At 40.7% G+C, this 228,252-nt stretch overlaps 1 protein-coding gene and 1 pseudogene across 12 annotated transcripts; both read left to right on the plus strand.

Annotated features, from left to right (window-relative positions):
• The first annotated feature begins 5,587 nt into the window (after positions 1-5,587).
• On the plus strand, positions 5,588-219,547 carry Chd9 (chromodomain helicase DNA binding protein 9). 12 transcript variants are annotated; one of them, XM_087900364.1, is made up of 41 exons: positions 5,588-5,708; positions 26,718-26,843; positions 84,724-84,856; positions 98,853-100,466; positions 120,990-121,321; positions 134,486-134,597; positions 138,430-138,576; positions 138,955-139,023; positions 139,103-139,158; positions 140,386-140,503; positions 148,072-148,158; positions 149,183-149,320; positions 150,902-151,023; positions 154,179-154,422; positions 158,985-159,161; positions 161,992-162,135; positions 162,253-162,508; positions 163,321-163,531; positions 165,407-165,602; positions 167,892-168,059; positions 168,651-168,830; positions 172,122-172,232; positions 174,056-174,252; positions 174,668-174,867; positions 178,138-178,297; positions 178,799-178,888; positions 184,937-185,040; positions 186,222-186,339; positions 186,943-187,000; positions 187,279-187,321; positions 190,501-190,720; positions 195,687-195,889; positions 200,049-200,939; positions 201,692-201,852; positions 202,813-203,085; positions 203,916-204,084; positions 206,995-207,134; positions 207,596-207,790; positions 210,550-210,678; positions 213,541-213,645; positions 216,135-219,547. In XM_087900364.1, exons 4-41 carry the CDS (start codon positions 99,012-99,014, stop codon positions 217,002-217,004), a joined length of 8,649 nt encoding a protein of 2,882 aa, XP_087756490.1. In that variant the 5' UTR covers positions 5,588-5,708; positions 26,718-26,843; positions 84,724-84,856; positions 98,853-99,011; the 3' UTR covers positions 217,005-219,547. The 12 variants fall into 12 exon arrangements, with proteins under 12 accessions (XP_087756490.1, XP_087756493.1, XP_087756494.1 ...); XM_087900367.1 differs by having other exon boundaries at positions 207,635-207,790; XM_087900368.1 differs by having other exon boundaries at positions 202,813-203,037.
• On the plus strand, positions 25,130-25,638 carry LOC148118459 (large ribosomal subunit protein eL20 pseudogene; annotated as a pseudogene).
• Positions 219,548-228,252: the final 8,705 nt, after the last annotated feature.

The following is a 228,252-nucleotide window of genomic DNA, read 5'->3' on the forward strand; positions in this document are numbered from 1 at the left end:
CCACCTCTCACTCCTATCACCATGCCTTCTCTGCCAGGATGAAAAAGGAAATGAAGTCAGAACGAAACAAAGGGAGGAAACAGAAGGGCAGAGACCATCTGGAGAAAACGGCTACTCATGGCTACCTGGTAAAACAGCTCTAGGCAATTATCCTGCTTTACAGAAAGGACAAATGGCCGACTTTCCCAGGCCTGGCCACAAGAAAGGAATTTTTCCTTTGATCTCAGTCTTGGAATCCTCTAAGGCTAATAGACACTTAAGCCTAGCAATGATGTAATCATTTGAAATAATACTGAAAAGCCCATAAATACCAGGAACCTCTGAGCAGTTGCTCAGGTACCAGGACAACTCCCCTGAGCCCATCAATGTAATAAACTACCTGATCCTCCTTTCCATTTCTGCTGCAAAGCATGGCAGCTTCCCTTTGTCAGTTTCCCATGGCAAAAACACCTTAAGCCTTGAGACAAGTCAACCTGCCCTTAAGCCTTTGTCACACCTACAAGAAAACTAACTCACCCCGGAACAACAGAAAAAGACCAGAGAGGGAGGAAGGCAGAGACGGGAGAGAAGGGGAAAGGAACAGGAGAAATTCCCAGCCTAGAGCTTAGCATAAAGGCCAGATCTAGGTGGTCCTTCTGCATAGCTTTCAGCCTTTGCCTAACATCTCACTTGGTTTTCTCATCAGTAGAGGCTGCTAATAATAACTGTGTCCTGGGACTTTAGGGATGAATTGATGCGACAATGCCTGTGACAGGCCGCTGGTAGACCTTATACCTTATAACATATCAAAGGAAAAGTATTTGAAGGGGGCTACAATTTATGATACGGCTCAGTCAAACCTGGTGACCTGAGTTTGATTCCTGGGAGCCACATAGTAGGAGAATTCTCACAAGTTATCCTCTCATTTCCACACACACATCCATGGTGTGCAAGTATGCACATACACACACACACACACACACACACACACACACACACACACACTAATCTAATGTGGCTATAACAATGTTCAATGTGAAAGTATTTGCAGGTGTAGGCTTTGCATTGATTACTTGTCTTGTTTCTGTGACAAAGAGTTAAGGAAGGAAGGGTTTGCTTGGCCACATCTATTGCAGGAACAATCCATCACGGCAGGGAATGCATGACGGCAGGAGCGGGAGGTCGGTCACATCACATCCACAGACCAGAAGGAGAGAGATGAATGCTGGTACTCAGCTCACTTTCTTCCTTTTCATTCACTCCAGAAGCCCAACCCATGTGAGGGTGCTGCCCACAGTTAAGATGGATCTTCTCTCTTCAACCTAATCAGTCATTCATAGCTTGTCTCCTACGTCCTAGATCCCGTCAAGTGGACAATATTAAGTATCACAAACCTAGACCAGAAGGGGTCCATTCCAGCCATGTACAAATGCCCTGTGACTCCGAAAGTCAAGTTGTCACCCAGCACACTGGACCTGTCTCACAAGGGCCACGCACTCTTGCTGGGATGGGTACCCGATCCCTTGCCTCCTTGGTCTCTTTGGCATCTCTGCCTTCTCTAAACTTCTTTCTGCCAGGTCCTGCTGCCAGTCTGCCTGTGTCCACAGGCCCCTATTTCTACACCTGTCACGCTGGATAATAGAGGGCCCTCCCTTCCTCCCTGTGCATTCTCAGTTTACAAGATGAATGCATTGTTTCTTTCTATTTTGTTTTTTCAAGACAGTGTTTCTCTGCAGCTTTGGAGCGTGTAATGGAACTAGCTCTTGTAGACCAGGCTGGCCTCGAACTCACAGAGATCCTCCTGCCTCTGCCTCCCGAGTGCTGGGATTAAAGGTGTGTGCCACCACCGCCCAGCTGAATGCATTGTTTCTTACATAAAAACTGGGTAACATCTCAGAACATAGTAAGCTTATTTAGAAAAAAAAGGGGGGCAACAAAATAACCCACAGGAAATGATGAGCAGAACAAGAAACTGAGAATGAAAGGGCCTGGTCCCTCGGTCAAGGTCTGCTGTACACGCCAGGAACTGATCATGCAGGTGCTCTGGAGTCTAGCCTGAGGCGCGCGGTGACTTCAGCATTACAAATCCTGGTTTCTTCACTGTTAATACGAAAAAAGTAGTAGTGCTTACTATGTAGGGTTATTGTGAGGTTAAATTAACTCTAAAGCCCTCGGTGTCTAATATATTTTAAAGATACTGGGGCCAGAGAGGTGGCTCAGCAGTTGGGAGCACTTGCTGCTGTTTTCAGAGAACCCAAGTTTTATTCCCAACATCCACGCCAGGTGGCCTACAGCCGCCTATAACTTACTCTAGCCCCGAGGGATCAAAAGTCCTCTTCTGGCCTCTGAGGGCAGCCACACAGATACGTGAGTGGGATACGTTCACACAGATGTGCACATAGATATATGAGAAGGGGCTTTGTTTTTTTCTGCAAAGATAATAAATCTAACTGACAAGTGTCCCTAGCTTCTAAACCTTCCCTTCCCCTTGTCTCATCAGACAATCCCATCAGACTGTAGAATCATGGCCAGTGGGTTGATTGGCAGTCACTGCTTCCATCAGAAACAAAAGACAGTGGCCATCTTGCCTGACTGTGCTCGCTGGCAACCATCCTTTTTACAAAAAGAAACTGTCTTGCTGAATTACTTCAGTTTTGTTCATGGGTGACGCACATATAAATAAAAATAAATCTTTTTAAAAGTTATTATTACCGTTTGGTGCTTGCACAATTTTCATTTTGCAGCAAGGTCTCTTGTAGCTCCAGCTACTTCCTCGTCTTCCTGCATCTGTCTCCTTTAACTGCTGGGATTAGAGGCACGAGGCATCATGCCCTGGCTCTATTCTTACCATTGTTGACATTACTTCTACAGATCGAACTGTGCCACCCCCCAAAGAAACCACAAGCTAAGAGGAAACACACGTGTTGATAGTTGCAGTTTCCAAAGCAGCATGGTCCAATAGACTAGGAAAAGGCTGGGAGACCTTCTGGGGGAAGTCCTAGGTGCACTCATCTCAGTAGGTCACGGGAAGCATCAGACTCCCTCCCAGAACAAAACAATGATCTAGGACTTTGCCCAGGCATGCACTGGGACATGGCAGAGAGGAGAGAGCTTTTGTGGGGACCAACCAGGGCAGTGGAAGTGACTCAGAGGCATTTGAAAGCAAAAGAAGGGGAATTGACCTGCCCGCTGGACCTCGCCTCCACCTGTCAGCACTTCTCTGACTTCATCTTCACCATGGCTCGACCCGGCAACATGCAAGCCAAGACTGGCCTCTAGGACACACCTACCACCTGTCCCCCCTGCCCCTTGCCCTTCTAGGCCTTGCCCACGGGTCTCTCCTTCCGCCTACCTCTGCCTTTGATGTCCACACAAGCGCAGAGTCCACAGACAAAGGAGGCACATGGGGCACAGGGTGACTGAGATGACCATGGAGTGGTGTGACAGGGTGCATAGCCTAGACTTGACTTTTTGAGAATTGCCTCAGATTTCCCACTGGTGACACCATCACCAAATGTCACAGGGATGACGGCCAGGATTAAAGGAAGTTCTCCATATAGCATAGCAGCTCAGGCATCTACCATCTGCCCCTTCTGCCTCGGGGTCCTGTAAATAGGTATTATTTTATAAATATTGTACTTGACATTGAAGAACTCAGTTGTATCACAGTGTGTGTGTGTGTGTGCGTGTGTACACCTGTAAAGTATGTTACTGTGGGACAGGTATGTAACCCAGGGATAGAGTGGTTACCTAACATCCTTGATGCTCTGGGGTCCATTTTCACCATAACAAATCATTTAGATAGTACATTAAATGTAAATTGGAAAAAGGCAGAGACTTTTAGAAAAATAATAGTAATGTTTTTTATAAACTCTCTAAAGTGAGCACGGTGCTGCACACTTTTACTCTCGGGACTCAAGTTCAAGGCCAGCATGGTCTTCAAAATAAATTTCAGGTCAACCAAGGACTACATAGTGAGACCCTGTCTCAAAATGTGTGTGTGTGTGTGTGTGTGTGTGTGTGTATGTGTTGAAGAATTTCCAACAATTTGATCGTATTTTGAACATATTTCACGACCCTACTCCCAGATCCTACTCACACAACTTCCTGTTGTTTTCCCCTCTCTCCTCCTCTTCTTCCCCTCCCCCTCCCCAGTTTCTGCAGTCTTGCTATTCTTGCGTGTGGAGGCTGCCCTAGAGTATGTTTGGTAAACCAAGGGTCAAACCATGTAAAGAAAACTTACTTTCCCTCTCCTAGTGGCTATCAAATGCCAGTAGTTGCCCAGCAGGGTGTGGAGTTCCCTGCCCACCTTCCCACTCCACGCTGGGACTTAGCTGGGTCTGGGCTTGCTCACTGCCTGGTGTACGCTGTGAATTCCCACCCATGTGCAGCCAGGAGGCAGAAGTTCTGTATTGTTCTTGGTTGGATCCCTCGTTTGCTCAAGTGTCTGGTGTATAGAGGCTCAGATAATATTCATTTAAAGAATAAATGAGACATACGTGCATTAAATAATCCATCATTTACTGTGTGTGGCAAGTATCTATACCAGTTGAACCATCTCTGAGGCTGGCCTGGAGCTTATTGTGTAAACCAGGCAGGCGGAGAACTCACAGAGGTCGGCCTGATTCTGCCTCAGCGTACAACCAACCCCCACCTACCCCGTAACACTTTGTTCTTGTTCTGTTTGTTATTTTGTTTGTTTTGTATTTTTGTAACACATGTTCTTTTTTGAAAGACATGTCCACCAAGTCTTCAAAATACTGAAAACCGCTGGGGGAAAAAAGATGGACCTGTAGGGCCCCTCCGCTCTGCAAAGCGCGGTAAAAGCCCTTCCGTGGACAGTGGTCTTCATTTAGCGTCATCTGATCTTAATTATCAGCTAATTGGGTCTCAGCCTGGAGCTGTTATTCCCTCCAAACAAGGACGACATTTGGAAATCTGAAGGGGTGTTTTTTGGCGTCCCAGTGATGAAGGGGGTGGCTGCTGACACGTGATGCTTAGGAATCGAGGGATGTTATATGACCTGGCCTCCAGTACCAGCCAAAGACACGCTAATGAGGCTCCGGGAGAAACACCACCTGGGTGGCCAACTCCCGAGGGTTCTAATTGTGTCTCGCGGACTCCGCCCCCGTTCTGGCACAGACGGTGTATTTCAGACAGGTCAGCCGAGGGTAATGGAGGGATCAAGCAACAAGGGCATGGGTGGGAGGTGACAGAAAGGGCTGCTGATAGGGACCGGCTTCCTTGGACTTGAAATAAACCCAGTCCCGGGCATTTTCGGATGCTCCCAGCGCCTTTAAAGGAGAAGCCATGCCACTCTAGGCTGTACTGAAAGCTGACGGTTGAAAGGAAAGATCCATGAGCCCTGCCAGGAATATCCCAAGGTGGATCCCAGGTCAGAGGCCCAGGCCTGACAACTCCTCCACGCCTCTAAGAAAAAGTACAGCAAATTCCGTTCCTCACGCTCCCCAAGGGGTGAAGGTGGACCGGCCCAGGCCGGATCTGCGCCCCCGGGCTCCGCCGTGTTGGAAGCCGCCCACGTGGGAAGGCCCAGCTGCATTTCCGCCCTGCTCTGCGCTCGCACCTCCCAACCCCTGCCCGCACTACTGCCCCACAGCCACGAGGTGGCGCCTGTGCTCTAGTGGGCGCCTGTCTGGAGCCGGCGAGGGAGACAGATGGAACCAGAGTCGTAGGGTTCCGGGGACTGGAGGACAGCGCCGGCAGCCAAGGTAGGATTCCTCGGGCGTGTCCCTAGAATGTCTGAGGCTGGGGTGGGCTGGCGGCCGCGAAGCTCCGTTTGCGGTCTGCATTGATGACCAGCGAGGACAGAGCGGCCACATGTGCTGTTGCCTCAAGAGGACCTGAAGCCCCGCAGTCCCAGAGCTGGGCCTAAACTGAACAGAGCCCCAGGTCTCTGGCTAGCACCCAGACATCCTTCACGAGCCTGGGCCTCTGGAAAGCAAGCCCAGCCTCCGCACAGTAAGTTCCCAATCCGGAAAAGAGGTACTGCTGTCCCAAGGTGCCTCCAGACGGAGCTGAGGGGTGAGCAGAGTACCAGGCACTTCTCAAACTTGGGCATGCATTGGCTGTTGGTAAAACGAGCTGCTGTCTGGGTTCCATACCCCACCCCTACCCCGAACCCCAGATGTAATTGGTTTGACTTGGACGTGGGGAGCTGAATGTTAAGAACTTCCCCGGGGATCCCAGCTTGCAGCCAGATTTGTAGGCCCTTTGACCGAGAGAGTTCGAGAAGAACCGAGGGTGTCTATTACAAGCCCGGAAGGCTTCTCCCCTTCCCTCTCCTCCCTCTCGCCCTTTCAGCCAGCAATTACCTCTGCCTTTGGGCTGTCAAACTCAGTGTGACAAGCCAACACCCCACCCCGAAGGGTGGAACTCAGAAGTGCCAGAGAAAAGAAAGCCAGTCGTGTACATTGTGAAAGGGCTCCCCACGTTGGTAGGAGAGAGGGGTTCTCCCCCACCCTAGTCCTAGATAAGTACAGGAGCTGAACCAGACTGCCCTCATTATTCTGAGAAATGGAGCCAAGTCAGCCCGGAAGAATCTTTCCTTCTAGTAAAAATGGCCTCGTGTACCTTATGTAACAGCCAAGTGTTACCAGCAAGAGTCTGGACTCTCCAGCCTTCCCTCATTTATGACCTTAGATAACTCACTGAGCCACCCTCAGTTTACCCATCTGTAAAATGGGTACACTCTTATAGTTGTGGTGGGAGCCATTAAGACTGAAAGCCCATGTTTACTGAGGATTCCATGCTAGGCGCTGAATCTCTGCACTGTCATCCTGAACCCTCACCATAACCCACAGGGTAGCAGATACTGTACCCCCATCCGATAGCTGAAGAACTACCACAGACACCCCACTTTGGTGTCCAAAAAGCTGGTTTTCAGAGAGACCAAAGGACTTGTTGAAGGCCGTATTGTGATCAGAGGCAGATTCGGGGCTAGGAATGTAGTGTCGCTGCTGGAGGGCTTGCCAAGCATACACAAGGCACACACACAGACACGAGGCACACACGCAGACTCGAGGCACACACGCAGACACGAGGCGCACACGCAGACACGAGGCGCACACGCAGACACGAGGCGCACACACAGACACGAGGCGCACACGCAGACTCGAGGCGCACACGCAGACTCGAGGCACACACAAAAACCCCCAAGAAGCAGATCCCATATTTGTGCCCTGGGCAGCCTGACTCTAGCCCGTGTATAAAAGGAAATCAGATGATGAGGAACACGGGGACAAAACATCTAGACCAGGGTGGACCATGCTCTGTCTCCATATCCTTATTCATTCCCATGGACACAGGTAAAGCCCTTCTGTGGGAGTTCCTCAATCCCTCAGCGGAAGTATAAACATTATCCAGTACTTACGGCGTGCCAGGCAGGTTTCCTGACACTAGCAGTAAAATGTGGGTAAGATGGGGTAAGCCAGCCCTCAGTGAACTCACACCCAACAACGAGAAAAGCTCGAAGCACAGAGCATCAAAAATGTTGTCACCCAACACTCCTGCCCTGAGCTGAGGTCCAGCAAGGTTTGTCCTCTCCTCTCAGCTCTTGATCTGCCAACAGTCGCTGGCTTAGGATGGCTCAAGTTCCAGTTTTCTGGCTTTACTGTGGATATACAAGAGCTGCGTGTGCTTTGTGCAATTTGTGCAGAGTGAACTTTACTTCGGCTTCAGTCTTCGTCTTTCCTTGGACCAGCAGTTGGCAGAAGGTTCAGTTCTTGTTGGTTGGGGCAGCAGCAAGGAGCTGCACCTGTCAGGCAGCCCTGTGATCAGAAGGGGAAACCCCTACAGGCTCCAGGGGGCCCTGTTGCTGAGCTAGCTTGTTCAACAGGCCTGTGCACGCCACGCACCTCCGACCTACAATGTTCTCGGCTTCTGGTTGGTTTGTGGATCCTGAGGTCCGTCACGAGTCGAGGTTATTTCTGTAAACTAGTATGTGTCCTCTGGTCCGTTGGGTACCACAATTTCTTGTGTACGTGTTTGTACTTTTTCTTGGTGACGTGGCTGATTGTAGAGGTCCCGGATCCTAGTGCCAGAGCGCCGACTGATGTCCCAAAGCCCAAGAAGTCAGTTATGTGTTTCCTGAGAGAATTTGTGTTGGGAAATCTTCCTTCAGACAAGGGTTGCAGGCAGGGCTGTTGGCAGAGGGCAGTGCTAAGAAAATAGCATATATCAAGTATAATCTCTTCAGAGCTGGGGAAGTAAGCTAGCAGGTCCAAGGCCCTGGGTTCCATCTGCAGCACCACACATATGCATATCTCCAAACATTAGCATAAAGCCAGGTTGTGTCTTGAACTCAGGTGGGAATAGAGTGAGAGGTGAGGTGCCCTAGATAGGACGCACAGATGTGCTAATGTCTGCCAGTGACCAAGACGGGGTAAGGTTAGAGACTTCTGCTGACCCAGGGGGCAGGGAGTGTGGTGGTCAGGAGCAGACCTACACTGAGACAGAAATGTACTGAAGGGAGTCCGGGCCAGGTGGCGTCGTGCTTGGTGGCCAGATCTTATTTCATCCGATTAGTTCAATAATCCTGGAAGCCTGGGCAACACCATTTCCACCTTCGACGGATGGCAGAATCAATGCCCTGTGCCATTAAGAGAGTTACTCGCCGAGTGTGACGGCGCACACCTTTAATCCCGGCACCCAGGAAGCAGAAGCGGGTGCATCTCTCTGAGTTTGAGACCACCCTGGTCTATGTTCTGCCTGCTTCATGAGCCCCAGAGAGACCCCAAGAAGTCCGAGTTCGTATGCAAAAACAAAGAACCTTTTTTGCAAACTCAAGCTTGGGCTCTCGTTCTGACATGACAATTGGATCCCGAGCTCAGCTATGGCAGGGTTTTTAGGGAGTAAAGGATGGGGGGGGGGGGCGTTCCAGATTCAGATGGGGGTTGAACTCCTGATGGACCAGCAATAATGTAACAGAAGTCTGGTCAAACGGGGATTGGTACTAGCGTTGCTGTAAGGAAATTGGCAACCTATATACAAGTCAGATAAACTTATCCTAATGTTCTGGAGCATCTAATACTCATTTGTCTCAATGCTGATTGGTTCCCCTGCAGGGTACAGTCAGTGGCTTTTACTGGTTATTGTAATGAAGAGGCCCAGTATTGTTAGTCTGCATCCTGTCATTGCTACACTGATGTTCAGTCTATGTACCGAATTCCAGGACAGCCAGAACTACATAGAGAGCCTCTAATTTAAAAAATAAATAAATAAATAAATACGTAGATAAATAATAGAAGTACTCAAAAATCGCGTAGCTGGGATGCCTGGAGTTGGGCTTTATGACTGTAATCCTTAGTCTTGGGAGGCAAAGGCAGAAAGATCTTAAAGGGTAGTCTGAACTACTTAGGGAGTTCCAGGCAAGCCTGGACTATAGAGTGAGACCTTGTCATCTTTAAAACGTTAATCTGCAGGTGAATAACAACATAGCCCCGCCCCCTCACACACACAAGTGTCTCCCCCCCAGTCACACACCAGCACACACCCACCCTGCAGCCTGCCTTATACAGTGTTCAGCAGACTGCGGTTCAGACCTCAGGGTATCGTTGGAGATTTGGTTTGATTAGGGGAGGCACCGACGACTGAGCGGTGGCAGAACCGCCAAGCATGAATGAGACCAGCCAGACAACAGCAGGAAACTCATGTATTTTTTTAAATTAAAGTATTCCTGGTATAAAGACATCAGCGCCTCCTTGCAAGGCTCTGGGGTGAGTGCCTTGGGCACAGAGCACCTCAGACACGGGCTCCCAGATGTACTGGCAGGGATGGAGAAGCTCTGACTCAAGTGTCCCTGAATTGACTGGGCTTGGCATTCAGAACCCGATCCATTGAGTAGCCAGGCCTGAGCCTGCCTCTTGTCCCTGCCTATGAACCAGGGCTCTGTCCACCTTTTCTGTGAAATTCTTGATCTTGGCTAACCATGTGACTATAGTTGTAGTCATCCAACTATAGTGCCCCTGTAGAGTGAGCACAGCCTCAGAGGAGGGCTGAAGAAAGGAATCTAGCTGTTTTCCAGGAAAGCTTTATGGTCACTGAACTTGGGGGGTCAGGGGGGCTGTATAATTGAAAAGATGGCTTTAAAAAATTTGGGAGTCTGGGTACGGTGGCTCATACCTACAATCTTTGCACCCAGGAGGCCAAAGCTAGAGGATCCTACAAGTCCAAAGCCAGCCTAGGCTTGAACTCAAAACCAAACAAATTTAAAAACATTTTTTTTTTTGTAGCATTAAGAACAAATTCAGGCCAGGTGGTGGTGGCGCACACCTTTAATCCCAGCACTCAAGAGGCGGAGGCAGGTAGATCTCTTGAGTTTGAGGGGCCTGATCTACAGAGTGAGTTCAAAGACAGCCAAGGCTGTTGTACAGAGAAAGCTTTTCTCAAAAATAAATAAATAAATAAAATAATAATAATTAAAAAAAACTAAAACAACAACAACAGAAAAACCAAACCAAGAGTAAATTCTGGGCCTTTCCTGTGCTAAATGAGCCCTCTACCACCGAGCTACTAAGGTCACCAAATTTAGTTCCTCAAGCACCCCCTACCCCCACCCAATCATCCATAGTGTATCCCTGTGTTATGCAAGCTGACCCAAATTCCTGGGGTCAGGTGGTCTTCCTGTCTTTGCTTCCTAAGTAGTAAGAACCCTAATTATGCACCACCCACCTGTTTGGCTTCTTGGAGACTTTTTGTTTTTTGTTTTGTTTTCTTGGTTTTTCAAGACTGAGTATCTTTGGAGCCTGTCCTGGAACTCCTCTGCAGACCAGGCTGGCCTGAACTCACAGAGCTTCGCCTGCCTCTGCCTCCAGAGTTCTGGGATTAAGGGCGTGCACCACCACCACCTAGCTTTTTTTTTTTTTGTGGGTTTTTTTTTTAAATGTATCTTAAAGTTTTATCTTTTTAATTTTTTTAACTTTAAGGTAGAAATCCTTAGCTCACATTCTACACAAGGATGGGCAGTGTCCAGATATGAGCTAGGGTTCTTTTGTAGGCTGTTGATCCAGAATTTTAGGGCCTGAAGGTCAGAGGGAAGTGGCTTACGAAGAGGCAAGGTAGCCTAGGGTGTTTCCCCTGGAGTCTGCCGTTGACCCTGGGTTGCTGAGAAGTCATCCTCTCAGACACATCTGGCCGAGCAGCTGTTAGGCATACTCTGTGGCCCGAAAATGGCCTACAGCAGAAGGAAGTGGGAGGCACCAGAGCCTCTGGGTGCTCTGGGAAGAAGGGACAAGGCAGTCACAGCATCTGCTTACACGGGGTGTCTGACCTTGCCCTCTGGGGGCGCCTCTCATTGGCTGGTTTCTTGTAAGATGATTTGGGTGGCCCCGGAGATGGTGATCGGGACAGGCAGGGCTTTTCCAATCTGTGGTCTCCCTCCTGCCTGCCTAACTTGCAACCCTCAGGCCGCCACTCTTAGAGGAACAGGTGCCCCGCCACACAGGCGTTTCACTTCCTTGACTCGCCAGATATTTCTTTCTGACTGCAGCCGATTAGTAGAAGGCTCCGGGAAGTGCTAAAATGTTCCAGGGCCTCAAGCATGTGAATCAAGAGCTTGCGCTCTCAGCCCTCTCTGACACTTGGCTTCTCCCCGTTTTAATTGGACAATATTCTTCCAGGGGAGTATTTAACAGGCCGGAGTAAGTGTGATTATTTAATAACATTGCTAAAGTCATTACATTTTTGCACAATCCCCATCACCTAAGAGAAACAAACCAAAAGTAACCAGGATGGTATCCTCCTCTTCCAACCCAGGATGCAGGGACTCAGACAAGAGGATCCCATGCAGGCAGCCAGGACAGTAACAGTAACAACTGGACCCCCGGGGAGGACAACTTAGAAACATTGTATCATGTTTGTCTTTATACTTGCTATCCACACAGGCCAAGCCTTACTGGATTTGTAAGTGTAGAAATAATACAAAGTATCCTTTGAAATAAATTACTCTGGGTGAACTCTGGCATGAAGTCTGGAGTGAGACGCTCTGAATTACATAAGAGTCCAGCAGAGGCAAATGTACTGGCCATGGCACACACCTTTAGTTCTGGGGCGCAGGAGACAAAGGCAGGGATTGAGGCCAACCTAGTTTGCATAGCCGGTTTCTGGCCAGTTTCTGGCCAGCCACTGCTACCTAGTGAGACCCAGTCTCAAAAGAAAACAAAAAAGCAGGGCAGGCCTAGTGGTCTTGCATAATCCCCAGTATTCTGGAGACAGAGACCTTGTGACCAGGACAAACTGCTAGCTGGAATCAGCCAACTCCTGTTTCAGCAAGAGATTTCACCTCTAAATATAACTGGGAGTGAGCCAGAAAGTCACTTGAGGTCAGCTTGGGCATGCACATGAAGGGGCTTCTGCACACAGGTGTGCATCCATACGTGAACCTACAAAATACAGGTACACATGAAAAATCCAATTAATGTGGGGTGTGATGTGCACACCTTTAGAGAGAGGGGGGGAGACCCAATTAACAAATTAATTAACTGGAATAGGGTAATGGTAGCTATGCCTGTAATCCTCATCCTAGGGAGGCAGGAACAGAAGGACTGAAGAGATGGCTCAGCAATTTAGAACACTGCCTGCTCTTCCAGGGAACTCAGGGTCGATTCCCAGCACCCATAGACAGCTCACTACCATCTGTAACTCCAACCCCAGAGCACCCAAGGGCACCAGACCTATACAGGGTAGGTAGACACACATGTAGACAAAATACCAAAACAATAAAAGTAAATAAACTTTTAAATTAGCAGCAGAGTGGTGGTGGAGCATGCTTTTGCTCTGGAGGCAGAGACCTGCAGATCTCTGAGCCTGATCTAAGAGCAAGTTGCTAGACAGTCAGGGCTCCACAGTGAAACCCTGTCTCAAACCCCCCTCCCCCCCAAAAAAATTTAGAAAGAGCAACAAGAACATAAACTAAATTAACTGATAGAAATCGTGTGTCACTTAAAGAAAAGTGTTAACCACTAAGATAGGTGACGTAGCGTCAGCAGTTGAAGAGCCCTGGCTGCTCTTCCTGAGGACTCGAGTTCGGTTCCCAGCACCTACATAACTCCCTGTAACTCTGGTTCCAGGGGATCTGATGCCCTCTTCTAACATCTGTAAGTACCAAGCTAGCACATGGTACATGTACATACATGCAAGCAAAAATGTTCATATGCATAAAATAAATAATTAATTTTTTTTTTAAAAAAAAGATAGATGGTATAAGAATTTGCCAGGTGCTGGCAGTGGCGGTGATGCCTTTTGTACTTGGGAGGCAGAAGCAGACAGATCTCTGTGAGTTTGAGGCTCGCCTGGTCTACAAATTGCGTTCCAAGACAGCCGGGGTTATTATACAGAAAAACTTGAAAAACCCAAATAATAGTAGTAGTAATAATAATAATGATAATAATAAGCTAATAAAGATGCTGTCTATGGAGTACTTGCCCTGTGTTCAGTGCTGTTTAAAAATATAAAACAGTTCATTTTATTTATTTGTGTAAGGTGCTGGGGATGGAACCCGGGGCTTTATGCAGCATAAGAAGCAAGTACTCGCCCACAAGCCACATTCCATCCCCAGACCTTGTCAGTGTTCTTCCTCCTCCTCTTCTTCATCATCATCATTTTCTGTTTTGAGGCAAAGTTTCACTCTGTAGACCAGGCTGGCCTCAAAGGCACAAATATCTCCCTGCCTCTGCCTCCTGAAGACTGGGATTAAAGACATCTGCCACCACACCAAACCAGTCCTGTTTGTTTGTTTGAGACAAGGTCCCACTGTGTAAGCCCTGACTGACCTCAGACTGAGTCCTCTTGCTTCATTCTTCCAAGTGCTGGGATTACAGGCCTGTGTCACCTCAGCTGGCTATTTAAATTGTCACATAGTAATTGAGTGTGTTTATGGGGTGTGGTATACTACTTCAATACTCTTTTATAGTATATGGTGTTTAAATTAGATTTTGCTGTAAGTACTTACCATTTCTTTGTGATTGACACTGTAAGTTCGAGGTCAGTTTGGGTTACACCGTGAGACTCTGAAAAATAGCTTGAGAGATGGTCCAGTGATTAAACGCGCTTGCCATCCTTCCAGATCACCAGGGCTGTATCCCCAGCACCCAAGCCGTGGGGCTTCTCACAGCTGCCTCTAATTCTACCTCCAAGGGGATCAGATGCTTCCTGCCCTCAACAGGCCCTTGAACTCACATGCACATACCAGCAATTAAGCTAATAAAAATAAATTTGAAACAAGCAAGCACACAAAATGTGTGTCTCCTGTGCAACCCTGTTCCTGTACCCACCCAACCTCTCTGTGCCTTTGTCTACCTGCCACCGGTCTCTGGTGACTGCTGTGTTCTTCTCTACTTCTGTAAGACTTAACATTTTAGGGGCTTTCTTTCTTTTCCTTTTTTAGCTTCCGTATACGAGTGGGAACATGTAATATTTGTCTCTCAGTATCTGACTCATTTCACTTAACATATCCTCCAGGCTCATCCACATGGCCATAAATAGTAAATTAATTAATTTCAACAGTGTCTCCTGTAGCCCAGACAGGCCTTGACTTTATTTTAGCCCAGGTTCTCTCAAGAACAGGAATTACAGATATAACCAACCACACCCAGCAAAAGGCAAGGTTTTGTTCTTTCATGTGTGTGTGTGTGTGTGTGTGTGTGGCTGGGTAATATTCTGTTGAGTATACATATCACATTTTCTCTCGTTTTTATTTACGTGTGTGTGTGCGCGTGCATGGCACATATTATTCATGTGCTTATTCACTGGTGAAAACCTGGCTGATTCCTTCTTGTTGCTGTCATGACTAATGCTGTGATAAACATGAGAGCGGAGATGTCTCTTTGACATCCACTTTCCACGTGGTTGGAATCGCCGGACCATTTGGTAAGTCTATGTCTAGCCTCCATACTGTTTTCCATAGTGAATGTGCTAATTTACATTCCCACCAGCAGTCAAAGAGGTCCCCTTTCGCTGTGTTCCTTCTGGCGACTCTTCTAAACACTTTGTGTGTATACTTCATCCTTACTTCAGCCGTCTAGATTAAAGACTATTCAAATTAGATACTGTCGTTAGCTCCATTTCATTCCTGAGAAAACCAGTTGAAGGAGTTAAAGAAATTCACATGGAGCCAGTGCGGTAGCGCATGTCTTTAATCTCAGCACTTGGGAGGCAGAAACTGGCAGATCTCTGTGAGTTCAGGGCCAGCCTGTTCTACAAAGTGAGTTCTGGGACAGCTAAGGTTATTACACAAAGAAACCCTGTCTGGGAAAAAAACAAAGAAACCAAAAGTTTGTTTGGAGTTAGAGCCGGTGAGGGATAGCCTGGGGGTGAGCTCAGGTGGTCTAACTCCAGAAGTGAAGGTTAACACCGCCCTAACCAAGCTGCCTCCCCTGTCACCACCGCCCTCGTGCTGGGGATGAAATAAAGGATTTCTTGCAGGGTGGGCCACTGGATTCTTATTAATCTACGCCAGCTGGGGCTTTAAACATTTCCCAAGGTAGGGTCTTCAAGGCAGGCCTGGAATTTGGAATCCTCCTGACTCAGCTCAAGGCCTCTGAAATGCTCGCCCATGTTCCGCTCCTGAGCCAGTCGCCAGCCTTAATCCCAGTGCTGCCCTGCTCTTCACGGGAACTGACAAAACAAAAGAATGGGGAAAATAATACTTGAATAACTGAAGTAAAATGTAATTTTAAAAAAGGTTCTTTGGCTGGGCAGTGGTGGCGCACGTCTTTAATCCCAGCAGTTGGAGGCAGAGGCAGGCGGAAGGCAGAGCTCTGAATTCCAGGCCAGCCTGGTCTACAAAGTGAGTTCCAGGACAGCCAGGGCTATTATATAGAGAAACCCTGTCACAAAAAAAGAAAGAAAGAGAGAGAGAGAGAAAGAGAAGGAAGGAAGTGGGGAAGGAAGGAAGGAGAAAGGAAAGGAAAGGAGAGGAGAGGGGAGGGGGAGGGGAGGGGAGGGGAGGGGAGAGGAGAGGAGAGGAGAGGAGAGGAGAGGAGAGGAGAGGAGAGGAGAGGAGAGGAAAGGAGAGGAGTTACAAAGGTTCCTCCTTTCGCTCCCTTCTTGCCCTCTGGGAGCCTGGCCACAGGGGAGGCCTTCTCACCTCTACCTTCCCCTTTACCTCCTCTCCTCTCTTACAACTGAAGAAGAAAAACGTTGCTCCTTTAAAAAAATTGTTAAATTATATTTTGGTTTTGAAACAGTTCATCATTATGTAACCCTGGCTGGCCTGGAACTCAACTATGTAGGCAAGGGTGGCCCGAAACTGGCTACGTAGACCAAGCTGGCCTCAAACTCACAGAGATCTGTTTATCTCTGACTCCCAAGTGCTGGGATTAAAAGATTGCACCACCATATCTGACTATAAAATTTCTCTCTCTCTCTCTCTCTTCTCTCTCTCCCTCTCCCTCTCTCCCTCCCTCCCTCCTTTTCTTTTCTTTTCTTTTCTCTTCTCTTCTTTTCTTTTCTTTTCTTTTCTGAGAAAGGGTTTCTTTGTGTAGCCTTGGCTGTTCTGGAACTAGTTTTGGAATTTGCTTTGTAGACCAGGCTAATCTCAAACTCACAGAGATCCATCTGCCTCTGCCTCCTGGCTTGGATTAAAGGTATACATCACCACTGCGGCTTTATATATATAATATATATATAATATATATATATACAAAGATTTATTGATTTTTAAAAATATATGTAGTATGTTGTTTACATGTTTGCCTCTTGGCCAGAAGAGGGCACCAGATCTCATTGTGGATGGTTGTGAGCCACCATGTGGTTGCTGGGAATTGAACTCAAGACCTCTGGTGCTCTTAACCACTCACGGAGCCATCTCTCCAGCCCCTTATTTTAATTTTTTAATCATCATTGTGCATGTGTGGTGGTGGTGGTGGTGGTGGTGGCAGGGTCCAGTGGTGGCCAGAGGACTATGGCTCTCCCCTTGCACCATGTAATCAGGTTGTCGGGTTTGCATGGTGGGCTCTAAGGCACAATGCTGAGTCATGGTGCTGCCCCTTTTCTTCTCAGGACGCAGTCCAGACCGGCTTTGAACCTGAGGTAACAGTCCGGCCCCTGCCACCCTGGCACTAGGATTGCATGTGTGTGCCACCAGGCGGGCCAGGCGCCTAGTTTATTCTCCGTCCTTCTGTATCTGCTACCTCTTGGCTGTTGTGCTTTCTCCTGGCACTTCTCTGATTTCCGTCACACCAGTCCTGATTTCCACTTGGGGACAGAACACCCGGTTCTCCTGGATCTTTGCTGCTGTGTTTGTTCTGTTCTTCATCATTGGCATTTTCCCCCAAGCACAGGGCCTCCTTCTTCCTTATTTTCTCCTAAACTTACAGCGTTAGTTTTGTTATTGATTTGTTCTTTCTTTCAGCTGTCCAACAACTCCTCCTGGGCTGGGTGATGTTTTGAAGGTTCGCTGCTAAGTCAAGTCAAAAGGGAAGCAAGACCGGGGAGGTCTCTGTGGTAGAACACCTGCCGGTCATGGGCAAGGCCCTGGTTTCAGTCCCCAGCATACTAGTCACCTTTAGAAAGGAGAGGGAGCCTTGTTTACTTCTGAGGGAGAAACCCCTCCTGGTCCACCTCACAGAGGGCTAGAGGTTGGTAATCAGAAACTTTGCAAGCCAGGAGTGGAGGATCTCTAGTGTAGTCAGAGATAATCAGACCAGCGGCTGGAGAAGAAGTCAGACCAGGAACATTAAATCACAATGGGAGAGGGAACTGCAAAACAGCCTGACCCCCTTCTGTGAACCTGGCAGCACATTCCTTCCCCAGTGGGGAAGCCGGATGACTGGGCGCGCTCTAGTTAGAAGATTGGTATTCATGGAATCAAACCAAGGTGAGCGAGATAAACGATTTCATAGCCAGGAGAGCCCCACATGCTTGTGTCCTCTAAGGGGAGCTCCCCTGGTGTAGCTCCCCATCCCTTTGCCTGTGGCAGATATGATTGGTCAATTTAAGACCGATTTCCTTCCTGTTACTCTGAGTACCAGCCTGAAAAGCCTTAACAAAAGAGTTTTCTAAAGGGGCTAGTGAGTCACGTCTCTGCAGTGCAAGGACAGAGACCAGAGTTCGGATACCCACACCCACATAAAAAGCCAGACATTTCTCTCTCTCTCTCTTTCTCTCTCTCTCTCTCTCTCTCTCTCTCTCTCTCCCTCCCTCCCTCCCTCCCTCTCTCTCTCTCTCTCTCTCTCTCTCTCTCTCTCTCTCTCTCTCTCTGTGTGTGTGTGTGTGTGTGTGTGTGTGTCACTCCTGCCCTGCTGGTGTACGGAAATGGGCAGATCTCTGCAGCTTGCTTCAAGCTCCACATTCTTTGAGGACACTGTCTCAGTAAATAAAGCGGGAAGGTCTGAACCAGCTCGGCAGGTAAAGGCACCCGGCCAGGACAAGCCTGATGACCTAAATTCAGGCCTGGGAATCCAAGTAATGCATGGAAGGAGAGAACTGACTCCCCAAGTTGCCCTCTAATTTTTAAGATTAAAAAATAAGGTGAAGAACAATGGAGGAAGAAGTCAACCAAGGAGGACGTCTGGTCTCCAGGCATATGCATAGACAGGCTTTCATGTACATATATGTACACACATATGAGTATTTGCATTCAACACACAGGGTAAAAAAATAAGGGGGTGGCAGTAAGGAGAAAGAGAGACTTCCTGGAAGCTCTGGCCAGACCTCAGAGTTGCCTGTGCTGCTTAACGAAGTTTCCAGAGCTGCCATTAGCCTGGACAGCATGAGACAACCCAGGCTCTCGGAGAGCAGTCCCTTGGCGCTGCCTCTGAGCGTCTACCATGTTATTTCTGTCTGCCTGTGATTTCCACAGCTTTCATTAATGCAGCCTGCCTGCTTGCTTTCTCTTCTCTCATTGTTAAGCCTTGATTTGATTTCCAGGCCTTGCTTGGCCAGCTTTGTCCTGAGACACATCCTGTCCCGTCCTTAAGGACTTTGGCAGATCAGTAACCATGAATGTTGTATGTGTGGCTTCACTGGAAAATTACACATTTTAACCAAATGTATAACCCTGAGCAGCAACTTCGTAGAGTCAGGAAGTACTTTGCTGGCTGAGGATGGGGCTCCACTGTTACGGTGCCTGTCTCGCATGCACAGAGCCCTGGGTTCTATCCCCAGGACTGCATAAAATCATGTCTGTTATTCTAGCTCTTGGGAGGTGAAGGTGGGAAGATCACAAGTTCAGGGTCATCCTTGACTATAGTGAGTTCAGACTAGCCTTGCCACAAAATCTCCCAAAAAAGAAGCAGCAACAGTTTAATGTGACATATGCTTTGTTCTACTATAGAAACGGCAGCATTAGCTGGGCGGTGGTGGCGCACGCCTTTAATCCCGGCACTTGGGAGGCAGAGGTGAGCGGATCTCTGTGAGTTCAAGGCCAGCCTGGTCTACTAGAGCTAGGTCCAGGACAGGCTCTAAAAGCTACAGAGAAACCTTGTCTTGAAAATCCAAAAAAAAAAAAAAAAAAGAAAGAAAGAAAGAAAGAAAGAAGAAAGGGCAGCATTGCAGAGGGTTTGGGAGGGGTTTTTTGTTATTTTCAATTTATTTGTGAGCAAGTAAGCTTCTCTCTCTCTCTCTCTCTCCCTTTCTCCCTCTCTCTCTCTGTGTGTGTGTGTGTAGGCATGTGCAGGCCACATGTGTGGGCGGTGGTCAGAGGCCTACTCTGCAGAGTTGGTTCTTCTCATCCACGTTGCTGAAACAGGGTCTCTCTGGTTTCTGTTGCAGTGCTATGCGCGCTAGGCTGCTTCTGGTCTTCATCTCCTGGCAGGACTAGGGTTCCAGACGTGAGCCACCCTTTGGTTCTGGTTCTGAGGTTCAATCTCAGATCTTGAGGCTTGCTCGGCCAGCGCTTCCCCCGAGTCATCTCACCGGTCCACACATGGAGTTTTAAACAGTTGATGGCTGCTCTCGTTCAGCTGTGACCTAGGAGTGGTGTACGAGGACCACTGGGGAGCACCGAGGCAGGCAGGAGAAATGGCACTTATTCAACTGACATACCGTAGAGTCTGGTTTTTTTATGTTTTTTTTTTTTTTTCCAGTGGTAAGGATGGAACCTTCAAGCCTAACACTTTCTTAGTTTGCTGCTTTTGAATATTGCTTTTGCCCTGCCAATGCTTAGCCACATGTGGTGGTCTTCTCTTCTATTCCCAGCCCTTGGGGTGCTGAGGCCTGAGGATCGTGAGTTTCAGGCCAGCCTCTTCAGGTATAGGGCAAGACCCTGTATCAAAATAAAAAGACACCAGAGAGACAGACATAACAGACAATTCAAATTCCTATTGTTTTGAAGCAAGAAAGCCCTCGGCCAACCTTTGGGGGTGCTCAGGGTTGGGGTGTAGCACCCTGGAAGAGCACTTGTCTAGCATGCTTGAAGCCCTGCTTCCATCACTAGAACAGAGTAATTAGCACATGCTGGCACAGCTTCTTGTTACTCACACAGAAAGCCTCTGACCGGCCCAAAAGGAAAAGAAAAAGCATGTGGAGCTCTGGGGCTTCCGAGCCTCCGTGAACCCTCTGAGAAGAAAGGTGGCCCGTCTAACAAGGGAAGCTTCCTTCTCACCCTGAGAAGGCTGCCAGTCCAGTGGAAGAGGCACGTACTGTTCCTGACGTCCGGGAGCCTGATTAGGGAGAGCACACAGTCTCCTAGCTGTGACTGTGGCCCTCTGCCAGTCAGCAGGCAAGGTGGGGAGGGCTTCGGTCCAGCTCCACCAGACCTGTGCGGGAACAGCTTCTGGGTTTGCGTTTCGTCTGTTTGTCTCAAGGATTGATTTTCATTTTTAATTCTGTGTAGGTGTGTGTCTGTGTCTGCCTGGGGTTGTGTGCATGTGAGTGTAGGTGTGTGTGCAAAAGAATCAGATCCCCCGAAGCTGGAGTCAGAGTAGTTATGAGCTTGCTGGTGTGGGTGCATGCTCAGAGCCACACTCTGGTCCCCTGGGAGAGCAGCAAGTGCTCTTAGCCCCTGAACCATCTCTTCGGTCCCAAATTTACTGGTTCTTAATAGAATACACACATGCATACATACACAAACACACACACACACACACACACACACTACTTACCCTTTTTGTGGGGACGGGGTCTTGTCCCTCTGACTGTTCTGGAATTCACTGTGTGGGCCAGACTCTCCTCAGATTCACAGAGCTCTGCCTGTCCCTGCTTCCTGAGGGCTGGGATTAATGGCATGTGCCACCATGCCTGGCTTTGTTACCTTTTTAAAGATTGATTAGTTGATTGTGTGTGCCTATGTGAGTTTATGTGCACTACATTTGTGCAAGAGCCCACAGAGGCCAAAAGGCATCTGATCCCTTGGAACCAGTTATAACCTACTATGTGGGTGCTGGGAAACAAGCCTGGGTCCTCTACAAGAGCAGTAAGAGCTCTTTTTGGGGGGAGGGGAGGGGGTTCAAGACAGGATTTCTCCGTGTAGCTTTGGCTGTCCTGGAACTCACTCTGTAGATCAGCTTGGCCTCAAACTCGCAGAGATCTACCTGTCTCCCAAGTGCTGGGATTAAAAGTGTGTGCCACCACCACCCGGCAACAATAAGAGCTCTTAACCACTGAGCCATCACTCCAGTCCCTAGAAGATACCTTTGTGGAGTTGATTCTCTCCTTCCTTCCACCATGTGGGTCCCAGATATGGAGCTCATTTTATTAGACTTGGCAGAAAACTCCTTTACTCACTGGCCCAGAATTTATGTGTTTTTTAAAATAGTTTAAAAGTACAGAATTGATGCATTAGCCCAGAGTTATCCTATAACCCCAGAGTTCCCGTATTTCAGTGTCTTACATTACTATGTTATAACAATGACATCCTGTATAATATATTTGTTATAAACCAGCATTCATATTTTTGTGGTGGTGGTGATGGTGCTAGGCTCCAATAAGCATCCTAGCTAGTCCCAAGCCCAAACACTGACTTATTTGTTGTGGTTCTGGAGACTGAACACAGGTCTCCGACATGTTAGGAAAGTACTCTACCATCGCTGCCCTTTGAAAGATTTCTTAAAACGAATTGATGTTGAAGCCCCTGTAAGGGCTAGTTCATTCCCCAGATCCACTCCTGCTGCCTGGCTGTGCTCTTGAGCAAGTTACTTAACCTCTTGAGGCTTGGTTTTCTCAGCTAAAGAACAGAACCAATACCACCACCTGCCCCTGAAGCCTCTTGAGTACCATGCACGTAGCATGGCCCATATAAGCATCACTTGTTGCCAGTGTTAGTCTGGCCTGCAGATTTTCCTTCTAAGGTGACAAGACTCTCGTGACAGTGAGTCACCACCTCTCTGGTCACCTCCTCTTCCTCCCCATCCTGCTTTCTCACCCACCTTCTGCCTCTCAGCTCATCACACTCCAACAGACAAATTGCCTTCTTGGTGTATATGTGGCATGTGGGTGCATGCATGTGTGTGTGTGTGTGTGCATATGTATGTGTGTGGTGTATGCATATAAGGCTAGAGGTAGACTTCAATATTTTGTCCAATCCTCAATTTTTTCATTTTCTTCTTTTGATTTATTGATTGTGTATGAGCATATGAGTATTTTGCCTGCAGGTATATATGTGTACCAGATTTCCCAGAGTTAGAGTTACATGTGGTTAGAGTCACGATGTGGTTGCTGGGACTTCAACCTGGGTTCTCTGCAAGAGCAACAAGCAGGGTTTTTAACTGCTGAGCAATCTTTGCAGTCTTCCAGCTTATTTTTGAGACAATGTCTCTTACTGGCTCTGGAGCTCACCAATTGGCTAGATTAGCTGGCCCATGAGCCCCAGGGATCTTTCTGTCTCCACCTCCCCAGAGCTGGCTATGCTTGGGTAAATGCCAACCCAGCTTTTTTTTTTTTTTCCCCCTTTGGTTTTTTCGAGACAGGGCTTTCCTGTGTAACAGTCCAACAGCCCTAGCTGTCCTGGAGCTAGCTCTTGTAAACCAGGCTGGCCTCAAACTCACAGGGATTCGCCTGCTTCTGCCTCCCGAGTGCTGGGATTAAAGGTGCACGCCACCAGGGCCCAGCTACCAGCCCAGCTTTTTACATAAGTCTTAGGGATTCAAACTCAGGTGGAGTCGCCCTGGGTACAGAGCAAGAAGTTAACTAAAGGAGCTATCTCCTCAGCTTCATTTGCCCATATTTTAATGAGGCTGGGTGTTTTGTGGTTGCTGTGTAGTTCTGCCCTGATTCTGGATTATCAGTTCCTTGTCAGTTAGCTGAACCCGCATCTTAGAGCCGCCTTTTAATTCTTCCTGTTATTTGAAATATACAAGTTATTTGTTGTGTTTGGTTATTTTTATTTGAGATTGTCTTATTCTGTAGCCATTGGTGGCCTGCCTGGAACTCACTATGTAGCCTAGGCTAGCAAACTTTCAGCTGTCTTCCTTCCTCAGCTTTCCAGGTGCTAAGATTACCCACCAAACTGACTCAGAAGTTTTTAGTTTTTATTTTTATTATGTGTTTGTTTATTTATTTATTAGGCAGGGTTTCTCTGTGTAGCCCTGGCTCTTCAGAAGCTCACTCTGGCCTTGTGTTCAGACTGGCCTTGAACTCAAAGACCTGCCTGCCTCTGCTGGGATTAAATGTGTGTGCCACCACACCTGGCTTCAATTTTCTGTGGGGTCGGGGGTGAAGCTTTAGTGCATCTCTTCTGTTCTTTTCCTGCTTGTACTTTCAGTGTTGTGTCTAAAATACCATCATCAATGTTATGCCATAAAGCCTCTCTTCATTCTCCTCCGAGGGTTTTAGTTTCCACTCTAAGATTCAGGCCTTCAGCATGTCTGAGCTTCTTTCTGTGTGTGACTGGCAGTCAGGGTCCAGAGTCAGTCTTTGGTGTGTGGATGTCTAGCTTCCCAGGTCACTTGGTAAGAGACTTTCCTTCCCTGGGAGCTCTGGTGTCCTGCTGAAATGGTTTAACTAAATATGCAAGGGTTGGTTTCTAGGTTGCTCTCCTTCTCTACTGGTCTACAATACTACCACATTCTCCTGAGTACTGTGACCCTACAATACTACCACATTCTCCTTAGTATTGTGACTCTACAGTATTACCACATTATCCTGAGTACTGTGACCCTACAATACTACCTCATTCTCCTGAGTACTGTGACTCTACAATACTACCACATTATCCTGAGTACTGTGACTCTACAATACTACCGCATTCTCCTGAGTACTGTGACTCTACAATACTGCCGCATTCTCCTGAGTACTGTGACTCTATAATACTACCGCATTCTCCTGAGTACTGTGACTCTACAATACTCCCACATTCTCCTGAGTACTGTGACTCTACAATACTACCGCATTCTCCTGAGTACTGTGACTCTACAATACTACCACATTCTCCTGAGTACTGTGACTCTACAATACTACCGCATTCTCCTGAGTACTGTGACTCTACAATACTACCGCATTCTCCTGAGTACTGTGACTCTACAGAGTACCTTTATTTTGAAGTCAGGATATGTATGAGCCTTACAACCCTTCCTTGATTATTTCAGTTACTAAGTCCTCTGAGAATCCTTATGAATTTTAGTATGAATATTTCTCTTTTTGCCAGACACTACTTGGGTTAGCACTCACTTATCCCAGTACTCTAGAGGCTAAGCCTGGAAGATTGGAGTTTGAGGCCAGTCTGGAAGCAAGATTCTGTCTCAAAATAAAAATTAAAAGGCCTGAATGTGTATAACTCAGCACTTCCTTAGCAGGTGCAAGGCCCTGGTTTGGATTGTTAGAACTGCATCAAAGCAAAACATTATGCTTGGCTGTTTGTTTGTTTGTTTGTTTGTTTTGGGTTTTTGGTTTTTCAAGATTTTTCTGTATAGCTTTGGGCTTTTGGAGCCTGTCCTGGAACTCACTCCGTAGACCAGATTAGCTTCGAACTCACAAAGATTCACCCGCCTCTGCCCCTGGAGTGCTGGGATTAAAGGTGTGTGCCACCATCGCCCGGCTATGCTTCTTATCTTTATGAGACTCAGTATTAAGTCCCCAATGTCTGGAACATGGGGGTCTTTCCATTTCTTCCTAATTTGTGGTGGGGTGGTACATATGTGTGATATACCCACTTTAGAGTTTGCGGCTGTATGTGTCCACATGCACACAGAGACTAAGAGAAGAGAGGGGGTCAGGTAACCTTCCTTTTGTGGGTGGCAGCAAATGCAGACGGAGCACCATGAAGGCTGCGACACATTTGAAAGAGTACAGGGTGGCGTGGGGTGCTGCCTTTCCACTCCAAAAGTGCCACCAACCACCACTGTACCAAATGTGTCTCTTTGCACTCAACCATGTGGTAGCCAAGTCCTGCTTCTGGTACTTCCTGTCACCCCTGAAGATGGTGTGCTGTGGACAGGTGTTTGCGAAGTTGCTGCTGCGTGCAGAGAAGTTCAGCACCTGGCTACGCTGTGACTCCCTCAGTGGCACACACAATTTGTACCATGAGTACCGGGACCTGACCATGACTGGCACCATCACACAAGGCTACCAAGACACGGGTGCCCGGCACTGTGCCCATGCACACTCCATCCAGATCGTGAAGGTGGAAGAGACTGAAGAGGGCAAGTGCTGCCTGCTTGGCCATCAAGCCGTTCCACGACCCCAAGATCAAGTTCCTGTTGCCTATGGCTGTTGCAACTCCAGCATAAGCCTTGCTTCCCTACCAAGAGGCTCAATAGTCTCTTCTAGACCCAGAGACAGCCCCCCAAGAGAGCCGAAGAAGAAAAGAAAAAGAGGAGGAAAAAAGGAAGAAGAGGAGGAAGTACAAGGGGAGGAAGAAGGAAAGAAGGAAGGAAGGAAGGAAGGAAGGAAGAAAGGACGGACGGACGGACGAACTGGCTTAAATGACTCTAATATGTGATACCCAGCTACTTAGGAGACTAGGACCTTTTGAAGCCTGAGTTCAGGACTAGCCTGCCTAAATAGTAAATCAGTTCTCATTCCTATTTATTCTCCCTCCTTCCCTCCGTCTCTCTCTACCTCTCTCCTTTCTCCCTCAGTGCTGGGTATGGAACCCTGGGCCTTAGGAATGCTGGGCAAATGTTGTTCCCCTACTTATACCTCTGACCCCCCCTGCCACTGTCTTCTCCTTTTAAAAACATGTATTCATTTTGGGGGGGTGGGGAGGTGGTATTGTGTAGGAGTGAATGGAGACCAGGGGTCAATCTGCAAAAGACTGTTTTCTCTTTCCATCACGTGGGTCTGGGGATTGAACCCAAGTCCTCAGGCTTGGCAGCGCCATCTCAGTTGCCCACTTTCTCTCTCAAAAAAAGACAAAAATCCAAGCTTGAGTCCCCTTATATCCCCCCCCCCCCCGCAGTCACCCCGGCCACCTACCCAGCTCAGATTACAAGAAACAGCGGGGAGTTTTCACTTTCTGGGATAGGAATGGATACCAAATATTGCCTCAGGTAGACCAGCAAAGGGATTACAGAGGCCCGTTACTGCTGTAGGCCGAAGACATCTTCCCAGCACAGGCTATTGACAGCAGTCAGAGCTGTAAATCCTTAAGAAGCCCCTTGAACCTAGCACAGTAGAGCCCTCCCACCCGCCATAGGAACAGCAGAGTGTAGAGGAAGGAGCAAACCTGGTCCCCTGGGCCACAGCTCTGTCTGAAGACTGCTGGGGACCGAGTTGAGGGGCAGAGTGCCGCCAGCCCCTGTACCCGGGAGGCATCCTCTGTCACCCTCCAGTCTGGGACTTGTGACAGCAGACACACTTTCAGTTCTTTTCCAAGCCCTGGGTTTATTTTGCTTCTTGTTTTCCAGGCCTGTGGGATACTTATATAGCGCCGAGGCACACAGCCTGTTCTGTGTCCCTCCTAATGACTGCAGAATTCATGAGCTCCGGAGTCTGAGACAGCGTCTGCCTCCTTTCCTACCTCTTCCTTCCAGGTAAGCCTGCTGTCTTATCCCCAGCTGGAAGCCCCCTCTGCCACAGGGCCAGCTCCCAGGCTGCTTGCTCCACCCCAGCTGCAGCTACAGCACGTCCCAACCAACTCCCATTCCCATTTCCATGGCAACCGAAACACATTTCCCATCCCTGCCTTTCTACTTCAGAAAGGAAAGCTATGACATGTCTCCTGTTCACGCTCCTGCTTGCTCTCTCTTTTTTATCTGTCTTTTTCTTTGGCTGGCCTAGCGCCCGCCATGCAGAGCAAGTTGGCCTCAGGTTGTGGCATCCCTCTTACCTGGTTTCCAGAGTGCCAAGATTGTTACAGACATGAGTCACCGTGACTGGCTTTTTACTTCCTTTATTGTCATTTTGAGACATCGTTATATAGCTCTGGCTGAACATGAATACACTCTGTAGACCAGGCAAGCCTCAAACTCAGAGATGCACCTGCCTCTGCCTCCTCAGGGCTGGGATTAAAGGCGTGCGCCACCATCACCTACGACTTCAAGCTTTGCTTTTGTTTCTTTTTGTGTTTTGAGTCAAGGTCTTCTTTTGTAAACCAGTCTGGACCCAAGGTTTAGAACTTTCTGGAGGACTTGGCCTGCTCTGTCTGATAAGTCAGCTCTGTGGATGGTCTGCAAGGAGGAGAGTTAGGGAACAAGGGAATAAATGAAGCAGGGTGCTGGCAGTTGGCTGGCCCAGAGAAAGGCAAGGCGCTGTTCACTGCCCACTTGTCCGGTGCATCCCTTTCATTTGGCTCTTGCTGACTTTTGTCCTTTATAACAAGTTGGCAAACACAAGTACAGTGTTTCCCTGTGTTCCAGAAGTGTGTTTAGCCAAACAGTCAACTTGAAGGATATTTGTCTAATTTTTTTTTGTTTGATTTCATTTGGTTTTTGGTTGTTGTTTTGTTTTGTTTTGTTTTTTCCCAGACAAGTGTTAGCTGACCCTAATAATCATGGCCAAATTAATTAAAGCAAATTTTTTTTTATTGTGTACATGTCTGTCTCTCCCCTTAAGATGGGTTCAAGAGGTCATTGATGGATTGCTCAGGGGTAGGGGGGGTCTCCAAATGGGGGATTTGGCAGGTAAATAGGCAGTCTTACAGAAGCAGAGCATGACAAGGTGACCATGGCAGGGTAGTCATAACAACAGGCAGTTATAATCAACTTTTGAAACAAAGGTAGGGTTTGTAAGATCGTCATAACAGATTTCTGAAACAAAGACATGGTTGCTGTTTCCTGGAACAGGCAGTAGAGAACCATTTGTAGTTCAGGTTACAGGTAGGGCATAGCCCAATCATAAACAGGAATGAACCTAGTTTGTCTTCACTATAAAAATGGCTTTCAGGCCTTTGATAGAGGAGAGCCAGTTCATCACAGGGTTTCTCTGTGTGGCCCAGGCTGTCCTGGAATTTGCTTTGTAGACTAGGCTGGCTTTGAACTCACAGAGATCGGCCTGACTCTGCTTCTTGACTGCTAGGGTTAAATGCATGCACTAGCACACCTGGCATTATTTATCTCTTTAGAGACAGAGTTGCTACATGAATCAGGCTAGCCTCAAGTGTGCCTTGAGCCTCTCTCTGCTTCCCAAGTGCTAGGATTTCAGGACTGTACCCTCATGCAAGCCCTGCTCCTTGTTAAAGGTGCTGTAAAAACCTAGCTTACCTATTTATTTCTAGATGGGCACTTGAAGTACATCTATTTCTCTTTGTTGTTTTTTTTTCTTAAAAAATACTTTTTAGATGTATTATATATGTGTATTATAGTATTTTGTCTGCCTGATTGCATGTGAACCAGTGCCCGAGAAGAGGGCTTTAGAGTCCCTGGGACTGGAGTTACAGGTGGTTGCAAACCATCAAGTGGGTGCTGGGACTCGAACTTGGATCCTCTGCAAGAACAACAAGTGTTCTTAACTGCTAAGCCAATTCTCCAGCCCTCTCTTTGTTTTCTTGAGACATTATCTTGCTGTGGACTTGGCCTGGGATACGGTTCTCTGAGGACCGCCAGTCCAGGGCACGTAAGAAGTTTCTGAAGTGTATAGGTGGTCTTTGGGACTGAGCCTTTCACCTGTGGGCTCCTGTACCAACTTGAGGCAGTCAGCACTAGAACTGAATTGCACTGTAGGGATAGTGTTGGAGAATTGGTTGGCATGGGAAATGCACGCACACCCATTTGCTATTAGGATTCTGTGGGTAGAAACATTTGGGGAGGCACATTTTGGCAAGAAAGCATTTTCAAAAATTAACTATCTCATTATTTCTGACTCCACCTAATGCCCTTAATGCAGATAAGAAAGAGACTGTTAAATATTGGAACTGGTTATTGGTACAGTGTGTGTGTGTGTGTGTGTGTGTGTGTGTGTGTGTGTGTGTGTGATGGGAAAATAGAGTTGTGTGCATCTCCAAGGGAGAGACAGTGTTTGTCTAAACTTGGGTCTTTGTCTCTACAGCATGCCACCCTACCAACCCCTGCTGTCCAAGTGAGTGGGGGGCTTTTTAAGTCACTTATGATGTGCTTTTGAACACAACATGGGCGAAGAGCCCCCACAGGCTGTTCAGCTCTCCTCAGGAAAAATACAAGCTGGGTTTGACTGAATGACAAAAAGCAATCTGTGGATTCAGGAAGCGTAGTAAATACCGTGACTCTCTACAAACGCACACAGCCCAAACAGCTTTTTCCAGTCTGGAAAAAAGAGATTTGTCTGTGCAAAACCGGCCAAGGCTCCGCCCCTCCTCCCTGGCTCCTGCTCCACCCCCACCTCTTGGCAAGGCCTCCCACCCTGCCCCAGACATTCAGTCATGGCTTTCATCCTGTGTGACTTGTAGTTGCCCAGGAAATAACATTGCCCAGGCTCTGGGGACAAGCACCAGCCACTCCCAGGCAGCTTTCCGGGATATCTGTCAGGGTGGGGTTTGCCAGGCATCTCTGATCTTAGCCAGGGCTGGATCCCAGTAAGATTGTGTAGGCTGTAAAAGTTGGTCAAGTGTGCTTTCTCTAGTTTGTCTCCCTCCCCCTCTTTCCCCTCCCCCTTCTTCCCTTTGGCTTTTAAACATTTATCTCCGTTCTACTCGTCTGCTTTGGTACTCAGCGGGGGTACTAGCCAAAGGTGAGATTGCAAAGGCCTTCACAGGGGGTAAAGGTGGCCTGAGAAAAGCTCCCAGTGGCCTTGAATGGCATCCAGGTGGGAGCAAACCTGAGACGTGCAGAATCTCTATAGCAGAGAGCTAAACAAGGTCTCTTTCCGCACCTCATCTTGACAGAACATTTGCATAACAATTACTCTGCTCTTCGGATGGTTTGCTGTGGGGGTGGTAGAGCAAGAAGGCACAACCCCACCCCACCCCCCCTTAGCCCCTGGAAATGACAAAGCCTACCTGCCGTTCTGGGTGCTGGGAAGGGCACTGGGATCCGAATCAGAATTTCAATTGGTTGAAGGCTGACTCCCCTGAATAGGAAATGTTTGTTTTCCTCCCTGGTGGAACCACAACATCTAGTTCAAGCCTGCCCAGGCAAGTAGCTGTGTCAGTGAGTGCAGAAAGAATGAGAGAACTGACAACCCTGGATACGTCTTTGGACTTCCATTTCCTCTATTTACTATACATACATTTACATGGGCAGTGGTGGTGCACACCTTTAATCCCAGCACTTACTTGGGTTCAGAGGCAGGCAGGTCTATAAGTTCAAGGCCAGCCTGGTCTACAGAGCACACAGAGCAAGTGCCAGGACTGTTTCCAAAGACACACAGAGAAACCCTGCCTTCAATATCCGGCCATGGTAATGTATGCCTGTAATTCTAGCCATTGGATAATTGAAGCTAGGGGATTAGACATTCAAGGTCTTCTGCTACTGTGCCAGTTGGAGGCCAGTTTGGGCCTACTGAGACCTCATCTCAATAATAATGTGAGGTAGGTGTGGCTTGTGCCTCAGAATGCCCCTTAATAATCCTAAGGAAGTGAAGGCTGGAGGGTCAGGCCAGCCTCAGTTGTGTGCCCTAGCAGAGTGTGGTGGCAGAAAGAACTTTGTGATCATCTTCTGTCCTTTGTAAAAGAGAATTTAATGGTCAGTTGTCTCCAATCCTTGCTTTTGATCTTTTGCTTGGTTGCCACAAGGTTTCCTGTGGCCTCTGCTGTCCTTGACCTTACTAAGAAGTAGCCAAGAATGACCTTGAGGTCTTGCCTCACCTTCCCAAGTGCTGGGATTAGGTTTTCCAGAACATGCCTCCTCTACGTATGGTGTGTGGTGTGTGTGTGTGTGTGTGTGTGTGTGTGTGTGTGTGTATGAGAGAGAGAGAGAGAGAGAGAGAGAGAGAGAGAGAGAGAGAAAGCCAGTGTGTACGTGTCTGTGTGTCTTTCTTTGGGGCAGATCTCACAATCCTACCCTTGCCTCCTCTGTGCTGGCATGACAGTTATGATTAAGGTTGCATGCCACTGCCCGATTCAGGAAACTTTCTTTTTTTTTTTTTTTAATGCTTTTAGCTAAGTTTTTTTGAATCTGAGACTGTTCTCAGCCTGGCTGATAGTCACTCCCATGCTGGCTCGAACTTGACCCCAGAACTCCCCCAAATCCTTCCCAGGCAGAGCTTGCCTCAGTTACAGCCATAGAGCTTCCTCAAGTGCTGGGGGACCCAGCCTCTGGGTCTTTGTCGCCGCGGTCACCTTTCTGGATCAGCTCCCCTTCCGTCCTTTTCACCTGTCCTATCCCAGTTCACCTTTCAGATGTCAGCTGAGACGGATGCGGCCCCAGCTCCTCCCTCTGCCTTTTAGACCCAGCTTCCCTTGGGTCCTCTCTGCTTCCTCTTTCAGAGCGCTTGCTCTGCTGCGTGCTGCACCCATAGCTTGTCAGCCTTCTGTTTAATCTGGGGGCCCCTGAGGACAAGCTTCTTCCTCCGCCCTTTCCACTGTGCTGGGGTTGCTCTTCGGGCCCAGTTTATGTTAGGCCAGCACGCTACCTCCAGAGCTACGTCTGCAGCCTTCTTTTTTACTTTTCTTACTTTGAGGCAGGGTCTTACTAAATTGCCCAGGTTGGCCGCGAACTTGTGATCCACTAGCCTTAGCCTCTCAAGTAGCTGGAATTATAGTTGTAAACCATCAGGCCTAGTTTTTTAATTTTGGCAGTCCTAGGGATCAAACTCAGTTCTCGTGCATGCCAGGCGAATGTACCATTGAGCCCCACCATTGCTTCAAGTTCCACTGTAGATCTTAGTGCTGGATAATAAAAAGTGCTCCTTAAACACATATCTGTTGATTACAGCATTGAGTTGGGAAATGGGCAGTGGGTGGCCAGAGTCATGAAGGTGGCATTTACTGAAATCTGAGAAACACCGCATCTTCGCAAGTGGCCTGCAGACAAACCGGTACTGTAATACCTACGTGCCCACACCCAGACATGCCTGCGTGCTCCCTGCTGAAGGCAGACACTTGTGCAACACACTCTCCCGTGCTGTGAAATTTCACCTCTTGTCATCTCCTCCCACTCACTTTCTCGTCCTTTACCATACAGAGAATTGCCAAGCTAAGACAGTCTACCTGGCAGCAAAAAGGCACAAAGTAATGCCAATAAGGAAGTACCTCACCTTTGCCTCCTGGCATATGGTTTTGCCTCATTCTCTTAGGACTCTTTCCTATTTTTGGCAGGGGTGGGGAGAGGGGACGACAAGGGGACCGGGTCTCACTATGTAACCCTGGGTGGCTTGGCTTGAAACTCATTATGTAAACCAGACCAGACTGGCCTAGAACTCAGAGATCTGCTTCTACTTGCCTCTGCCTGCCAGTCTGGGATGAAGCATGTGCCACCACAACTACCTGGTCACTCCCCTCCCTTCACCCCATAAATTAGGGTCTTCCTATGTAACCCAGGCTGTCAGTCACTACTTGGGATTGATCTGCCCTCCTCCCGCTGTGCTTACCACCATAGTGTACCCCTGCACCTTCATCCCTGTGCTCAGTAATATTCTTTCTCTCTCTCCCTCTTCTGCATTTTCCATCCTAGCCCCATTCCAATTTAAAAGCAAAACAAACAAATGAAAACTTCTCTCTGGACACGGTGGCATACACCTTTAATAACAGTACTCAGGAAGGGAGGCAGAGGCAGGATGATCTCTGAGGCCAGCCTGTCTACGTAGTGTGTTCCAGGCCCACCAGAGGTTACATGGTGAGACCCTGTCTCAGAAGCATCAACAACAACAACAAAAACTCTTGCTTTATGATGTATTAGTTTATAAAGATACCTGAACTTTAAAAAACAAAACAAAACAAAACAAAACTGAGTGTTGGGCCAGCATATATGAGGTCCTGAGTTTGATCTTAAACACTGTTAAAGGAGGAGAAGCGTAAGAAGGAGATGCAGCAGCCGCTAACAGTTTAATCTGTGATTCTTCAAACTCTTTGTATTGGTTTTCTTCTTTATTCTCTCAGATATGGGAAACTGTTTTTGTTTGTTTGTTATTTCTCTTTTTCTTTTTTCTTTTTCCAAGACAGGGTTTTCTGTAGCTTTTGGAGCCTGTCCTGGTACTCGCTCTGTAGACCAGGTGGTCTCGAACTTACAGAGATCCGCCCATCTCTGCACACACACACACACACACCCCCCAGTGCTGGGATTCAAGGTGTGTGCCACCACCGCCCAGCCTTTCTTTTTCTTTTTAAAAATAGCCCGCGTCCTTCTGTGGTACAGACCCGTAATTCTGGTACTCTGGGAAGCCTAGGCTACAAGATCTCAAGTTTAAAACCAGCCTGGGTTGCATAGCAAGAACCTGTCTCAAAGGAGCAAAACCAAAACAGGAAAGCATCTCTTTAAATATGCAGTCACTGGTCACTTCTTAGAGTGTGCAAGGAAAGAAGGTATCACTTAGCTGAGCATGCCGACAGATCTTAGGGACCTTTAAAATTCACCTCCAGTGTGGTCAGAGGTTGGTGCCCCCTCCTGCTCTTGCTAAAAGGGAGTGTTCTGAACTGGCTTGGGAGCAGAAGAGCCGTTTTGATGAGTGGGGGTGTCACCAGTTGGCACCCACTGGCAAAGACACTATGTGATAAAAATCACAGAAGTGTGAAAGCATTTCATGCTGGGGCCAGTGAGGAGCCCAGCCTTCCCAGCTTGCTGCTGAAGACCTCCTCACACAGCAGCGTGCCTCCTCTGACTTCCTCCTGGCCTCTTGTCTTGTACTCTCTGGCTCCCTGAAGCCCTGCAGACTCAGCACCTAGGTCAGCCAACAAATGGTGGGGTGTTCCAGAGCGTGCAGACTGCTGTACAATTTGATTTGGTCTGGCTCATCATGCCAGCCTTTGGAATCTCCTTCTTTTGGGAGCTGTTCCCCAGCTGGGAAATGTCATGTGCTGTCCTGCTTTGGGGGACCCGACAGCAGAGTGCGCCCACTCTTCCCCAGTAACAGTCAGCTGTTGGCTCAGAAGTTGCTGCCTGTGTGAGGTTTCTGTAGCTGCGATAGACACCAAGACCAAAGGCAACTTGGGGAGGAAATGGTTTACTTCACCTTACAAATCTCAGGTCATACTCCAGCACCGCTGGAAGTCAGGGCAGGAACTCAAGATAGGAGGAGCCTAGAGGCAGGAGCAGGGAGCAAGGAGGAACCCTTCTTATTGGTTTGCTTCCTATGGCTTGCTCAGTCTGCTTTCTCATCCCATTCAATACCACTTGCCCAGGGATGGCACCATATCCCGTGAGTTAATCCCTCCCACATCGATCCTTTATCAAGAACACGCCCTTCTCTGCACACTTCCTTTCAGGCAATCTGATAGTATTTTTCCCAATTAAGACCGCCTCTCCGGCACGGCATGTTGCACACTTTTAATTCCAGAGCTCGGGAGACAGAAAGCAGGCTGTCTACGTGGGGTCAGCCTGGTCTACATGCTGATTTCTAGACCAGCCAAGGCTACATAGTAAGACCGTGACTTAAAAAAAAAATCAGTCAATTAATTAATGAAAAGATTCCCTTCTTAGATGTGTCCGTGCCTCGTTGACAAAAACCAACCTACACACTGTGCCCCTTGCTGAACTAGGACTTTGTTCCTAGTCCCTACCCCAGCTCTCCATCTTTTATATCTGTTATCCTACCCCACCCCCAGACATCTATACGGCTTGCTGAATCCCCGAGGGCATCCGAGGCCTCCTGACCTCTGTCTGGGAGGAGTCCCTTCTGTCCCCAGGGGCCCTGGTGCTTGTACATCCTGTCTCCATCCCCCTCACTGCTGCTGTGTCTGGCATTGCAGAGCAGGGAACTGCCTCTGTCTTCTTGGAGGGGAAAGTTACCATTAGATGAAGATGCAGAAGGCCACGGGGTAAGAGGCAGGCAAGGGCTTGCCCCTGGCTGCCCAAATGACACACCCACTTCTGCTGCAACCCTCTGGGAACCCTGCCCACGCCTTGCCCCCCACCTCCTTCCATTAGTGATTTTTCAAAGGGGAAGTTTCAGCCGGTCAGAGGGAGCAGATGGCTGGGCTTCAGGCCTCCTGCAGTGTGAATGATTTGGAGGAGTCAAGGTTTTCCTGTGCTGAGGACCTCAGGGTTCCCCGCGCACCGCCATCTCTCAGGCTGTTGAGGGGTGCTCTCCGGAGAGTCACCTTGGTGATTGGAAACTGCTCTCTGTGCCCCTCTCTCTCACAAACAAGGAAGCTGGAGCAGAGCTCAAAGAGGCTTTTTCATGCACTTTGGGAAAGAATGAGCAATGGAAAAGGAAATTGAGAGCTTCGGGGAGTTTACAGCAGCCCAGCACTGGAGTTTGAAATAGGAGCTGGGAATCCATATGTTTGGGAAAGGAAAGAAAGGAGCAGCCACACGCACAGAGCTTCAAGGGCATGTGCGGAAATAGTTATGGGAAAGGGGGCAGGGAAGCCCACGTGGGTCTCCCTTTATCAGACCCAGATGTTCAGGCAGCGGCTCTCATGATGCCTGTGTAAGGGTCCAGAGCCTGCTGGGCTAGACAGTATTTTCTTAACTACCAAGAAACACGTGAAATCAGTGGCTGGCGCTTTCCACTGTGCACTCAATGACTCCCTGGGGTCCTGCTGGGGTCTGTGCCATACCAATTATGCAGAGGCCTGGCTGCCTAGGAGCAGGGCTTAGAAGTGGAATGGACCAGGCTCCCTGGGTAATGAATGACACAGTCACTAACAGCCACAAGCTTCTGAGGCTTGCCTCAGTTGCTTCTTGCTTCCAACTTACCTTGTCATGCAGGAATCGGAAACCTAAGGTTCAGATCGAATCTGTGTTGCATCAGTGACTTAGCCTCTCTGAACTTCAGGTTTGCTGCTGTCTTTGAAGTAAGTATGTGTGTGTCTGCATCACGTGTGAGGTGTGTATATAAGATGTGTGTGAGAGGCTCTTTACGGGAAATGAAGCCCAAAACATGGTATTAAAAATATTCACCGTAGCAGTCCATGGTGACATGAGCCTGTAGTTGCCACTTTTTTGGGAGACTGAGGCAGGGGAATTATTGAGGCCAGTCTGGGCTTGGGTGACAAAGTGAGGTTCCATCTCAAAATTAAATCAAGGAGCTGAAGAGATGGCTCAGTGATTCTGAGCCCTGGTTGCTACTCCAGAGGACTCGGGTTTGATTCCTAGCACCCATGTGTTGGCTCACAACTCTATAATCTGACACCTTCTGGCTTCTCGTGACACCCATGTGGTACACAGAGATACATGCAAACAAAACACTCAAATACATAAGTAAATATATTTTTAAAAATTAGTTATTTTGGGCAGAGTGGTGGTGGTACACGCCTTTACTTCCAGGACTCAGAAGGCAGAGATGGGCAGATCTCTGAGTTCAAGGCTAGCCTGGTCTACAGAGTGAGTTCCAGCATAGCCAGAGCTGCACAGAGAAATCCTGTCCTGAAGAACAAAAGCAAATTTAAATTATTTGCTACACTTTAAGTTTTGCTATAGGGCCAGTGAATTGATGCAGTGAGATTGTACACCTGGTAAAAGGCCCTTGCCACCAAATCTGACTCCCTAATTCAGTCCCCAGAACTCACATGATGGAAGAAAAGAACCAGTTCCTACAAGCTGTCCTCTGTCCTTCACAGTCACACATACACACACATATACACCCCCAAATAAGTAAATATTTAAAAATTTCATTATCATAATACAGCTTCTACAATTATTAGCCTATGTCCAGTTCTGACTCATCAGTGTCTCTCCCAGTCTTTGTCCCTAAGTTATTTTGAAGCAACTCCTTAATATTTTATTGTCTCCTGCCCCTTTTTGTTTTGTTTTTTTGAGACAGGGTTTCTCCATATAGATCTGGCCATCCTGGAACTCGCTCTGTAGACTAGGCTGGCCTAGAACTCAGAAATCTGCCTGCCTCTGCCTCATGAGTGCTGGAGTTAAAGGCGTGTGCCATCACCACCTAGTGTTTTATCCCATTTTCAAAAGTCATATGACTGAGTTGAATCTTCAACCAGTTGCAATCCACCCAGTTCTTATGTATCCCTTTGTGTGTCTTTCCCTTCTTACAAGTGACGTATCTCCTGTCCCTACCATATACTGGCACCCTAATTTTTTGCTGCAAGACTGTCATGACCCACAGTAGCCCAGGATGTCAGCCCAGAGAGACCTGAGTATTACTTGTATCTTATCAGAACCCCATCCTCTAAGAAAAAAGCAATGCTCTGCCGTGCGAACACTGAAGTGTCTCCCTGAAGGAACAGGAGGTGTTGAGCCGTTTACAGACCTCCAAGCCCTTGACATCAAGAATAAACCTTATATTAATTGATGGAGGTCCTTCTCCAAGAAAGGGTACATGATACTGAGAATAGCAGGACTCTATGCTCAGCTTCTGGCTGCAGGAGAATCAGGACTCTCCCCTCCAAGTGAGTAGAATCCCATTGACTAAAGTGAGAGGACTCTGGTTTCTCCTAAGTCCTTAAGCAGTGGGCAGAATGCAGGCTTCAGGGACTGGAAGACCAGATCCAGATTCTATCTCCACTACATAACGTATCTTCTCTGTGCCTCGGTTTCTCTAAGTTCTAGTTGTTGAATGGAGTATACAGTAGCCAAACACGGTGATATACACCTATAATTCCAGCAATTAGAAGGCGAGGAGGGAAGGTCATGAGCTTAAGGCTAGCCTCAGCTACATAGCAAGTTTAAGGCCAGCATGGGCTACATGAGACCTTGTCTCAAAAATCAAAAAGAGGCCTCTCTGATGAGGGTTGAGATGATCATCTGTGGGTACAGCAATATGTCATTAGGAGCCATTTTATTGCTATGTTTTTTAAACAGACTAATAGTAGCAAGTTTTCCCCAGAGCCTGTATAGTTTCAGGTTCCTGGCAGTGCCAGGGAGGGGTTCCGTGACTGGGAGCAGACCGTCAATCTAATCCAGAAGTGGCTGGTTCCTACCATAACATCTGTGCCAGTGTTGCACCCGTATATCTTGCGGACAGGTTGCTGTTGAAGGTCACAGGGTTTGTAGCAGTGTGATCCTGACTACATTTTACCTCCTCCTGGCATAATGAAGGGTAGGGAAGCTTCTAGTTGGGTACCAACTCAGTTTCTCCATATTCAGTGATATAAATAAGTTTTCAGCTTTCTCCTTTGGGCAACTGCTGAGGTTCATGACTGGCCTGCCCTCAGGGTCTTAACACTAATAGAATTGTCCTTGAGCTTCCAAAAATATAATTAAAAAAATAAAGGACTAGTGTGGTAACTAACAAGTTTCTTTTGGTAGCAAGTGACAGAAAGATTCAACACAAAATGTCTTTGAGCAAAATGTCAGTTTCAGTTCAGAAGCTCATCTGCCTTTACATTTTTTTTTTTTTTTTAAGCAAGGTTTGTTTCTGTAGCAGCTATGGCTGTCTTGGGACTTACTCTATAGACCAGGCTGGCCTGAAACTTACAGAGACCCGCCTGCTGCTGCCTCCTGAGGTCCGGGGTTAAAGGCATGTGCCACCATGTCCTGACTTCAGGAGCTCATTTTTAAGCAGGGACCTAGAGGTGGGCATCGTGGTTCACACCTTTAATCCTAGCACTCAAGAGGCAGAGACAGCCAGAAATGGCCAGCCTGGTCTACACAGTGATTTCCACGACTTAAAACAAAACAAAACAAAACAACAACAACAAAAAAAAACCTCTCCATGGATGGTTACAGGATTCAGACATTTATGTAGAACAAGAATTCTTATAGTTTTGTTTACTAAATTTAATCTTGGGCAACTGTAAGAAGAATACTGCATCAATGCATCAATTCTAGTCCATGTATCCTTTCAGATTTCAGATACAATGTTTTTCTTTCCCATTGACCATCCCTGGGTCTCATGACCTTTCTGGTGGCCAACAAAAATGAAACCCTCTTAATGTTGTCTGGGATTGCAGGATCTTCCTGAATTGAGAATCTGAGGGAGGGTAGCTCACACAGGGGAAGTGGGTGTAGAGATAGGTTATGGTTTGAATGTTTAAAACCCATTTTAATTTTTTGGGGGGGTGCTGGGAATGAAACTTGGGGCTTTAGTGGTGAGCAAGTTCATTGCCAGTGAACTACATACGCAGCTTCTACATGTGGGCACTGAATTGCCACTGTAAAACTTTTGACAGGTGATTAGGTCATAAGGGCTCTGTCCTCCCAAGGGTTTATCAAGGGACTCAATTAGTTATAGGGGAGTAGGGCCCTGGGCAGGATGACACCTTTAATTTTAGCACTCAGGAGGCAGAGGCGGGTGGATACCTGTAAGTTCAAGGCAACCATAGTCTACATAGTATAGTATACCTAGCGAGCCCCAGAGCAGCCAGGGCTATACACTGAGACCATGTCTCCAAAAAAGGAATGAAGGGAATTAAGGAAGGAAGGAGGGAGAAAAGGAGAAAGGAAGGAAAGACAGAAGGGGGAGGGGGAGAGAGAGAGAGAGAGAGAGAGAGAGAGAGAGAGAGAGAGAGAGAAAGGGTAAGTTTAACTGGCTTATCTATCCATGAGTGATCTTACAACAACAACACAGAGGCCCTTCTAGAGCCTTATTCTTAGACTTTTCATCCTGCAGGACCAGGAGACAAACAGATAAATAATCCTGTTGTTTGTAAATTGCCTACTGTATGGCATTCTGTTACTATGACAGCTATCAAAATGCCAGTGGATGGGTATAGTTGGCCAAGCTGAAGATGCTCCTGCAGATGCCTGGTGGCACCTCCTGGGACACTCACTACTTCTCTTCACTCATCCCTGGCTAGTCGCCAGTGCACGTTCTTTGTTTTTCAAAGCTATGCCATGGTTGGCCTGGTGCTCATCCTCCTGTCCCTGCCTTCTCCAGTGGTGGGTTTGGAGGTGCTGTGGAGCCCAGTTGTGGTTAGTCGCATTTCTATTGCTGTAACAAATGCCTGCCCAGAGCAGCTGAAAAGAGGGGTGTTTTTATCACTTGTTTTTGTCTTTTGATCCTGCGGATTGAACCCAGGGCCTCGCATGTAGTCGGTAAGAGCTCTATCACTGAGATCCACCCCTGAGTCCCGGAAACATTTGTTTTGTTCATAGTTCCATAGGTTATAGTTCACAGGCAGCTGGCTCCATTGCTGTGGGCCTGAGGATCATGCTAAAGGAGATGGCTCATCTCATGGATACTAGAGAGCAGACAGACAGACAGACAGGACGGGGACAATGTCAAGACAGAACTTTCAAAGGCACATTCCCTGTGACCTCTTTTTCCAGCTAGCGCCACCTCCCAGAGTTCCATATCCTCCCTACATTAAGGTATCTCCTGTGGCGTGGGGGAGGGCCATGCCAAACTAAACAAGCACACAAGCTGGGGTATGATGGTGCACACCCGTAGGCTATCTTTCTTTCTTTCTTTCTTTTTTCTTTCTTCGTTTTTTTTTTAATGACTATCAAGTCTGTTCAGATTTTGAATCAATCCATCAGTGGATTAAACAATTGATTACAAACACCCATTGTCATCCAGTTGCCCCTGGAAATCCTTCCCCTCTTCCAGACCTGGAGCTGAGCTTCGGTAGTTGCTCAGGCAGGCCTTCCTCTATGCAGGTACTTGGAGTCCTGCTGTGCTCTGAGCCTCTGAACCATCACCCACCAGCCCGCCCTGTCTTGCCACTTTGCAGGGAGGGAACTCATAGCCCAGAGCTGTGGACTTGGCCAGCACTCACCCAGAGCTAAGGCGGGCCCAGGATTCCCTGCAGATCTGATGGGCTGTACAAGGTCTGACACTGGGTGTAGGTGAGCTGCCAGGGTGTGTTTCCTGAGTAAACAGTCTGGGGCGGTAACACATGGTCATGTCAAGGACCCATTGTTGATGCCCTGGCAGGTGGCAAGGGAAAGACCTGGTGTCTAGGCAGGACACTACCACTCCAGAAACCCCCTCTCCTGACTGGCTCCTTCTATTCCAAGTAGCTGAGGACAAAACTTGGTTTTCCTTGTGGGGTGGAGGAGGGACGTGCCAAAGAAAACAAGCAAACAGGCTGGGTGGGGTATGGTGGGGTACACTAGTAGGCCTAGGTGGACTCTTGAGGGGAAACAAGAGGATCACAAGCTTATAAGGAGATTCTGTCTAAAAGAACAACAACAACAACAACAAAAAAGCTGGAGGAGGCAGTCTTACCTTCTGCCTTCTCCCAAGAGAACCTAGTCCTGAAGCCAAGAGCATCCCTCACCAGGATATAGAGAGAAGGTAGGGGGTCAGATGGAGGTGGTTTGCACAGAACTTAAACATCCTCCTAAGCGTGCTTGAAATCTCCAAATAATCTTTCAAAAAAAAAAAAAAAAGCATCCCTCTTCTGTATGTAGGTTCTGAACACATAAAGATGACAGAGGCATGGCAGTGAGCCAAAGTCCACCTTCGCTTCCACTACACTCGCGTGGAGAAGGGAGCAGAGCACACTGTGAAAGCAGAATTAGCTTCTTGATTGAGCCTGGGAGAAAGGTGGTGCTGAGGAGATCAACCAGAGGCTCCCCAAGTTCTCCAATCAGAGAAACCTTCCATGGCCATACACAAGGAGTTAGGGTGGGAAGTGTGTTTGGGGAAAACCCCTCATTGTGGGAGCCAGAGCGGTGAACACATGTGACTATAGTATGTTACTAACCTTTCTGCCCGTCCGTTCATTGCAACAGGGACAGGAGCAGCCTCTCCCTACCACGGAGGCGGTAGGGGTTCAAGCATGGTCATGGGTCTCCAGTCGTGGAGGGTGGGAAGGCAGGCAAGGCTCAGAAGAGGCTTACTGTTGTTGTGTCCAGTTCAGTTCACAGCAGGTGGCCTTGCTTTTCTCCAGGCACCGAGCCCAGGGCCCCGAGTGCTGCTGGGCTTGTGTGTCCTCTTCCCTCCAGCTGTAAAAATCCAGGAAAATGTGGGTGTAGAGCGGCTTTCTGTTTTCTTGGCTGCTTCCCAGTCTGTGTTCTCCCACTTGGGGGGTAGGGTGGATGGCTGACATCCTTTTCATGGTGGTGAGTGCCACCCCATCCCAACCCCCATGCCCTGTTCCTGCAGAGCCTGGCTCAAAGTTCAAAGCTGAGATGGCTCTGTTGAGTAATTCAGGGACATTGCCTGCCGGCCTGCCATGTAAGGGGTAAGTTGGACTCCCACACAGGCATTTGCTGAGCATCTGTTGCCCTGTGTTTTGTGGTATACAGCCTGGGAACAGGCTAGCCACCCCAGCCAACCGCAGTGGGGCTGCGCTTCCTTCCTTTCTCTGCTGCCCCTGGGCTCACACGGAGCTCTGTGCTGGGCAGGTTTCAGATCCACTCCCAGGCCACTTGGCGTTGACTGCATCTGGATTCACACCAACCCCTTCCTCCTGGGGGTTCAGAGTGTTCTTGGAAGGAAGCCTGGGAAGGGAAAGGCCTTCCCCAGCATTCCCTGGCCAGGGGTTGGCTGACAGCACAGAGCAGAGCTGCCAGGGATTCTGGAGTCAGACAGGGCTGAGTTCAAATCCCTGGGTGACCTTGGACGAGCTGCTCGCTCCACTTCAGTTTCCTCACCTCTGAAAAATGTGACAGTAACAAGACCCGCCTCCTGGTACAGTCATGGGAATTTGACGAGATACTAATTGGCCCACACTGCCCTGCATCTGGCCAGTAGGAAGTGCGGGAGAATTGGTACTCTTGATCTTCATGGAACAACTCCCGCCTTCCAGGAAAGAGTGACAGGACCACTGCTGTCCCCTCCCTCTCCTCAGACCCACCGTAGTCTTCCTTCCTTCCTTCTTTCCCTCCTTCCTTTTAAAATTTACTTTTATTTAATGTGCATTGGTGTTTTGCCTATATATATATTGGTGTGAGGGTCTTGGATCCCCCTGGAACTGGAGTTACAGTTGTGAGCTGCTATGCGGGAATTGAACTCAGGTCCTCTGGAAGAGAAGTCAGGGCTCTCAACCACCGAGCCATTACTCCAGCCACCCCCCTACCATAGTGTTTCTAACCTGACCAAGATTCAGTTCTGTACAAGGAGTCTTGCCTCTCTTCTCTTAAAGGTTCCCTGTCTATTGGGACCAGTGCTTCAAAGGTGACAAATGCTTGGGGCAAGTAAGTGGAGGGTGAAGGAGCAGAGTCTGGGTGGCAGTGTGTTCCAGGCAGTTATTTCTGCCCCTCCCTCCTCCCTCCCTCCTGTCTTCTCCCTTCCCTCACTTGATTTCTTTTTCCCTCCCTCCCTTATTTCCTCCTCACCTTCTTTCCCCAGACTCTCTCTCTCTCTCTCTTTGCTAAATGGAGATTGCATCTCTCTTTCCTTCTCTTGTAATATCCAAGCTGCTAGACCATCCCTTGAGAGCCCTTCACCCAGCTCCGAGAGCAGCGATTCCTCTTTCAAATTGAGTCTGTCCCCTGACTCATTCATTAAAATGCATAGGGCATGTGAGCAAACTGCATAATGACTCTCAGCTGAGGAAGCCTGGGAGGCAGGCAGTGCTGCCAACTGCCAAGGCAAACACTTGCCCCCAGCTGCGAGTCAGGTTCATTGGCTGTCATGCCCTGGGAAGGCTGGGGGCTGCCGTTCATCTCCAGCAAACCAGCCAAGCCCGGGAAAGCTGCAGCCTGGCTCAGGCTGTCGTCTTGGAAGCTGTATTGCTGAAGAGAGTCCAGCCCGTGACCTTTTCTCAACCTTCCTCCACCCCCACTTCACGTAGTTTTTCATTCATTCATTCATTCATTTTAGAAGCAGGGTCTTGTTTTATACCACAAGCTTGTCTTGCTTGAACTTAGGTTCCTGCTGTCTCATCTCTTGGATGCTGGGATTACATGTGTTTGTCATTATTTATGTGTTTTAAAAAATATTTACTTCTTTCAATTATGTGCGTTTGTGTGTCTGTGCATGAGTGTGTGTGTGTGTGTGAGTGCAGGTGCCTGTAGAGGCCAGTTTGATTCTCTGGAGTTGAAGTCACAAAATGTGGTCGCTGGGAACAAACTGGGTGATCTGGAGCAGTGGTGGACAGTTTAAACCACTGGGCCATTTCTCCAGTCCCTTAAATCTATATCTCAATGATGTAAGTAGTATACAATGCATTCTTTTTATTGTTGTTTTAGTACTGGTGAAACATACTTTCCGTTTTCAAAATTCTATTTTACTTGTACTCCTGCATGGATGTCTGTGTACCAAGTTCGTGCAGTACCCAAGGAAGCCAGAAGAAGGTATTAGATCCCCTGGAACTGGAGTTACAATAAAGTGTTAACTGCTATGTGGGTGCTGGAAAGTGAACCCAGGTTCTCTACAAGAGCAGCCAAGTGCTTCTTAACCTCTGAACTTTCTCTCCAAACTGAGAGAGCATGTTCTCATCACAAAAAGACAAAACATAAATTGGTCTGGTAAGATGGCACACTGGGGAAAGGTGCTTGCTGCCAAGGCTTGAAGCCTGATTTTGATTTCCAGAACCCACATAATGGAAGTAGAAAACCAGGTCCCATAAGCTGTCCTCTGACCGTCACACAGGTGCACCCCTCCATATATGGGTGTGCGTGTGTATGTGTGTGTGGTTGTATGATTCCTCTTACATACCTCCTCAGCTTCCTTCTGTACAGCCCCTTTGTCTGCCAGGTGTATCTCTCCCACACTACCCAACCAGGTATCCCCTCCACCTCCACCCCCACCCACGCACCATGAATCTCATTATTTGGAAAAATAAAGCCCTCCTGACTTATTCTTAGAAACAAACAGGCCAACTGTATGCTTCCTGCATACAGATTGAAGTTAGCTTGCCAAGGCCAGTGCCCTCGAATTCTGTGGTCTTAGTATGAGGAAGATACCAAAATCCAGTGCTTCTTGTGGTTACCTTGGGCACCAGGCCCACATGTGTTCTACTTTTAGGTTCTGAACCTGTGAATTTGCCAATTCATAAAACTTGGGTAATTACCATTTTACCTGGCTGTGTGACCTTGGGAAAATTACTGACTTCTCTGAATTGCAGAATGGGACTAATAACCATAGGGTCGCCTTCACTGAGCTGTTGGGAAATTTAATTGGGATTATCCATATAAGGTCTAATCACCACCCTTGGCAAGATGCAGTTAATGCTAGTATCATCATCACCACCACCATCACCAGTCTTATCTGTTTACTGAGCACCCATTATGTTCTGGACACTGTCCTGAGGCGGGGAAGCAAGGAAGGATTCAGACAAGGGCTTCAAAATGCTTCTGCTCTAAGTATGTGTTTGTTTGTTTTCTGTTGGGTCACATGGTTCTCATTAGTGCTTTTCACTTAAGAAAGGGCAATATGGTTGCTGCTGTTATACAAATAGAAACAGAGGCTTGCACACTCAAGCTAATGGAAACAGCGAGGTGCTGCCCAGGCGCCTTCCTGGCTCCAGCACCCTCAAGACAGGCACTGGTGATTGTTTTGGGGAGCAGCTCCCAGAGTCATGAGAGCAGGAGCCCAGCAGACTCCAGACCGTCCTTTGCCAGCCTGTCAGAGTTCAGCCCATGAAGCGTGCCCGTCAGCAAGAACTGACAGTGTCTTCCCGTGGCTGGTGCTAGCTTTGTGGGTCTGGAGGAACCTTGTAAAGATAAAGAGAACCAGGGGTCAGAGTCATGGCAGCAGGCAGCTGGCTTGCTGAGAGCTCTGCCCCCTGGACTGACCAGAGCAGGAGAGAAGCTGGCTAGGACCACAGACCCTGCGTCCTTCACAGCTCCAGCTGGAAGAAGCTCCGCCATCCACACCAGCATCCCGCAGGCAGTGCCTGGGCAGGTCAAGACTAGTGCTAGCCGAGAGTATCACTTAGAGGAAATGAAAGTCCTGCCCAGGGGAAGTGCCATGGGCAAGTCTGGCAAAGGGCAGGGTCAGCATTTGCATTTAATCCCAGCACAGGGAAGGCAGTCACCCACTGGTGGAGCTCTGAATTTGAGGCCAATTTGATCTACAGAGTGAATTCCAGGACAGCCAGGGAGCATGACCAGGCTGAGGATGTCCTGATCCCATTGCAGTAAAGCTCACTGTACTCCCTGATCCCAGGTGACAGTTCCGATGCCTCTGATGGAGCTGATGGACCAAAGGTTTCCCCACATCTGGGGTCAGGTTTACCCAGTCCCAAGGGTAAGGTAGGTTTTTTTAGTTGGGGGAGGGCAGAGGCTCCAGACAAGGTTTTCCTTTGTAACAGTCCTAGCTGTTCTGGAGTTCACATTATAGACCAGGATGCCGTCATAGTCAGAGATCTGCATGCCTCTGCATCTACCTCTGCCTCCCAAGTATGGAGTTTAAAGGCATGTGCCACCAAGCCTAGCTTCCTATTTCTTTTTTATTGAACCCAAACGAATGAGATTTTTCATTATTTCTGACTCTTGACAGTCTTCCGGGTTTGGCTGAACTCTCCACAATTCATATCTGATCATTTAGATTTGCCTATGTGCTTAGAATCTGCTGAGGCCACTGCAGATCCCCCTCCCCCGCCGCCCACGGTCCTTCTCCATTACGTTGCCTTTCCTGCTCATTCTGAATCTTGGGTTTGCTATTCCTTTGCTTTTGTTTCATACATTTTCCTTAAAATGTATGTTTAAAGAAATATTGTTTTTTTTTTACTTAAAAGAATACCCTGCTACATGTAACCTTCTGGAATACATGTAGCCTTCTGGAATACATGTAGCCTTCCAGAATGCACTGCTTCCCTTATACTATTAGGTTTCTAGAACTCACGCGTGTTGTTGTGTAGAGTTGCGCTCTTTTTGCTTCCTGCTGCTATACTGTAGTTCCCTTTCTTTGGCCCCATGCATATTTATTTATTCTCCCCCCAATGGATGGTTGGGTTCTTACCAACTTTCTGTTATACTGAATGAGAAGATCTGGGCATTGTTATCCAGGTCTTCTGGAAAGCAGTATGGAATTTACCAATTTACAATCCCAACAGCCACGACCTTGTTGGTGTGTATCCTTTTATCTTCGGTATTCTTCCTAACTGGAAGGATTCTAAAGGGTAACTCATTGTGTTCGCTTAAGTTTGTAGCTGTTGGTAGCTCAGTGGGGACCTTAAGGACTGAGCCGAGTGCAGGGTGCCCAAGAAGTCTCTCCCAGTTGGCACCATTCCATCATCTCATTTAATGAAGAGGGCATCAGATCCCCTGGAGATGGAGTTTGAGGTGGGTGCTGGGAACTGAGCCCAGGTCCCTTGTCATAGCATCAATCACCCTTAACTGCTGAGCTCTCTCTCCAGCACTCCAGTGAAACCTTGAAGGAAGTTTCTTCTGTCCAAACCATACAAAGGGTCAATTGCCTTTGGCCCTATTTTACTTTATAACTTATCAAATATGTTTAAAATGTCCTCACAATTTTGCTTATAAACAAAACTTATAGGATTTGAAATTTTTCAGAGATAGCTCATCTAAGTTATAATTAGTTATTGTTTCGTAGTAATCATCAGACAGACCTGAGAGCTCACTGTGAGACAGACTGACAGATTGTTCTCAAATGTCAAGAGGTGTCCACAAATTTCTTATTTATAAAAAAAATCCCATTTCCTGTTACTACTTTTCTGTTATTAATCACACTTACTACCTCTACTGCACTGTCTAAGTCACTTATTGTGTTTTCTTTGACCTGAATAACTCTATCTATATCTTGTTGACCTAGCACTTGTGTATTCGTGATGCCAGGCAAACCGGCCACCCCCAAAAATGTTACTGGGATGACTGAATGCAAGAATGAATGAATGCATGAATAGGAAATGGAGCAGTTCATGATTTTTTGCTTTTTTTTAAATTTTGTAACAAACTGATTTTTCATATTTCAAACATTTGTCTAGATTGGTCAGGAAGCTGAGAAGCCTGGGATTTTGTGCTTATTGTGCCTAAAAAATAAAACAACCATAACCTGGGCACCCAGAGCAATGTCCTACCGTCTTTTCCTTTATCTCTTATAAAGCAGCAATGAGCCAGCCTGCCTCATCAGGTATAGACTCTGGCAAAGTAGCAGAATGCCTTTGTATTTTAAATAAAACAAGGGAAAACTCCTGGCAGCTTGTATGTAGCTGGTCTTATCAGCCATGGGTGTCCTGACCCAAGGCACCCCATTACACAGGCAAGGCATCTGATATTTGTCTAACAGGTCCTTAACCCCTGGCAGTTATGGTTATTAGCAAAGGGGTGGCGGTGCGCTAGATGGATGCAGAAATCAGGAACTTCCCTCCTGTGTAGCGTCGTCTGTGGCTCACTCAGCTCTCAGAGCGGGGCCAAACAAGTAATTATAGCTTCCCTCTGTGGCGAGCTGGGCAGGAGGCTGATTTAATAAAGGAAGCCTGCTGTCTGTCTCCAGCCTGGTTGTGACTCATGGAACCCGGGAGTCCCAGCAGCACTATCCGAAGAAGAGGGTGGTGAGCGGCTGGGCTGGGGGTGGGAGATGAGGGTGGCTAGCTCAGCTAGCCAGAACCCCAAGAATGAGGAAACTCCCTGCTTGGCGGGTAGGAACCAGCAGCTGGAGCCAGAGGAAGTGAGTCTGGGACAGAGCTAGCAGCTGCTGCCTCTCCCCGGAAAGAAGCCTCCTGCCATGTGGACACCTACAATAAAATGGGTTAGTGATTTTCATATTCAAAATCGGGACGGAGGAGGGCATAATCAGATTGCCTCGGACACGGGTGGCTGCCTCTGTGTGATGCGCCAGTGGCCTTGGTTTCTCTGGAGGTCTGAGTGGATGGAGTCCGGATTGATCCAGGATGTTAATTTGGTTTCTCACTTTGGCAGGGAGGTGGCTAATGAGGTGTTCACAGCCGCAGAGACAGTGGGGGACGGGTGGTTTTAGCTGCTCGTGGGCTGACAGCTGCTCTGGAGAGGATTTGGATGCCACCTCAGATAGGTCACCACAGGTCACCTTATCCTTCCTTCGGTCTCCAACAGCTTCTTCCTCCTCTGCTGATAATCAGCCAGACAGGCAACTTGACCTCCTCTTTCTCCTGCAGGCCCCGCCGGCAGGGAGATTCCACAGCCGCCCCTCCCTCCCCATCCTTCCCGCTGAGTCACCACACCTCCGGGTCAGGTGATCCTCCCCTGGGCCCTTCCGAGAGCACCTTGACCTATATTCCGAACTCGGTGGCGGTAGATCGTAATTGTCCCGAGACCAGCCCGCCAGGCAATGGGCATGGTGCCCTGGCAGTCCGGGCTGCAGACAGGCGCCCCGGGCAGCGGGAGGGGCGCTCCCTCCCCGGGAGCCAGCCGCGAGAGGCCTGGAAATGGAAAGTTAAGAGGCTGGAGGCGGGCGGGTGGCCCAGAAGGGTGGTAGCAAGCTGAGTCAGCTGGGAAAGCTGACAGCCAGCCACTAGGAGTTGCAGGCAGGCTTCCTCCCTCTGCTCCCCCTCTGGGTGCTGCCAGCTCAAGGCCAGACCCTGCTGTGAGGAGGTAAAGTGGGGCCCGACGGATGTCATTGTGGCTGGTGACATTACCACCCACCCAAAGGGGAATGATGTAAATAATGGGATAAACCTTGATGACTCATCCGGTCAATTGGCGCAGGAAAACTGCCCCTCCACCCCACAGAGAGACTAGCTCCCATCCCTACATTACCCACAGAATAGCCCCTACTTATCTTGTGTATGGGTTCTTTGTGCAGTCCTGTGCTGTCTTTGTGTTTGCTGAATGGGAGGGTGATGGGGGTGCTGTGGGAAAAGGGACCAAGAGAGAAGCGTTCAGTGTCAAACTTCAAGCCCTGTCCCTGGGCACGGTGCCTGAAAAAGGTGACTGTTAGCCAAAGATCACAGTCCCTTTTGAATTGGAAAGAGCTCTGAATTCAGAGGCATTCTTTGAAACCCCCCTTCACAGCCAGCAGTACCGTGACCTTGCAGAGTTGAGTCCTTCTGGGTGCCCTTCTTCATCCGTTAGGGTGGGGATTTTAGGTAGAACCACTCCGCTGAATCACAGTGTCCACATTAAATCAGATGACTCCTGTCGGGTTTATTTATTACATATAATGATATGTTCCTGAGCCAGCACTTGGTGGTGCAGGCCTGGAATCTCAGGTAATTGGAAGGCTGAGGCAGGATGATCGAAAGTTCAAAGCCAGCCTGGGTAACTTAGCGAGACCGTGTTTCAAAATAAAAAGCAAAGCAAAACAAAGAAACAAATATAAAATGAAGAAGGGCTGGAGAGAGAGTTCAAAGGTTAAGCACTGACTGCTCTTCTAGAGGGCCCGGATTCGAGTCCCAGAACCCACATGGTGGCTCACAACTGTCCGTAACTTCAGTTCCAAAGGGCCCTCTCCAGGCCCTCCAGGGACACAGGACACATGCATGGAACAAAGATATACATGTAGGCAAAACGCCCATACACATAAAATAACAAAAATGGATAAGCAAATAACAATAATAATAAAAAGCAAGAGCTGAGGTCCAGGTTCAGTGGTTTATACCCGTAATCCTAGTATCTGGGAATTAAATGTGGGGGGGGGCGGATCAGAAGTTCACAGCATTCACCTATACATAGAGAATCTGAGGCCAGCCTGGGCTTCATAAACTGTCTCAGAAACAGTAGGGGGAGAGGACAAGAGAAGCTGTGTCACCTCTGACTGTAGAGTCGTCTCCCATACCAAGCAGACAGTCCCACAGGCTAATCACAGGCTAATCAAACATTGTTTTATTACCTTATATAAAAAATGCTGCACATTTATCATAGCTTGGGTAAAAATCTGCAGATAAAGCACAATTTTTAATTTTGGTTTTGTTTGTTTCCCCCTCAAAGCCTCATGAAGCAGAGCCCTCAGCCCCAAGCAGTGTTCACTCACTTATTTTGAGAAAAGGTTTCATGTGACTCAGACTGAGCTTGAACTTGCACTTGCGTTCTTCGACTTCTGCTTCTCCAGTGCTGGGACTACAGGCCTGCACCCCAACATCTGGATGATACACAGGGTCAGCCCCAGGGTTCGTGCCTGCACGGCTAGCACCTTTACCAACTGAGCTACATTCCCAGCCCCCAACTTTTTTTAAAAAAGATTTATTCACTCTTCTTTTAATGCATGAACGTATTGCCACATGTACATATATGTGTGCACCATGTGCATGCCTGGTGCCTGAAGAGCTCAGAAGAGGGCATCAGATCCCCTGGAACTGGAGTTACAGATGCTTGTGAGCCACCACGTAGATCCTGCAACTTGAACCCTGGTCCTGTGCAATAGCAACAAGTACCCTTAACCACTAGGGCATCTCTCCAGCCCTAGCGTTTAAGTATGGATGTGAATTTGGGGTGTGAACGCCTCAGATCTAGTTGCTGCTAGATGGCAGGACAGGGGCTAGTTTCCTGGATCGAAAGGATGATGAAAGAAAGAAATTAGAACACTGTCTTAGTTAGGGTTTCTATTTCTGTGAAGAGACACCATGACCATAGCAGCTCTTACAAGGAAAACATTTACTTAGGGTGACTGGCTTACACTTTCAGAAGTTCGGTTCATTGTCATCGTGGTGGAGAGCTTGGCAGCATGCAGACGTGGGGCTGCGGGAGTAGCTGATAGCCACACATCTTGCAAGCAATGGGAAGTCAACTGAGACACTGGGTGGTATCCTGAGCAAACCTCAAAGCCCCCACCCCCGCCCCATGACACTCTTACTTTCTCTAACAAGGCCACACCCACTCCAGCAAAGCCACACCTCCTAATAGTACCACTCCCTGTGAGGTTATGGAGGCCAATTACATTCAAACATCCACAGCAACCACAGATTGATCAGGACACAATGCCTGAAGTTCAGGGCCCCTCAGTTGCATGCCTTGTTTCTAAAGTCGCAGACTTTTCTTAGTTTAAAGAATTACTGGGCTGGTGAGATGGTTCAGTGAGTGTCCTAAAGGGTTAGGATGGAAGGCTTTATTTCATCTCATACTTCCAAATCACAGTTCATCATAGAAGGCAGTCAGGGTCAGAGCCCAAGGCAGGAACCTGGAGGCAGGAGCTGAAGCAGAGGTCTTGGAAGAGTGCTCCTTACTAGCTTGCGGCTGCTTTCTTACAACATCCAGGACCACCAGCCAAGGGATGGTACCACCAGGCTCTGTGGAATGGGCCCTCCCACTTCAATCACCAATTAAGAAAATGCCCCATAGGCTTGTCCACAGGCCAGTCTGTGGGGGGCATTTTCTCAGCTGAGGTTCCTTCTTCCAGAATGGCTGTAGTTTGTGTCAAGATGACATAAATACTAGCCAGCACAGAGGGTATAGTGGCTGGCTGCCAAGGCTGATGACTTGAGTTTGAGTCCCACGACCCAGATGGCAGGAGAAAACTGACTCCCAGGTGTAGTCCTCTGGCCTCTACCCCCACCACATATACAAAATAAATAATGGTAGATAAATGTAATTTAAAAATTAAATAAGAAATTCCAGGGGAATATAGGGTCTTACACATGCTAGGTAAGTGACTGCTCTATCTCTGAAGCACCCTGAGTTTGTTTGTTTGTGCTTAGACATAGGATCTTGTCCATATAATCCTGGTGGCTGGCCCTCACTATGAAACCCAGTTGCCTCAGCTTCATTAGTTCTGGGGTTATAGGTATGTGTCACCCCACTAGGTTCTGAGTGTTGCCTGTTACACAGTTTGTTATAGCCTTCTCTAAAGCCAGTGCCCAATATGATCTATACTTCACACCCTACCAAGACACCCTGCCCTTGTGTAAGATTTATAGGAAACAATGCTAGTGGCTTAGGGGACATGGCATTTTCTTATTAACTCCATCCTGCCTTCCAGATGTGACATTTACAGAAAGATGCATGTGTAGGCCAGGCAAGGACAACATCCTAAAGAATGAAAGCTTCAAGGGGTGGGGTTCAAGAATGTTTAGGATTATTGGGCTAATGCCAGTGGAGCTCTGAAGTTTCCAGAAGGTCTGGATCTGGCTGATGCTGGTTGCAGAATAATGGAGACGCTGTGGTTTCCAATCCGAAGCTGTCTCTCATCTCATCACTGGTCTTCACTGATGCTGTGCAAAGCTTTGGCCTTTAGTGTTCCCTTCACATCTGTTTTTGTCCAGCCTCCCACAAGATGTGATAATGCAGCACCCCGGTAGATGCCTTCCCAGCTCCATTTCATTTACTTAAGTCTTAGTTTGTCTGCATTTGGGATAAGTGGTTTGTCATTTTAGGCCTGTTAAGTGTGGTTGAGGGAGGGACCAAACTCACCCTGTTCACCAGTGGCTTCGTCTCATTTTGAGTCCCTTGTCTTAGATGATAGCAATTGCTGGACTTTACCCTATTACTATATTTTTCTTTTGTCTTTAGAAGGGATCTCTCTATGTTGCCCAGAACAGGCTGCCCTGAAACTCACAGTGAAACCCCTGCCTCTGACTCCTGAATTTGGGGATTAAAGCCCTGAGTCACCACACTTGGACTTTTCTTTTTCTTTTGGTTTTTCAAGACAGGGTTTCTCTGTGTAGCTCTGGCTGCCCTGGAACTCGCTTTGTAGACCATGCTGGCCTCGAACTCACAGAGATCTTCCTGCCTCTGCCTCCCGAGTGTTGGGATTAAAGGCATGCACCACCACTGCCCAACTCCCTTGGGTTGTCTTAACTGTAGCTTCGGGAAAGTTGAGATTACATGTGTGTATTACCACATGTGACATTAGAATAGTTCCACTGATAATTGTGCAGTGTTATATACCTGTAATCTTAGCATTTGAAAACCCAAGCAGGAGGATCACAAGCCTGATGCCAGTGTGGGCTATACAGTGAGACTGGCTCCAAGTACCCTATAGGAGAAGGTATAGCTTGGTGAAGTGCGTGGCCAACATGAGCAACCCAGCATGGAGAGAAGGAGAGGAGCAGACTGGACAGGGAGTGTGGCGAGAGAGCCCATCAGCAAAGGTCCCTCATTGAAAGCAGGATGACTCAGGGCCCAGGGACAGGGAAGGCCTGCTCAGGAACACTCTGTGCACAGCACTTTGCATAGCTGTCCTTACTTAATTTACAAAGCATCTTGTAACTAGTGTTAACCCTTTTTTTTTTTTTTTTCAGTCAGAGAACTAAGGTTCTGGGAGGCTAGGGGACCTACTGAGTTAACCAGCAGTTGAGGAGATAGAATCAGAGGGTTCAGATCTGTTTGATCCTAATGATTGTATGTGCACTTCTGATCACTGTTATCAAAAGGTATTTTGCACAGGTATGTTGGCTCATGGCTATAATCACAGCACTTGGGAGGCTAACATAGGTGGATTACTGTAAGTCTGAATGCAGCCTGGCATGTGTGGTGAGGCTTTGTTTTACAAAAATAATAATAAGAAGTCAGGTGGTGGTGTCACACACCTTTAATCAAGCACTCAGGAGGCAGAGGCAGGTGGATCTCTGTGAATTTGAGGCCAGCCTGGTCTACAGAGCAAGTTCCAGGATGACCAGGGCTACACATAGAAACCCTGTCTCTAAAAATCGAAAATCGAAAATGGATGAATGTATAAAGGGAGAGATGGGAAGATGGTTCAGTTGGCAAAGTTATTGACCTCAGCTTGTAACACCAGCACAATGTAAAAGCCTGGTGTAGTAACACATGCCTGTAATCCCAGAACTGGGTAAGCAGAGAGTTAGGAGGGTTGGAGGTGGCTGGTCAGTCAGTCTAGCTGTATTAGCAAGCTCCAGGCTCAATGAGAGGCCATGTTTCAAAATACATGGTAGAAGGCAATTGGTGGGCACACAGGATGCTGACCTATGACCTTCACACATATATCCATACAGAAACCAAAAACAACAATAAAAACAAAACAGAGGTGTTTTTCTGGCAGTGCAAGTTCTGATTTTACCCCATGACCTGCTTGATTCACGATGGCAGCTAAGAAAGATGTCGTGTCTGCGCCTGGCTCTCAGACCAAAATAAGCACACCTCTGAATCATATAGTCTATATGCCAGAGCACCAAACTTTCATGAGAGGAAAGGTTCTTTGAAAGTTCTTATTATTAGCTTTTTTTTTTTTTTTTTTTTTTTTTTTTTTGAGATACTCTTGTTGACCTGGAATCTGTGATCCTCTTGCTTCTGCCTTCCTAGGACTGGGATGACAGGAGTGAGCCCTGCTAAAAGCAAAACCTCTAGGAAATTCTTTGGGGAAAGTAAAGGAATTCTCTCCTCTTCATCTCCTGAATTACGAAAAACCTCATTAATTTCAAAATATCGTCCTGTTTAATCTTATTTTTCTTTTTCTTAATACTAGGAAAGGAACTCAGGGCCTGGTGCATGTCAAACAAGTTCCTTACCACTAAACTATATGGATATTTTGTTGTTGTTTGATTTTTACATGAATATACACATACACATACACACATGCACACGCATACATGCACTTGTGGAGGTCAGAGGGCAACTTTCAGAAGTTTTGTTTATGCTTTTGTTTTTGTTTTTTTCCCACTTCTAGCTTTTTTTCTCCTTTCTTCTGAATTACACTCTCCACCCTCGCTGGCTCACAAAATTCTAGGCAACCCTCCTGTCTCCTCCCCGCACCTGAATATGAGTGTTCAGATTACTGAAGTATGTCAGTGCACCATTTGCTGGTTTTTGTTTGTTTCCCCTTGGGTTCCAGGGAATGAACTCAAGTCTGTAAAGCTTGCATGCAAGCATTTATCTGCTTAGTCACATTCTGTTCCAGCCCTTGGAATTCTAAGACAGATCCTAGTGATATAGCCTGAAATTATCTTTGAATTCTCAGTTCTTGTCTTCCCCTCTCGAATACAGGGGTTATAGGTGTGTGCACCATGCCTGAGTTATTTGATGTAATTGTTCTCTTTAAAGATACAGGTGTGGAGGTGCGGTACTTTAATACTCGGTAGATCTCTATGAGTTCAAAGCCAGCCTGGTCTACATAGTGAGTTCCAGGACAGCCAGGGCTATATGGAGAGACCCTTTATCAAAAACACATAGATAGGGGGACTGGAGAGATGGCTCAGTGGTTAAGAGCATTGCCTGCTCTTCCAAAGGTCCTGAGTTCAATTCCCAGCAACCACATGGTGGCTCACAACCATCTGTAATGAAGCCTGGTGTCCTCTTCTGGCCTGCAGACAGAATACTGTATACATAATAAACAAATAAATAAATATTTTTTAAAAAACACATAGATAGATAGATAGATAGATAGATTTTTGAATATATTTTGAATAGGAATTGTAGTTTCTTGCCTTAAAATTCAAATGCATGACAGGAAGGCACCCCTCAGCCTATCTAATTTTCTAGTGCTTCTTTCTACCAGCAGCCAACCAATTGCTTTGTTTCATTTTTTTACACTCTTAAAAAATTAAAATATCATTCACCTTCCTCATCCCTCCAACCTTCCCTATGTCCTCCTTTCAAATTCATGGCTTCCTTTTCTTTAGTTATTATCGTTACCTATGTGTATGTGGTGTGTGTGTGTGTGTGTGTGTGTGTGTGTGTGGTGTGTATGGTGTGTATATGTTGTCTGTATGTGGTGTGTGTGTATGTGGTGTGTGTATATGGTGTGTGTGTGTGGTGTGTGTATATGGTATGTATAGTGTGTGTATGTGGTGTGTGTGTAGTGTGTGTGGAGGGGAGGTGTATGTGTATGTTGTGTGTAGTGTGTGTGCGGTATGGTGTGTGTGGTGTGTATAAGTAATTATGGGTGCTGGAGAGATGACTCAGTAATTAAGGGCACCTAACCATAACCCTAACCCCTAACCCCTAACCCCTAACCCCTAACCCCTAACCCTAACCCTGCTGCTCTTCCAGAGGACCTGGGTTCAGTTCCCAGCACCCACTTGTCAACTCACAATAATTTGTACCTCCAGTTCTAGGGGATCTGACCTTTCTTCTCGCTTCCATGGATGTCTGCACGCATGAGCCCATTCATACACCCAGGCACACATATACATGTTTCCAATTAAAATAAATATTAAAAAAGAAAAATACAGCTGAGTATCATGGTGCACACCTTTAATCCCAGCACTCAGGAGGCAGAGGCAGGTGGATCTCTGTGAGTCTGAGGCCAGCCTGGTCTACTTGGCAAGTTGTAGGCCAGCTAAGGCTACATACCACATCCCTGTCTGAAACACAAAAAAACGAAGAAAGAGAAAAGAAGCTACAAACTCAATTTTTTGGTGTGTGTGGTGTATGAGTGTTGAGATGCATAAGTGTGTGTGGTGCATGAGTGTGTGTGGGGCATGAGTGTGTGTGGTCTATGAGTGTGGGAGGGCATAAGTGTGTAATGCATGAATGTGTGTGGTACGAGAGTGTGTGGTGCATAAGTATGTGTGGTGCATGAGTGTGTGGGGCATGAGTGTGTGTGGGGCATGAGTGTGTGGGGCATGAGTGTGTGTGGGGCATGAGTGTGTGTGGGGCATGAGTGTGTGTGGGGCATGAGTGTATGTGGTGCACGAGTATGTGGATTGCATGAGTGTGTGTGGGGCATGAGTGTGTGGGGCATGAGTGTGTGTGGTGCATGAGTGTGTGGGGCATGAGTGTGTGGGTTGCATGAGTGTATGTGGTGCACGAGTATGTGGATTGCATGAGTGTGTGTGGGGCATGAGTGTGTGTGGGGCATGAGTGTGTGTGGTCTATGAGTGTGGGAGGGCATAAGTGTGTAATGCATGAATGTGTGTGGTACGAGAGTGTGTGGTGCATAAGTATGTGTGGTGCATGAGTGTGTGGGGCATGAGTGTGTGTGGGGCATGAGTGTGTGGGGCATGAGTGTGTGTGGGGCATGAGTGTGTGTGGGGCATGAGTGTGTGTGATACATTGAGTGTGTGTGGTACGTGAGTGTGTGGTGGATGAGTGTGTAGCGAGTAGATACTCCTGTGGAGGACAAAGTAGGACATCAGGTGTCCTGCTTCCTCGCTCTATTCCCTGGAGGCAGTGCCTCTCACTGAACCTCGGGCTCCTTTTTTGGTTATGCTGCTGGCTGTTCCGCAAGCTCCCAGGATACGGCAGTCTCTTTCCCTCAGCACTGGGGTTACCGATGCCTGCTCACACCCTGCTCCTTTCTGTGGGAGCTGAGGACTCCAGCTCAGGTCTTCATGTCTGCTCAGCAACCACCCGCTCCCTCTGAGTCCTCTCCCCAGATCCAGAAACTGCGCATTCCTAATCTGGGCCCTACCCCCTTCTCTATTATCCTACCACTTGATTTTCTTATTTGAAGCCCATTCTGGTTCATTTTGTAGAGTGTTCTTGTTTTATTTAATGATTTCATTGTTTTCTGTATTCCATAGTTAGGAACAGTTAACATAGTTAAACAGTTTAACATAGTTAAACATAGTTTAGCAGTCCCCTAAAGCAGTAGTTAGCATGTTTCCCAGCCTTAGCTGATTCTTACACTGTAATGAAGCCTTGTGTGAATGTGATTCTGTAAGGTAGTTTACAACTTTTTTTGGTTGTGTTGTATTTTATTTTATTTTATTTGAGACAGAGCCTCTCAATGTAGTCCTGGCTGTTCTGGAACTATACAGGTAGACCAGACTGGCCTTGAACTTATAGAGAACTGTCTGCTAGGATTAAAGGTGTGCACCACCATGCCTTGCTACTATTTGTGTATGTGTTTTAAGATCTCATAGTTTAGACTGGCCGAGAACTTGCTATGTATCCCAAGTTGGCTTCAAATCTGCCTGTATCAGCCTCTCAGGTGCTGGCGTTCCAGGCATGGCCCACTACAACTGGCTTAGTTTGAAATTATAAAGGAGGTTTGAGGTTCTGCTAAAAACTGTGTCCAAAGGGACTGGATGGTCTCCCTCTACCTCTAGCAGAAGGCACCTGAGGTAGTTCAGTAAAAGAGGGCCTGTTTAGTCTGCACTAGGCCTGAGATTGAACCCTAGCAACAGAAAACTATGTAGAAAATTTCATAAGTGCAAGTATTTCAAAGAAAGGTCACCTCTGTGTTCTGACTTCTGATGAGTTAGGGTCCTGGGTTTTAAGTTTTCAACCCGCAGTGTCTGTCTCTGGTCTCAGCGGTGATCAGAGCTGTTCTGAATAGGGTGTTTTCATGGGGTCGACGTGGTCTTGCTGTTCCTTGCTGTCCACATGTGTCACACATTCATCCGTCCTGGCCTGAGGATTCTTCAGCCGCTTGTATCTGACCTTCATGCTATGCCCGGTTAGTATACTAGAACCAGAGGTCCTGGCTTTATGAGCTTGAGAAAGGAAGCGGACTTCTCCAGGTGTGATTTTTTTGAAGGCACTCGGGCATAATAAAAAGGCATAAACACCAGCAAAATGCCACGGTAAAGAGCCAGTTCCCAAGGGATGGCTGAAGGTGGTGTTGTAAAGTGGTTAGGAACACTGCCCCTTCTCAGTTCCGAGACAGGGTCTCACTATCTAGCCAACCCACAGCCATGTTTGCTCAGAGGAAAGGAAGAAAAGTTCACAGTCTGGGTAAAGACGCTCCTGATGAAAATACAAGCCACAGTGTATATATGGGGGAGTTCTGTGTGCCACCCTTGGCCCCCACCACTCCTGCCAGTGCTAGAGATGCTGTGTAGTATTTTGGGAAGGAAGAAAGGAAGGAAATCATTACATTCGGCCTCCTAGACCATCTCACATCTCTCTAGACTCTTAAAAAGAAGGAAGAGGAGAGCAATTTTCAGGGCGCTGATCCCTGCCAAATCGCTTCTCAGTTCTGCTTCGGCATCATGTATTTAGCCAGTAGGATATTTTGGAGAAGCTAGCCACAGTTGTGGTTGAGGAAAAAAGGCTAAACCAAGAAGTCCTCAGCTGGAGCCTGCTGTTGGTTCTACACACTCACTGCTTCTTTGGTTCTTATTCTTAAAAATAGGAAAGGAGCTGTGTGCAATTATTGCAAAAGATAAACGCACGGTTGGATCTAGGAATACATACAAGCCTGTGAGTCCAGATATTTGCAAGGTTGAGGCAGGGGTTGGAAGCCTGGCTGGGAAAGAGCGTGGTCCAGGCCAGTCTGGGCAATCTTCTGAGATCCTTTCTCATAATTAAGGAGTAAAGAGGCCAGAGGTGGTGGTGCATGCTTTTCATCCCAGTACCTGGGAGGCAGAGGCAGGCAGATCTCTGAGTTTGAGGCCAGAGCGCGTTCCAGAATAGTCAGAGCTGTTACACAGAGAAACCCTGTCTCCAAACAAACAAGCAAACAAACAAAAAAGAAGTAGGAAGAGATCAGGATAAGGGCCTATGAAATGGCTCAGGAGGCCAAGGTGCTTGCCACCATGCCTGACAACCTGAGTTCCACCCGAGGAACCCATGTGATGGAAAAAGAAGAATCAGTTTCTGCAAATGATCCTCTGACCACCATTCACACCATAATAAGAGAGTATGCACACCTGTACACACCTCAAAATAAGTAAATAAAATGTAACACACGAGTACTCACCACCACCATTCAGAAACTACTGAAACTTTTGACATAGTGGGTCGCTTTGTTATGCGGGCTTGCGTAGGACAAGTTCATTTGTTTAACAAACATTTATTGAGTACGTACTGTGAGCCTGGGTACTGTCACAGCACTGAGACTATGGCAATGAACAAACAGAAATTTTTTATGCCCTGAAGCAGAGGAGGGAGAAAGAACAATAAAAGGGCAATCCTGGAATCCAGCCTGTTCTCACCACACTGAGAATGGTGTGCTGGGGTGCCGGAAACAGGCTGCTGGATGGTTTGGTTTCTCTGGAGATCAAACACAACAACTTGCACAGGCTAGGTGAGGCCACAGCCTTGAGCTAAGCCCCAACCTCTGTCCTGTGGTTTAATGATGCTCCTCCAAGGAAGAGGAGGAGGAAGACTTGGGCCTGTTAGAAACTGTGTTGTTGACTATCAATGGGGGACATAGGGAAAGCAGAGTCAACAGCCTCAGCAAAGCAAACAAAGCGGGAAGGGAAGCCTAAGAGTTGCCCTCACCCTCTTCCTTCTTTCCCTCTTTCCTTTCCTTCCTTCCTTCTTCTTTTTTTTTTTTTTGTTTGCTTTTGTTATTATGATTGTTTGATTTGTTTTTAAGAGCTGGGTTAGTGGTTTAAAGCAAAAACACTGACTCTCTTCCCAGGGCCTGGGTTCAATTCCCAGCACCCACCTGGTGGTTAGCCTGCTGTGATTTTGGTTCAAGGGATCTAACAGTTTGTTCTGGCCTCCCCCAAGCTCTGCATGCCCATGGTGCACAGATATACACTTGGGCAGAACACCTATATACATAAAATAAAAATAAATATTCATGCTGGCCTGGAACACACCCAGATTGGCCTTGAACTTGATTATTTGGTTTGTTTCTCTGAGTTTTTGTTTGTTTGTTTGGTTTCTGGGTGGTGCTGGTTCAAGACAGGGTCTCACTATGTAGCCCTGGCTGTCCTGAAACTCACAGAGATCCACCTGTCTCTACTTCCCGAGTGCTGGGATTAAAGTCATGTGACACTGCCTGGCTTGGTTTTTTAAACTTGCAATAATCCTTCTGCCTCAGTTTTTCCTGTGTTGGAGTCGCAGGCTCTTCCTTTAAGAAATACAGCAGTATTGCTGACAACTTTTACTCCATCTTGGAGATGAATGGTTCCCTCTGTACCCTTGATTTATCTTTGTTCCTAAAGATTCACTTTTTCCAAAAGCTTCCATGGCTATAAGCTTTAGACCACGGCGACAAACGTAAATGTTCATGGGGAACAGACAGAAATGGGCACGAACGAGTGAGCATAGTAGAGGCGGGTGGCCTGTGACAGTTGCTGAGTGTGCACTTCCGCATAGCTCCGAGGATGGTAATGGGCACAGCGTGAGAGCTCGGTGTCACCAGATTTCTAAAAAGCTTGAAGTCTAAACTTTAAGGTAAAACATTGTGATTTTTTAAATGCTGTCAATCCAGGTGTGTGGGTAGGTTTATAGGTTTATATCTTTGACATAAGCAAATAGGTTTTGTATAACAAGGACCATTATAAAAAAAAAAAAAGGCAGGCAAGCTCCAAGCATAGTGGCATATACCTCTAAATGTAGCTCCTGGGAGGTCAAAGCAAGAGAGTCTTAGGCTTAAGGCCAGCCTGGGTTAAAAAGAGAGAGCCTGTCTCACAAAACAAGGGAGAAGAGGCTGACAAAAGACAGAAATTTGATCAAAATGGTAGTTGGAAAACGTGAATGTATTGGGGAGTTGACCCGTTGCCAGGGCTCTGCCCCATCTGCTCAGTCCTCAGGTTATTTTGGAGAAAGCAGCAACATCTGAGTCATCCTGTAAGAGCAGGAGAGATGTGCCACCATGGGTAAGCCTCTCCACCCAGGACTCTAATGTCCTCCTGCAGAGTGGGCTGGATGCGAGGTTTTCAGTGTATGGCCATCTAAGCTCAGCAAGTCTTCAGAGATGCCCTCCCCACCCCCAGAGCTGGGGAACGATGGGGGGACCCTCAAGGCTCTCAGAGCCTCAGCTCCGCCTTTATTCTGTTTTTTCTTTGGGTTTTTGCTTTTTTGGTTTTATATCTTGGACTTCTGCCAGAAGTTTAAAAATAAAATCTTTCTGAAGAGTTTCCCTGTTTTTCTGAAGTTTGAAAATCTGGGTTAGAGGCTCAGCTCTACTGTCAGGTGTTATTAGCTTTTCTCCATTTGTCTAATGCTGCTTGTTTGCTTCCAGTGGTCTCTAGGTCTGTCCCCAGGTACAAATGAACAAATAGCTGTCAGATATTATAGGGAAGGCTGGGAGTTCAACTCAGTGGTAGAGCAAGGGCAAAGCCAGTTCATACCCCCACACATACGTACATACATGCACACATCTGCATGCAGTACACATACCACACACACGCACATACACTAGTGCACAAACGTAAACATGCACACAGACACACACACAGAGAGAATTATAGGAAGATTCTGAAGCATTAGTTCAATAGTTTTGTTTACTTTTTTGTTTTGTTTTTTTGAGACAGGGTTTCTCTGTTTTGCCCTGGCTGTCCTAAGACTTGCTCTAGGACTTTGCACCTAGGCTGGCCTTGAACTCACAGAGATCTACCTGCTTCTGCCTCCTGAGTGCTGGGATTAAAGGTGTGTGCCACCACCACCCAGGGAAAGCATATATGTTCTTATTATCTGTGTGGTGATGTGTCTATCTGTGTGGTGGTGTGTCTATCTGTATGGTGGTGTGTCTATGTGGTGGTGTGTTTGTATGGTGGTGTGTCTGTGTGCATGTTTACGTTTGTGTGGTGTGTCTGTGTGCATGTTTACGTCTGTGTGGTGGGTCTGTGTGGTGGTGGGTCTGTGTGGTGGTGTGTCTGTATGTGGTATATCTGTATGGTGGTGTGTCTGCATGGTGGTGTGTCTGCGTGGTGGTGTGTCTGTGTGGTGGTGTGTCTGTGTGTGGTGGGTCTGTATGTGGTATATCTGTATGTATGGTGGTGAATCTCTCTGTAGTCCACTTGAGAGGCTGATATAGAACTTTGATTCAGGACTTTGAGGCCAGCTTGGGAAACAGCAGAACCCTGTCAAAACAAACAAAAACACAAAGAACCACTGTAAACAAAAAAGAAATGAAGCTACTGGCAACAGAGCCTTGCTGAGACATGTGGTTTGATACAATACATCAACATTTCCCAGAGATCTTCAGCCTCCAGCCACTCTGCTCAACTTAAACAATACCACTAATCACTTTAAAGTATTATCTGTACAGCTGGGTGTAGGGGACCCAGTCTATAATCCCTGTGCTTTAGAGGACTGTAGCAGGAGCATCAGAAGTTCTAGGCTCATCTAGACTACACTGAAAGAAAACTTTATATTGTTGATAACAATATATGGTGACTGTGTGTAAGATTCAAAATGTTAACTGTGCAAAAATGATTTAATTTTGTCTTTGTTGTGATCATAGAAAAACTAAGGCTAGGTGAGGTCCAGGCTTGCCTGAACCACCAAGACTGTAATGCACGCATGCCTGTCCAACACGTTTTTCCCAGCCTCCCTCTAAGGTAGCTGGTGGCTTTGAGAAGTCAGGTGGCAGGGGGACTCTTGTTTGAAGCTCTCTTCAGATCCTCTAGCAAAAGGCTTTCAACTTTACCTTTCCATAGCTTCTTAGCTCCCGAAAATGCCTTGAATGGAAGCTGCTAACACAGCTGTTTCTGTTCACTGCCTGAATCCTGACCCATCAGAGGATCTGTGAATTTAAATTGCCCGCTCGGATGACCTGGATTTCTTCATTGGAAATGAAAGAACTTTAGATCTGGGGTGGAATCCATTGTTCCTGCTTGGTTTCCCATGATGCAAAAGAACCTGTTTTTCCACATCTAGTGTAAGGGTTTCAGAGTCCTTAGTGGTGAGTATATGCAGAGAAGATGTCACAAAGCCACACAATTATTAATTGCAGGACTTTTAGGTAAAAAAAAAAAAAAACAGACAAAAAACATAGCATTTTGCTGGGCACAAAGGATCCTATCTAGTAGCTTTCCTCAGCTGCTAATCTCCTAGCATGTAGCAGCCCCAAGTAGGGTGGGGCAATACAATTAGCTTCTTAATTATGGCCTTCTATTTCATCTACTATCCTTTTTTCTTTCTTTTTTAATTTTTCAAGGCAGGATTTCTTAGTGTAGACCCGGCTGGCCTCGAACTCCACAGAGATCTGCCTGCCTCTGCCTCCCGAGTGCTGGGATTAAAGGAATATGTCTTCATCTCCCAGTTCCATCTAGTATTTTAACTAATCTGTTAAACCCAGAGACAGGGTCTCACTATGTAACCCTGGCAGGTCTGGAACTCTTATGTAGACCAGTCTGGTCTCCAGTTTACAGAGCTCCATTTGTTTCTGTCTCCAGAGTGCTAGAATGAAGGTGCGAGCCATTATTCCTGTCTGAGATACCATTCCCCCCAAGTCTGTAAATTTAAGGGATTTCCTTTGCCCTCCTGGGTGGATGGATCTCTACTATATTCTAGCTTCTTCCACTGTGCGTGGATGCTATTTTCAGAGGACTTGATGAACCCGAAGCAGGCCTTAGCACCTGTCTAAACAACCTGAATTCCAGGCCAGTTTTCTTTCCCACCTAACAGTAAGTAAGTGCCATTGTTTTTTTTTCCTTTAAGTTTGCCTCCAAGACAGAAGACTACTAATTTTCACTTGCACGCTCTAGGACTTGGCAAGAATGCTTATGAGCACATTTAGAAGGAGCAGCCAGGCAGGCAGCATAGGTGTTCTTCTCACTTCACAGGTGAGAAAACTTGCTGATCAGTCGGTGACAGCATGCAGTGCAGTTCCAGTGACTCTCCCTTCATCCTTATCCTTTGCATTTTATTACAGTCCTCTGGTCTTTTGATATTCGCTAGTTTGTGTATTGCTGTTTTGAGACGAGTCCTACTGTGGTAACACATAGGCCTGGCTGGCCTCTGAACTCACTCTTTGGCAAAGGCTAGCCTGATCTTCCTGCTCAGCCTCCCAAGTTCTGAGCTGAGAGACGTCAAGGCAGGCTTGTCATTTGACCTTACTAATTGGAAGAGGTGAATGGCTGCTACTTTCATTCCGTTGAAAGTCGTTTCTGCTCTTCTCTCTCTCCCTTTCTTCCTCCCTCCCTCCCTCTTCCCCTCCCTCCCTCCTCCCTTCCCTTCCTTCTTTCTTTCTTTCTTTCTTTCTTTCTTTCTTTCTTTCTTTCTTTCTTTCTTTCTTTCTTTCCTTCTCTTCCTGTCTTTCTTTTGTCTTTTAGAAACAGGATCTCATTTTGTAGCCCAGGCTGTCCTAGAAATCACAAACCCCCTGTCTCTTGAGTGCTGGAATTCTAGACATGCTTCATCTTGTCGAACACTTGGGGCAAGGGTGCTGCCACTCAGCAACACCCCTAAAGCAGCCTCTCTTGCCTGCACAAGTCACCATGTGAGGAGTTTTAACATCCTGATGCTAAAACCCATCACCTCTAGGTGTGGGTAGGGCATGGGTAAAGACAATGTCCAGTCTTCCTGAAGATACTATTGTGCAGCGTCTTCATCTGTTTTCTGTTGTTAGGACAAAATATCTGATACTGGGCAGCTTAGGAGTTTATGTAGCTTATAGTTCTGCAGGCCAAAGGCATAGTGCTTGTAGCTGCTTTGTCATCTAGCGAAGGTCTCCTTTCAACGTTGTGATGTGGCAGTGGATATCACTTGGTGAGATAGAGCAAATAAATTCATCCATATCTGTCTTATAAAGCAATCAACAGCATCATGGAGGTCCTCAATCCCATCTAATCCTAAATTTAACGGCCCTATGTCCTAATGCCATCAGCATATGGAATTGAGGATTAAGTTTCTATCATGTGAACCTTTGAGAGACATATTCAAACCATAGCACACAGCTAGGTTTTTAAGACAGGGTCTCACTCTATAGCCCAGGCTGGCTTTCAATTTATTATGTAGCTGAGTCTGATCTCGAACTTGTGATCCTCCTGCCTCATACATGCTGAGATTATAGGTTGGAGACAGTATGCTTGACTCACAAACTAAGGTTTGAGAACTTCTTAAAATTTTTTATTTTGTGGGGCCTGATGGCACATGCCTTTTATCCCAGATGCAGAGAGAGGAGAATCTCTGTGTAGTCTACACAGTGAGTTCTAGGACAGCCAGAGCTGCACAGAAAAACCATGTCTCAAAAAATTGACCTTATCTTTATGTGTTAGTGTTTGTCTTTCATGCATGTCTGTGGAGCACATTTGTGCCTGGTACCAGTGGAGGTCAAAAGAGGACACTGGATCCTGTGGGACTGCAGTTCCAAATGGCTGTAAGACACCATGTTGGGGTGATGACAGCCACACCTAAGTTCTTTGCCAGAGTAACCAAGTGTTCCTAACCATTGAGCCATCTCTCTAGCCCCTAGCTGAGGACTTTTAATAGAGGTGTCCAGTGTCCAAAGCTTGTTCAAAGACAGGTATCTTGTCTCCCCCATTTCTGAGCCCAGAGCATCAAGCATGTTAAGTAAATGCTATACCACCCAGGTATCTCACCAGCTCCGTGGTGGCAGCAACAGGTTTTTGTTTTTTTTTTTTTTTCTGCTAGGACATTTGATGTGTTTTAAGGAACAACTCATTCTGTGCAAAATACACATTTATGGAGCAGCTGGCTACAGGGAATATTGAAACTGTTTATGCCTCGAGCTATTTTCTTTCTAGTAGATGGAGACAAATAATAAATAGGTAATTAGAAGGATGGGCTAAGTGGTAAGAAGGGAATTGGGGCAAAGTAAGGCTAACTGGAGGTACCAAGTTCCTCTCAAGACCTAGGGGTGGGGGAGGGGCCACCTAAAGCTTCTGTAAATAGATGAAGAGGCCCAGACAAAGCAGGAAGGCTGTGTGCTTAAGGAACAGAAAAGACTCACGACACTCAGTTATCTAGAAAGGGATTAGCAGACAGTGAGAGGTGGCAGCTAGACCTTTCTTATCAGCTACACGAATGACTCAGTGCGTCCTTGCCCAATCAAGCACACTTTGCAAAGGAACCACGCGGAGCGGAGCAACATCCTTCAGAAACTAGAGGACTGTGCGCCAGACAATGACATGGTCCCTTTGCTAGCCTGAGATTCCTGCCGATGAGAAAAGTTTTGACATTTGACTACAGGGGAAAAAAGCATTACGAATTTGATATTCAGAGGGTTTTGCCTAATCCCTTAGTCTTTTATTCTCTTGCCAACCCTCACTTGAAAATAAGCTGTGTAGTGTGCAGAAATATGGCATGCATGCTGTCAAGTGCTGGGAGTACAGCTCAGTGGTAGAGCAGGTACAGGACCCTGGGTTCAGTTGTCAGCACCAAAAAAGTAAGAAAGAATAAAGTAGAATCCAGATTGTCAATGAGGCAAATTGGCCCTAGACATTTGGTTCTCTGATATACATTCTCTCTCTCTCTCTCTCTCTCTCTCTCTCTGTGTGTGTGTGTGTGTGTGTGTGTGTGTGTGTGTGTGTTTCTCCTGTATCCTAGGCTGGTCTAAACTCCTTATGTAGTCAAGGATTACCTTGAACTTCTTAATGTGCCCCAAATTCCCGAGCGTTAGGATTATAATAGACACATGTCATCATGCTGGGGAATCTAACCCAGGGCTTCATGAATGCTAGGCAAAAACTCCACCATTTGATCTACATCACCAGCCCCTCTGGTGTACCTCCCTCTCTGTCTTTCTCCCACGGTCTCTGTCTCTCTGGTGAAAGTGGCCCTGGCAGTGGTGGAAACTACCACCAGGGTCTCAAGCATTGGGTCTCATGTAGATGTAGCTCAGGCTGGCCCTTAACTTGCCATGTTATTAAGGCTGACTTTGAACTTCTGGCCCTCTTAAGTGCTGAGGTTACAAGTGTGTACCGCCATATCCTGCTATATCTTAGCCATGGTAGCTCCACTTAATCTGCCCCACTCTAGAAAAATCCTGAAAGGACAGCAATGAACCTTTTCATTGTTTTCTTGAAAAGTTGAAATTTTATTTTATTTTATTTTATTTTATGTACCTGCATGTATGTCTGTGCACCATTTGTGTGCCTGGTGCCTACAGAGACAAAAGAGAGCTTTGAATCCAGTGACCAGGAGTTCTAGACAGTTGTGAGCCACTGTGTGGGTGCCGGGAATTGAACCCGCGTCCTCTGGAAGAGCAGCCAGTCTCTTAGCCACTGTGCCATCTCTTCAGCCCTCAAAGCAACATTTTTTTTGTCCTTCTTGTCCTTCCTTTTTTCCTTTTTTCTTTCTTTTTCTGGAGACAGAGTATTGCTTTGTGGGCCAGAGTAGCCTCAAAGTCATCAAAAATCCACCTGATTCAGCTTCTTGAGTGCCAGGATTACAGTAGGCCCCAAACTTCAAAAGTGACAGTTATATAACATCCACATTCCCCAGGTTGTGGTCATAATGATATGAGTATTCATATACATTCACATCACCAGGGTAATTGTCACTGTGTGCACTTTTTTACATACTGGCTATATCAAAATAAAGTTGAAGACAAAACTAATATAATTTTAAAATTATTTTTCATATTAAATTTGGAGCCAGACAGTGGCGGCACACACCTTTCATCGAGCACACGGGAGGCAGAGGCAGGTGGATCTCTGTGAGTTTGAGGCCAGCCTGGTCTACAGAGTGAGTTACAAGACAGCTAGGGCAGTTACACAGAGAAATCCTCAAACAAACAAACAAAAAAAACAAATAAAAATGTCAATATACAAGAATAAAAGAAAAATAAGTAACTATGAGGCAGGAAAAAGATTGAGGTCAGGCATGGTAGCATATGCCTTTAGTTTCAGCACCTGGGATGCAGAGGCAGAAGGATAACTGTGAGTTAGAGGCCAGCCTGGTCTATGTAGCAAGTTTCTGGACAGTCAGAACTTAATAGAGAAACCATTTCTTAACCCCAACCAAAAAAACATTGACCCTATAACCTAAAAAAGGGGGAAAGAAACCCATGCTGGACTACGATATGGTCATTGTTGGAGTAAGGGAGCCCATGTAGGACTGTGATGTGGTCATTGTTAGAGGATAGGATTTTGTCTTTTGTTTTTGTACCCATGATAATCCAAGCCAAGGCCTTGTACATGCTAGGCAAGTACTGTCCCACTGAGCTACACTCCCAGTCCACGTGTGTTTTATTATTAGCAAATACGGGTGAGTTTTGGAAATTCTTCCTAAAACTCAAGTAGTGGGATGAAATCTAGCTAGGGAGCGAGGGATTCCATTGAAAGATGGTGACCAAAATTATCACCACCCGCCTCAAAAAACAAAAACCCAGAAAACAAAACAACAACAACAAAACCAAACAGAAAGAAAGAGGGAGGGACTCCAGGTTCTAGCTCCTCTTGTTTCCCACGTTAGAAAAGACAGGATGGGGTAAGATGTGACTAGGTTGGTAGATGCTTGCCTAGATTATATCCCTAGTACTCCATAAAACTGGGCATGGTGGCACATGCCTGCCATCGCAACACAGATCGGAGATTAAGGCCATCCTTGACTGCATGCATGGTGAATTTGAAGACAGTCTGGGATATATGGGACCCTTTCTCAACAATAAACAAACTAACTCAGGATGGGGTTTGGATTTTTTTTTCTAAAGTAAGATGATTATAGTGCAAAACAACTGATTAGAGAAATCCATTATTGGCCTGAGATGGCTCAGTGGTTAAGAACACTGGTTCACTTCCCAGCACCCACATGGCAGCTCACAAACTGTCTGTAACTCCAAGATTGGACACCCTCATACAGACATACATGCAGGCAAAACCCCAATGCACATAAAATAAAAATAAATTATATTTAAAAAATTAAAATAAAATTATATTAAAATAAATTATATTAAACATATTAAAATAAAAATAAAATTTTAAAAGTACATTGTTATAGTTTCCATCAGACTTTTATTTTGTTTGATTCTTTGAGACAACATCTCACTATGTAGCTCTAGCTGGCCTGCCCAGAACTTATGTAGACCAGGTTGGCCTCAAACTCACAGAGTTCCTACTACCTCAGGCTCTGAGGTGCTGGAATTAAAAGCATGTGCCATCACGCCCAGCTCCATCAGTTTTAGGGCTCAGTGGTATGGGTCACATATGCTTTTAGAGTGCAACAGCTATGGTACCTATAAGTGATTGCTATTACCAAAATTAATTTTAAGAGTTAGTGAACTGATATTTGCTTGCTTTGTAAAATAATCTGCCATGAGGTCTGGGGATGGTGTCTGCCGTGTTCATTGTTATATTCTTGGCAATGAATATTCCGTGTCTGACTTACCAACTGGTGTGGAGGATGCATTCATTTTTCAAATTTCAACCCGATTTTAATGCATCTGAATTCCTCCCAAGCTAGACACAGACCCAGTTTTTCCAATGGGAAATATAGGACAGCAGGAGTGTGTATATGGCCCTGTTGGAAGCAAATGCATAGACCGGGACTCAGATGCTCAGGGATGGCATCCAGACTTCTTTTTCCTGAAGATCTTCTAAGGCTAGAACTAGCATCTGTTTAGATAAGCTCACAGTGTGAGATTTGAACTGTCAAACAGGCCAAGGCTTTGAAGTATCTTCCTGGATAGGGAAAGGGGATAAACTAGATAAAGCCTGATTATTCTAAGATCTGCCCCGAATCAAACAGGCCTAGGAGTAAGAACCTGAAAAGCGTCTTCCTGGCTGTTGTCATTATCTGCTGGCACTAGATTTGGAAACAGTGCTAACTAAGCATGCTTGGAAATGATGGGTAGTGTGCTTCATCTGCAGCTAAAAGATTGCGCTCTACCAGCTTAAAAAGAAGCCTGGAGAAGAAACTTGAAGAGCGTTCTAGTGATATCCTTCATTTCTGTCTAAGAAAAGCCTGCGTTCCTCACTGAGTCAAGGCAGTTTCACAACTCCCAGGGAGCTTCTGGGAAATGGTCGTCTACTCGCTGGTGAATCAACTAGACCCCTTTTCGGATTCTTGCTCTGGAATAGAAGAATGTTGGAGTTGCTCAAACAACCTTTAGTGTAACAGAGAGGGAGACACAACGTTTCCTATCATATAATGGAATAATATGTTCAGGTTAGGAATTTTCATACCATGTATAAATGTATAAAATATTTAAGAAGCATACTTTTAACATTAATAAGTACTTATTAAACTATAAAAGAACAATTTTTGTCTTTTTGTTGTTAAGTTTTTTTTTTATTATTCATTTATTTTATGTGTCTGAGTACTTTTGGTACCTGTGGAGGTCAGAAGAGAGTGTCTGATCCCCTGGACTGGTTGAGTGTGAGTACTGAGAATCAAGCATGGTCCTTGTTGGAAGAGCCACAAGTGCCCTCAACTACAGAGCCATCTCTCTAGGCCCTTGTTAGTTTTTCTGAGACAGGATTTCTGTCTGTAATCTAGTTTGGCCTCAAACTAATGCAGCCCTCCTGAGGGCTGGGATTACTGGCTGCTATCAGTGAGCATTATATTTCTAAAGCTCATTCTTGGACCACGCGTCAGTGCTTAATTCTTTTATAGCTGGATAGTCAATTTCACATGCACCTCACTGTTTGTCCTTTTATCAGGTAATGGACAGTTGGATGAGTTCTACTCTGAGATTATGAGAAGTCTGCTGTGAACGTTTGTGAACAGGTTTTTGTGAGGATAATTTTAATTTCTTCTGTGTTGCTGTGTCACATGGTAACCGTTTGGCTCAGGAAAGACAGGTTTTGCAGAATAGCTGCATCGTTTACATTTCCACTAGCAATGTAAGGCATCCTACTTTCTCCAACTCTTCTTGTTCTTTTGTCTTTATGATTATATCCATCCTGATGGATGAAAAGTGGTTTTGATTTTCATTTTTCTAACAGCTTATGTGTTGGGCAGATTTCCATGTGCATATTGGCTATTTGTATATTTTTTTGAAAAGTGTGTATCTAGATACTCTGGCCATTTTCAACTTGAGTTTCTTGTTTGTTTGTTTTGAGACTGTCGCATGTATTCCAGGGTGGCCTCAATTCAGCTTTGTTCAAAGAAAGACTTGGAGATCCTCCCCGACCTTTTTTTGGTCTTGATAATTTGGTTCCCATTTTTCCATGGAATCACTAGCTAGATTTCTTCCCCCTACTGGGGTTGTAAGAAGAACTTCTAAAATGCATCCATATTTGCTAATATTAAAACAGATGTGGCCTGGGAGTGTAATTCAGTGGGACAGTACTTGCTTAGCATGTACAAGGTCTTTGCCTCAATTCTTGGGTGCAAAAATAAAACCAAATCCTTTTGTCTAACAGTGACCATATCACAGTCCTACATGGTTTTCTTTTTAAATTTATAGTGTCAAATTTTGTTTTGTTTTTAGTGGGGTCAGTTGAAACAGGGTCCTTCTATTTAGTCCTGGCTATCCTGGAACTTGCTGTATAGATGAGGCTGGCCTCAAATTCACTGAGATTCTCCTGCCTCTGCCTCCCAACTGTTGGAACTTCAGGTGTGCACTCTCAGAAATTTCTCATTGGCTTTTAAGAGCCCTTTCATGATCCCGGATATAGATGTATGTTTTTCTCTTACCTGCTCTCCCAGTCTCTACCTTCCTCTGTCTCCAGAGGCTCACCCTAACTCAGGCTGAGCTGGAACTCCCTGTCTAGGTAGCCTAGGATGGCCTTGACTCTGCAGCAGTTCTTGAGTCTCAGGTTTCTTTGTACTGGGATTGCTGTATGAGCCTCCAAGCCTGTTTTTTTTCTGTTTGTTTTCCAAGACGCGGTTTCTCTTTGTAACAGCTCTAGCTATTCTGGAACTAGCTCTGTAGATGTCTGTGGCCTCGAACTCACAGAGATCAGCCAGCCTCTGTCTCCCGAGTGCTGGAATTAAAGGTGTGTGCCAACACTTTATCAGGCCTGATTCTTTACATTTATTATTATTATTATTTTCTTTTTTAATTTTATGTGTATGGGTGTGCCTGGGCCCAAAGAAAAGATGATCAGGTCCCCTGGCACTAGGGTTACAGGCAGCTATGAACTGCTATGTGGGTATTGTGGAAGAGCAGTTCGTGCTCTCAACCACTGAGCACCAGCTTGCCCTTACCTTGGTTTTTTGAGACAGGATCTTATATTGTCTAGGCTGGCACCTTGTGCGTTGTACTTGCCTGGTAAGACCTCTACCAACTGAGCAATATCTCCAGTCTTCTTTTCCTTTTTTTTTTTCCTTTTTAAGGAAATGTTTTAGGAATTATTTTTATTTATTTATTGGGGTGAGGAGGTTAGAGGTCAGAGGATAGACCAAGGGAATTAATTCTTTTTTTTTAAATATTTATTTATTTATTATATATACAACATTCTTTCTGCGTGTATGTCTACAGGCCAGAAGAGGGCAGCAGACCTCATTACAGATGGTTGTGAGCTACCATGTGGTTGCTGGGAATTGAACTCAGGACCTTTGGAAGAGCAGTCAGTGCTCTTAACCACTGAGCCATCTCTCCAGCCCGGGAATTAATTCTTTCCTTCTATCCTGAGTTTCAGGGCTCAGACTCAGGTTGTCACATTGGCCTTACCTACTGAGCCATCTCTTCAGTCCTCTTTTCACTTTTTTTATTGGTTTCCTTGGAAACACAAAAGTTTTCCTATTTGATGAAGTTCAATTTATCTACTCCTGAGTTTGAGGCTCAAAATTTTCCAAGTTGGATTCTCTTTCGTCGGTTTGTTTCAGATGTCATGTTTGAGAAACCATTGCCAAGTTCCAGGTCCCAAAGACCTGCCCCTCACTCCTGCTTGCTTCTTCCTAGTTACAGTCTTAGCTCTTATAAGTAGTGTGATCCCTTCGGTTTCTTTGTGTAGTTTGAAGTGGGTCAAGTTTATTCTCTAGAATGAGTGTGCCCAAGCATCTGTTTGTTTAAAGGACTGTGCCTTCCAACATGGAAGAGTTTATTTCTGGATTTCTTGTTCTGTTTATTGATCTCTATGTTTGTCCTTGTATTACCACCACACTCTCTTAATTACTATGGCTTTAGGGAAAGTTTTGTAATTAGGAGTATGGATTCTCCAACTGTCTTCCTTTACAAGGCTGTTTTGACTGGTCCATCGTACGTGGATTCAGCCTACCTGTCTTGAGTCATAATTGCTTCTAGTCCGTTTTTTTCCTGCCAGGTGTCCTAGCAAATTGTAATAGGTAAAACCGTTAGAGTCAGACATGCATGGAGCTTTCCCCAGAAGCTCTGATTTCAGGGATAGCTTAAGATAAGCCAGGTGCATTCTGGCCAAGATGAAGTCGTTTCTGTCTTAACTGATAGAACATTGTGAGGGTTGGGTACAGTGGCTCACACCTGTAATTCCAGTACTTAGGAAACAGCAGCAGAAGGAAGGTTCAGGAATTCAGTCATTCTTAGTTACATAGTGAATTTAAAATCAAAGAAAAAAAGGAAAAATAAATAAATTGTGGGGATCCAGCTGTCTTGCTTCTGTAAGCAAATCTCCCAATAAATTTCACGCTACAATGCAAGATCTGTCTTAGGTCTGTGTGCCTCTCATTCTTCCACATGCCATGGCAGTATGGGACCCATCCTTGCTCTCTAGCACGGGGACATTTGGGAGCCTATGGGCATCGCTGTTCAGGGTTACTAAAATAAGTTCTCATCCTGAGTTTTGTGGTTTCCTGCTTGAATGCATCAGTTTTCTATCAAACAGGTAATGAAAGGAGGCACTAATGAAATCGGTTAGTTATTCGCTGTTTGTTTGCTGTTTGTTTTGTTGCTTACATTTGTGGTGTCAAGTACAAGAAACCAGTACTCAGGTATGGAGGTATATCAGCTGGAGAATTACCATTTTTCAAGTTTGCAGGAAAAGTTTGCCCATTTTGCTTTGTGGGATATTCTTTTGGTGACCTAAACTGAAATGTCTTTGTGGGGAATTCTCCCGTCTGAGATGTCAAGTTACTTACTCATCCCTCCAAAATACAAATTTTTATAAGCATGGAATTGGAGACTCAAGCGGTAGGCTGGATGCGGTGAAGAATTATAGGAATTGAGACCAGAGAGTTCTGTGTTTAAATGTTTCTGTCAGTCAATAACCATGTAATTAGGGCAAAATTCTAAACCTTTGTGTATAAAATGGGAAAAAGAATCTTTTCTTCATTAAGCAGTTATAAAGACCATCTAAAATAAAATAAAATTAAAGGTAAAATGAAGCAACTCTCAGCTCTGTGCTGGGCATGGCTACATTTCAGTAACTGACTTCTGCTGCAGGATGCTTTATTCAGGGGATGGAAAAGAGCTGGGTCATTGCTCAGGCTTTTTGGTGTTCTGGATCAGTGTGTCCATGGGTGTCAAGATACAGTGTGGGGGAATGGAGCTCTTCTTTCTTTGGAGTAGGAAGGGGTCCTGCTCAGCTCCATTATGGCTACCAGTTGACTTTGGGCATCCCATGGCCTGATAAAGACAGTCAGCAAGTATTAGTAGGTTAGGTTTGCTTTTTTTTTTTCTTTCAAGACAGGGTTTCTCTGTGTAGCCTTACGCTGTTCTGGAACTTGCCCTGTAGACCAGGCTGGCCTCAACTCAAACTCATAGAGATCCATCTGCCTCTGCCTCCCGAGTCCTGGGTTTAAAGGGGTGTGCCACCACGGCCACCCGGCTGTTACTAGGTTTTGATGTTGTTCATGACGTGGATCCTTGCTAACTTCAATCAGAGTGTAACATGGGCCGAGCTGCTTCAGAATCATCCTCTGCAGTAACTTCTTGGGAGTCCATATATCAAGAAATATCACTGAAAGTATCACCAGGATTTAGTAGACAGATGGCCCCACTTTTGATCTCGGCAATTGGGAGAAAAGGTGGGGAGAATCACAAATTCAAGGCTAGCCAAGGTTATGTAGCAAAACCTTGTCTGAACATAACAACAAAGTGAAAACCCGTTACTGTAGGTATCATCAGAACAAGTTGGAAAAGTTGTGGGGAAGATGAACCACACCAAAAATAAATTTCTGAAAACTTGGTAGTTTGGGACCAGCAAGATGGTTCAGTTAGCAAACACAATTTTTGGCATCTAATGACATGATTTTTATCTCCAGAGCCTATATGGCAGGAGATAACTGACTGACTCCCTTGAGCTGTCCTGTGACTGCTACCCACATGCACTCACACAATAAATGTGTGTAATGAATTTTTATAATTTGAACTTTAATTTAATGTATCATTAAAAACACAAAAAAATAAGTAAAAAAGTAGGAAGTTATTTGGTAGAAGCATTGAAAAGTGTCAACCTAACAGTGATATCACACACATACACACACACACACACAAAACAGACATAGGTTAAAAATAAACAGTATTGTGGAGGTTTTTATTGTAGGGATAAATTCTACACATATTTGAGGACAGTCATAGATTGTAATGGAGTACAGCAATGTTGATAATTATTGATGCTCTTTAATCAGTACATAATTTCCAGAAATTGATGTTCAAGAGACCGTGAGTTTTCCATCAGAGATGGGGAGGAAAGTACTTTAGTCAAAATTTTTGGTTTATATGGAATAACTTCTGTAATTTCAGACGAACGGCACTGGCGTAAATTCGACTCAAATTCAGTTTGCAAAATAGAACACTGCACAAATAAACAGTGTAAGGAGTTCAAAGTTCTGAGAGCATGACCGCTCATCCTCTTTTCATTCAGTGTGGTTCTTGTTGTTACTAAGTATCCTTTAGAGGAAGCACAGCTGTAATTGTAACCTTTCTTTCTGGCACCTTTTCCTCCCAGCTGTCAGTATCTCGGTTGGGAGGATGTACTCTGGAGGTCATGACTATTCCCTCATCTGAAGAATGAGATTACTTAGGCAGAAGATGTAGCTCCCTGTAGAGTACTGATTAGCACGTGGAAGGCCCTTAGCACACTTGGGTTCAGTGATGACTCAGCTGGCAGGAGTGCTTGTCGCCAAGTCCCATGACTTGAGTTTGGCTACCAGAATCCCCGTGGTGGAAGGACAGAACCAACTCCTGCCAAGTTGTCCTCTGACCATCAGATGCCCCCTCGCCCATAAATAAATGTATAAAAATTTTAATTAAAAAATTAGTCACTTCACCATGAACACCGTAGCGCTCTTCAGGCACAAACCAGGACCGGTGTTCCTTTATGTAACCTCAAGTTCAGGAGATTTGGGTCCACTGGAGGATATGTGTTAAGTCCCACCTACACTGTATTTGAAGACAGTAAGCATTTTTTAACAAACATAGATAGGTAGGTTTACCGAAGCTCAAACATTCAGTTATTTTGTCTATCTTAGATGTAAATATGGGTTCAAAAAAATTTAAGGTTATAAGGTCAGCTCTGAGTCTGAAAGTAGAGACTGATAGAATTTGAGAGCTGAAAGTCTTTTAGAAGACCTGTCTAGCCTCTTCGTTTTATAGAAGAGAAAACCAAGGCCCTGAGACATATTGAGACAATGTAGGTCACTCAGTTAATTAGTGACAGAAGGAACTCCTGTGTCCCAGCGCCTTCCGAAGACGGTGGTTTTCAAGTGCGTGCTCAATTCCTCCAAGCAGCATGGCACGCCCATTATTTATTTATGCAACCCCTCTTTCGTTTTCCTTCCCCTTTCTGGAACGCCTTGAACCTGGGGGAGCCCTCACACTCGAGGCACGCTGTCGCGTGGCCTTGGACTCGGTCCCTGTGTCCTTTTCGCAGCAGGTGCTCCACACCTGGCTTTAATCGCTGCATCATTGGTGGGGGGAGGGCTTCACAGGGCTCCCGATGTCACAGCACACGCGTGTCCCCGGGGCCTTAGCGCGCACGGAGGACGTAACGGGTCGGAGCCCACGCGGCTCAGAAGGGCTCCCAGAGCCGGCGTGAGTGACCTCGGCGCCGACCCCGCAGGCCGCCGGCGGCCGAGGCGCGCCCGCGGGGCCTGACGTGGCGGGGCCCTGACGTGGCGGCGGGGGAGCCGGTTCTGCACTGCCCCACGCACCGGCCAGAGGGCGCCCGGCCACAGCCCTTTCCCCGCCCCGAGGCCACCCGAGGAACGGCGCGGGCCGCCTGGGAGCCGAGCAGCAACCCCGCCTCCCGCCGCCCTTAGTCCGAGGTCGGCCCGGGCGGAGGGGCGCGGAGCGGCGCGGGCAGCCTCCCTCCTGGGTAGCCCTCGCAGGACCGAGCGGCGACCCGAGCTACGCCGGTCACGGCCGCCCCTCGGCGCCCGGGCCAATCAGCGGCGCGGGCACAGATATGCAAATGAGGCGCCGGTTGCTGCGGGAGTGCCGCTCGCAGGGGCTGGTGGGGTCGCGCTGGGGGAGTGAACCGGGCCAATCAGGCGGGTGCGTGGCGCGCGGGGGGGCGGCGCCCCTGCTCGCCTCCCTCCTCCGCTCCCGACCGGGTGCTGACAGGGGGGCCTGGCCGCGCAGCCGGTAAGTGCCGCCGCTCGCCGCTGCAGCCCTCCGCCTCCGGCGTGGGGAGGACACCCGGGGCGCCCCGGGACAGAGAACACCGCTCAACTGGTGGAGCCTGGCGGGGGGAGGAGGGTGTCTTAGCCTGGTGGTCGCCGGAGGCCGCCCCCGCCCGGCTGGCCGCGCGTGTCAGTCTAGCGGGGCGAGGCGGGGGGCGGCGGGGAGCCTTAGCTGCGGCGGTGAGTACGTGCGCCCGCCGCCAGCCCGGAGTCCGGACTCCCCACGCTGACGGGCGGACTGCCGGGGCTGGGCGCCGGGGAGGGGGCGCTGCCCGCACGTGGGGCCGGGCGCACCCGGGCCCGCCCGCCTGTCATGGCTGCGGCGCTGCCCTCGCCCCTGGTCGGGGGACCCCGGGTCGGGACCCGTCGCCGCGCCTGTTGCGTGGGCCGGAGGTGAACCCTGGTGGGCCGGGCGCTGGTCGGGCGCTGCTCATGGCTTTCCCCGGGGCCGATCCCCGCCTAGGCTCGGGCTTCCCTCGTCCCGCAGCCTTGTCCCCCACTCGCTGTCTCGCCCCGGTGACTCGTGACAGGGCATCGCGCGCGAACAGTGGGTGCCCCGGAGCACTGCACGGCCCCGGCACTCCCCCACGCTTCGCCTCTCGGGTTCCGACACCGCCGTCCCCACACCTCAGAGGCCACCTCTTAGGGCCTCTCCAGCGTCTGCAGTGGGTACCTGCCAGCCAGGGCTGCTTCTTTCTTGGTGTCTGTCAGGGTGTGGGACGTGTTGGGTGGTTCCAAGGCTCTCCTCACCGACATCCATCCCAAAGCCAAGCACGGACCCGGAAAGCCTGTGTGTCTTCCTGGCCTGTCACAGCTGCCAGCTCAGAGAGTGATTTGCTTGTTCCTTTTTTGGTTTTGTTTTGCCTGTTAAAAAGGGAAAGCAAAAACTTTTCAGGACCAAGTAGACACGAATTAAAGTCGTGACAGAGTTGAGGTATTAACAATGCTGTACTGTTACTTTCCTGGGAGCTTGGTCCTGATACTGTGGCTTTTATCCATTTAGTTGAACTTGCCCTGCGCAATAAAGTTTATTAATGAAAACCACCCTCACACTGGCTTGGAGAGATGGCTCAGTGGTTAAGAGTGTGTACTGGTCTGTCAGTACCAGAGTTCAGATCCCAGCACCTACATCAAGCAGCTCACAGACATGTGTAACTCCAGCTCCAAGCTGACTTTTGTGGGCACCGGCACACACACACATACACACACAAATAAAGATACTTAAAATCTTAAGAAATTACTATTTTCCAGTTTTGCTGTGGCCTTTTCTGACTTTCAGTTCTCTAGTGCTTCGTCTTAAGACCTGAACAGAAAATAGGGCTTGTTAATTTATGCAATACTACTCTACCTAAACTCTCCACAAACCGTCCAGTCATTTGGAAAGAACCACGAGGTCTACAAACACGTGCATACACACTTATTATAAACTTAGGAGGATTTCACATTTCAGGGGTAGGAAGGATGTTTGCAGTATCAAGGATGTTCATATGGTTTCTCTTGAATTTATCGAACTTGAATTTAGACACCCCTTTTTGCTTTCAGTAGGTAGCACAGAGCCTTATGCTAGATGTTGGATGAATATTACATGAAATTCATCTGTTGCTCTGAGCAAGTTAACCTGTGTTATGTGTTCCAGAAGACTTCTATTTCTAATGTGCCTTTAAAAATTCACACTAAATAGTTATAGTGTACAGAACTTTTCTTTTTCACACTGACTTTAATTCACTGGCCATGAGTGGTAGCATAGGATTGTAATTCTAGTACTGGAAAGCAGAGGCAGGAGGATCCCTGCGAATGAAGTAGGTTCCAACCTAACTAGGGCTACCTACATACTCAGCACAATCCTGTCTCTAAAACAAATAAGCTGTGCTGGCTCATACCTATAATCCCAGCACTCGGAGGCAGAGGCAGGTGGATCTCAAGTTCAAGGACAGCCTGGTCTACAGAGTGAGTTCCAGGACAGCCAGGACTGCACAGAGAAACCCTGTCTTGAAACACACACACACACACACACACACACACACACACACACACACAAAACAACATTCACATTAGGTAGAACAATGTATTCACATTAAATACAGCTGGTATGTGTCAGTCCTTATAGTTTCTGAACCACAGATGTCATAATAGGGACACAAAATGCACGAGGGAACAAATAGTTGTCACTCAAAGTTGGTTAAGAGTAACTTTATCATTCTCTAGTCAGAAATATCCAGGGAAATGGATGCTGTAGTTAAAAGAGGAAAACATCCCCCCACACACACTAGTTTGTGATTGATGATGTTTTAATGGCGCAGGAATACCATTAGAAAATAATAGGGTGCTGGTGTAACATTAAAACCCCCTTCTTGGAGTACTTGTTGGAGAGAATGAGTCAAGACTGTGTCTTAACTAGCTGTGTAACTGTAGTCAGCTGTCTATAGTTATAGTTGACTATGGTCAGTCTTAAATTTCATTTTTTTCAAAGATTATTTATGTAGGTACTTTTGTGTGTTCATCTGCACACCAGAAGGGAGCATTGTAATTAATGAAACTACAGTTATGGACAGTTGTAAGCCATCATGTGGGTGCTGAGAATTGAACTCAGGACCCCTCAAAGAGCAGCCAGTGTTCTTAACCACTGAGCCATATCTCCAACCCCAACCTTATATTTCTGTTTGATCTAGTTTCTTGAATACCAGAAGTGGTAGCATATACCTTGAATCCCAGCACTTGAGAGACAGAGGCACGTGGATCTCTGAGTTTTAGATCAGCTTGTTATACCCAGGAGTTCCAGGTCAGTCAGGGCTACATGATGAGACCCTATATCAGAAACAAAGAAAAAGCAATTCCCTCCTGCTTTAGAATGTTAGGATTCTAAGTATTTCATGAGATCTGTCATCTGAAATTCGTGCAGACACATACAAATATTTTGTATTACGAGCTCCTCTTTATGCCTCCCAAGTGCTGAGATTGCATGTACAATCATGCCCATTGTGTGTGTATTTAATTTGTAAGTTTTATTTTATGTGTACAAGTGTACACATTGTACATATTTGTACCATATGCCTGGCTGGTGTCTGTGGAGGTTAAAAGGCATTGGATCATCTAGAACTGGGGTTATGGATGATTATGAGCCACCATGTGGGTGCTGAGAACTGAATCCAGGTTCTCTGTAGGGGAAGCCAGTGATCTAACTACAGAGCTATTTCTGCAGCTCTTTTTTTAAAAATATTTATTTATTTATTATGTATACAATATTCTGTCTGTGTATGCCTGCAGGCCAGAAGAGGGCAGCAGACCACATTACAGATGGTAGTGAACCACCATGTGGTCGCTGGGAATTGAACTCAGGACCTTTGGAAGAGCAGGCAATGCTCTTAACCGTTGAGCCATCTCTCCAGCCCCTCTGCAGCTCTTTTAAACGATTTATTTTTATTTTATGTATATGAGGTTTTTACCTGCATGCATGTTGGAGCACCATATGTGACATGGTACCATTGGAGGCCAGAAGAGGGAGTCATATCCCCTGGAACTGTGAGCTGCCCTGTGGGTGCTGCGAATTGACTCCAGGTCCTCTGTTATCTGCTGAGGCATCTCTCCAGCCCTATGATATTTTTTTTAAAGGAAAAAAATGGTTGAAGTAACTGGTCTAGTGGGGATTTTTGTCAGGTAATGATAAATTATTATCAGGTATAGTAAGTAAAGGATATAGGCAAAAATATAGAAGATTGATGCAGTTGAACTGAGTGAAAGTCTGTTGATGAGTGTTTGAAAGTGTTTGGTTTAAAACCCAAAAACTGGAGAAGAAATTTATGAACAATTCACAGAGAGATTTTACTTTTAACCTTTTAAAGCTTTGTGATTGTAGTCTCAACATGGGACCTAGGTTTCTTAAATGATTAGCATTCTTGCTCTTACTTTGTCATTGAGAGTTGCCCATTAACCAGCTTTATAACTATTTTTGATAACTTAGTGCCTCTGTTTACTTCCTTATTTGGGCTTCATGCTATAGCTTTCCACCTTTTGGAACTTTACCGGTCTTGAATGCTCAGGTTTGGATCCTATCCTATAAACAAAATCATCTCTTGTTATTGTGACCCTTGAGACTTCTCCTTCCTGTTACACATTTGTCTCACTCATTTGACAAACTACCCATGACCTCTTGACTTTGTATTAACTTTAAGTTTTCAGGAACATTTTTGCTCCCCCTTTTTATAAACAAATGTGAAACTGACCAAATGGCACTGGGAGAAAGGAAGGAAGGGGCAGCCACTTTTAGATGTAATTCATTCTTTAGGTGCCAATGGATTTGTGTCCATTCACTCATTAAGTAGATTTATTGTACTCCCTTAATTTACTTTATTATATATAGCACATTAAAGGATAATATGCAAAATGATTCTTGCCTTTATGAAAGCTACAGTCTAATAGTGAAGATAGAACAAGTAAATAATTGTAAAATAACAATTTTTGATGAATCCAATGAAGAAAAAGAACATTGTTGTGAGACACAGATGTAAAGGATTTTGGAGTTTGTGGTTAGAGAATGCCCAGGCAGTGGCATTTAAGTTAAGACATTGACGAACAGGCAGTGCCAGCGTGATCTATAGAACAAGTTCTGGGACAGCCCACGCTAAAACAATTCCAGTCTTGAAAAAACAAACAAACAAAAAAGAAAGAAAGAAAGAGACAGAGGAAAAAAAGGGAATCAAAAGGATTAAAAAAAAAAAGAAGGGAATTTTCTGTGAGAAATAAAAATATTTGCCGCTGTGGTGGCACATGCCTTTAATCCCAATACTTGAAGGCAGAGGCAGGTGTATCTCTATGAGTTCTAGGTCAACCTGGTCTACAAGAGCTAGTTCTAGGACAAGCTGCAAAGCTACAGAGAAACCCTGGCTCGAAAAAACAGTAAAAGAAAAAAAAAAACTCCTTCTTCTTCTTCTTCTTCTTCTTCTTCTTCTTCTTCTTCTTCTTCTTCTTCTTCTTCTTCTTCTTCTCTTCTTCTTCTTCTTCTTAAACAATCAACGTGTATTTATTTAATATACATATATACATTGTAAGGGCTTAAGCAGGCTTAAGTTAAAAAACAAAACAAAACAAAATAACAGCACAGCATAGAAAACAAGGAAAGGACAGACCATCTAAGAAAAAAGACGACACAAAGAGAAGCTGGACGTCTTGTGTCAGGGCTCTTAACTGGAGACCTTCTTTGAATAGGTTTCTTGCAGGTACTTCATAAATGCTATGGGTTTTTCCAGAGCTCAGCAGCGTGCGTGTTCAACGGGCTATCGATGTTGGGTTCTCCTAACAGGCTCTGGATAGACAGCAAGATGTTCCTGACATCATATAGCACGGGCGGACCACTTATCCTTGAGGCTGTTCAGGCAGATGTTGCCCTGGGTGTCTATGTTGGGGTGGTAGCAGGGCATGAGGATTTTTTTTTTAATAACTGTTTTAGGGCCAGGTGTGGTAGCATATCCCTGTAATTCTAGAACTTGGGAGGTGGGGGGCAGGAAAAACAAGAACTCAAAGGCCAGTCTTGACTCCTTAGTAAGCCTGAGATCAGCCTGGGCTACATGCTTGAGACCTTGTCTCAGAAAGCCACTTTGAAGATGGGTTGGAGAAAGGCAAGAGTGAAAAGAGCTGCACTACAGAACTGTGGTAGTCTACGTAAAGACATCGTGGTCGCTGGCACTAGGGCAGCTGTAGGTTGTATGTGACCCACCTTCTGAACGTTTTACAGATGTCCTTTAGTGATGGGTATATTCGAGAGCGCCTGAACAACTGATGTGCTTAGAGATGGGATGGGGTGGGAAGCAACTGACAGTTACTTGACTGATTAGATGTTAGGAAAGGTGTCAACAATGATTTCATTGATGATTTCTGGCTTAAGGAACAAGATGGATGGTGTGTGATTTGCTGAGATGAAGATGGTCAGTGGAAGAAAGGGTTTGGCCAGAAATCAAATTTTGAGCATCCTCCCCAGAGCAGTGCTTCCGAAGGTTGAGTCTGCCTTCATGTGGATGGTAGGTGCCTCGGGACAGGTTTAATGCATGGGAGATTGTAGTAAGATATATTCAGAATCTGTGTTTTTTTGTTGCTTGTTTTTGAAATTTGCGTTGTTTGTCTTAAGACAGTCTTACTTGACTGGTTTGGAACTCCTGGTGTAGGCCAGACTGCCCAGACTCAGGTTGAATTCATTGCCTCTTGAATGTGGAAGCTACAGGTTTCCACTATTACACCTGGCTTTTTCAGAGAGTATGTGTTCATAAGAAGAAGTAGCAAATTTTATACCTATATTAGAACTTGATAACTAGGGTCTGGGGACATGGGCTTATCAGTTGAGAGTACTTATTACTCTACCAGAGTTCAGATCCCAGAACTTACATCAGGCAATTCACAAACGCCTAAAACTTCAGTGCCAAAGGACCTTATGCCATTCTGGCCTCCATAGGCACCTGAGTATACACATGTACACATATGCACATATGCGCGTGCACACATAAATGAAGCTTTAGAGCTTTTTTAAAAAAATCATAACTAAGATGATCTCTTAGCAATAATATATTTTAATTTTTGAAATATTTTTTTGTTTTTTGTTTTTGAGACAGGGTTTATCTGTGGAGTCCTGACTGTCTTGGAACTCGCTCAGTAGACCATGCTGGTCTAGAACTCTGAGATCCACCTGCCTGTGCCTCTCAAATGCTGGGATTAAAGGTGTGTGCCACTATTGCTCAGCTGTAAATTCTTTTACTTTTCAAACTATATGATTATACTGTGAACTGGAGAGGTGGCTCCGTGGTTAAGAGCACCAGCTGCTCTTCAGAGGACCCGGGTTCAACTTTTAGCCCCCACATGGCAACTTACAACTGTCTGTCACTCCAGTTCCAGGGGATCTGATGCCCTCACACAGACATACAAGCAGGCCAAACATCAATGCATATAAAATAAAGGTGAAATAAAAAAGATTATACTAGATATGAAGTTTTGAGAGCTCAATGGATAAAGGCACTCACCACCAAATCTAACAGCTTGAGTTTAGTCCCCAGGATACACGCAGTGGAAGAGAACCTCATGCAAGTTTCTTCACCTCTTCCTATGTGCCTTCCCAACATAAATAAATACAATTAAAAAGGTAAGGTGATAGCTGGGTGGTCGTAGTACATGCCTTTAATCCCCCCAACACTTGGAAGGCAGAGGCAGGCAGATCTTTGTGAGTTTGAGGCCAGCCTAGTCTATAGAATGAGTTCCAGGACAGGCTCGAAAGCTACACAGAGAAAGAAACCCTGTCTCAAAAAACCAAAAGAAAAGAATAAAAGAAAAATAAGGTGATGAGCAATAGAGAAATACTCTGACTTTGACCTCTAGCCTCTGTACACTTGCATGTACATGTGTGTGACCACACACATATGAACATACACATACAAAATGATAAATAAACCTGATAATAGGAATATTTAAAGCAGTCTTTAAAATTTTATTATTTGTGTGTGTGCGTGCCATGCTATGTATTTGGAGAACAGAGCACAACTTTGGAGTTAATTCCCTCCTTTTACCTTTACGTGGATTCTTGCTAACCCAAAGGGACTTAAGACTAAATTTAACATTCCTGTTTAGTTTTACAATTAAACCACTTAAGGTACAGAAATATTAAATTGCTTGTATCTAGATATTAGGGAAGACTTTGAGAGATTCCATAACTTAATGAATTTACTACTTATGTAAGTATGTAACAATATACTTACTGGTTTTACTTTGGTGAAAGTATCTTCAAATCAGTAGTATGCAGACATAGGAAGTCTGTTTGTAGACTGAGCTCTTGGTCCTCTTCTGTTGAGTGACAGCCACTTCTGTTATTGATAATATTTCCGTATGATTCACTGTAGGAATTTGTTGTTGTTGTTTTACTTTTTGAGGCTGGGTTTCCCTCCCTAGCCCAGATTGACCGGGAACTCACTTTATATGTTAATTTGCCCTCAGACTCATGGCTTTCTTCCTATCTCAGCCACCCATATGTTACAATTATAGGCATGAGCCATCTGCCTAGCTTAGTTAGGTTTTTAAAAACTATTTTTGTTAAATTATGACAGATGTGCAAAAAAGCATATAAATCACATGTGTATAAGTCTGCGATTTATTACATAGTAAACACATCTCTGAAACTACTACCCAAGTTTTAAAAAAAATAGAACATTATCATTAGCAGTCCTGAAACCTCCCTCGTAGGCCTTTCTAATTACCACCCCTTCCTGTCTTTCCAGAGGGGACCATTATCCAGACTTCTGTAACTATAGGTTAGTTTTGCCAGGTTTTGAACTTTATTGTGGAATGAGATATTATATATTCCTTAGCATAGTATTTCTGTGAGTCAAATGTGTCCATGGAAGGAACAGTACTCTGTCTGTTCTCATTGTGTTTATTCTGATAGTTTTTGACTATAATTTCTCACACAGGTGTGAGCAATCATGATGTTGTCTTGGTCCATGTGCACAAATGTGTTTATATTTCTAAGACTGGAAAATGTGGTAATAGATATGTGTATATTCAACTGGCAGTAATGCCTTCTTGTTTTCTAAATTTGTTCCAATTTATACATATTTTAAAAATTCTTAAAAATACTAATTATCAATTCAGTTATGTGGTTTTATTAGTCTACTAATGTATTTGGTAAGTCTTCATTGTCTTCAGAGATAAATATTGATGATAAATAACTGTTTTTACCTAAGTTAAATGTAGTACAAAGGAATATACGATAACAAATATACAGATTATCTTTCTTAAGAAATGAGGCAAGGTAGATGTTATCCTTGGCTCTGGGAGAATTTGTCTCCAAAAACCTAAAGAAACAGTTAAATAAGCAATAGCTCAGATAGTTATGCCTTCTTCCCAACCCCACACAAAAAGAAAAAGGAAAGTAATGGGAAGAGGATGGGGAGAGAAGGAGGGAATTCGTCTTTCCTAGGAAAGAAGGATACAATCTATTAAAAATATAATATTGAGCAGACTTGGTGTTGTATATCTTTGGCCCCAGTGAGTTGGAGGCTAGCTTGGTCTCCTTAGCGAGCTCAGTCCAGGCATATGTAGACTGTCTTTCTCTTTTTAAAGATCTGTGCCACCATGCCTCGCTGTGATTTTTTTTTTTTTTTGGATTTTTTTTGAGACAAGGTTTCTCTGTTTGTTTCTGACTGTCCTAGAACTCAGCGATCTACCTGCCTCTGCCTCCCAAGTGCCAGGATTAAAGGTATGTGTCCAGAATTTTGCTTGAAAGCAAAATTTGTTGAATAAATAAATAAAAGGAAGGTGAAATTGTGTAGGGTTAAAGGGAGGAAATGAAAGCCTAAAACCATCTCTTCCTTTCAATGGCTTCTGATCAACAGCATTCCAAGAAATCTCCTTGGACAGAGTTCACATAATACCTTGCTTGGATTATTTTTTAATCCTTTTCTATGATGACCTTCCCCATTTTGTAGATAAGAAACAGAGCTTCACAGTGGCTTTCACATAGCTGGTGAATGATGAAGCTAAGATCCCAACCTTGCTAGCCAGTTTTCAGAATATACAGTTATTTTGCAACAGCAGTGTAACTCATGTCTGTAACCCAGCACTTGGGAGACAAGGCAGGGTGAACATGGGCAGTGTAGTGAGTTCCTACACAGACTCTGTCACAAAAAGCCAAAACAAAACTTAAAAGACTGGTGTGCCACGGGGTCTTGTGTAGAGCTGTCAATTAAAAGTGTTCTTTCAATAATGGATATTTGTGAATTTAAATAGGATCACGGGACTATTTTTGTTAAATGTGGTAAAAAAAAATTCATATCTGTGTTTGCCATCTGTATCAGTCAGGGTTTTCTACAGAATTTAAAGAATGATTCTCTCTCTCTCTCTCTCTCTCTCTCTCTCTCTCTCTATATATATATATATATATATATATATATATATATAAAAGGGGATTTATTAGAATGACTTACAGGCTGAGGTCCAGCTAATCCAATAATGCCTGGTTTATGAGCAGAAAGTCCAAGAATTCAGTAGTTTGTCAGCCCGTCAGGCTGTCTGTGTCAGCTGGTCTCAGCACATGCTGGAGTCCTGAAGAAGTAGGTTCTAATGCCAGTGAAGGAGTGGACTTGCTAGCCAGCCAAGGTGAAGAATAAAGCTTCCTTCTTCAGTGTCCTTATATATAGACTTCTAGCAGAAGGTATGGTCCAGATTAAAGGTATCTTCCTGCCTCAAGATCTGGATTAGAAATGGATCTACCTAACTTCAAATTATGCAAAATTTCCTCATTGGTGTGCCCTTTACGTTTAGATTTTAGATAATTCCAGATGCAGTCAAACTGACAACCAAGAGTAGCTGTCACCCTCACCTTAATAAGTTATGTAGGTTTTTATTTCTTATGTTATGCATATGAGTGCTTTGCCTGTATGCATGCTTGTGCACCGTGTGTGTTCCTGGTGCCCGCTGAGGGCAGAGAGGGTAGCAGAAATCCTGGAACAACTCTTAGTCAGAGATGGTTGTGAGCCACCATGTGGTGCTGTGACCAAACCTCAGACCTCTGCAAGAGCAACATAAGCTCTGAATTGCTGAGCTACCTCTCCAGTCCCAGTTACTTTTCAGTTTTTTTCTTTTTTAACATTTATCTTCAATGTGCCATGGTAGGTGTACATGGAGGCCAGAGGACAACTTGCAGTAGTTGGTTCTGTCGTCTGCCATCTGGATCCTAGGCATGACACTCAGACCCTCAAGCATAGCAGTGTGCGCCTTTCCCCACTGTGTTAGCTTGCATGCTCCCGTTTCAGTAAATAAATTTTGTTCTGTTTTTAAGAAGGGGTCTGGGTGGCCTTACTTGAATTTTGGTCCTTCTTCCTCTATCTCCCAAGTGCTAGGATTATTACCACAGCTGGTTTTGTGGTGCAGGGTAACAATTTTTAAATGTACGTATCAGTGGGAGCCCTATAAAACCAGGAGAGTGATGTTTTATTCCAACTCAACTTTTGAAATAATTGCTAAAGATAAAGAAATTTTCTTTTCAACTTAGGCATTATTGAATATCTGAATGCATGTGCTTACTATAGGCCAAGAATTTATGGTAGACATCAGGAATTAAAAGACATATTTAGTAGAGAAAACAGACTAGCAGATCAAGAATGATAATACAATATATTAGATGCAGAATATATAAAGTCCATGTATAACAACTCTGTATGTGTGTATAAAGCCTTGCAAAATACAATATCCAACTGAGATCGGTCTTAAAAACAATTGAAGCAACCAGGTGGTGGTGGCACCATGCCTTTAATCCCCACACTCAGGAGGCAGAGGCAGGTGAATCTCTGTGTTCAAGTGCGGCCTGGTCTACAAAGTGGGTTCCAGGACAGCTAGGGCTATACAGAGAAACCCTGTCTTGAAAAACCAAAAATAGAAAGAAAGAAAAAAAAAGAAAGTTGAAATGAAATACCAGACCGTGAGTGGCGATCATGCATACATGGCTATCAGAACACCCAAGCACATATGTTGGACAGTAAGTAGTAGAGTGCAGTCATGATACTATTTTAGGAGCTCACCTGAAAATTTTGATTTATGCTTCTAGTTCTATAGGCCATTGAGAGTCTATAATTACTGAATTACTACTGTGTTTTAGGACTTTGAATGTATTCTTTGTAAATTCTGTCACTTGTGACTTAGCTGGTGAAGTGAGGAAAAAGTCTGAGAGCGTCTAAGAACCAGCAGATACAGAGAGCTTGGCCCTGAGAATTTAAAGTTGTGCCTCTTCTAACTTTGTAGTGACTGGCTTGCATTTACCAGATATTTCTTCTGATTTCTCAGTGAAATCTGTTGTTCCAAGACAGGTTCTCACAATACAGCTCTGGCTTTCCTGGAACTCACTATATAGGCCAGGATGACTTTGAACTAAGAGATCTGCCTGCCTCTGCCTTCTGAGTGCTGGGATTAAAGGTGTGGGTTGTTATCACTTGGTAAATCTATTTTTACAAAGAGGTTTTATTTATTTATTTTAAATATTTATTTATTATGTATACAGTATTCTGTCTGTGTGTATGCCTGAAGGCCAGAAGAGGGCACCAGACCCCATTACAGATGGTTGTGAGCCACCATATGGTTGCTGGGAATTGAACTCAGGACCTTTGAAAGAGCAGGCAATGCTCTTAACCTCTGAGCCATCTCTCCAGCCCAAAGAGGTTTTATTTTACTTTATTTACATAGGTATGTGTCTTTATGTGTGCCTGAGAAGACCAGAAGAGCAGTTATGTGCCACCCTGGCATGATGCTTTTTGTTTGTTTGTTTTTAAAGATTTATTTATTATTATTTAATTATTTATTATGTATACAATGTATACACCTCCATGCCAGAAGAGGGCACCAGATCTCATTACAGATGGTTATGAGCCATCATGTGGTTGCTGGGAATTGAACTGAGGACCTCTGGAAGAATAGCCAGTGCGCTTAACCTCTGAGCCATCTCTCCAGCCCCTGACATGGTATTAAGAACCAAACATGATTCCAGGACAGGCTCAAAGCTACAGATAAACCCTGTCTCGGGGGGAAAAAAAAATAAACAAACTTGAGTCCTCTGGAAAAGCAGGATGAACTCTTAAACCACTGAGCCATCACTATGCTGTGGTCCTGAGTGAATCTTAAATTTGGTGTTAGTTCTTTTGCTTGTTACAAATTTTGTTTGCTAGTTACATGTGTTTTTGGAGACAGTTTCACTAATTCAGACTGATTAACTACCTCCCTTTCCCCCTCCCAAGTGCTAATTTATTATTGCTATTATTTTTAGTTTTTACTTTATTGTTTATTTTGTATTTTCATGATACGTCTGTGTGAGTGTGGGTGCATGGGTGTCACATTGCACTCGTGAGAAGGTCAGAGTACAGTTTTTTGCAGTCTGTTCTCCCCATCTATTATGTGTGACCTAGGATCGAACTCCAGTGGACAGGTTTGGTGGCAGGTGCCCTTTAACATGATCTCTTAGGACTATTTCTGAATTAAAGAGTTGAAGTTATCAGTAATGTAGATTATCATCAACATGTCAGGGGTACATAGAAAAACAGTTATGTAGTTCTGGAACATGAATTATGTTTTGAATAGAAAAAAAATCACACCTACCCAAGGCCTAACACATGTCCTTTATCATGGAGCTACATTCATGACTCTACCTTTTTCTTTTCTTTAACATTAATGTAGAGGAGGTTTTTGCCTGCATATACGTATATGTGTAGGACATTGGGTCTACTGGAACTAGAGTTATAGATGGTTGTGAGCCACCATCAGGTACTGGGAACAGAACTGAGACCATGTATTGTTCTTTCAGAGGACCCAAGTCGAGTTCCTGGCACTCACACCATGCAGTGTACAACTATCCACTGTCCTGTTCTGGCCCCCTGGTGCACTCACATGCACATATAGTTGCACAGACATGTGTACATTCACACTTTTTCAAAAAGTTCATGTCTTTCATCTGATTTGGTGAGTTTTAGCCATATTTGTGGTCCCCTCCCCTCTCTGCTCCAGGATCCCTCACTGTGGTGCTTGTCATTGCCACAAGTCTCAGTCTGTCCACTCTTCATTCTTTTTTCTTTGTATTTCTCAGACTAGATGGGTTCAGTGGTCATGTCCTCCGTGGTTTGCTTGTTTGTTTGATTAAATCTCCCTGTAATAAATTTCAAATGTGTTACTCTTTTTTTAACCAATTTTGGTGTTTTATTATTATTAATTTATAATTTATTTATTATGTATACAATGTTTTGTCTGAAGACCAGAAGAGGGCACCAGATCTGTTACAGATGGTTATGAGCCACCATGTGGTTGCTGGGAATTGAACTCAGGACCTTTGGAAGAGCAGCCAGTGCTCTTAACCTCTGAGCCATCTCTCCAGCCCCCAAATTTGTTACTCTTCTTTTCAGATGCAGAATTCCTGATTGACCTTTTTAATAAACTCTCCTTAAGTATTTGTATTTTTATTTTGTTTATGTTATTTTCCTAGTTGCTTTCATTCTTGAGCCATGACTTCCATTAGCTCTCTGAGCATATTTAACCGTTTATTAAATCTTTGTCTACTAAATTCAGTAACTTTACTTAGGGACAGAGTCTATGAGTCCTTTCCTATTTTTTTCTTATATATATTAAGGGGAACACTGTGTGCATGTGTGTGTGTCTATGTATGTGTGTGTTTTTTAAAACAGACATATTCAGCATTAGATATTGAAAATCTGTATATAAGATTATTTTGAATTTTGCTCTAGAATTTTCTGTTTCTGATGGTTGAAGCCTGGAGTTCATCTGATGAAGTAACTGTATTTCTTCTGGGTGGTTATTGAAGTTTCACCTTTAGGTTGTGTTCAGGCTCTGTTTCCATTATCTCTCTTTTGGTATAGGAACTGAATGCAGGCTTTCTTCCTTCACCTTAGATACATTCCCACTGCTCTGCCAGTATTCTAATATAGATTTTCTTTAATGATAGGGATTTGCTTTTTGTTACTTTTCTCTTTGTTCTCCGAGTTGTTGTAAAACTTTGGCGGTTTCCCAGGTTCCTGGTGAAGTTGGTTTCGATGATTCTTGCTTGTGTTTAGAAGCCCTGGAGAGAAACTAGGGTGTTCAGCTGACCTCACTCTCCTGTCTTGGTGGCTGAAGCAAGGGAGTGATGAAGAGAGGAGAGCAGGATCTGTGGGCAGAGAGTGCTGAGGTGAGAGTGGAGGACTATAATCCAGTCAGAATGAGGAGTGCTGTTTTTACTATGGGTGCAATACAGAGTCATTGGAGGATTGTGAGGGAAGTGACCGGAAACAACTGGCAGAAGATCACATCTGCTACTTACTGTTTTGAAATATGACCTAGTAAATGTTGGGGTTACTTTCGTGTCCGTTATACAAGAGGAGAAGCCAAATATTTGTTAGGTATATATGGGTTTGAAATTGAGGCAGAGATATAATAGATTTAAATTTGGAAATTGCCAACATATTTGACATTTAATACCATGAGACTACTTAAAATTATCTTGAGAGTCGGTATAGACAGAAGTGAAAGATTAGTGCAACCCCCAAATACCATAAATACTTAAAGGTTAGAGTGCCTACAGTACCTTCAACGTTTATAGGTTAGAGTGCTCCTAGATATCCCAACATTTAGAGGTTAGTACTCCCAAGTACCACTAACATTTAGCAGTGGTTCTCAACCTTCCTAATGCTGTGACCCTTAAATAAAGTTCTCCATGTTGTGATGACCCCCAATCATAAAATTATTTTGTTGCTACTTTATAACTGTAATTTTGCTACTGTTAGGAATCACAATATAAATATCTGATATATAGGATATCTGATATGTGACCCCAAAGGGTTTGCAGATCACAGGTTGAGAACTGCTAATTTAACGAACCCTCTAGTACCACAACAATTAGAGGTTACATAGTTTACAGAGACTGAAATTAGACATTCAGAAAAAAAGAAGAAAAATGAGGGGAATTTCTTTGTGTATCGTTAAGCATTTCAAAGAGGCCCCGTGGTAATGGTAACAAATGCTGCTGATAGATAATTTAAATAGAGTGAAAAATGTGCCAGATCATGGTGTACACGCCTTTAATCCCAGCACTCCGAGGGCAGAGAGTTCCAGGACTTGGGTTAAATTCTTAGCACCCACATGGTGACTACCAAACCATCTGTAACTCCAGTTCCAGAGGAACTGTAACTCCTTCTTCAGATACTGTATGTATCTGACACATAAACATACATGCAGGTAAAACATACATACATACATATATACATAAATTGTAAAATGATTAAAAGCAAATTTTAAGATTCTCTAAATTAAAAATTCTGTCTCTGCTAATATTTCCTAGGTTATTCTGTTGCAATCTGGCATAAATTTTTCTTAGCTATTTATACTTAGTAATTATAGTAAAGGTGACATCTTCCTTTGGTATTGAAAATATTTTAGTATGTATTTTACACTTACTCATTATATCAAGTATTTAGGAGAGGTAGTGGGCTTTTTGTTATTTTTTTTTTGCTTTTATTTACTTTTACTAATAAGGAACTTTGTAAATGATAGTACATTATCTCCTAGAGCTTTTCTTTTCTGACAGAGTCAGTAAGAATCCTTGTTACTCACATTTTTTTTTTAATGGAACCCAGTTTTTTTTGTTATTTGTTTGTTTTCTGAGATAAGGTCTAACTGTGTGGCCCTGACTGGCCCACAGCTTAAAGAGTACCACCTGCTTCTGACTCCAGAGTCCTGGGACAGATGTCTTTGTTGTTGTTGTTTTTCCTCCCAAGACAAGTTTATATATATATATATATATATATATATATATATATATATATATGTATATGTATAGTCCTGGCTGTTCTGGAACTCACTCTGTAGACCAGGCTGGCTTCAAACTTGCCTCTGCCTCCCCAGTACTGGGATTAAAGGTGTGTGCAGGCACCATCACCATCACCTGGTCTCTTTTTTCTTTAATTAAAGTTTTAATTATTTGTATATGTGTGTGTCAGAATGTAGATTTGTGTTCATGAGGTGCATTGCCCCCGAGACCACAAGAGGCTGTTGGGTCCCTTGGGGGTCAAAGTTAAAGAGTTGCGAGCCATCTGATATAGGTGCTGGGATCCAGACTCTCAGGTCCTCTGGAAGACAGCCAAGTCATCTCTCCAGTGCCCAAATGTTGGTTCTTTGTCCCAGGGGAGCAGAACCAATAAGCACATTTGAACTCATTTGAAATTAGAGAACTTTATTTAGGACTGGCATCGAAAGTCCAAGCTCTCAGGTTAGTCTGTGTGTCCTTCACTCCTTCCCCAAGTAAAAGAAGTTATATTATATTTCTTCTTAGGATGGACAGGTCAGATAGATTAATAAAAAAGTGGAATACTTAGAACTTTTTCAGCAAGATACTACTTAGTCTTAAATCAGATACTAATTTAAGATTTAGAATTAATCATTTCTGTCGTACTACTTGACCATGTGTGTGTGTGTGTGTTTGGTGTTGTGTAAGTTGTACACTTGATCTTAGTGAAGAAACTGAGAAACAATGGGATTGTAAATAGTCACTGTGCTGATGGGCAGGAAATTTATTTTGCCAGAAGAAGGCAATGAACTGGGAGGACAATGGGTAAGATGGTAAGTCGGTTTGGCCCAGCCTGGTTCTGCTGTGCCTAGCATCTTTTTTTCCACAGAAACTCACCATCTTGACATAAACAAGGCGTTCTTAGTGCACATAGTAATCATGGAGGGTGTACTTGGGTCCGGTCCCAGGAAAGGAAACTAAGGAAGACAGTTAAGGGAATAGAGAAAAGAAAAGTTGGCTAGCAACAGAGGGAAATTTTGTATTTTTTTCTCCTGGTTTTCTGAGACAGAATTTCAGCCTGTAACCCAGGCAGCAGTTTTCTTCCCTCAGACTCCCCAATCACAGGAGTTATAGGTGCCAGCTACCTGGCTTGCTAAATTTTGAAGTTTAAAACTTTGATTGATGAGTGAAATGATCACAGTAGCTCACGCTTTCCACCTCCCCCCAGCTTATTTTGAAAGAAATTTTTGCCTCAAATAATTCTTTTTGAAAAACAGGTTTTTTTTTGTGTGTGTGTGTATGTATGTGTGTTTGTGTTTGTTTTTGCCAGTTTCCTTATGTTCTTGTAGCTGTCCTAGAACTTGCTCTGTAAGCTGACCTTGAACTCACAAATATATACCTGCCTTGTACTGTAATGTTAAGATTAAAGGCATGTACCACGACGCCCTGCTCCAGCGTGGATGTTTTTCTAGCTTAAAAAAGAGTGAAGTTATATTGTTTAGAAAAACAAGGAAACAGGGGTGAGAAATAATGGGCTAGTGCATGGAGTGATTTGCTTAAGTAAAGTTTATGACCTTATAAAGCCTGTATCATTTAAGGTACTATTTAAAATATTTTACTGATGTACTTTACATACTATGTGACTTAATCTTTTTAAAAATTTTATTGCTTATGTGCATGTGTCTGTCTGTACATGTGTATATAAATATGGTTTGTGTGTCTGTGTTTGTGCAAGTTTCATACTTAACAGCAAGCAATTTTTCCTGCCAAGACATCTTACTGGCCTCATTCCTTTTTTTTTTTTTAAATTTTAAAGATTTATTTTTATTTAGGTGTCTGTGTCTATGAGCATATGCCATGTGTCTGTATAAACATGGAGACCAAAAAGTGTGTCAGGTCATTGTCTGGAGTTGAAGTTACAGACTGTTGTGAGCTACCCAGGGTGGGTTCTGGAACCCAAACACAGGTCCTCAGGAGAAGAATGGAGCACTCTTAGCTGCTGAGCCATCTCTCCAGACCCTCTTCCTTCCTCCTTTCTGATGACAGGGTTTTTCTCTTTAGTCTAGACTGACTTCCGATCTTTAGATTTACAGGCATGCTCACCACGCCCAGCAGTGGTTTCTAGTAATCACAGAGTTGTTTTTTGGGGGGTTTTGTTTGGTTGGTTGCTTTGGCTTTTTGAGACAGGAGCCCTTCCTGGAGCTCATTTTTTAGATCAAGCCTGGAGCAATAATGGTTACCTATTTAGTATTGCAAAGTAACCAAGTTATTAGATCACTTTTATATCTCATTGCTATATACGTGTGTGCTTGTGTTCATGAATACCTGGCCATCAGTATTGTAAGGTTCTGCACCAAAGGAACCACCAAATGGAAATTAAAAATGTTTCAAAGAACCAAATACCTGCTAGTTGATTCTTTTATTCCCTAAACAATATAGTATAATATCGATTTACATACTATTTGTATTGTAGCTGATTTTTTTAAAAAAAACTTTATTTAACTTTATTTCATGCATATTGGCATAATGATGTCAGATTCTCTTGAACTGGATTTACAGACAGCTGTGAGCTGCCATGTGGGTGCTGGGAATTGAACCCAGGTCCTCTGGAGGAGCAGTCAGTGCTCTTAACCTCTGAGCCATCTCTCCAGCCCCTTGTGGCTGATATTTTAAGTTACTAAACATGATGTAGTGTGTGATAAGAGTATATAAAAAACTAGAATCAGTCTCCCTCATATACCCAGAGACAACTGCATATGCAGTTTAATTGGCATTATATATATTAAGTATAATATATACTTAATTTTATTTGTTTGTTTGTTTGTTTTTGGGGGGCAGGGTTTCTCTGTGTAAACCCCTAGTTATCCTGAAACTTGCTTTGTAGACCAGACTGGCCTCAAACTCAGAGATTCACCTGCCTGTGCCTCTGAAGTGCTGGGATTAAAGACATTAAACCTGCCTGGTTTATTTATTTATTTATTTATTTTAGCTTGTCATAGGACCAGTTTTTCATTTACTTAGCTCAGGCTCCATTTTGTTTTCTTTTTAGCTTTTGAATTTCAGCATTTACACAATTGATTCATAAAATAGGAAATATGTATATCCCTAATGATTTAGCAGCTTTTCTCAAGATGGTATAATGAATACAACTGATTATAGGATCCTTGGATTTTGCTTCATAGATACCTAAGTCCTTTGACTGCTGGGATGGTTTTTCATGTTAGATAAGCAAAACCACCATGTGAACTATGTGAACATATGTTCCATCATACTTTGCCAGCACATTTGTGTTAGTGATAACAGCTAATCAAAGAAAATTTCTTTCTTTCTGGGTCACCTCATGGTATCTTGAAAATTGTGTTTCTGGGATTTCTGCATATACGCTATAGGACCTGGACCAGGTGATCATAATCTGCTCACTAACCTGAGGACAGCTGTCATTTTGAAGGGCAGTGCCTAGTTATTCTAATCATTGATAGAAGTGCTAGGAGTTATAGACATTTCACGTTGTAGTGTGACATACTGTTTGTTATTCTTACCATCTTTTGTCATAGTATATGTACTTCAGAGTAAAGTACTGTGCATTTTTACTTTTAAATAGCCTGTATAGAATATTAATTACCTAGTTGCAATGAGTTATCACATGCAAAGTACTGTGTGTTTTATTTATATGTTAAAGAATGTCTACTACTACTAAATTTAAATTACTTTTGTTCTTATTTTTCTAGAATTCTGACACTTCGTGACATATTATGTAGAGCTATCATGAACACTGGTCTGCTTTGGATTAGTTGATGACCCCCAGAAATGATGCACTATTATCTACAGCAGAGAAGCTGAACACACTGTTTGAAGTGAACAGCCCAAGTTCTCACTGAAGTTTCAAAATGACAGACCCAATGATGGATTTTTTCGATGATACAAATCTTTTTGGTGAGACTTTAGAAGGCTTGTCAGATGATGCGTTTGTCCAGCCGGGACCTGTTTCACTAGCGGATGAATTGAACCTGGGTGCAGAGTTTGAGCCTTTGCATATAGATTCACTAAATCATGTTCAAGGTACTCCAACACATCAGAAGATGACGGACTTTGAACAGTTAAATCAGTTTGACTCAATGAAATTTCATCAAGTTCATCAGTGTTTTGGCGGTGCAGCTGAACGTGTGTTGTCCCCACACTCTCAGTTTGGTTGTTCTCCCGTCCATCCCCCAAGCCAAGCCAATGGCTTGTTTCAGGGTGTAGCAGACGGCAGTCCAATGTGGGGTCATCAGACAGCTACTGGCCTTTCTAATCAAAATGGATCTCCTTTTCATCAACAAGGACATTCACACTCTCTACATCAAAATAAAAGCTTTGTGGTGCACCATGATTTTGCCTTATTTCAGCCCAGTGAACATCAAACGCAGTGTACTTCACTTCGCTCACAACAAAACAGAAGTAGTCTTAACCCAGGGCAGAATTCTCTTGGCCAGTCTAAAAACTTTATAGACGTTAATGCTTCTGGTCCCCACAGAGTTAATGCTAACCTCCCGCCACACATAACTGACGCCTCCTCTTCACAACAGCCTCTTTCAGTGCAGTTTTCTCAAGCAGCGACTCCTCCAGTCCACTTCCTCAAGTGTAACAGTCATCAGGAAGGACCCTTCAACAGACCTTCTCCCAGTATGACTTCCTGTTCCGTCAGTAACTCCCAGCAGTTCCCTGCACAGCACTCCTTCTCCAGTGCTCACATGTCACCGAGCAGTCTTCTGCAATCCTCTGCGGTTCTTGTACCCAGTCATACAAATCAGGCTTTATCTGATTTTGCTGGAAGCAACTCCTTTTCACCTCATAGGGGAATTAAGCAAGATTCTTCCCAGCATATCCTAAACCCCACTCCATCACTGAATTCAAATAATTTTCAAATTTTGCATCCGTCACATCCTCAGGGTAATTATAGCAATTCAAAATTATCTCCTGTGCACATGAACTTCCCTGATCCTGTTGACTCAGGACCTCAAATGGGTCATTACAATGATCACGTGGAAACTAATGGTTTTTCATCTTTAGAGGAGAATTTACTTCATCAAGTAGAATCTCATACAGAACCATTTCCAGGACTTGACCCAGAGGACCTCCTTCAAGAGGGTCTCCTCCCTCAATTTGATGAATCAACATTTGGACAAGATAACTCAAATCATGTTTTAGATCATGACCTTGATCGGCAGTTTACTTCACATCTTGTAGCACGGCCTTCTGACGTGACCCAATCTCAGATGCAATATCAATCTCGGAGCTGGCCTTCCCCATTATCTAATCATCAACATTTACACAACAGAAATCATCTATGTTTACAGCGACAGGTATGTAGCTCTCTCTTTTTATTTTTGGCAATTTGAGGGTGAGTAAGGTTCTGTTCAGTTAATTTTAAATGAGACCTATTCAAGATTTCTTAAAATTAAAATTCTATTGACTGCATATTTAACAGGTTTATCTTGCTATTAAAATCATATTAGAAGCAATTCTTAGTATTTTGGAACTGTAGATTTTAATGTGTATTGTTGCTTTTGTGTTTACGTTTAAAAAAGGTTATTTTATCAAGATTAAATCTTAGTAGCCATGATCATGAAATAGGAAACAACAGTCTGGAGATGTTTTAGTATGAATATGATAGGCATAGTATTGCTATTCCTATGCAAGCTCATACAGATTTATCAGCAAATCTAGCATCTCTCTGACCACTGGTAAAGCATAGAGGAAGAAGGTTAGAAAACAGGCACTATGGAGTCACTCTGTGGTCTTTGCTTTCCTCTGACTGACGCAGTGTTGAAAGTTTAGGCCAATTTGGGTGCATTAGAAAAGCTGTGAAGAAACAAAACACACATTAAAAACCCAGGAAATCAAAATCGTAAAGCCCAAGGTAAAGTGGAACGTTAGTTACAATTCAGTGTGTTGAAAGAATAATAAAATGTAGAACATTTGTTTCTTTTATTAGAAACAATTTTTGAATGTTCATGCTTTCAAAAATGCTTTCTACATTTATTTATTTATTCTGTATGTGAATGCATGTGGAAGCGCGCATGCCGAGGTTTGTGTAGAGGTTGGACTCTGCGTATCTGAATTCTGAGATCAATTTGTGTCATCAGTCTTGCCAACAAGCATCCTTCTCTGCTGAGCCTCTCACTAGTCCTAATGTTCATGCTTACTGCTGGCATATTTGTGGAAAAATTAATAATGTTCATGGCTTTATTAACTGATAGCATCTTTAGAAAAACATTTTGACACAAACATAGCAAAAGTAATATATCCAAAAATATATTTTTTAAAATTTATTTCTTTATTTTATGTGTGTGGGTGTTTTGTCTGCATACATGTCTATGTACCATGTACATGCACAGTGTCCCCCAGAGGCCAGAAGTTGTTGGATTCTCTTGGGCTGGAGTTACAGATGATTGTGAGCTGTCATGTGGGTGCTGGGAATTGAGCCAGAGTCATCTGGAAGAGTAGCCAGTGCTCTTAACTGCTGAGCAATCTCTCTAACCCCCAGGGATATTTTATGTTTATAGCGGGGAACTGGAAACATCCCAGCTTGTATCACATACAAATTTAATGGATCACTATCAACATTAAAAAGACCTTAAAGGCTAACACTGAGAAAATGTTAATGGTGCCCCAGGTATAAAATATAACTTCAGATTATGATCATAGTAAAATAGTTGAGAGTGCCCATACTGGAACCACACTCTGGACTAGACTCTTAGCTCTTCATACTTCAGATGTGTGACTTGAACTAGTTACACAATTTCTGTATTTCTATGTTTTCTCATTTTTATGTAGATTTATTTATAGCCAGGCATGGTAGTGCACACTTTTAATCCCAGCACTCAGAAGACAGAGGCAGACAGATCTCAGTTCGAGCCCTGCCTGGTCTACAGAGCCATTTCCAGAACAGCTAGGACTATGCAGAGACTACTTGAAAAACAAAACAACAAAACAAAACAAGAACAAAAAGAGATTTATTTTATTTATGTGAGTGTGTGCTCTCAGAGACCAGAGTGGGGTTACTTGAGTACTTGGCATTACAGGCATTTGTGAGCCATCTAATATGGGTGCTGAGATCTGAACTTGGGTCCTTTGGTAAAGCAGCAAGTGCTCTTAACCCATGAGCTTTCTCTCCAGCCTGTTTCCTGATCTTAAAAATATAAAACAGTGAGTTGGGGTATAGTTGTACATGCCTTTAATTCCAGCATTTAGGAGACAGAGACAGCTAGATCTCTGTGACTTTGAGACTAGCATGGTCCACATAGAGAGTTACAGGACAGCCAGGGCTACATAGATCCTGTCTTAAAAAAAAAAATAAAAGAAGTGGATGTATGTATAAAATAGCAATATCTATATAATAGATGTTGGAAAAGATTAACAAAAGTTTTGAAAATATTTAGAACTATTAGATTATAGTTAGGCACTTAATGAATGCCTTTCTATCTATACTTTTTTATACTAGTCTTCTAATATACAAATAAAAATATACCAGAAGGAATTAGGTTGTTTAAGGGTAATACATTTGTACTGTTTTTCACCTGTATTCTGTAAATTTTGTCATGTGAGAGTATTACTTTTCTGACAAAAACATATAATAATTTATAAAATCTTACTAAACTACTTATGAAATGTTTCAATTTTTTTTTTTTTATTTGAGACAAGACCTCATTCTGTATAACTCTGACTGACCTGGAACTCACTATGTAAATCATGCTGGCCTTGAGCTCATATATCTGCCTGCTTCTGCCAAGTGAAATGTTCCCATATTTTTACCTGTGAGAATGAGTATTCAGTGAAATACTATGGATTTTTTTTGTCCTTTTTTTTTTTTTTTTTTGAGATCTCTTGTTTCAAAGGCTGACTTCAACTCAGACTCCCTATGGATGAACTTGAACTTCTGATTTTCCTACCTCTATCTCTTGAGTACTAGAATTGTAGAACTGTAGCTTCACACCTGATTAATATGCCTTGGTTTTTATACTGACTAATATACCTGATTAATGCTTAGAGGATCAATGCAGGGCATTGTGCATGATAGGCAAGCACTTTACCACTGTGCTATACCCTCAGCCCTCTTTTTAGTCTTCATTTGAAGACAGATTTTTGTTTATTTGTTTTTTTGTTTGTTTTCAGGGTTTCCTGTGTTATCTCGGGTGACCTGTAACCCGGAAGTCAGATCTGACTGCCTCTGCCTGTCAAGTGCTAAGATTAGAGTTAGCCACTACACCTGACTCAAGGCAAATTCTTACTAAATTGATTAGGTTGGCTTTGAACCAACAGACAGGCTGTAAATTTACTATCCTTCTGCCTCAGTCCTCCCAGTTATCTGGGATTATAAGCCTTTTTCACCAAGCCCAGCTTTTTTATTTAAAAAAAAAAATTCAACACACTGTTTTTAAAATTTTTATTAGCATATATTAATTATACATAATAAGAAACTTCACTATGATCTTTTCATGCAAATAATTACATATTGCCTATTACATATATTCATTTTCATGCTTATAATGTATTTTGATCATATTAACAGATACTATGTTAGCTTTTTTTGTCTCCCACTATTCTCTTTTCAACCAGTCTCCCTTTGGCTTTCCTTTGTTGTGTGACCTAGTGATTTTCATTAGCATTGCTTACAGGAGCATGGGTGAGAGACTATTTATAGAGACTTGGACACCTTACCAGTAGCTATAACAATGGTGAAAATGTCTCTCCTTCCCCTAGCAACTACCTGTAGGGTCAGGACTTGTGAGTCTCTTCTCTCCTGCTTTCATGAGTGGATGTTGGTGATGGATCCAATCATATGCAGGTTTTGAAGAGGTAATCACAGCTGCATTAGATATATTATGCCCTGGAGACAACATTCAACCCTCTGACAGTTTGTATGCTTCCTCTTGTGAATTGTTCTCTGAGCCTTCGAAGGGACAATACAGATGTCCCATTTAGGGCAGAACATTCAGCATTCACTTATTCTCAGTACTTTGACCAGTAGTTAGTTGCTAGCTACCAAGAAAATACTGCTTCTTTGACTTAAAGCTGATAGCAGCTGTAATCTAGTAGCACAAACATGATTTTTTTCATATCCACTTAGCAAAACAACTTTCCCATTTGGCCTATGGCCTTCCCAGCCATCGACTCTTGACAGTGTTTATGGTACCAGATGTGAGGCATCCATGTCCAGTGAAGCAGTGGTTGGTTATCCTCAGAACAGACTCGTTCCTGTTGCACCAGTGGCACATCTTGCTTGGCTGTTAATAGTACAGCACACAGCTGAATGAGAGCTTGATGACAGTTCTCTCCCAGCGGTCTACATAGCACTTTCCGCATTGATGAGGGAGACTGCTGGGAAGAAGCTTCCAGATCAAGTCTGGCTTGATATTTCTATGTTCTGTAGCCAGAGCATCAACACACAACTTTTGAAATGTCTAAGATGGACGCACCAAAACTATACTTAGGTACACTTGAAAGGCACAAACTTATCTTTCTTTCTACTTGTTGAGTGTTAGGATTTTGCTCCCTCTGCTGGAGGGCGGGTCAAGCATGTTAGTCAGAAGGACCCTGGAGAAACTCTCCAATGATAGAATTTAGGTTCACTTGTTCAGTTTGTATATAGTCTTTTTCTAGGTTTGACTAATTGCTTTGCCCAATGTATAATTAAATATTGAACCATTGAATTTATTTATTTATTACTTGGTTTTGTTTTCTAAGAACTAACATGTCATTTTTGTTTTATTTTTTTAGTTTTCCAATTCATGTTTTTCTAAAGATGTTTCCAGCTTTGAAAGTAGTAAGGACTCTCTTTTATAGATCTGCAAGGATGTATAGACAGGTGATGTAGCCTCCATTGCTAGCATATAAGCATACAGACTTTCTTGTTGTTGGTTTGGTTTGGTTTGGTTTGTTGAAACAAGTTTTCTCTGTGTCTTGGCTGTACTGGAACTCTGTAGATCAAGCTGGCCTCCAACTTAGATCCACCTGCCTTTGACTTCCAAGTGCTGTGATTAAAGACATTCACTACTACCACTAGAGAAGAGAAATTCTTTTAAAACTTCATTTGTAAATCATCTTAGGGCCTAGAGAGATGGCGTAAGAGCACATATTGTTCTTGCAGAGGACCCAAGTTTTATTCCCAGCACCCACATCAGCCAGCTCACAGCTGCCTGTCACTCCAGCTCCAGGGGATTTAACACCTTTCTGTTCTCCATACTCATATGCAGATATATACACATACACACAAATACATAATAATAAAAAACATTTCTTTTTTTTTGTATTTTGTTTTTTTGAGACAGAGTTTCTTTGTGTAGCCCTAGCTGTCCTGGAACTCTGTAGACTAGGCTGGCCTGGAACTCACAGAGATCCACCTGTCTCTGCCTCCTAAGTGCTGGGACCCATCCCCTCGCAGCTAATGGAAAACATTTTTAAAAAACATCATCTTCTTCTATACTGATAAACAAATGAAATTCAAAAGCTACTAGCCTCTTTTCCTCAATGAAAACAATGTTCAAAAATTTATAAAAGGCAGTCAATTTGGAATCAAATTGATAGGCAATCAATTTGTTTTTATTTTTCAAAATTTATGTGTATGGGTGTTGTACCTGCATATATATATATATATATATATATATATATATATATATATATATATATATATATATATATATTTCTGTGTACTGTTTGTGTACCTAATGCCTAGAGAAACAAGAATTGGACCTCAAATCCCTTGGAATGGGAATGATAGGTGGTTGTCAGCTGCTATGTGGGTTCTGGGAATCTAACCTGAGTTCTCTGGAAGTGCCGAGCCATCTCAACATTTCCAGTGTTCTAGTTTGTTTGTTTGTTTAGTTTTGGTTTTTGTTATTATTGTTGTCTTGTTTTTTTCAAGACAGGGTTTCTCTGTTTAGTCCTGGAGGTCCTGGAACTCACTCTGTAGACCAGGCTGGCCTCGAGCTTATTGATCCACCTTCATCTGCTTCCTAAACACTGGGATGAAATATGTGTACTACCACCACCGCCTTGCTTAAATCAGGTTTCTTTAGCTCTATCTCTTTTTTGTTGTTGTTATTGTTGTTTGTTTGTTTGTTTGTTTGTTTTGTATTTTCGAGACAGGGTTTCTCTGTAGCTTTAGAGCCTATCCTGGAACTAGCTCTTGTAGACCAGGCTGGCCTTGAACTCACAGAGATTCAGCTGCCTCTGTCTCCCAGTGCTGGGGTTAAAGGCGTGTGCCATCACCACTAGCTCTATCTCTTGCAATAATTTTGTTTTGTACTGAATTACCAAGCAGTTACAGAAGTTGAGAGACTTAAAAAAAATACAAGTGGTGTAATTCTTTTTCCAGTTTATCATAACTAATTTTGAGATAGTCCTGGTGAGATGGTGTAGCAGGTGCGAGCACTTGCTGCACATCCACCTGAGTTTGAAACAGACTCCCCAAGGTTGTTCTGAATGTGTGCTCTATGATGCACAGCCGTGACCACATACCAATCGACAAAATAAATTCTGAAATAAATCTTGTATCCTAGATAAGATATTCTTTGATCTACTTTCTGAAAATTCAGTGGTGGCACTTCATTCAAATTTATGAAATTTGGATGAGAACATTGAATTTTTATTTATTTATTTTTTTTCAGGAGGGTGTTCTCTGTATAGCTCTGCTTGTCCTGTCCAAATGCATTGTTAGAAACAGTGAAGATGGCTACATTTGACTCTAGGATTTTATTTACTTTTTTGTTGTTGTAACAAGGTTTCACTATGTACCTTGGCTGGCCTGAAACTCTTATGTGGCTGGTCTCAAATTTATAGTGAGACCCTCTTCTGCCTCCTGAGTGCTGGGATTAAAGGCTTTTGTGCCACCATGCTCATTAGACATTGAAATGGAGAAAAAGCGCAAGGGAAGAGGTCCAGGTATAGGTTAGTGGAGGGAAGAGGCAGGAGAAGTCACAGCAGATGTTTCCAAGTAATTATTATACAACATTGTAAGCAGAGAAAATACTGATTTACAATCATCTTTTGTTTTTGGAGAGAAAAATTTGAGAGAATAACACTCTAAAGCTTTAAAAAAAACTCTTATATGATAAATATTTTGTGCTATTTCATGTCTCTAGTTTTTGTCTTTACAAAGTGAAAATATGTAAGCTCACTGTTTTTAAGTTAAATTCAGTTCATAAGTTGTATAGCAGAGTGGCCTAAATGCTACTCAAAGCAAGAAGTACTGTTTTATGTCTGTTACTTTTTGCATTTTGATAATTTCTTAACTTTGCTTAATTCCTTTATTTTTTTCCCCCCTTTTAAGCTACAGAGACACTTCTTAAACTTTAAAAAGTTATTAACAGGTTGGATAGCTGATGCAAGGCACATTTTTAAGACAATATTTACCTTTTTTTTTTTTTAAGTTTTTTGAGACAGTATGATAGCCCTATAGTCCTGACTGTCCTGCACCTGATTTGTAGACCAGGCTGACTTCGAACTCAGAGATCTGCCTACTTCTGTCTTCCCAAGTGCTGGGATTAAAGGTGTATGATCACCGTGCACAACTTTCTGATAAATCTAATACAAGGTTGTTATAAGCAGTTGGGTTATATTGAAAACAGATACTTAAAAATTATTGCCACCAGTGTTATGGTGTAGATAATGGGGTATGACTGTGATTCCTCACACTCCAGAGATTAAGTCCAGAAGATTAGGAGTTCTGGACAAACTTGGTCTATTTAGTGACACCCTGTCTCAAAAAGGAAGAAAGAGAAGGGGAGGAAGAGGAAAAGGATGAAATGAGTACTTAGAGGTTATTAAGAAAGATAACCACTGCTGACACTTGGTATAGAAGTATTCAGTGATATCTCTTTTAGGAACAATTTTGCAATTTTAAGAAACAAAGTTAGAAGAAAAGCCTCCCTGTGTAGCTCTTACTGGCCTGGAACTCACTATACAGACATGGATGACCTCTCTCTTTCTCTCCCTGCCTCAGTGTCTGCCTCCCAACTAGGCAGGCACCAGGACATCTGCTAACAGAGCAGCACTTGGCAAAAAGTGCTATCTATAAGTTATTTGATATACATTAACATTAACACATTGGGCCAGCTATCACAATGAACATTTTATTTGAATTTGATCATTTGTTCTAATTATCGTGGGAGGAAACTGAGGTATGGAGACGGTAACAAACATTAAGTCTCTGCATTAACTACTATAAAGTGTAGTAAGTGGCATTACTGAGTCAGGCATGGTGGCTTACACCTGTAATTCCAGCACTTGGTAAGCAGAGATAAGAGGAACTGAACTCTGTATGAGTTTCAGAACAGTTTGGTCTCCATAGAGAGTTCTAGGAAAGCCAGAACTACATAGACCTTGTCTCAAAAAATAAAAATAAAAAAGTAAAGTTGCAGCAGCAGCTTCGCTCTCCAAGGTTGAAAGCAGCACAAATCTGTGGCCACAAACACAGCAATTATTCCCATCAGGAAAGCAAGTAGAATTACCTTGGCATTCCATCTCACCCGAGCCAGAGTGGCTATTAAGAAAGCAAGTGACAGCTGGGCGGTGGTGGCGCATGCCTTTAATTTCAGCACTCGGGAGGCAGAGCCAGGAGGATCTTTGTGAGTTTGAGGCCAACCTGGTCTACAAGAGCAAGTTCCAGGACAGGCCCCAAAGCGAAAGAGAAACCCTCTCTTGAAACAAACAAACAAACAATAAAAAAACCTAACCCAAACAAAATAAACAAAGCTCTTTTTTTTTAAAAGGGGGGTGTCTCTCTAAGAAAGAAAAGGAGAAAGAGGAGAGAAATTAGGCTTTATCTAATCTATTTACTTGCTCAGTCTCATTCACTCTCTCCCTGCCCCTCTTCTTCCTCTTTTCTTCTACTAGTAGTTATTTTTTCTATAGTCAACTTTAGTCTTTAATTTGTTTTTAATCTATGATTTTAATTCATTAATTGTAACTTTGCTTTTTTTTATTTTAATCGGTGATCTAGATTATTGTATTAGTAAACAATGCAATTAATTAGAATTTAGAATTTTGTGGGGGAGGGAGAGGGGAGAGAGAACTGATACTAATACAGACGGAATACAGCTGGAACAATGGTTCACGGGTTAAATGCTCAGTCTTTGCTCTGCAAGTGTGAGATTGGCATCCCTTTTGAAATTCTAGTCTTATAAGGCAGAAACAGGCTTCCCAGAGCAAGCCGGCTAGCAAGAGTGTCTGCATAAGTGAGCACTGAACTTGACTGAGAGATCCTGCCTTGGTAACTAAAGTGGGAGACCTATAGTTCTTGACATCAACCTACAGCTTCCACACACACACATACCACATGTATACACAACATGAAAAACAGAATAAAGACTGTTTTGTTGTTGGTATTACACATTCCCAACATCAGTGTATGAGAATTTCACATGTTTCTCTTTCTCCAAACAGGGACTGTTAGGCTACCCCCCTACCCTCACCACATTTTAATTGAAGGCTCTAGCATCAAGCTACATTCCTATCCCTTTGGTTTTGTTTTCAGAATAGATCTATTGTTCTTTAGCATAAGTTGACCTTGAATTTGGCATGTAACCCAGGCTGGCCTCAAACCTGAACTCTTCCTGCCCTCTACATCCTCATTGCTGAGATTTCAAATGTACTTCACCCTACTCTGATAGCTTTTCAGTCTTTTTTATTTTAACCATTATAGCTGTAATTTGAAGTTTCCTAATACATCATGATGTTGAATATCTTTTAGCCCAAAATGCCTGTCTTGTTTAGTGAAGAGTTTGTTGAAGTCTTTTTTCACAGTCAGATATAGAAGAACCCAGTGTCTCTAGTATGACAAAGACCCAAAGAATTATATGTGTCTGCACACACGTGTGTTGGGAATGGGACAGAAGGCTGGAAAGGAGTTGCTATAGAAAGAAGTCTAGTTGGCAGTTTTGTGTGATTAGGAAGTTCTGGCAGGATGTTGTGTATACCTAGGACCTCAGCACTGGAGACTGAGGCAGAATTGTGGGTTCAGAGCCAATCTAGGCTACATAGTGAGACACTGTTTCCCCACAACAAAAAGTTTGAGAAGGTCCAGTCATGTACTACATTCAACTAAAAGCAGATGAGTGAGAAAATAGTAGTTTTAAGTTGTTTCCAGATTTTAATAATTATAAAAAAGTTTCTGGAACTGGAAAGATGGCTTGGTGCTTGAGAGCATTGACTTTTCTTCCTGAGGAGCCAGGTTCAATTCCCAGAACCTACATGGCAGCTCACATCTGTATATAACTCATGTATGTGGTGCACAGACACATTCTAGTAAAACATAAAATAAATACACATAATTGATTTTTTAAAAGGAGAGCTATTATAAACACTTGTGTGCAAGTTTTTAAAACTTAAATCATTCAAATAGATGTTTGTTGGCAGCTACTTCAAGAATGTTTTACAAATGAAATATAGTGTGTACTTTTATAGTTAGGTAATTTAGAGTTGTGTTTTTCTTAATATCTCACAATGTGAGTACCTTTTCTTTTGTTTATTTGACATTCTTTTGTTTTGGCAAATGCTTATTTAAATATTTTCCCTCATTTTACAAATTGTTTTACAATATTACTGAGTGCTGTTGTTTTGTAATGTTGGATATGGAACCAAGGACCTTGTGTATGTGACACTTAGCTATACCTGCTCAGTCTCCAGATTCGTTTATATAAGAAACATTAATCTTAAGCACATCTAATACTAGCATTCTCTAAGTGCTTATTTCTTAATATCTTAAGAACTATTAATTGAATTATCTCATTTAAGTTCACAGTATGTCTAGTTGGTTGTGAATTTAACTATGAAGCTGTGAAACATAAGGTGGATTCTAGAGATATAGATTGAATATGGCCTTAGCTTATAAATAACCACATGTGCTATGCTAAATATAGCAATGAAGTTACATATGATAAAAAAAAGCTAGTATTCAAAAATAAGCTTTAGCTGAGCGGTGGTGGCTCCTACCTTTAATCCCAGCACTCAGGAGACAGAGACAGGTGGATCTCTGTGAGTTTGAGACCAGCCTGGTCTACAGAGTGAATCACAGGACAGGCTCCAAACCCTGTCTCGAAAAACTAAAAGAGAAAAAAGAAAAAAGTAAAATTTTATGTTTAGTGTGCTCAGAATCTCGTGCCTACTAAGCCATACTTTTTAATGGCTGCAAAGTGAATTTTTAAATAGGCTTGATTGCCTTTTTGAGAAAGGGTATTACTGTTTTAGTCATTTTTGTTGTTGCAATAGCAAAACACTAGAGACAAAATAATTTAGAAGAGAGATTTATTTGGCTCTAGAAGCTGAGAAAACCAAGAGTATGGTGCTGACATCTGCTTAGAGGACAGTTTGGTTGCATCATAACACAGCAGAAGATGTTATATAGTAAAACAGAGGGACTTTGCCAAAGAGGGCTTGCTTCTATAACATGGTCACTTTTTTGATACTTATGAATTCATGAATGGATATTTATGAAGGCAGAGCCTTCATGGTTCATTTTTCTAATACCATTAATGTAATTTGAGGGATTACTCTCCACCACCACCACCACCACACACACACACACACACACACACACACACACACACACCCTTTTTTCTCTGTGTAGCCTTGACTGTCCTAGAATTGACCCTGTAAACTAGGCTGGCCTTGAACTCAGAGAGCCTTCTGCTTCAAGTGCTAGGATTAAAGGCATGTGCCACCATGTCCAGCTCAAATTCATTCTAATGCTGTGTGGTACCAGATTATGCTTCATTAGTGGTTTAAAACAACACATTTATTATCTCATTGTTTTCTTGGGGCATGTGTCTATTCTTTTTTCCTCTTTCTTTTATTTTGGGATATTTTAAAAATTGTTTTGCTAGATTGTGTGTATTGGCAAGAGTGACATCACATGTCATGGCATGAATATGGAGGTCCAAGGACAACTTATGTGAGATGGTTCTTTCCTTCCATCATGTAGATTCTGAGGATTGAACTCAGGTCTTCAGGTCTGGCAACAAGTACTTTTATCCTTACCAGTTCTTGAGATAATTGTTTTTAGATAATTGCATATTCATATGTAATTTTGAGAAAAAAGTACAGAGAAACCCAATGTACCTTTTACTCATTTTCTACATCCATAGTTTTATTTATTTATTCATTTATTTATTTATTATGTATACAATATTCTGTCTGTGTGTATGTCTGCAGGCCAGAAGAGGGCACCAGACCTCATTACAGATGGTTGTGAGCCACCATGTGGTTGCTGGGAATTGAACTCAGTACCTTTGGAAGAGCAGGCAATGCTCTTAACCACTGAGCCATCTCTCCAGCCCCTGTTGTTTGTTTTTATAAAGACATCGCCTCATATAGCCCAGGCTAGCTTTGAACTCCTCTGATCCTCTTGTCTCTTCCTCCAGAATGATGATATTGGCATTCATCATCATATCTACCTAATAGCATATACTATATATCAGTACAATAATTATACTAAAGTACAATATACTAAAGCAGAGTCAATTAATTTTAAATAGTTTTCCTAAGTTTGACATGCTATCTATGATTGATTGGGTGATTTTCAGTCCTGGGGATCAAACTAGGGCCTGATGCATTTTTAGGCAGATTTTCTCGTTGAAGCTATATTTCTAGCCTGCCTCATGTATTTCTATAATTTTTTTCATGTGTAAACAAGTGGATAAATTCATTCATTGATTTATCTATTTGTTGTCAGTGTTCTTCTATCACCACCAATCTCCCTAATAATAGTGTGTATAACTGCTCTACCTCTCTCCCATTTCTAATGCTTAGCAACCACTAATTTATTAATTAATCTATTATAGTTTTGCCACTTCAAGAATGTTGTAGAAATGAAATTATATAGTGTGTATTTTTATAATTAAGTCAATCTACTGTCTACCTAGTTTCACTCCCTTTGATTAACTCAGAAGGCTGACGTATACCTGAATAATTGTATTTGTAAAAATTAGTTCCCTTTTATACATTCTTTGTGATATCATTGACACAGTTTCAGCCCACTCTTAAAGAGGAAGGGCTAAACAGAAATGAAAGTCTCTGATGATATACACTTGAATTGGTCCACTATCAGCCTTGGTAGATATATAATGACTCCTTTTTGAGGTTAGCATGTTTGGTATAAAAGTAAGGACCTAATACAAATAGTTAGCAAAGGAAGCACTGGGAATTGTCACTTACTGTACTAAGCACTGGGCAGAATCTGTAGTTCAGTGGAAGAATGTTTACCCAGCATTCATAAAGACAGGGCTTAATCCTCAGTGTTATAGGAAAAAAGGGAGGAGAAAGCATTCAGTTAGAGCTGAATAGTTAATGACTGGATGTAAAATAGTAATGAATAAATGTTGATATCAGTCTTCATGTGGTGATGCTTTAAAGATAATGACTAGATCCAGTTTGAGGTTGAAATTTTTTATATATTGTAGGATAATTTTAGGACTTTCCAAATAAAACTAAAAGTTATTTGATTTACTCACAGTGAAATTAAGTTTTAGGATTTAATCTGTTAATTATTATTAATATTTTTGGTTTTTCAAGATGGGTTCCTCTGTGTAGCCCTGGCTGTACTGGAACTTTCTCTGTACCAGGCTGCATGTTTCCAGCCTAAGTTTTAGTTTTTGCTCACAGATTTGTCCTCCTTTAGTTTTCTCGAATATAAATGTTATAATATCTAATTGATGAGTATTATAGAAAATGGTGTTTCATAGTGGCAGACAAGCAGAAGGTGCCCGTCTGCTGTCAGAGTCACACAGGAAATTCATCAAACAAGTGTGTGCTGCTCTGATATTCCTAACTTCATATATGCCTCTATGGTGAAAATGTTGCCTCTATGAAAAAAAAAAAGAGGCAGAAAAGAAAAGGCTGAAAGACATTGGTCACTGGCATAAATTTAATAAGATGGTAGGTTTTACCTAATACTGTTCTATTTTATTTTTGGTTTTCGATTCAGGGCTTCTCTGTATAACAGCCTTGACTGTCCTGGAACTCACTCTGTAGATCAGGCTGGCCTCGAACTCACGGATATCTGCCTCTTCCTCCTGTGTGCTGGGATTAAAGGCATTCTCTACCACTGCTAGGCAGTTTCTTCTTTTTTTATAGCAGAAATCATAATTTCTATTACAAAGACTGGTTTTTGGGATGAATGAACTACATAAGGTAATACAGATTGAAATCCTCTATTAGACAGCATAGATGTTAGTTTTCATCTCTAAATCCTGTTGATAATTGTAGTAGTATCTGAGTAACATTCTTTGCTAAATAGTATATAAAGAAATTGGTATTTATATGATCAGCCTGGTCTTGGTTTATTGAGGTTTCAGTTGAAAACGTAACCTTCCAGAATACCTCAGCCCATTTTCAATAACTAGAGAGTTATTTTGTATTGGTACTTTATTATGTTGTTGTAGAAGACAAGATGTAACTGACTCATTTGCTTTATTCAGTGGGACAAAATTTATTTTTTTAAAGTTGACTTTTAAAATATGTGTGTTTGTGAGTCATGTACTTGCATGTTAGGAAAACTATAGCCTTGGCAACTTGATTCAGCCTCATGCACTCATTCTTTCACCAGGTATTTTGGGTTCAGTGTGACATGTGTTGCTTCAACTGCATAGAATAGTCTTGTTCTCCAAAGAGATTACTTGCCTGATGTAACTTTGGAGTTTTCCCCTTTTGATTCTGTACTTATCTTCTAGCCAGACTTATAAACTAATATAGAACAAAAATAACCTCCATTGAATTGTAGCACAGCCTTCCTACTTCTTGCTCATGCTACTATTGCTATGATAAAACACTGTGACCAAAAGCAGCTAGTGTCCACTTCACTGTTCACCGTAAAAGGAAGTTGGGACTGGAACTCAAGCAGGAATCTGGAGGCAGGAACTAATGCATAGGCCATAGAGGGGTGCTGCTTACTGTCTTGCTCAGCCTGCTTTCTGTTTTGAATACAGGACCACCAACGTAGGGATGACATCACCCACAATAGGCTGGTCCCTTCCACTTCAATTACTTACTAATTAAGAAAATGCTCTACAGGCTTGCCCACAGCCCTGTGTTATGGAGTCATTTCTCATTCGAGGTTGCCCTGCTCATGACTAGCTTGTGTCAGGGTGACATAAAACTAGCCAGCACACTAAATGAAATGAAAGTATTCAGTAACTTCCTAGAATAGTGTTTTGAAAGTCTTTCAATTAGGGCTCAATATATAGGTGTTATAAATACTCATGAATGTATATATGAAAAGCCGAGAAAGAGATGGCAAAAATTCTTCAGGGGTTGGGGTGATGGTTCAGTAGGTTAGCGCCCTTGCTGTGCAAATATGAAACCTGAGTTCAGGTCCCCAGAACACATGTTGTTTATTTAAAGCTTAGTATGACTATTCTTCTCCATAACCCCAACAGAAACAGGAAATTTGTTAGGGCTTGTTGTCTTCCAGCTTTGCTGAAAAATGGGGAGCTGCAAGTTCTCTTTTAAAGGAATAAGGCAGAGAATGATAGAGGGCACCAGACATCTTCTTTAGCCTCCACAAACACATGCATACACCCATAAAAAGATTCCACCAATGTCTGACAAACACCAGTCCATTTCCTTTATAAAGAATGTTAGTTACTGTCTTAAACTGATAACCCATAATGAGATGATGGTTCATAGCTAAAAAACATCATCTTACACAGGCAAGTCATGGAGAATAATGATGATGGCCCATGATGGAAAGGAGATAATCCCAGCACTTGGGAGACAGAAGCAGGTAAATCTCTGAGTTTGGACTGACTAACCTGAGGTTAGTCTGGTCTACAGAGTGAGTTATAGGATAGCTAGGACTACACAGAGAAACCTTGACTTGAAAAAGCGTGACCTGGCTGGCCTTGAACTCACAGAGATCCATCTGCTTCTGCCTATTGAGTGCTGGAATTGAAGTCCTATTCCACTACACCCAGCTTACTTATATTTTATGTTTGTGTGAGTGTTAGCATGTATCTAGGTATACTGCTTGTGTGTATAGTTTCCATGAAACCAGAAGAGGGTATTGGGTCTCCTGTAACTGGAGTTACAGGCAGTTACGAGCCATCCTGAGGATTCTGGGAACCAAACCCAGGACTTCTGCAAAAGCAACAAGCACTCTTAACACTGAGCCATCTCTCTATTCCTGTAACTCATTATCCTGAGAATAACTTCTGTGTTAATGAATTCAGAATGTTTATTGTTTTTAGGAAGTAATGAACTTAATAAGGTTTTGTGATTTGAATTGTTAAATGCATACTTTTCCGTTGGACACATTGAAAAAGTGACACAAGCTGTGTACAAGCTATATATGGTAAGATATATAGAGTGAGATATATATTGTTTTTATATACTATGTATGGCTGTATTGTAAATTAAAAGTTACCAGTATTCTTGTAATTTAGCAGCCTTATATACTGTTCGTTATCTGCCTATCTTTTTCCCTTCCTTCCCCCCCTTTCTTTCTCCCTCCCCTGCTTTTCCCTCCCTACAATCCTTTTGTCTTTACATCTGAGTGTTCAGACTTTTATTCTTAAAGGTAGGCCTTCTATGTAGCAGTTGGCAGGGCTGGGACTTATTGCTTAGACCAGGCTGGCTACAAACCTGTGACTTTCCTGCCTGTGCCTCCAAGTGTTAAGATTATAGGTGTGTGCTAGCATCCTTGATTCCTGTTATTCTGTAATTATTTGTTGATTTTTTGATTCCCTCTGCATAAGGTCTAAGTATATTTAGTAAAACACATTACTTGATTTAACAATGTTTATCATTCTTCCACATGTGTCTAGTTTCCCTGTCATGATAAACTTCTTGTTATTTTAGAATATAGCTTACACTTTAATTATGCTGACATTTCAAGTGTGCACAAAAGTCAAGTCTCAACCCAGCTTTAGCAGCCCCTTTCTCTCTGGTGTCATCTCAGAGTCGTCTTGTCAGACTTTGGATTTCCCATTTAGAAATCAATGCACAGTGTTCATGCCTTGCATTTGGTGGATAACTCTTTTAAGTTTCTCTCCTTCTTTTAGTTTTATCATTCATATATTAGTCTTACACCTTTGTGATTACCCTGCCACCATCCCTCCCTCCCTTTGTGAAAAAAGCAATCCTTTACCTTGAATAGTTTTTTCAAATTCTGAAATTTATTGATTGCCTCTGAATTTTACTATTGCACCTAGTATGTTCTTTTCTCCTTGTTTTTTTTTCCTATAAGTTGGGCAAAACACTTTCTAAAAAATTATTTTATTTATTTTTATTTTTCAAGACAGGGTTTCTCTGTGTAGTTCTGGCTGTCCTGGAACTCATTTGTAGACCATCAACTCACAGAAATCTGCTTGCCTCTCTTGTGCTGGGATTAAAGGCATGCACCACCACTGCCTGGCTCTGTTATTTTTTAAAACACAACTTTTAAGAGTATCTATCTTCTTGAGCTGTCAGTTGATGATTAAAATACAGACACTACTTAAAAAGCATTACCCTATCACTGTAAACTGAGAGTTCTAACCCTAACAAGAAAAAAGCAATGTCATTGTTAACTACTAAGGAAACCTGGCTACTACAATCACAAGATGAAATTTAGGATTTTAATTTATAAATATTACAATGCACCGATAGGAAAAGAATGAAGGAAATGATGTCTCCATTTTAGGTTAAAAAAAAAAAAACCTCTGAAAATAAATCAAGACAAAATTCAGAAAAGATTTTAAGACTTGAGTGTAGTTTTTTTCTTCTCTAAGAGCAAGTCTTAGCTGGGTGTTGTAGTGTGGCACACACATATAATTCCAGCTCTGAAGATGTCTAGGGCCCCTAGTTAAGACCAGCATTGACTAAAACTAACAACTAGGACATCAGTTTACTATTGACAACTAAAACACCTTATAAATTTTGCTGTCAAGTTATTGCGTGATATTTGCTTCATATATTATCTTTTGTGACTGGAGAAATTCATTTTTTTATTCATTGATGTTTTGGCACTGGGATTGAACCTAGTGCATCAAGCGTGCCAAACAGCTACTGTATCACAAACCTACAGAAAAGTTGCAATGGATTAAAAGTTCTTTGGCCTTACCTCATTTTTGAACTAAGGTTGCAAATCTGATATTCCATATTCCCAAATACTTTAATAAATATTTCCTGCAAATAAGAACATTTTCTTACATAATCCTAGTGTAGTAAATGAGAAGTTAGTACCACAGCCACAGGTGCTTCTGTGCTGTCCTCGTCTCTTTGTTAATTTAGTACTTGTTTCTCATTCAGGGTGAGCTAGTATCTGTCAATACTTAAGACAGTGCCTGACACTAATTACTAAGTACATGTGAGCTCTTAATAATTTTATATATTTTGCAGTAATCAGTCTGGTCCCTGAGATCCTTTCCTTGAGACCAGGGCTGCAGCTCTGCCTTGACACTCCTTTCACACGCAGCCCAGCTTGGTCAGTCCTTCTAGGACTGTCCAGAGAGTGTTGAATTTTTCCTGTAACCTTTGAGTTTCTCAAAAGGAACAATGATAAAACAGTTTTCATACCAGTATCAGCTGACTTGCAAAGAACAGCTGGAAAGGGGGCATTAATAAAGAGATTAGTTTGAATTTTCAAGCAGTGAAGTTTTAACTATTTAAAGATATTGCTTACTAAAATAGTCTACTTTTTTATAGAAAGGAAAATTTTATCACTGATCAAATCAAGTGTATTGGCATATACCTTTAATCTTAGCACTCCAAGACAGAGGCAGGTGGATTGATTTCTGTGAGTTTCAGGAAGCAGAAGCTGACCCTGTCTCAAACAGGCAAACAAACAAAAATAAAACAAATTCAAATCAACTTGTTATTTATTTTTAACAAGATATTAAACTTAAATTTCATAGGTTCAGTTACAAAGATATGAAGAGTAAAGGCCAAAAAGATTGGGATTTTTTTTTGGGAAATCAGTGTGTCCAATGAAAATTATTTCACTTTTTAACTTAAAAAATCCGTTGTTTTGTTATTGCTGCCTTTGACACGTAAAGAGACAATTTCTGAACAAGTCACTTGTTAAGTGTTCATTTGCATGACCTACTCTTTAACCTGTTTTTTCAGCAGCAACTACTTTTAATAGTTTAAATATTTTGTTAGAATTTTTTGAAGTAATTTTCTCCAGTAAAAACTGTATTGGATTAAAAAAAATACTGAGCCACATGAGGGCAATCTCTACTGCTTTAGTTCCCAGATGGTTAAAAAAAAACTGTACTTTCATGTGTATTTTTAAAAACCTGACTGTAGAAAGTGGCAGATTGAGAGTTAATGTGCTAGAGAGGGAAGAACAGTCCATTGGGGGTTAAACTGCAGAGTCTAATGGAATAATAACTGGTAGCACCATCTGCTGGCCTACTTCCGCAGAAGGAGTCAGTATTTTTAACGACATCTCTAATATTCATGCTGATGCATTTTGATGCTTTGTGCATTCATTTCTTTCTGTGCTTTGTTGGAATCTGGCTATCTGCTTACAGCTACTGAGCTCTTAGGCGGGCTTGCAACCTTTGTCAGAGCTAAAGAGGATGAGCAGTGGATATAAACTTGCCAAGGCAGGAATGTGTTGATAAATCAAAATGTGTATTTGTGGACGGTTGTGCATCTCTTGGTTGCAGCTTGCTAAATAGGCCATTTAGGAATCTTCTTTCAATGCTTTTTTCTTGAGCACTGCCTGGGGTGGTGAAAAAAGCAGAGGGCAAGCCTTTGTCTGAAGCCAAAAATGTCTTCAGTGAAGAGGCCAAGAGGACGGGTAAGTGAAAGCCTGAATGAGTGGGAGGAGGAGGGGTTCTTTGGGCTAAAAGGCTAATGGGATTGAATAACCCTCCTCGTTACTGGCTGCTGCTGCGGGAGTCGCACTGCATCGCCATCTTGAGCTTGGTGCTGTTTTCTCAGTCTTGGTTATTTGTTGTAGCCTGTAGGCCTTGAGGAGGCATTTTAGTGATCCTGTGTAAGTCTTCCTGCCTTTTCTGGTGCTGTAGCACTGCTCTGAACCTTGATGAGACAGGTATAGAAAAGACACCCAGTAGAACAGACTGGAATCGGCGTGAAAATGTGTCTGGAAATTCCTGTTTTTTTTCTCTGCTGTAGTCAGAGGCATGTTTACGGGTAAGAACATAACAAAACTGTGATCTAAGCCTATATGGATGAATCCGTGTTTAGAGAGGAAATTCTTTGAAAATACTCTTTGTCTGCTTCCTGTGAGATTGCTAAAATATTAATAATTGTAATATAAAACTGTAAAACTTGTTTCTTTCCCACATTGCCTGAGCAAAATTAATGATAAAAGACAAAAATCCGTATTTAACTCTTTCATGAGAAAATGAAAACTTTCTTGATTTTAGAGATGAGAATGTCTGTTTTACTAACTAGCTACGTTCCTGCATTAAAATAATTTTGTGTTCTCTTCCTAGTCTTAAAACAGTGTCTTTATTTTTCTAAAACTCATTGTAAGGAGGAATGACTCTAAGTTACAATAGCTATTTCTGAATTGACTTAGTTCTGGAGGAAAGAAGAAAGAAAAGACTTTGATCCTAAATGCAGATAATAATTACGAGACAAAGTTAGAAATAACTGTATTTATAGGATAGGGTCCTAATCACCTAAAAGTGATGTAGAAATACCAACAAATCTATGTCTTTCCTTAACCTTTATTTACAAGTCAACTACTGAGCTGTTTACTTTGTACTGGTTTCCAGGTAAGCAGAATGTCTTACGTTTGCATTTGTTTGCTGGACTCCTGTCTTTGCTTATGTAATTTTAAAACTCTGTTTAGTCTTAAATTTTCAGATATTTATGGCAGTTTTTAATATACTTTGGTGTATTCTATTTTTAAAGTTGTTTGTTTCTTTCTCTAGCCTCCATCTTCCAAGAAGAGTGATGGTTCTGGGACATATACTAAGTTGCAGAATACCCAGGTGAGGGTCATCTCTGAGAAAAGGCCAAGAAAAAAGGTGGAATCGGAAAGCAAACAAGAAAAGGCTAATCGTATAATATCGGAGGCCATAGCAAGAGCAAAGGAACGTGGGGAACGTAATATTCCACGAGTAATGAGCCCCGAGAACTTTCCTAGTGCTTCAGTTGAAGGGAAAGAAGAAAAGAGAGGTCGAAGGATGAAATCTAAGCCAAAAGACAGAGACAACAAAAAAACAAAAACTTGTTCTAAGTTGAAAGAAAAGACAAAAATTGGGTAAGTTGATTATTAGTTAAATGTAATTTTTTAAAGTTTTCGTTGAAGTCTATAAGCTGTGTAATCTTTTTTCTGCTCTTGATTTGAGTGTGATATATGTACTCCATTAGGAGAGTTTTACATTGCTGGATACCAGGTACACTTTATTTCCATTTTTAATGAGTAATGTAATGCTAGTATCAAACAAATATTACTTTTGTGGATTTGGTATTTTGTGTATTTGTATTAATAAAAGAAAACTTGTAAGGGAGGGGAATAAAAATCCATATTTTTGTGACAGTTTCAAAGTAATTTTCTTTAAAAACACATCTGTAATTCTTTCAAGGTTGCTTTTCCCCTTAGTGGCATTGTCCCTCACTGGGTACCTAATAAATTAAAAGTATGATATAGAGTATTTTCTCTGAAGCCTTAACTACACAAGAACTCTGGACTGTCAATCAGAAATTATAATAGACATTTACTGATTTATTTTATGTAATAAAGAGGCCAGGTATTAATGCTTCAAGAGAATCCTAAGCGCAAAGAAATATTCACCATTTCTATTTATTAAGTTTTATTATTATATTTTTTTGTAATGCTAGGGGTCAAAACCCATCTTTGTTTTTTGTTTTAAAATTTCAAACCATGGTCTTAAATTATGCTAGACAAAAATATATGCTAGAGAAGCACCCTGTAGCTCACCTTCATTCCCAATGTCAATTCTATGGATTTTAATCTGATTGTTTATACATCTTCAAAAAATAAAGATCTGTATTCTTTGTATGTAAAGGCAAGCATAATATAAGACCATCATAGCTTGCAGTTGTTCTCAAAGGACCTAGTTAGTTATTTTTTGAAAAGCTTTCTATAGAATTTTGCATACAGTACTTTATCTAAGTTCTTTGTTAGTCACATACACACATACACAGAGAACATAGTGAAGAGAGAATTCCTCTGTTATGAGACTTGTGTAATTTGCTTACATTATTGCTATATAGGTTGCCTACGAATTGAATTCCTTACTTTCATTCTGATGCAGTCAAATAAATGCACTCTGTTCTCAACATATCAGTAAATAATCTTATTGATTGTACATTATTTGCTGACTTTTAAATATGTTGTCCCTATATTAGCAGTCGTCATAGCCAGCATAAATTGTGCTGAGCTTCTTTTTTAAGGTTTATTTCTTTGTGTTCTATGTGTGCATGAGTGTATGCATGTATAGTAGGTTTTGGGCCTCCATGTAGATGCTGGAAACTGAACCTAGGTCCTCAATAAGAGAAATAAGCACTCTTAACCATTGAGCCATCACTTCAGCCCTACTTACTCATTTTTTTAAAAGTTTTTGTTCATTTGTTTTTAATGAAAGTATCTGTTTTTACAAAATTATACCTTAACTTAGGAAGCCTACATTTCACCTTTCACTATACTAATAGTTAATATTGTTACTTTTTAAAAATTTAATTTTTTTTGGAGGGGAGAGGGTGTTTCAAGACAGGGTTTTTCTGTGCAACATTCCTGTCTGTTGTTGTATTCACTCTACAGACTGGGCTGGCCTTGAACTCACGGAGATTCGCCTGCTTCTGCCTTCCTGGTGCTGGGATTAAAGGCATGTGCAACCAACCCCTGGCTGTTAAGATTTTTCTCATTTTAAACTGTTCAGAGATAGGGGTGGAGAAATGTAGTATTCAGAAGGCTAATACTTTGAAAAAAAGTGATGTTGAAATTGGTAGATGAGCTCCAGAAGCTATAAAAACTGTTATTTGCTTTAACTCTGAGGATGAAGACCCAAGCACCTAGAAACAAATGATTCCAGACCTGAATCTGATTTAAAAGAAAAAATTTTAGGCACAGAAAGTAAAGATAGTAACAATTAAATCAAAGAGAAACATGGGTTTTTAAAAATGTGATTTAATATTGTTGGAAATAGTAACATTGCCATGGGCTCTTTGGAAGTAAAATGGGTTTGTTGTTCTTTTTCAGTTTTATTTTATTTTTTTGTGACTGGCCTGGAACCTATTATGTAGACCAGGCTGGTCTCAAACTTTATGTAAACTTTCTGCCTCTGCCTCCTCTGTTCTAGGACGACAGGCAAGTGCACTGTGCTTAGCTGCAGCTCATTCTTTAAGAGTTGTGTTTTTGTTAAAAGGAAGTAGAATATTTAAAATACAATGTGATACTATTTCACGATTTCTTTATTGCTTCCTCGCCTCCTTTCTCTCCCTTGCCCCTAAGTATGCCAATCTCTAGTAAGCAGAAAAAGGTATTTGGAGAAAATTGTACTGAAAGCTTTTGTTGTTGTTGTTTTTGTTTTTTTGTATTTTGCATTTTGCTTTTCTTTCTTAATTAACTGCATGTCAATATACTAAGTAATCACTACAAAGAAAAATGTGAGAATGTATTTAGGCTTTGTGACAGTTTATTGTCTGGCTGGACATTAACCCAACATAGTTAGGTTAGCAAGTACTCTACAAGTAAACTATATCCTTATCCCTAACCCCTTTAATATTTGAATTCTTGGTTAGTTACAGGCAAGTAAGTAAAATTGAATTTTACCTGCTTATTATGAAGTTATCACAGTAAATAAAACTTAATTATCTTTATCATCAAGAGATTAAAAAATATTCTTGTACATCAAAAAAAGAGTAAAATATTTTAAGTTACATTTGTGTGTGTGTGGCATGGTTGTGTATATGAGTGTCCATGTGTATGTGTACGTGCATATGTATGTAAATGTATGTACATGCATATGTGTTTACATGTGTGCATGAATGCATATGTGCATGCATAGAAACTTAGAAGACAACTTGTAGTTATCTGTTCTCTCTTCTCACCCATGGGTCTTAGGGATCAAACTCAGGTCATTCATGCTTGGCAGCAAATTCTTTAGCCATTGAATCATCTCACCAAAGTGGAATAAAATATATTAATACTTCATTATTATGTATTCTAATAAGGCGATGTGCTTTATTGTTTTAGTTGCTGAGTTGGCTACGTAGAAATTCATAGAAATCAGCCAGCCTCTGCCTCTCAGGTGCTGGTATTAAAGGGCTGCAGTATAATGCCCAGCTCCCAGTCCTTGTTTTTAATTGATATGTGAGGAGTTAACCAATTAAAGATCAGTTTTATCTACTATTTTATAATGCATGAATATTTCCTTTTGAAGAAATCAATTTTCCTGTTAATTTTAGGAGAATTGTTCTACTAATATCAAATTATTGACACCAATAATTTTGAAGATAATTCATGCTTCATCCTAACCCTTTTCCCATCCCCACAGTGTTAAATATAAATTGTAAAAAGTGTATTTGGAGACTGGAGAGATGTCTAAGTGGTTAGGAGAGGGTACTGCTCTTGCAGAAGATGTTAGTGCAGTTTCCAGCACTTGCATCAGGAGGCTCGCAATTGCTTGTAACTCCAGTTCCAGGGGATCCATGCCCTCTTCTGGCCTCTGCGGGTACAGCACTCGTAAGTACATAGCCGTGGTAACTTAAAAGTAAATGAAATCTTAAAAAATAAAAAGTACATTTGTAAGTCATAATTTATTGATGACGGCTAGTCAGAATTGATATTTATTTACCTCATAGATGTGATTTGCTATAAACCAGGAATATTACTCTGAAGAAAAATCATTGCTTTAGTATATATGAAGATTTTGTTTTGTTTTGGTTTAGTTTTTGTTTGCTTGTTTTGTTTTTCAAGACAGGGCTTCTCTGTAGCTTTGGAGCCTGTCATGGAACTCACTCTGTAGACCAGGTTGGCCTCGAACTCACAGAGATTCTCCTGCCTTTGCCTCCCAAGTGCTGGGATTAAAGGTGTGTGCCACCACTACCCGGCGAAATTTTTTTATTTTTATAGCTTGATGTGCTTTTTGTTTTTTGGTGTGTGTATGTAGTGTAGTGAAGTATATGTGTTTGTATGGGTGTGTGAGAGAGAATGTGTCTACACATGGTGTGCATGTAGCGGCCAGAGGTCTTTGTCAGGTGTCCTCCTCAACCACTCTCCACCTTAGTTTTGGAGACAGACTCTCATTGCACCTGGGGCTCACTGGTTTGACTAGACTGGCTGCCAGGGAGTTTCAGGGACTTGCCTGTATCTGCAGGTAAGTGCCGCCGGTACAGCAAGCACCTTAGCAATTGAGCCATCTCCCAAGTCTGAGTCCCTAGATTGATTTTATTCATTTGTATGTGTTTAGTATGTCTGTGTGGTATGTATGCTTGCATGTGGTACTACTATATGTGAAGGCCACTGAATGTGGAGGCAAGGTTGATGTCATGTTACTTTCCACATTATTTACTGAAGCAATTTCTCACTTAATTTCAAATTTGCCAGTTCTGTCAGCCTAGTTAGCCAGATTGCCCTGGAGATCCTGGGATTGCAGGCAGGCTACTTGTATGTGTAGTGGGTAGAAGTGGGGAACTCTGGTCCTCATTGTTGTATGACAGGCATCCACTGAACAATCTGTATGTATGTGTGCCTGTGAAGGTTTATTTGCAGCACATGTGCCCAGGTGCCCTCGAAGATCAGAGGGCATCAGATCCTCTAGAACTAAAGTTACAGACAGTTGGGGACCATCTGATGCGGGTACTAGGAACCAAATCCAGGTCTTCTGAATAAGTTGTATTCTCTCAACTGTTGAGACATCTCTCTATCCCCTACATTGATACATTCAAAATGTGAACATAGAACAAAGAATGCTTTTTAGAACTCTTCATATATAGTAATTCTGAGGCTTAGCTTGGGTGTACTGCATTATAATGTGATTAAATTCATTTGTGTGTCAGTAAGAAAGAAAAGGGTTTCCAGTTAAGCTGTGACAGAGTAGTAAAAGAATCTTGGTTGTAGAGATGTTGCATGAGGTTCTTTATTTTTTTTCATTTTATATGTACATTTTTTAAGAATTAAAATTTGCTGGATATGGTGGTGTACGCCCTTAACTCCAGCACTCCTGAAATAGAAGCAGTTGGATCTCTGTGAGTTCAAAGATAGCCTGGTCTACAGTGCAAATTCTGGGACACTAGAGCTGTTTGTTACACAGAGAAACCTTGTCTCCAAAAACCAACAAAACAAACAAACAAACAAAATAAATAAATAAATAAATTAAAATTCAGCCGTGCTGTCAGTCATGATGGTGCATGCTTTGATCCCAGCACTTAGGAGAAAGAAGTAGGCCAGATCTCTGAATTTGAAAGCAGCCTCTTCTATGTAGTGAGTTTCAGGATGGCCAGTGCTTCATAGAGAGACCCTGTCTCAAAAAATAAAAACAAGCTGTGCATAAACATGTTGAATGATTGTGTAGATTCTTAATAGTTATTTATATGACACGAAAAAGGCAACATTCAGCTCTGGCCAGGAAATAATGAAAAATTAAAGTTACCAAAAACTTACTATACAATATTCTTTCACATATTTAAGGATTACTATTTTTTTGTTTGTTTGTGTTTGTTTTTTTCGAGACAGGGTTTTCTTGTGTAGCCCTGGCTGTCCTGGAACTTGCCCTGTAGATCAGGCTGGTCTCGAACTCATAGAGATCCACCTGTCTCTGCCTCTAGTGATAGGATTAAAGATGTGTATCACCATTTTCCAGGATTGCTGTTTTAACTAAAATAAGAAACCCATTTAGTACTTGCTTTTTCTTAATGATATCTTGAACGGACTTTTTAGATATGTGCACTGTGATCCTAGCTCATGTGTTTATACTTGTGGAGCAAGCATTTACTCACTGAGCCTTTTCCTAGCCCCCAAATGTATGTATTTATGTATGTGTGGATGTGTGTGGGGGTGTGTACATATATGTGTTGGTTTATTGAGTGAGAAAGAGAGAGGGAGAGTTGTTTTTGTTTATGAGGACAGGGTTGGTTTCTCTGTGTAGCTCTGGTTTTCATGGAACTTGCTCTGTTAACCAGGCTGGCCTCGAGTTTAGAGATCTGCATGTTTCTTCCTGTAGTGCTAGGATTAAAGGTGTTTTCACCATTCCTGGCTAGAAAAATAAATGTTTTTGATGCCTTTTAAAATGACTTCATTTCTTTTTACTTACCTGACAAAACCAAAATAATGTAAAATATTATTTTTGTCTGTTTTCTATGCTTACAGTTATGTGGGTAGTTCTTGTTTTGGTTTGGGTTAATTAAGACAGGGTATTGCTTTATAATTCAAGCTGGCTTTGAACTCATAGTCCTCTGCCTCATCCTCCTACATGTGGAGGATCACAAGTGTGAATAATTCATACCAAGTGTGATAGGCGTATTAATCACAGCATATGGACTAATTGAATAAGATTCATTGTCCAATTATTGCAATGAGAGAATCAACAGGGGGCAATTACAGCTTGACACAGCGTCGAGCTTAGCCTGTTAACAGAATCTACTAATAATGAGCAGGCTGGATGTAGATGAGTGCATAAATTACACTCAAAATCAAATGCAGACACATCAGGTGTAGACACTATACTTAACAAATTAAGAGTTCAATTTTATACCATAGTTTCACATTTCTTTTTTCTGTCTGAAACTGTTTAGATATTTAGGGGTGTTTGACTGGTTTTGCCTGAATATCTGTTGTTAGTTTGCTAACATTAATAACAGATCCTTTTAATATTGTTGTTGAGACAGTGTCTCGCCATGTGACTGGTTGGCCTGAAACTCACTCTGTAGACCAGGTTGGCCTCACACTCACAGAAGTCTACCTGCTTCTGCCTCCTGAGTGCTGGGATTAAGGGCACTTGGCTCCTTTAATGTTTTTTAAAACCAAAAGTTGAATAAAGAATGAATTATTTAGTTGTTTCATACTATGTTGCTTTATTTTGTGAATATTTCTTCTTGAATTACAAGATCATTGTATTTGATGAATGCATTTACAATGAAAATATGTTGTTATTTATAATTAAGTTTAAATGTAGAATTAATTCAGGATGTTCTACAACATTTGGCTATTTGTTTATCTGACTTTCTCCTGTTTGTATATTCAATCATCTGAGTTCCTGTGGATACCATTTATAGCTGTCTGTTGTCACTGTACAGCCAGTAAAGATAGACCTCTGATTGCTTAAAGTCATGCAGACTTTTTGGATAAAAATTTACCAATAATAGCATTTCAGATTTCTCTGTTCATCAAGCTTTATTAATATATTTATTATATATATTATATTTATTGACTGTCTGAATAAGAGGTCTCATAGCAACTTAGTAACAACTTTTGTTGTTCTGTTTGTTTTGTTTTGCTTTTTAATAGATTTGTGATCTTGACAATTTTGTCTTATATTAGGTTACATTATAATTACATTATATTATATTAACTCTCCCTGTCTACTGAAACAGATTCCTGCTCTGACTGTTTTAGAGTTTTTCTCAGAATTAACAACTAGTATAGGCAAATGAACTTTAAAAATTTCAGTGTAGTATAAATAAAAAGTCTTGAGCCTGGGCATGGTGATGCACACCTTTAATCCAGCACTCTGGATGCAACACTCTGGAGAGAAACCCTGTCTCAAAAACAAATGAAAAAATAAAAAACGAAACAAACAAAAAAACCCCAAACAGTTCTCTTGAATATTTATTCCTAATTTTCTTTGATGACTGACTACTTAGGGAGAATTATTTAAAACTAGAGCCCACTGTGCTAATGTACCTTTAGTCCCCCACTTCTGGACCTGAAATAATTCCTAGATTTGAATCCTTAGGGTTGGAATCCACAAATCTCAGGTTTCTTTTCCTTGCTTGATTTTATACATTGGTTGTGGTTTAGATTTTTACTTTTTAATTTGAAATAATTTCAGGCTTGCAAAACATGTTTAGAGTTCTTTTAGACTTTTCTCTCAATTTCCTCAAATATTGACATTTTATGTAACCATAGCACAAGTATCAAAACTAGGAAATAAACATTTGTACTGTTCTGGTAACTGTAGGCAGAGTTCCTCTTTGTCTCAGCACCTGCTCCCAAATAACCACAAAGAGGCTTAATATTAGCTGGAGAGATGGCTCAGAGGTTAAGAGCACTGACTGCTCTTCCAGAGGTCCTGAGCTCAATTCTCAACAACCACATGGTGGTTCACAACCTTCTGTAATGAGATCTGGTGCCCTCTTTTGGCTTTGCAGGCATACATGTAGGCAGAATACTGTATAAATAATAAATAAACCTTAAAAAAAAAGAGGCTTGCCAGGCAGTGGTGGCTTATGCCTTTAATTTCAGCACTTGGGAAGCAGAAGCAGACAGATCTCTGTGGTTTGAGGCCAGCCTGGTCTACAAGAGCTAGTTCCGGGACAGGCTCCAAAGCTACAGAGAAACTCTGTCTCAGAAAAAGTGTGTGTGTGTGTGTGTGTGTGTGTGTGTGTGTGTGTGTGTGTGAGAGAGAGAGAGAGAGAGAGAGAGAGAGAGAGAGAGAGAGACTTAAAATTAATAATAAATGCATAAATGTTTGGCCCCTAACTCAGGCTTGTTACTAACTAGCTTTTACAACTTAAATTAACCCATTTCTATTAATCTGTGTGTTCACCTGTGGTTCATGGTTTTTACCTCTCCTATATGTCCTGCTTCTCAGTATCCTTAATCTGGTTTTCTAGTCGAACCTTATCCTGTCAACTATTGGCGAGTGAGCTTCTTTATTAATCACACAGTATAATGGCATATTCCACAGTTAACTAATCCACTAGCTCCACTTCCAATACTGTTTTTCTTTTTGCCTCTGTTTTAACAGCCACTCTAAGACAGGGTCTTGCTATGTAGTCAAACTTGCTTCAAATTCCCATTCCTCCTGCCTCTGTAGTGTTCCATGTAAGTAACCATGGTTTTAAATCTTCAAATATATATATGCTTCTACCTAGAATTAAGATAATCAAAAATTATTTCAAGTATCAGAATAACTTTTTTATCATGAAACTGTGTCATTTGTAAACAGAAAAGATACGTAAAATTTTAAGACTTAAACTTAGTAAACTACTAGATCTGAAATATATGCTACCACATTAGGGTATGTATGCCTGCAAGCCAAAGATGGCATCAGATTGTGAGCTGCCTTGTGGGTGCTGGGGAATGAACCCAGGTTCTTTGAAAGAACAGCCAGAGCACTTGACCACTGAGACATCTCTCTGGCCCCTTATAGTCATTTATAATTTTAAAAAATGATTAAACGTCTGTCTTCGTCCAAGGTTGTTTGTTTGTTTGAGACAGGGTCTCATATGTAGCCCTGACTGGCCTGAAATTCAGCATATAAACCAGACTTGCCTCTCACTCAGGGAGATCTGCTTGCCTTTTGCCTCCCAATTGCTGGGATTATAGGCATGTATCACCATATCTGGCTCAATATGGTGTCTAGATAATCAGGAAATATAAGATATAAGAGTCTGCTGCTAACATATTATTTTGTAGCAAATGTTTGTCTTTTATTGTGTGTACGTACATATGTGTGTGAGTGCATATGTGTCGTAGCATGTGCGTGGAGATCAGGGGACAATTTGAGAGATTCAGTTCTATCCTTCCACTAGGTGGCTCCTAAGTATTAAACCCAGGTTTTTAGAACTGTCAGCAAGTGGTCTTCATCTTGCCAGCTCACATTTTTTTTTCAAATAAGTAAAGTACACTTAATTATAAAAAGTGCCATAAATGCATCAATCAATACATTTTTACAACCGTCATAGGGAATTATATTCTGTGTCTGATCACAGTGCTGTGCAGAACAGTAGCTGGCTTATACCAATACCACAAGTGCATGTCAGTGTGCAAGAGGAATACTTCAGCTTCTCGATAATCTTAGAAGACCATCGATGGCTAAAATGTTACATGGTTTGTGACTAGATAAATTTAGGTTGGACAACAGTTTGGAAAAGACAAAAACTTAAAGAGTAGGTAGAGGAAAACTCACAGAGATTTGCTTGTCTCTGTCTCCCAATAGCTGGGATTAAAGGCATATGCCACAACCGCCTGGTGAAGAATTCCTTTTTTTAAAAAAACTTATTTATTTTATTTTTTATATATATGTGTGTTTTTTCTCACCATGTGTGTCTGTGTATCATGTACATTCTGAAACTAGAGTTATGGGTGTTTGTGAGCTAGGAATATGAGTGCACCGAGATCCTCTGTAAGAACAAGTGCTCTTAAACACTGACCATCCCCCTGCCTCTGCCTCTCAAGTGCTGAGATTGAAGGATAGTGCCACTGCCGTCCAGCTGGCCCTTGTATTTTAAAGGTTGTTTGCTGCTACAGATTGTAGTACTTCAGGCTTTAGAGTGGGTAATATTTAATTTCTGTCTATTATTTAAGTTTTTTAAATTTTACTGATTTTGTGTGGGTGGAGAATACAAGGATGCCATGGTGTACATGTGAATTTCATAGGACGACTTGGGAATTGTTTCTTCCTTCCATCATGTGGTCTTAGGAATTGAACTCAAGCCATCTGTGAGCAAGAAGCCTTCCTCATTGAACCATGTTGCCAGTCTGTCTCTATTTTTTTCCTTTATTTTTATCGTGTGTATACGGGTGTATGTGGGTACACCATGTGCAGAAAAGGATATCAGTTTTCCTGGGACTGGATTTATAGTCAGTTGTGAGCTGCCGTAGTGGGTGCTGGTAATTTAACAACTGAACTATTGCTCTAGCCTTCCCCACCCCCAATTCTCTACTCTTAATCTACAGTATTGTGAACAAATTACTTATTTTTTCTAAGTGCATTTTGGTCTCTTTATACTCCTTGCCTGTGCATCTGAGCATCAAATAAAAGAGAATATTTAAAGTTAGCAAAGAAGCTAACCCAAGACCTGAGTAAGTGCAAGCCGTGAATATAAACCTTAGTTCTAAGAATTGAGGTTATTTTGGATTGAGAAATGAAAATGAAATGACATTGAAGTTGTAAATGAGGAGGAAGAGCCAGATGATGTCACAGCAGATAATAAGTATGTCTTTTGGGCAGCTTTGTGTTTTAGGAGGAAAAACAGTAAGAAAAATGCCTAAGTAAGGGAGGAAATAAGCAATGAAAGTGACAAGATGGAAGAAGTGTGACTATGGCTGGTTCCTTCACTTTGTTCAGATTATTCTGTATCTCCTTTGCTTTTCTGGCTCCAAATGTAACTATACTTTTTCTCTTCTTTACTTTTTTCCTCACATATTCACAAGAATGCTAGTTAGAAGACAAGTAAGAATTAACATTATCTTGTTGAACATATCAAATCAGAGGGCAAAAAGTTATGTACAAGTTTTTGTTACGACACATCTTTGCCTGAGACTGTCTTATCAGTTTTACACCCGTATCTTCACTCTTCATTCACAGTGCTGTGGCCCTAGATTGTTGTCTGTTTTGTATGAACTGTCCTTTGCTTTTCCAGTCGTGTCTCTGGCTTACACTTCACTCCTTCTGGTCACAGTACTCCCTTCTTTAAAAATTCCTATCCCATCCAAAAAAAAAAAAAAAAAAAAAACCAAAAACTTACCCCTTAATATTGTTTCTTTTTTTTTAAATTCACTGAAATATATCTCAGGACCTACTCTTTAGGTAGTGTCTTATTCTATAGAACATAAAAGCTGTCTTTGCCTGTCGTTACAAGGCCGTCTGTGGTCCTCACCGTGTAGTTGTCCCACCCTCGCTTTCTCTTTCCTTGTGCTCTACTCACTATTCCTGCCGTACATTTTCCTCGCTTTCTGTGACCTTCCTGTCTGGGATGCACCATTGCCTCCTCAGTGTGTGCTAACTTCCTTTTTGTTGTTGAGTCCACATCTCAAAGTCTGTCTTTTCTGTAGTGCCTCCTCTATTATCCCATAAACGTCAATACTCCTAAAATAGTCACACTGAATTCTGTGCTCATCTCCATTGTAGCACATCTCCACTGTGATGCTATAAGGTTAAACTGTCATTTTGCAACTGATATAATTTGTAGTTTCTATTAGCTTACTATTACTATTTGTTAAGATTGTGTTGTGAGCGAATATACTAGCTTTCCATAGCTGGGACAAAGCATCTGAGATTAAAAAAAAAACAACCTCTTGAAATGATAGATTAGTTTTGTCTCATGGGTTCTGGGGTTTCAGTTCATAGGCACTGGCTGTTGTTGTGGACCAGTGAAGGGGTGGAACATCTTAGCTGGGAGTATATGAGAGAGGACGCTACTCAAGTCAGATGGGAGGCAGATGGAGAAGACCCACGTCCGGGGTCCAAGGAGCACCTTCAGTGATAAACACCACCTCATCTTAGTAGCGCCATCAGCTGAGGACCAAGCCTTTAATATAACATTTTTGGGACATTTTAAAATTCAAACCATAAAATACATATTGTCACTTATTTAACAGTAAGGGAAGCAACTATTATACTTTCTCTGTCTTGTACACAGAAAAGGCAAGAGATCAGGTAATTTGCTCAATGTTGAGGGTCCAAGTTGCTGAATCTATGATCTTATCATGTTCATGACTTCCAAAATTGGTAAATAATTGTTAAGGATTTGGATATATCTGATATACCACATATGGAAATATTTAAGGAGCTTTTAGTTTTAGAAATAGAGATATCTAAAAGAGAATTTTGCTGTTTAGTAACATTGTTTATGATTAATATTGTACTTTAGTAATGGCGCTGTTGAGACAGATAATGAAATCCCAGTACTTATCTTGCAAGAAAACAGATTTAGAGATGTATATTTGGTATGTGTGTAGTATTAAATGTAAACCAGAAAGTTATACTGACACAAACTATATGAATTATGTAATATTTATTAATCCTAGATGCATATAGTATAGGTTTGATAAGCTCTGACATAACATTAAAATGTTAGCAAATAGTTGGATGTCAGATTTTCTGCAGTACAGGAGACATTACTGTGGTTAGAAAGAAGCAAAGGCTTTTGGGGAGGATGGTATTCAAGTGCAATGAGTAGTCTTTCCCTAGGTAGGAAGTACAGTCCTCATTTCTGAATCTGCATGGTAATAAATTCTTTTTATTTTTTCTGTGGCTTGAAATTGAAATTTTCCCATGAAAAGTACATTCAGAGCCTAAGAAGCCGTGTTAGGACTTGATTTCTTCCCTGTGTTATAAGCTTTAGTCAATTCATTATAACAGTATGTTTTAAAAGTATCTATATGGATTTAAGCTTAATTAACATATTTGGTTAGACTTGTACAATATAAAAGTATGTTTATCATGGAAACCTTAGTCACCAAAAATGGAAAAGATGGAGTTCTGAATGCTAATTTCTTTCTTTTTTGAAACAGCAAACTCATTATTACATTGGGTAAGAAACAGAAAAGAGAGAACGAGTCTTCTGATGAGCCCTCTGATGCCGAGCAGGTGTCTCAGCACACGTGCAAAGACCAGCACTCTCAAGTGAGTATGGATTTCTAGTCTGAGAAATGGAACACTGTTAGAATTATTTAGGGAGCATAATATTGCTTCTTGGATATTTACACTCTAGTTAAGTGATAATAATACAATTTATTTTATAGTAAATCTTGTAGGATAGCGTTATTCCAATATACTTCTAGAATATTACCATATAATATTAGATGTGGGAGGAAATTTATCTGCCTTCCTTAAACCCCTCATTTTTCAGTACCGAAACTGAAAGTCTGAGAGGTTAAATGACATAAGTCCTGGATGACTTTTTACATAAAGCAATATCCAGTGGAATCCTGGACCAACAGAGTCCTTTGAATGAAAATAATGTTAGAGATAGTAATTTTAAAAATAATATAAATCACAGAACAAATGGATTGACTCATTCCTAGAGTCAATACTTTTTGTCTGTTCGTGTTGAAGAAAAGATAACTGATGATACTAAAAATTTTGACAGACATAAATATTGTGCATCTTGCCTTTAAAACATAGGTAGATATCAAAATAATCCTATGGGGATATAAAAAATAGATAGATAGATAGATAGATAGATAGATAGATAGATAGATAGATAGATAGATAGATACATCTGTAGTGAAGGTCATAATAATTCAGGCCACCCTCTGCTTTCTAATACTTAAAATACTACTGTAGGCCGTAGGGGTGGTGGCAATTGTTGAATTATGGGGCCAGAAAGCCCCTGAATGGCCTTTCTTCTTCCTTATGCAGCTTCTTATCCAATGGGAGAGTAGTGGCTCAAGGCTCCTGGGCTGCTGCAAGAGTTGAGGTAAGGGCAGTGATCAAAGCTCCTAATATATGGCCTGGCCTTTTCTTCATATGCTATCCTTAACTTAGGTAAACTTATACTTAACTTATTCAGTATCAGAATTTTTAGTTTAATTTTTACTAGAAAAATGGTGGCCATCTTTTCCATTTTGTAATTTACCAAACAGTGAAATAGTAGTATAGTTCTTTGTAAACATATCTTCCTTTTTTCACTGTAGTGTTAGATTGCTTTGACAAGTGTGTTTCTTTAACAAAATAAAAAGAGAACGTATATTTTCTAATAAGTATAAATCTTTATTATGTTATATTTGGTTGTGTCATTTTACAAATGAAGAAATAGCTTTCAGTGACAACAGTGGATTGTCAAAATGAACTCTTAAAGTTGAATTAAATTTTAGAGACAGAGAAATCTAGAACCGTGAATGTGATGTTTAATTTTATATCTTTAATTTTGATAGAGCACTTTAGTAGACCTTATGTTTTTATAAATTCCCCTGCAGCATATTATGATAAATATTTATGGGGATCTAATTCTAGCATAACAAAGTATTAGTTACTTAAAAACATAAATCCTGTGCTTTCTTTATTCATCTCTGTTAGTGCAATGAGCTAATCTGCAAAGCCTTTCATATAGGAGGATAAAAGCTAGAAATAAACCAGGAGAGAGAACATGTTACTGTTTTAAAAAAACATGGAGAAAGCCTAAAAAGGCACAGTTACCAGTTATATGGATGTCAGTTTAATTTCTACATTTTAAAAACTCATTAGAGATGTTTTTGATAATTATAAAAGTGAGGAATTCTTTGACTTTACCTAAAATGTGCTGCTCTATACTTCATATATTAAGATTTAGGATGAGATCATCTGCAGTCTCCTATCCACAGACTTTCAAATCAATTAATTAGGCTGATAAACTCTTCATAAAATGAAAGAACTGTTTATTATAAGTAACCCTCATTTTATCTTTTAAAATTATCTGTACATTTTTGTGAGTATAAAGGAAATTTTTACACCATTTATTTACTTTTTACTAAAGATCAGTGGGCATTTCAGAGTACCAATAAGTAGCCAAGTAACCAGAAAGGAAACTGTAAGATAGTTGAAAATATGTCATAGGATCTTACAAAAATTGAATGACTCTCAAGCTTAATTATTTAGAAATCATGTGTAGTGAAATTTTGATAATTCATATGTTTTATTACAATAAATGTCAAGTTGAGTACTAATTTAAACTATTTTGAACATTAAGATCTTTATGATGGTTGTATTAGAATTCTAAATATACATATAGCCTAAGTAAGTTTATAGAACTTTCCCTCTAGGGAACAATGAATACTTCATGTGTTTTTCAAATTAGTATGTGAAAAAAGTAGATTTCTTATAATCTTTTTATTATGGTTATATATTACCTTCCTGTCTCTTCTATTAACAAAGTATTGCTTTGATGTTAGAAAATGTAAATGTGAGGCCAGGCATGGTGGAGCACACCTTTAATCCCAGAACATGGGAGGCAGCACAAGAGGATCTCTCAGGCCGTCCTGGTCCAAAGAGTGAGTTCCAAGACAGACAGAGCTACATGAGAAACCCTGTCTTTAAAACAAACAAACAAAACCTATAAATGTGTTTATGTCCAACAGAAAGGCTGGGAGTTGTTGACTTAGTCGTAAAGTACTTGCCTCGCACCAGATTGATTTCCAGTAGACCCCTTTCCCCACCAATAGATAGTCTAAGCAGATGATGTCCCATCCAGACAAAAGGCATGGAATTTGGCTACCCACATATTGCCTTTCTTTTTTGCGGTATTGCTCATCTCAAAAGACAAAGAGGCATGATTTTACAAAGCAATACCACTGCAAAATTAGTACAATAGCAACTCTTACTGATTCTCTTACAACTAGTTCTGTTATGGTTGTAAAAATAATGAAAAAGTTCTCACACAGATATATTGCAGAAACCATATGTAAAATATATGGGCTATTTTCTGGCTCCACTTTTCAGGAATGTCAGGAAAACTACTCTGCATAAAAGGAAATGGAACAGGAAAAGCAAGAGGGATTGGATTCACTCAGTAGACTTGCTGCCCAGTGGACTAGTTTGTTCGGACCCCTTCACCCACAAAGGGTTCATGGAAATACAAGCACACTTAAGTCCTTTTGTATTCTGAAACAAACCTGAGCTTTGGTTTTTTGTTTTATTTTGTTTTTTAGTGAAAACGTCAGAAGTTGTGTAACTTTGTTTTGAAAAATGCTCCTTGAATTATAAACTGTCAAAACTGATATTAGATAATTAGGGAGTTGGTTCTGATTTAAAATTAGACTATAAAAGAGACTTGTTACTACAAGTACTACCTTTAAAAAGACTTCTAATGTATAGTTTTCCTTTTTTTAATATAAAGAAACTAGTAAAGCCAGTTAAACAATTAGTACTTCATTTAAATTTAATTAAACAGAATCATTATATATATTTAATCTAAAACATTTTATTTTCTGTCTTAAACATTTCCACTGCTTTAGAGAACTTAATTTCTTCTGTGTTTTTGCCCCAAATATTTAACAAATAACCATTCATCCACTTTTAGGTTGGGGCAAATGAATAAAATTATTTGTAGTTTAAAATATATATTGCTTAAGGGGTAAATTAATAACTAAATAAGTTAGCCTTTTATTTTTGTAATTGTTTCTAAAGAAAACTAATCTACCAATAAAGATATTACTCATAGAACACTGCCTTTCCAAGCTTTGAACTAGTTCAAAACAAAAACAAATATTTGTATTCTTAACTTATAAAGAAAAATAAACAAAGGTGTCACTAAATATTTATATTTGAAATTCTGTGAGGTAAAGCTTTTGAGAGAATGTGAACTTGTGGCCGTGGGCATGTTATTGCCTTTAGTCAGAAAAAGACGAAGTGAGGAATGTTGCATATATTTTTGATTTTTTTCTAAGAAATCACCAACATAAAGAGTAATATTTTTTATATCTCTGCATAAGATTTTAAAAATAATTTATATAAATCAGATCTTTATGGTTCATTACAGAAAAGAAGATCAAATCGACAAATTAAAAGGAAAAAATATGCAGAAGATGTAGAGGGAAAACAGTCGGAAGAGGAGGTCAAAGGCGCTGTAAAAACAAAAAAGAATTCAGCTCCTCTGCCTGGTGAACAGCCTTTGCAGTTGTTTGTGGTAAGACTGCAGTTTAAATTACCACACCAGGAATTCATGCTGCCCTGTCTAAATTATTACCACATAGTCTTTATTTCTAGTTTTTATTTTTCTTGTGTACATTATGAACCTAACATTTAGCCACTGTCTGTTTAAGTTGGAGCCTTGGGCAGGTATTTGTCTGCTGTACCTGAATTTCCTCAGTGGTGCAGTGGGAATGGTGAGAGTGGAGGGGTTGGAGACGGTGGTCACTGTGGTTCCTAAAATGATACTGCAGATGATGGCAAAGGCAGTCATGATGAGGCTTCTTTTCTTTTTTCTTCCTAACATTTCTCATAGTGCTCAATCTTAGTGCTACACTGATATTTGTTAAATGATGATATATTTTCCCTCCTATAGGAAAATCCAAGTGAAGAAGATGCTGCAATTGTAGACAAAATACTATCTTCTAGAGTTGTAAAAAAGGAAGTAAGTAATGCTACAATGTGCTTTATACTTTATATTTTGTGTCTTGTTTGAATCACAGTTGTTAATTTTAATTTTTTAGATATCACCTGGAGTTATGCTTGATATAGAAGAATTTTTTGTGAAATACAAAAATTAGTAAGTATTTGAATTAAAAATTATAAAATGGTGTTTATTCAAATATGAATTACTTAATTTGTAAGTATAATGAGTTACAATTAATAAATTTTTATTTTATCTGCATTTTAATGAAAGTTTTATTACTTATAACTATAAGAATTCAGTCATTAAAAAGTATAAAGGCTGTATTTGAAAACCTCTTATGGCCAAGTGTAGTAGCACATGTCTTTTAATCCCAGCACTCAAGAGTCAAATGTCTGAGTTCAAGGCCAGCCTGGTCTATAGTGCTAGGCCCAGGATAGCCAGGGTTACACAGAGAAACCTTGCTTCTAAAAACAAAAGAAACCCAAAAAAACCAGAAAATCAAAAATCAACAAACAAAAACCTTTTCTTGTCGAGAATGAATTTTTTAAAATTATATCAAAACATAAGAATCTTTATAAAATATGATTTTATAAATTATAGGTATTTATCTCTCTTCTGTTTTGAGCCTCTAAGGTTTTATTGGTTTTTTTGTTTGTTTGTTTGTTTTTTAAGATTTGTTTATTTATTATGTATACAGTGTTCTGTCTCTCTGTATGCTTGCTGACCAGATGAGGGCACCAGATCTCATTACAGATGGCTGTGAGCCACGATGTGGTTGCTGGGAATTGAACTCAGGAATTGAACTCTGGAAGAGCAGTCAGTGCTCTTAACTGCTGAGCCATCTCTCCAGCCCAGGTTTTATTGTTTTTATACACAACAATTGATCTTAGGTTGCTACATCATATGTTTACAATGATGATTTGACTTTATGATTTTAAGTTTCTATATTGGTTGTAGGTGAATTAAATCAATGGAGTCAGCAGTTATAAGATAATATATTCCTTTTGTGTAGTTTCTAGTTTATCTCCATACTTTGATTAAATTTTTCACAGAAAATTATGTTGGTTCTAATGCACATAACTTTTAGATCATGACAAAATCAATATAATAAAATAATAAGTCATGTTGCAGAAGCAGCTTCTGGTCAGTTTGTCACTGTTTCCATATGATAAACTGATTCCTTGACTACAGTTTCTTTAGCTTTCAAGGATCAAAATGGCTGTTTTATTAGTCTTATATAATCTGTTGTAATTGAATGAAGTAAATACTTAAATGTAAAATTAAAGGTAGTACATTTGTATTGGCAATTATAATTAAATGTGCATATGAAAAAACAGTTTTCTCTATCATGCTAATATATTGTTTTTATAAAACTTTTAGCTCTTATCTCCACTGTGAATGGGCCACAGAACAGCAGCTTTTGAAAGATAAAAGGATCCAGCAAAAAATCAAACGATTCAAGCTAAGACAAGCACAGAGGGCACATTTTTTGGCAGACGTAAGGAAAAAGCCTTTACCAAATTTGGTGTTGTTTATCGTAATTTTAAGGGCGGAGCTTGCAATGTAGTTAAGTGTTAGAATATTTGTGTAGCATATCCAAAACTCTGGTTTGTAGTCTCAGAACCATAAAACAAAACACTACTTTTTTTACATTTCCAGTGCTAATAGTTGGTTGTAAATGTTATCTACATGTAGTGTTTTTCTCTTCCCAAAATTAGCATGGAAACTCCTGAAATAAGAGCCATAATAAGTAGGCATGGTGGCACATGTCTTTTATCTTAGGAGGCAGGAACATCTCTGTGAGTTTGTGGCCAGCTTGGTCTCCATAGCAGTTTCAGGTTATCCAGGGCTACCTTTGTGAGTGGTTATCTTTTAAAAGATATTTAAAAACACAATAATTCAGTGGTAGCTAATCTTGTATTTTTAAATTACCATACATTTTGTTGATTAGAGTTGAATGTGGATATGTTAATATCACAAGGTATTTTTCAGTGTGTTCTTCAAGTTATGAAAGTAATAATGCAGCAAATAAGTGGGAAGCATAATTTTTATTAGATGAGACATATTACATATTTATCATGAACTTTGGTGTAAGTATATATGGCATCATTAAAAAGGGTTTGTTTTTTTTTTCCTCTTCCAGGCCTCACTAAATGACCTGATGTCCTTCCCTAAACTTTTTTCTATTTCTTTTATATCTTTGTTTATTTTTGGTCGGATCTTACTGTTTTGCCCCAGCTGGTCTAGAGCTGTGTACACTTGGTTATGAGTAGACCAGGATGTTCTTGAACTTGCTGTGGTCATCCTGCCCCTGTGTGTACCACTACCTCTCGACTTTATGGTTTTGTGTTTTTTTTTTTTAAGGTTTGTTAAACTTTATCTTAAACAAAATATTCACTAAAATAGCACAACAAATTCTCACATGAATTTTAACTAATTTTTTTATATTTACTTTAATTTCAGTCATTGTTTCAACATTTTTCCTATCATACAGAAATTTTTTCCTGACACATTTGAACAGAATAGTATTTGTTCTCTCATATAAACATAGTACAATTATTATTTTATTAATAGGCATTATTTGCATTTTATTAATTAGTATACCACTACTTTGGTTTTATTGAACTTTATATTTTTTCCCACTCTACTTCCTTCCTCCCCTCTCCCTTTCTACCCTTTCAATGACCCCCACATTTCCAGTTTACTCAGAATATCTTGTCTTTTTGTCTTTTCTATGTGGATCCATGTATGTCTGTCTTAGGGTCCTCTTGGTTGTCTAGGTTCTTTGGGTCTGTTGGCTGTAGGCCGGTTGTCTTTTGCTTTATGTCTGATGTCTGCTTATGAATGAGTACATACTATGTATGTCTCTCTTGGTCTAGGCTATCTCACTCATTATGACTTTTTCTGGTTCCATTCATTTGCTTGAGAATTTCAAGATGTCATTATTTTTTTACCACTAAGTAATACTGCATTTGAGATTCGTTTGTTGAGAGTTCTCTGTTTAGATTTGTACCCCATTTTTAAATTGGATTATTTGGTATTTTGGTGTCCAGTTTTTTGAGTTCTTTATATATTTTGAAGATCACGCCTTTCTCAGATATGGGCTTGGCGAAGATCTTTTCCCATTCTGTAGGTTGTCATTTTGTCTTGTTGACTGTGTTCTTTGCTTTACAGAAGCTTTTCAGTTTCAGGAGGTCCTATTTGTTAATTGTTTCTCCCAGTGACTGTGCTGCTAGAGTTATATTTAGGAAGTGGTTTCCTGTGTCAGTGTGTTCAAGAGTACTTCTACTTTGTCTTCAATGGGGCTCGGTGTGGTTGGTTTTATGTTGGGGTCTTTGATCCATTTGAACTTGAGTTTTATGCAAGGCAATAGATATTTGCATTCTTCTATATGTTGATATCTAGTTATGCCAGCACCATTTGTTGAAGATGTTTTCTCTTTTCCATTTTGTAATTTTAGCTTCTTTGTCAAAAATCAGGTGTTCATAGGTGTATGGATTTATATCTTTGTCTTCAATTCGATTCCATTGGTCCACCTGTCTGTTTTTATTCCAATACCAGGCTATTTTCAGAACAGTAGTTCTTTAGTAGAGTTTGAAGTTAGAGATTGTGGTGCCTCCCGAAGTTCCTTTATTGTATAGGATTGTTTTGGCTATTCTGGGTTTTTTGTTTTTCTATATGAGTTGAGTATTGTTCTTTTGAGGTCTATGAAGAATTTTGCTGGGATTTTTTAAAATTGAATTTGTAGATTGCTTTTGGTGAGATTGCCATTTTTACTATGTTAATCCTTCCTATCCAAGAGAATGGGAGAGTTTTCAATTTTCTGATGTCCTCTTGATTTTTTTTTTCAAAGATTTGAAGTTCTTGTCATACAAATCCTTCACTCGTTGGGTTAGAGATACCCTGAGATATTTTATGTTACTTGTGGCTCTTGTAAAGGGTGATGTTTCTCTGATTTCTTTCCCAGTCTGTTTGTCATTTGTATATAGAAGGGTTACTGAATTTTTATTTTGAGTTAATACCCCAAGATATTTTATGTTACTTGTGGCTATTGTAAAGGGTGATGTTTCTGTGATTTCTTTCTCAGTCTGTTTGTCACCTGTATATAGGAGGGTTACTGAATTTTTTTTTAGTTAATCTTATATCCTGCTACATTACTGAAAGTGTTTATCAGTTGTAGGAGTTCCCTGGTAGAATTTTTGGGTCACTTATATAAACTATCATGTCATCAGCAAATAGTGAAAGTTTGACTTCTTTTCCAATTTGTAACCCCTTGATCTCCTTTCGTTGTCGTATTGATTGAAAGCTTTGCTGTATATAGTAGTCTGAGCTGGCATCCATTGTCTCTTAGTGTTTGCATTAGGCCTGACCAGGACCTTTTTACTTTCATTGTTTCCATTGAGAAGTCAGGTGTAATTCTGATGTGTCTCCCTTTATATGTTACTTGGCCTTTTTCTTTTGCAGCTCTTAATATTCTTTTTTTCCCCCTTTTTTTTTTTCATTCTGCATGTTTTGTGTTTTGGTTATTATGTGGCAAGGGGAGTCTTTTCTTTTTGGTCTAGTCTATGTGGTGTTCTATAAGCTTGGTCCACTCTATTTGGTGTTCTTTAGGTTGGGAAAGTTTCCTTCACTGATTTTGTTGAATATATTTTCTGTGCCATTGAACTGAACTTCTTTTCCTTTAATTCCCATTATTCTTAGGTTCAGTTTTCTTCATGGTGCCCTAGATTTCTTGAATATTTCGTATTAAGGATTTGTTGGATTTAACATTTTCTTTGACCAATGTATCTGTTTCCTCTATTGTATCTTCAGCACTTGAGATTCTCTCTTCTGTCTCTTGTATTTTGTTGTTTATGCTTGCTTCTGTAGTTCCTTATCATTTACCTAGATTTTTCACTTCCAGATTGCCCTCAGTTTATATTTTCTTTAACACCTGTATTTCCCTTTTCAAGTCTTGAACTGTTTCTTTCACCTGCTTGATTGCTTTTTCTTGGTTCTCTTTAAAGGATTTGTTGATTTCTTCGAATTTTTTTTTCTTTTTCTTTTCGGCCCCTTCTTTAAGAGAATTTTTTATTTCCTCCTTAGGGTTCTCAGTCATCTTCATAACGTTATTTCTAATGTTTTTTTTTTTACTTCATCTGTGTTAGGTCTTGTTGTAGAACCACTAGTTTCTGGTGGTGCTGTATTATTTTTTTATGTGGTTGAGTGTATTTTTACCATGATGTCTACCCATCTCTTCCTTCATTTGGAACAGGTGGGGCCTGTGTTTCAGGGGTGTCTCTTTTCCTCCAATTGGTGTACTTGGGACCCGTGACTCTCTTGAACATTCCTTCAGGTGTAAGTAGGGCAGAGCCTTCTGTAATTGTTCTCTAGGTGCCTACGGGCCCATGGCTCAGATGGTTGCTCCTCCTGGTGCAGATGTGGCTGTGGTTTGGATGGTTGCTCCTCCATTTGCATTCAGGGTTGAGGCTGAGGCTCCGGTAGTCAAACATTCTCCAGAGGCCACAGCCCGCTGTGCTGGTGAGGCTTCCTCCTGTGCCAATACTTTTATAGCAGAAATTTTTGCTTGTTTGTTCGTTTATTTTTTGTTTTTTGAGACAAGGTTTCTCTGTAGCTTTGGAGCCTGTTCTGGAACTAGCTCTTGTAGACCAGGCTGGTCTCAAACTCACAGAGATCCGCCTGCCTCTGCCTCCCAAATGCTAGGATTAAAGGCGTGCATCACCACTGCTCGGCCTTTCTTTTCTTTTCTTTTTTTAGCAGAAATGTTAAAATGTCCCACAGTTCAGCACTACATGTTAAATTTACTTATTATGTTTCTTTTGATTTCAGTTTGTTTTTCATTCTTTGGACTCCTCCACTTCCCACCCCAATCTTTCTTTTTGTTTTTTCAAGACAGGCTTTCTCTGTGCAGCTCTGGCTGTCCTGGAACTCTGTAGACCAGGCTGGCATTGAATTCAGAAGTCTACTTGCCCTGTGCCTCCTAAGTGCTGGGATTAAAGACATGTGTCATTACACCCATCTCATTCTTGGACATTTTTGAAGAGTCTGTTTTGTTCCTATTCTTTATTCTTTACTTCTAAAAAAGAAATGCAATAGTAATGGTTCATTTTCCTTCTTCATGGATTATATTACATGGTGCATGGTAGCTATTTGTTCCATGTTGTACTTGGCCAGGGTATGGCTGCATCATTGGTTGAAGATGATGTGTGTTAGGTTTGTCCTCTGTAGCCTTGACTGGCCTGCAGCTTGGTTTTTAGATGAGGCAGGTCTAGAATTCCCAGACTCATCTGCCCTTACCTCTCACTCCATAATACTGGAGTTGGTGTTAGCTATTATACCAAGCTCTTTTACAATCATTAAAATTATCTGAAAATTTGGTTACTCTGAAGACATTTAACACTTTATGGATGCTGGGAGTTTTTCCTATTTCTCCAAAATCTCTGACTTTAGTCCTGAAATTTCAGTAATTAGCAATCTTACAAATACTTAAATATTATTGAATGTTTTTACAGAGTTTTTCTTTTCACCTGTCTCGGGTGTATCATAAGTAAGACCTTTGTGATTTTTTTTAAGCATTTGAAATTTCTTTTTATTATTGAACTATATTTGACAAAAATGCACATATTTAATGTTCACATTAATATGTGAACATATTAACATATATATGTATATATATTACTATTATATATATTAATATATATAATAGGTGTTTAGCTATATATAAACATCATGAAATAATTACCACAAACAAATGAATATATCCATCATAAAAAATAGTTACCACTTTCTCTTTTCCTTTTTTCTATTCTGAAAATATCATTTTTGGGTTATGCACATTGTTTCTAAGGTAAATTCATTATCAATAGTGGTTTGGTGTTAAGGAATAATATAGAGCACACTAAATTTGGATTTAAGCAGCTGAAAGGCAATTAAAACTGAGCTGCCTTTGGAAAATAGGCTTTCAAAGATGTGTAGGGATTGGATTGCTCGAGCAGATGAAAGAAACAACATCAGTCTTGTCAGCAAAGAGGAAGTGGAGGGTAAAATCTTGAAGCTGTGACTGTATGAATATCTTCGTGGTTTTGGACAACATTGTGTTGTACCTCTGGAGCATGAAGTTTGAGTCAAACTTGGGTTATGCTTTAGGAAATGATACTTGAGGAAGAGGAAAGATTCTGTTTATTCCTCGAGGATGAATGTGCACATTTTCTTTTCCTTTTTTTTTTAAAAAAAATGAATGCAGACCTTATCCTCAAATAGGAATAATTAGTGATGGATTTCAAGTAAGAGAGGCAATATGTGAAATTTGTGTCTGAGGAAGATTGTGTACACTGGAGACAATAAAAAAATATTTAAAAAGTTAAGGCAGAAGTTCAGGGACTCTTTAGAAGGGATTTTAAAATTCCATGTTAGGGGCTAGAGAGGTAACTCATCCACTAAGAGGACTTGTTGCTTTTGCAGAGGGCCCCAGTTTGGTTCCTGGAATCCACATGATGTCACAACTCGTCTTAACTCCAGTTCCTGGGGTCTGACTTCCTATTTCTGTTATCTGTAGGTGCCAGATATGCTCATAGTGCATATCCATACATTCAGGCTGAACACTCAGACATACAAAAGGAAATGAATCTATAAAGGTTTAAAATATTCATGGAAGAAGTGACACAGTGAGGATGAGATAAAAGGTCTCAATTTGAATTAATTTTACAAGGAGAGACTGTAGTTGGGTGCTGGTGGCTCACACCATTAATCCCAGCACTTGAGAGATAGAGGCAGGTGAATCTCTTGAGTTTCAGGTAAGCCTGGTTTACAGGGTAAGTTCCAGGACAGCCAAGGCTACACAGAAAAACCCTGTCTCAACACCCCCCCCCATAAAAAATGCATTCAGGTGGTGGTGCTGCACGCCTTTAATCCTAGCACTCGGAAGGCAGAGGCAGGCAGATCTCTGAGTTTGAGGCCAGCCTGGTCTACAACACCTGTGTCCTGGTTCTAGGACACCTAGGGATAGTACACAGAGAAACCCTGTCTCATAAAACCAAAATCAAACAAATAAACAAACAGAGAGACTGAGGTACACACACACACACACACACACACACACACACACACACATATGTATATTGCAGTGGTAGAGTACATGTATAACATGGCCAAGACTCATATACACTTACACAGAATCTGTACAAAACTTGACATATTAGCAAATGATGGTAATACCACTTAATTTAAGAGGATCATGAGTTTGCACTCAATTTGGGCAATATAGCAAAACCCAGTTTTACACATGCATGCAATTTCACACTCACAGATAGGATGTATAAATCATCAATTTATTGATTTATTTATTTTGAATATTTTGGAACAGGGTTTCTCTTTGTAATCCCTTGCTGTTCTGGAATTCTCTCATTAGACTAGGCTGGCCTCAAACTCAGAGATTCTCCTACCTCTGCCTCCCAAGTGCTGGAATAAAAGGCATGTGTACCATGCCCAGCTACAAAATTCTCAATTTATTAGCTTCACAGGGCGAAGAAAGGAAAAACAATCTATCATCACTTCTTCATTTTGGCCTTTGTGAATGTGGAACATAGAGAGCTTGTTTCCACTCACCAGCTAAAGAATATAGGATACACACAGGTTGAAGAGAATGGGTGCAGCTGATGTTGAAGTAGCCACATATATAAGTGCGTATTAAGAAAAGATCCTGCGTAAAGGAGAAGAGTCTGATAAAAGTTACAGCCGCAATGTGAGATAGTATGTGGAGTCATTGGTCTTGACATCTTATTACCAAAGCAGAGTTGCAAATGAAAGTCGCAGTCTGTGTTTAGAGCTTTAAACAAACGTATCTGCTAGAGTAAGTCAGTTACTTGGAATGCATTATTCTTTAGTCCTATTAGTTTGCCTGTATTACTTACAACTTGGTGCTTTATAATTTCCTTTATAACTTTTCAAAATTAAATTGGAAGAATTTTGCATATTAGAAATGTAACTGTAGTTAAACAGATATATTTCTATTTATATGTCTTTCTACCTTTTCTTCAGATATCATTAAATTTAATTTTTTAATTTTAGATGGAAGAAGAGCCCTTTAACCCAGACTACGTTGAAGTAGACAGAATATTGGAAGTTTCTTTTTGTGAAGATAAGGATACTGGTGAGGTAATTACTCAGTAAAAGTAGTTCTTAAGGGGCTGAGAGATGGCTTGGCAATTAAAAGCACTGCTTACTCTTCTAGAGAATCCAGTTCAATTCCTAGCACCCACATGGTCATTGTGGCTCCCACTGTCTGTAACTCCAGTTTCAGGGGATCCAACAGCCTTTTCTGGCCTCCAAGAGCACCAGGTACACACATGGTACACAGCATATGTAAAGATAAAAATAGACTTTAAAATAAATAAAAATTGGGGGAAAATGTTTCTAAGAGATATGGAGATAAGTCAAGAGCACTGGCTGCTCTTGTAGAGGACCTGGGTTCAGTTCCCAGAACCCACATGGTATAGGTACCTATAACTCAAGTTACAGAATTCCAGTGCCATTTTCTGTTTTCCATTGGTACAACTTGTGTACTTGTAACACAAGTTGCACCCATGTATATGTAAGCAAACCTCATATACATGAAGTAAAAATAAATCTAAAATTTTTTTTCTAAGAAATACCTTAAAATTTCCAAATATACAAACCTAATAATACACTTGTTAAATAAAAATCTAACGCCTAAGCCACATTTCAGAGGGCCCAGTTTCAGTTCCCAGCATACACATGGTGCCTTACCACTGCCTAAATCCAGTGTCTGAGGCTCCGATACCCTTTTCTGATCCCTGGAGGTACCTGGCATGCACATGGTACACATACATACAGGCACCCAGACATGCACATATTTTTTTAAAAAAAATAATGATTACTTTGGCCAGGCAGTGGTGGTGCACTCCTTTAATCCCATCACTTGATAGTCAGAGGCAGGTGGATCTCTGTGAGTTTGAGGCCAGCCTGGTCTACAGAGCAAGTTCCAGGTCAGCCAATGCTACAGGCAGAGAAACTCTGTCTCAAATCACACACACCCACAATGGTTTCTTTGTTTTTATTGATGGACGTTAGTATATATTTAAGTTGTTTTATAAACATTTTATAATTTAGCTGTTTACTTCTTTACAAGTGGTAAAATAAACAACAACTTCTTTCTTAGTCTGTTATTTACTACTTGGTAAAATGGTGCTCATTGCCATATGAAGATAGCACCTGGGAATTAAAAGAAGATGTGGATCTTGCAAAAATTGAAGAGTTTGAACAACTGCAAGCTTCAAGGCCTGACACAAGACATTTGGTGAGAGCCTTTCTTGGGTAGCTTCTTAAGATCTTCGCACTTTGTATTTAGCAGGGTTAAGGTTGTCTTCAATTCTTGTGTTTGTGTGGTATGTATAATCACAACCGAAGCTTTTCTGAACCACACACACTTCTTTCTTAGATCCACAGCCCTCACTTTCAGTTAATATAGTCCTTGGTGTAAAATTGATACAGTATACTTTTAAATTGCTACATAATGTCTCATGCAACTAATTAAGCCTTTTCCGTTGGTAGATAATCCCGGGTTTTGTTTTTGCTATTATAAATAATGCTTCATTGAATATATAGTTTTTGAGGGCTTAGAAATATAACTAATTTGAATATGTGCCCTTAAGATTTCACCAAGTATCTTTTTATAAATTCCATTCCCACCAACTCTAGTTATAGTCTCCCTGGCTGGGTGGTGGAAGTGCACCTCTTCAATCCGAACAGAAGCAGAAGCAGGTCTGCTTTACATAGTGAGTTCCTTGACAGCCAGGGCTATACAGAGAAACCCTGTCTCCCAAAACACAACAGTGCAAAAAACCCTACACAGTTTTCCCTGTCTCTGAATTTAAGTTTCCTACTATCTTTCTCAGATTATTTATATACACTTTACTCTCAATTCCATCTCTAATATTCTTAATTCTCCATTAAACAAAAATTCAAATCAAACCTACCTTTTCATTATTTTTCTCTAAGCCAGTTGTTACTCACAACTATACAACTTATTTCCTTTTAAGAACCTAAAATGTTTTCATTGCATGGGTTAATTGGATTAACTGTGCTAGTTCTGTATTATAAATGGTAAAACTGGGGCTGGACTACTGCATATATTCCATTATTGCTAAGGTATGCTACTGCTCTGGAGTGCTACACATTCTTCTCTGTCTGCATTCTTCCTCACCCTCTGCTCACACACTTGGTGTCTGAGGGAGCTTGGCAGTGAAGCATTGTGGAGAGCTCTTACTTGACTTCGAAATAGTCACAGAACTGTCGTAGGCCAGCTAATTAATGTTCTGTAATTCCCACCTTAATGGCGTTTTTCTTTTCCTTGATTAATTATACTTGAGCCTATAATACAGTGTTGATAATATTTCTTGTTACAAAAGAACATTTCCCTATTTAGGTGTCTTTTTCTGTATCTACTAAAATTCTCTTTATTTCCTTTTGTTTTCTTAATCTATTTGATTTAATACTTTAAATCTTCTTGGCTAGTTCTTGTAAAAACTCTAGTTTTAATGCACTGCACTCTCTAAACTTGTCCATTTAGTGAAAATTCTGCTAAGAATTTAAATGTCTGTTCTTGAAGAATATTGGTACATAGTTCCTTTTCAGGTAATGTCACCTGATTTTAGCATCAAAACTTCACAGCATGAATTTCAGGGTGTGCCTCACTGTTCTATTTTCTGGAAGCCTCTGAGTAGAATTAATTTGATGTTTAAATATTAGGTAAAGTTTCATCATATACTGTATGCTTTGGCTTCTAGGTTCTTTTAAAAGCAAGGTTTCTTGCCATGAGTAAGTTGTGTGGAAGATAAACATCTGAAATGCATCATTCATTTTATTTTTGTTCACAAAGGATCGTCCTCCCTCTAATATTTGGAAGAAAATAGATCAATCCAGGGACTATAAAAATGGTAATCAACTCAGGGAATATCAACTAGAAGGACTCAACTGGCTTTTGTTCAATTGGTATAATAGGTATGTAGCATATCGTAAGAAGATTTTAGTATATTCCATTTTTTGTATATGCCAAAATGTGTTAATTAAAATAAGTACTTATGTTGCTGTGCTGTTTTTGTGTTGGAAAGTCTTTATTATTTAATAATGAACATATCTCAGAAAAATAATGTAGATTATGATTTTGAATGCCAGTCTTAATGTTGCGTCCTTTAAGTATATACACCCACATATTTGTTGATTAAAATTTAAATTTGAAATAACTTTATAATAGTCTCAAACTATTCGTTATTTTAGCTTTTCAACATACAATTTATGTCAGTGATTGTATCTGTAGAGTGAACTATATGTTAAGACATTAGAAATTATATAGAGTGCTAATATTTAATTTAAACCTCAAATGACATAGACTGTAAGCAGTTAATGAGTGACTATAAAATTATGGGAACATTCCAGTTAATGTCCCTTGGCTATTGTTCATTTTCTGAGTTGTTAAAAATGCTTTATAAAACAAATCTCAAGTAATTTATTGAGGTAAGAAGATAATTCCAAAGGGACTAAAAGATAATACCATAAATGAGAATGAAGTGTTAAGCATAGTACTGTGTGTAGACTACCAATGAAGTTTCTGCCACTAGACACGAGAGCAACAATTTAATGGTTCTTGTTTGGAAATGCATTTTCCCTGTTTTAATTCTCACCTTTCTTTGGAGTTGTTTCACTATTTATGTTGAGTTACGTGGTTCGGTTAGGTGGCATGAGAATGCCCTACTTGCCCATGCAGTGTTCTCTTTTCTGATTTGTGCTTTCTAAATATTAATCATTATTTCCTTCAAGAGAAGCTTCCAGGTAAAATAATACTGCATTTTTAAAGTTTTCCTCACTCATTAGTAACACTTTGTACTTTTTATATTGCCCGGTTTAACCTTTCACCTTTTCCCTCTACCCTTCCATTCTCTGTTCTGGTCACTCTTGGTATATGAGTGCTTCATAAAGAAACCAGAGACAGTAGGCTTTGAATTCTCAAATTCTTGCCTATTTTCATGTCCAGTCCTTCCAGCACTTCTCTAAGTGTAGCCATTCATAGCTCTAACCTCGTGTGTCACAAGCACGATTAAATCATGCTACCTCCACTCTTCAGGCTGCCTCGTGTCCAGTCTTCAGTAAGCTCTCCTTCTCTTTCATATCTTCAAGCTATGCTGGAAGACTTGTTTGTCTAAATCTATGAATGATTTTGGTATTTATTTATAAAAATGAAATAGAAAACTAAATCCTTTGTCTCGGCTCTCCCCACTAACTACTTCAACCCCCTTTGTAACTTCTATGCAAAACTAGAGCTCCCCATTCATTTCCTCATTCCCAATTTTCGTTTTAATCTGCACCAGCCTGGATTTTATTTCTCTGTTTCACTCGATAGCCTGTGTTGGTCTAGAACTCACTGTGTAGACCGTGCTAGTGTCCTCATGATAGTCCTGTATTAGTAGCATTGGGATTACAGGCATGTATTTCTCTATCCAGCTGTGGATTTTGTTTCTGTTCTTCTCTGAAATTTCTTATTTCCTAACTAATAGAATGTTCTTAGCCTTCAGTTCATCTCTCCTGTGTTAAATATATACAAGTTGCCATTTCTTCCATTAAACTTTCTTCCCATTCTTATTTCCCCCACCTTCTTCAGTATGACTCCAAGATCATTAGCATCTCTGTGATTATTTCAACACATTGCTAAACAGGTTCCTCTTCTATGTTTTAACTGTTGATTTCCCCCCCACACCATGCCCTAGATTTAATCTTTAATTAATTTTTCAGATTCCTTATTTTTTTCTCCCTTAACCATCTCAACAGACACGCTACGCACTCTCCTTTTAGACTAGCCAATATTTTAATGACTCTATAACTTTATCTCTAAGGCCTTGAGCTATGATTCCATATTTTTTATCTTTAACTGTCTGAACATGATTAAGTAGTTTCACTAGGTATATAATAGATTCTTTTCCAATTTTTCTATATGGTTAATATAGTGCAATTATTGACTCACCTAAACTCAAGTCTGATTGTTACCTCATACGTATAGTTGGTGAATAGGGCCAAACCATCATAGCTTTGGCATCTTCTGCCTTAACCACTTAAGTACAAAGTCCCTGTGCCTGAACTTTCTTCCCTGTATCTTGCCAAGTAGGCCCAAATGTCTAGTACTTTACTATCTGCCATAGCACTGGAGTAGAACTTACAATACAAACTTAATTTTGTTGTATTTTTAAGAGATTTTCAGTGCCTCTCTTTGCATAATAAAATGATATCTAATATCTTCTATGCATGGCTCTTACTTATCTCACTAATCTCTCCTCCCTTCTCCTTTCCCTTGTTGTTCGTATTAAGCAACTTTTGGTCCCCTGATTCGAACTTTTGTTTTAACTTTTGACCCTTTGCTTTGTTCTTTGAAAATTTTTATCAAAAGTTAGCTGAAGCTTTCTCCTTTGTTCTAGCCAGATTATTATTTATTGTCATATCCCTCTGATTTTCTATAAGAACATTTACTATTTATATTCATCACTGGCCACAGAGCAAAACCGTCTGTGGAATTTATTTTAGAAATTGCAACTGTTTAGATCTTATTCCATACACACTGAATCGGAGTGTATGGAGAAAAGACCCGGTACCTGTTTGTTTGCTTGTTTTCCAAGCTCTGTAGGCTCTTCTCACGTGAAGCCGCTGACGACAGCCAGTGCTAAGTTTATTCTTCTGCAGTAGCAGCTTGTATGGCTACTTATTTATGCATATTTCATGTCTGCTTCTCCAATAGATACAAGCCCCTAGAAGGCAGAGAACGTGTTCTCTTTCTTTTCTATCCCATTTTCTCATACGTCCTGAGATAGCAGCAGGTGTTTAATAAATACTTCCTGAATATTTGACATGCCTTGCTCTTGTCTTTTCACTCTTAACATCAAACACTTACTGGGCAATATCTTTAGTTGAAGCTCTAAAAATCTTTAATGTTCCTTTATAGGATTATAATAAAAGTGTAATCTTTACCTTACTCTGCATTAGCAACTTTTTATGTTTTTATAAATGAAAGTATTTTCATTGTTTTCTTCTTATTAAATATTTATCTTTAAAAACAATAGTATTCAGAAAAGCCCAGTGTGTGTATGCATGGGTAATACATTTATTTATTTCAGACGAAACTGCATTTTAGCAGATGAAATGGGTCTTGGCAAAACCATTCAGTCAATTACATTCCTCTACGAAATCCTTCTGACTGGTATAAGAGGACCTTTCCTGATTATCGCACCACTTTCTACCATTGCAAACTGGGAAAGAGAATTCCGTACGTGGACTGATATCAATGTTGTGGTTTATCACGGGAGCTTGATTAGCAGACAGATGATACAGCAATATGAGATGTACTTCAGGGATTCACAGGTGTGTTATTACTGATTTTGTTTATTTTTTTAAAAGACCACAGATGAATGAGATAATATTATATGATAACAATTTACAATTTGCTATAGATTTTAATCTCATACTTTTATATTAAGCTCATTCATATTTATATTGTGATAAATTTAGTAGCTTAAAAGTAATGATTAAAGTCAGTTTACTGTTTCTAGTTCACTATAACATAGTATTGATTTATACAAATGTATAAATTAATTATTGCCTATAATTTTTTTAACTACAATAATTTATTTTTCTAACTATTTAAATATACTTTTTTTTATATAACTGTCTTTGATCACCCTCTTGTTCCTCCACTACCCTTTCTTTAAATGCTTACTTTTTGGTGATTATGATGACTTTAAATTCGTATTGATGTGAGACTAAGGTTATTTTTCATGTTCAATATATTTATATTTTAGAGTTCTTAAATTTAGTTTGTAGCCTGACAGGTGACTCTCTGCAGTAAAGCACCTGTCTAGCTTTTATGATTCCTTCTGACTGCCTAGCATGTATGATTCCCTCTGATCACAGGAGACAGAGACAGGACACCCTGGAAGACATAGAATTCCAAGTTGTGCTCTTGAATGTTAATATGAATTTTTCTGACTTTATTCAGAAATAAAAAGAAAAATCAATAAACTCGATTGAGACCGAATATACTTTTTAATTAGAACAAGTGTGACTGGCTACCTAAGTAGCTTCTAAATATACTTCCTTTCATTCATTGCTTTGTTCTAAGATAATTACTATGCAGTTTGACCATATGATGGCAGTACAAATTAAAGTAAGCTAATGTGCATAACCTGTGCTTTTGCTTCCGATTATAACTGATTTTCTGTTATATTTCCTGCTGAAAATGAGTGACATAGCCAGATTTGTTTGCATAACATCACTTTCCCTCCTGCTTACAGAGTTGAAACTATTTCATGTGCTTGAAATTGTGTATGAAGTTCATTGTGTATGAAATACAATCATTTTTTTTCTCAGCCATGTCAAAAACTACCTCCTTTGCACTTTTACAGTATGGATTCTAGTTTGATTCCCTTACATAATATATTATCCCTTATCTAACAAATGCAGAATTACAAAGCTCTTCAACATCATAAAAATAATTATATACCTTTTAAAATTTAATTATCATTATTTTATGAGATATGATAATTTTTATGAGTCTTGCTGTATGGCCAGGCTATCCTTAAACTCATGGGACTCTTTCCACATTAGCTTCTAATCCAAGTCCTGGAATTCCAGGCATCGGGCATCTGCTCCCATACCTACCTTCTGAACTCACTTTTAAGAAAACAGCTAAAATCGTGACTCATTAAGAGGTTTTGTTTTTGTTTTTGTTTTTGTTTTGGTCTAAGCTGTACCTTTAATACAGATACCAAAGTTTAGTATATAGTCGAAAGCCAAGAGATTCTTGATGTATTATAAACTGAATGCTATATATCAAACATTATATTTTATGATTATGTTAAAGTTTACAAATATTAGCTGAAGAAACTTATAATTTCAAAGTGACTCATAATGAACAAAATATACCTGTACTATAATACATACAGATACAACTCTTAGAGTTAAATCTCTTGAATATATTTTAATAAATTAATTGAATATTTCTATTTTTAATTTTTTGAATGGCTTAAGAACTGTAGTACTCACAAAGCCTTGTTAAATATTTTACTTGGGAAAGAGTAACATAAGGAAATAATATCTATAAACAACTATTTCCTGTGTGCCAAGTGATTTTTGAACCAGTTGCATATATTCTTTTACTTAATCTTTATCATTGCAACCTTGTAAAATAGATTTTATTAAATTAACTTCATCCTTGAATGAAATGAGTCATAAAGGAATTATGTGGCTTACAGTAGAAGAACATAGCAAAACTGTTATTAATCAGACCCAAGAGCCCTGTTTATAATATATATCCTGTTCTCATAGCCTTGTAAATGCCATGAGTTTGTACTTTGTACCTGTGGTAGAAATACTCTACTGGAGCTGTTGTCTAAGTTAGTAGTGGACAGTGTGATCAGCATGAGATAAACTACAAACAGACCAATTCTTAACTTTTCCTTCTTTTAATACCTAAGAGTTTGTGTCTAACTTTCTCTTAGGATTATTAGATTCTTAGACTTGGTGCTATTTTATAGTACCCTAGTTAACATCTCCACTTGCATATAACTTATGCATATTTCAAACTTATCTTGTACAGAACCACAATCATTACCTTCCTAATGCTAGTGAACAGCTCTACAATCGAGCTGTTCAAGCCAAATCCTTAGATCAGTGGTTCTCAACCTTCCTAATGCTGCAACCCTTTAATATAGTTCCTCATTTTCTTGTGAACCTCAACCATAAAATTATTTTGGTGATACTTCATAACTTAATTTTGTTACTCTTATGAATTATAAAGTAAACATATGATGTGCAGGATATCTGATATGTAACCCTCGTGGGTTGAGAACCACTGCTCTAAAGTTTTGAGTTTTCTCCACGTCTCATTCCACACTTGTATCTTAAGAGAGTATTGCTACTTCCTTCAAGATTCGTCAGACCTGCCACTTCTAACAACACTTATTTGACTGGTTCCTGTGACCCTGCCCTTGACATCTTCAGACCCTTTCACTTCAGTAGCCACAAACTCCTATTCTCATCAGTTCCAAACCCCTGTTCTCATCAGATCCGCTTAGTAGCTTCTTGTTGTGAATAAGGCCTTCCTGTCAGTTTCCAGATGCTTTGGCATCTGCCCTACGCCCTCACTTCCCTTCACACTTTCAGCAACCCTGTCCTTCTTGCTGTCATCTGAATATTTCCATGGATACTTTAGGCCCTTTGTGCTGGCTGCTTTTACCAGGGATGCATTCTCTGCCAGACTTCTAGATACCAACACAGGTCTTGGCTTATGTATCATCTCTCAGTTATCATGTGTAAGGTTGCAGTGATCATACTCTTATTGCATACCCTTGTTCTACGTCACAATGCTTACTGCTTTTCTTACTAGGAGTGTCCTATATTAGAACCATGTAGGTTCCACTTGGATAATACTTTATTTTACTTACCTTATATCTCCAGAAATTAGAACAAGACTAGTACATAGATAATAAATATTATCTGAATAAATTATTTAAATGGCTATTATGGTATTCATTATTTGTTTGGCTTTGTAAATGTGAATTCATAGGTGTAAACACTAAACTTTAAAACTGAAATCTCCTTGGCCAGATTTTATAATGCTCAGTTTTAAGTTGAATTAGTCTCTCTTCACCCCTCCTTACCCCTGAGACAGTATTTCTATGGAACCCTGGATTATCTGAGACTCATGTAGACCAGGCTGGCTACTAACCCACAGAAGATAGCTTGCCTCTGTCTTCTCCATCCTGGGATTGAAGATGTATGCCACCACACCTGGCCTCAAATTCTTTGTTTTTCCGGACAGAATTTCTTTGTGTAGCCCTAGCTGTCCTTGAACTCACTCTAAACCCAGGTGATGTCCACTCATGATCTGCCTGCCTCTGCCTCCTGAGTGCTTAAATCAAAGACATGCACCATCACAACCCAGATTCTGGCCTCAATTCTTTTCTTGAGACATTTTACTGGAATATACTTACTTGGTTATATGTTTAAATAATACACATATGTAGGCATGCTGTGTGTATGTAATAGGTCTTTCTTTGGGCTGCCATCTCTCAAATAATGACATGGAGACTTACTGTTAATTATGACAGCTTGGCCTTAGCTTAGACTTGTTCCCAATTAGCACTTATAACTTAAATTAACCCATTTATATTAATCTGTGTTCTGTCACATGACTCATTACCTCTCCTCCATACTGTACATCAGACTTCCTCCGTGTCTCGTTGACAAATCTCAGCCTCTCTGATTCTTCCCCTGAGTCTCTCTCTCTCTCTGGAAGTCCTGCCTATCATCTCCTGCGGCCATACAACTCTTTATGAAACCAGTCAGAAGATTATGTCACCTTAGGCAGGTGACATAAAGCAGACACATCTTCACACAGTGTACAAAAAGATTATCCTACAACGTGTGTGTGTGTGTACGTGTGTATGTGTGTAAGTACATGGCATATGAAAACTGGAGCATAACCTTGGGTGTCATCCTCAGGAACTCTATCCACCCTTGGAGATAGGGTTTCTCTTTGTCCCGGATCTCAATTAGGCTAGAATCCTTGGACTTCTGCCCCCATCCTCTTCCTGACTACCCTGTGTGGTGAAGCCACACTGAGCTCACTGAGCTGACTTTTTACATAGGTACTAGAAATTGAACTGATGTTTTCAAGCTTGTAGAGCAAGTGCTCATTGACTGAGCTTGTCTTCCAGCCCCATAATTATGGGTTTTGACAATGTTATTAAACAGCTATCTAATATATTTTAAATAATGAAACTCTTAAGTGTCTTCACATATAAAAATGTCAATGAAAAGTAGTTTGTAAAAATGTTATTAATATATTTTATGCCATTTAATAGGAAACAAAAGTGAAATTAAGACACCCCACCAGTGTATTTATTGTATTTGGTAATTTCTAGGGGCGTATCATTCGAGGAGCTTACCGATTCCAAGCCATCATCACTACCTTTGAAATGATTCTTGGGGGCTGTGGAGAACTTAATGCAATTGAATGGCGGTGTGTGATTATTGATGAAGCGCACAGGTTAAAAAATAAAAATTGTAAACTCCTGGAGGGTCTAAAACTCATGAATCTGGTAAGTAACTCAAAGTATCATTTTGACTTGATTACTAATTAGAAGGAACATGAAGATTTAAAACTAGTGCTAAAATATCATTTTCAAATTTTATAGAATTGTGGGATTTTGGGGGTTTTTTTTGTTTTTTTTTTTCACTTTTGGTTTTCTAAACAGAGTTTCTCTGTGTCATTCTGGCTATTCTGGAACTCACTGTGTAGACCAGACTAGCCTTGAACTCACAAAGATCCACCTGCCTCTGCCTTCTAAGTTCTGGGATTAATGGCATGTGCTGCCGCCACTTGGCATAGAATTGCTATTTTTAATCTTATGTTGCAAATTTAGATATTTTCTTTATTTAACATTAATTAACATGTTATAAAGCCGTACTACCACTTTCTTTTTTTTAAAAGACTTATTTATTTTATGTATATGTGTGCTCTCTTGAACTTTTGCCTGGAAAGGGCATCAGACCCCACTATAGATGATTGTTAGCCACCGTGTGGTTGTTGGGAATTGGACTCAGGACCTCTGGAAGAGCAGCCAGTTTTCTTAATCACTGAGCCATCTCTCCAGCCCTTAATAATTTATTTTTATTTTATTTGCATTGGTGTTTTGCCTTCCTGTATGTGTGAAGTGTCAGATTTTGGAGTTACAGACAGTTGTGAGCTACCATTTGGATGCTGGAACCTAGATCCTCGGGGAGAGCACACCAACTATACCACTTTCTAAGATCAGATTTAATTTTAAATTTAATTATAAAATTAAAAGAGGGCCTGGGAATATGTTTCAACAGTTAAGAGCACTTGTTACTCTTACAGAGGATCCGGGTTCAGTTAACAGCATCTACATGGCCTCACAACCATCAGTAACTCCAGCTCTAGGGCATCCTACATCCTATTCTAGCCTTTGTAGCAGCAGGCCTACATGTGGCACACCTACATTCAGGTAAAACACCACACATAAAATAAAAATGAAAAGAAGAAAATGTGTAGATATGTACTATTGGAAAAAAAATAAGGCAACAAAATTTGAAACCTTAAATTCCTTAATTAAAAAGCTGTTTCTTACACCACATCAAGGAAACTTCTCTTTGCGAGAGATGGAAACCTTTACAGAAAACCACAACCAATCAAAATGCAGTGTTTTGGAACCAAGCCCCAGAGATACATCTACAATAGAACTCCTGAATCTGAGGCTTTGGGATCATTGTGGAGGGGGCGGGTGTTGAAAAAATTGTAAGAGCCAGAGGAACAGGGAGTTTGCTGTTAAACTGTTTCTCCTAACAACGTCAGAATCTACACTGATAAAGCCATACCAACATGACTACCTTAACATGAGCTAAGCAAATGGATGGGGAAGGACCCTAGGCCTCGACCTCACACAAAGAACTACAGGCAACTAAGGATTGCTCAGGGAGAAGAAACAGTCTCCTCCAGGGAAGAACGTAGCAGTTGGTTATCCAGTACCAATGGTCAGCTCTGAAAACGTGCACACTAGTAGCATTGTGCAGACTGAGCAAGATAGAGCATGGTAGGCATGTGGTAGGATTTGAAGAGAGGAAAGGGAGTGGAGAAATGGTGTTTAATCTCAAAAAATAAAAGAAATAATTTAAAAAGAAGCATTTCACCAAATTTTTCCTATCATTTACGATAAATAAAAACTCAAGCCTATTTTTCTTCATGGCGTACACAGAGTCAGAGGACAACATGGAGTTCCACTGTGAGGGATGCTGGGGATCACACTCAGGCCGACAAGCTTGACTACAAACTCTGTCACACCTGAGTCCTCTCACCAGCCCCAGCGTACTACTGTTACATGTTCATGGCATTTGTTATAATGAATAATAGAGGTTCTCTATTGCATGTTTGCTTCTTTTAAATGCAAATGTTTGAAATATTTTTATTTTTAATTACTGTCACATATTAGTACGTCAATGCTTAAGTGAGCAGAAATCACATACAGTAAAAATTAATGTGCTATATTTTTCCCTTATGTATAAGGACATGAAGTTCAACTCTTCATTCTGATAGTTACATTTTTATAAAATGTAAAATTGGTCTGCCTTTTGAGACCTATTATTATTAGATATTTATTTTGAGATATGAATATATACATATGGAATTTAAAATTATTATCAAATCAAAATTTAAATTATTATGTTATTAAAATATTCTTATTTTCCCTTAAAATTTGATGGAGTTCTATAGTTGAAAGCATAACCCAGTCAGCCATTTACTTATTTGGATTATAAAACTTCAGTAATTCAACAAATTTTCTGTGACGAGTTGAATATCCATATCTAAATTATAAAAATGAACTTCCTTTGATCCTGTTCTCACATTGATGTCAAGTACAGAGACAAACTTTTTGTTCTTTTATTTTAATTTCTTTTTTTGCAATTTATTTTTAATTTTTTACTGTTTTTATTGAGTTATATATTTTTCTCCACTCCTCTCCCTTCCTCCTCCATTTCCCTTCTGCCCTCTCCCGTGATCCCCACACTCCCCATTTACTCAGGAGATCTTGTCTTTTTCTATTTCCCATGTAGATTAGAAACTTTTTGTTCTTAAAAACACCTAAAATATGATTCTTCAAATGTTTAGAATTTTTATAGGCATAAGTAGGAAAAAATAACATAGATAGTGATAAATTGCAAGATTGACAAAGAGTTTAATTGATTGTGTTATTTTGCTGAATATTTTGAGGAAATTGTTGCATTGTAATCAATTTGTGAATGTTATAGTCAGAAACTACTTACTAGTGTTTCAGTGAACATGTGATAACCTGTATCAGTTTCCATCTAATTTTAGTTCTAAGCTGTTTATTCAATTGTTCTTATTTTCTGTAGGAGCACAAGGTGCTCTTGACCGGCACTCCTCTCCAAAATACAGTTGAAGAACTGTTCAGCCTTCTTCACTTTCTTGAACCCTTAAGGTTTCCTTCTGAAACAACATTTATGCAAGAATTTGGAGATCTGAAAACAGAGGAACAGGTATTCTATTGTGTTTTTTTTTTTAAATAAGCACATCAAATCCTTTATTATAATTACTTTCTATGGATAATTGACTATATACTGGTATTTTATAATTTGTATCATGCTTTTACTCAGGTACAAAAACTCCAGGCTATTCTTAAACCAATGATGCTGAGACGATTAAAAGAAGATGTGGAAAAGAAATTGGCACCTAAGGAAGAGACAATTATTGAAGTAGAGCTTACCAACATTCAAAAGAAATACTATAGGGCTATTTTAGAGAAGAACTTCTCCTTTTTGTCCAAAGGAGCTGGACAAACTAATGTACCTAACTTAGTCAACACCATGATGGAGCTCAGGAAATGCTGTAATCATCCATATCTTATCAAAGGTATCTAAAAGGAATTGCAACAGACATATTCCTTTGCAACAAAGAGCAGTCAATAAAGAAGCAAAGCACCCCATTTGCAGCTGCCCTGTTATCACTTTCTTACGCTGTTCTGAGGGCTCGCAAGTGTCTGGTTGTCAGAGGCAGTGTGACTTGCTGTAGTTTATTTTGAGCGCATGTCACAAGATTAAGAATTCAGTTTATCTTAGAGAATTCCTTAGAGTTCCAGGACAACTTGGGCTATGTAGATAAATCCTGTCTCAAACCCCCTCCCAAAAAAAAGTGTGTGAGTATGTGTGTCTATGTATATTTCGTTATATACATGCATGTTTAAAAGTGTGTGCATTTATTTTCTTGGGTTAGGACCGAAGTTCTTTTGCTTTATTTTGACTTTGTGAGGTTTTCTTGTTTGGTTTAGTTGTGGGGTGATTTGGGGTCGGGTAGGAGGTTAGGTCTTTCTGGGACAAATGCACAAGCAGTCCTTTTGCTTCAGGTTTCCATGAGCCACCGCACCCTGCAGGCCCATGGTTTTATTCAGTCTTTCCTAGGCACGCTTATTTACTATTCAGCAAACAAAAATCTATATAAAGACTTGAAAAGATTCCTAAGATATTCTCTATATCTTCAGTGAAATTAACAATGTTATATTGTGGGAGGTTTGACACAAATTTAAATAATTCTATTAAAAACAATATAATTGCCACTATAATGTTGTATATTACAAAAGTACAGAAGAGCACCAGTTCTCATTTAAACCAGCTGGAAATCACCTGAAATTTTTTCATTTCTCGTATTATGCCATCTTTCTTTTATAGGTGCTGAGGAGAAAATACTAGGAGAATTTCGAGATACATACAATCCATCTGCTTCTGATTTTCATCTGCAAGCAATGATCCAGTCTGCTGGTAAATTGGTCCTCATTGATAAGTTACTGCCCAAAATGAAAGCAGGAGGCCATAAAGTACTTATCTTCTCTCAGATGGTACGCTGCCTTGACATCCTGGAAGACTATCTCATTCATAAAAGGTACGAAACTATATTGTTTATTTCACCTGATTCATAAACTTTAGTGTAATGTTTTTATTTCTGTTTTATTTTGTTGGTATAATTAGAACTTGTAAATTGTTCTTATGCTTTATAAAATGTGGTTATATTTTTATCTTTTATGGCTTATTTAATATGAATTTGTTATTCCATTTCCGGTTTTGGTTCGTGACAATGATACAATATTGAATTAACTTAGTCAATATTTATATAAGTAAATAAAACACACTTAGGATATTTTATGAGACTGTTAAAAATTCAATCTCATATCAACATATTACAAAAGGAAATCAGAAATTTTAACTGTTGATTTTAGTATGATTTTTATAACTTTACCTTAGTAAAGGTTTATATTTTTTCATGTTATATGATTATGTAGTTTATTTTAATTGCTAGTTACTTTGTGCAGTGTATGATGCATATTATATATGTGGTGTGTGTGTGTGTGTGTGTGTTGATACCTGGAGCTTACTGATTGTCTAAAATTACTGGCTTGTGAGCCCAAGGATCCTCCTATCTCCTCCTCCTAGCCCTGATCACAGATACATCCGACTGTTCCTGAATATCACTTTTACTAGGATACTGGGGAATCAAAGCTCAAGTCCTCAGATGTGCTTACCAAGCACTTTTCCAACTGAGAAAATCTTCTAAGCTCCATTATGACTCTTTTTTTCTCCTTTGTAGTACTGTGGTTTAAACCTGAGACCTTGCATATCTGAGCAGTATTTCCACTTCTGTGAACTCATACTAAAATGTGTATTGCTCTCAATTTTATATCATAGAAGTTCATTGTATCACAATATAGCCCTTAAAAAAATCTTTCAGTTTTCTTTTCTTGGAATATTTATTTATTATTCATGTGTATATGTCTGTATCTGTGTGAGTTTGTGTACCACATGTGTGCAGGTGCCCAAGTAGGCCAGAGGGAGTCAGATACCAGGCACTGGAAGTAGAGGCTATTGTGAGCCACCTGATGTGGGTGTGATTGCTGAGAATTGAACCTCAGTCTTCTCAAAAAGTAACAAGATCACTTAACCACAGGGCCATCTCTCTAGCCCCTCATAATGATGTTTTCTTGATTGCCTTGTATAAAGAACTTATGAGGAGATAAATCTGTGCAAACAGATTTCAAATATGTCAAATGATGAATTTTATTGAAAACCCTAGGGTTTTGTTTTTGTTTTTTAAACTACAAGTAACATTAGAAATTATGCTCTGTTTTGTACTAAAAAAATCTAAGAAATATGTAGAAAGAACCAAAGAAGGTATGGCAAGTGAATACTATTTAAACTTCTGTGATAGCTTCTGAAATGATGTGTGTTTGATGTCTTGCAGTAAAAAATTGAATGTTAGGGGCTGGAGAGATGGCTCAATGGTTGAGAGCACTGGCTCTTACAGAGGACCTGTGTTTGGGTTCCAGCATCCACATGGTAGCTTACAACTGTCTGCAACTCCAAGATCTGAGTATATGTAGGCAAAATACTAATGCACATGAAATAAAAATAAGTTGTTTTTTAAAAATTGAATGTTAAGTAGGGAAGGATAGCAGATTTTAAAATTATTGCTTGGTGTAATGACTGTACAGATTTGTACAGCATTCTAGCTTGTCCTCCACAGACATGCTGTGTCAGCTGAGAGGATGCCACGGGGACCATTTACAGCTTCTTGTGAAGTTCTATCAGAGCATCCTTATGCTTCCTTGTGTTTCAAATGTAGAAAGTATTTTTTATGATGCTGTTTCTTAAATTTATAGCAGAATCATAGCGTGGTACAGGGACGCTGACTTTGCCGTTGATAGACCATATCTTCATTTTCACTATTTTCAACATTTAAACTTTCTGCTTTTCACTTAAATAGATATTTATATGAGCGAATTGATGGAAGAGTCAGAGGAAATCTTCGACAAGCAGCTATAGATCGATTTAGTAAACCTGATTCAGATCGATTTGTTTTTCTCCTGTGTACCCGAGCTGGTGGTCTGGGCATCAACTTAACTGCAGCTGATACATGCATAATTTTTGATTCTGATTGGAATCCTCAAAATGACCTCCAGGTACTAAATTTCTTGATTAAGTAGGAATGTAATTTTTGAAAGAATTCATACTACTTTTCCTAGTGATTGTCATCTTTTGTTTTTATATAGACAGAGTAACATGTGTTTCTTTTTTTCTTTTTCTTTTTTGGTTTCTTCAAGACAGGGTTTCTCTGTAGCTTTGGAGCCTATCCTGGAACTAGCTCTTGTAGACCAGGCTGGCCTCGACTCACAGAGATCCGCCTGCCTCTGCCTCCCAAGTGCTGGGATTAAAGGCGTGCGCCACCACCACCACCGGGCTAATGTGTTTCTTTAAGAAACAGCAGTATATAGTGAAATTATTTTAGTTATCGCTTAGTGATAATAAAATATACTTCTTAGTGTTTCTTATTGGCTTATGAAAATATATTAATAATTGAACATAATATTTGTGTCCTTTAAAGTATGGGGGTAAGTTAGGCATGATGTAATCCCAACACTCCAGAGACAAAGGCAGGCAAATCTCTGAATTTGAGGTTACCTTGGTGTATATAATCAGCTCCAGGCCAGCCAAGCCTAAATAGTGAGAACTGCCTCAAAAAGAAAAACCACGTGGTGTTACACACCTTTAATCCCAGCACTCGGGAGGCAGAGGAAGGCGTATGTCTGAGTTTGAGACCAGTCTGGTCTACAGAAGTGAGTTCTAGGGCAGCCAGGGCTATACAGAAACACAGTCTCAAAAAACTTTAGAAACAAAACAAAACAATAAAATAATATATAGGGCAAAAATAAAGTATGGGTCATAGTCACCTAGCTCAGTGGAAAAATGGTTCCTCATTAAAGGTGATGTCCTAGGCCTGAATTCCCTCACTGCCTCCCCAACACAGGTAAGAAACTTAAGCTCTACTTCTAACTGTAGCTTACTCATGATAAAATTAAAATGTCACAGTTTCGTTTCCTTTTACATAAGGTACGTTTGTGCTAATGTAATCTAAGCATCATACAGTATATGTGAATTGGGCCATAATAAATCCGTGTTCAAAACGCTGTAGATAATGAGGGCTTGAAAGTTAAGCTTTCTGTGGACTTCCTAGAACCGAATGTTAACTGTGATTGGAGGTGGGGGATAGCTCAGTAGTTAAGATCACTGGCTGTTTTTGCAGAGGACCTGTGTTTAATTCCTATCATCTTTGTTGTGGTTTATAGTTTTCTGTAGTAGTCCAAGAGAGCTGATGCTCTCTTCTGGCATCTGAGAGTTCTGAGCATGTACATGGTACATATATATACATGCAGGCAAAAACTTACATAAAATAAATAAAATAAAAAATATTAAGTTTGTTCAGAGGTTATGCCCATAAACAAACTATTGGCACAATTAGAGAGAAAAATAAAAAATTAAAAAGAAATAAAAGACTGTTCAGAGGCTGGGTGTGGTAGCACATACCTACCTTTAACCCTAGCGCTTGGGAGGTAGAGGAAGGCAGGCTTCTGTGAGTTTGAGGCCAGCCTGGTCTACACAGCAAGTTCCAGGACAGGCTCCAAAACTACAGAGAAAGCCTGTTTCAAAAAAAAAAAAAGTGATTAGAAAGGCTCAAAATTTGCAGATGATACATATTTAGGAAGAAATGAGAAATAAGACAAATTGTAAGTGAGTTGTAAGTGAAATTTGTGTTTATTATTCATGGTAATCTTAATTATACCCAGCATGATTTTTTGTTTAGTTTGAATTTGTTTGGGATTTGTTTTGTTTTGTTTTGTTTTGTTTTTTGTTTTGGCCGTGGTGGGGATGAGGTGAGGGTAGTGTTTGTCCTACTGTGGTCAGGCTGATTTAAGCTCACTATGTAGCCCAGACTGACCTCCCAAAGGCAGAGAGTACAGGTGTGAACTGCCACACTCAGCTATGACTTTGGATTTCTAATAAGGGTTGCCAAATAACGTCCCCATTAAAATACAAAAATCGAAGCTGGCAAGATGGCTCAGTGAATAAAGGTTCTTGCTTCCAAGCTTAGCAGCCTGATTTAATCTCCAGGACCCACATAGTAGGTAAACCAACTCCCAAAAGTTACCTCTGACCTTTATCCTTGTGCTTTGGCACACACTTGCCCAAATAACATACACACAGACAAATAACTATCCTGATTGATCTAACTGAACTTAAAAGCATGATAACCCTTAAAGGGTTTATAAGTACAATTTTAAAACCTGATTTCCAATTGTGGGGTTATTTTTCATCATATCAAAAACTATTAATATGATTTCTTGTTTTATGAATATAGTTTACTGTCACATGCATTTTGTGAAAAATAATCTGTAACTTTTCATTATCTTTAGGCCCAAGCTCGTTGTCACAGAATTGGGCAGAACAAAGCAGTTAAAGTCTACAGATTAGTAACTCGTAACTCGTATGAGCGAGAGATGTTTGACCGAGCCAGCTTGAAACTGGGCCTAGACAAAGCTGTGTTACAGAGCATGAGCGGAAGAGACAGCGCTGTCAGCGGTGTATGTACACTTTGTCTTACTCTCACTGTCCTGTGCACGGTTAGTGCACAGAGTCATCTTCACCACGGAGACATGCTTAGCTGGTACTTTTGAGTGCCTTTTCTTCTGTGTATGTAGCTTCAGATCAACTGCTGGACCCTAAGAATCTTTCCGAGACAGGCATGTTTACTACCTTCTGAGGACATCTGTATCATGCTTAACTTACTAGAATTCAGGAAGATTTTCAGTTGTTAAAAATGTAATTACCAGCTTCTAACATTGGCTTTGTTTTGTTACGTATTATGGATTGTGGGTTTGTTTGTTGTTGTTTTGTCTTAAATATTTTACTTAATATAGAATCATAGTACTAAAATGGAAATTGCTTGACCTTTAGGCATTGACTTAATTGAAACCATTTTAGTTAGGTAGTGATTTATATTTTTAAAACAGCAAAGAATAGTAACTTCAATATATTATTCTAGGGAATTCTTCCTCGCGTGTGGTCCAAGTCCATAAGACACTGCATGTTTTTGGTGTTCATTAGGAGTAGTTTTCATATTTTTTGACCTTTAAAATACTGTAACTCCTAGATTTATCTTTTTTTCTATTTAGATTCAGCAGCTTTCCAAAAAGGAAATAGAAGACCTGCTTCGAAGAGGTGCATATGGAGCCATTATGGAGGAGGAAGATGAAGGTTCTAAGTTCTGTGAAGAAGATATTGACCAGATTTTACTCTGTCGAACAAAAACTATCACTATTGAATCAGAAGGACGTGGGTCAACATTTGCTAAGGTAATATTATGGGGTCTGCTTGGAGACAACTCAACTCATACACCAAGTAAATGCAGAAAACAAAATTTATTGTAATCAAGCTGTTACTGATCAATCAATCATGGCCACCAAACAGACCTGGGAGGTGAACTGCACCCCTTGCCTCCCTCCCCCGGGCATAATGTAGTACATTTTTAAGCCTGAAAACCACAAACATCTGTGCCAAGTTACAGTTATATTTTCTGCCAATCAGGATTCAGGGATATGGGACTTTCCCAGGAATATTTCCCTATGTGGTACACTTATCTTGTTTTCATTGGTTTGTTTACTTGAGTGTGGCAGGGTTGCTTGCCCCCATTCTTGTCTCAACTTCCTAACCAGGATGTCAGTGATGTCAGTTACCCAGGGAAGTCTTGGGAACTTAAAATTTATTTGACTCCTATTCAAAATAGAAATTTTATTCAAAACTTTTTCAGTTTGGTTCCTTCTTACAGAAACACACAGTGAGAGTCTGTCTGTCAGGGTTCTCTAGAGCAGTGGTTCTCAACCTTTTGGGGGTTATGTGTCAGATATCCTGCATATCAGATATTTAGTAACAAAATTACAGTTATAAAGTAGCAATGAACTAATTTTATGACTGGGGTCACCACAACTTGAGGATGAGCCAAAATAAAAGGTCATAGCACTCGGAGGGTTGAGAAGCACGACCCTAGAGTAACAGAGCATATACATACATACATACATACATACATACATACATACATGCATGCATACATACATACATACACACATAATATTAATATTATGTTATATTAATATATTATATAAAAATATACTATATATATATATAATTTTTTAGCACCACTTAGAGCCTGTGGACCAGCTATTCTAACAGTGGCAGCATATGAATGGAAGGTCCAAAATCTAGTAGTTGCTCAGTCCATGAGACTGAATGTGTCTGCTGGTCTTCCATACATACCAGAATGTAGAATAGGTAGACTCTAATGCCTATGATGTAATGGACTTGCTATCAAGAGCAAGACTTAAGTGGGCAGAGAAAGAGAGAAAGCTCACTTACTTCTTTCCTGTCCCTTGTATAGGCTACCAGCAGAAGTTGTGGCCTAGATTAATAGATGGATCTTCCCACCTCAAAGCTCCGAATTTAATTAAGAAAAAAATTTTTCACAGATGTGTCCAGCCTTTTGGGTTTTGGTTAATTTCAGATGTACTCAAGTTGACGACCATGAACAGCCATCACAGGGTCCTAATTTATAAATTTAATAGTGGTGTTCACATATTGCTTTCTGGAAATATTTGTATCTTTGTTTCTTTTTCATCTTTCAACATGCTAAATTAGCATCAGTAACCACTTGTGGCTTTTTGTTTTCTTTTGCTTTGTTCTGAGACAGGCTCTCTTGTAGCCCAGGCTGGCTTCAAACTTGCAGTGTAGCCAAGGATAACACTGAGCATCTGATTTTGCTGCTTCACCTCAAGAGTGTTATGATCACAGTGATACACTACCACCCATAGTCAGTTTTATGATCTGATAGGTTTTGAACCCAGGGCTTTGTGCATGTTAGACTTGCACTCTATCAGTTATAATAGATAACCTTTCTTCCATTTGTTCTGTCTTATATCCAGTTTTCCATGTACTCTTCTCATCTCAGTAAAATGGAATGCATGTAATAATTTGAAACAGTTGTAACCATTAGTCAGGAAAAACCATTAGGAATAAAAGGAGTTTAGAAACTAAAGATTATGTGTAATAAAGGCAGAATAAAATAGGAAATTGACTAGAGGAATGGCCCAATCAATATAGTACTTATCTTGTAAGCACAGGGACCTAGTCTGCTCTCCATATTACACAAGCATGCTTGTCAACCTGGCATTGGTAGGTGGAAACACACGCGAACAGATCCCTAGGGTTTACTGGCTAACTCCTTGAGACTGTTCATGAGCTTCAGGCTAGAAGAGACCATGACTCAAATGAAATTGGGTAGTGGTGTTTCTGAGGCTTTCATTTGAAGTTGTCCTCTGGCCTCCTCCACACATACATACCTCGTACTATGCACACCCACATACATACATGAACAAACACATAAACTTTAAAAATTTAGTGTATGTGTGTATGTGTAATGATATAGAAGAGTTAATCATTACATTGACTTTAATATATAAGGACAGTCTGAGCGATTGCTCAGTCATTAGAGTGCCTGTTATCCAAGCATGAGGACCTGAGTTCAGGTCCCTATCCACTGCATCAAAAACAAACAACAAAGCAGGCCAAAAGTGACTCAAATCTGCACCCTTAGCACAAGATGAGCCCTGAAGCTACCTGGTTAGCTAATCAGTGAACTCTGTGTAAAAGTAGAGCACCTATCTCAAAATAAATAGAAGGGGGCTGGAGAGATGACTTAGAGCTTGGGAACACTGGCTGCTCTTCCAGAGGACCTGGGTTCAATTCCCAGCACCCACATGGTTGCTTACAGCTGTCTGTAGCTCCAGTCCCAGGAGACCTGACAGCTTCACCCAGACATACATGCAGGCAAAGCATCAATGCACATAAGATAAAAATAACTTTAAAAAAAAAAGACCTCTGACTTCCACATGTGCATACTCTGTTGTAGCCCACAAACACATACACATTCTGCATACACAGCACACAAATACAAATATGTAATTTAAAATTTTAATTACTTATTTTCTAAAGAGGAGCAAAGTGCTATTTTGCCAGCCCATAAATTAAATTCTATCATAATTGCTGTTGTTGCTGCTGCTGCTGCTGCTTTTTTGTTTTTGGGGTTTTTTGTTTGTTTGTTTCTTTGTGACAGGTCTCTCTTACTTAGCCCTGCCTATCCTGGAACTCACTTTGTAGACCAGGCTGGCCTAAAACTTACAGAGATAGCCTGCCTCTGCCTCTTGAGTGCTGGGAGTTAAAGGCATGTGCTACTACACCTGGCTAATTCTACCATAATTTCTTAATTCTCCTATAGTATTTTAGAAAGTATGCCTCTGTCTTATGTCATTTCATACCAAAAAGAAATTATTATCCTTGTTTATTGAACTATCAAATTAACCCACAGTAGTAACTTACTTTTTTCTGCTCCTAAACTATAGTCTGTGTTGGCTTAAAAAACATTTGCTTTGAACAAATGCTCTTATATTTAAGTCCACCGTATTGGAACATGTCTTTAGTATATATATGTATGCTAAATTTTAATTTTGTGCACAGTAAATGCAATGAGGTGATAGTTTATTTTCAAAGGTCTTTTTAATGTCTTAAGTATTTTAACAACTTGATATATATTTCAGGCAAGTTTTGTAGCATCTGGAAACCGGACAGATATTTCCTTAGATGATCCCAACTTCTGGCAAAAATGGGCTAAAAAAGCAGAAATAGATATAGATGCCGTCAGTGGCAGGGTAAGTATTTATGAAAGTGCTATCATACTGGTAACTATTTGTGGCAGACGTACATATGAAAGTTAACATTTCTGTCATATAGAAATTCATCAAGAACTTAAAAGACATGAAACATTATTCAAATACAGATCGTTTGAAAAAAAGAAAATGAAGAAGAAAAAAAACTAGGAAAAAGTAAAACAGACAATTCTTTCTTACAAAAATTCTAATTAATAAATGAAGAAGAAATGAGGGGAATGTAGCATCATTCCTAATTCACTATGATACTAATTTTAAAATTAGTGGAAGAGGTGCGGATTTCATTCCCAGCAACCATGAGGTGGCTCATAGCCATCTAAAATGGGACTAGATTCCTTCTTCTGTCATGCAGGAGTGCATGCAGAAAGAGCTTTTATATATATAAAATATATAAATAAATAAATTCCTAATAAAAAACAAAGAGGATATTTCTGTGTACTCAATGTAAATACTCTAAAATATGTTAATTAGATAAGCAAAACAATATTAACTTTATACCAGAGAAATTTAGCAAAGATTGCTGTATAACAAGCCATCACATCATTACACATGTATTCTTTAAGTACAGTGCACTGTCCAAGGACCCTTACTCTCTGAACCTGACTTCCTCTGCTACTATGTATCCTTTTCTGCTCTAGGGCTTTCCTAAGTTTCTGATGGTATTTCCCGCCCCTTGTTTCCTTTCTTGTCATGATATTGACTACCTTGTAAAATTCTAATTCTTGAAAAATTCTTTATACCTTAACTTTCAGTCAGCTTTTGTTCTCTTCTTATATTATAAAACATATCCTTAACAGTATTTATTTTTTACATATTTATTTGACTGCCAAAGTTTTGGATTCCTTTTAAGCAGAAACTATATTACTGATGTTTGTATCAACAGTAACTGTATTAGAGGCAAACACAGGAGTTAATTGAATGAGTTAAGCTGAATTGGTCATGAGGGACTGAGACACTACTTTGCCTTTTTATGTATTAGTATAATTATTCTGTACAGAAGTAATTATGTTTCTAGTTCTTCAAAATATTAAGAACATTTGACCAGTATCTCAATTCCTGTTCATTTGTTTTCAAAAAGATTTACTTCAGCATCATTTATTCTAAAGTTGAAAGCAATCCAAATTAAATTATCTGTTTTTATAAACAAATCATGAAGTTTAAATTGAGTCTAAAATATATTTGGCTATTGAAAATTTTCTATCCCCAAAGGCCCTCTGCTTATACATCAATCCAAATCAGACCAAATCAAACCGAATTAGAAAAAGCCCAGGTTTAATGGATAAAATGCTCCCAAACCCCCAGAGAAGAGACAGATAAATGAGACCGTAAAAACCACGTCTGTTTTCTGGGGCCAGTTTAAATACCCTGTTGAAGTGACCTTGAGCATCTCTGGGGTAGGGGTCGTCATTTGGCGAGCTTTCTGAGATGCAGCAAGGCTTAGAGAGAGATGGGGGAGGGGGTTTGGGTTGGAACTTCCACCAGAACATCCCATACTCTTTGGGTTATAGATGGCAGGGGCTTGGGATGGAACTCCCAGAAGTTACTGTAAAGTTAATAATTTTTTTTACTAATCCCAGAAAATACCAATTGTTTTTATTCCATGAATGTAATGTCAGAAAATTATATGTGTATCATAACAGTTTTAAAAGAGGGTATCTTCAGCTGACTTGATAGAAAAGTAGATCTATTACCTATTTTTTTCTTTCTACTACTATTTGTGTTTCTATAATTTAAAAAGTGAAAATAGTTTTACTGTAAATAAAATTGTTAAAGTACCTTCCCTAAATATCACATTACTTTTACAGAACAGTTTAGTTATTGACACCCCAAGAATTAGGAAGCAAACCAGACCCTTTAGTGCTACAAAAGATGAATTGGCTGAATTATCTGAAGCTGAAAGTGAAGGAGAGGAAAAACCCAAACTCCGGAGACCCTGTGATCGGTCCAGTGGCTATGGAAGAACTGAATGTTTTAGAGTTGAGAAAAACCTGCTGGTTTATGGGTAAAATGTTATTTTTAGTATTTATTATAAACAATTATATATAAACTTAAATATATACTATTTTCAATCATCTTATTAAAGTCAATAACATTTATTTTTAATTATCCCAAATCTGTGTTTAGCATGTATTATCTTTCTGTATTTACACTATTTGAATGAATCACTAATGTCAAGCTCCTTGTTCTGAAATCTGCACATTCAGTAATTCAAAGCAGATAGTATCTCTGTCACTGAGTAAGATATATTGAAAGTTACTCTTCCTTGCGTCTTTACTCTGTATACAAGAGAAACCTTTAGTAATCTTTATAATGACAAATTCTTTTCTTATTTCTGACTTTTATGCATGAGTTTTTGTTTTGTTTTGTTTTGCTCAGACTTAAGTAAATATTACTGTGACTGTTCCCTTTTTAACCAGGTGGGGCCGATGGAGAGAGATTTTGTCTCATGGGCGTTTTAAACGGCAACTGAATGAACACGATGTAGAAATCATTTGCCGAGCTCTTTTGGCTTATTGCCTAGTTCATTATCGAGGTGATGAGAAAATTAAAGGCTTTATATGGGATCTCATCACTCCCACTGAAGATGGCCAGACACGTGAGCTACAAAATCATTTAGGCACGTATATTTTTTTCCTTTAAAAAAGTCTTCTTGTATAAATAATACTTAATGTACTTTTGTTTAAAATTTCTCAAAAATCAAGCTTTAGAATGCCAGTATTATGGATTTGGAGCTTAATCATATTCCTGTTAAATTTGTATCATTTTGCACATTGATGGCCTCAAAGTATGTCACAATATGGTCATGTGGCTATATAGTCTTTCTCAGCTTTTTCTTAGTATTCCATGATCTGGGTGTTTGATAATTTGCCTTGCATCTTCTTTAGTGATGGGCCTTCTGGCTCCAGTCTGACACTGTTGAACTTGTCAGTAAGAAGCTCTGTATACCTCTTCTCATGCATGTGGGTTATTTCCCTCCACTGAAGTTATTTACATCATTGGTATTTTAAATAGATCATATCATCTCCTGTAAGTGCAGAATTTAAGGCTTCAGACTTAGTGAGTCACAATCTGATTTTTAACAGAATCCTCAACAATTAATGTGTCTGATAAAGTATATGGCAGTCACATCAGTAGTTTGCTGTTCAAAGTGACAAGTTTGCAGTATTATCATTGGTATATGCAAGAATTTTTTCTCTACAGCTTTGCTAACAGAATGTACATTTCAGAATAAAATAAATTTTGACCATAAAATGATTACATTTTCTACAAAATTGAAAAATGACTGAGTTTTTAAAGTTATTTTATTTCTTGGCCAGTGTACACATGTTATAAAAAGAAATAGAGAAGATCACTGAGCTCCTCCACCTTACATTCTAACTAGGTAGACAGACATAGACTATAGATTTAATTAATTAAACAGCTACAGGCTGTAACAGGCACTGCAAAGTCGTGCTCTAACCGTTTACACTTCCAGGACAGCACCACAGCAAGCGTTTGTTTTGGATGAAGTGGTCAGTAGAGAGACAAGTTAGTTAATTTGAATAACAATCCTTTAGGTAAAGGTGAAAGAATCAGAAGTATGATTATGTTCTTTCCTAAAAGCCATGCATAAAATAAAGGAGGAAATGTGAAGTATTAAGCTTGCTCAACTCTATAGAACAAAATACTTGACTTTTTCAACAAATTAATCATAGGGCTGGGAATGATTGGGGAAGAGTGCTTCTCAAATGGAGATAATCCTGTGTCCAGCTGCCTGCCCCTCCCATAATATATCTCAACTTTGAGCATGTTGCTGGTTTCTAATGGGTAGATCCTAGATACACACAGACAGTCCCTCCCAGTGAAGAACTATTCATCCTCACATATTTGTAGAGCTTAGTTGGGGCTGAGTGGGTGAGGGAGGTAACACATGCTTTTAATCCCAGTACTCAGGAGGCAGAGGAAGCTTGATTTCTGTGAGTTTGAGGCCAGCCTGGTATTCAAAGCAAGTTCCAGCACATCCAGAGCTGTTAAACAGAGAACCCCTGTCTTGAATAAACAAAGACAAATAAAATGTTAGTAGAGCTGAGAAAAAACTCACTGTAACTTAAAAGAGATGCGACTTATCAACGTGTTGCATTTTGCGGGCATTAATTTATATCATGACTGAGACAAACAATGCAGGGCAAATTTATTATCTTTATTAGTATATACATTAAAATACTCAGTATTAAGAAACTGTTTATTGTTTATATCTTAGATGTTTACTGGCACCATACTTTTAGCTAAAGGTAACCAAAAGATTCTTGAATTAAATGATAGCTATCTGGGATTTATGTCAACTAAGTATGAGGAGTTGGAGAAAAGAGTGCAGATTCAACAAATTGGTCATGCATTAATGGTTATTGAAATTGGATAATAATAGAGCATGAGGAGCCACCATACTGTTCCGTTTACTTCTGTGTGTGCTTATATATAAGTCCACACTGAAAAAGAGGCATAATCCCTCAAAAATAGGAAGAAAGGGGGGAAATAGCAATAACATTTTGGAACTTGGAAGCAAAAGATTAGTGCTGACAGTTTTATTAACCTTAAAGGAGTTAAATCTTTTCTCATCCACTGAAAACAGAAAACTCTGTTGCACTCCACATTTCTGGAAAGTTTCAAAAATATGTGATGTCAGGAACGTCTAATAATGGACATGAAAAGATAAGGGCTGTAATTAAAGCTGCTTAAATGAGGTAATTTCCTAATATTCTCAGCCAGATTCTAATATACTAATGCTTTCCTTTGGAGAAAGTCAAAGATCGGTAAGTGTGAGGTGGGAAGGTCATAATAAGTGTGTGCACTGGCTAGGGCAATCCTTGGGGAAGAAAACTAAGGATTGGGTGCAAAACCAAATATAATGGCTGCAAAAACTCCCAGTAAATGAACCTCCTTTAATCCTATAGTCACAGGTTCTGCCCATTCCATCATAATGAAGCTCATAATTTTGAATCCTCAAAATTAATTTTTAAAAGATGAAAAAGAACTTTCTTCTAATTTACTGGTTCTATTTACCAATGAGGTAAAAATCAGATGATGTAGTCAAAATTACATCGTTAGTAGGTGTCAAGAATTAAGAGTGAAACAAGTCAAACATCCTGGAGATTAACAATATGAGCTCTCTGGTCGGTTGCTACACTGTGGTTAAAGCTGGTGAACTAAAGCTTCATAAGTTAGCATGAGTATATCCCACAGATTCTACAATTAGTAAGTCAATTGCAGAACATGAGATCTAGAAACAAATGCCAAACATTCCATAAGAATATGTTTTGATAATAAGCAAGGAGTCAGCCTCAGTTCCAGTGTTGCTGGTTTCTGGGGTAGATGAGTGCATTAGGCTGGAGAAGACTGTGTAAGCTTCAGTTGCGGTTGATTCCCTTTCCTGCAAAACCGAGCAAATGTGGCACATGATCAATCTGAACAGTGATGCTTTGTTTATTCTTTAAAGAAATTCATAGTAAAACTCTCAAGGGCATAAAATTACTTTAGCTTTCTTAAGGTTAGACCATCCTATGTTATTAATTAAGCAAATTCTGAAATGCCAAAGGACAGATACATTTCTGATAACTAGTGAATCAACAGTAAAAGAGGGGGATAGGTTACAAAGCCGAAGGAATCAGCATGAATATTGTAATTTGGGATAAAGTATTGCCTCATTTGTGAAATTTGACATAATTTTTATAAAACCTTCTTGAATTGTATTTGATTTGTTATTTTGTCAGTTCTATTGCCATTAATGTGCTAAAGACCTCAGTAACCTTCAGTGAGCCCAGAAAGTCTCTAGCAATTTCTTGTATTGGAAAAATCTTTCAAATCATAGCTTTTTATTCAAGTTCTTTCATGTGTACCTTCATCTTAACAGGTCTCTCAGCTCCTGTGCCTAGGGGCCGGAAGGGGAAGAAAGTAAAGACTCAGACAAGCTCCTTTGATATACAGAAAGCAGAGTGGCTTCGGAAATACAATCCTGAGCAGCTCCTTCAAGACGAAGGCTACAAGAAACATGTAAAACACCACTGCAACAAGTAGGTGGTGGGCGCTGGAGAGCCAGTTCTTTACACAGTCACTTTCCAAACTAGTGATGAGATGCTCTGAGATTGTTAACTTCAAATGGTATCTTTGAGCAATCATGAAACATCTTATATATTTTTACCACCAAATGTACCTAATCTCCAGATAAACTACTCTCTTCCCATGCAGTAAATAGTGACCACTGTGAAGATTTTGCAGTATCTTTTGTGTATCATCAGTAATGAGAGTTATTTAACCATATATAATTATTACTCTATTATTGAAAGACTCTGTATAAGCAAGGGAATAAATATGCGTATACTCTGCTGCTTGGAAGGCAATGCAAGAGAATTCATCCATGAGTTCAAAGCGAGCATGTTCTACTCAGTGAGCTCCAGGCAAGCCAAAGCTCCATACACATCCTCTCTCAAACAATCAAAACAAAATAAAAAAATGTTTTTTTTCTTCAGTGACTAATACCTTTGTCTCCTTTGATTTATTTTATTTTATTTTAGAGTTTTGCTTCGTGTAAGGATGCTTTACTATCTAAAGCAAGAAGTCATTGGAAATGAGTGTCAAAAAGTATTTGATGGAGTTGATGCAAGGTAACTTAAATTTTTGTTTACTTTTCAGTAACGCAATAAAATAAAAGCCATACAATGAAAGAAAATTGCATAGTAAGTGGCTCTTTCCTTCAGTGGAGATAAATTCTCTTGCCACAGAGAATCGACCCTTGCCTTTCTTCTGTCACTCTCATCCGTGGCAACAACAGGAGTGGTAGTAGTAATGTAAAGATTTGTATGTAGCCAAGATGCCATTCAGATAGACATGCATGAAATAAGTGATTCATTCATTTCTTCAGGAATAGGCCTGGATTATTTTGTTTTGTTTGTGTTGTTGGGGTCAAACCCAGGTGCTTGTGCATCCTAGGCACGTGTTTTACCACCCATCCACACCTCTGTGAGCCCAGGACCAATTCTAAGTACACTGAGGCACTGAAAAGACAAAATGAATATTCACCCTTAATCAGTTTATGGTGTCAGTGAACAGAAGTGAGACCATGCTTTGCTGCGTGGATAAGAATCCAGTAGGGATTTCCCATTTCTAGTTTTATCTTGCCCCTTGACTACGTGTGCTTTAGTTTCTCCTCTATTCTCTGCAGCATCTGTTTTAGACTTGTACTTGTACCCACCCTAACTGCTCACTCAGCCCTTATTTTCAGGAACTAAATGTAAGCAAGCCATTAAGTAGAAGTAAACTCAGCTTTCTGCCAACAAATAGAAAATTTACCTTTCTTGAACTCATTCTTTTCTTGTTTTCTTCTAATACAACAGCCATATGAGACCTTAGCCACACCTCGGTCTCCTGGACCCTTACCTGTTTCTGTTGTACAGTCAGTCAACTTTCTCCCTATCACATGTCCACTTGTAGACTTGCTCCTGCTTCCCCACTCAGTGTGACTTTTGACCATTGCTCCCTCCTTTCAACCCTCTAACACTTGGGTGTTTGTCATTATAACCCGAACCTCATCACAGCATCTTCTTACCGCTCATTCCCTAGACATTACCTTGTCATGCCCCTCCCTTCCCTCATTCAGTTTTATTCTCCAGGACATTAGCTGAACTCTTTAACCTCATTGCTTGCCTATCTCTCTGTATCAAATACCCATTGTAACTTCAGTTTAATATACTTCTTACCTTCTTCTAAGGAGCTAAACATGACTAGGAAAAAAATGTAATGGGGGAATGGATTTACTTCAAATCCATGCGTATTCAACATCAAATGAAAGGAAGTACAGACTATTTAACAACTTTGGCTAATAAATTTCTTTTCTTCCTTTTTAAGAAGATTTATTTCTACCTGTGTCCCAAAACCTTCCAATTAACCACCAATGTCTAATAAAGACCTTGTGACATAGTTCATAGGAAACAATCAGTCCAGAGCTACTTGCATCTATCCTACCTATTTGCCGCTCAGGCAACAGTAAAAATGCTCCTCCTTTGCTAATTGATTGCCTTGAAGCACATCTCTTCTGTTCATTTAAGAACATTACTCCTATAGTAATCTTCCTTTCCTGAGTCATTTTCTTTCTCTTTTCCCCTTCTTCCCTTCTCTCTCATGAATAAACGTGCCCATTTTACTCACTTATCATAAAAAGTAAAATAACTTCCATAATATATATGTATAATATGCTCCATTTTATATAATATGCTCCATTTTATTGATTCCCTTCTCGACAGACTCCTGTTTCCTGTTTCTACTTCTTTCTTTGCACTTTTCATCAGCCTGCTTTAATTAATCTTTCTTTTTAATGATTGAACAAAAATGTTTATAGCATAGCCCATGACACAGCCACCAAGTCTTTATTTTTTATTTACTTCTTGAAATATTTTCTTCCATAGGTATCCATGCTACTTCTTATACCCACCAATTCTTTCCTTCCATTCCCATATGTAAGACTGCTCCATCATACTGAACGTATCACATATGGCTATGGTATCCTTCCCTCATTCTCATGAAGGAGAACCCATTGGCTCAATGAAAAGCATGCCAGGTGTGAGCACCTTCATTCTCCTCTACTAAATTTCTAGCCTAGCCTCAATTCTCTGTTTAAGCTTCTGCTGAGAGCTAATAATTGAATACCCTTGCCTCCAGAAAACTCTCTATACTCTGTCCTTCAAGCAGCAGTTAGAGTGGTTTTTCATAAAGCAGTGGCATGTCTCTTCAAAAACAGAATTTGAGTTCTAGATAACCTAAAATAACCCTACGTAATTCTCTTTCTTCTTTTGCTCTGTCCGTTACCTACAGTGTTCCAGCCACTCTGTTGTTTCTGTTCATCCAACAGGTCAAGCTTAACTGTCCAAATATGCCTTGTCCAAATCTCCCAAAGAACTGTCCATTCACGTGACTAGAGAGTTTACTCAGCAGTTAGTTAAGTGTACTGTCTGTTCTTCAGAAAACCCAAGGTTAGATTCTAGCCCTTGTTTAGCAGCTCACAGCACTGTGCAACTCCAGTTCCAGGGGAGCTGACACCTTCTTCAGGCCACCAAGAGTACATAAGTGGTATGTAGACATACATGCAGGCAAAGCACCCATACACATAAAGTTAAAAGAATTCTCCATTCATATAATTCAAATTTCAGTTCACTGTTTCTCTCTCAAGTAGGCCTTCCTGTCCATATCATCTACAACAGCCCTCTAGTCATTCGCTACTTTATTTTAATGCCTCTTGATTTTTTTACTATTCAAAACATTTTCTTCCATTGGAATTTAAGTTGCTGTTTTATTGATCATTGCATTCTCATCCATTATCTTCTTTGGCTGTGGTTATAGTTTGCTGTAGAGTGCTGGCCTAACACATGAGGCCCTCGGTTCAGTTCCCAGCACTCCCCTTACCCAAATGGAACTGGGAATCTTAAAATACTAAGTACTCAATAAATATTTATTAACTAATTGCCTCTTTTCCTTTGGCCTCTGACTGATTTAATTTATTTTCCTAGCCACTGTTCCATTGATTATTCCTTTACTTTCCCATTTAAAAATAAATCTACTTTTCTTTGGATTTTATCAAGTTTATATCTCGCTCATCTTAAATTTAAATTTGTACACCAAATGCATCACTTTTGAACCCAGTATCTCCTCTACCATATTAGTACTCTCTTTGATTTCATAGACTAACTTTTTTTTCCTTCCTTTCTTCCTTCCTTCCTTCCTTCCTTTCTTCCTTCCTTCCTTTTTTTCCTTCTTTTTTCTAGACAGGGTTTCTCTGTATAGCCTTGGCTGTCCTGGAACTCGCTTTTTAGACCAGGCTGGCCTTGCACTCTGCCCCCTGCGTGCTGGGATTAACTAGCCCAACTTAGACTTCTTTTAAAAAGTATATTCATCATATCAGGGAGAACAGCAGGAACTTGATGGAGCTGACAATGTTACATTCTCAGCCTGGAAGCAGAAAATATTGAAACCTGTGTTTAGCTCAGTTTCTTCTATACAGTGTAGGATCCAAGCACAAGGAGTGGTGTCACTGCCAGGTCTTCCCCTCTTAACCCGGTCAAAATAATCCCACACAGGCTCTTCTCCTGGGTCATTCTAGAGCACATCAATTTGATATTAAGTTTAACTATCACATATCACTTAGCACTTAGCTTTAATTATTTGGGGGTTTTCATCTTGGTGGCTTATGTTTTATTTCTGTGTTCATGCATTAAGATCTCTATCTCATGCCTGGCATCTCTTTCTTACTTCAAAACTACATTTCTCGCAGGTCCCAACATTGATTATTCTTGCTTAGAATGTTCTCTTTTTCTCATTTTTCTGTTTGGCTCCTCCTTTTCATTAGTTGGTGTGGATTAAGGGTCTCTTTCCATCTCTTCCAGTGTTGTTGGGGCACATATGCTACTAGTAACATATCGTGTCATTGATCATAAACTACTGCAGGTACCTCTTTACAAAGCTAGGGGACATCCATTTTAATTCATTTTAGTTATTTGAATGAAGGATTTAACCTGAGGAACTTCAAGAAGGCCTTATGCAAGAACATCAAATGATTTTTAAAGACAGAAATCAATCACTTGGGAGGCTGAAGCAGAATGATCAAGTTTCAGGTCAGCCTGTTCTATGTAGTGAATCCTAGTCAGCCTGGTGGCCTACATAGCAAGAGATTGATTGCCTTTAAACAAACCAACAAAGTGGAAGAACAAAGAACCACCAAAGGTCAACAATAGTTGCAAGTCGGTCTTATATCCCTTTTGCTAACAGTTTACAAACACTTCATGGTCATGTGACACTAAAATTTGAACCAAGTTTTCACAAGCAGGACCATTTTCTTCAATCTCAGTCTGTACAGTTGTCTGGACGCCAAGCGCCACCTGGTGGTAGACAGGGGATCCTCTACTATAATTTTTCCTTTTCTGGGATCCCATATTCTCTCTGCCCTTGTGTCAGAAGCTCCGTCAAAATAGATTTCCGTTAGCTATGTTCTTTGTCAGTTTTTGACAAATAGCAGGAAAATCATTGTATTTCACTTTTTCTCTACTAAGCTAAAACATTTTCAGTTTTTGACTTATTTATAGAAAAGATATAATAAAGTATTTGTTGAAAGTGCTGTCAATTTATAAAGTTCGTTTCACCTACGTCTCACCGTGGGCTAAAGACTTCTGAAAACAACTGTGAGCTGCTCATCCTTTTCTCCCCTAAGCACATGGAAAACTTTCTCGTTGTCTATGTCTTCTTGTTCAAGACTATTATTGTTGGTAAAGTGGTGTTTGCCTCGTCCAGGAGCACATGGACCAGCTTGTCTTTATATGATATATGATAGCCAAATTAAAAAAAGAACTTTTTTATTAGTAGAACTTAGTTATCACCAGAAAATTTAGCACGTTAAACCTAAAGGTCTTTGCTAATTAACGTAGGAAATTACAGTGACAAGACAGAGATAGCATTGCTTTATATTATATTATTTCTCCGCGTCCTTAAAGATGGACAGTTTCAGCACTTGGGAGGCAGAGATAGACAGATCTCTGTGATTTCAAGACCAGCCTGGTCAACAAAGTGAATTTGAGGCCAGCCTGGTCAACAGAGTGAGTTCCAGGACATCTGGGGTGGTTACACAGAGAAACCCTGTCTCAAAAAGCAAAAAAAAACAAAAAAGAGAAAGAACAATTGACAGTTTCATGAAATCAAATATCAAAATTCTCAGTCTTTTATTTTCTGCAGTGTACTCCATTCAGTTTTTCCCCTTTGACTACTGAATATCAGGACACACACGTACATAGACATACACAGGCACACACACACATACACCCACATGTACACAAACTTACACATATGCACACACAGACACATGCACATACACCTACATGTATACAAGCATGCACATATACAGAGATACACATATGCCCACGTGAACACAGGACACATAAGCACACACATGCCCACAGGCATGTATGTATATGCATGCATACACGTACATATAACTATATCTAATAATTAAACATAAGGAATGTATCTTTTGGCCTATACGATATATTAAATCTCTACAAAGAAATAAGCATACCTACAGGAGACGTCATTTTATGGAGCCACCTCTGCTATTTGGAGAAAGTTCAAGGAGAATAGTCTCGTGGTTGGATGAGGTACTTGAGCTGTCACCAACCCTTTCACGAAAACAGCCAACTTACCAATGCATTATGGGTTATTAGAAGAGTTTGAAATAATCTGAATTGTCATTTTGTATCAGAATACTGGTTGTATAAATATAAAACTATTACTTTTCATGATTTAAATTATAAATCAAAAACCTAACTTTTAAAGTGTAATCTTAACTGATTTATAAAAAGATGTAACTTGGTTTTGAAACACAAAGCACTTCCTTTGCCCTTTTGAAACCCAGTTTTCTCATATACAATATATTTCAACCTGATGGTTTTTTTTACCAAGCTGTTTGCTGCCATGACATTCCAGTGAAGCACTGTGTGTTTGTAAGGGTGAGGAGACTGTGCCTCATGAAACCAGGCATAACCCTTGCTAAAATGTATTTGTTTAGTTGAGTGTGATGTTAGTTATTTTTATGGCATCTCTGTTGCTGTTGCATCATTTATACCCTTTTCCTCTTTTATACATATTTATAAAATTCATAATCTTGTGCTGTTTTTAAGTGACATTGATGTTTGGGTGCCAGAGCCAGACCACTCAGAGGTTCCTGCTGTGTGGTGGGATTTTGATGCTGACAAGTCACTTCTTATTGGGGTTTTTAAGCACGGTAAGTAACGAGTGAGCGGGGAGAGCACTGATGGAGAATGGAATCCCACTGTTGCTTAGTTTATTGGTTTCCACCTGCAGTTTTACTCCAGTAACACACACACACACATAATCATTAGAACCATAGAGTGTCAGAACTAAGTTTGCATTCACTTCATTTCCTCATGAGGAGGTGCCAGATGTGACTTGCCCTCTGGGCTGTCAGTCTTAGACAATCTCCTCCCTTAGAAAGAGTTACTTGAACTATGTGTATGATCAGCTTATTCTACTTTTCTTTTTTTATATGTGGTTTTTGTTTCTTAGGATGTATTTATTTTTGTTTTATACATATGAGTGTTTTGTTGCCATGTATGTATGGGCTCTATGTGTGTGCATGATATTCTCAGATGCCAGAAGATGGCAGCAGATCACCTGGAACTAGAGTTAATGATGGTTGTGAGCCACCATGTGGGTGGGTGCTGGGAACCAAACCTGAATCTTCAAGAATAACAATATTCTCAATTGTTAAACCATCTCTCCAGCTCTGTTTTTACTGTTGTTTTTGGTTTGTTTTTAAAGATTTTACTTTAATGGAGTGTGTGTGTGTGTGTGTGTGTGTGTGTGTGTGTGTGTGCTCATCCAATGGACGAGTTGTCCAAAACAGAATGTTCAATCACCTGGAGCTGAAATTAAAGGCTATTGTAATGAGCCTAATATGGGTGTTGGGAACTGAACGTGGGTTCTGTAGGAGAGCAGGAACACTTTTAACTGGGCCATCCCTCTATTCTTCTTTGTAAAAGATACATTTAAATTTTTATTTTTTATTTGTTTGTTTATTTGGGTTTTTTGAGAAAGGGTTTCTCTGTGTAGCTTTGAAACCTGTCCCGACACTTGCTCTGTAGGCCAGGATGATACTGAACTCACAGAGATATACCAGGCTGATCTTGAACTCACAGAGATACAGCCTCCCAAGTGCTGGGATTAAAGGCGTGCATAACTACCTCCCAACTACATTTAAATTTTTAAAAGTATTAGTAAACTGTATAATATTTGTGATGATTTCAAAACAGTATCTTTAGCCCAATTACTTTATCCTCCAAATACCATTCACTGTATATATATATACATATATATATAGGGAGTCCTTATATTTGCACAGCTTTTTTCTGTCCTCTGTACCTTTGAAACTGGTGATGTTTGCAGGTTATGAAAAATATAACACCATCCGAGCAGACCCAGCACTGTGCTTCTTGGAAAGAGTGGGGAAGCCTGATGACAAAGCTGTTGCTGCTGAGCAGAGAGCAAATGATTACATGGATGGGTATGCGCATTTTAGACTCATTCTCCATCTATGCTTTGGTTCCATTCCTAATGAGGTTTATCTTTTTTCTTTAGATTTATTTATTTTATTATTTTATGTGTTTTGCTTGCATTTATTTATGTATAACCTTTGGATGCCTTGTGCCCTCAAAAGTCAGGAGGACTTTGAATCTCCTGAGACTGGATCCAGTGGTTGAGAACCACTGTTGTGGATGACAGGAATCAAACCTGGGTCCTCTGCCAGAGCAGCAAGTGCTCTAAACCACTGACCCAACTTTCCAACCCAAGGTTTATCCTTTTGTGTATGTGTTAGACTTGTATGAACATGACCATGTGCTTAGAGGACATGGGCTAACTTCGGGTGTTATTCTTCAGGACTTGCCTACCTTGCTTTTTGAGAGTGATCTCACTGATTAGACTAAGCTGGTAAGCAAACAAGCAAGCCCCAGAGTCCCCCCATCTGTGCCTCTCTATCATTGGAATCACAGATGTGTACCACCACACTTGACCTTTTCTATGTTGCTTGGGATCAATTTGACCTTTAAGACAAGCCAAGAGATCATCAGATCATTACAAATAATTAGAACACTTGTTATTCTAACAGGGATGTGGAAGACCCAGAATACAAACCTGCCCCTGCAATCTTTAAAGATGATATAGAGGTATGTTTTGGATCAGATAGAGGAAACAGAAATGACAGTTGTGAGAACTAAGCCAAGAAGTTGTGTTTTGTTTTTGCTAAGTGGATTGTTGCTAATTGTTTTGCCGGCTGGGGGTATAATATTAGCTATTAACCCAGTAAGTTCTGGGTTAAATCATAGCTCAGACTGAAAAAAAAAAGTGTTGAAAGAGAAGTCTCTATTATGAAGAAGTTTGGCTCTTTTTTTAATTTATCTTGACTCAGTTACTTTGTGACAGATTTCTCTTTTTTTTTTTAAAGGATGACGTTTCCTCACCCGGAGACCTCGTCATATCAGATGGAGGTAGGTTGCACTTTTTCACTTAGCAGCAGTATAATTTTACATCTCTCTAATTTGTAAGCATAGTACTGAATACTGTTATACTTGTCATAGAAACCGTTGATTGGAAATTTAACAGTACTGTTATTTTTTGCAATTCCTTAGCTCTGAATTTATAGACTAGACACTTTGTGGTTTGGTTATTAAACTTATATGTAAAATTAAATCATTAAATGTTAATGCATAATAATTTCTTATTAGTTCCATATATACATTAGGAACAGCCTTATTAGTCTTGACAAAGGTAGCTGAACAAGGTCTGCTTTCACTGTTACTTTGTTTTTGGTATTTTGCTATTGTTTTGTTTTGTTGGTATTTGAGTTTTTAGAGAGGGTCTCATGTAGCCAAGGCCTGCCTTGGACTCCTCATCTTTCAGGTAGAATTATATGTGTGTGACACCAGGCCCAGCATTCCTTTTACCAGTCTCTGATACTAAAATAGGAAACACATTGTTGTTGAAGTCCATTCATCTCAGCTTGTCCTAACAGTTCTTATAACTTAAATTAACCCATATTATTTTTTAAATATTTATTTAACTTTATTTTATGTGTATTGGCATCAGATCTTCTGGAACTGGAGTTACAGACAGGTGTGAGCAGCCATATGGGTGCTGGGAATTGAATCCAGGTTCTTTGGAAGAGCAGCCAATGTTCTCAACCAGTGGGCCATCTCTCCAGCCCCATAAACCATATTATTTTGTCTATGTTCTTCCACATGGCTTGTTTTCTTATCTCCACACTGCCCATCCTGCTTCCTCTATGTCTGACTGGTGACTCCACCTTTCTTCTCAGAGTTCTCTGTGTCTCCAAATCCTACCTATACTTCCTGCATAGCTATTGGCCATTCAGCATTTTATTACACCAATCACAACAGTGCATCCTCATACAGTGTACAAATATCCCAAATTTTTTTAAATTTGGTAACAAGGAAAACTATAAGTATAATTATCTAGTCTTTAAGCCTATCAAATATCTGGGAAGGATATCATATTACCTGAGTAAACAGAAAGTGTAGAACAAACAACTTCCCAAACAGCAGCTGCTGTCCTCTATTCAGTAGCAAAGTCATCTAAGGTCCAAACTCCTCCTTGTGTTATAATATTTGCCATCCTTATATGGCTTTTTGTGGGGGTGTGGGCTATAAGACTGGGATTCTCTGTGTAACTGCCCTGGCTGTCCTGGAACTCGTGTTTCACTTATATAGACCAGGCTGGCCTAAGACTCACTGAGATCTACCTGCCTCTGCCTTCCAACTTCTGGGATTAAAGGCGTGCATCACCAACACCCAGCTACATGGCTCTTTTATATATATATATATATTTTATGATTTATTTAACTTTATTTTATGTGCATTGGTGTGAAGGTGTCAGATCCCCTGGAACTGGATCTTCAGACAGTTGTGAGCTGCCATGTGGGTGCTGGGAATTCAACCTGGATCCTCTGGAAGAGAAGTCAGTGCTCTTAACCACTGAGCCATCTCTCCAGCCCCCATGCCTTTTTTTTTAAATATTTTATTTTTCTTTAAAGAATTTATTATTTTTGAACTTTTTTCTTTGACCTTCTGTCCCATTTTCTTTTCTTTGTTCAGCATCTAAGTACATTTTTAGGCATATTATACTTTTTTGGAGGTTTTCTATGTCTGGACCTAACTTTCTGTGCATCTGTAGCATTCTTTGATTGTGTGAGCCAAGCCTTAAAGGGCTTGTCTGTCTACCATGTGGTTCCATGCTGGGACTGGCTCAAGCCCAAAGGCAGCAGCCAGTAGCCACACCTCTGTATGCCAAGCATCAGCCTACTTGAGAGAATGCAGGACTAGGAAGCCATATCCAGCTCCTTGTCCAGAACTATTTTTAGCTTTCACAAGCCCTGTGTTTAGATATTCAAACCCCACATTGGGTGCTATCTATAGTGGTACTTTCTTGTCTGGACTGCCAGCTCACAAATAATGACATGGAGACTTACTATTAATAATGAAAATGTGACCTTAGCTTGGACTTGTTCCTCACTAGTTTTTCTAACTTAAACTAACCCGTAGTTTTTCTTCTATGTTCTTCCACATGACTCATTGCCTCACCTCTATACTGCCCATCCTGCTTCCTCTGTGTCTGACAGGTGACTCTGCCTTTCTTCTTCCCAGAGTTCTTTCTGTCTGTAAGTCCCACCCATACTCTCCTACCTAGCTACTGACCATTCAACTTTTTTCTACACCAATCAAAGGAATACATCTTCACACATTTTATAAATATTCTATGACACTAGGAAGCAATCTTCCAACTGACCTACATCCCAAGTCTTTATAATAAAGTTTTTAAATGTATATTTAAATACATAATTTTCTACCTAATGACTTTAAAATTGCTTTGATTTTAAATTGATAAAAATTCAGTCAAAAAATTCATGTCTCCTGGGTTTACAGTGTTCAGCATCCTATTGATTTCTGTTTGGCTTTTTTTTTCTTATTTTAAAATTTCTTTATTTTTATTTTATATACTAGTATTTTACCTGCATGTGTACCTGTGAGAGAGTGTCAAAACATCTGGAACTGGAGTTTCAGACAGTCTTGAACTGCCATGTAGGTTCTGGAAATTGAACCCTGGCCATTTGGAAAAGCAGCAAGTGCTCTTAACCATTAAGACATCTTCCCAGCCTCCATTGTATGTTTGTTTGGTTCTGGGGGGCAGATTTTTGAGACAGGTTTCTCTCTTTTGGGTTTCTTTGGCTGCCCTGGAACTTGCTTTATGGACCAGACTGGCCTCTAACCCAGGGATCTGACTGTCTCCATTTCCTAAGTGCTGGGATTAAAGATGTGTGATGCCATGTCCAGCAACTCTTTCCCCCTCCCCCATGACAGGTTTTCTCCATGTAACATCCGTGGCTGTCGTGGAACTTTCTAGGAAGACCAGGCTGGCCTCAAACTCACAGAGATCTGCCTGCCTCTACCTCCCGAGTGCTGGCATTAAAGGCATCCACCACTACCACCTGGCTTTCTCTCTTTTTTATGATGAAAGATTTGGTTGGTTTCCTTCCAATAAACAGGATAAAGGAAAAATTATTATAAGTATAAAGGTTTTGACTTTTGTGAGCTTCATCCAATATCTGCTTAGGTTTTATTGTTTTTATTGATTCAAGTTTCTTTAAATACAGATGGTCAATTGATGGAAGGGGATAAAGTTTATTGGCCTACTCCGTCAGCTCTGACTACACGGTTGAGACGTCTCATCACTGCGTATCAGCGAACTAATAAAAATAGACACATCCAGCAAACACAGCCAAGTTATTCAGTGCCTGCCAGTGTACTGCAGCCAGTTTACGAAGAAGCCACTCTTAATCCTAAAATGGCAGCCAAAATAGAAAGACAGCAGAGGTAAGACAATACCACGAAGTTTTAATATACTTTATCTATATGCATGTTCATTCTAGAGATTATGAAGTTGTTGAATTATCATTCTAACTTGCCAAAGCAAAAGACTTATATACAAATGTATACATACTCATACTTTTGTACAGAATTATGAAAATGCTAGCAAAGATTATTGTCTTATATTTACAACCCATATTTCATATTTAATTAGTTTTGTCATTTTTACTAACACTGAAAATTTTAAGAAATGAAGGTATAAATAAAATTATTCATAGAATTTTAAATTATCAAAATTCTAGATCCAAAGCTTAAATTATATTAAATAGACCTTTGTCTATCTTATTTTACATTAAAACATTTATAAAATTTAAGAATGTATGGAAAGCAAATCTACCTCTACTTTATAAAAGGGTAAATGAAGGAGAAGGAGTAGAGAGATGTCTCAGAGATAAGAGCACCGACTGTTTTTACAGAGGATCTACGTTCAATTCCCAGCGCCCACATGGCAGCTCATAGCTGTCTGTAACTCCAGTTCCAAGGGATCTAACACTCTCACACAGACATACATACCAAGCAAAACACCAGTGCACATAAAAAATAAAAATAAATAAATTTAAAAAGAAAAAGGTACATGGTTGGAACCATTGTTGTTGAGGAGAAAACACTGTAAGAGATGTTTAAGACAGGGGAGCTTGTCATGGTTTTGTGCACCTTTAAACCTAGTACTCAGGAGGCCAAGGCAGATGGATGTCTGTGTGTTCAAAGCCAGCCTGGTCTACAGAGTGAGTTCCAGGACAGCCAGAGATATGTAGAGAGACCCTGTCTCAAAACAAAGTAAGACAGGAAAGATTCTCAACCACAAGTTCTAACTTCTTTTCTTAAAATATGTTTTTAAGATTTGTTCATTTATTTTTATGGGTATGGGTGTTTTGCCTATGTGTGTGTATGAGGGGCTCAGAAGGGGGACTTGGGTGCCCTGGACTGGATCAAATAGTTGTGAGCTTTTATATGGATGCAGGGAACCATTCTCCAGCTGCTGAGCCAGCACTCCAGCCCCATATATTTAAATAAAATTGTGTGTATGTATGTGTGTGTGTGTGTTTGTGTGTAAGTGTGTAAGCTAGAGGTATCAGATTTCCCTGGAGCTGGGGTTACTGGCAGCTATAAGTCACCTGATATGAGTGCCAGGAATTGAACTCAGGTCCTCACTGAGCCATCTTTCCAGCTTCCATCCCTGTTGTTCTAATGTCTTGTACCACCTCACCCAGATTTTCTTTATGTCGATTCTGGGGATCAAACTTGAGTCTTGTGCTTATAAGCTAAGTACCTTATTTGCTGATTTATATCACCAGCCCCAAAAGCTTTAAAAGAAAAAAAAAAATAAAAAAATAAAAAAACACAGCATATCAGTAACTGAGGCTCTTTGTTAAATCTGGGTGCTTGAATTTTCTCTGTTAAGGTTCAGTTTTGTTTAATTTGCAGAACATTTATCTTAGAATTTAGTTTATGTGAACCCAGTATGTTAGCTCTCCTTGTTAAAATTCCAAATTATTATGAGTTCTGTCAGTTTCTCCTTATAGTCATCGGTTGTTGCACAACAATCACCCCCACACAGTATCTGAAAATAGTATTGGGTTTTAGAAATATTTTACTATTTGGGTTGTAATTAGGCAGCTTTCCCCCTTCATGAGCTGTTACTTGGACTCTAAAAGAGGTGGGGAATCAACAGTAGCCTTCCTCATGTGGCTGGCAGTTGGTTTCAGCTTAGAGCTCACATTCTAAAGCGGGCTGGCCCTTCCAAGTGGCTAAGGCTGGTGCTACGGATTATTACTGTTATTGTCGTTTTCTTCTTCTTTGTCCTCATCTTCTCTTATAATTTTTAAATGACTTTAAAAAATAATAGAAGCTTCTTAAAAATACAGAAAACTGGAACTGGAGATAACTCAGTGGCTAAGAGCATTGGCTACGCTTCCAGAGTACCCAGGTTCAATCTCCAGCACCCACATAACAGCTCCATACTGTCTGTAACTCCATTTCCAGGGAATCCAGCATCCTCACACAGACATACTTACAGGCAAAACAACAATGCACATAAAATAAAAAATAAATAATTTTTAAAAATACAGAAAATGTTGCTGTATGAGGCTTAGTGGTTAGGAGCTCTGTGAGCTTGTAATCTCCATCTCCAGGTGATTCCCTTCTGACCTCCACCTCCTCCTACACACATACACACATACACACACACACATACACATAATAATTAATTTTTTAATGATTAAAAATACAGAAAACTGTAAAGAAACACATACATAATTATTGTTTATATTTGGTCACTTCTCTTAGCCTTTTTTCCCATATATGCTTCCTTAAAACTAAATGCACCCTCACTTGGAAAAATAGGATCTTTTGTTTCACCATGAATGTGCAATTATACTTGATTCATGCTTTCTTACTCAGAGAGAAGGAAAAACACTTGTGTTTGAGGAAGGTGAAAATATGGTGGTAGAACGAATATTTGTCTTAGAAATGATCAGCTAGGCTATTTTCTTTTAAATAAAATTTTAGTTCTCATATTTCAAATTTTCTGCCTTTTTACTAAAAACTTCACCCTGGAAATTCTCTAGGTTATGATAGCATTTGTCAAAATGTTAAAATTTTGGCCTGGTGTGGTGGTGCACGCCTATAATCCCTGTACTTGGGAGGCAGAGTAGGTGGATTTCTGTGAGTTTGAGGCCAACCTGATCTATACAGTGAGTTCCAGGTTAGTCAGGAGAACATAGTGAGACCCTGATTCATAAAAAAACGTTGTTTTTTTTGCACATGTGTGTGACTGTTGTGTACATGCACAAATGTTTGTGTCTAAAGGCCAGTTCATGTTGACTGTCTTTCTCGGTGCTTCTGACCTTTTGTATTTCTCACGTGGACCTAGAGCTTGCCTTTTGGCTAGTTTAGGTAGCCTGTTTGCTCACTTCCTGAGCATTGAAACTAAAGTTGGCTGAATAGCAAGCACTTTTTACACACTGAAGTATTAGTAACTGTTTAAACAGCCTTTTGCACAGAAATTTATAATTTGCAGAACCATTTCTCTATCACCAGATACTAATTTGATTTCTTTTTTACTGTGGTATACAGCTCCTCAGCAAAAGTCATATGCGTATTTTTGTTTCTTGTATTTGCCCACACAAATGTATCCTATAAACTAAACAATGATTATACTTATAAATAAAAGTCATCTTTGAAGAATGTGATGTATGCCCTGACTGTTGGCTAGGTGTATGATAAAATATTGGTTGACTTGGGTTTAGAGGTTGCAGATTTCTTAAAGTCTGTTCTCATCAGTTACATTCTGCCATCATCCTGTGGTCAAAACTGTCACAGAACTAGCCTAGACTAGACGTAAGGGCAGAGATGGAAGCATTTTCTCCTTTTCTGTGCACATAGAGCACTTACCTAAGTAAGCTGCCGTTACCGCAGTAGTACACAAGAAACTGTGGTGACATACTCTTATGGATCTTGTTCTAGGCTGTAATTTTTGTAATGATAATCACTATCATTTTGTTGCTTATTTCTGTCCTGGATTGATATTAATACTAATATTTAATATACCCTTTATTTTCCAGTATATTCCTTGCACCCAAGTCTATAATTCATGACTCAGTAGTTCCTCAGGCTGTATTTTACATCATAGTTATATTAACCTATTTTTTACATGTGTATAAGTCCTTTGCCTGCATATATATATGTTCGCCATGTGTGTGTCTGGTGTCCAGAGAGGTCAGAAGGGGGCATCAGATCCCTTGGAACTGAAATTTCAGATGATTGTATACTACTATGTGGTGCTGGGAGCCAAACCCAGGTCCTCTGGAAGAGCAAGTGCTCTTAACTTTGGAGTCATTTCTCCAGCTCCCCCACATTAATCTTCTTAATGTAACTTTTTGCATGGGTTCTGAGAATCGAACTCAGGTTGATGTATTATGATCATTAATGTATGACTATGATAAAAATTAACATTTTACAGAAGCTTTTACAATTGTTTTCTTTAACACAATGATTCAAGAGTTAAGCAAGGAAACTAGTGTGCAAATAGATACTGTAGTATCGAGATCCATGACCTCTCTCAATGTCAGAAACACTCGCCTGAAAAGAGATTACTTTTAGCCAGGCATTTAGAGTTTTTATAATTAGATCCCAGCTCATCTTTGCTCTGTTCTCAATATAAACTGTATTGTTATAAATCTGGAATACTTATCAGCCTCCAACGTGAAGTGCAGAACACTCCCTGTTCGGCTTTTTCTGTGCCTCACCCTTCACCCAAATTGTAGCCTGGTCCCCTCTTACTCGCCAGTGTGCCACTCACCTGTGATGCATTTATGGTTCTTCTTACATTATTTTATTGGTATGTGTGTGGGGGTGGGGATGTGTGTATATGTGTGTATACATACTTGTGTGTAGGCCTTAGAATAGCTTGTAAGAGTGTCTTCTTTATTTCTGCCATCTGTGCCCTAGGGATCAGACTCAGGTCAGCAATCACTGTTTTATCCACTGAGCCATCTTGCTGGCACATTGATGCTTTTCTTGATCGCTCAAGTCTGAACTGAGCCTTCTTTCTTCTTTGTCCTCTGGAAATTCTTTCTTTCTATAACTCTTACAATAATACATAGTATTTCATACTGCAGATGTATCTTTGTCATTTTATTTAATAAGGTCATGTAATTTTATATTCCATGCATGTTTTCTCATTTAGTTAATGTGTAGAAGCAATGTCTGAAGGAACAGAGCCAGTATATATCAATAGAGTTATGAATGGATGAGTCAACTAGAAATTTAAAATTATTTTGAAGGCTAAAATCTGAATTTTATATTGTAAAGTATTAGGTACTACAAGTGTTTTAAGACTGTGTTGCAGTCATTATTTTCACCATTAATATTTTAGTGACGTGTATTTTTTTCTTAATCTGGTTCACTATAGATGGACAAGGAGAGAAGAAGCTGACTTTTATAGAGTTGTGTCTACATTTGGAGTAGTTTTTGACCCTGACAGAGGGCAATTTGACTGGACAAAATTCAGAGCCATGGCTAGGCTACACAAGAAAACTGATAACAGTTTGGAGAAGTATTTGTATGCGTTCATGTCCATGTGTCGGAGGGTTTGTCGTCTTCCTTCCAAAGAAGGTATGTATAAGGTTTTTTCCCTTCTATAAGTCAAATAAACAAAATTATCAAAATTTGGAAATTTCTAAGTGCTTAGAACTGTAAATTATGCTGAAAGACCATTGTTCTTGAACCTGTTGCCACACTGATAAAATGAGAATCAAGATACACATCAAATTTTAAGAAAATAACTTGTTTAATCCTAGCACTAGATAGTCAAAGGCAGGTGGATCTCTGAATTCAAGGTTAGCATGGTCTACATCGTAAATTCCAGGTCAGCCAGGGCTATGTAGAGAGGCCCTGTGTCAAACAAAAACAGAAACAAAAATAGTGTCAAAAAGCACTATTCCCTTGTAGTCACCCACTACCTCTGGCTCTTACAGGCTTCCCAGATGGAACACATTAAGACCTACACAATCTCAACATGGAGAGGGAGCAGGCCATCTCATTCCTAGCCAAGGAACTTTGGACAATTTATAGAGTTTTTTTATGATTAATAGAATGATTATTTTTTAAAATTTATTTATTAAAATTTTCCACCTCCTCCCTACCTACCTTCCCCTCCTTCTCTCCCCTCCCCCTCCCTCTCCAGTCCTAAGAGCAGTCAGGGTTTCCTGCCCTGTGGGAAGTCCAAGGTCCTCCCCCCTCCATCCAGGTCTATGAAGGTGAGCATCCAAACAAACCAGGCTGCCACAAAGCCAGTCCATGCAGTAGAATGAAAACCCAGTGCCATTGTCCTTGGCTTCTCAGTCAGCCTTCATTGACAGCCACATTCAGAGAGTCCGATTTGATCACTGGACAAGTCCCAGTCCAGCTGGCCTTGGTGAGCTCCCATTAGATCAGCCCCACCATCTCAGTGGGTGGACGCATTCTTCGCGGTCCTGACTTCCTTAAGGGTGTAGTCCTGATAGATCTTCCGTACACCAGTGACTGGCCACACAGATCTAAGAGCATAAGGGCAGTACAAACTGTATTTTACGGGCTTTAGGAACACAAAATTGAGTGGGTATGGAAACAAGTGTAGTTCTGGGAGAATTTTGAGTGAGTATGATCATAAGACATTGTATGAAATTCTCAAAATGAATTAGAAATGCAGAAATGACAAGTGTTTAACGATAGCTTTATAATAAGGAGAAGGGGAAAGTTAAAGGATAGGTCTTTTAATGTAAACAGAAATAGCATGTTTTGAGTCCCTCTTATAAATCTTTGAAATGGATTATTTACCTAATAACTTGCAGACAACTAAGTCCCCATTTTTAAGATGTTGTAAAGAATTTTGGTAGAATCATCTAAAGAAGATGGCAAGTGAGCTAGCGGACCCTTGAGCTAAGATGCTCTTCTGGGATGACCCTCTCCTGTAAGGCCCAGAGAAAGCACTTGTTGCCATTGGTCAGCACTTCTTTCCGCATATACCATGTCGAGTGCAGTCCTTCTGCTCTTTCCTGTGTTCGTTGTGTTCATATGAGCCCCATATGTGTGGGAGTTGCTTTTCTTCTCCACCAAGTATGTTCTTTGGGATTAAATTCATGTCATCAGGCTTGTTAACAAGCACTCTTACCCACTGATTGTTCTTACCTACCTCTCTGTTTTTGTTGTCATTGCTCTGTGTGTGTGTGTGTGTGTGTGTGTGTGTGTTGTTTTGTTTTGTTTTGTTTTGAGACAGGCTCTCACTGGGTACTCTCGGATGGCCTGGAGCTTACTTTGTAGCCTTTTAACTCAGAAACCCATCTGCCTCTGCCTCCCAGGTGCTGGAATCAAAGGTGTGTATCTACCCTATCCAGCCCTCCATTCTTTTTTTTTAATATTTATTTATTATGTACACACTATTCTGTCTGTGTGTATGTCTGCAGGCCAGAAGAGAGCACCAGACCTCATTACAGATGGTTGTGAGCCACCATGTGGTTGCGGGAACTGACCTCAGGACCTTTGGAAGAGCAGGCAATGCTCTTAACCACTGAGCCATCTCTCCAGTCCGCGGCCCTCCATTCTTTATTGATTATGATTAATAACTGTTAAGTCCAGTAGTTGTTTGTTTCACAGTAAAAACACAAATAGCTTGCTAAAACTGAAAATCCAGTTTCTGTTTTTACTTTTATTTCCTAACATATTTATTGTCAGTTTGCCAAATAATGTAGCAGATATCTTAATTTCCCAGTGTCAGGAAATTCAGGGTAGTTTCAGTCTGCTTTACTTTTATGACTAACACAATGTAAGTACTAAATAAATAGTTATTATTCTATGTTGTTCAGGAAATAATAACAAAGAAAACCAATTGCAGGCATTCAGTACAGATACAGTTTAGTCTCTCAAATATGCTGGCTGACTTGGAAATAGACTTGTAATCCAGACTTTTCTTGACTTTCCCATTACTAGGATTATAGGCATCACTACCACACTGGGCCTCTACTGATGTACATTTGTTTTCTAGGACACCCATGTGGTGCTTGAGTGTCTTCATTTTTCCTCATCGTTATGGGCCTTAATATCTTTGAAAGTATCATCAGTCATTTTGCCATATTTCCTTCTGTTTGGATTTGAGTTTTCATATGATTGGATTGAGTATGTTCATTTTGGCAAGAGTACCACAAAATGATGTTGTATCACTTTCTTTTCTATTTTCTTGAAGCAAGGTCTCAACATATAGACCATGCCAGCCTCCATCTCAGAGATCCTCCTGCCTTTGCCTCCCCACTGCTGCAATTAAAGCTGTGTGTCACCATGCCCAGTTTGTTGTATCTTTTGTATAATATTTAATAATGCCATGAGAGTTGTGCTGTCAGAACAGTGTTCATGTGAATTGTTTGGGCAAGGTAGTTTATGATGTTTTCCTACTTTATCTTTTCCCATGTAATTAACAATAACTTGGAGTCTCACAAACCCTGTTTCTGCTCAGACTTTCAAAAATCTGTTTGGTGGACTGGAGAGTTGACTCAGTGGTTGAGAGCACTGACTGCTCTTGCAGAGGACTTGGGTTTGATTTCCAGCACCCACATAGCAGTCAACAATGGAAATCCGTCGCTTCAGCCTCCTGTGGAAGCAAGCACACACATGGCTGCACACATGGTTGTACACATGGTGCAGGCAAAAAAGTTCTCACACATAAAGTATAAATAAATAACCCCCAAAATGGATCTATTGGTTTTAGTGCCTGCTATAGTCAGTCTTGTCTGCAGTGGTTTTTCTCTGCAGTCCAACTGCAAGGTAGAATGCTTCTTCATCTGAATTCATTTATAGGATATAAACTATAACCTACTTTATATTTGCCCAAATCTATCCATCCATCCATCCATCCATCCATCCATCCATCCATCCATCTATCTATCTATCTATCTATCTATTTATCTATTTATCTATCTATTTTTAGTTTTCAAGACAGGGTTTTTGTGTAGCCCTATAGGTTGATCCCTGCCTTCTTGTAATAAGACATTTTAAAAGTGATTTCCAAGAGTCATTAACCAGATTCACAAAGAAAGGACCTCATCAAAGCAAATGTACTGTGAGCTAATGCTGAAGCTGAACTCACTGTCCCTGGTAACTTGTGTTATGTTTGGCTAATAGATGATGTATCCCTCACGCATTAAAAATCCCCTTGTCCCTGGGCGTGGTGGCATACGCTGGAGGGAAAGGCAGGTGGATCTGGTAAGTTTAAGGCCCTGTCTTAGAAAAACAAACAAAAATGTCTTTCTAACCTAAGTTATATTACACACTATGAGATATACCAGTTTACATTTATTTATTGGGTATCAATGAACCATTCTAGTTATATTTGTAAATAAACTTAGAGGTTTTGTTTGGTTTTGGCTTTTCAAGACAGGATTTCTCTGTGTAATAGTCCTGGCTGTCTTGGAACTTGTTCTGTAGACCAGGCCTCGAACTCACAGAGATCCCCCTGCCTATGCCTCCCAGGGATTAAAGGTGTACATCACCATTGCCATGCAAGAATTTTTTAAAAGCAAATTCTTCTTTATGATAATATACTTCTGAAGTAATTATGTATTACTCATTTAAAAATATAGATATCTTATGTTTCATGAGTTTTGTAATTTAAAAAGCATTTTGCATATTTGTAATTCTAGAAATTATAGTGATATTGTGTAGAGATATATTTTTAAAGTTACCTTATGTTAAATCACTCATAAAACATTTTTGAATTAGTATTTTGATCCTTGTTTCAATATAGAATTGGTGGATCCAAATATTTTTATTCAACCAATCACAGAAGAGCGTGCTTCTAGAACTTTATATCGCATTGAACTTCTAAGAAAAGTACGGGAACAGGCCCTTCGACACCCACAGTTATTTGAACGCTTGAAGCTTTGTCATCCAAATCCAGACTTACCTATCTGGTGGGAATGTGGCCCTCATGATAGGGATTTGCTTATTGGTGCTGCCAAACATGGAGTAAGTCGGACAGACTATCATATTCTGCGTGATCCTGAACTCTCGTTTATGGCAGCTCAAAGGAACTACAGTCAGAGTAAGGTGGCTCATTCGAGAACTTGCACCCCTCTTTTGCAGCAATATCAAGTAGCACTTTCTGCTTCTCCTCTTACCTCTTTGCCTAGGCTGCTAGAAGCTAAAGGTACTCTTCTAGAGGATATGAAAGCTAAAAATGAAAACCTTAAGGAAGAGCCACAGTCTTCTGAAGAAGAATCTATGTCTTCTGTAGAAACAAGGACACGAGTTCAATCTGAGCCTGTAAGTCCAAAGAACGGTGTTTTATCACAGGCTACTGGAGACCAGAAATCTGGTGGGAAAGGTGAAACAAACAGACGCATGGTTGCAGCACGAACAGAACCCCTAACTCCAAACCCAGCTTCTAAGAAACAGAGAGTCCACAAAAGAGGATCCGAATCCAGTTCTGAGTCGGACTCTGATTCTGAACGCTCATCGTGTTCTTCCAGATCTTCCTCTTCTTCCTCCTCTTGCTCACACTCTCGGTCAGGCTCTAGCTCTTCCTCATCCTCATCTTGTTCTTCAGCATCCTCTTCATCTTCCTCCTCTTCCTCTTCCTCATCATCTTCATCATCATCCGAAGAAAGTGACAGTGAAGAAGAAGTCCAAAAGCGAGGTACATGCATAATTTTATTTTATGAGTTTTTTAAATGAAAATGTATAGAGCTTGATTTAAATAACTGACTGCATAAAGTTGTAAGCTTAAATGTTTATGCTTATAAAGTTTCTTAGAAAAGCATGATTGAGATAGCTCAATAAAATCAATTAAATTTTTTTTTTTAAAAAGGAAAGCATGATTGAGGAAACTAGAGTTAGTTACATAATTCCTGTTCTGTATTCAAAGCATTCCTAAATAGACAGAGGAGTTTGAAGTCTTACATAGTCGCTTGCATTCTTTGTGGTTGCGTAAAATTTTCCCAAGAAAAAGTTTATTAACAAACAAATCAAGGATGTTTATAGCTACTACCAGGAATCTTAGATTAAAAAGACAAACAAGAATATCCTAGGTTGTACTTGGCATCTACAGTCAGTAGAAGGATGTTCTCTCAGCCAAGTATTGCCAGGTGGTTCTTTTGTTTGGGTGTCTTTGCAGCAGGCCAGCAGTTAAGGTCCAAGTCAGCATGAAGCTTTTTCAGGAACCACTGTAGCATAAATGGTCTCATCTTCCACTGGAGCTGAGTCCCTTGTCACAGTTCTCTAGGCATAACTTTTAGGGTTGCTACAAGGAACATGTCCAGGTTCCTTGTAGAGAAATATTCCACAATTTAGAAAATTGTAGAATATTTAAGAAATGACATAAGATTGTAAAAGTATGCATAAAATTGCTTTATGTGGATTTTAAAAGATGATTATAATTGTCTTCATTAGAAGGTACCCCTCATGTGAAAGCCTATGATGAAGAAAGTGTTGCATCATTGAGCACTACCCAGGATGAGACCCAGGATAGTTTCCAGGCAAACAATGGAACACCAGAGTCTGCTTACTTATTACAAGGTGGCTATATGCTGGCAGCCTCATATTGGCCAAAGGTAAACAAATAATTTATAGTTGACATAGGTCGTTTTAAAATTTTTCTGAATAGCTTTGATCAGTAAACATTCTTTTGTTTTGTCTTTTCTTTTCTTCTGCTTCCTGAATTCTGGAATTAAAGGTGTGCACCACCACATCTGACCTAATGGCAAATACTCTTATATGAAAAAATTGGTCATTGTAAATTTATGATGACACATTGGCGTTTGCATCAAAAGTATAAATTATTACTACCTATTAAATGAGTTATATGTATATACTTCTCAGTGAAACTTTGGAGTATTTAGAATGACAAACTGTGAATGCCTTTTGTATTTTTAAACTACCAAAAGGTTTGTTTTAAAATAGGTACATTCAGTGATAAAAGCAGCTGTGATGAATTACCGTAATCCCCATATGTGACTGGATCAATACAGGGCACCTTTAGGAATGAGGCTGGGAAGTGGAAGATTCTGTTCTCTTTCTATATTTCTAAGTTGCTTTTTCATTTTCAATAATGAATCCTTGTATTATATTTGTTGTTACAAAGAAAAAAGAGGGCTACCGATGTAGCTTCACTAATAGATTATGTGCCTAACATGCAAAGACTCGGGTTTAGCTGGGCCCTGTGGCACACATCTGTATTATATTTCTATAATTCGAGCAATTAGAAGGTGGAAAGGAGAGGATCAGAAGTTCAGGGTCATTTGGGGTTATTTAGTGTGTTCAAGGCCAGACTTTGTTGTAGGAATATCTTTGTGGTATAATGCTTTTGATTTCACCAAAGGGAATTTTTACTTGAATAATTCACAGAATTATAATATATGAGAATACATATATATATATTGTATTATATATATATGTACATACTACACACAGTGTTATACCTAGTTTAAGTCATCAAAACTCTTAGATTATTTGATTTCCAAAGGTCTGACCTAATTACTGAAAGTGTGCCTCAATGTTACCTGCTTTTCTAGGATCGGGTAATGATCAACCGCTTGGACAGTATTTGTCAAACAGTCCTGAAAGGGAAGTGGCCTTCAGCTAGAAGAAGTTATGATACTAACATGGTGGCATCTTTCTATACTACAAAACTGCTGGATAGCCCCGGAGCTGCTACAGAATATAATGAGCCCAGTGTACCTACACCCCCAGCCGTTGCTGTAAAAGAAGAGCATGAACAGTCAACACAGATGTCAAAGGTGAAGAAGCATGTACGCGAAAAGGAGTTTACAGTGAAAATCAAAGACGTATGTGTATTTTTATTGCCCTAGGGCCTGGTTGCGATTGCGGTGTGCAGCATGCTTTTCCTGCAGATGGCTGCCTGCTCTTACTCTTCCTTCCTTCACATACTTGTTCCATGGTATTTGGATTGTCTCTCTTCTGATATCTAGGTTCTTCAAGTTGAATATCCCATTAAAGGGCTTTTCATTAAATATGTTTCTCTCCTGAATACAGTTCTGCTGAACAAGATGTTTCTTTAAAACCTGTGACAATTTCTGTTCTGGTCTTTTTATATATTTATGTGGTGTACCAGTGTACTTTTCCCTCTTAAACACTTAGTGTGCCCCAATATTAGTAATGCTTCTTTTAATATGATCCTTGAAACTTAATTATTTGATATCTAAAATATGGGTGAGATTTAATGTGGAGGACACACATGTAACCCTAGCACCCTAAAGACTGAGAAAGGAGCAAGAAGAAATTCAGGGCAACCAGAGGGCACACATAAGACATTTTTTTCATACAGAAAAAAAAATGCATACATGTATATATGTGTATTTGTTGATGATGTCCTCTAAAATTGTCATGAATAATGTACCTAGAGATGTCTGTCTAAAACTGACAGTGTTACAAATTATCATGTGCTTCTCACATGAAAAGCTTTGGTTTATATTTATTATAGAAAAGATTAATGTTTTTCTTGTATTGGTTTGTAAACAGAGAAACCTCAGTAGTGTATCAGGAATTTTTGCCTTCACTCTTTCTAAAAAATATTTTTCTTGATATCCTACAGTAAGGTTTTTCTTAACATTTCCTGTCTTAATAATTGTTTTGGTTTGCTTGTTTGTTTTAATAGGAGGGTGGTTTGAAGCTGACATTTCAGAAGCAGGGGTTTGCCCAGAAAAGACCATTTGATGGTGAAGATGGTGCCCTGGGCCAGCAGCAGTACCTCACTCGACTTCGGGAGCTCCAGAGTGCTTCAGAGGCGAGCCTTGTTAATTTTCCAAAATCTATGCCAGCATCAGGTAAATATGCAAATAGTAACTTTTTATTAACAAAATATTCCTTGTCATTTCCAGATCTTTTTTATATACTTTTGAAATAAAAATTACTTTTTTCTTTAGTGTTAGGTACCTCCTTTCATCAGCATAATACTGAATCTTATTAATTACTAGGACATGTATATATGGTGTGTGTGTGTGTGTGTGTGTGTGTGTGTGTGTGTGTGTGTGTGTATGTATGTATGTGCACATTTGCACTCACTGGAGATCAAACTTGGGATTTCATGTATGCTTAGCCACTTTACCACTGAACTACATCACCAGCCAACCTTATTGGAACTTTAACATGACATTTTGAGTCATAGCAGTTCAGTTTGGTTTGAGAGGTTTACATATTTGGATGGAGATACCGTTTTTTTCAAATAGGTTTTAACAGATAAAAGTTAGAGTAGCATTTGGTAAGGCCAGGATATTTGTGCTTCCAACAGTGCTTTAAGTCACATGGTAATGGTTGTTGGTAGAAGACTCTGCCTATGTCTTCATGGCAAATCAAAGCATTTTGGAAACAATTACCATATTGATATTTTTTTCTCTTGAGTTTTTATTTCTTCTAACCTTGTAGCAACTTGCATCAACACATTTACTAAATATATCATTTATGCCATGTGTTGTATGTTCTTTGAGCAATGAAGAATGCATTGGATGGACTGGAGAGGTGGTTCAGTAGTTAAGAGCACTTGTTCTTACAGAGGACCTGGCTCACACTGTCTATAGCTCCAGTTCTAGGGGGATTCCTGCACCCTCTTCTGACCTCCATAGGCACCAAACATGCAAATGTTTAACATACATATGTACAGGCAAAACAATGTACCTGTAAAGTTAAAATGAATAACTAAAAATATTTTAAATGCACTCAACAGTGTTTTTGTCTTGTTTGACCTCCCTCTACCTGTGTTCTTCTTTAATTGTCAAGAATTAAGAATGATGTTTAAGATCAGTTGAGTCTCAGCAGTGTTCATCACCTATGCTTAGCCCCAGAAATACTAGTTTTAGTTGAAGAAAATGAATGGGTTGAATTTTCTTTATACCTTCTTTATTTCAGAAGGTTAAGGACTCTACTTTAGTAGGTACTAAGTCTGGTTGCCACATAATACTTGGAAGCATTTCTAAACTGTTACTGTGTGTGAGCATAGTGTATGGGACGCCTACAGTTTGGGACTGATTGCTGTTCTCAGCTGATGCTATTTCTACCTATGGACTAGCTATGGACTAGCTTAGGGCTACTGGCACCAGTTTTGTCTCCTGTGGACTCATTAACCATTCAGTGTAATTTTCTAGTTACTAGTTGACTAGTTGTCAGGCTTGCAGTTGAAGGGCCGAGGCTATAACTTGGTGGATGAAGTGTTTGCCATATAATAAGCCTGAAGGTTGGCGTGAAGATCCCTGGCACCTCATAAAGACTAGGCAAGTGTGGTAGGCCACTTAATCCCCATGCTTGTTAGCCAGCCAGTAGGGGCTCTTTGGGGCAAGGTGGCTAGCTAAAGTCACTAGACAAATCAGTGACCTCTGGATTCAGTGAGAGACCCTGCCTCATTAAGTAAAGTGGGGAGCAATTGGGAGACATCCCATGGCAATCTCTGGCCTCCACACACACATGCACATATGTGTATCCATATCTACCACGTGCATACTCATATGCTTCCTTCACCCCTGCGGGAACATTGAAGGTTCCATGGAGTGTAAGTTTCCCAAATATGCTTTACAGTGATAGTTTGTAGTTGAGGAGCTCTTTACAGAGATAGTTTGTAGTTGAGGAGCTCTTTTTTTCCTCAATAAAACATGAGGACAAATGGAGGTCAGCTGTGGATTCTCATGCTCACCCTGCGTGGGTTTACCGTCCCCACTCTTACCCTGAAAGCTCCTCTCTAAGATACTGTTAGTACTTAGATCATGTGAGGGTTTCAATGGCATTGCAGTTGAAGATTGTCCAGCTTTACCCGAGTAATTCTTTAATGAGTAATACTATACATAGTGCATAGTAATTATATATAAAATATTATATAGCAAATATGCTTTATGTAGTTATTATTATTATATGTATCTTTTTGTATTATATCAATACTTTTTATATTAAAAATATAAATATAGCATCTAAAGGGATGTCTCAGTGGTTAAGAGTACACAAAGCTCTTGCAGACGATTTGTTTCAGGCACCCACATCAGGCAGCCACAAATGCCTTAACTTCAGCTCCGGGGGCTTCAGTGCCTGCCCACTTCTGAATTCAACAGGGACCTGCACTTATATGTATACATCTACACACAAACACAGACACACACACAAATAATTTAAAATTAATGAAATTTTAAAGAATATAATGATAGTGATATGTATAATATATGATCACATTAGTTTTAAAACTGTATTAAAACCATGTTCAAGTCTCGAAGTATTATTTTTAGTTCTATGTAGTTATCTCAGTATTTTATATAATACATTTTGATAATTGGAAATGTGAAATCTGCTTCTGTTTTCCTTCTTGGACTTTTTGGAAGTCACTTAACATTAATATTTTTGAGCCTTCTCATTGTCTGTAAAATGAAATGGGAGGAGAAAGAGATGTCACATTGTTGTGGTGAATTAAGTAAAACAGCATACAAAGTGTTCATTAAAGAGTTCATTTACTACAAATCAGGTAAGGATGCCCATAATCCCTGGATGCAGGTGACTAAAACCAGGAGGATTGAGATTGGGAGGCTAGTGTGAGCTACTGAGTGAGGGATCTAGATTAAAAATTTCTAAGAGAAATTAGCATACTTTTAATCCAAGAACTTCTTAGTTTGGGATATAAAAGAACAAACTTCATATACATTTAGAAAAGTTGTAATGTTCCATTTATCTTTTCAGTTACTATTTTGCATTTTTAATTTGACTAGGTACTTCCATTCAGTCAACCCTTGGTGCCAATGGAGTGATATTAGACAACCAGCCTATAGTGAAGAAAAGACGAGGAAGGAGGAAAAATGTAGAAGGTGTTGACATCCTCTTTTTGAACAGAAATAAGCCACCTAATCATGTAAGTAAAACTATTTTAAAATTATTTATCCTTAAGTCTGAAATTCAGTCCTAATAAGTATACAATTGCTGTTTTATATTTTTTAATAAAATAAATAAGGAAATTAGCTTTCCATACTTTCAAATTCAATCTTAATAGAATTTAATAATGACAAGAAGCCATAAAAATTTTAAGTTTAAAAGACGTGACAGAATTTAGACACTGCTTTCTTCTTTACAAAAGAAGGACTGTTGAATATGGGCATGGTGGAGCACTTGTGTGAGCCCAGTATTCAGTGTGCACAGTGAGAAGACCACTGTCAGTTTCACGCCATAGTAAGTTTCAGGGCAGTCAGGAATGCATAACATGGCCTGGGGTGGGTGTGTGACAGTTACTCTGAACCAGAATTAGAGTAATAAAGCAGGGAAATAAAATATTATTTGATGTTTCTCTGCAGTACTTTAGCTTTAACCACCTCACAGATTTCCACAGGGATAAATCCAGCACTCTCCTATCCTCAGCCTCAGAGAATTCCTGATACAGAAAGTCCAGTTCCAGTTATTAATCTCAGAGATGGGACAAGGCTTGCAGGAGATGATGCACCGAAGAGAAAGGACCTGGACAGATGGCTTAAGGAGCACCCAGGTTATGTGGAAGATTTGGGAGCTTTTATTCCAGTAAGAACATTTTAAATCTTGTTATATTTTGTTTCTTTGATTCATCAAACCTTTAATAATGAAATACAAATTATCATCCATTTGTCCTAAATATGCGTTTTGCCTAAGTGTAGGAAAATTATTAGAAAGAAATAATTACCATCTTTCCCAAAATAGAATTTTGTATTGCTTTCCTTTTTGCCTTTAATAAATGCTTAATTATAAAATCACTTCAGGTCAGATATGATGGCACACACCTGTAATACCAGTGCTCAAAAAGAATTTTAAGTTCAAAGCTCTTCTTATTTAAATAAATAAACAAACAAACAAACAAATTCTGATGTAAAGCACTTTGTCATACCCAGTAAAGGCTGTGGTGGTATAAAACTTCTAACCTTTTGTTCTCAACAAGTTTATTTCACAGTAGTAATAAATATAAAGTAATGTAAATGTTGAAATAATGCGTTTGCCTACCAATACACTTAATACTTTACATCTATTATCTCAGTTAGCATAACCTTATTCAGGTAATATTGTTAAAATTTATTTATTTATTTATTTTCTTTTATTTTTAGGTTTTTTCGAGACAGTCTAGGGTTTCTCTGTGTAACAGCCCTGGCTGGCATGGAATGCTCTTTGTAGACCAAGCTGGCCTCGAATTCACAGAGATCCGCCTTCCTCTGCCTCCCAAATGCTGGGATTAAAGGCGTGCACCACCAGCACACTTTATTCTTTTAATCTGTGATTGTAAAATATTTAAATTTTGAAAACTTTATATGCAATGTGAAAGGGAGTGTCATTATTACTATTTTATTAACAAAATAAAATTACTTCTGTTGTTTTTTTCATATAAAGCAACTAGATATCTCTAGTCTTTAGAATGTTCTTTATATTTACAATAGAAATTTTAATCCACTATTTCTGTCTTAAAACCAAGCAACAACCTAGTAGTCTAAAACAGAAAGCCTTAGTCTGGTATTTCAGGTGCCTTTCATTTCCCTACTTGTACAACAGTTCCCACAAATTCTCAATCTTCCCTTTAATTCCTTTCCATTTTATTATCAAATACTTTAGTAATTATGTGAATAGTAGTTTTCACTATAGCTACACCAGGTTATGAAAATGGATAGTGCAATTATGAAACCTATGAATTCATAACATGTTAGAAAATAACATTCTTTTATTCAACATTCAATATTGTGTGACACTATTAAGTACTAGTTATAATTTCAGTAACTAAAATGTAATACTGCCTAAGCTCCAAAGGGTTTTCATACCTTTTCTTATCATTACAAATGAGTTTTTATTAGCTTTTTCTGTAGTTAAATATTCCTAAGGTGACCTTAGAATGTAATAGAGACGAAGTTTTCTCAAAGTGCCATGAACAGAAAGATTAGAACAATTAACTGCCTAGGCAGGTAAAATATGTGAAGAAAATAAGAAAGTTGACTAGTAAATGAGAAGACTCCTTTAGCATAAGAGGAAGGTGTTCCAGGCATTGCAGAATAACAGTGGAGAGCGCTAAAGGATTGTGTGCACTTGGGCATTTTCACAAAGTAGTGACTGATCTGAGGGTCCAGAGTATGGCAGAGAACAAGGTGAATGACTGTAAAATAAGCTCAGGCTGAATTGACACTATTAGGCCCAGCCAAAGAGTTTGAGTAATTAATTTCTTGGAATTTTATGATTGATTGGATAGTTCCAAACATCAAAGCCTTCCTTGTATACAATTGAAGAGACAAATTTAATGCAGTTTTCATTTTTATTGCCAGATATAAGGATTTGAGTTACTTGGATTTTTTTATTTTTATTGTTATTTATTTATTGTTTTGTTTTGAGATAGGGTCTTTCTGTATAGCTTTGTCTGTCCTGAACAGACTAGGCTAGCCTCGAACTCACAGATGTCTGCCCGCCTTTGCCTTCCTAGTGCTGAGACTAAAAGCGTGTACCACTACACTCAGCCTGCTTTTTGATCTATCTTTTTTACTTCATAACTGAATGACTTCAAAAAAAATAACCTCTCTATGTCTTATTTTGTACTATAAAAAATACCTTTATTATCGTGAGGGTTACATGAGAAGAAGAATAAAAGAGATTAAAAGAAATAAAAGTCCCTAGCAAAATTATGAATTGCTGTAGCAGTGCACACACCTGTACTCTCAAGATTAGGAACTGCTGTAGCAGGGCTTGGTGGCATACACTTGTTCTCTCAGAATGTAGGAGTCAGAGGCAAGAGGTTTACCAATTCAAGCACACCCTTGGTTCAGAATGAGATCAGGGTCAACCTCGGCTACATGAGACCCTGCCTCAAAAACAAACAAATAAATAGTCGTAGCACAGAGAAAGCCTAAGGAGTTTCTCCTGAAATTTACTAGATGAGAAACTCATCAAATGAAATGTAGGTAATGGAAAATAATAACAGGCTGTTTCAGAGGAAACTGTTCCATTAGCACCAGTGACCCCTCCAGGTGTCAGGTGTCACCCTGTAGGTTTTCTATGGCCTTTAAGGAAGAGCTGGCAAAGTCTCACTGCAAAAATCATACTTTTATGTAGAACCCATAATAGTGATCATCATAGTGGCCTTGAGTACATTTCCAAATTTAAAATCTGAAAAAAAATGTAAAACTTAATTAAAATATTTAAAGTTAAAATTTTCAGCAGACTAGAGAATAAGAGCTTTCACCTCATGTAGGGCTAAGTTCCCTGGTCAACTCACGTGCATCATTCTGAATAGTATTTAACAGAGCACAAGCTTCAAAGTGTTTCTTGGTATGTTTTAGAGAGTTCAGCTTCATGAGGGGAGACCCAAACAGAAAAGGCATCGGTGCCGAAACCCAAATAAATTGGATGTCAACAGTCTCACTGGAGAGGAACGTGTGCAGCTCATTAACAGAAGGAATGCAAGAAAGGTAGCTATGTCTCTTGTTAAGCCTCTCACACTGATTCACATTTAAAGAAACCTGTTGCATTATGCATTTTTTTTCTAACAATATAAAGGATGGGTTGAACCTAGCACATTTGTGGGAAAAAACATGCATGATAATTTTTGTTTGGTCTAATATCAAATCCCGCATTATTGATGAAGGTAAGCCATTCCACAGATCTGGCCAAGCGGTGTTGTGCATGGTCGTGCAGTGTACAAGGACATTACATCTCAGGCAGTGGTTCTTTTCAGGACATAATTTTGTTCCCCCGAGGAGGAACATTTGTTCCTGTCTGTACACAGATTTTGTAGCCACATTCAGTATGGTGGGGAAGGGGTGAGAAGGAAGCAAATGCTACTTTCCTCTACAAGGAAGAGCCGTACGTCATGCATAACTGAAGTAACAACCTAAATATCTTATGCTAAAAAATGAGAACCTACTCAAAGGTGACATCATTACATTATCATAAGAAATTTACTGTATCTTTATCAGTGTAATTTTTTCATATAGCTCAAGTTAATATTGTTCTCTCAAGTGTCAAGTGGGCATTTTATATAATTTCCTGAAAGATGGAAATAAAATGTTTCAAAACTTACTTTATAGGTGAATGGAACTTCTATGCTTAGTTTGTGCTGACTATTCACAAATTATTAATGTTTAGGCCTTTTCTTTTTGTGTTCAGATATTGTTATTAACTTTGGTAGGCCTACCAAATAATTATTTCTAGTGACATTTTCACACATGTGTATCACTGTACTGTGCCCATTCACCTCCCTTGTTCAGCTTAGCCAGTTTTAAGGAGAAGGGATGTTTTTTGTTGTTTTTTTTTCCATTTGTTAAGTTTAACACTAAAACGTGTGTGTGTGTGTGTGTGTGTGTATGTGTGTGTGTCTGGTGTATACAAAGGTCAAAGAACAGCATGCACCTGTCAGTTCTCTCCTTCCACCATGGAAGTCCTGGGGGTGGCTGTCAGACTGGGCAGCAAACGCCTTTTTATGTTCAGCCATGTCTCTGGCAGTAAATATTCTAAATATTCAGATTGTAAACTTTCTGGAATCCTATTCATTTCCCTTGATTTGTAGGAATCTCTATTGTCTAAGATATTGGGTTTGGTTGTTGAATTTCTAAGGATCCAATTAATTTTAGGGGAGGACGTTATATTATGCTGTGTTATATTTTGTTTTGTTTAAAACAGGGTTTCATACTGTAGCTCAGGCCGACCTAGAACTCACTTTGTTGTCCTCAAACTCAGGGTATTCTTTCTTCATTAGCCTTCTGGAGATTGAGTTACAGGTTATAAATTCACTTTACCCAGAAGCTTAATAAAGAGCAAAGTGCAACAGAAATCACAGAGACTAAAAAAATCTAAGGAACATTAGATGAGAATGGTCATAGGTATGGGTGATATACTGACTATGGTAAATGAATATACATCCTATCAGTTAGGAATGTATCCAGTCCAATGATAGAATGCATATGCAGCTTTCACAGTCCCCAGTGCCACTCAAGAAAAAAAAGATGTAATGCATATGTTTTTAAAGGGGGTATAGAAGAAGAAGGAACTGCTCAAATACCTTTTAGATGGCAAAGAGACATTAAATTGGTAGGTCAATGTCATTGATCTAAATACTGTTGATTTAAATCTTGAATTTATCATATAAAAGATTTACAATTTAATAGTATATAATTTAGTTAATATGCATAATGAATAAATAAAAGCATGGAGTTCTAAGGCCGAGGTTTGACTCCTAACTCTTTACATTATTAGATGGGTTTTTGAAGCTAACTGTAACTTCTCTGATTCTCAGGTCCTTCATTTTGAAAATAGAAATACTATCTCAAAAAGGTGTTCTGAGAACTCAAATAAAATACACAGGCAATGCTTTTAGTCCAGTATTTGACATAGACTTATTAAAGCAGATAATATTGTAAGACACTTGAATCGTCTCATTTTATCCTCATCAGACACTTTGAAGGAAATATTATTGCCACCCCATTTTGTAGATCACAAAAGAGACTCAAAGAAATTCCCTGATTTACCTGAGTTTCCGCACCTAGGGAATCTGACTCCAAAGGGTTTACTTTAAGGAAGACGAGGCTCTCTGTCTTGCCTTTCAAGTGCACCGTGAAGAGTAGTTCTTCATTTTCTGCTTCAAATATTCCACTTAAAACATTTAAGATTTTCATCATTTCTATTTCAGTTCGTTCCTGTTACTGTGACAGGTACTGTGACCAAAAGCAACTGAGAGAAGAAGTTTCCCTTTATAGGTTCATCATTAGTTGAAGTTAAGGCAGGAACTCAAACAAGAATGTGAAGACAGGGTGCTTGCTATTCCACAGAGCTATCCCTGACCAAGGAACTCATACTCAGTGAACTACAGCAGAACTTATGATGGGATGCTTTTGCTGCTTCAGTTCTTGCTTGATGACTACCGTGGAGGCTCCTGCTCAGCTTATTGTTTTCTACAGTGCCGCTCACCTATCTAGGGAATGGTGCCGCCTACAGTGGGCTGCTTCCTCCTACATTAATTAGCAGTCAACACAGGCCTTCCATGGACATGCCCATGAGCCAGTATGATCTAAGCAGTACTTCAATAGAGATTTTCTTTGGCAATAATTCTAGGTTGTGTCTGTCAAACTGACAGTTAAAAATAACCAGATGACAAAAATTAGTGTGTTTATATAGTATTTCCTAGATTGGAGTGATTCTTTCTTATGTAATTATACAAATTGTTGAAGATTGTTCAAAAATACATGTTTTAAAGAAATTCTATATCTGAAATCGAATAAATAATTCCATACTTAATTGTGTTAGCTGCCTTACTATCTCTGTTTGTTTGTTTACAGGTTGGAGGTGCATTTGCTCCCCCTTTGAAAGATTTATGTAGATTCCTGAAAGAAAATTCAGAATATGGAGTAGCACCTGAATGGGGAGATGTTGTTAAACAGTCTGTGAGTATCTTACAAATGCACCATTTTAGAAATTAGAGCTACTTGATTATGTCTTGGATTAAACTTTCTTTTCAGAATAAGAATTTCATGAACATGTGTAAATGAAAGTTTCTGTTTCTCCTGGTCCCACAGTCATTCAGTCCCAAAGAAACACACAGAGGCTTATATTAATCATAAACTGTTTAGCCTATTAGCTCAGGAGTATCAGCTAGCTCTTACAACTTAAATTATCCCATAATTCTTGTCTGTAATTAGCCGCGTGACTTGGAGCCTTTATCAGTGCAGCATTCTTATCTTGCTTCGTCTGCTCTAGGGTGACAACTGCATCTGGTCTTTCCTCTTCCCAGAATTCTCTCAGTCTGGTCACCCCGCCTATATTTCCTGCCTGGCTACAGGACTGGCCAATCAGCATTTTTATTAAACCAATATGAGTGACAGATCTTTACAACGTACAAAAGCATTATCCCTCAGCAAACACGTGACAGTAGTTTTCAGTAGTTGATGACAGAGTAGAATGCAGAACCAGAGATGCCCCCCCTTTTTTAATTGCAAATATTGTTTGGAGAATGTCACAAAGAGTAATCAAGTAGGTATGCAAAGAAATTTATAGATAATAATATTCATCATAAACAGGATCTTTGTAGATAGTCCAGATATGAGATTACAGAGCAGCGCCGAGGACTGGCAGATTCTGCCAAAGATCAAAGCTGTTCCTCAGCTCCAGTTCTCTCTGATGACTGGGATGAATCCTCACAAACTGGTTTTCTAAGTTGCTAAAAACCTAATTAAACAGTTTTGTGTGTTTTTAAAAAACCTGTCTGAGAAGAATATCTGAGCTGGATGGGTGGTGGTTCACGCCTTAAATCCCAGTGCTCTGGAGGCAGGGGCAGGCAAATCTCTGAGTTCGGTCCAGCCTGGTCTACAGAGTGAGGAACAGCCAAGGCTATACAGAGAAACCCTAGCTCAAAAATACCAAACAAACAAAATACCAAACAAACAAAAAGAGGGAATATTGGAAATATATTATTAGGTACCTTTATAGTTTAAGATCTTGGGTTATTAAAGCCTAACTGTATTATTTCTATAGGTGTTCAAATGGAAAAGGCAAGCTATAAAACTAAATTCAGGGTAATTATGTTTTAGTTTTGGAAAGGGGTAGGGATGGTCGTTAAAGTATGAAAAAAATTTATATTTTTTATTTATATTTATATTTTTTCATATAAAAAGTATGAAAGCAAATGATGCATTGTACACTCTAAACATTAGCAGTGGTGTGGCTGAGTGGGGGGAAAACATGGTTTTGTTCTATTTGTATTTGTCATTGTACATTCTGCCATGAGCCAAATGCTTTTAAGGAGAAAAGGAAGTTGACCAATTAAAACCAAACAAAAAGTAGTCGCATTAGATTTCTGCTTAAACTACTGTCTACATCTGCATCACCACAGATTGACCACTAAGCACATGGCTCAGGTGTGCTTGGTTTAAAATTCACACTTTTGGGGAAGTTGGAGGCTTAGTTTAGAAAAAAATATAATACATCTCAATTTGTATACAATATACAATGCAGTAAAAAATATTTATGTTTTATTTCATTAGCCTATATTACTAAAATTCATGTGGTCACTAGAAAATTTTAACTATGTATGTCACTTGTATTACATTTCTATTGGACAGTGCTGTTGCGGAAGTTATAAAATAAAACTTCGAAGAGTTTTATATCCTAGAAAGTCATAGGAGAATTTCACCAAAGTAGTACAGATGACCATTTATCCTGCTCTTGATCACTTTCTATCAGCAGGTACCACTGCTGTTCTCAGTCAAGTGTTAAGCCCTCATCTTAATTCCTTTTTTTTTTAACTCCACATCACCAATATGATTATATACCAAATATAGAATGCACTCTTTTGAATATAATATAAATTCATGAAACCTCCTACTTATCATAAACATTTCCAAGTGACAGATGTTTACCCAGGCATCAACGTCCCCATGGTATCCAGATGATAATGAATAATAATGCCTTTCCCCTTTTGAGTATAACTTTTGTGTCTTGGCTGTGTTTACCTTAGTCCCAAAGTGACCCGTCAAGATTGATTTGAAGCATCTCAATTTAACCTCAACCTTTTGTTTCTTTCCCCTGTCCTTCCTGTGTTGCTTTCCATAATCAGAAGGATCTGAGCAAGTGGTGATGTAGCCCAAGAAAGGGATATAAAAATGTGCTTGATAATATTTCTTTGGTTCTTACATTTTCTATCCTACAAACATAAGCTTTACAGTATAAAGAAAACCAAATACCTCTTTCATTATGATTTTTTAAAAAATGGGGGCTGAGGGTTAGCTGGTTGAAGCCACAAGTTAAATAAGTTAAATCTTTCATAATTATTTCATATCAATATAGAGTAAGTTTATGAATAGCTACCTCTTAATAGGTTATTTGATAAGCTGATTTTATCTTCATGTAGCTGTTATTAATTATGTATTTTCTCCAGGGTTTTCTTCCAGAAAGTATGTATGAACGTATTCTCACTGGTCCTGTTGTGAGAGAGGAAGTAAGCAGACGCGGGAGAAGGCCTAAAAGTGGAATTGCCAAGGCTGCAGCAGCAGCAGCAGCTCCTGCCAGCAGTGTGCCAGGCAATCCTTTGTTGGCCAATGGATTGCTTCCAGGTGTGGATCTCACAGCTCTTCAGGCCTTACAACAAAATCTACAAAACCTGCAGTCACTCCAAGTGACTGCAGGGTTAATGGGCATGCCTGCTGGCCTTTCTTCTGGAGGAGAAACTAAGAACATGGCTGCTATGTTCCCCATGCTACTGTCAGGGATGGCTGGATTACCAAATCTGCTAGGCATGGGAGGACTCCTGTCAAAGAATGCAGAATCTGAGGCCGAAGAAAAAAAAGGAAATGACTCTAAGGAGCTAGAAGGAAAAAAAGAAAGGACAGAGAGCCAAAGTTCAGAGAATGGAGGAGAAAGCTGTGTGTCGGGTTCTCCTTCAACTTCCTCCACGGCTGCGTTGAGTCCAGCTGCAGCTGCCAAGCCCGTAGCTCTTAACCCACTGTTGTTGTCTAACATACTTTACCCAGGGATGCTGCTCACTCCAGGCCTTAATCTTCATATTCCAACCTTGTCTCAGTCCAATACTTTTGATGTACAGAAAAACAAAAATAGTGACTTAGGTTCATCTAAGTCAGTAGAAATAAAGGAAGAAGATTCCAGAGTTAGAGATCAGGAAGAGAAGGGAGGAACTGAGCCTAGTCCTCTCAATGAAAACAGCACAGATGAGGGTTCAGAGAAAGCTTCTTCCGGGTCTGATAGCACATCATCATCATCTGAGGATTCAGACTCAAGCAATGAAGATTGATCGGGGACTCTGCACTTCATCCTAAACTGATTTTCCCTTTTCTTTAATTACTAACTGTAAATACCCCGGTGTTGAGTGCATCAATAACTTACTGACAGAGCATTTCAGTTATTTGTTTAGAAGTGCAAACTGCTTTCAGAGACGTTTTGCATGTCTTATTTCTTAAGATCCATAAGTTTCTGAACTCGGATGTACTATCAGATACATACACGTATAAAGTTACAACAAAAGGCATTATAATTTTGTTGGGGGTTAATTTTATGGAAATGATGCTCAATAAGAGTTGTATATTTAATATATTTGCAGTGAACACAGAATACTTTATGCATATTACTGATTTAATTTGAATATAGTTTTACAGCCTCCTTGACACCTATAATTTACAGATCAAAACTCAGCAATAATTTGGGCAGCTAATGAATGTCATGAAAGCTGTAGACTCCACATCACCATCCATTGCTTTAATTACATGAAAACGCTCTAGTGTTGTGATGCACTGCTGATGTTTCCAATTCAGGTACAAGTATGTTTTAAAGAAGAAATAAGTTTCCCAATCAGCCAATTTATCTGGCTACCTGTTACCTCAGCTGAGTTAGTTTAGGAAGTTTACATTCGTTTCTAATTCTGTACTTGTTTTCAGGGGTTTTTAAACACATCCTATATATCATGTCAATCTGGCAAGGAACATGACTTGCATTTTACTGCGCCTAACTCAAAAACCAGTAAAAATGAAGTCATAAAATAATCTTGTGTCATATGGCTTTGGCACCCTGTATACATACATTAAAACTTTTTGAAGTTTGGCCTCCTATTGCAAATAATTATGTCTCAGATGAATAATGTCTTGTTTCCAGGGTTCAGAAAGGCAAACTCATGAACACCACTGAGAACTTTCAACAGTGCCCTTCACGTAGAAGAAAGTGTTTGTTTGCTTTATTTGTATAGGTTTCTGTTTGTGTCTTATGTCCTGGAAATATTCCGAAATAACAGGTAATAGTAGTCAAGTAATATGCAGATAGTTTGACTTAATTGAGTTCCTAGGAGTAAGAAGACAGCATGTTACCCAGAGTCAGTGTTGGGCCGTCAGTTCATAGTAAATGCTGAGCCGCCCTCTTTGAAGATGCACTTTGACTGATCTCAAAATGATGTACAAACTATATCTATGAAGTCCAAGGCTTCTGTTCTGTTTCTTACAATCCTTTATCATGTACAATTTGTCTGTTATTTGATTTGTGATATCATTTCTCCTGCTAAAGCTGCTATCATTCTGACACGGTAGAGGTCCAAGGTTTACCTTTATACACATCAGAAACAATTAGAACCTACTTAGACATTCTAAGGAGAGTAAGGCTTAGCATTTCCTGGTGTCTCAATAAATCATGGTAAAGTTTGCAAGGTCGTAAATTTCAGAGGAGTGCCCCAGTTCTCTCCTATAGGAAAATTAACTTCCAGTGTGTTTTAATAGAACTGTTGTTTGTCATGGACTAAGTGATTGTACTGGGTTTCCCAAGACCTTTACCAGTAAATTATGTTTCTGTATGTAAAAACGTAACCCATTATTAGACAATGTTATATGTATTTACCAAATTTATATAAGTTCCATTGGGATTGTATTATTAATTTTTTGTATTTTCTCAAAATAGTACCTTGAATTGATAGTTCTTTATGCAATGTCTTAGCAATAGTCACTGTAATGCCCATCCAGGAGCAGTGGGTAGTAATTCCTCGTCATGAAAATGACACATACTTAGTGTGTTCCCTTTGCAGTATTGCACTTTTGTTTAACTAGAACACACCTGTGAGATAGCCAAAGTTTTCCAGACAGTTACCTTGGTTTGCCAGTGGAGTGTTTCAGCACCACCCGTATCCCCTCCTTCCTCTAGGTCTACCCATATGGTCTTTATTCCTGTTTTTCCCAATTAAAAGGAAAAAAATGAGGTTAAAAGAACTTAGATCTTGTCATTGAAATCTAATTTATAGCAAAATCTATGAGATAAAGTATTTTCCTAATTATGGACTAATAAATTTGGGTAACATCCTAGTGATTCTCTTTCTATATATAATAAGACAGTTACCATTTTCAAAGCATTAAGGCTAATGTTAACTTTAAACATTCTCTTGGGTTTCAAGACATTTCTTTGTAGATGGCTTGGGGGAAAGTTGTTCAGGTGTCAGCTAAGAAAAGCATGCAGATACGGAGAGGTAAAGGTAAGGGTAAGAAGAGTCGCCGGAATGACATCAGTACTAACGCTGCAGTGGAAAGGATATCCCAGTATGTGTCGGTAGTTACTGAAAGACTTAGAGCTGGTGTTGCCTTGTATTTTAGCCGTTGTTTCAGGTTTCATGGTTCAAGTCTTAGTCCAATTTTTCTTTTGGACATTTGCAATATTTACCAGTTGTGTTTTGTGTAGTCTAAATTTGCTTTCTGTAGTTGAGCAAACGTCTTAAAAAGTCATTTGTAATTTATTAAATTACTTTCTATGATGTTCTATAGAGCAAATGGAAGTTTAATTATTTTTTATTAAACATATTCTTTGACTATCCATGATGTCAGCCTCCATACATGACAGTAATTTTTCACTTGAGTTTTATATATAATTTGTCTTACTCTAGTTATAAAAAATAGTTATAAATCTTCAAAAACACTTTAGAAGAAATGTGTACTTTGGAAGAAATGCTTAGAATGTTGATAGTTGTCTGTTTTTATTAGGCCTTTGCCACCCAGGCTTGTCTCAAACCCAGGGCTCAGTGATGTACTAGGGTTTTGAATTTTCTATATTTATATTTATAATAACATCTTAACTGTCAGATTTTCATTTTCAACTCATTGTTCATTCATATTGATGTCTGTAAAAAGGAAGTAGCTCTTTAAGAGTCTTAAGTGTCAAAACCCATGTCTAGAGAGTAACCTCCACCCTAATGCCAAACATGGTGTTTCCTTTTCTTCCCCTTGTACCCCTAGAACTTCCAAAAGGACTAAAGAGACAGACCTCACTTTTTTTTTCTTTTTTCTTTATTCCCCCCTCCCCGAAACAGGGTTTCTCTGTGTAGCTCTGGCTGTCCTGAAACTCACTTTATAGAACTCAAACTCACAGAGATCCAGATGCCTGTCTCTGTCTCCTGAGTGCTGGTGCCACCACCACGTGGCTCACACCTCACCTCTTAAAAGGAGTTCATTTTGGAAATCAGTAATTAACTCATGACCATAAGCTTTTTTTTCTGACTCAGTGCCATTTTTGGCACTGTGGTTTGGAAACATTTAGCAAAACCTTCTCTCACTATGAAGATAAAAATGGGGTCTTCCTCTACTTTGTCTAGTTTTCGCCCTGAGGAGCAGTCTCCACGACTGCAGGCAGAGCTGGCTGAGTTGGGTGTTTTTGAGAAAACACATATTGAGTGTATGTGTGTATGAAGTGACATATTTCAGATTTTATGAAGAATAGGTAATTGTGAGGAGGACATGGCAGAGACAACATGGAGGATGCCCTGTAACAGGCAGTGGTGGGGTGATCTAAGAACTGCTAGCCAAAGAACACCCACTGGGACCACAGCTGGGAACCAGGAGAGGTGAGGAGCAGGGTGCTTCAGAGCCTCCCTCCATAGGACACATTGCCAGCACCTTGATGTGACTTTGTTTCCAGCCTCAACCGTGGCCATTAGAGAAAAAGCATACGCTCTCATACTAAATTATCATGTATAATCTTAGTGTGCTGTTTGTACAGTACTGACCTGTGCTCTGTTCTTGTCTGACTCGTCCCTGATACTTTGGACCACACTAATACTAGCAGTGAGCATGCTTCCTCTTACTGCTACTTGAGGTGCTGAGTTGAACCCACGGCCTCGCACTTGCTAGGCAAGCGCTTTGCCATTGAGCTACACTGAGCATACTTCCTGCTTCCTCTGTTTAAGGATCTTAGTTTAGGTTGCCAAGTCTGTAAAGAAACTACTACTCATAATTCTTACTAACATTAGAAATATTAATTTATCTCAGTTCCTTAACAAAACTAAGCAAACTGCCTAGTTCATAGGCAAAACTCAGTATTTCTATTTTCTTCAAATTGTTCTTTTCTGCCAGGTGGTGGTGACAGCGCACACCTTTGATCCCAGCACTCAGGAGGCAGAGACAGGTGGATCTCTGTGTGTTCAAGGCCAGCCTGGTCTAAAGAGTGAGTTCCAGGACAGCTGTAGCTGTTACACAAAGAAACCCTGTCTCAAAAAACAAAAACAAAAAATTATGATTTTCCTTGGTGAAAAATAAGACTGCATATTAGAAAACATGGGAGGAAAGGCAGAAGCACAGTAATCACCCGGAATACTCACACCCACAAAGATGCCTGGTCCTGAATGACCTTCATAGTCGGGGTGACTGCTAGCCTTCGCTTTCTGTGCACATTTACATTGTGTGATAAGGGTGGGGTTGATTGATAGCCGGGTGGGGTAGCTCATGTCTATAATCCCTGGGCCAAAATGAGGTCGCACCTTACTGTGGATGGAAAACAGAAGGCAGGTAAATTGTACACACTGTTTTACAGCCTGCTATTTCCGCCCTTTCAAGGCAAGGTCTCCTGTCGCCCAGGCTTGTCTAGTACTTGCTAAGCGGCCAGGGATGAACTTGGACCTCTGAAGCTCTTACCTCCAACTAGCAGGTGCTAGAATGTGTTGCTATAACTGCTGTTATCATGCTATGAACTGAACACGGATATTCTTGCATGCCAGGGGAGCAGTCTCCCAGCTGAACCACATCTCCCTGCAACCTGCTTATTTCATTTACTGTACCATGTCATTAAAGAATCTTACAAATTGTAAGGTTTTCTGTTGTTCCACTACACGGCTCATTGAATGCCTACTTACTGAATATTTAAAATGAGTTTTTAGTATTAAGCAAGTGAAACATAACGTGTTAATAGTTCAGTATTTACCCGTCTTGTGTTTTTTGTTTTTGATTTGTGGGTGTTTTGGTTTTGTGGAGCACTGTACATCCTAAACAGTCACTCTACTACTGAGCAGCATGCCTGGTGCCTTATAGTTAAATAGTTGTTTAGTTGGTTTTGAGGAGGGGGAATTTGTTTCTGTTTGTTTTTTGAGACAGGATCTTGCTGTGTGGTGCTGGCCAGCTTGATACAAAGACTATATATATAGCCCAGGCTGCCTTCAAACTCAAAGTAATCCTCCAGCCTCAGTCTCTCCCATTTTATTCCTCATTTTTGGAAGTCCTTTTCACTAGGTAAAGTTAGTTGATTAGTAGCGATATAAGTTCATCTCTTCTGCTGTGGATTCACTCCGTGTTCTGTGGCGCTGTCATGTAAGCAACAGCTATTTTTCCACAGTTTGCACTTGTTGTATGTGGTGTTCGTGTTGCTGAGATGAAACCAAGGGTTTTGCACATGCTAAGTGTGTCCTCTTCCATCAAGCTTCTTTATTTATTTATATTCCATTTATTTATTTGTTTATTTTGGTTATTAGAGGCAGGGTTTCTCTGTGTAGCTCTGTCTCTCCTAGTACTTGCTCAGTTCAAGACCAGGCTGTCCTCGAACTCAGATGGCCTGCCTCTGCCTCCTTAGTACTGAGATTAAAGGCGTGCCCCCCGACTGCCCAGTTAAGCCTCTTTATTTTTAATGTACAACTATTTTTTTCCTGTTGGTTTTGGTGGTTTTTGAAACAGTTGCACCAGGTAGCCCATGCTGCTAAGTGATGGTTTGTAAAGTCATGCACCTCCAACCTCCACGGTGTAGGCATTTGTTTTGTGTATGCATGTGGGGTCCCTAAACCATCCTCCACCGTGTGTGTGTGTGTGTGTGTGTGTGTGTGTGTGTGTGTGTGTGTGTCGCACACGCCCTGAAGGTCAGAGGTCGATACTGGAGGCAGGGTCTCTCACTGAACCTGGTATGTACTGACTGGACAGCAAATGCTAGGGACCTGCCTCTCTCCATCCTCCTGCACTAGGGTCACAGGTGAACATAATTCTGCCTTACTTTGATGGCTGCTGGGGATTCAAGTTCAGGTCCTCATGCTTGTTCAAGATTATAGGTGAGGCACATGGGCCCAGCTTTTTATGCTGATGATAGAAATTCATACTTAAATTCTCATGCTTTCATGGCAGGCACTTAACTGACTGAGCCATCTCCCTAACCTCAGTGTTTTGGGACTTTTTTGAATAGGGTCTTTGGTGCACACTGGTCTGGAACTCAGCTGCCTCAAATTTCACAGAGCTTTTGGGTTACATGATGCGGGGCCTCATGCTTTTGCCCGCTCTTCTCTGGAACTTGGACTCAAGTGATCCTCGTGCCTCAGCCTCCCCAGTGCTGGGATATAGTATGCACCAATGCTCTCAGCTCCAGTGGCAAGTTGTAAATGTTTATATGGTCATTTCAATCTCCCTCCTTTATGGCTTCCATTGTTAATGTTTTTCTCATACAAAAATATTTAACCCCCCAAATTACACATATATTTGCTTCTATGTTCTTTATTTAAAATACTTGATGTCTTGATTGGCTTAGAATTTATTTTTCGTTACATAGATTAAGATAGGAATCATAATTAAAATTTTTCCAGATAATTAGTGCTCTAACATTTACTATATCTCCACTGATTCAACATGCCAGCCTTTATCATAATTGATTCACACATTATTTAAGACATATATGTATTATAATCACATTTCTTTTTGGCAGTGCTAAGCACACCGCAAAAGTAAAATGTGCCTGAAACAGAACCCAACACAACAAAAGGAGAAAGGGACAGTGATTCAAGAAAAGGCAGAGTTTCTAATATTCCAGTGTCAATCATGGATAAAGAGGGCTAACAAGAGACTGCAAGGCTTAAACACCCTGAACCCTCTAGGTACACCCTGGGCCATTGAACAGTCTCTCAGATTTTATGGTTAAAGCAGCAAAGGTGCTTTCTAACCACAGTAGAAATTGGAAATCAGTAACAAAGATTTGAAAATCACAAATATGTGAAAATTAAGCAGTGTTTTCCTAAATAACCAATGGTCAAAGAAGTGATCTCAAAGCAGGAAAAAAATGAATGAAAGCACAACATAGTCAAAGTGGAAATGTATACTTTTAAACATCCACATGGAGAAAACTGAGGGAGGAGAAGGGATTCTAGCCAGCCTGAGCATAGACAGCAAACACGGCTCTGGCAGGCCTAGCCTGTGTGCCCCAGTCCTTCTACCTTGCTAAACCGTTAGATTATATTTCTAAAGCTAGTCACCAAGGTCTATTCCCTTATTTGGCCACTTCCACCTCCTGAGGCCAACTACCAAGGTCCAGCTATCAAAGTATTGAAATCTAGCAATCAAAAGCCACCTTTGACTCAACTAATTAATATAAATGAAACAATACTAACATGAGCACAAGAGGTGATAGAATGAAATACCTCATCCTAACATGGGGGTTTCCCCTCCTGCTTTTTTTTTTTAAATAGTATGTACACAGTGTTTTGTCCTCATGTATGCTTGCTGGCCAGAAGAGGGCGCCAGATCTCATTACAGATGCGTGTAAACTCTCATTGGTTGCTGGGAATTGATCTCAGGAACTCTGGGAGAGCAGTCAGTGCTCTTAACTGCTGAGCCATCTCCAGCCCCTCCCCCTTTAATTTTACAGACTGCCATTTGCCTCTGTGCCAGTCTGTCTCATCTCTATTCAGAGGTAATCCTTTGTTCCCTTCCCCCTCCTCCTCTCTCTCCTATCTTTGCCCCTTATCTCTGCTCTCTGTCCCTCTGGAGCAAATAAATCTCCTTGGTGTTGAGAATTTGGTCTTGGGTGTCAAGGTCTTGGCTCCTTGGCTCCCTACAGAAGGGGGATAAGTGGGTAAAGACATTGGCCATGAAACCCGACAGCATGAGTCCAAATCCTGGGACCTACTTGGAAAAGAACCAACTCCTACAAGTCATCTTCTGACCTCTGTGGCTCACACATCCACATATATGTAAATGTAATAAAAATCGAAAATAAAACAATGAGGCTCTCAAGATATTGATATTGATAGTATTTACAAAACTGACTTTAAAAAACAAATATTTTTGTCAATTTTAGCAAAGTTTGTCAGGCTTTTAACTCTGTGGAAAACAGTTTTGAAATCAAGTCATTAGTGTTAGAAAAAAAAAAATTCAAGATGAGCCGCTCTGCCGGCTCTAAGAAATCCAAATATATAAGCTTTGTGGTGTCGCTGTTTTCGTGGGTTTTCCCGTTTTCAGCTATGGGTAGCAAGCCATTCAAGACCCTCAATCCAGCCTCTACCCTAAGATGCCTTTTAGAGGCCCTAAAACCCCAGGCCTTATTGCCCTACTTACAGATTCAAAAAACGTCCTCCTTTTAGATAGCATTTTAAAGTGGCCACCTAATGACACCTTTGATCCTGATGTTCTACAGGAGCTTTCTAACTACTGTCATCACACAGGCAAATGGAAGGAGTTTCCTTATATCCAAGCCTTTTACTATCAAAGCTCTAAGTCTCATTGTTATAATCTCTCCTTTCGTGATATCTATATGATCCTATAATAACCTACTTCGTGAAGAGCACAGGTGAGTTTGGGAGCAGGTCAGACTACATGCAGACAAGATCCACCAAACACATGCAACACACCCGCTGTGGGCAGAAGCGGTTCCCAAGCAGGAACCACACTGGGACTATATCACCCCAGGTGAAATTTTAGCTAGGGACCAGTTTTTGAGTTGCCTCCTGGCAGGTCTCCATAAAGCTGCCCTCAAGCCAGTAAACTATAATAAACTCGTAGAGGTCATTCAAGATTATGAAGGAAAATCCTTCTGCATTTTTGGAACGCCTCACTAAAGCCCTGTTAAAGTATACTAACTTAGATCCAGAAACCACGGAAAGCAGACACTTACTCATGACTCATTTTTTTCTCAGTGCTAACGTGACCATTAAGGCTAAACTTAGACGTTTGGAGAAAGGCCCTTTGATCCTACAGGCAGAAGTCTTAGAATTGACTTTTAAGGTATACCGTGCAAGGAATGACAAAGCCCGCAATCATCACTGTCACATGCTAGCCATGGCCTTCCAACTGACCGAGGTGACAGACCACCCGACCCGTGCTGTCTGTGCTGCTCCCTTGTCCCTTGGGGCTTGAGAACCGCCAGGCCCATGTTTCAAATGTGGCAGAGCTGGTCACTGGGCCCGAGCATGCCCTAATCCTCATCTTGGTCCCACAAGACCTTGTCCAAGATGCCACAGGGAAGGACATTGGGCAGTCCTTTGTCCTCGTGCACATTGTGGCATGGGGACATCAAACCCAGAAAATTCCCAAGTTGACCTTCTAGGTCTGGCCATCGACAAGTAAGGCTGCCCGGGCATCTTTGACCTGACCACAACTGTCATCTGTAACAGGGAGCCTCAGGTAATCATCATGGTATCAGGATGGCCCATCTCCTTTCTCTTGGACACCGGTGCCACATACTCGGTACTGACGGAATTCTGGGGGCCTACCTCTCCTAGTTTCCCTATTGTCGGGGTAGGGGAACAGCCTTATCTACCTCAGCAGACCTCACCACTTAACTGTGTTTTTAGGGGGGTTTATCTCATTCATTTTTAGTCATGCCAACCTGCCCAGTACCTCTTATGAGAAGAGATTTTTTTTTTTAGCCAAAGTAGGAACTTCCATTTTGTTTGCTCCTTCCATTCACCTTACCCGAGACTTGCCAACAGCTCCCCTCCTCATTCTAGCCTCCCAAGCTTCCAGCTCCAATGTGTCTTTTCTTCTACCAGCATCTCAGGTGGACCAAGTCTAGGACTCCCAAAACCCCCTTGTTACTGAACACCATTCCCCCATCATTATCCAATTACAAGATCCTACTAAGTACATTACCCAAGCTCAGTACTCCCTCTCTCTCCAGAGCCTTAGGGGACTTAAGCCTATGTCTCTGACCTTCTAAGAAAGAAAACTACTTTGTCCCACCTCTTCTCCCTTTAACACCCCTATACTTGTTAAAATCCTTAATGGAACCTATCCCCTGGTTCACGATTTCTAGCGCATTAACTTTGCAGTGGTCCCTCTTCATCCTGTAGTGCCTAACCCTTACACACTTCTTTCCTCTAACCCTCCAGGAACCTTCCACTTCTCAGTTTTAGATCTCAAGGATGCTTTTTTCTCTATTCCTCTTATCCCTCAATCTCAAAATACCTTTGCCTTCACCGGGCTGACCAAACAGCTAGAAGAGAGGCATTTCTGAGCCCAAACCTACCTCAATCACCTCAAGGAGTCATACAGAACAACCCACATTCTTGCAGACATCCCCTGATACCTGGCAAATTCTGTCCTTCCTAAATCAGCTCTTTCATCCTAATAGCAAAGCTCACCTCCAACTCACCCCTGAGGACTTGGAGTTCTTAAAAGCTATCACTGCCTCTTGTAAAATCTATCAAAAGTCAGATCCCAAGACCAAATGTCATAGTTTGCCTTTTCCCACCCACCAGGTCAGGAGTTCCCTTCCAGGAACTGACTGGAAGCTTGATTTTACTCATAGGCCCACAGTCAGATGAGTTAAATATCTCCTGGTTTTGGTGGACAACACGTCTGGTTGGATTGAAGCATTTCCCACCACTAACAAGAGACAGTTTCTAATGTTCTTCTCTGAGAAATCATCCCTCGGTTTGGAATCCCAGCCTCTCTTCAGTCAGATAATTGCCCAGAGTTTACCTTTCAGATCTCTTAAACTTTATCTAAGGCTCTTAACATTCCCTGGCATTTTCATACCCCATACCACCCTCGGTCTTCAGGGAAGGTAGAGTGAACTAACTGTTCCTCAGAAATGTTCTTATTAACATGTCACAGGAGCTTCACCTCGACTGGGTAAAACTTTTGCCTCTGGCCCTTCTTAGGCTTACGGTTCTCCCCAAAAGCCCCCCTTTTATCTCGCCCTTTGAACTCATGTATGGGTGGCTGGTTTTAACCCCCAGCCTCTCACCTAAAACCTCTCCCCTTCCTGATCACCTGCTTATTCCACTGTTATCCCATCTTCGCTCCCTATTGTGGGATTTTACCGACTACTCATTGTGTCAACCACGTGCCAATTTATGCCCACTGCAAATTAAAATAGGAGATCAGGTACTATTTTCTCCCCCAGACCAATGCCTCTTACCCCTTTCCCCTAAATGGCAGGGCCCCTTTAAAGTAATTCTTGTAACTCCCACAGCTGCCAAGCTCGGGGGACTCTCTCATTGGATCCACCTGTCCCACCTTAAACCTTTTACTCTTCCAACTCAAGATAACCCCTCCTATACAGTA

Source organism: Myodes glareolus, chromosome 22, assembly GCF_982192425.1.
Source record: "Myodes glareolus chromosome 22, mMyoGla1.1, whole genome shotgun sequence".
Taxonomy (NCBI): Eukaryota; Metazoa; Chordata; class Mammalia; order Rodentia; family Cricetidae; genus Myodes; species Myodes glareolus.

Bases quoted from the DNA above. Each gene is read 5' to 3' on its own strand.
- Chd9 (XM_087900364.1), top strand. From the start codon at position 99,012: ATGACAGACCCAATGATGGATTTTTTCGATGATACAAATCTTTTTGGT. The intron at 174,868-178,137 runs GCACGTATATTT...TCATCTTAACAG, and splicing joins TGAGCTACAAAATCATTTAG to GTCTCTCAGCTCCTGTGCCT. The intron at 210,679-213,540 runs GTAGCTATGTCT...GTTTGTTTACAG, and splicing joins ACAGAAGGAATGCAAGAAAG to GTTGGAGGTGCATTTGCTCC.